Source organism: Zootoca vivipara, chromosome 5, assembly GCF_963506605.1.
Source record: "Zootoca vivipara chromosome 5, rZooViv1.1, whole genome shotgun sequence".
Classification (NCBI taxonomy): domain Eukaryota; kingdom Metazoa; phylum Chordata; class Lepidosauria; order Squamata; family Lacertidae; genus Zootoca; species Zootoca vivipara.
The window spans coordinates 90,163,474-90,442,496 of record NC_083280.1 but is presented as its reverse complement, the minus strand read 5'-3'; the positions used below and the strand labels follow the sequence as shown (position 1 = coordinate 90,442,496).

Below are 279,023 nucleotides of genomic sequence, written 5' to 3'. Positions count from 1 at the left end.
TAGGGTATACTGTATAGCCTAATTTTTAAGCAAGTCCAGCTATGAAGGAAGCTGGCTCTCCCTTTCTTACCCCGCTTAACAATGACTCAGGCCAGAACTTGAGAAGCAGGGCCGGCTCTAGGTAGACCCCCGGTGGCGCAGGGCACCACGGGGCCAGCCCGCCAGGAGGGCGCCACAAGCTGCGCTCACCCGCTGGCCGGCCGGTCCGCCGGTTCGACGCACAGCTGCGCCCACGGCAACCGCGCTGTGCCTGCCCACCCGCCACGCAGCAGCGCCTGTGGCAGTCGTGCTGCGCCCACCCTCCCGCCCACCGCGCTGGGAAATGGGGCGGGGGGGGGGGGGCGCCGGAAGGATCCGTCGCTCCACGGCGCCAGGGGTGCTTAAGACGGCCCTGTTGAGAAGTATGTTTAAAAATATAATTTAATTATAATCTTGCATTGCTTCACAGCAAGGGCAGCAGTAAAAGGCAAAATACTTATATTTACAGCAAAACCAGCATCAAGCATCAGCCTGAGCTGCAAACAAGCAGAGGTATGTCTGCATCTCACATTGGTCAAAGGAAGGTGGGGGGGGGGACAGGAAGTACTATATGCTTCCTCTCCAGGAGAGGAGGGGAAATGACATCACATGGAGCCCTCTCTACCAATTGTATTTCTATGGTCTGGGTAAAATATAATAGAATAGAATAGAATCGTAGAGTTGGAAGAGACCACAAGGGGCATCCAGTCCAACCCCCTGCCGAGCAGGAAACACCATCAAAGCATTCTTGACATATGCCTGTCAAGCCTCTGCTTAAAGACCTCCAAAAAAGGAGACTCCACCACACTCCTTGGTAGCAAATTCCACTGCCGAATAGCTCTTACTGTCAGGAAGTTCTTCCTAATGTTTAGGTGGAATCTTCTTTCTTGTAGTTTGAATCCATTGCTCCGTATCCGCTTCTCTGGAGCAGCAGAAAACAACCTTTCACCCTCCTCTATATGACATCCTTTTATATATTTGAACATGGCTATCATATCACCCCTTAACCTTCTCTTCTCCAGGCTAAACATACCCAGCTCCCTAAGCCATTCCTCATAAGGCATCGTTTCCAGGCCTTTGACCATTTTGGTTGCCCTCTTCTGGACACGTTCCAGCTTTTCAGTATCCTTCTTGAACTGTGGTGCCCAGAACTGGACACAGTACTCCAGGTGAGGTCTGACCAGAGCAGAATATAGTGGTACTATTACTTCCCTTGATCTAGATGCTATACTCCTATTGATGCAGCCCAGAATTGCATTGGCTTTTTTAGCTGCTGCATCACACTGCTGACTCATGTCAAGTTTGTGGTCTACCAAGACTCCTAGATCCTTTTCACATGTACTGCTCTCAAGCCAGGTGTCACCCATCCTATATTTGTACCTTTCATTTTTTTTGCCCAAGTGTAGTACTTTACATTTCTCCTTGTTAAAATTCATCTTGTTTGCTTTGGCCCAGTTGTCTAATCTGTTAAGGTCATTTTGAAGTGTGATTCTGTCCTCTGGGGTATTAGCCACCCCTCCCAATTTGGTGTTGTCTGCAAACTTGCTCAGGATGCCCTCAAGCCCATCATCCAAGTCATTGATAAAGATGTTGAATAAGACTGGGCCCAAGACAGATCCCTGTGGCACCCCACTAGTCACTACCGGTACTAGTGCAAGTGCAAGTATCTGCCTATCTGCAATACAGCTTTGTGGACTTAGCCCCTTCTCATGCTAATTAGCAAGAATATCCATTTGTTAAGTTTGGCTGCTAATCTCCCACACAAATGCTTCTTCAGAGATGTGGAGAACCTTAAAAAAACACAAAGTCTACTTCCCCACTCCTATTTACATTCAAATGGATAAGCATGTAATGAATCAATCAAAACTCCTTCATTGGAGGTTTTTAAGCAGAGGTTGGATGGCCATCTGTCATGGATGCTTTAGCTGAAAATCCTATATTGCAGGGGGTTGGATTAGATGACCCTCAGAACCCTTTCCAACTGTATGATTCTATGATTCATTGGCCTAGGGCAGGGGTGTCAAACTCAAATTCATCGGGGGCCGCATCAGCAGTTTGGTCACCCTCAAAGGGCCGGTTGTGTCTGTAGGACTATGTGTCCACTCTTTATTATCATAAATTATTGTCACTGCATTCCATTATTACTGTTTTTTGTAATAATGTAAGCTCATTCCCGCCCCCACGCGGATCACATTCCTGCGTCGTGGCACGTGTGTGGGAGGGGATGTAAACGAGGGAAATTTGAACAAAAGGTGGGGGTCGATGGCTTCCGGGGGGGGGGCTCAACTAAACCTTCGGCAGGAGGGAGAAAGCCACTGCTGGGATTAAAAACCTGCAGATGGAAAGAGGGCTTCCCTCTCCCGCCCTGTGCACACCCAAACCCCGCTAGGCAGGATGCCACACGCTGCAACCCACCCCATGCTTTGGAGAGGGGCAGGAACATGCGGTGCAGCGCCAACTCCCTGCTTTGCTTTTGCATCCTCCCTCCTCAGCGCCAGAGTCCCTTCCCCTCGCACTGAGGGAGGGCAGCGGATTTCCCGAGGAGGAAGGCGGCGGCAGCCCCAGCGGACGTGCATCTTCGCCTCAGAGCTGCTCTTCCCCCCACCCGCGCTGTTGTCGTCTTCGCCACCGCCTCTCCCTACTGGGACTGCAGGCAGAGGAGGCTTGAAAACCTCCCCCCCCCCAAAAAAATTCCCCTCCCACCTACTCAAACCGCGAGGCAACTCCATCTGGAGCCCTACATCACGAGGGGCTGAGAGGAGGCGGCGGCAGAGCGGGAAGAGCAGGAACCCGTGCCGCCGCCTCCGCCTCCCTCCCGGCCGCCCCCTGGGGAGCAGCTCCGCCGGAACTGAGAAGCCAAAGGGCGGCTCGGGGGTGGGGGACAGAGCAAAAGCCAGGCACCCTCCCGAGTGTCTATGAGGAGAAAACGGGGGAAGAGGGAAGAGAAACCCGGCTCCATCAAGAGAGCGGCTGTTGCGCTTCGCCTACTTCCCCCTCAGGCTCACTCCGCGTCCCTTTCGCCCGCTCGCTCGCCCACCTCCCGGATGCAGCTGAGGAGAGGAAGGGAAGCGGCGGGCGGCGGCTCCCCAGTGCCGCCTCACTCGCTCTCGGAGACAACAGCAAAGCCCGCCAAAAAAAAATCCAGCGCTGCTTCGTCCCGGCAACAACTTTGCCGGTGGCGCCTGTAGGGCTTTCCTACCTCCTCGGCGGGCTTCCTCCTCCTCCTCCTCCTGCATCTCACTTCCCTGTCTGGCCGCTGTGCCACCGCCTCCCTCAGCCTCATTCAAAATTGAAATTCCCTGGCCAAGGCCGTCAGCGCGGCTCCAGCGCCCCAGCCTCCGCCTGCAGCCCCGCCCCCGGTTTTGACCCTTGGCCAATCGCAGGCTCCAGAACTACTGTCAGCGGCTATTGTTGGTGGCGGCTACGCGGGCCACATGACGAGGTCTGGCGGGCCGGATTAGGCCCCCGGGCCTTGTGTTTGACACCCGTGGCCTAGGGCTTGCCGATCAGAAGGTCAGCGGTTTGAATCCCCGCGACGGGGTGAGCTCCTGTTGCTCGGTCCCAGCTCCTGCCAACCTAGCAGTTCGAAAGCACATCAAAGTGCAAGTAGATAAATAGGTACCGCTACAGCGGGAAGGTAAACAGCGTTTCCGTGTGCTGCTCTGGTTCGCCAGAAGCGGCTTTGTCATGCTGGCCACATAACCTGGAAGCTATACGCCAGCTCCCTCGGCCAATAATGCAAGATGAGCGCCGCAACCCCAGAGTCGGTCATGACTGGACCTAATGGTCAGGGGTCCCTTTACCTTTACCTAAGCAGAGGTTGGATGGCCATCTGTCATGGATGCTTTAGCTGAAAATCCTGTATTGCAGGGGGTTGGATTAGATGACCCTCGGAACCCTTTCCAACTGTATGATTCTATGATTCATTAGTCAAATGAAGTTTCTCATCTTGGGTAACAGGAGATAATATGTTTTCCTTCTGGGGACTTCCGGTCTACTGCTAGCGCCGATTGGCGGGGTCTGTTTCAAGCTCTGAGACAGCCCGGCTCTGCGAGGGGGGGGAAGCCGCGAAAGCGCCGCGGCTGCCCAAAAGAGCCCCATATTGAGCTTTATGGGGACGAAGTGCTTTGCAGTGCCCAGATCCCGACTCCCCTACTCGCCGGTAAGCTCGAGGAGAGCCCCGGGAAGAGCGGGGTGGTAGTCGCGGGGGCCATCTTAAGCTCCATCGTTACCCTCGCAGCAGCGAAGCTTCGTGCCGGCGGCAGAACGCAGTGGATTCTTTCGTAACAAATGACATCAATTTGGAAACTGTGAGTAAAAGATTATAAGAAGAGTTAAAAAATTTGAAAGATTTGGCCATGGATGAGGTTAAAAAAGGAAGTCGACCTCTCCTAATTGTGAGACTGTGATACAGTAAATAGATCCCCTGTCGGGAAGGGAAGGAAGCAACTAATTTATTAACAATTGGACTTTGAGCCCTTTGAAGCCGGGTCCAGGGCTCCGGAGGCCTCAGCGATTGACTTTGAGGTTTGGAAATTACAAACTTTTTACAAGTGATTGGATTGAGGACAAAGTAACCAGATCGGGCAATGTTTCGGAATAAACCCTCTGCCATTTCCTGCAGTGGGGCTGGTGGGTTTCCCACGGGAATAGAACAGACAAGATGGCTTCAGACCCAGCAGCTGGAAAAGAACAATTTTGGCAAAGAATATTCACAGAGCTGCGTGACATAAAAAAAAGGACTGAATGTTTACACCAACTTACTGCGGGAATGCGCTTCGTCGCTGGACTACAGAGAACGATCAACGGAGGTGAACAGAGAAAGCAGCATGGAAAGAAGAATTAATACAGAAGTTGAAAGATTGGAGGTGGAGGATATAAAGAAAGCACCAACACTGAACAATTTAATGATACAGGAAGAATTGACACAACAGGAAGAGGAAGAAGAAGAAGAATGGCAGTATGTTCCACAAGTGAGAGATGTGGAACAGAAAAAGGACTGGACTCAAAATCTCCTCAAAGATGAACCAGAGAGGGCTCCTGTCCTCCTAGTGAGAGAGGGAGGGCAGGGTGTCCCCTGGGAAGGTAGACAGAAAGGTATAGGTGGGAAACGGCAGAAGTGGGAGGAAAGGATTTTGTGGAACCTGTGGGAAAGGGTGGGAGTGGGTTAATAGATTTTAAATGTGGTTAGAGATGGATGATTGAAATGGCCTGACACTGGTATGCTATATGGACTTTCGCTACAATCTTCTGGAAAATCTGGACCTGGGGGGGGAGGGGGAGTAATGTTATAATGGTTTGTAACAATTTATGATTTAAGAATTAATATTAGAATGATGATTGGTTGTTAATAAAAATTATAGGCAGAAGGGAAAAAGTTATAGAATGTAGAAAGTGAATTAGAAGTATAGGATTTGGGGTTAGAAATAAGAATAGAGATTTGAGAAAATAATATGTAAAATTGGCATAATTACAATGAATACTGTCTAAATAATATTCAATTAGGGACCCAAGGGGGGGAGGTTGAGGGAGTCCAAAAGGTGTTGATTAAGATTTAGAGATATTGTTTTTTGATAATTTTTTTGTTTTGTTTTTGTTTTGTTTTGTTTTTGTTTTTGTGTTTTTTGCTTTTTTTCTTGCATTTTTTCCCTTTTTTGTATTTTTTGTATTTTTGTATTGTGCAAGTGTGTGTATCTGTATGTTTTGTATTTCTGTATGTGTGTGTTGGAAAATCTTCAATAAATTCATTTTAAAAAATAATAATATGTTTTCCTTCTTCTCCACATGCCAGGGAGATGAAAAATGCCTACATCAGGAGAATAAAAGAAGGCTGAACCATTTTTTTGAAGTTACAGGTAGGTAGCCGTGTTGGTCTGAGTCAAAGCAAAATAAAAAAAATTCCTTCAGTAGTACCTTAAAGACCAACTAATTTTTTATTTTGGTATGAGCTTTCGTGTGCATGCACACTTCAGAAATTTTTCTGTAATAAAACATTCATATGGAAGAAGCAATGAGCTAGTCCTACAGGAACAATTTTATTATGAAATATTGAGACAACATTAAAAAACAACCCCAATTTGGCATGCATACGTCAGTCCCAATTTCTATGATTAAAAAAAAGCATTTCCACAAAACTACATTTATAAAAACCAGCAGATTGATAATATAAAGAATATGAGAAGACCACATATAGTACTGTATTCATAAAAATATTTTCCCCAGTATTAGTATTAATGTAGCCTGTAGCATTGCCTAAAATGCACACTGAGAGTTGCTAGAATATAAAGTTGGTGGTCTCTCACTGGTGGTTTTTAAAGCTTATTGGAGACTTAGAACGCATATATAGGCAGGATTATAAGAGAATTCACTTAGAATGAAATATGGCTGGTGAAACAAGGTACGGAATGAGTCTTTCCCTACCTAATATATATTCAGAGTGGCCAGCAACCCTCCCATATCATAAGTAGCAAGTGCAGTTTATTCCTTTCTAGTGAAAAGCTCCAAGGTGTGTGTGTGTGTGTGTGTGTGTGTGTGTGTGTGTGTGTGTGTGTGTGTTATCAGTGTTGTGCCATTGCATAGTAATCAAATAGCACTGTTATATAGGTGTCCAGAATAATGTGTGCGGGCACAGCAGAAGGTGTAGGGTGGCAGCTGCTAACCTAGCCTTCATTGGTGCCTCCAAGCAAGGGTTCTAAGTACTGAGCTGCTTTAAAGGAGAAGCTCTTCTCCTTTAAAGTAAGTCTCTACTCATCCTAGAAAGTTATGAAGCAAAATGTGCAGGTACCTTCTAATCACCTCCTGTGATATGAACCAAACTGCTTGATCCTGCCTGTCTGTATACTGTATTTAGCCAATGGGTGAAGTCGGAGCTGTGATTGGTAAGTGAGTTGTTTGAACATTAGGAATCCTTGGGGGCCTAAAGATCTGCTGTTTCCCCCTCCAGTTTAGTACACTTTTCCTACTTCTGTAGTTCTTGGAATCACCATACTTTGCCCTTCCTTTTTCCATAGCAAGCAGGAATGCATTTTCCCCCCTGTGGTGGGTTTGTCTGAGATCAGGTCCTTGCTAGAAGTTAGTTTCTGCAAATACACAGGAGTATTTTGTGTGGATGTTGGCAAATGCAAAATGTTTGAAGAGTCCCCTCCCCAGGCGGCAAAGGTGAAAACTTTGCAAATATGTTTAGGCATGTCTCCTGCTGTGTAGGACCAAAAGCCAGCCACTCATTTAGAATTCAATGTATAGTTAACTTACAGTATGTTGTTGTTTAGTCGTTTAGTCGTGTCCGACTCTTCGTGACCCCATGGACCAGAGCACGCCAGGCACTCCTGTCTTGCACTGCCTCCCGCAGTTTGGTCAAACTCATGTTTGTAGCTTCGAGAACACTGTCCAACCATCTCATCCTCTGTCGTCCCCTTCTCCTTGTGCCCTCCATCTTTCCCAACATCAGGGTCTTTTCCAGGGAGTCTTCTCTTCTCATGAGGTGGCCAAAGTCTTGGAGCCTCAGCTTCACGATCTGTCCTTCCAGTGAGCACTCAGGGCTGATTTCCTTCAGAATGGATAGGTTTTATCTTCTTGCAGTCCATGGGACTCTCAAGAGTCTCCTCCAGCACCATAATTCAGTATCAATGACTTTGTTAATTATCCCTGATCTCTCAGTGACCTTCGATACCATCAACCAGGGTATGCTTCTAGGGTGGCCGTCAGAGTTAGGGGTGGGTGGCACTACTGTGCAGAACAGTGTGCTGAGGTTGTTCAGTGGTGCACCAGGATGTGCTAAAGGAACTACAGGTCATGTTCAAGGTCTTATTGTTAACACGCAAAGCCCTGACGAACTCAGGACCAGGTTCCTGGAAAGACTGCCTGCTTCTGCGCAGACCTGTAAGATCACTTGGAGATTAGTCATGGCAATTCTACTTGTTGTCCCACACCCTACAAAATATCAGGGTGGTGATATGAAAACAGACATTTTCTGCTATTGCCCTATACTATAAAATACCCTCTAATCTGCCATACCTGAAGCAGCAACTATCAGTTGCTTCAGGTGCCTTATAAAAGAGTAGATTTTTGCTCAAGCTCTCCCTTGACCCATAAGATTGGACCATTGTTTTTATATTCTTTCAGACTACTGTTTTACTGGTTTTATGTTAGATTTTTGTTCCGAGGATATTGCTTATTGTTTTTATGTTGTACACTGTGTAGAGATTTTAAAAATATTAAGTGGTTTATTATTACTAAAATGATAATAGAAAGCTTCTAAATATACTGGATAAATATAAGAAATGGTCAGAAGTCCTGCAATGTTTCCTTGCCTGCGCATTTTGTTTCCCTGTTGGGAAGCAAGCAATACCTTTTGGCAACACGGATGAATTAATCTTCTTTGTGCATTTCTCTGTGTGTGAATCAGAAAGGGGGAAACTTCATCACAAGAATCATGATCATGAACAAATATAAGATGGGACAAACCTGGACTGCAAATAGCTGAATATAAGCTGAACATGAGCCAACAGTGTGATGCAGCAGCAAAAAACTAATGCTATTCTAGGCTGCGTCAACAGAAGTATGGTGTGCAGATTGAGGGAAATAGTAGTATCACTCTATTCTGCCTTGGTCAGACCACACCTGAAATACCATGTTCAGTTCTGGGCACCACAATTTAAGAAGGATATTGACAAGCTAGAATGTGTGCAGAGGAGGGTGACCATGATGATCAAGTATCTGGAAACCAAGTCTCATGAGGAAAGGTTGAAGGATCTGGATATGTTTCGCCTGGAAAAGTGGCGACTGAGAGGAGATATGCTAGCCATCTTCAAATATCTGAAGGGCTGTCACATGGAAGATGGAGCAAGCTTGTTTTCTCCTGCTCTGGAGGGTAGAACTCAAACCAATTACAAGAAAGTAAGATTCCGACTTCCAAGAAAGGAAGAACTTACCGACAGTAAGAGCTGTTTGATAATGGAACAATGTCCCTCAGGAGGTTGGAGGTTTTTAAGCAGAGGTGATATGGCCATCTGTCATGGATGGTGTAGTTGAGATTCCTGCACTGCATGGGGCTGGACTAGATGATCCTTGGGATCCCTCCGAACCCTATGATTCTATGATAGCTAAGAGAAAGGTCATTTACTCTTTTGTCTATCTCATTTGTCCATAGGCATATCCTTTGCTTATTTGCATCACCCATAATAAAAATCCAACACTATCTCTGGCAGCTGCAAAATCAGATCTTGCCCAGAAATATCAATTAGTTTTTTATCACTTTAGTTGGCACAACTCACACCCCAAGAGTCCTTTGAATTACGGTTGTGGGAAAGGTGCTGGGAAATCTTTTAGTGGGTCCCTACCCTTCTTTGCAGAACTACAGTTCCCACGGCTGACCAATTACTGTCAAACCACTTTATGACTTTGGTGTAAGTTTAGGACTAGCTATTCAAATGGAAATATCATGAAGCATAGTACTGCATGCTCTCTCTGCAGAGACTCATGCCTTTCTGAGACATATCTCTTCTTTTCCATCTCCCAGAGTAATAGGGTTCTGTTTAAGAACAAGAAAAATTTACAACCCACCAATTAAAGAAAAGCGGCGAGGGGCGGGTGGGGGGGGGAGAGACTGAAGGCATCCAGTTGCTTCCAGGCATTCTGCCAGTGATTGAGTGACCTGCTGCTTCCTCTCAATATTACATTCCGCTGGCATGTCTGTTGCCCTGACTGACGCCAGCCTCCCATCTCACCCCCAAAGCAAACATTTCCAGTTGGCATCCTTGCCTTGTTTTTCTGAGGAACTCATTCACGGTTCTTTTAGTTGAAAAAAGGGGAAAGGGGGGGAATTTGAAGGGTTGTGAGCAGGAGTCAGGGGAGCTGCTGCTGAGTTTTGTAAGACTATCTCAAAGGTTTTTCTCTGAGTATCTCCAAACAAATAAATAAATCCTGTTTCTAATTCAGGAATAATTGTTCCCCGAGGGACACAGTCCACCCCTTCAAAACACGATCAACTAAAATGACCTGGAGAAAAACAAAACAAACAAACAAACAAACAAACAAAAACACACACACAAAATGGGTCACATTTGTGAGTTTTCAGCTTCTCTTATGGGCAGGTTCATTTCTCCCATCTAGAGAGAGCACTTAAAACACACATGAGATACATAGAATTATTTGGATTTTAAATCCCGTGGGGATATTTGTTTGTGAGGAATATACATGTTGCCTTATTTTTTCATGCCACGGAAAGAATGACTGCTGAGAACACAGTGTTCTTGCCTGCTCAGGGGGAGTGAGGAAAAGGACAGCATTGCTCCGTGCTGACTTGGTCTGATGGACATATAACCAGCTTGGGAAGAAAGCCAAGTGCCGCTGATCAAAGCCAGCTAAGATGTGCGACAACAGAGGATCTCTCTAGGAATGGCAGCATTGCGGGCAGTAATACACCTGGACAGTACTTTGTCATATGCTAACTGCTATCATGGGAGATTGAAGGTCTCTCATTGGCTCTCTACCAACAGTGTGGTGTTTCATGATAGCCAGGCACAAATTTGGCTGTCAATTTTCACTTCCAAAAAGAAGTTGAAACGAAGGGATGAACCTCTTGTTGCTTTGAAAAGTTGCTATTTGCAGGATAGGGAGATTCCAGGGGGCTGTTTTCCTGCCCTGTGCATTGAGGGACTGGAAGTCGAGGTCTTTCATCCTTCCCAAACCACGCTGCAGTCCTGTTATGGATCCTGGGACCACAAACGCCTCCCTTTCTGAGTTATCTTTGGAAAAGGATAACTTACAACTTAAGAGAGAGAGAATGCCTAAAGATGTTGGTAACAAAGAGACAGACTCTGTGCCCTGGCTTACAGTCTGAAAAGACACGACACAAAAGGAGAATGGATCGGGAGGGAGAAGGAAATAAGCAGATGCACGTAGAAGTTATTTGTAACAAAAATATAGAACACAGAGTGGAAAAGAACAACTCACCAGAGACAACTCCTGAGTTAGTGGTTAGGAAACACTAGTGTGATGACTGAGGCTAAAGGTCACCAGCAATTTGCAGAAAAGACTCATCAAGCAGCATGTTGTTTCAAGTCCAGGGGAAAGTCAGTCAGTCAACAAAGCGAAAAACAGCCCTGCAGAAATGAACCCCCACCTCCAATACAAACAGAAAATTTAAAGGTAAAGGTAAAGGTACCCCTGCCCGCTAGGTCCAGTCGCAGACGACTCTGGGGTTGCGGTGCTCATTTTGCTCTAAAGGCTGAGGGAGCCTCTGGTTCTGGCGAACCAGAGCAGCGCACGGAAATGCTGTTTGCCTTCCCACCGGAGTGGTACCTATTTATCTACTTGCACTTTGACGTGCTTTCGAACTGCTAGGTGGGCAGGAGCTGGGACCGAACAACAGGAGCTCACCCCGTCGCGGGGATTCGAACTGCCGACCTTCTGATTGGCAAGCCCTAGGCTCTGTGGTTTAACCCACAGCGCCACCCCCATCCTCTTCCCTAAAGGCAGAGGGTTGCCAGCATGAAAGGCAGAGGTGCTACCGCACCTGCAAGCACCCGCTTTGATGCTTGCGGAAGGTTCACATTTGAAGTTCTGGCTAGAAATCAGGCCCCAGCATTCTTCGCTGGGCCAGATGTAGGCTGAGCACCGCCCCCCCCCCTCCAAAGTCAGTTCCACTTGGATGCCAGCCCCTGTTTCTGTTCTGTTCAGGAGAGAATAGGCAACACTTTGCAACTGGTGGTACAGGTATGATGATGATAATTTTATATACCACCCATCTGACTGAGTTGCCCCAAAGTGCAAGTAGATAAATAGGTAGCGCTACAGCAGGAAGGTAAACGGTGTTTCCATGTGCTGCTCTGGTTCGCCAGAAGCGGCTTTGTCATGCTGGCCACATGACCTGGAAGCTGTACGCCGGCTCCCTCGGCCAATAACACGAGATGAGCGCCGCAACCCCAGAGTCGGTCACGACTGGACCAGAGTTGGTCACGACATGGGACATGGGTGGCGCTGTGGGTTAAACCACAGAGCCTAGGACTTGCCGATCAGAAGGTCGGCAGTTTGAATCCCCGCGACAGGGTGAGCTCCCATTGCTCGGTCCCAGCTCCTGCCAACCTAGCAGTTCAAATTCACGTCAAAGTGCAAGTAGATAAATAGGTACCACTCCGTAGGGAAGGTAAACAGTGTTTCTGTGCACTGCTTCTGGTTTTGCCAGAAGCGGCTTAGTCATGCTGGCCACATGACCCGGAAGCTGTACGCCAGCTCCCTTGGCCAGTAAAGCGAGATGAGCGCCGCAACCCGAGTCGTCCGCGACTGGTCCTAATGGTCAGGGGTCACCTTTACCTCACCTAAGAAGACACTACTCTGTTGTTGGTACTGTGGGCAAAGGGAGATGCGCAAGGGAGTGGGAGCTGGACTAGCCAGGTGAGCAGAAAGGTGGCTAGCCAAGTAATACCTGTTTCCCTTTATAGTCTTTCCTGCAGCTGAAGAAACTGAGGTTGCCTTGTCCAGAAACCATTGTATCTGGTGGTGATTGTGGTGTTGTCAACCGTCGCCGTCTGACTGACATATCACTACTCACCTGCGTAGATGGTTGTGGTGCCAGAGCCCTACCCTTTAAATTTCCCCAATGCCCCAGAACAAGTTTTTTTTAAAACAAAAACAAAAAAAACTTCCCAGTTAAATAGGAAAACTAGGACTTTCTCTGTGGCACTGATTTTTTTGTTTTTTTTTATGGCAGACCATTGCACAATATGATGCCCACCTGCAGCCTGAAATGGCATAATCCATTTTACCAATGGAAGTTTGCTCCGCACCATTCTGCTGCATGTTTAGGCCAGGGCGGACGAAAGCTTTCCCACAAACTGATGGCAGGTACAGGCTTCAGTTTCAGTTTAGAAACAGCCTAATTCAAGCACCAAAAATGTGTTTCAGATAGCTGTCAAAATGCTAAGGCAATAGAGGCGAGGTTGACCAAGTTTGTTTAAAACCATTCTGTACTGCCCTCTAGTGCTTCAGGATGAAGTCATTCATCAAACCTTTTCTGATTTACCAAACTCGCTTTGGAGCAATGTTTTGACAAGCATATTTGTGGTCAGTGCATACACGAGGCAGTGGCCAGCTCGGAAGATTAAAGTTAAATCCAAGCAAAACCTTGTTTAAATTTTTTAGATGTGCAGTAACTCCGCAGAGGTGTACATTTGAAACAAAATTTCAAAGCTGAAATGCAAAGTGAAAGCAGCAAAAACTGGAGAAGGGAAGTTTTGAAGATGCAGCAGAGACGATTTATCAGAGAGACAAAATATCCACCCACCCACAAGTGTTTCCACCTCCCCAGGGTTCAAGCTCAGTTTATCAGCTCTCACAACCCCATCCCGTCAATGTTCCAGACTATACAGAGCCTCTCCTGGCTCAGGTGTTACTGTGAAATAGAACTGCGTATCATCAGCATACTGGTGATACTTGGCCCCCAAACATGTAATGTCTACTCCCAACAGCACCGACAACAGGATCGTGCCCATAGCACAAGGACTGGGGAGTTGAGACAAGAGACGGTTTTGAGAACCTTTGAGTCAAGATGGGACCCTGGGTAGCTTATTCATTTGTGCATGCAATTGTTTTATTTGCCTGGGAAGAGATTTGTGGCAAATTGCAGTCAAACATAACTAGTAATCCTGAAGCTGAGGCTCCAATACTTTGGCCACTTCATGAGAAGAGAAGACTCCCTGGAAAAGACCCTGATGCTGGGAAAGATTGAGGGCACTAGGAGAAGGGGACGACAGAGGATGAGATCGTTGGACAGTGTTCTCAAAGCTACGAACATGAGTTTGACCAAATTGCGGGAGGCAGTGGAAGACAGGAGTGCCTGGCGTTCTATGGTCCATGGGGTCACGAAGAGTCGGACATGACCAAACGACTAAACAACAACAACAATCTTAGGGCTAGTTAATGCATGAAGGGGTTAAGACCACAGAACTGTATTCCTAGAATCAGCTAGGTCACGCCCCTCACATGGAATGAAGGAAATAAGTTAACTTTTCTCCTCTGTTTATTCTTTTTCACCATGTGAACTCGCCAAGCTAGGACGCTCCTGGGCTTGCTTGCTACAAGCTATTTCACTATATTTTCTTTCTGAAAAGAAGACAGTTTTGTTTTGATCAGCTTTTCCAGCTGGATATAAAGGTCTCTGCCTTGGGTTTAAAAGCAATACAGAATAAAAACCTATCTTTAGTTGTTTTTTGTACTGTTTTAAAAGCTACTGTTAGTTGTTTTTTATAAAAAGTTGCCCTAAGACTCATGTGGGATAACTGTTCCAGAGAGATGAGGCATTGTGATCTCAAGGTGCCAATCAATATAGTGCACAGCCAGCTTAACTGGAATATAAACTAGTTTAAAAATACAAGCAGTGTTTACTTTGTGTCCATACAGAAAAAAACTTTATACTTAAACACACAGAATTTGCTGGGTGTTTTCATCAAGTTTTCATAGCATCTTCTAACTGGGAGCTGGGTTAGTTTTCTTCCTGTATCTTGTGTCCCACCGTGCACAAACGACTGAGGACAGTCACTATGCCCTGTCCCCCAAAGCGAAATTTCATGAGCAGAAATGAAGCCTTAATCATTTAAAAGACTTTAGCCCTTTCCCATTGTTTCCCTTAATGGCCCATCACCCAGGCTATCACCTCAAACCAGGAAGCTAGCTTGGCTAATATTTTAACACTTGCTGGATCCAGGGGTTAGAAGGCAAAAGCTGTGCGGGCAAAAGTTCAACAGCCTGAATAGCTCAGTCGGTTAGAGTGTGGTGCTGATAAATGTCAAGCTTGCATGTTTGATCCCCATATGAGGCAGCTGCATATTCCTGCATTGCAGAGATTGAACGAGATGAACCCCAGGGTCTCTTTGAACTCTACAATTCTGTGATCTGCCTGGATACCCCTTTTGTTCTGGGAGATACTCCTCCCTCAAGCACACTTCAAACATGCCCATTCTTTTATTATTATTAAATTTTTATTCACTTTTCTTTTTCTATCATTACATACACCCCATATCAATAACACTTATATTAATTCACCTCTTCACTCCCCTCCTGGGCTCCCCCCAACTTCCACTTCTGGTTTGTTTTCCCTTATTACATACTCCTGTTTCTTAAAAATCCATTTTAAATGTTCTTTGTTACTAAAGATGTGAGTGTTTATTTAAACCCTGCCATCAAGTCAATAGTATTCCTTTGTTTCTGCAAGTATATTATAAATGGTTCCCACTCTTTCTCAAAGTCACTGTTGTCTTTTTCTCGAAGCCTGTCTGTCAATTTTGCCAGTTCGGCACAATTCATCAATTTCTCTTGCCGTTGTTCTTTAGTTGGAATTTCTCCAGTCTTCCACTTTTGTGCTATCAGAATTCTCGCCGCCATAGTAGCATACATAAATAATGTCCTCTTCTCTTTCGGCAGATCTTGACCTAAAATACTTAACAGGAAGGCTTCTGGTTGTTTAACAAATATTATTTTCAACATTTTCTTCAATTCATTATACATATCATTTCCCAATACAATTTTACATTTTTACAATCCCACCACATATGATAAAAAGTACCTTTGGCCTCACACCTCCAACACTATTTCTTTTCATTTTTATACATTTTTGCCAATTTGACCAGTGATATGTACCATCTATATATCATCTTCATGTAATTCTCTCTCAACAATATACAATCCGTACATTTCAAATTTACTTTCCACAATTTTATCCAGTCTTCAAATTGTATACTGTGACCTATATCTTGTGCCCATTTAATCATTACCGATTTTACTTCTTCATCTTTAGTTTCCCACTCCAAAAGGGTATTATATGCCTTTTTAAAAAATAATTTTGAGTTTTATTCTATCACTTCCTTTTGGAATTTGGAAACCGAATATGAAAAACCTTTCTTATTGTCCACTTTGAAAATATCCTTTAGCTGTCTATAGTGCAACCAACTTTGAAGATGTTCCTTTATTTCTTCATATTCTTTCAATTTTAATTTCCCCTCCTGTTCTACCAATAACTCTCAGTATGTTTGCCATTCTCCCTTTCCCCCCAATGTTTTAAGTGACAGCGCTTCAACAGGTGATAACCACCAAGGTGTCTTAGGTTCTAATAAGACTTTATATTTTTCCCACGCTTTAAATAATGATCTCCTTATTATATGATTATATGATTTATGTATTTTTGCCTTTCCATACCATAGATAAGCATGCCATCCAAACCTGTTGTCATGTCCTTCCAGTTCTGTTATTTCCTCCCTATCTAACTTGATCCAATCACAGATCCATATTAGGGATGCTGCTTCATAGTACAGTTTTAAGTCTGGAAGAGAGAATCCGCCTCTTTCTTTCACATCTGTTAATATCTTATTTTTTATCCTTGGCTTTTTCCCATTCAAGATAAATCTTGAGATCTCTCTTTGCCATTCTTTGAAGCACGCCTTTCCTGGAATAGTTTGGAAGAGAAATAACATCCTTGGAAGTACATTCATTTTTATAGTTGCAATTCTTCCCAGTAAAGAAAGATTCATCCTATTCCATATTTCCATATTTCTTTTGATTTCATGCCAATTTTTTCATAATTATCTTTAAAAATATTTATAATTTTTTACTGTTATCCATACACCCAAATACCAAATACTTTTTTATATACTTCTATCCCTGTCATTTCTATTATTTCTTTCTGTCACAGGTGCGGTAGCGGCTACTCTAGAGTAACGATTCCTCACAGCGTTGCCTTTTCATGCTTTTATTAAGTGCACACTATTTACAGTGTAGAGTCAGTACTATGTACATGTTGTCAGTCTGGGTCAGAACCTCCGAATGGAGATTCGCGTGTCTTTTTCCAGCAAAGTAGTCTGGGAATACTGAATCTCCGCCCCCGCCGCTTCTTGCACAATTCCGGAACCGGCGGGAGCGGTCTTCTTGCCGCGCTTCCCCTGCTTCCCCTTTCCTTTCCTAAGTGGAGCAATGGCTCTGCTACTCTGCCTGAGCCATGCCCTCTACTTCCTGATTCCCCGCTGGAGACATCCCCCTCCCCGCTCCCACTGGCGCTGGGAGAAGAGCTTGTGCTTAAGAGCTTGTACATTTCTATTGCAAAGGTGTGGTACTCTAGCTTTTACAACTTAGTTATGAGGCTGAGATTAGGGTGCAAGATGTTAACTGAGTAGAATCCTCCATGTTAAGCCTACATTACCGGTACCTTTTTCTCAACTGCTGAGAAGAGATGCTCTTTCTCTCTGGAAATACAACTTGAGCCAGATAGTCTGGAAATGTGGAAGAAAGAGAGAGCAATGGTTTTCAAACTCAAATGTTGTTAGGGGTTGTCTTATACGCCGGGTCGTATTTCTTATACGGTGAGTATATCTCAAACTATATTTTAACTGGAAAAGTTGGGGGTCGTCTTATACGCCTAGTCATTTTATATGCCGGAATATGGTATTTTCATTGCTTTTGAAGCATTTGAAGCCAAATTCTGTAAGTAAAGCTTTTTGAACCATTTTCTGAACTAGGGAAATTTATTACTAAACAAGAGAGATTTTTAAAAATAAAATAAATTTCTGCTTGCGTTTATTTTCACAAATGTCTACAAACAGGTTTGGGTAGTCAATCCAGTGAAACAATTTCCCAACCTGGTACTTTTCAAATAATTTGAACGGCAACATCTTTCACCCCTGGCTATCAGCCACCATTCTGGTGGAAGCCAATGGCAACGTAGTTTAGCAACATCTTCAGGCTGCCATCTGTGAATCCCTAATTTAAAGCAATAAAAATAGCAGCAGCTCAATTATATTGAATGCTGGAGGAAGCAAAGAGAAAATTAAGGCGAAAACAAGCCCCCCCCCATTTTTTAAGCGAAAGGTGGGAAGGCAATACCTGTGTTAGGTGGGAATAGGATATGATAGAGATTGTAGTGGTATCTTTATCTCCCCAGCATACTTGGAGCATAGGATTGCTCTGCCCTGCTAAGCTATGCCAAATACGGATTATATCAGTTGGGAATAATAATAATAATAATAATAATAATAATAATAATAATAATATATTTTTATACCCCGCCCATCTGGCTGGGTTTCCCCAGCCACTCTGGGCGGCTTACAACCGAATATTAAAATACAATAACCTAATAAACATTAAAAGCTTCCCTAAACAGGGCTGCCTTCAAAAAGTCTGGTAGTTGTTTTTCCCTTTGACATCTGATGGGAGGGCGTTCCACAGGGCGGGTGCCACTACCGAGAAGGCCCTCTGCCTGGATCCCTGCAACTTGGCTTCTCCCTAGGCGCTGGACCTCAGGGTGGAGACGCTCCTTCAGGTATACTGGACCAAGGCTGTTTAGGGCTTTAAAGGTCAGCACCAATACTTTGAATTGTGCTCAGAAACGTACTGGGAGCCAATGTAGGTCTTTCAAGACCAGTGTTATGAGATCTCGGCGGCCGCTCCCTGTCACCAGTCTAGCTGCCGCATTGTGGATTAGTTGTAGTTTCCGGGTCACCTTCAAAGGTAGCCCCACACAGAGCGCATTGCAGTAGTCCAAGCGAGAGATAAATAGAGCATGCACCACTCTGGCAAGACAGTCCACGGGCAGGTAGGGTCCCAGCCTGTGTACCAGGTGAAGCTGGTAAACATCTGCCCTGGATACAGAATTGACCTGCGCCTGTATGGACAGCTGTGAGTCCAAAATGACTCCCAGGCTACGCACCTGGTCCTTCAGGGGCACAGTTGCTCCATTCAGGACCAGGGAGTCCTCCACACCTGCCTACCTCCTGTCCCCCACAAACTGTACTTCTTTGTCAGGATTCAACCTCAATCTGTTAGCCACCATCCATCCTCTAACCGCCTCCAGACACTCACACAGGACCTTTACCGCCTTCACTGGTTCTGATTTGAAAGAGAGGTAGAGCTGGGTATCATCCGCATACTGATGAACACCCAGCCCAAACCCCCTGATGATCTCTCCCAGCGGCTGCATGTAGATGTTAAAAAGCATGGGGGAGAGGACAGAACCCTGAGGCACCCCACAAGTGAGAGCCCAGGGGTCTGAACACTCATCCCCCACCACAACTTTCTGAACACGGCCCAGGAGGAAGAAGCGGAACCACTATATGGCAGTGCCCCCAGCTCCCAAACCCTCTAGACGGTCCAGAAGGATGTTATGGTCGATGATGTCAAAAGCCGCTGAGAGATCCAGCAGGAGCAGGAAACAGCTCTCACCCTTGTCCCTAGCCCGCCGGAGATCATCGACCAAGGCAGTTTCAGTCCCATGATGAAGCCTGAATCCCGACTGGAAGGGATCCAATATAATATGAATTCCCACTTGCACACAACTCTAAAACATGATTTGCTTCCTTTTGCTGTAGGTTACATTTATACTTACAGGTTGCAATCCTAATTTGTCTCAGACAAGGCTTCTGTGTGTTTAACAAGCAACTGGCAATGAAACATTACTTAAATTAAGCCCCCAAGATGTGAAAATGCCCTCTGCCACTAATCCTCCTGCAGGTGGCAATATTTAGCTAGATTTTGAGCCTGTTGCTGGTGTAATGTACTAGGGGGAAGTCAGTTCCTTCTTTTCATTGTTTATATGAATGTTTGCTGCATTTCCATTTGGTTAATTAAGAAGCAGGTGTCTAGCTAGATATCAGTGTTATTAAGGCACATCCAACTGAAAACCCAAAAGATTATTTCACATATTCTGTTATTTTGAAACAAAGGATAAACAGCTGCAGTGGAACCTTTTTTAAACAACAACAGCAGCAGCAGCAGCAGCAGCAACAACAACAACAACAACAACAACAACAGGGGTTGCCAGACTCAATAGAGGACAGGACTTCTGTGCCTTTAATTGCCCTGCTCTCTTTTGAGTCTGGAAACCTTAAAGAGAAACCTTTGTTTAATTTCCAAGCAAAGGGTCTGCTGGTTTCTCTTTAAGGTTTCCAGACTCAAAAGAGAGCAGGGCAATTAAAGGCACAGAAGTCCTGTCCTCTATTGAGTCTGGCAACCACAACCACAACCACAACCACAACAACAACAACAACAACAACAACAACAACAACTCCCTTCTCTTGGTGGATCTGCACACAGATATTTAGCTGGTGCACATTTTCCCAATCCATCTTCATGCTCGAAAAATTTTTGCTCGCTAAAAATCCCAGTATTCAGCTGATGATGATGCCAGGGGAACTATGAGCCAGTCCAAAACACTGCAATGGTAGCACCGACTGTTTCCTTTTCCCGAAAGTCAAGTCCCACACAGTACTGCAAGAGAGGTGCGTAAGGGGGAGGCTATCCTACTTCCTTTCAGATATACCTAAAACCACCACAATTCCTTCCCCCTCATTCTTCAAGCACTATTTCCAATATATTAAGGGTCCTCCCTTAAAGAGGGCACGTGTTGCAGTGAGACCTGGCAACCAAACCCTTGTGTTGTGGGTGGGTATAATTGGTCAGCCACAACACCCTATTGGTAGGTCCCTTGATGCTGGGTTCATTCTGACCAATGGGGACGCTAGCCAAAATGGACCAAGGGACTTATATATGCCAATGCACGTGACCCTGAGCTTTCTCTCTTGGTCAGTGCATCGGAACACCCGCCCACCTCTCCCTATATTTAGGGCTTGCACGCTTGACCTTGCTATGCCGTCGTGTGTCGTCTGTCATTGGGACGGGCATGGCAGGAATTTTCCCTACTTGGCTGATTGGCTGGTGCCACTTGGGTTTTGCCTGCCGCGCAACAAATCGTCACAACTTGTAAGGTTGCGGACAGGCTCTGGTTCAGGTGATAGGGATGGGGGAACACTCTCGCCATCCCTATGCGAAGGGGTATTCCGTTAAAGGAATCCAGGGACTCAGTGGTTTGGTCAATGCAGAGAGGGGTTGTGCCCGTGCCTGAGTCCAGGGGGACATCTGGGTGGTGGACATAGTCTGTTCCTGGCTTTCCGCCATTCCAGGTGTTCACCCTAGGCTGACCTATGGTAGTGCCCTGGGTCAGCGCTACCTGCAATGGTGCAGGGAGCTAGTTGAACCAGAGTCTATGCAACCACTCACTTGCTGTAATCAATAAAGTTGTGGCCTAAATTCTGCCAAAACCAAACCAAAATTTGAGTCTTGTCTGAATTTATTTAAGGGGGAGGTTTAAAGGTCTTCACACACAGATGTGAAAGAGCTTCAAGGTCCCTTCCATCCCCATTGCTGCTGAGTCTTGATGATTTTCTGTAGCAGTGATGGACACAGAACCATAGAACTGGAGAGTTGGAAGGGACCCCAAGTGTCATCTACCCGTATATTCCGGTGTATAAGACGACTGGGCGTATAAGACGACCCCCAACTTTTCCAGTTAAAATAGAGTTTGGGATATACTCGCCGTATAAGAAATATGACCCAGCGTATAAGACGACCCCTGACTTTTGAGAAGATTTTCCTGGGTTAAAAAGTAGTCTTATATGCAGGAATATACAGTAGTTCAACGTCTGCAATGCAGGAATCTTTTTGCCCAATGTGGGGCTCGAACCTATAACCCGGAGATTAAGAGCTGCATGCTCTGCCAATTGAGCTATCGTACCGTAGTTCTTAATGTTTTAATAGAGGCACAGTTACAGGGACCACAGAAATAACTACACACTGGAGCTGCCTTGTTATTTTTTTAAGTTGGTTTGTGTGCATGTGCAAAAGTTGTTATAACAAACCATAAACTGAATTTAAGATGCTGGGATTATGGAGCCTTGAATTATTGGTATTATATTTGTCACAGCATTTTTTAAATTCAGGGTTATTTATTCTGCATTGAGCTTTAATAAGAATAGGTTATAGACTTTTTGAGTGGAAGGCTTAGAGAGCACATCAGCAAGAAGCTAGACAAGTTTTATAGTTGTTCTGCTTAAAGAAGAACAGAACAGCGACAGTCTAGTGCCATCTAGTGACTAAATTATATAATGACACTATCCACACAGTTTTAGAAATACATATGTGGATTTCTCTGTAGAGTGAGTTGTTTATCTTCATCTATTATATAAATGAAGACACATTTGAGACACTTTAAATAGTTTACATGAGAAATAACCCCCATTCCTGCCAAACCTGGTCCTTGTATGCTCAATGGCTCTCTTAAAAAAGGGTGCACCAGGATCAGGCATGTTCTATGGCAATGTGATAAAAAAATAGGACAGAAAAAGGAGTGCCCATCAGCCTCCCACTATTGGGTTCTGGGAGAGAAATAATGTCTGATTTAATTAAACATTTGCCGCAGTCTACTGTCTAGGGGCACCCTTCTCTTGCTCACTCTCAACAAGAACATTTTCAAATGTTATCCCCATTGTTTTATACAGGCTCATTATCAGCTCTAATTAGAACCATTTGTACATTTAGAACACTCTGCTGAATGAATACTTGCACAATGCAGCTTCATGCCTGATGCTGGTTGCAACCTGGCCCCAATTCTATTGCTGTTGCGTTTAAGGAATCTAGATCACTTGCAACCCGGCCCTGCAGCATGCATGTTCCCTCGCATAAATTCCATTGTCTAAAACTGTAACTTCATTTGCTCTCCATTGTGCTGTTCCACTGAACTAGGCTTCTGAAACGAGTCAAGGAACAGTTTTAGATTTTCATTAAAAAGCTATTGTATACCTCTGCAGGCCTTTACATTTGTTCTAAGAAGATTGCCTGTACAGCCAAGATTTTGGGGGGCAAAAATGCCTTAACAGAAGAGAGGTTGTTCAGGCACAAGTAGTAGGGGGGAAGTTAGGTGCACACTGAGTGCATTTTCCTTTTAGGAAAGAAACAGGATTGTTTACATCCAGGCCCTTTCCCCAGCACAGTTGCTTGTTTATGGACTGTTTATATTTTATAGTTTAACTATGTGCTGCGTGAAGACCAACAATGAGTTTCTTTGGATGTCCATGAGTTCTGGTGTTTTGAGGCAGAGGGGAAAAAAACCTTTCTCTATCCCCCTTTTCCCTTTCATACATAATTTTATATACTTCTATCATGCCACCTCTTAGTTGTATTTTCTCTAAAGTAAAGGTAAAGGTAAAGGTAAAGGGGCCCCTGACCATCAGGTCCAGTCGTGTCCGACTCTGGGGTTGCGGCGCTCATCTCGCTCTATAGGCCGAAGGAGCCGGCATTTGTCTGCAGACAGCATCCGGGTCATGTGGCCAGCATGACAAAGCTGCTTCTGGCGAACCAGAGCAGCGCACGGAAACGCCGTTTACCTTCCCGCCGGAGCGGTCCCTATTTATCTACTTGCACTTTGACGTGCTTTCGAACTGCTAGGTGGGCAGGAGCTGGGACCGAGCAATGGGAGCTCACCCCGTTGCAGGGATTCGAACAGCCGACCTTCTGATCAGCAAGCCCTAGACTCTGTGGTTTAACCCACAGCGCCACCTGGGTCTCTAAAGTAAACTGTCCCAAATGCTGCAGCCTAGTTTCATAGTTCCATCCCCTTGATCATTCAGCTTGCCCTTTTCCAACTCTATACAATATCCTTTTTGAGGTGTGGCGGCCAGATTGCTTAGATAGACCTGATAGTTCAGGAAAAAAATGAGATCATTTTCTTAGGCTGGCTTTTCTCCCCAGATGATAACTTTGTGGAGACAGCAAATGGCATTTTCCTGATGCAGAGTTGCGCAGCGCAGAAACGATACATGCGAGACGGATGAATACAAAAGCTTGGACCGCCGAAGCACATTTGGAATCAATTTCCTTGAACTTCAGTGTGCAACAGATGGGAGCTTGTTCAGCTTTCACATTCCACGCTGAACACCTGTTGAAGCCTTCTGCAACCCTGAGGGTTAAGGGTCATTTTGTCATAAAGTTAACTTGAATGAACAGCACTAAAAAGAAAAGGAAAAACACAAGTGCATCACCTCCACAAAAGCCTGCAAACCCAGAAGGGTAGCCAGTTGGCTTTGAGCTCTAATCTTAACATGGAGCCACAGTTTACTGATCTGAAATCATTAAGCTACATAACAATTGATGGTTAGAGACGTTAATCACCATAGAGTCAGGGATAGCTGAGCTCACTGAAAGTAGTCCTATTCATAGAACCAAGAATCATAGACTTGTCCAATCCCTTGCGATATTCCTAGGGCCCCAAGTAGCACTTCCAACGCTATAAACGGCACCTTTATTCAAAATGTTTTCAACTGAAGACAACTCCAGTTCTGGGCACCACGGTTCAAGAAGGGTATTGACAAGCTGGAACGTGGCCAGAGGAGAGCAACGAAAATGGTCAAAGGCCTTGAAACGATGCCTTATGAGGAACGGCTTAGGGAGCTGGGTATGTTTAGCCTGGAGAAGAGAAGGTTAAGGGGTGATATGATAGCCATGTTCAAATATATAAAAGGATGTCATATAGAGGAGGAAGGTTGTTTTCTGCTGCTCCAGAGAAGCGGACACGGAGCAATGGATTCAAACTACAAGAAAGAAGATTCCACCTAAACATTAGGAAGAACTTCCTGACAGTAAGAGATGTTCGGCAGTGGAATTTGCTACCAAGGAGTGTGGTGGAGTCTCCTTCTTTGGAGGTCTTTAAGCAGAGGCTTGACAGGCATATGTCAAGAATGCTTTTATGGTGTTTCCTGCTCGGCAGGGGGTTGGACTAGATGGCCCTTGCGGTCTCTTCCAACTCTACGATTCTATGAAGAAAAATCACATTGTCCTTCTTGCATTCCGTTGCTTTGCATCAATTTTCATTCACAGGTAGCTCCAGACAGCATGAATTAGAGTAAAATCTGTGGCTGCTTCCTGTTGCTGTGGTTAAACTTTATAAGTATTCCCTGAATGATGTACACATGTGCCCACTTGGCTGCTTCGGTTGGTGGAATCAGCACTGCTATGTGTGCCTCTTCATGCTTGTCCTACATCTGTAAGAACTCGATCATTTAGGACTTCTGGGGGAGGAAGATGGCAGACTAGACTTCAGCACTAAAGAAATACGTGACACAGTGAGACCCCCCCCCCAATAATAAAACACCTGGTCTGGATGGATTAGCTGCAGAATTTATTTATTTTTATAAAGCTTTCTAAGATACATTGATGGGGTCATTAAACAGCTTATTTAGATAATGTAGATTCTTGGAAAATCTTGCTCAGATTCTTGGAAAAGTGCAAAAATAACACTAATTTACAGTGGTACCTCAGTTTAAGAACAGTCCTGTTTACGAACGATTTGGTTTATGAACTCCGCAAAACCAGTAGTGCCCCGGTTTGCGAACTTTACCTCGGTCTAAGAACGGAATCCGAACGGTGGAAGGGCACTGGCAGCAGGAGGCCTCATTAGGGAAAATGTGCCTCGGTTTAAGGACGGTTTCGGTTTAAGAACGGACTTTCGGAGTGGATTAAGTTCGTAAACTGAGGTACCACTGTATAAGAAAACAAAATATTCTTACAGATCACTATCCTTGTTAAATCAAGATCGTAAATGTCGTGCCACATGGAGATTAAATAGAAATATCTATATATATCTACCCAGACCAGTTTTTATTATGGACCATTTAATATTAGATGATACAAGAAGAGTGCAGAGTTTAATCAATGAAAGTTGTTATAAAACTGAACCACCCTTCTTCTTCACATTCAAAAGTATTTCTATTCACCGTTGGAGAAATTAAATATTATTATTTAGGATTTCAGGATCTCCAAGATGATGCACATGCTGTTTTGTGGTAAGTTATTTAATTAGATCTTATTTGTGAATCAGTATAAAGTGATATCTGTTCTATAGGTGTGTTGTTGCCAGCTACAAAGGAGAATACGGAGTTCGATTTATGGGCTTTGAACGGCATCTTCCAGCTGTTGGATTAAGCTTGATAGGAAGATTGGATATTTCCCCCCAACTTTATGCTTGCAAACATGCCCTTTCTCAGTCTCCAGACACTGGACTAGGAAACCAGGGAGATCAGTGGCTCATGCTGGAAATCCTCGCTTAAACATTGACGTGAGTTCCAGAGTATGTCGCAGTGGTGCAAAAATTGACAGAATGGGTGGAATGAAGGGGTTAATCAGTCAAACACCTCTGAAGGTAAATCCTCTTCCAAAGAGAGCCATCTCCTATAATGCAGGCAAGGGGGGAACCAGCCTTTGGGTTGTGACATACCTGGGCAAATAAGCCAATACTTCTCCCCCACCAAACATTTAACAGGAGTCAGTCATATCAGCTGGAAAATCCCCCAGAGCTGTCTGGAAACCCATTGGATCTATCAACCTCCAAAGGAATGCCATCTTAATAGGTCCCCCACCTCTGCAGCAGAGAAAAGGTGCTGAAAGCCTAAATCTCAACAGGAAGTGATCTGACCACAACAAGGGAGTGATGTCAATATCCCCCACTTTCAAACCACCCTCTTCTTGTCCAGTTGAGGTCCTCACCAGGGTGTGGCCTGCCACATGCATTGGGCCAGTGACATGTTGAGACAGCCCCGTGGTTGTCATGGCAGCCATGAAATCCTGAGCCACCCCAGAGCCAGTTGCCTCAGTGTGGATGTTGGAGTCTCGCAGAACCAGCAGCCTCAGAGACCAGCTTGGGCAGCTCAGGCAGGGAGACTGCTGGGCATCGAGGTGGGCAGTAAACCAGCAGGATCCCTGTTGTTGTTTAGTCGTTTAGTCGTGTCCGACTCTTCGTGACCCCATGGACCATAGCACGCCAGGCACTCCTGTCTTGCACTGCCTCCCGTAGTTTGGTCAAACTCATGTTCGTAGCTTCGAGAACACTGTCCAACCATCTTGTCCTCTGTCGTCCCCTTCTCCTAGTGCCCTCAATCTTTCCCAACATCAGGGTCTTTTCCAAGGATTCTTCTCTTCTCATGAGGTGGCCAAAGTATTGGAGCCTCAGCTTCACGATCTGTCCTTCCAGGGAGCACTCAGGGCTGATTTCCTTAAGAATTGATAGGTTTGATCTTCTAGCAGTCCATGGGACTCTCAAGAGTCTCCTCCAGCACCATAATTCAAAAGCATCAATTCTTCGGCGATCAGCCTTCTTTATGGTCCAGCTCTCACTTCCATACATCACTACTGGGAAAACCATAGCTTTAACTATACGGACCTTTGTCGGCAAGGTGATGTCTCTGCTTTTTAAGATGCTGTCTAGGTTTGTCATTGCTTTTCTCCCAAGAAGCATGCGTCTTTTAATTTTGTGACTGCTGTCACCATCTGCAGTGATCAAGGAGCCCAAGAAAGTAAAATCTCTCACTGCCTCCATTTCTTCCCCTTCTATTTGCCAGGAGGTGATGGGACCAGTGGCCATGATCTTGGTTTTTTTGATGTTGAGCTTCAGACCATATTTTGCGCTCTCCTCTTTCACCCTCATTAAAAGGTTCTTTAATTCCTCCTCACTTTCTGCCATCAAGGTTGTGTCATCTGCATATCTGAGGTTGTTGATATTTCTTCCGGCAATCTTAATTCCTGCTTGGGATTCATCTAGTCCAGCCTTTCGCATGATGAATTCTGCATATAAGTTAAATAAGCAGGGAGACAATATACAACCTTGTCGTACTCCTTTCCCAATTTTGAACCAATCAGTTGTTCCATATCCAGTTCTAACTGTAGCTTCTTGTCCCACATAGAGATTTCTCAGGAGACAGATGAGGTGATCAGGCACTCCCATTTCTTTAAGAACTTGCCATAGTTTGCTGTGGTCGACACAGTCAAAGGCTTTTGCATAGTCAATGAAGCAGAAGTAGACGTTTTTCTGGAACTCTCTAGCTTTCTCCATAATCCAGCGCATGTTTGCTATTTGGTCTCTGGTTCCTCTGCCCTTTCGAAATCCAGCTTGCACTTCTGGGAGTTCTCGGTCCACATACTGCCTAAGCCTGCCTTGTAGAATTTTAAGCATAACCTTGCTAGCGTGTGAAATGAGCGCAATTGTGCGGTAGTTGGAGCATTCTTTGGCACTGCCCTTCTTTGGAATTGGGATGTAGACTGATCTTCTCCAATCCTCTGGCCATTGCTGAGTTTTCCAAACTTGCTGGCATATTGGGTGTAGCACCTTAACAGCATCATCTTTTAAAATTTTAAATAGTTCAGCTGGAATATCATCACTTCCACTGGCTTTGTTATTAGCAGTGCTTTCTAAGGCCCATTTGACTTCACTCTCCAAGATGTCTGGCTCAAGGTCAGCAACCACACTACCTGGGGTGTACGAGACCTCCATATCTTTCTGGTATAATTCCTCTGTGTATTCTTGCCACCTCTTCTTGATGTCTTCTGCTTCTGTTAGGTCCTTACCACTTTTGTCCTTGATTATGGTAATCTTTGTACAAAATGTTCCTTTCATATCTCCAATTTTCTTGAACAGATCTCTGGTTTTCCCCATTCTATTGTTTTCCTCTATTTCTTTGCATTGCTCATTTAAGAAGACCCTCTTATCTCTCCTTGCTGTTTTTTGGAAATCTGCATTCAGTTTCCTGTATCTTTCCCTATCTCCCTTGCATTTTGCTTGCCTCCTCTCCTCCGCTATTCGTAAGGCCTCGTTGGACAGCCATTTTGCCTTCTTGCATTTCCTTTTCCTTGGGATGGTTTTCGTTGCTGCCTCCTGTATAATGTTACGAGCCTCCATCCATAGTTCTTCAGGCACTCTGTCCACCAAATCTAAATCCTTAAACCTGTTCCTCACTTCCACTGTGTATTCATAAGGGATTTGATTCAGATTGTATCTTACTGGCCCAGTGGTTTTTCCTACTTTCTTCAGTTTAAGCTGGAATTTTGCTATAAGAAGCTGATGATCTGAGTTACAGTCAGCTCCAGGTCTTGTTTTTGCTGACTGTATAGAGCTTCTCCATCTTTGGCTGCAGAGAATATAATCAATCTGATTTCGATGCTGCCCATTTGGTGATATCCATGTGTAGAGTCGTCTCTTGTGTTGTTGGAAGAGAGTGTTTGTGATGACCAGCTTGTTCTCTTGACAGAACTCTATTAGCCTTTGCCCTGCTTCATTTTGAACTCCCAGGCCAAACTTGCCAGTTGTTCCTTTTATCTCTTGATTCCCTACTTTAGCATTCCAATCCCCTGTAATGAGAAGAACATCCTTCTTTGGTGTCATTTCTAGAAGGTGTTGTAGGTCTTCATAGAATTGGTCAATTTCACTTTCTTCAGCACCGGTAGTTGGTGCATAAACTTGGATTACTGTGATGTTAAAAGGTCTGCCTTGGATTCGTATCGAGATCATTCTGTCATTTTTGAGATTGCATCCCATTACAGCTTTTGCCACTCTTTTGCTGACTATGAGGGCCACTCCATTTCTTCTACAGGATTCTTGCCCACAGTAGTAGATATGATAGTCACCCGAACTGAATTCACCCATTCCCTTCCATTTTAGTTCACTGATGCCCAGGATGTCGATATTTATTCTTGTCATCTCATTTTTGACCACATCCAGCTTACCTCTATTCATGGTTCTTACATTCCAGGTTCCTATGCAATATTTTTCTTTACAGCATCGGACTTTCCTTTCGCTTCCAGGCATATCCGCAACTGAGTGTCCTTTCGGCTTTGGCCCAGCCGCTTCATCAGCTCTGAATCTACTTGTACTTGTCCTCCGCTCTTCCTCAGTAGCATGTTGGACGCCTTCCGACCTGAGGGGCTCATCTTCCAGCGTCATAACTTTTATATGCCTGTTGTCTTTGTCCATGGAGTTTTCTTGGCAGGGATACTGGAGTGGCTTGCCAGTTCCTTCTCCAGGTGGATCACGTTTAGTCAAAACTCTCCACTATGACCTGTCCATCTTGGGTGGCCCTGCATGGCATAGCTCATAGCTTCTCTGAGTTATTCAAGCCCCTTCGCCACGACAAGGCATTGATCCATGAAGGGGAGCAGGATCCCTAATCTGTCCCAATTGCCCAGTGCCAGCAACACTCATACTAGGTCCCCTCCTATCAACCTATCAAGTGTTATTGACACGTACCGCCCCTCTCCTAACACCCCATACACCCCTAGGTCACAATGAGGTATATTTTATATTGAGTTCTGACAAGCTCCCTCAATGAACATGGGAGTGAGGTAACTTCAAAACTTAGAAGCTCCTTGTCAGTAACACTTGATAGGTTGATATCCAGCAGCAAGGAAAACCTGTGACCATTGGAGAGCAGGATGAGCACATGGTAAACAAAACTGGAATTGTATTTTACACACTCAATGAGGATTAAAATGTAATGATTATTCTGATTACAGGGATCCGTTCCGTGGGCCCGTCCGTAATGTGAAATGCCTGCAACTCGAAGCGCTACATCTGTACAGGTGTGTGGTGGCGCTTCTGCGCAGGCGTGAAGTGCGATTTAGCGCTTCTGTGCATGCGTGAGCGGCGAAACCCAGAAGTAACCCGTTCCGATACTTCCGGGTTGCCGCGGGACGTAACGTGAAAGGACGCAGCATGAGGTATGACTTTACTCTGATTAGGCACAAGGCTTCTTCTCGGTCAGAATCACTTTTACAGAAGTGATGAAGAACTTTATGACTTTTCCTAAGTAAACGGATTCCTTCTAGAATAGCTTCAGATTCAGTAGAACACTTCCAGCCCCTTTCTAGGATATTTTCCTTTGAGGGAAGCAATCTGGTTTCCCAGCCTGTTGTTGTTGTTTAGTCGTTTAGTCGTGTCCAACTCCTCGTGACCCCATGGACCAGAGCACGCCAGGCACTCCTGTCTTCCACTGCCTCCCGCAGTTTGGTCAAACTCATGTTCGTAGCTTCGAGAACACTGTCCAACCATCTCATCCTCTGTCGTCCCCTTCTCCTAGTGCCCTCCATCTTTCCCAACATCAGGGTCTTTTCCAGGGAGTCTTCTCTTCTCATGAGGTGGCCAAAGTATTGGAGCCTCAGCTTCACGATCTGTCCTTCCAGTGAGCACTCAGGGCTGATTTCCTTCAGAATGGATAGGTTTGATCTTCTTGCAGTCCATGGGACTCTCAAGAGTCTCCTCCAGCACCATAATTCAGTATCAATGACTTTGTTAATTATCCCTGATCTCTCAGCGACCTTCGATACCATCAACCAGGGTATGCTTCTAGGGTGGCCGTCAGAGTTAGGGGTGGGTGGCACTACTGTGCAGAACAGTGTGCTGAGGTTGTTCAGTGGTGCACCAGGATGTGCTAAAGGAACTACAGGTCATGTTCAAGGTCTTATTGTTAACACGCAAAGCCCTGACGAGTTCATGGGACTCTCAAGAGTCTCCTCCAGCACCATAATTCAAAAGCATCAATTCTTTGGCAATCAGCCTTCTTTATGGTCCAGCTCTCACTTCCATTCCATACATCACTGGTTTCCCAGCCTAGCAAGCCCTAACCACCCAGCGAATTCCTTGGCCAAGCCCTTTCCAAACCAAGTCCAACCCCCATCTAAAAGTTACATAGTCAGGTTCTCTCTTTCTCCTCTCCTCTCCGCTCCCTCCTGAATGGATGACCCTCTACCCGGCCCTGATTGGATGCAGAGTGTCCAGAGAGGTGGTCCAAGGTCTGTCCATAGCACAAATTATGCCAATCTTGCTGATGCCATGATTTATAGAAATAAACCATAGAAAAGGTTCCGATTGCCACACACCACTACAATGCCATAGCAGCGTTTTGTCTTCACAATGGAGCTGCTGCAAGGCAACTCTGCTAAGCTGGAGAAGTTCAAGTGACCCACATTTCACATAGCCAAAGCCTTTATTTTAGCCACTACGCAGCCACTGTCTCTGTCCTTTAAGACTGCATGCAATGTAGCTGACATGGTTAGAGTGGAAATGAGATGTTTGCTTGCTGCATGGGGTAGACTTCAAAGGATTAGGATAAGTATCTAAACTAAAGATGGATACTCTGAATGAGGATCAAGAATTTCAGCACCAATAAATGTTGGCTTCACATGTACCGTATCTGAAGATCACTATAGCCTCCCTTGATCTCTTAGCTTTGGGTGAGTTCAGATCTAGGGCCAAACTCTATGCGATGGTGGTGGGCCACTGCTGATATGAAACTTATGGGGCTTAGCTGAACCTTACAAGATTTATGCATCCCTGGGGCAGAATCTGCCAGTGTTATGGATGGCATCGTCATTCCTTTGCATTGTTAAGAAGCACTTCACACCATGTGTGCAGCTCATTTTGATCCTGGCTGTGCCACATTTCAACTTTCATCTATGGAATTGCTGGCTATAAATAAGGATCCTGCGCTTGTGACTGACATTTGAACCAGCACAGAAGAATGACAGACATTTAACCCAAGTAGTGCTTTATTTTATTTTTTTTATTTTTATTTTTGTGCTGGGGCTTTGCTATGTCCTTGGTAGGAAAACTGTGTCCCAATAAATACCACCCAGATTCATCCGCTCAGAATTCTTCCCTGCACTTCAAAGGCAGATCCAAGCTGAGTGGGCAGCTGTTTTGTTTTCATCTTAGACTATTTTTTATTTATTTTTGGCTTTAAGCTACAACTTGGCTTCAGCTAGGACTGGAACTTGCTTTTTCATTAAAGAATAAATGTTCCTACTTCTCATCCTTTGCTACCTTCATCACCATTAGTTGCAGATCAGTCAACCCCTCATTGGCTGGCTTTTGTATTCATTTGTGGAGCAAAAATACCTACTGCTATTTCTTGAGTTACCTTTGTATTTTGGCTCATGGTGCAAGACCACCAACTTAAAAGGGCACTCCATGCATTTCACAAACACAGTTTTAACAATGAGTCCGTAAGTGACTGTGGAGGCCAATTCTGGATCCACACGTCCTTCCACAGTGGGGACATAGGTTTGCAGGCAGAAGTTGATCATAGTGTGGATTTGCCAAGTGTGCCTTCCTCTTAGCAAGTTTCTCCCTTGTGTCCTGAGTTCGAGTGTCTTCAAAGCCCATGACACCTTTGGTAAAGGCTGTTCTCCAGCTGGAGTGCTCGCAGGCCAGTGTTTCCCAGTTGTCAGTGTTTATACTACATTTTTTTTCAGATTTGCCTTGGGACAGTCTTTAAACCTCTTTTGTTGACCACCAGCATTACGCTTTCAATTTTTAAGTTCGGAATAGAGTAGGTGCTTTGGAAGACGATCATCAGGCATCCACACAACATGACCAGTCCAACGAAGTTGATGTTGAAGAATCATTGCTTCAACACTGGCGATCTTTGCTTCTTCCAATACACTGGTATTAGTTCGCCTGTCTTCCCAAGAATTGAAATAAACAAAGCTCAATGATAGAGCACATGATCTTTGCATGTCCCAGGTTCAAGCCATAGCATCCCCAGATTGAGTTGTGAAATCCTGCTGCTCAACTCTGGCAATGCAGAGCTAAATGGACCAGTGGTCTGACTCAGTTATAAGGCAGCTTCTTGGTTGATCCACCACAAAATTAAAATCAATTTTCTGTCACCACATGGTTATAAGCCCATACCTTATGTGTTAAATGCCTGGGGTCTGTCTGTGTGAAAGATAAAGGAGAGAAGGAGAGAATGTGGCCGTGTTGTTTATTAAGAGCAGCTATTTCAGCGCTGACGCTGCAGGTTGTGCGTTTAAAAGCTCTCTGTTCGCATTTTCTCAGCATGCCAAGATATGCTGAAAAACTGGCCACTGAAATATAAAGCAGGAAACGCATATATAGCTTTTGAAATTCACTTCTTTGGTTACATCAAAAGCAGCCAAATTTTCCCCTCTCAAACCCTGGCACCTCCTATGTTCCAAATGTTGTTTCTCTGCTTCTTTTAACATTTTAAATGCTGGCCAGAATACACATTGGTTCTCAGGCAAGGTGACAAGTACAGTTGTTTTTCAAAAGAATTACTAAAGCCTACCGGGGTGGGGGTGGGGGTGGGGGTGGGGAGTTATTGATCCCCCTGAAGATGGAAATGAGCAGTGGGAGTTGAGTCAGAAAAACATGCTTGATACACACAAAGCCCTTTCCCAGCATGGTCCTCTAGTGTGAAATGGCGAGGGTTAAATACTTCTTACTAGACATGCAACCAACGTGGCCAAAGTCAGACATATGAACTGAATCAGGATGAGTTGCACTGTGCACAGGATGGTATCCAGGGCTGGCCCACCCATGAGGCAAGGTGAGGCCACTGCCTCAGGCGGCAGATCCCAGTGTCGACCTTTCTCTCTCCACCCCTTGTTCCTGATGCAGATCTTCCCATACCCCTTCTTCCCTGGTCTGTGTGTGGGGGGGAAGTGCCATTTTTGGGTCTGCCTCAGGTGCCAAAATATATTGCGCCAGCCCTGGGGGATACCCATGGATCATGATGGGCTGCGCAACCCTTTTGGGCAATCATGAGAAAAATAATAAGAAGCCAGACTGAGAGTCTCCAGAACTGAAACAAGAAGAAATAGTCACCATGTATGGAAAACACCAGAGTGGGGAGTGGGGGAAGGGAAGCTGGACTCCACTTTGACAGACAGTACCTTCTTCCAATCCAGGGCCAATCTTTCTCTCCCCACCCTTTACTATCTATCTATCTATCTATCTATCTATCTATCTATCTATCTATCTATCTATCTATCTATCTATCTATCTAATCTATCATCTATCCGCCACTCAGGTAAACCTGCAATCCTGTCAGTAAATTTCAAAAAAGCTTAAGGAAATATAGTCGTACCTTGGATCCTGAACGCCCTGGAGCTCAGACGTTTTGGCTCCCGAACACCACAAACCCGGAAGTGATCGTTCCGGTGTGCAAACTATTTTTGGAAGCTGAACGTCCGACGGGACTTCTGCGGCTTCTGATTGGCTGCAGGAGCTTCCTGCAGCCAATCAGAAGATGTGCTTTGGTTTCTGAATGTTTTGGAAGTCGAACGGACTTCCGGAACGGATTCCGTTTGACTGCCAAGGTACGACTGTACTGGGTAAAATCCCACTGGCAGAGAGAAGGCAGGCCTGCTCAACACCTACGGTAGTTTGCCTCTGTCTTCACCTGAAAGGAAAGCAGTGCCCAGCCTGGTAATAACAAAATGAACAATGCAAGGAGTGGAGAGCTGTAACTCAAGAGAGGAAAAGAGGTGCTAAGTAAAGGATCACTTAGCTACTTTAAATGAATTCAAATCCTCAGGGCCTGATGTGCTGTACCCAAGGGACTAAAGCTGCGCTAAAAGAGCCTGCAGATGTAATCTCAGAACCTCTTTCTATACTTTTTGAGGACACACAAACACAACAAAACAGTCCAATGATCTCCGAATGCATTCTATAAACCTTAACATAGGAGGCTAGCCCACTATTTTTTAATTTACTGCTTCCTGGAAGACATGCAAAATAAATATATAGAAGCTTCAACAGAAATGCCAGGCATTTTTTTTAAATGATGTGTTATCAGAAACTTCAGGCTAGCCATCTTTGGCAAGCCCCAACTTTGAGAAGCATCTTTAGCAGTTTTGCTCCTTCTGGTCACTAGGTGGCAACAAACATGTAGCATTCAAAATCCTACACAAACTATGACTATAGAAATACAGTAATACAGGGGTGGCCAACTCCCAAGAGACTGCGATCTACTCACAGAGGTAAAAACTGGCAGTGATCTACCCCCTTTTGGGGGCTTCAGGTCAAGGTTGTTGAACTTTTTCTATGAAGGAAAGCCCTGTTTTGGGGGGTTCAGGTCGAAGTTGTTGAGCTTTCTAGGGAGGAGGAAAGCCCTGGTTTTTTGGGTTCAAGTCAAAGTTGTTGACCTTCTTTTAGGGTGAAAGAAAGCCACATTTTTGGGGGGCGCAAGGCAAAAATGTTGAGCTTTTTTTTTTAGGGAAGCTAAAGTTGTTGAGCTGCTTTGGCGGGAGCCAGTGATCTACCAGTGATCTACCACAGATGTCCAGTGATCTACCGGTAGATCACAATCTACCTGTTGGGCGTGCCTGCGAATACTGTAGTTCAGAGATATACAGTATGGTACCACTGTGTCTGTCTTGGGTTTGGCTGTGTACAGGCCTAGTAGATATTGCCTGTCTCTCTTTCACACACGCAGCGTGCAATGGCTGAAGTGTAGAACTCCTGACAATTAGGTTGAGGCGAGTGTGAATTAATTCAATTCAATCAGACTTTATTCAACCGTCAGTCAGAAATAAACATTTATCCATACAAAAATTAAAACATCAAACCTCTAAGGGAACTTAAAACTTAAACCGACAATAAGAAATAGGCTATACATTTAGACCCATGGTGAATTAATCCTTGAGGTGTTTATCAAATAAGTCACTGCTTTGTGCGCCAAACTGGAGAATGCTGCCGACCACTCAGAAAAGCTCTGAAGGACAGGACTGTACAAGGCAATGACGAAAGGGAAGGGTAACTTCTTTGCTGCAGACGTAGTTTCCTCACCTGCATTTGAGCTTTATTCTTCTTCTTCCGCTTTCTGGTCAGCCAAGGACTTGGCTGAACTCCTGTTCAGTGGGAGAAGGTGATTAGGAGAGACCATACCAGCTGCCCAAGTTACCGCCATATCCCACAGAAGGATTGGGGCTTCGACAGAAGCACCATTTGCGTCAACTAAAAACCCCTCGGGCTGGATTTAACTAGTGTACAGTACTAGCAGAAGTCAGAACCAAGCCTTCCACTAGCGCAAGGGGGCTTTTTGACCCTCTCTTCCCCCATGCATCCCTTTTCCTGCCCCGTCCCCACAAACTTGGCTTGGGTGGTGATGGTGAGAACCTCCACAACAAAATTGTGCAAGGAGGAGAGAGGAGATGCTTCCATCTGGTCAACTTAAATTTGTGCCCTGACAGAACCATCTTCCTTAGCATTACGCCGAGTTCCTCACATGACCTGGATCCACCAGCCAGAGGAGAGACGAAATAATTTAAACAGGTCCATGGTCTTTGTAGAGGGAGGTAGTTGCTGCAAGGCTCTAATCCACACTAGGGAGAAGGCTGGCCCAAGACATTTTGCCGCCTGAGGTGAACCGCGGAACCAGGAACAAGGGAGAAATACTTCAACTCTACAATTCTATGAAGATCTACATTGGGATCTGCTGGCCCTGTGGATCCTGCCGCCTGGGACGGTGGACTCACCCTGCCTCATGGGTGGGTTGGCCCTGCTAGGGCATGGTGCTAACCTTATTGCAATATGAATTTGGTGTAATGTGCCATTGAAATTGTTGTAATAATATTATGGCATCTGTTTATAGAAAACTTCAACAATTTTATTTTTGGTTTCCTGTTTCTTGTTTAGTCTGCTTCTTGGATGCTTCTCAAATGAATTTTGTATATAGAAACAGCGGAAAACTTATGAGCTGAGATGAATAAAGAACGTGTGAGTGAGGTTTCCTATTCAGAGCAATTGCCACAGCAATATGATTTCGGGTGGTGGTGGTGTTAAATTAGCTGTTCCGTATCAGCCAAAAAACAAAATAAGAAATACTGTTATTAGTAGCAGATGCTTAGGCAGGGACCCTTTTCTTGTATTTAGTCTATTTTATGAGTGTTTTCAGATTGGTTTGCATCGTTTTTGATCAGATGGAACATTTCAGCCTAGTAGTACACAACACTAAATTAAAATGAAATATTTCATTATGCTTCATTTTAAGACTTTCTTACAATATTACAAGGATATTTCCCTCTTACTTCAGATAGGTTTACAGCTGACTCATCATATTTAGAAAATAGATAGTTTTGGATTTGATATCCCGCTTTATCACTACCCTAAGGAGTCTCAAAGCGGCTAACAATCTCCTTTCCCTTCCTCCCCCACAACAAACACTCTGTGAGGTGAGTGAGGCTGAGAGACTTCAGAGAAGTGTGAATAGCCCAAGGTCACCCAGCAGCTGCATGTGGAGGAACGGAGACGTGAACCCGGTTCCCCAGATTACGAGTCTACCGCTCTTAACCACTACACCACACTACACCATAATGTCTCTCTATCAATGATCTGAACAGCTGTCTGCTACACAATATGACTAAGCTGCCCAGATTGCCAGATATTGGTGATTTGATGAGCATCCCCTCAGTTCCTTTATCCAAGTCATTTATAAACACATTGAACAACGGGCTCAGGGCAGAAAGCTACAGTTCCCCACTTGTTTCCTTTTTTCCAGGATTATGAGGAATCATCAATGAGTATTCTTTGGGTTCAGATAATACAGCAGCCATAGGCAAACTCCGGCCCTCCAGATGTTTTGGAACTACAATTCTCATCATCTCTAGCTAACAGGACCAGTGATCAGGGATGATGGGAATTGTAGTCTCAAAACATCTGGAGGGCTGGAGTTTGCCTGTAATACAGTATTAACTCATACAAAGATTCCCTTTACAAACAAGAAAGAAATATAAAAATATTACCCAGCTGTGAGTTCCATCGTTAATGAGAATAAAGGTTCAATAAAGTCTTAGATGAGCCATACATTTGCATATACTGGTGACAGCATCAATGAAACATGAGTCAGCAATGTGATGTGGAGGGATTTTAAAAAACATGCAGTTCTAGGATATATTAAGAAAGGGTGTCCAGATGGGTTAATTATTCACAAAGTAATACACTTCATTTCAAACTCCGCAGTTAAGTCACAAGCCCTCCTGCTATTGACATCTTTTGAAAATTCAATTTTGAACAAAACTGAGAATTCAACATTTTTTTTTGTCAATATTGTACAAAATACTCAATGAGCTATTTGACAGTTCTCATCAAACAATTACAGGAAACAGACTTAGGTACCGAAATTGAAGAGGCTGCCAAGAACATTTTATGGGCAAAAAAAAAATCCTTTAAGTTCAGTGTCAACCCGTATTAGGGGGGGGGAACCCCATTTTAAGTTAATTTATAGACAGCCTTTGACACCTTTAAGATAGGCAAAGCATCCTCATCAATGTGCTGGATAAGTTGGCACAACATTTTGCATGTGGTGCTTATGTGAACTTGCACAGTCATTCTGGGAAAGAGCATTTGAGGAAATAAGCAATATTGCAAATTTACATGTATACAGGAGAATATTCTGGATTTGTTCATAAGATATAAAGGAGATCAGGTCAAACTGCACGAATTCTCATTGCACAGAACTAGGATGGACTTAAGCACCTATACACATGATGGCGACAGAATGCATGGACAATTGCCTTATCTGAAAAAATAACAAAAAGTGTGCATGCTTTGAGCAGTGCAACTGATGCGGACAATTTTGCTGATACTCAAATGAAGATTCCAATGACAGGCACCCACCAAACTTGCAAATAAGCTCATGGCAAATTTTGATAAACTAATCTTCTTTTCTTGGGGCGAGGGAAGAGGGGAGAAACTCTATGTTTTGTTGATATTTTGGGGAACTTAAATTTAAAAATTCCATTTAAAAAAACCTCAAGTGTCTAGATCACAAGTTGCTCAGGCCTCACCTAAACCGCTGTGTCCAGAGCAGTTGAAAAAGGTTGGGATGTATTCAATGAAAGATTACTCAGAGTTGAGCCGCTAACATTAATGACCACGGCTGGTCGTTTCAACTGGTCTTCTTTTGAGTAAAAGTTGGTTGAATACAACTGACACCAACCATCTCAATCTGGAGGAACAGAACCAATGGGCTCAGATGGAAAAAAAATTCCTAGCACAAGTTGTTTGACAGTGGAACAGGCTGCCATGGAAGGTGAGGCACTGACATTTGTCAGATATTTTTTTAAACAGAGGCCGGATGACCACCTATCAGAAATGCTGCAGTAGTGGATTCCCTACACCAGCAGGAGGTTGGACCTTTCAATGATTCTTTAGATGTGCTGCCTTTGAAGTCTCTTTGGAAACTGCAACTAGCTCAGAATGCATGCTGCTAAACCCCTTACTGGGACTGGACAGCATGCCACCCCTAAACCAGTTGCTCTCTGTCTATTTCTGAGCCCAATTCAAAGTGCTGGTTGTGACCTTTAAAGGCTTAGGACCAGGGCACCTGAAGAACCACCTGTCGCCATATGTGCTTGAACATAGATTGGAAGCCTTCTGTGGTGTGCCTGTCCTCTGAGGCAAGGAACTCTGGCAACTGGAATTGTCAATAGTTTGGAGCAGTAGAGGTGACTGAGACTAAGTGTGTCTGTGCTGTACAATTGGACAGAAAAAGCCACTGTACATACTGAGTGTTTCATATATTCCCTAGCAGTGAAACAGGTTCCTGGGTAGCCCTTGGTGGAGTCAGATTTTCAGCCGAGTGAACCAAGGCTTCTAGAAAAGCAGTTGATTTGACTATATGACCCATTGAGGCTCTGAATGGATGTGTTAGTTAAGCATGCGCCATGCTTTATGTGCCTATTTTGGGGCACATTGGGGCAGCCATAAGGTAACAAGTGAGTTCTTCAAAGGAATAGCTAGAATCCGAAGTTTTATAGCCAAATACTGTACAACGTTTCCGTTACGTTGCCCTCCATGTTACTGCCATATATTCCGGCGTATAAGACGACTGGGCATATAAGTTAAAATATAGAGTTTGGGATATATCGCCATATAAGAAATATGACCCGGCGTATAAGACAACCCCTGACTTTTGCAGGAATATACAGTACATTACTTTTCTTCATATTGGTTTGATTCTTCTGATTCTTGATCATATGATTCTTCATATCAGGGAGAATTGTAGTCTTTGTTGACCAGCTTGATGCCGAATGCGCAGAACACCAGAGATGAAATGTCAGCCCAAATGGGAATGGATTATTATGGAACATGTGTCCCTATCATTAGCGATATGCCTCTAGCATTGCTAATTCCCACAGGAGAGTTTCCATAACCAAGTCCCACAGTCACGGTTAGAATTTTTCCATTGCACAGAAAACAGCATGGCCAAAAGATGCTTGGAACACAGCACAGAGAATGGTTCAATTCATCAAAGAGTCTCTTCAAACAGTGCATGGAACCATCAGGAATATGGTACCACACGTAGAGATTACTTTATAACTTGATCTGACACACACTAGCGACAGTCATCCATTTCAAATTCCTTTTGAAGAGAAAGGCAACCTGTATCCGTTCCTTTACCACAAGAAGTATTTCGTATTTTAGCATTGCCCAAGCAATTCTCCTCCTCCTTGAGATAAGTTGCAATGGCAGATAATAGAGGGCTAAAAACTTTAGAACCAGGTGAAGGAACTTAATAAATGAATGGTCTGCATGCCAGAAGCCAAGGTAAATGGTTAGTCATTCTATGAGGATGTAATAGAAAAAGGGTGATCAACTCCTGAAAAGAGACTAAATGGGCATGATAACATCTTCTCTGAATTCCTGAAGATCATGGGAAAAAGCAGCAGACAATAGCGATCCACTTTCCTATCCAAAGCCATTCAGGAAAATACAAAGAGTGAGAAGTGTCACAGAGAAAAGGATAAATGGTTTGAGAAAAAAAACATGCTCGGCCCAAGTTACCGCTCTGCTGTTGATGCTCGTGATTTGCCAGCACAAATTACTTAGCCTTATTAAGAGTTTGAACGCAGATTAAAACTGATACCAAGAATGCCTTCGGCACAACCCACGGTGTTATTTCACTGCGCATGTGATTGTGCCCCAGGAAGAGCAACGAAGCTGCTGCTTCTTTTGCAAAGGTAAGGCCACTATTTTAGTTGCGGGAGCTGAGAAACCGAATTTCCCTCCAAATCATTTGTTTTTCTTGTGTTGCCATTCGAAACGAAGGGCGGCTCGCAGTCCCGGGGGGTGAGGCTGAGGGTCTCAGAGGGGCACGCAGTTGCCTTCCTCCCCGACTGGAAATGGATGGGGGAGGTCCTAGGGCGTCCAGGATTGCATTGCAGCAGACGCAGAGTTATTATATTGGGGGGGGGCGCACAACAATGCAAATGTACCGGAACGGATCAGAAAACCAAAGCTAAATAAATACAACCTCCCCCGCCGCCCCCGTATTCAAAGCGGAGCTGACAACGGAGAAGCCTAGACGGCGCGGAACTGGAAGTGATGGAGGAAGCCTGGACCAAGAGAAAGTTCTTGATCGCCAATGCGGTGCCCAGGGGGCTCCCCGGGGGAGGCTTTGAAGCAGGTGGGTCGCCAGCCCTCGGGGGGGAGGTGGTGGTTCCCGGGGGGCATCGCCTCTTCGCAGCAGCACTAGCTCCGCAGCAGGCCGGGCAGAGGAGAGGCTCCTTCCCGGGCCGCGCTTTTCCGAGGGGCCGCGAGGAAAAGACGCGGCATCTTCCTGACCGCGAAGGCAGGCAGGCGGGCGGGCGGGGCCGGCGAGGGGGTCCTCTGGGCGCGGCACGCGAAGGGTTAAGCGCGGGGCGGGGCGGCGGCGCGATTGGTGCGAAGTTTGGGGGTGGGCGGGGCCGCCGCCGCCGCCGCTGCCCAGAATCGCGCAGCCTGGAGGGGAAGCCAAGCCCCGCCCTCGGCCCCCCCCGCCCCCAGCGACGGGACCCTGAGGCGGACGCAGCCCAGGCGGCGGCGGCATCGCTCCCTCCGACCCTCGCACGCTCGCTAGCTCGCTCGCTCACAGGGACCGGCAGCCAGAGCCAGCCCCGCCGCCGCCGCCGCCAAGGAAGCCGCTGCCGTCCCCTCCGAGCGCCCTGAGCCGGTGCCTCCGGCCGCCCGGTTCCTTTGTGAGGAGAGCAGTCGCGGCGCCTCCGACAAGTGCGCTAAGGGGACGCTCGGGTGCCTGGTTCGCGGCGTCGCGGCTCGGCTTCGCCGGCACATGGGGCGAGCAGGAGGCGGAGCGCGCGCCGGCGGCCCAGCGGGGCGGCAGCCGAGGCGCCCCGAGGCGTGAGGAGACCCGACCATCGCCAGGTACGAGCCCGGAGCCTGCGGCGGCGGCGCCGGCAGGAGGGTTGGGCTGCAGCGCCGCCAGGGGAGGGAGGCAGGCAGGCAGGCGGCCGTTGCCTGCAGGTCCCAGGTGTCCGCCGGCTCGCGGCTGCCCAGCCCCGGGGTCCCGTCGCCCGGGAGGCTCCCGTCGGGAAAGCTCGCGGCGGCGGCAGCCTCCTTCTGAAGGGAAGTGGAGTCCCCTCGCTGCCTGCGGGGAAAGTAGGATCCCTCCCGGGAGGGCGGCGACGGGGCTTCCTCGGCTGGGTGAGCGGCGCCGTCGGAACTGCCCGCTGCCGGGCGGGATGGGGAGGCAGGAGGCGTCGCCCTTCTCGACGATCGCGGGGCAGCCCGTCCGCGGCGATGCTGGTTGCGGATCGGGGCAGTGCCCGAACTCCGCCGGGCATCTGAGCGGCGAGGTTGTGCTCGCTTGGTCGCCCCCCCGCCATGTAGATGCCGGGAAGCGGCGAGGCTGGTCGAGTGGAAGCATATTCGGAGCAGGCTTTAATTCGATCGAGCCAGCCTGGAATTGGGGAGCCCCTCGGCCTTCGCCCAAGACACGCGTGCTTACTGTCGTGGGGATGTTGCTGCGCGCCCCTTACGGCGAGCGGTGTGCGGGAGGCTCTGGCGGCGTTCGCACGTGTATCTTTGCCCCCCGGCATCCTCCCCCCTCCCCGCACGCCCCGCAGCACCGCCGGCGTTACAAATTTGTAAGGTAATGGCAGCGTGTAATTATTTGCTTTGTCGGAGGCTCGACACGGAGTGTTGTTGTGTGTCCCGAGGGCAGAGAACGTTTAAATCGGGGAGTTTACAAGAGGGAGGAATTCGGCGCGTGTTGCGGGAGCGGGAGCAGGCGAAGCGGACGGGATTCGCGGCCGTGGATGGGGTGCGCGTTGGTCTTTGAAAACAAGAGTACTTCTGGAGAAGTACTTAAGAAACGAAACGATTTAAATCGGAGCGCTTTGAGCTTCAGAGAATCCGCGTGTTACTCACTGCTGAAGACCATCTGATGCAAAGCTGCATTGTTAGCAGTTATGTAGAAAAACAGCTTTTCTCTATTACAGATACTGTACCCCTCTTCTCTTTTAATAAGTGCAAGGGATCTTTTTAAGGGCTGCACTAATTATTATTGTAACTATTTTTTGGGGGAAAATACATAGTTTATTTGATTGTGTGCTTCTAAAATTTCTTTACTGCTGACCACTTTCGTTCTTTTTAAATTCTGATATAAAGTTTAGAGTTCGGTATTTGATATTTACAGCTTCTCCCCCCCTTTCCCTGCTCTCCTATTTCCAGGTGGGAAAGAAGAAGGAATTGGAAACTAGAGACAATCCAGCTTTTGAAATGGAAATTCAGTTTGTGCTGCTTTTTGTGGGCGTTCTTGTGTTTGCTGATTCTGTGAGAGGTAAGTAGAGGAGGGCCTCAGGCTGCCTGCAAATGGTTTTATGCTCTGTATTTTTGCCCCATTGGAATACTTCACTCTGTGTGCATTTGAATTCCTTCCAGAGACCCTCTAATAATATAATGCTCCTTGTTGCATAGAAAGCTTGCTTGTTCTTTGCAAATGGGGCATTCTATCTCACAGGACTATTATACTCTCTCTTGGTTCTTCTTTCCTGCCAGGCAGGTGTGCTCTGGGGGGGCTTTCCAGTTGCTGTTATTTCCTAGGTGTGAAAATACGCAGTTGGCTTCCAGTTTTCAGTCTGGAGTAAAAGGAAAACAATTGCATTCCTCGGTGGATCAGGGGAGCCTCTCCCCTTCTGTAATCTCTCCCAGCCGGGCTCTGTGTATTCCCAATAGCGCTAAACTAAACAAACAAATCCATTAAGTTCCCCCAAGTGACAGGCAAATGACAGTTCTCAACAGCTAGCACATATTTTAGCACTGGGGTTTCAGTGTGTGATCAGATTCCCTTAAACAGGTTGCATTACCAGAGGGAGGCTGAGGAAAAACAATAACCAAGGAAGTAGAGTGTATAATTCCTTATAAAGAATAGAACTTAACAGAGGAACATTTAGGGGAGCTGTTGCTGTCTCTTCCTTATTAGAGGGCTAGAGCAGTCATGTTGACGCTAAGAAATATCGGTAACCCAAAAATGTTTTTCTCATTTGACACATAAAATGCCCTGTTGAGAGCACTGTTCAATTAAAGCCACCGTAACTAGGTATTTTACTTAGTGTACTTTTGACGATGGGTACAAGCACTGGTTCATACTATTTTAAGGTCGGTGCCAGAACTCTGATAGATGTTGATAGTTCTGGACTGCACCCATGAGCTGCGGAAATAGGGAAGAGTCATAGCTTAATGGAAGCATCTCGAAGGTAGGGATGGGGGAAACTGTTTAAACTTTGGAGAACCACTGCCAGTAAATTTGGAAGTAGATGAACCAGATATGACTTGAGGATGAAGCAAGTCAAAGCCTTACTCCAAGAATAAGTACAGTGGTACCTCAGTTTATGAACACAATTGGTTCCGGAAGTCTGTTCATAAACTGAAGCGTTCATAAACTGAAGCGAACTTTCCCATTGAAAGTATTGGAAAGTGAATGAATCCATTCCAGATGGGTCCGTGGCATTCATAAACTGAAAATTCGTAAACTGAGGTGTTCATAAACCGAGGTTCCACTGTATACACTTAGTTAATGCGTGTTTCCTCTGTTGTGCTCATTCCCTAGCATCTATCTCATTTCTGCTGGATGCCTTATGAAAAGAAAATAGTATAGTATATGACTTAGAAAGACCTGAAGGTCCAAATGAAGTCACAGTACGGAATGAACTGAGACGATGTCATACATTTAGATTAATATATCATTCAGAACTTAAGGAAGGATCCAGAATGACTTGCAGGCAATAAGGTTGTTGTGTTCACTTTGAATGTGAAACTGATTTGAAATACTTTTTGTCAGTTGTTTAACTGAATGTTCAAAATGCAATGTGGCACTTGCATTCAAGTCTCCCGAGTAATGATATTTTATTAAACTAAGAGCATAATGGCTTTTCTTTTGGACTTTGTCTACAGAGGAAATGTGATACCCGAGACAAATGATGAACATTTGTGAACTTTTGATTGCTAAGAATAGGTTTGTGATTTTTTAAAACAAAAAGCTATAATTACAGCTCCATGATGCAGCGTTGATGGAACACGGTATTGCAATGTGATAAAGTGGCAGGTTTAAAGATCACCGCTTTGTTGCAGTCTGAAAAAAAGCTTTAGTATATTTCAAAATGAATGGAGAATCATTTTATGCTAGAAAGTGCCACAGTTTCTAAAGTGTGCCTGTGATGTTGTTCCTTCCCCCATAGGTTCAGGTCGATGTTCACTGCAATTATATAAGAATTTCCTATTTCAGCCACTCAGGTTTTGGGTGCAGTACGGGGTGAAGTCACATGGTTATTTGTGTTAAGGTAGAATAACTGGGTGGGTTAGAACAGGAACATCTAACTGGCAGCTTGCAGGGTAGAGCTGCCTCTTATATTTGGTTATTTGTGGCCTTGCCGGATTTAAATAAGGGAGTGGTAAACGGTTTGCTCTACTTCCAGACGTAAGGAAAATGAGATTTCTTGCTCCCCAATTGGTAAGACATTAAGAGGCCGTATTGTCTGTATGTGTCATAATTGCATGGACAGGCGGAGTCCCCCCCCCCAACCCCAGGCAACCCCCAAGCGGAATAATGACTCAAGACAACTTGCTATGGGATTACAATTCACCACAACTTTATTAAGTTTCAGATGTAGGGAGACCTTGGCTCAGGCATTGGGCGTTTATCCTTCCCAGTCCGCAGCCGTGGATCTGGGAGACTTCAGGGTTATCCAGAATGTGTGGGGATTGGGCTGGCTCTGGAGAACATATGTTCAAGCAGAGACCCAGCCCCCCGTTTTGCTGTCATCGCAGGGGAGTGCAATGACAACCTCTCGGCGTATGGCCAATGCCTCCCCTCAAGACCCTTTTAATAGGGAAGCCTGGTATCACCACCGCAAGGGGGGCGTGGGTCACCACTTCACGCCCCCCCCCCCATTCAGGAAGATAGATTCACTAAAGGATTCCGCCCAAGGCCTGAAACTGCCAAAGTTGTGACGTTTTGCTATGGGAAGGGCAAAACCTGCCAATGCAGGAAAATTCCTTTCTGGCCCTTCAACAGCGAACTTGACGTAGCAGCACCTGCTTACCTGTGGAGAAGAGGTTAACCTGCAAAAGAAGACTTAACTGAGGGAGGGCAGGGTGGGAGAAGCTCTGGGGCCAACTGACGCTTCGCAGGTAAGATTCACCTTCTGTTGTGTGGGCAGGGCGGTCCCTCGCCTTACCTGGCTGATCCCCTGGCATCGCCTCCCCAGGCAGGATTGGACAATTGGCTGAGATAGGCAGAAACCTCCAGGTATCCAGCGGGGGGGGGATGAGGCCAGCCCGAACTACCAGGAGTCGCATTGGGATCCGGGGGGCTGCGTGCGACCACGCAAAAGGCGCCCCCCATTTGATGTGTGGAGCGGTCATTATGAAGCTCTTACTAGATAATGTCAACTTTATTATGCAACTTGACCATACATTAATAGGTTGGTTTGAGTGGCAAACTGCATTCCCACTTACTGCAGTGGTGTCTGTGGTGGGCTTAATAAACAGGAATTGTCTATTAGGGGTAGGAAGGATGGAGACGAAAGGAGGGATGGAGGCAAAACTAATTTGAGAGTGAGGGTGGAGAGTGGCAGCTCTCGGGCTTGTTCTGGAGGAGATGGTTGCATTATGGGAGACACAGCTGAGTAAATGAGATATCCTGCATTGCAGGGGATTGGACTAGATGACCCTTGTGGTTCTTTACAATTCTATAATTCTATGTACTGTAGTTTTTGAGCGTTCTCTGCAACATACCTTGTGGCCTCAGCATAGAGATGCATTGACATATAAATAATAAATCCAGGATTCTGGAATGTTCAGATATGAAGCTTTGGGAAGAAGAACGATGTGGAACTAGACTCTCAGCACTTGATTTGCGCAGCCTGGCAGTACTTTTGGGCTTTGTGGGTCGGAACATTTACACTGAGCTGCAAAATACAGATTCAAAAACAAAATGGGATTTCTCTGTATGAAACAGAATTAAACTCAGAAATGTCGATTCAAGTAAAATTAAGAGTATTGCCAGATGATGGCATGAGGAGAGTGTGATATTCTTTTCCATGTGTATTTGGATGTGCTCTAAAATTCCTGGGTCCTGTACTTCTCACATCACGTACATTATTTTCCTCTAATCTGAAAGGATTACACAAGCATTCCAGGTTCCCTGGGCAAGCTTTTGCATCAGTTTCAGGCTACTGGATGATACACCAGATTATGTTGGGCTGGAAAATTTGGAAGTATAATAGGACAGGTGCTGCAAGAGACTCCAAGAATTTGTTTCATCTCTGAGCCTTCAAATGTCCCAGAGGACTGACATCACAAGGAGTCATTCTGGGATAACAATCCGGGCCTCTGTCTTTGTGAATGGCACTCAGGACTAGTCCCAGTCACCAGTCTGGCAGCTGCATTCTGGATTAGTTGTAGTTTCCGGGTCACCTTCAAAGTGCATTGCAGTAGAGTGCATTGCAGTATTCCAAGCAGGAGATAACCAGAGGATGGACCACTCTGGCGAGACAATATGCAGGCAGGTAAGGTCTCAGGTGGAGTACTAGATGGAGCTGCTAAACAGCCACTCTGGACACAAAATTAACCTCCTTCTCCATGGACAACTGTGAGTCCAAAATGACCCCAAGGCTGTGCATTTGGTCCTTTAGTGGTACACTTACCCCGTTCAGGACCATGGAGTCCCTCACACCTGCTTGCCACCTGTCCCCCCAAAACAGTACTTCCGTCTTGTTGGGATTCAACCTCAATCTGTTAACTGCGATCCATCCTCCAGTCGCCTTCAGACACATAGGACGTTTGCCACTTTCACTGGGCCCAATTTAAACAAGATGTAGAGCTGGGTATCACCTGCATATTGGTGGACAGAGAGGATGGAGCCCTCAGGCACCCCACAAGTGAGCGATCGGGGTGGTTTCAGTCCCATGATGGGGCCTGAAACACGATTGGAAGGGATCCAAATAGCCTGCATCCTCCAGATTTGCCTGGAGTTGTTCCACAACCACCCACTCAATCACCTTGCCCAGGAATATTTGAGACTGAGCGATAATTGGCCATAGTGGTGGGGTCCAAAGATGTTTTTTAAAGAAGCAGCTTGATAACTGCCTCTTTAACGGGTTCTGGGAAGGTTCCCTTCAAGAGGGAAGCATTTACCAGCCCATGAAGCCCATTGCCCAGCCCTATCTGGCTCCCTTCTGTGAGCCAGGATGGGCAAGTGTTATGAAGACAGGTGGTTTGGTTTTACTTGTCCATGCAGCCTGTCCACATCCTCAGAGGTAACAAGTTGAAATTGATCCCATACAACGTGACTAGACAGAACACTATGGCAGCAAATAAGATTAACAAATATTTTGTGTGTATTAACAATCACTGTAGCATATTTGTGTGTGTGTGTGTGTTTGTGCAGTACAATCTAGGTTGTCTTCTCAGGTGCACACCCTATTGACTTTGTGCTTAGTCCTAGGTAAGCGTGTATATTATTGCTGCCTAAATCAGCGTTGTCTATGGTACTTCCAGAAAAATGAATCGAGTGAATCTGATATTTGACTGCTTTAAGGTTTTTTACATTGTATGTAAACTCCATGATAGAGTCACACAAAGACCTTTTAGTTTGCCTTGGGTTGGGGGAATACTCTGAATGCCGCCTTTTACTTATTGAGTCTGAGAGTTATCAATGCAGCTTTCTCCTTCTCCGTAAATTTGTCAATGCAGACCCAAGTCTGCATTGACTTGTAAAATAATGGTTCCTTCCTCTTCAAATGGTCTGCTTTCAGATTAATCCCAGTGTTGTAGTACTTAGTGGAAACTCTTTTCCTTTGGTTATATGAAAAAAAAACGATTGTTTTATTTCACGTCAAAATGTTTGCCTTCTGTTTCACTTTTACATCAAGGAGCATGTGTTTAGTTTCAGCTGGAATAGTTCTTTGTGCAGATTGCTCTTTAGTCAGGAGTTCTTGGATTCTCCCTGCAATGTGAAAATACAGGGCAGTCTCTTGTTCCTCTCATGGTCTATAGCAGGAAGAGCCAATGTAGTGCTCTCCAAATATTCTTGGACCAAGCCAGCATGTCCAGTGGTTAGGGAATGAGAAGCTAAGCTCCTCCAGGTCACTTAATGGTTAATCTCACACAATTATTAAAATCAATTTTAACAAATATACCACTGAGAGACTTCAAATGAGTGCTACATTGGATACCACCCAATATACCCAAATAGTTGACCTGGATTGGGTTTTCCTATCACAGTACTTTTCCTGCCATGTTTTGGGATTCATTCAAAGCCTTCTGACTGATTTCCTTTCATGAGGAATCTCATCATTTAAATGTAGTCGAAAGGTGAAAATGTTGGACTGCTGCAGCGAAAAACTGCAATTGTGTCCTGTGCTTATGTGAGAGGGGTCACTGGAATTAAGAAAGGACTCAGGCCTTCATTCTTAATCTGTATTGCAGCGATTCGCAATTTTTGGCACGGCAAGTAAAATCCTTTTGAAGTGTAACTAAAAGAAAATAGATGGTTCGTCAGGCAAAGTTCACTGTTGCTTTTAGTCCTGGGAAGGAGGGAGGGCACCAGTGCAGAAACAGCAAGAAAATTGCTCTGCCACAGTATAGCAGACAGTGATTCATTAGTAGCCTTAAGAGTCAATTATTGCAGTGCAGTCTGTGTGGGGCTACACTTTGGCCTGGTCCGAAGGCTCCAGCTGGCTTGACTGTTGATGGGGACAGACCATTGCCAGCACATAGGTCCTGGGCTCAAAAGTTGCATTGCCTGTCCATATGCTACCAGACCAGGTGCAGGGGTCTTGTATTCATTTACAAGGCCCTTACCAACTGGATACTTGTGGCACAACTTATATTCCAACCCAGCCACTGAGGTCTTCGCGGGAGCCACTGTTAGTGGTTCCCTGTGGCTTGGATCCGCAAGGAGTCGTGCATTGAGTGGGCCCAATTTTGTGGAAGTCCCTTCTAGTTGAAGCGAGACAGGCCCCCTTCTCTGTTGAACTACCAGCATTCACCGAAAACTTTATTATTCCAGCAAGATTTTGTAACCGAACTCTGATTTTATAGCTTTATTTCATGTTTTTTGTCTTATTGTATTGGGTTTTGTACACTGCTTAGAGACAACCGTGGTTAAGTGGTATACAAATTGTTTAAAACGAACAAACAAAATAAAATGGTGCCCCTGAAGACAAGGTAATGGGTATAATCCCAACATGGCGCAAGGTGAATGTTCTATTAGTGCAATACTAATATGATATGATAGCCATGTTCAAATATATGAAAGGATGTCATATGGAGGAGGGAGAAAGATTGTTTTCTGCTGCTCCAGAGAAGTGGACACAGAGCAATGGATTCAAACTTCAAGAAAGAAGATTCCACCTAAACATTAGGAAGAACTTCCTGACAGTAAGAGCTGTTCGACAGTGGAATTTGCTGCCAAGAAGTGTGGTGGAGTCTCCTTCTTTGGAGGTCTTTAAGCAGAGGCTTGACAGCCATATGTCAAGAATGCTTTGATGGTGTTTCCTGCTTGGCAGGGGGTTGGACTGGATATCCAGGCCCTTGTGGTCTCTTCCAACTCTATGATTCTATGATTCAATACCTCCTGCTTCCACAATGGAACATTCTCCTCCCCTTGTGTACCCCCTAAATCTGGTCTAGGAATTTCCCCAACTCTTTGGAGAAGATTTGGGGAGAGCGTGGAGCAGTGATGGGGGGAGAAGGGCACAGAGCCGTAGCTAGGTGATCTTACACCCCTGGCAGAACCGTCCAGATTGCAACACCTAGCCACAGACAAATTAGCTCTTCTTTCCACCTCTCCTCCAACCCCCCCTTTCACCCATTCAATTCACCCTCTAATTCTTATGAGGCAATAATCAATATTTATATTTACAGTAGTGCCTCGATTTACGAATTTAATCCGTTCCGAAGGCACCTTCGTATGTCGAAAAATTCGTAAGCCGAGAAACACAATTGGAAACGCGATTTCCCATAGTCATGCAATGGAAACGGAAAAATTCGTAAGTCGAAGCAACCCTATCTAAAACCGCCGCGGTTTTATTTCGGATGTCGAGACATTCGTAAGCGTGCGGCCATTACCCCCACTTGTAAGTCGAAAAATTCGGTTGTCGAGTCGTTCGTAAGTCGAGGTACCACTGTATGGACATATTTTGCATCCCCTCCATCACCTGCGCCCCTGGTGGGGGCTCACCTCACCACCCCCTATCTACTGCCCTGGAAAGGCACAAGTGGAAATACTTGCAGTTGAATATATCGCATTGACTTAAAACATGTTGGGGGAAATAAACCAGTGTCAGCCCTTGAGCAAGGAAGATGAAGGACGGAGATGGAGCAAGCCCAAAAGATCTCTGTTTCCTGGTGGCAAAATGAAATCCTTTTGCGCAAGGAAAAGACTACAGAACCTAGGTTTTGATACCTGCTCAGCAATGGAGCTTGCAGGTGAACTTGGCCCTGTCTCTTAATCTAACCTACCTTACAGGTTTGTTGTGAGGGTAAAATGGGATGACCTATATGGTACTATGAACTCTCTTGGTAGATCTAGTTACAGGTAGGTAGCCGTGTTGGTCTGAGTTGAAGCAAAATAAAAAAAATCCTTCAGTAGCACCTTAAAGACCAACTAAGTTTTTATTTTGGTATGAGCTTTCGTGTGCATGCACACTTCGTCAGATACACTGAAACAGAATCAACCAGACCCTTATTTATATTCAGAGGGTGGTGGTGGTGGGAATGGGTGATGGGCTGATAGGAGTGGTGAACCTGTTGATGGCTGTTAATGACTGCTGATGACTGCAATTGGTCCTGCGGGGGGGGGGAAGCAAGGCACAAAAGAAAGCTAGATCAATTGCACTCAGCAGTCGTTAACAGCCATCAACAGGTTCACCACTCCTATCAGCCCATCACCCATTCCCACCCCCCACTCCCACCCTCTGAATATAAATAAGGGTCTGGTTGATTCTGTTTCAGTGTATTTGACTAAGTGTGCATGCACACGAAAGCTCATACCAAAATAAAAACTTAGTTGGTCTTTAAGGTGCTACTGAAGGAATTTTTTTATTCTGTTGGTAGAGTTAACAAAAGTTGTTATCCACCTCAATCCTAATCTGGTAGTGTATCTGTTGACCCCACCCCCACCCCAGGTCACAGGCATTTATTTATCTCTTGTGGGGCTGCGAAGACTCTTTCATAGATCACTGCTAGTATAGTATTAGCCTCTTGGTTATAAAACGAGTGTTTTATGAAGATATAGTAACTTTTTCCATATTCTGGAACTTGCGCAGTCTTTGTTCCCTGCCCTCAATCCCCACCAGCTTTTCTCTGGCCTATTGCCTGTTGCCAGTAGCTTGGTCTGTGCCTAGTAAATTTACCTGCAGTTGAGACAAAGTAAATGCCTCCCCCCCCCCAATTTTTTAGTGTCACTTTGTGACGCGGCATTGCAAGCCTAAGAGCTGTTTTATACATTACATGGCAACCGACCTGCATTTTTCACTGAATGTTCACTGAGCAGAAAGCTGCAGTCACCCCTGGCTCTCTGATGAGCGTGCCTTTATTTCCAAACCCCAGCTTCGCCACCTTCAGACTTCACAATTTTGAAAATAGGTGAACACATCGAAAGGTCTTAGAATTTGTCATTAATTGGACACGGACAAAAGAATAAGGGTGGGAAACAGGGGCTAGGACACAGTCCCAGGAGAACCTTGGAAATCCAGACCCGAGTCTTTTGCAGGGATTTTTTGTAGCTGAACCATGCAAATTGTTGCTGCTTTCTAAAGTGAGTGTAGTGTCTGTGTTCAAAGCTTGCATTTTATGAGTTAATGCAAACTGCCTACCCTCAAAATCCAAGCCCCTCTCCGATTCCCACTCCCTTCACAAGTCAGATAAACATCGCTGCCTTGCATTTTGGTTAGTTGCCCTGATTATACAGTCTCCCCATTGTGTTTTTGTAGAAACATGGTATCCAGCAGCGCTCTGAATAACCTAAGTTTTATTTCATCAGGACCCGTCCAATTTTCAGGAAGAAATCCAGCCAATAACTCTAGGCTACTTCTTATATTAAGTGCTCAAACTTAATTTTGAACGTCAGTAAAGGAAGAAAAATGTAAATTGGGAACAGAGACCTCTTGGAGAAAACTTTAGATTTGTCTTGATTTTTGTCCTTTTTTGAGTCTCCAGCCCCCCTCCCCTCTCATAATTGCTGAAGAAAAGTTTCACTCTTGGCAGGAAACAAAGTGATTTCTTTTCATGCCTGTTAAATTTATTTCATGAAAGATTTACACAATCTTAGGTATCCTGTCAAGTGACTGTGGAAGGAGTAATGGAAGATGTGTCACAAGCTACATGGCTCTCAGGTTGTGTTGCTTTTTAATGGGTATTTTTGGAACTGTCAGTATTTGTACATGAAGAACTGGAGAGCTGATAATTCCGGAAAGAAGAAAAAATCGAAAAACTTGGGCAGTGGTTGTTTTTAACTTTTGGTGGGGGGGGGGATGACGTAGCTGTCCCCCACGCCTATCAGGGCAGTTTCAAAATTGGTTGTCAAATTGTACTTGCCTAGTTTAATGGTATTTCGTGCAAGCAGTGGAAGGTCCAGAAAAGTAGTATGTTGTGTTGCTTGGAACACATTCCTTCCATTACACATCCATTCATGTAGAGTGCAGTTTAATTGTTCTGAAAAGTAGCTTACAAAACCAGGTTGTGATGGTGGTTCCTCATACCTACCTGAATCTAAGATACAAACTTCTGTCCTGGCCCTGTAAAATGTTGGTGCATTAAGGCCAAATTACGAAGAATGAGAGATGGGGGTGATCCATAGGAGCAGTACCAGATGAAAGTTTCTGTAGGGTCGGGAGGGAAAATAATCAGATCAGACTAGGTATGATGGGTTGCAGCAGGGGAGGGGAAATCTCTAACCTGTGGTCCAGATTAGGCCCACCAATTGGGTCTCCGAGGCCATTTTCCCCAAACAGTACCCACTTGCCCCACATATGTGATGTCAGGCATGAGGCAGGTAGAGATATGGCTAGATTGATTGGCTGTGTGCCCAAGGCCCCTTTGGGGAACTGCTTCATACAGCTTGCATAGCTGACGTCACCATCCTTCATCTCATGGGCAGCAAGTGCAGCCTTACAACAGATGAATTCATCTAGACTCCTATCCTCTTATCTTCCTGGCTGCTGCTCTCACAAGGCCTCAGAAATTATTCCCAGCCCTTCTACCATAGAGTCCTTGACTGGAGATACCTGGGATTGAACCAGGGACCTTTTTCATTGTAAAACCTGTCCTCTACTGCTAAACTTTCCATATGAACCTACCCAGACCCTGAGATCATCTTCTGAGGCCCTTCTTTGTCTGCCTCTTCTTCAAGAGGTCTGGAGGGTGGCGACACGAGAACAGGCCTTCTCTGCAGTGGCTCCTCATCTGTGGAATGCTCTACCCAGGGAAGTTCGCCTGGTGCCTTCATTAAACACCTTTAGGCGCCAGGCAAAAACGTTCCTCTTTAACCAGGCCTTTGATTGGTTGACATCCGATGCCCTTTTAAAATGACGTGAGTTTTTTTGGGTTGTTGTTTTTGTTTTGATTGTGCATTTTGTGGTTTTATATTTTGATTTTTATTCTGTGAACTGGCCTGAGACCTCCGGGTATAGGGCAGTATATAAATTGAATGAATGAGTGAATGAATGAATGATGCTGTTACTCGGCTGCCTGGTGGATCACGTGCCCTTGTAGCTCATTTATTTGGACCACCTGTTAAATAATAATAAACACATTTTCTTTCCCACTGCAACTGAAGCTGGATTGGAAAAAACTAATATTAGGAAGGTGTCAAAGGCAAATTAACGTAAGCCTGGAAAGTTGGGACCCTCAGCGACCTGGAAACAGAGAGATCTTTTCAGACCGTGAGCAATACGCGGCGCAGGTTACACAATAATAATTAGTGCACATTCCCTTCCAAATAAATATTTTAAGTCATTGTTTGATGCACATGTGAAGGTTTGTTTAGGAGTTGTGACTTTCTGTAACGCTTTCCTTCTGAACTGTGCTGAAAAGCAACTGCCAAATATGGTTTCGTTCTCAGCTCCCTGTTACTTGGTTACAGAGAAATAGACTAGGCCCTGTGGGTACTAACAATATAGACCTGCACCAAGCTCCACTTGTTGGCTGGCTATGCATGTCAATAGAACTTGTTGAGTCAATCGGAAGCGCTGCATTGTCCAGACTAATTTCATCAAGGATTAATGGGATTGGGGTTTCCTGCTTAGTAAGACACAGAAAAATGTTTGCCCCCCCCCTCAATGTGTGAAATTGGCTTAGGAGAATTTAATCAGATGTCTCATATGAGAGTGTTTTTACTCTGGTTCTTCCTGTGTTAGACATTTGCCATTCACGCAGTCCTTGTCACCAAAGGATGCAAACAAACATGCCATTTCTGGACCCTAAGCTCACACTTAGAAGTTGCTGTGATTTGGTCTGAGGAGTTACTTTTTAATAGTGGTTTTTCAAACTTCCTAGCTTTCATTGAGCTCCCCATAATAAACTTTAACGGAATCTCAGGTTTCCTCAGATTGCAATTTTAAAATGACTGGCCCAAGGCCTGCTTCTTTTCTCACATTACAGTGCTAAACATGGACCTGCACTCACATGCACTTTTTGCAATTAACAACAAATGGTTTTATTTCCAGTCCAGATTGGCAGGAAAAGCTAGGGTTGACATATTTCAAAAAGTTAAAATCCGGACACAGAAGTTGTTTCGCTTTTTTTTAGTTTTGCCCAAAATCACAGAAAATGGAGTTTTTGTTCTCCAGGTCCTTCTACTATTCACTCAGTTGAGTTACACAGTTGGTCAGGTTTTTTACTCCGATGGATGAAAACGCACACAGGGCAAGCCCCCAAGCCATTTTGTTGCCTGAGGCAGAACCCACTTCCCTCCTCACAGTCAGTCACCACTTACCCTGGATGCTGCACCACCCCAGAGAAGCCACCCCAGATTGGGAGAACTGGCCAGGCAAGACTTGTGGGAGGCCTGTATTAGGTGCCTCTGCATGTGCGTGGGTGCTACCCAGTCTAGTGCTCCAGCTCTTGACTGCTGTAGGTATAGACCAAGGGGCCATTGTGTGTCCAGCCAGGTAGTTGCCATTGCTAGCTTTCTCTTTTATTTGAAGTGCAGCTGCTGATGCAGGTCGAAAAGAGCAAGAAGGTGACCTGGCAGAAGTGGGGACTGAAGCAGCTTGGTAGAAGCTCAAGTGACGGGGGGGGGCAGTGTTATTCAGCCCAGCTGGGAGTTTGCTTGACCATGGAGCTTTGGTTAGAGGCTCAGTGGCATGGCAGTAGCTGGTGGGGTCTGCATGCATTCATTTGCTGGTGCAGTGGGGGCTTGGGGGGCACACACTCATTCTGCTGCACCACCTGCTATCTGAAACCAGAGGCCCACCATTCCTAAAGGTAGGGTTGGCTCTGAGTACACGATTTTGGCAACCGATTTATAACACACTAGCTGGCCCTGCACGCGTTGCTGTGCGTTAGTCTGTGAAATGGAGGGTAATGGCCCCCCTTCAGATACCCCTGAGCCTCAGAGTCCCCCTGAGTTGAGGCGAGATACTGTGGAGAGGGCAGGTTTCATCCCTGTGTCTCCCCCCCCCCGTTCTGACCCATTACGTATCCCTGCCCTCTATTGCCCCCCCCACCTCCACTTGGCCTAGTCTGGAAAGCGGCCTAGTCTGCAAAGCCGAGGTGAGATGTTGTGGAGAGGGCAGGTTTCATCCCTGTGCCCCCCTGTTCTGACCCATTACTATTCGCCCCCCCTCCACTTGGCCTAGTCTGGAAAGCGGCCTAGTCTGTCTGATAATGGCCGCCTTGGTGCTTTCAGTTGCTTGGTTGATGATGTCATTTGCTTTGTGGGTGTGGCTTAGATTTCACAGGATGGGAGGGGGTGGAGGAGGGTACTACGCCACTTGAGGGCACTGTTTGACTTGGTGGAAAACCAGGTCTACACCTGCCCAGGTGTGTGATTTGAGGGATTTTTGCCCCCAACAACGCTCGGGGAGTGGCCTGGATCGTTGTGTCAAAATTTCAGGACGATCGGTCAAGCGGTTACGGAGAAAAGTTTCACGATTTTTACATTTTTATATATATAGATGTAATGCCGATCAGAAGGTCGGTGGTTTGAATCCCCACGACAGGGTGAGCTCCTATTGCTCGCTCCCTGCTCTTGCCAACCTAGCAGTTCGAAAGCACGTCAAAGTGCAAGTAGATAAATAGGTACCACTCCGGCGGGAAAGTAAACAGCATTTCCGTGCACTGCTCTGGTTTGCTAGAACCAGAGGCTCCCTCGGAGTTTAAAGCGAGATGAGCGTTCCGGCAGGAAGGTAAACAGCATTTCTGTGTGCTGCTCTGGTTAGCCAGAAGCAGCTTAGTCATGCTGGCCACATGACCCGGAAGCTGTATGTCGGCTCCCTTGGCCAGCAAAGCGAGATGAGCGCCGCAACCCCAGAGTCGTTTGCGACTGGATCTAACGGTCAGGGGTCCCTTTACCGTTACCTAATGCCAAGTAAACATTTGTGGACAATCACTGATTTCCCAAGCTTAATTTTTCTTAATCAGAGTTCATAACAATATGTTATGGTAACATTGCAGGGGGAGTGACTAGTTGACCCTTGGGGTACTTTCCAGCTCTATGATTCTACGATTGTACTTGGCTTTGGGTTTAAGCACATGGTGTAATTACACCCAGTTTTAATACAACCACAAGTGCACAGCTCTGCTCCTTGCATAGTGTGCTGGGGATTTGTCCCATGTTTCATCACAAGCAAACACGCTAATTTAATTCATTTGTAGGGGGTCACTATGGAACACCAGCTTCTGCTGTCTTCTCACCCTAGATAAAGCCAGGAGAGCTTTTTGTTGCTTTGAAGAATAAGGCCTCAGTAAGTGGAATCTGAGGCTTATTTTTGCTTTATCCGTCTAAAGCCACTAAATTCTTCCAGTGCAGTCTTCCAAGAATTTTTAACCATGCTGTATATGTATTAGAAAGTGGGGGGGCTGGGCAAGCTAATTCCCATGACTGTGCGTCTGCCCTTTCCCCAAACTGTGCTGATCAAGCTGCTGGGAGTCCAACCCAGGTAGCTCACTAGGGAAATTATTTTGCTGATAGAAAACAACAAACTGGCTCCAAGTCCACATGTTGGCTGCGGTAGCCCTCGAGACTCAAATAGCATGTGGGAGATAGTTGCTGGGATGAAGAAGGCGGCTTGTAGATAATACCGGCTGATTTCCTGGATCTTGTGAATTTACCAGCTGTCTATCAAGCTGAAAAATAAGCAGGGAAAGTTACTTTTATGCATTTAGTTGAAGCAATGGTAGACTACAAGGAATAGTTCTGCACCATGAAATAATGTCCTTTTCTAAAGAGGCGTTTGGTCGTGTTATCACCCCTCCTCCTCCTCCTTGTAATCGACTCCTGTTTACTTTTCCTGTTCTCCCTCCCTCAAGTTTATTACCGCTGTTTGGCCAGAGGAAATGAATTAACATAATTTACTGTTTTAAAAACAAGACACACACACCCTTCTCTGGCACTGTGCTGAGACGCATGTTTGCGGAGTCTGGGTCCATTTAGAGAGAACAATACCCTGATTATGGTTTTAAAAGTAGCTACTGCCCTTTTGCGAGGTACATGTAGCATGAGCTGTAAAAACCCCAACTGTTGTTGACACTAAACTAGAAGTCATTGTTCTTGGTGGAAGTTGGTTTTGGGGAGGGACGGTAGGTGGGGAGAGAGAGGGTGGCTTGAGCACAAATCGTGCCAAGTTAGGCAAAGCTTTGTCAAGATTTCTAGACGAATTGTAAAGTGCAAGCAATGGCTGCTAAATTGCAGAGTGGAAGCGGCAGAATGGGAGAAGCGACAATGAATTTGCCTCAGACAATGCTAGGCAGTGGTGGCTGACAGCACACAATGAATTTGGCAGTGGACGGGACCAGTCAATCACCTGGAAACACTCGTCAGGTGACCCAGTGCTTTGAAGCTCCCATAATCAGATGATTGTAGGGACTTAGGAAGAGTCCTGTTTAGTTCTTTGAAGCAGCAATGGCCAGCTTGTGGCTGGCCGGGAGGTTGCAGCACAGTTCAGGGACCTTTGAGAGCATTGCAGCTTCGCCCAACTTGCCACGCCGCCATTTTCCAGCTCTCTTTTCTGTGCTTCCCGGTCCATGGGCCCTGCAAAAGCCCACAAGTCCCTAAACTGAGCATGGCAAATATTCAAAGATTGTGTAGGAGATTGCTCCATGTGTAGGGGGAGCAGCGGAGGAAAGGCCAAGGGAGACAATGCTTCAGAACAATGCTCAGAAGCACAAAAAGTGTCTTGTGGTACATGGCTAGGCCTAATCATTCCAATACAGTGGTACCTCCAGTTACGAACTTAATTTGTTCCGGAGGTCCGTTCATAACTGGAAACGATTCTTAACATGAGGTGCGCTTCCGCTAATGGCGCCTCCTGCTGCCGCCGCGTCACCGGCTGCGCGACTTCCGCTCGCATCCCAGGGCAAAGTTAGCAACCGGGAGCATCTACTTCCGAGGTTAGCGGAGCTTGTAACTCGAAGCGTTCACAAGGAGGACAGTATGTAACAAGAGGTTCCACTGCATATAATTGTCTCCAAAAGGGATAGAAACTCAGATATATAAGCTAAGCGCCAAACTGCTCTTTAAACCAGGGTTACAGTTGCCAGAACGGAATGTCTAGTTGCCATTTGGGGGCCAGACAGCTCGAAAGTCACATTTTTCAAGACAACTTCTTGGTTCCTGAAATGTGTTCAGGTGTGCAGATAAAATATCAGATAGAATTCTCCAGAATGTGGTGTTAGTGTGTGAAAATAGGCAAGACCCAAGGGTCCTCAGGCATGCACCTCCAGATAGCGGAGATATCAGGTGCCATCTAGACACCTGAACATCTTCACTTAATCACAAGTGGCCGATAGCCAGGTGCAAAATGCACCTGACACCTGGCAAATTTCAAACAGTGGTCTCCAAAAGGGTTAGCATGAAAGCATTTTTTTTTAATGCCTCTTAGGCACCTGATGAGAACCTCAAAGGTTTTTGTTGTCACAGCTGCCCAGTTGCCTATGACATCCCCCACTGTTGTGCCACTTAAACTGGTTGTAGCTCTCTTTCAGCAACCCAGTATCCAGCCGCCTGTCTCCTTGCCCTGTATCCTATCCCGACATGTGTCCATTCATTGTAGATTTCTCAAATCATGGCCAGTAATTGCTGAGGTGGCTTTGCTGCATGCAAAGGAACAAAGCCAGCTCCCCTTGCTTGCATTTTGCTTATAGCTTCTTGGAACTGTTTGTGCACATTCCTCAATGCGAGAGAAATGGACTGGGGTGTGCTTGAGGCCCAGAAGTGGTGAGGTGATGTACAGTTGCTGAGGAAGATTGCGAGGCTTCTTAAGGGTGGAGGTCAGGTCAGAGGTAGAAGCCCAGTCAACCTTTACTGGAGTCTTTTGAAATAACAGGGCAGATTCCTAGTGAGGGTTCCTTCTGTCCTCCTGTCACTTCCCCATTGACAAAAAGAAGATTGCCTGCCCCCAGCTGTTCCTTCTGTCACATTACAAATGAGATGTTGAAAGGCAACTCTTGGGCTGCAGATAGCTTTTCTCTTTCCATTTCATTCTGCTTGTCAGCTGCTGCCAAACAGTGCTGTTTTATAACTATTTTATATCTTTCCTTAGAGCAGGAAAAGTTAAGCTTATATGGTGTGCAGTAAGTTGAGCAGGAGTTGTGGAGAAAGAAACCGGAAAGTTGTTTGTGTGGGGAGTAACTAATAAAAGCTGTTCTCTTTTTGTCTCTTGGATTCCCCAAAAGTAAATGTAGCAGTCATGGCAGAACAGGACCAGAGTCCCTGTGGGTCAGTAAGTAGTACGTAGAACAATATTTTTTTTAAAAAAACCCCAACAACACTTCTTGCAATGGAGAGAAGAAAGTTTTGAAGTTCCCCAAATATCTGTATTTGGTGCTATTTCATTTATTCGTAAATGAGCTGAAACCAAGAGTGAAAAGTGAGGTAAACGTAAGTTTGCTTATTGCACCAAATTTCAGGATGGCAAAGCCTGAAACAGACTGAAGATCTGCAAAAGGATCCAAACTGGGTGAATTAGCATTAAAACGGCCAAAATAATGGCCCAAATAACACCTCACTTTACATGTTATTTGAGGTAATGTGTAAAGTGAGGTGCACTGGGGCAAAAAAAAATCCTTACTTTGCATATACGCTGATAGGGTCTCAATTAGTGGTGATGACTAAGTAGGAAAGAGATCTTGCGACCAAAGAAAAGACCAACTCAATGTGCAGTAGCTACCCCCCCAAAAAGCACTTTTTCTAGGGATAATTTGTGTACGGATTGAAAATATAACACAGTGTAATAAACCAGCATGGATAATGTACTGCAAATAATGTAACTCTCTTGGTGCCTGCATTTCAAATACTTCGGGCAATTCAGAGTATAGAAGCGGGCAATCAAAATGATTGAACAATCTGAGCTACTTGCATGGGAGAAAATGCTATAGCATTTGGAGCTTCATTCATTATTATTTTTAAATGATGAATGATGAACCCCCGTGTACACTTACCCAACAATAAGCACCAATGAATACAAAGGATTACCCTGCATGGCTGTGATGCTATACATCCTACTTAGGCTGGCTAGAGTGCAAGGCTCCCGCAACTTTGAAAGTTGTGCAGAAGAAAACATTTTATCAGGTGTATTTTGTCTTGTGAATTAGCCCCACTGAAGGACTAATTGATTGGGCGTGATCAAGATTTATAAAATAGCACATGATGCAAATACAAGCAGTTTCTGGGAAGTTTCCTTCCCTCTTTCATGACAAGGTAAGTTGCAGCCACCCATTGGAATTGTCTGGAAATAAATGTAAGCACATAATTGAATGGCGGAATTCATTGCTGCAAAATGGTTTAGGGGGCTTTAAAAGGAGATGAGACAAATTTATTCTATCAACAGTAGTTAAATGGGAATATTCTTGCTCAGAGCAATTGTACCTGTGAATACCACTGGTTGGGTGGAGCAAACAGGAGAGAGCTTTTGTCTTCATTCTATGCTTATGCACTTCCTGAAAGTACCTGGCTGGCTCCATTGAGAAACAGAACACGGTCCCCCTACATGGGCATTTCAGCTAAGCAAGCAAGACTCTTCTTAAGTGTTTTCAAATAGTGTAAACTTTTGTGAGCTTCTAAACATAGCAGTTTAGAACAACTAAGAATCTCGATGTCTGTATTCATTCTTATAAATTGAAACAGCTGAAAGTATGGTATACATTGGAATAGTAAAAAAAAGTGACTCCCACCTTTTAAAAATCTCTGCCTATCATCCATTTTTGCCAGTTGCTTATGCCTGTCACTCACAGGTTCCCAAGAGGCAGAAAACATGAATGAATTGAATCAAGGCTTTGAAATTGCATTTAGAAAACCATTAAACATACGTTAAATGTATGATAGGAACTTTATTTGTTCTGTCTTTGTTCTTATTTGACAAACAAGCTCCCACCCAGAATTACAACTTTCTATTGACAGGGTTTATGTAGCTTTGACAGCTTGATGACAGGCAGAAATCAAAATAAACATCACCTGATTAATTTCTGTCTGATGTGCATATGCTGCAGCCATAGGTGCTCACCGGGAAAAAGATCGCAATTCTATACCCAGAACATGTTACCTTTCGTTCACAGCTGATAAACTGAAAAGCTTGAATTTAGAATGGGCATTCTGAGAGATATCCACTTGCCAATGATACTGGGTTTTTTAAAACCAATTTCTGTTCTACAGTTTTTCTTTCTTCCAGATGGACTTGGCATGATCAAGAAACTCCAGAGAGATAGCTATATTCTAGTCTAGTCTAGTCTAGTCTAGTCTAGTCTAGTCTATTGGTTTGTATGCCACCCTTTCTCCCAAAGGAATATTACGGCATTTAAAAGACTTTAACGCTTTTAAGCCCACTTTGTCAGACAGCTGTACACACCTGATGAAGGCGGCTATAGACTTCAAATGCCTGTTTTGTTTATGCCACAATAGTGTAGCTCTGATACCTCCCTCCTTGTTTTATTGTGATAAATCAATCCTCAATACTGGAATCTCTTAGCTGTATTTACGCAATAAAACACTCTTGAGTGGACATGGCCGCCATCAACAAAGGGAGGATGGTCCTTACATCAATCTCTTAATGTTTTAAGGGATTCTCAAATTCTGTGTATTAAAAGGAAGGTTGTAAAATGCATTAACATTTACATATTTAGCTTGCCGCGGCAACTGTGGCATCCCAGTGCTACCCAGAACCTTTCATATAGCAGGATTTTGAAGGTTCGGCTGTACAGGCATGCAAAAGATGTTATCTTGTGAATGGAGTATTCACAAGCATGTTGCTGGACAGAGATGCTGCTCAAAAATAATGAATAAGGTTGCAATTCAAGTGAGATCTATTTCTGTGTAGAAATGGTTAGGATTGTGCTGTTAGGCCCGTTCTTCCAAGGCTTTTGATATAATAGACCTATTTAACTGGCTGGGGCTGCAGTACTTGTTGAAGCTGCGACATATTGGGTTAAGAATATGAGTGATGAACTGCCAGTTCCCAGTTTGAACCTCAGCCATGGCCTCATAGGGGCCACATTTCCCCTTAATGCAGGAAACAGACATGCCGTCCTGTGTACCTGTTGTAGGGATTCTTGGGAACAGAGAGATGTATAACGTACAGTATTACGGTAGAGTTCTTGCCAAACTCTTCCACTTTAGCCTGTCAGCAGGGAGAATCACATTTTGGATGTTGTCAGATTTGAAATGGCCCTCAGACTAATGCCCCCTCCTATATCCGGGGCCCCCGGAAGGAGGAGGTGACAACAGCAGCAGTAATATCAATCTGAAACACGTAGGGGGGGGGGTTACATTTGAATTTCCTGTAATGCCCTCAAGCGCCCCTGTGTCAGAAACATTTTTAAAGCGGGTTAGGGCTGTGTGTGGAGTGTTGAATCTTGCCTGGCTGCTTGGTAGAGTGCTATTTGCTGATAATGGTGGGCTTGGCCCCTGTATTGTATAAAAGTAGCACAAGCTCCTCCTTTCCTCTAGGAAAAGTAGCTTGCTTTTTTTCTTCCTACCCTTTCCCCCCATTAGTATTGCGTCTGTAAAATTCAAAGGGGAGGGGGCTGTCTTATTGTTTAATCCCTCTGCAGGGTGTATAATTTTTTATGTGCTTTATAATAAAATTGATGAGCCTGCCTTGTCATCTGTTAGAAAAAAACCCTCTTTTGAGAACACTAATTGGCAAATACAGAAGCAATGGGACCTATGGATTAATTCTGCATCGATGGTCTTCAGACTTTGTTTTAACTGAGTTTCCTTTCTTGGTTCTCCAATTTCCAGTAAGTAAAATGTTTTGTTCTGACAGTTATTCAGCTTTCAGTATTTGAAATAAACTTCAAATACACATCTCTTGACCACTGTGTTCAGCAATGGGAGCGAGGAACAGAAAAGTGAGTTCTGGATGTCTGTACAGTATTCGTAGGAAAGTGACCACTGTGGTGTTGTGGCCAAAAAATTCTATATGCCGTGTAGATGTTTGTAGAAATGCAGTAATTTATCTGTTTTCATTGTAGTTCACAAAATGTATTGGTATTTTGTAAGCCAGCAGAACGTACTAATTTCCCCACCATTGACGTCACTTTGACCTTCTGCCACTCGTAGAGCTAAAATATTCTGTTTCAAGGGATGGAAATAGTTGACATTGGAAATGAGCAGCACCAACCTTGTGTTATCCAGAGGGTTATGACTCCCACAAAATCTTACATTTCTTGCTGAAGTAATTGTTGTTTTTGCATCTTTGTGGATCTTAGACCAGAAGAACTGAAAAAACGTATAAATACTGTCTTCACTCCTTAAAACAAAGCCCAAACCTGAAACATTTGGGCAACACAAACCTTTGGCCTCTTTACGTCCCTTCCTCCTTTTGGAAGGAACTCTTTTATTCAACTTCCTGTCTTAGGAGTTAAAACAGGGAATTCTTCATGAAGGAAGAGAGTTAAATCCAAGTAACTTGTTGAGTGGAAGCACTCCACAGAGATGCTGAGATAAGGATAGTTTGTTTGAATGTGTATGTAATCCTTTAATCCGTTTGTAACTCATTTTTTCCCCCGCTTGGAAAAGAGGGGTGCCACTTCTCCTCCGCCTGGGAACATTAGACAAAGTTCAGTAAGCACTGTTATATCATCTAAGATTCTTAGCGAAAGGATGCAAACATGGGCATTGTTTTTACGTGTTTCATGGAGGAATTAATGTTGATGCCACTGAGTTTTCTGGTAACAGATGACTAGACTGGCCAAAATATAAACAAACAAAGTTGTTCTTTGAGGTTTTCCGTCGGAGCCCACTTGCTAATCTCCGAGATCTCCAAATCAAGTTAATTGGGTTATGTCTGACTGCTTACTACAGTATGGTAGCCTAAAGGGTCGGGGGTTGGTCTATAATTTTTTTTCCTTCAGAAAATGGCTTTGACACATATATAAATTATGCTTCCATGTATTACTAATGATAGATTTCTTTCTACATCCTGTGTCAGTCTTTCTCTGGAGACAGACAGTCTGTGTTATTTTAATGAAATGGAAAAAGATTAGCAGGAAGGTTTCTACTGAGGCTTCAAACAAAAAGGAAGGATTTGAGGCACGGACCAGAATGCACTGTGGTTTTTGCAGCTAGCCATTTCTCACCGGGATTGTATATCCCATATGCTCAGCTTTTGTATATCAAGAAGAGGAATGCTGTTTTCTATGTAAAGGTAGTGTAAAGAGCAGCATCCCTCCCTGTATTCAGGAATGGGGAACCTCAGGTAAGGTGACCATAGGAGTCTCTACCTCCGGGGTGGCTGTAGAAGGCACAGTGCACAGGTGGATGCCTGCCACCCCCCAGAGGAGGAAGAAATAGGAGGAGTCATTTCCCATGAGCCGCCCCTGAACCGAGCCGCCTGCTCGATGAGTCCCTGTGCGCTGCGCTAGACCAGTGCAGCATGAGGACTCTCTTCCGCGGCTCCGGAAATCACTTCTGCGCATGCGCAGATGCCGGAAATCGCTTCTGCGCAGGCACGATTTTCGGCGTCTGGGCATGCGCAGAAGCGCTTTCTAGTGCCGCGGACATGCGCAGACGCAATTTCTGGCATCACACTGCACCAGCCCGGCCCACGGAGGATCTCTACGGGAGTGATCGGGCCCATGCCCCATAAACCTTGCCAAGCCCTTCCCATCCAAGGCTACTGATTGTGGATGGGTATGCTGATAACCCACTTGCTACGGTACCTTCCAAGGAAATGATCTCAGAGAAAGGGAATTGCAGTCTGGAAAAGGCAAGTTGAGAGAAAGGTGTAGGTAGGAAGTACTCGAGTCATAAGGTTCCTGCCTTTGTAACCTATTACAATAGACAAATTCTGGGCGCCACCATTTAAGAAGGAGTGAAGCTGGAACCGGGTGCAAAGGAGGGCGACTAAGATGACCAAGGGTGTGGAAACCAAGCCCTATGAGGAACAGTTGACGTATCTGGGTATGGTTAGCCTGGAATAGAGGAGCCTGAGAGGAGCTATGATAGCCATCTTTAAATATCTAAAGGGTTGTCACATGGAAGATGGAGAGAACTTATTTTCTCCCGCTCCAGAGGACCCACACCACTGGATTCAAGTTACAAGAAATGAGATTCCGAGTCAACATTGGGAAGCACTTTCTGACAGTAAGAGGCGTTCGACAGTGGGAAAGACTCCCTTGGGAGTTTGTGGACTCTCCTTCCTTGGAGGTTTTTAAGCAGAGGTTGGACACACACACACACACACACACAAACACACACACACACAGAGGCAGCATGCATGTGTGCGCATCCACACCCACAAACTGGCCCTCCTGGTCATTCCCCTCTTCCTCATAATTACTAGACAGCAGAAGGCTGCAAGAAAAAGTGCCGGCCTTCAGGCTCCCCACTCACCTCCTTTTATTTCCTAGGAAGAGTGCTTGTGGGCCCAGGTGGGGGGCCAGAGAATGTTCATCTGGTTTTTACATGTGATTTGGGTCAGCTTAAAGTGGAACAATAATACATAAAGAAATCTGGCGTTAGTTGGGTTTGACATTTTGTGGCCAGCCACTGCATTACAGTGGAACCTCGGTTTATGAACACCTCGGTTTATGAATTTTCGGTTTACGAACGCCGTGGACCCATCTGGAACGGATTAATTCACTTTCCATTACTTTCAATGGGAAAGTTCGCTTCAGTTTATGAACGCTTCAGTTTATGAACAGACTTCCGGAACCAATTACACCCATGCTTCGGGTTATGTACGCTTCAGGTTGAGTACTCCGCGGACCCGTCTGGAACGGATTTCCATTACAGTGGTGCCTCGCTTAACGAATGCCCTGCTTAACAAAATTTCTGTTTAACGAAAGGATTTTTCGAGCGGAGGTTGCCTCGCTAGACGAATTCGTTTTATGAAAAATTCGTCTAGCGAATCGCGGTTTCCCATAGGAATGCATTGAAATTCAATTAATGCGTTCCTATGGGCAAAAAAAATTCAAAAAACCCTCAATGCATTCCTATGGGATTCGCTAGACGAATTTTTCGTTGTAAGAAAAGACCCGTGGAACGAATTAAATTCGTCTAGCGAGGCACCACTGTACTTTCAATGGGAAAGTTTGCTTCAGTTTATGAACGCTTCAGTTTAAGTACTCAACGGACCATCTGGAACAGATTAATCCACTTTCCATTACTTTCAATGGGAAAGTTCGCTTCAGTTTATGAACGCTTCAGTTTATGAACAGACTTCCGGAACCAATTGTGTTCATAAACCGAGGTACCACGGTACAATGTAGGCATGCTGCAGAGTCATAAAAGCCGGCCTCATAATGTTGAGTCTTGTAAAGCATATCTGGGTCCTAGAGACAGGATGGTCCAGATCTTTGAGGATCCTGATATCATTTCCGGACTGTTTCAAGGATCCCTGCCTTTAGTGAAATGCTCTTACAGTAACCGGCTTAGCACCAAGTTACCCCAAAGACCGTTTCCTCCTATCCTCCACAGGAGAAACCACAGTATCAGGGGTTGCGTTTGAACTCCACAGTCCTTGTGCTTTGGTGTGCTGCAAGGCATGATCCTGTCCTCGGTGCTGTTTAACATCTACAGGAAGCCATTGGTAGCAGTCATTAGGCTTTTTTGGGGGGTGGGGGGCAAAATAGGTCTGGAACATTGTCAGGGATGGAGTTGCGAAATGAATGAGAGTTGATCAACTGAGCTTGAACCCTGGGAAGGTGGAAGCTACTGTATCCAGGAGTGTTTAGCAGCATGTAACGTAGGAGATGGGACGCGGGTGGCGCTGTGGGTTAAACCACTGAGCCTCTTGGGCTTGCTGAACAGAAGGTCGGCGGTTTGAATCCCCACGATGGGGTGAGCTCCCATTGCTCGGTCCCTGCTCCTGCCAACCTAGCAGTTCGAAAGCATGTCAAAGTGCAAGTAGATAAATAGGTACCACTCCAAGCGGGAAGGTAAACGGCGTTTCCATGCACTGCTCTGGTTCACCAGAAGCGGCTTAGTCATGCTGGCCACATGACTCAGAAGCTGTACGCCGGCTCCCTCGGCCAATAATGCGAGATGAGCGCTGCAACCCTAGAGTCAGTCACGACTGGACCTAATGGTCAGGGGTACCTTTACCTTTAAGAGATAGGCAGGAATACCCAGTGAGGTTTTCAAGATGCATAGGAGACCACTGGAAGATAAATTAAATGTAAGAGGGCACGTGGTTTTTCCACATTACATTTTTGGTGCCATCCCTGCTATGTTTTAAGTTACTCTGGAAGGGGTAAAAGTGTGGAAATGTGAAATACAATCAAGATACTAGTTCCCTGCTGAGTACGCTAGGAGGAAAACCTGGTTTGCCTCTGCTGTGTGTGAAGTAGTGAAAACCGTGAGTTATTGTTTCACAATGAAGCTTCAGTGTAAAGGCCTGCCCATGAAAGGACTATTCATATTGTGCTGCTTTTCAGTAACAGTTGATAAAGGGCCAAGAGAACCAGCTCATTCGTGACCTGAAACATTATCTGCAAACCATATAAATGCAGACCATGTGAAATGACTCTTTGCTTACATCTTGTAAGCTTTGAGAGATAAATGATAATGAAGGTAGAGCAATAATGAAGTGATTTGATTTGAAGTGATTTGAATGTGTGTTTCTAGTGTTGTTAATGATAACTACTGGAAGGAGGAATATAGTACTTTTGTTCCCTTGAGGTTTATATTTGTGGCTCAAAAAATCTTCCAAGGCCCCATTAAATTTGTGGGGGGGAGGAATGCCCTCATTGGGGAAGGGTTTGGCAACAGATATCATAGCAACTATGGAGTTCCATCCTGAGGCAAACGATATTTCTTCAAGTGAGAAAATCCGTATGTTATTTTGTATTGGATTGTGCTGGCCCCATTCATACAGCATGATTCGAAACAACGGGGAAATAACTTATATTGAGTACTTCATTTTGCTTTTAAGGAAGATTTTTCAACAGCCTGCTAATATATCATTGATTGCTGCTGACCAAGCAGAGATATTGGTCTATTACAGACATAGGCAAACTTGGCCCTCCAGATGTTTGGGGACTACAATTCACATCATCCCTGACCACTGGTCCTGTTAGCTGGGGATGATGGGAGTTGTAGTCCCAAAACATTTGGAGGGATGAATTTGCCTATTCCTGGTCTATTACATAAAGGAACTGTAAAGGGTGAAGGGACCCCTGACCATTAGGTCCAGTCGTGACCAACTCTGGGGTTGTGACGCTCATCTTGCTTTATTGGCCGAGGGAGCCAGTGTACAGCTTCCAGGTCATGTGGCCAGCATGACTAAGCTGCTTCTGGAGAACCAGAGCAGCGCACGGAAACACCGTTTATCTTCCCGCCAGAGCGGTACCTATTTATCTACTTGCACTTTGAGGTGCTTTCGAACTGCTAGGTTGGCAGGAGCTGGGACTGAACAATGGGCACTCACCCCGTCACGAGGATTTGAACCCGACCTTCTGATCAGTCCCTGGTCTATTACATACCATGTAATAAAAGCTTGCTTTGAACCCCTCTACCTCACAACTTTAAACATTAGTGCAAACAGTGTCGAGGTATTCTCTGTATAATAAATTTAGGAGCCTTGAATAAACATTGTGGTGTCATTATCTGAGGAAGATTATGCTGACCAACGTGAAACTGTTTTCTTGGCTTGATGTTAGCTTTTTGGTGAAGAAATAGCAACCATGTTGCAGTGAGTTCAGTTCTAGGATCTAATTCAGTTCTAGGGTAGTGGCACCCACCCTGTGGAACACCCTCTCATCAGATGTCAAAAAAATAAACAACTATCTGACATTAAAATTGTGCCTGCGCAGAAGTGATTTTCGGTGTCTGGGCATGTGCAGGTGCCATTTCCGGCACCACTCGGCGAGTCCCCGCACCGTGCTGCACCGGTTTAGCGCAGCGCACGGGGGACTTGCTGAGCGGGCAGCTCGGTGACCGGGTGGCTCGTGGGCCGGATAAACAGCCTCCATGGGCCAGATCCGGCCCATGGGCCGGAGGTTGCCGACCTCTGCCTTTAGTAGTAGAAGGATTCTTGGTTAATGCAGGGGTTCTTGAGAGCAGAACCAGCCTCACCATTTTTCTAATCTTAATGAGAGGCAGAGGAACACATATTGTGGTTCAGCCAAAGAAATAAACACATCTGTCTTCAAGTTGTTATGATGAGAGAGGTTAGCTGTGGGATTTTTTTTGTTTCATTTTGCAGATTAGAAAAGGCAGTGTTTTGGTAGGGGTAAGGTAATTCATGTACTTAGAGGCTTTCAGAAGAACTTGGTTTTGGGGTAGGCGGATGCTTAAGTAAGACCAGGGCATTAATCAATTACTTGAGGCATACTTACTGAAAAGTAAACTCGCTTGCTTGCAATCCTAAGTAAATTCACTTACCTCAATAGCTTCCTGGTAGTTTCTGTCACTTAGAGACATGCTGCTTGTATTTAATGAAAATTATGTTTTAAATGCTAAGTCTTGAACCTCCATCTCTGTGCATTTTGACATGAAAAAGGGATTGCTTGTTTGCATTGCTTTTTATACAGAGTACTTTAAGCACTGTACAAACACACACACACACACACACACACACACACACACACACACACACACACACCATCATTAGTGTGATGATGTATTTAGAGAGTTTTGTGAGCATCTTTGTGTTTGCACTCTAAACTGGACAATGGCAAAAACAAGAAAAGAGTCAAAAGTATGAAGGGCTGAATGTGGGCATTTCTATGTGCACAAACTTAAAAATTGGCTACATTTGGGAATGAGAGCTAAGAGATTAAGTGTAGTTATCACTCCTTTTGTATCTCTCTGCTAACAAACTTTTACCAGTAAATCAACAAGATGACAGTTCCCACCTGTCAGATGTGTGATGCTAAATGCAGAATTTTATGTTCTTAATTCATACAGTGCAAGCCTTTGAGAGACTCGTGGTGATATAATTTAAAGTGCATAATTAAAATGACTCCTATCCAGCACTGCTCTATGTAAATAGTCTTAGGAGGTGGTGCCATATTTATGTAGTATTAAAACCTCTCCCCCTCTAACATCCAGTCATGCAGTTACATCATAGAAACACAACATTCATTATAGTTGGCATGTACAGATTTTGAAAAGTCTTATTCACAGAGAGGCCTGTTAGACTTGCTTTCATGCAAACTGAATTCAAATGCACAAGAAGATGTTTGCCTATAAACTGCATGTGTCTTAGCACTTTAGGTGACAAGATATGAGTAACACACATTATTTGTCTCCCGAAGAAACTTGGTGTTTACGTATTCAATTTGCAGCGCAAGAGGGGTTTTTTTTGCCCCTCCTCTATGTAGTACCAGGGACAAGCTGATGAAAGGCTGGTAAGAAATTTCAGAGGTCCTCTCTTCTGCCCCCCCTCCCTCTCTACCTCCAGAAAGGAGTTTTAAGTATGCATTGGAAGTCTTCCATGGACTTAACTTCCTCCATTGTTTTGTTTCACAGTAAAAGCTTGACTGAAAATGTCTGGGGCAGCAGTAATGCCTGGCTGCACTTGAAGAAAACACTGTGCACCCATTTAGATGCCTCGTTTGAAAGAAGCCTCCATTATCTCCCTATTAGCAGTTATAGGTAGCAAGGACCGCTATGTGTTTGTGCCATGTCAGTATCTTTTAACACAGGGAGCCAGTATTCTTTTCAACAAAAGCATTAGAATTTTATAGCCATGATTGATTAATAAAAATGCAACTTTTCGTGTGATGTTTTAGCTGTTAATAAGGGAAGGGCTGCTGGTTTTTGAAACACTCCCTTTAAGAATGGTTGCTGCCTCTGGTTCTACCTTCTCCCTTGGGTTCTCCAAGCCCACACAAGCCCCTTCTGAGGCTCTCTGCCCTGCGGAAAGGTGGCGGTTAGGTGGAGACCTGGAATTCCCACTCACTCTTCCCAGGTGACTGAAGCCAGGGTGGTAAGCGGAGATCTCCCCTCCTCCATCTCAGGTTCACACCATTCAGTGCCCCAACCCTGTTTCTTTCTGACAGAGGTCAGTGCCTGCCAACTCAAGCCTGATCCTAACCTCACTGTGGGGCTCATAAGAAACAATAGGCTATTTAGCGTTTGTTTGTTTATACTTTACTGCCTCTAGGTTGGTGTGGCTTTGAATAATTGCCTCATTTCCCCCCATAATGTTCTGCTGTTTTTTATATTTTAGTATTGGCTTAATATGACTGTTTTGGTAAATCCTCTTCAGGCATTTGGAAAATGGGTTATCTCGACATGTGAGCTTCATCACATTTCCCAAGCAAGAACCCTAAATTTCCAGGGTTTCTAAAACCATTCAGGAAAGCCTACAGGACAGGTATAAAAGAGGCTCTCAGCTTTCAAAGGTCCTTACGTGGAGAGTGATGAAATGGGTGAAGGGGCCTAGCTAGTTTGTTCCTGTGTGTGAAGATTGCTAATTTTCTGAACCCGTGCAGAGGGCTAAATGGTGCAGTTTCTAAATGCATTATGAAACAAGCACACCCCTTTCTTAAATAAGATGTGTAGTTCCTCTGTAAACAAACAGTACTGTACCTGAGTTTTTGTTATGTTTATGGGCATGAGGTTCTGGAGGATAGGACTTGAACCAATGGATTGTCAAGTTGTAAGAAAGGAGATTCCGACTAAACATCAGAAAAAACTTTCTGACAGTAAGAGCTGTTTGACAGTGGAACACACTGCATTGGAAAGTGGTGGACTCTCCTTCCTTGGAGGTTTCTAAGCAGAGGTTGGATGGCCATTTGCCATGGTTGCTTCAGTTGAGATTCCTGCATTGCAGGGGGTTGGATTAGATGACCCTGAGGGTCCCTTCCAACTCCACAATCCTATGAGGTGCACACAATCCACACTGAGGTGTACACGAACAGGCAGTGTTAAAGTAACATTGCTTTATTTCCCGCCTCTTCTCCCTTCTCCTTAGTTGATGCCTTTTATTTCCCCTGGGAGACACAATTCACACTTTGAAAAACTAGATTCAAGCAAGTTTCTTTCGGAATGGATTGAAGCTGCCATTCCTATCCAGTCCGGAAATTTTCAACATCTAAATTTGCGAAGACCGATGTACCTGGCGGCACCTTGTTTGCTTGCTTCCCTTGAACACGATTGGAGCAGGGCAATGTCGTTTTACGGAGTGCGACCATGAAATCAACAAGTTGAGCATGTAATGTCTCTTCATTGTGCTTAATCTTCAGGAAAATGCTATGTATGTAAAAATAGTCACATTGCTTCTGTTCTTCTAATACTCTGATTATTTGGCATGCTTCCTGTCCAGCTGTTGTCTCCTCCTCAGTCCTTGCCTCCTGGCCTGTCATAGTGAGACTACTACAGCTGTGCTCAGGTCTGCTCCGTGACTCATTATCCGCTCCTTTTCCAGCCCGTGTATAAAAGCCTCCAGTCCCCTGGACTGCTTGCTTGGCTTCCATATTTGGTGCAGCCACAGGCTCCAATCCTGGCCCAGCATACTGCTGCTGACATGATTCATGCCTCTGGTGTCTAGGGCTACTGTTGAAGAGCACTACTGCAGAGCTACCAGGCTGCTGTTGTTACTTGAAAGTGACTTTTGCGTGCTTTTCTTGGGCTGGGCAAGCAACCTTCTCCCTAGCTTTCACACAGCTTGGCAGCTAAGAGTGCTTGTGTAATAGGCATCAATGGCTAGCTGATGTTCCTAGAGCCAGGAATGTAGGTGACACCTACCTGCCAGATTGGGAGCTGAGTCGGGAGGAAAATATAATAATAATAATAATAATAATAATAATAATAATTATTATTATTATTATTATTATTATTTATGCCCCGCCCATCTGGCTGGGTTTCCCCAGCCACTCTGGGCGGCTTCCAACAGAAAAATAAAACACAGTGATCTATTAAACATTAAAAGCCTCCCTAAACAGGGCTGCCTTCAGATGTCTTCTAAAAGTCTGGTAGTTGTTTTTCTCTTTGACATCTGATGGGAAAAGAGGGAATTTGGATCCACTAAGTGAATTGATCTTAATTTGGGCTCTAGGCCAATTTTTTTTTTTTGCAGGGTGTTGCTGACCAGGTTTATGCCCAACACCCACCTTGCATATTTATAAATGACCGGGGGCTCACTCTGCCCACCCTTGCCATCCCCCACATTAACCCTTTAGAGCTTCCCCTTCACACCTGTGCAACTACTAACCCCCCCTCCCTTTTCACCTTTCCAGACTCATTTCTGAAGCCACTTCTCTCTTCTATTCTGCAGCCCTGCTTTTGCACCCATTTTCACCTCTACCCCATGTCCATGATAGAGCTGGGCGATAGATCGAATATACTGTCCAAGACCGGTTTGAAGTCCATATCATGGCATCAGTTTCATAATTTTTGACCTGCAATGTAGTGTGAATCATGGTGTTCGTGTGTGTGTGTGTGTGTGTGTGTGTGTGTGCGTGCGCGCACGAACTATGCAAAAATCACGATGTGGGAAAAACCATGAAGCCAGCCAGTGCCTCTACAGACATCATGATATATCAGTATATCACAATATTTAGCTGATGATAACAAGTTGAATACCAGATATTGCCCAGTGCCCATCTTTGCACACAATCCACAATCCATGGTGATCTCCTACAGCTTTTTCCTTCCATACATTTCATTTACTAAGCACCCATGTAATCTTCTGCCCAATTATATATATATCTGGTTGGTTTATATATATTGTTTTCTGCATGTTATAAAATTGTACCTATCATTGCCTTATCTATCATATGTTCTACTAATAAATTGTGGATGTTTATTCAAAACCTGCCAAGGAGTCGAAATCCTTTTGTTGTCTTTTTAAATAGTTTGTAAAAAGTTTCCATTCTTCTTTGAAGTCACGGTTGTCCTTCTCATGTAGTTTATATGTCAACTTTGCCAACTCTGCATAGCTTATCAATTTTTCTTGCCATTGTTCTTTCGTTGGGATTTTCTCATTCTTCCATCTTTGTGCTAACAAGACTCTTGCCGCTGTTGTAGCATACATAAATAAATTCTTTATTTTACTTGGCAGGTCTTGTCCTAGAATCCCTAACAAAAATGCTTCTGGTTTTTTTTTAACAAATGTCATTTTAAACATCTTTGTCAATTCATTAAATATCACCTCCTAATATTTTCTTTTTAACTTTTCTACATTCCCACCACATATGATATAAAGTACCTTCTTTTTCTTTACATTTCCAGCATATGTTTGTCCCGGTTTTATACATTTTTGCCATTTTTACTGGTGTAATATACCATCTGTATTTCATTTTCATATAATTCTCTTTCAAAAGAGAACAATCTGTAAATTTCAAATCTACCTTCCAGAATTTCCCCCAATCCTCAAATTGTATATTCTGTCCTATATCTTGCGCCCATTTAATCATAACCGATTTGACGTCCTTGTCTTTCGTTTCCCATTCTAGCATAATGCTGTGTGCTTTCTTCAGTAGTTTCACGTCTTCTTCTATAACCTCCTTTTGAAATCTAGAAATTGTGTAGCTGAACCCTTTTTTATCTCATTTACTTGTCTGTAATGCAACCAACTCTGAAAATGATCTTTAATTTCTTCATAATCTTTTAATGTCCATTTTCCTTCTTGATCTTCCAATAAATCTCAATATGTAGGCCACTTTCCCTTTCTGCCAAGCGGTTTGAGTAATGAAACTTCTATTGGTGATAGCCACCAAGGTGTTTTTTGTTTTATTAAATCCTTATATCTTTCCCACACTATCATTAATGATTTCCTAATTATATGGTTATAAAATCCTTTATGTACTTTCCCTTTCCCATACCATAAGTATGCATGCCATCCATATCTATTGTCATGTCCGTCCAAATCTAATGCTTCTTCCTTTTACAGTTTTATCCAGTCTCTAATCCAAACCAAACATGCAGCCTCGTAATATAATTTAAGGTCTGGGAGGGTGAAGCCTCCTCTTTCTTTTGTATCTGTAAGTATCTAATGTTTAATCCTTGGCCTTTTGCCCCCCAGACAATTTGGAAATATCCTTTTGCCATCTTTTGAGGCAATCATCCTTAACCATTACTGGGACTAAATAAAAAAATTCCTTCCAGCAGCACCTTGGAGACCAACTAAGTTTGTCATTGGTATGAGCTTTCGTGTGCATGCACACTTCTTCAGATATCTTCAGAATATCTGAAGAAGTGTGCATACAGAAGAAAGCTCATACCAATGACAAACTTAGTTGGTCTCTCAGGTGCTGCTGGAAGGATTTTTTTTCTCCCGTCAGACCAACACGGCTACCTACCTGTAACCATTACTGGGACTGTCTGAAACAGAAAGAGCATTTTCGGCAGCACATTCATTTTTATTGCTGCAGTTCTTCCTATTGCCCAATTATAAAGTTGCTGGCTCCTCCCGATCCTTTTTCAAACCCTTTTGCCCCTTCTTATTTTTACATTCTCTTCCTTTTTCCAACTCCTTTGCAGACAGACCACCCCCATTTCCATGCCTCCACCTCTCTCCTATATTTTAGCTGCCTTCCCCCCCCCCCCCAATGCTGATATGCATTACTGTACTTTAAAGATGACTAGAATTTTAAGAACAAGGCTGTCAGCTTGTTAGGTTAGAGAAAGCTTACTAGTAGTCCAGTTTCCGGATGTTGTATATATATGGGTGTTAATAAAATATCTCTTCTATATTACTATGTTGATTCTGGAAGTTCATGCTACAGACAAGACAACACATGGTAGTAGAAGGGAAATACATTGTGGGAAGGTACTGTACTGTGGAAAATTTGAGGAATCCCTTATCTCTCACACATGAAGCAGCTGAGGAATGGTAGTGGCAGAAGTTTAAAACAGCACCCCCCCCACCTTTCAATGTCTCTTCTCTTCTTGTTGTATACAGACATTGACAGAAGTTTGAGTACAGTGCACGTGGAGAGACACTGAGATGAAAATTGTGATTTTAAACAAAGGCAGAGGTTTAAGAAAAGCAGGGATGGAGGGTCACCGAAGTTTGTTTGCTTTTTCTAAACCATCCAACCAGTTTTAACGAGGAGAAATGGCGGGGGGGGGGCATACAGGACATAAGCCCACACCAAAAAGATGACACAACAGAACCTTTCCCAACTCCCTTCTCACTGTGCTCAAAAATCTTGTTTTAAATTGCCCCTCTTCCACTCCGCCCAAATATCACTGTCTGCTTACTGTATTCAAGCCTTTGCCATGGTTTAAAATTGCCACCTTTCCCCTCTGTTTGTCTCCATCCCTGGTTTATTCAAACATATGCTGTTCTTTAAAACAGCCACTTTCCTTCCTTTCGTTGTCTCTCCCTTGTCTCTGTACAGTGGTACCTTGGTTCTCAAACGCCTTGGTTCTCAAACGCCAAAAACCCAGAAGTAAGTGTTCCAGTTTTCAAAAAATATTCAGATGCCGAACTTCCGATGCGGCTGTCGGCTGTTGTTTCCAGGGCACCTGCACCAATCAGAAGCTTCGCCTTGGATTTTGAACATTTCGGAAGTAAAACAGACTTCCGGAATGGATTAAGTTTGGCACTTTTGTTTTTGCTATTTATTTTGCATTTTTGTTTTTGAGGCTTTTTCAGTTAATTTGTTTTTGTGACTTTGTGGAATCCAGTTCAGTTACTGATTGAGTGAGTGAGTGAGTGAGTGACTGTGGAAATGGATTAAAGCCCCCATCCAAACAATGACTATTATCAGTGCAGGTAAGATTTTTTTTTAATCATCTACAATACTGTCGTATTTATTTTATAGTACAGTACATTGATCATTGCTTTCATTTTATGGATCAATGGTCTCGTTAGATAGTAAAATTCACGTTAAATTGCTGTTTTAGGGGTTGTTGAGAACCAAGGTACCACTGTACTCAAATTTCTCCCTCTTGCATTCCTCAACTACCTCACATGTGAGAGATAAAGTATACAGAGCCCTCAAATATTCCATAACACTTTACTCAAACCTTTGTTGTTGTTTCAAACCACTTTCCCACTCCTCTCTTCTCTTCATCACTTCTCTCTCCCATGTATGTCATGGCCATTGCTTTTTATCTCCTTCTTTTGCTCCCCACCTCTGCCTGACTTTATGCAAATCCAGGATTGGATGTGTCACCACATATCCTACAGTGGGGACTGCACTCTGACAGCATTACATTTTTATTATATTGGAAGATAATACGGTGTTGTGTAATAAACAGAATGTCTGATGTGGACCAAGGATACCCTCGGTTCAGACCGCTGCTTCAACCATGGCTGTTGGGAAGTAAAAAAGGAAATAATAACTATAAACACCTGAAGTCCTTGGAGAAAACATGGGGATCCGTGCCAAACCCCCTCAGATTCTTTATTATTATGCTGTTCCACAGCCTTAGCCTTTTTAATCAACAGAGTGATGCAAGGCTGTTTATCTGAACGGAACGATTTTATCTCAAGGCCAGAAGAGTGTAACTTTTCCAAGGGTGTTCAGTGTACAAAATTCTGTCCATTGAAAATGTGAGCCTACCATATTGTTAGGCTAGCAGCCTTAGGGTTCAGATCTTCCTGTGGGAATAGCACATTTTGACTTCTCTCTTCCATGAGAAACATACAATTGCAACTTTGCTGCTCCTGTGAAGCTGGCCTGGGGCTTAGAATGCAGCCCATTAGCCCCGTGTGTGTGTGTGTGTGAAAGTGAAAACAACAGTTAATTTGGTTAGCAGTGCCTCATAGCATGCTCCAATGGTCCCCCCCTCCCACGGGGGAGCACCCAGCTATGTAATCCTTCCCACCTGCCACCTGAAGTGGTAAAGTCAACAAACAGTCTTAAAATATGAACTGTTGGTACAGTGGTAACTCGGGTTACAGACGCTTCAGGTTACAGACGCTTCAGGTTACAGACCCCGCCAAACCAGAAATAGTACCTCGGGTTAAGAACTTTGCTTCAGGATGAGAACAAAAATCGAGCGGCGGCAGCACGGCAGCAGCAGGAGGCCCCATTAGCTAAAGTGGTACCTCAGGTTAAGAACACTTTCAGGTTAAGAATGGACCTCCAGAACGAATTAAGTTCTTAACCTGAGGTACCACTATATACCCATTTATTAGTTCTAGCATTCAAAAGCTTGCTGTAGGTGGAATTTATGTGTGAGTGGAGAGGAGGAATAGGAACTTCTGTTTGGTTTGTCTGTGGATGGGGGAGGCACCCTTTCCAGGCTGAGTTCTTGGGATAGTTCAAACAGAACTCTCCCCTCCCTTTTGCTGCTCCTATGCTTGGCTTAACAAATAACTTCCTGGTTTGATCATTCCAACCAGCAAGTCCTCCAAAGCAGGATTGCATATTGCAGTTTGATTCCGGTTTGCAATCTCTGTTTTGCAAACGATGATTTGATCCAACCAGGTAGTTAAACTCATTAAACATTGCTCCTGTAGGTATTTTGAGAGCGACATGATTCTTCTCTTCCTGGTAAGGCTTTTACTTTCATTACTAGCTTCAGTGGTGCTACTGGATTGCTAGTGTCTAAAGTCACTTGGTGGTTGTAGTTGTTTAGTCATTTAGTCATGTCCGACTCTTCGTGACCCCATGGACCATAGCACCCCAGGCACTCCTGTCTTCCACTGCCTCCCGCAGTTTGGTCAGACTCATGTTGGTGGCTTCGAGAACACTGTCCAACCATCTCGTCCTCTGTCGTCCCCTTCTCCTTGTGCCCTCAATCTTTCCCAACATCAGGGTCTTTTCCAGGGAGTCTTCTCTTCTCATGAGGTGGCCAAAAATATTGGAGCCTCAGCTTCAGGAGCTGTCCTTCCAGTGAGCACTCAGGGCTGATTTCCTTCAGAATGGATAGGTTTGATCTTCTTGCAGTCCATGGGACTTTCAAGAGTCTCCTCCAGCACCATAATTCAAAAGCATAAATTCTTTGGTGATCAGCCTTCTTTATGGTCCAGCTCTCACTTCCAGCGATCTCCTTCATGGATCACTGCCTTGTCATGGCAAAGGGGCTTGAATAACTCAGAGAAGCTATGAGCTATGCCGTGCAGGGCCACCCAAGATAAACAGGTCATAGTGGAGAGTTTTGACTAAACGTGATCCACGTGGAGCAGGAACTGGCGAGCCACTCCAGTATCCCTGCCAAGAAAACTCCATGGACAAAGACAACAGGCATATAAAAAGTCACTTGGTAGAGAAGGGCATAAACCAAGTTCTTAACACATCAGCAGCTAAAAGATGATAAAGGCACACCTTCAGGTACGTAGCTCCCAAGTCTGTATTGATTCTTGGGTTTGAATATTATTAGATTTCAATATTGCTATCTACACCAGCAGTCCTCTCACAATTGTACAGTTTGAAGGGACCCCAAGAATAATCTAGTCCAACACCCTGCAATGCAGGAATATGTAGCTGCCCCATATGGGGATCGAACTTGTAACCTTTGTATTATCAGCACCATGCTCTAACTCAGGCATCCCCAAACTTCGGCCCTCCAGATGTTTTGGACTACAATTCCCATCTTCCCCGACCACTGGTCCTGTTAGCTAGGGATCATGGGAGTTGTAGGCCAAAACATCTGGAGGGCCGCAGTTTGGGGATGCCTGCTCTAACTCAACTGAGCTATTTGTTCCTCTCGTGCTCCTGAGAGAATACATGTGGGAATGTAATGAGATGCAATGCCTTTCTGCTGCTCCCTTGCCTCAGTTTAAGTTTATAAAGGAGGCTGTATCGGATACTCTGTGTGAGGGCAAGCTACTATCAGTGTTGTTGGGGGTTTTTCTGGGGGGGGGGGGGTACTCAAGGGTACGCAGTACTGGCACACCCGCCGCCAAAATGTTAAAAGTATGGCACTTAGTTCATGGTGAGTACTGACACCATTTATTTCTAAAAGAAAAGGGTGTGTGAAAAGCACTGGCTACAACAGATCCATTTAAGGTCATTCTAGAACCCAGAAAGCCCTAAGCCGACCTATGCTTTCCCCCTAGGATCTTGCTCCATCAGGATGTTAAAAGTATGGTCCAAGCAATCAAGGTTCTCTGTTCTGGTTTAGGTGTGGAGGTTGTAGCCATTTTCCTGTGCACTAAATGGGACATAGATTCGTGGTTTGCTGTAGTTGCTCACACCGTTTGGGGTTGGTGCTAAGCACCTAGGAAGTAGCTTGTGTGTTTTGCCTTAACTGCGGTACATGCTCTTGAGTTTTCCTGCTATTTAAAAATGCCTTAAGATTCTGAAGCAGCTTTTATTCAGAGCCATACGCTAAGAGCATCTTGCTACCCAGCCCCCTCAAAGGAGCCTGCTTCCCAGCTCCTCTTTGGAAAGCAGCGATTTAATTTCAAACACATTATTTTTTAAACTTTAAAGCAACAAACCTTTGCAGTTCCCCATGTGTCTGGAGCGGCCTGCCTGTAGCAAGCCTCTGTCTTGCTGAACTCTGCCACAGTTTCCCAGTGTTCCCGCCACAGTTGTGTTGGCTTGCCTGCATTCACAGGGAAAAAAATCTCCAAGAGGCAGCCAAAGAAGCAGACAGTCCTGCTTGCACTCTGGGTTGTCCTTGTGTTTTAACTCCCTCCCTTTGCAAAGATAAGGAGTCTGTGAAAGGCCGTGCAAAGCACCATGTCGTTTCAATCAGCACATAGGGGAGAAACCAGATATGCCTTGTTAGCGTGGGTCTCAGACCAAGCTTGCAATCCAGGGGAGGTGGGTACAGCCACAGGAACTGGGTTAGTCTCCTAGCCAGGCCTGGCGGCATTCAGGCCCCAGGGGAGGGGGATTCGATCAGTGTCCTTGAGGAAAGCCTTCTGGAGCCAGGCAGGCCAGGGGTGAAACTTCAATGCTATGTCTAGCAGTTGTAGTTTGTAACCCATAGTGACTCATGCTAGCAGCTTGTACGGCAGTATTAAGTGGCACTTTGGAAGCGGCTGTAGTCTTTGTTAATAATTTGATGTGAATTACAGGAAAAGCAAGGTGGGAATAGAGGTCCCTCTATTTATCCAGGTGGTCTGCACAAGGGCAATCTCCTCTTGCACCTCAAACTATGAGATCCTAGCCCTGTATGCAGGTTCTCATTGTTTTGCATGAACCTTCTATGCACCTTCGCACAATCTTTTGGGTTTTCTTAATGAACAAAGGCAAGCAGCCTTATTCGTGTTCATCCTCCTCCTTTTGGCCCTTGACACTTTACTCAAGAGCTAAGGATTGTCATAGAGAAGTGGACACCTGGGTACCCTTTTGTTGAATGAATGAGCGTGGCTTCCCCCATCAGAGCTGGGTGCCCACAAAAATAAAAGAATGAGGGAACTCAGCTTCTAAGCCACCTAGTTTCTGAAGGGTTTGTTTGGCTTGTTTGGTGCTGTGCGTAATTCTATATGCAGTTTTATGTGTGTGATTTTCTCTGGTTTTTAGCGTACAGACTTCATCTACTTGAAATTTGCATGCGTTTAACTGAAAATGTAGTTTGATTGTCTAATCCTTGCAGCTCTGTTAAGTGGTTATTTCTCCATTTTTTTAAAAAATCAATTCATTTAAGTTTCCCTTTCCTTGGTACTATTATTGTCATTCCGTCCCCCCCAAATCAGCCAAAAAATGCTACATTGTAGCCTGCTTTCTTGTTTCTGCTACGTCCTCACTGTTGCATTCTTAGCGTCTTTATGTTCAGGCAGGCAAGCTTAAATAAACTGATAGGTTGAATTTCCACCCTCTATCAAAAGTCTGACAATGTTCAGGTATTTTCAACAGTGGTAGAATGGAAGCACTGCATAAAAGAAGGCCCTTAGTTCAGACCCCAACAGCTACTGGATCTCTGGTATTGGAACAGGCAGGGAATTATTTATTTATTTAATTATTATCTGAAATTATTTAATTCTCAGCTCCTAGCTGTGTCCTCCCCCAAAGGCACCTTTATTTTTTCCCTCTGAGATCCCAGGTGCACAGAATGAGCTCCAGGTACATGCGTTTTAATTCTGAACGTTAAATGCCATTAGGATTTCACTGTTTAATGACTGCTGGTGGGCACATGTGTGGTGCTTTTGCCCTGGTCAAAGGCATATTTGAATGGGCTTCTCTGCTTAAGAGATTTAAAATAGCAATGTGGGGAAGTGTATGTCTCTTACATGCCAGGTGTGTACTGAGGCTTCTGGCATCGTGCTGAGCTTCAGAAGCTGTGGAAATGAAAGTAAGATAGTTAAAGTTCTCTTGTTAACACTTTCCTGTAGGATCTTTGGGTGGCAGGTCCTGGGCCTCTCCATCCTAGATGCTAGCTCTCTTCCTTCCACCAGCTACCAAGGGTGGCAGAGCTTTTATCCGCAGACTTGGCAGACAAAGGGACATATTCTGCAATTTCCTCTATAGCTGGCCCTTCCAGTTCACTAGAGCCGTGTGGTTGTTGGTGATGCCATCAAGACACACGATGGACCTGCCACCAACTGGGCTGGTGTTGCTTTCAGAAGGCCCTGTGGGACTTAACTGCTGTGGGAGTGAGCCCACCCACTTGTATACTTGTGCTGTTTTGTTCTGTGAAAGAGAGAGTGATGAAACAGAATTTCCGTTGCCCCCCAAACTACCGGTACTTAAATTGCCGCATTCACTCTGGCTCTCAGGGAATTCATTACTGATCACTCCAGCTGGCATTTTCTCTTGCTGTGCAGTTACAGGTATTATTTGTTCTTTTATTTGGCTTTGGAACTTGTTACTATATCAAAAGAAAGGGCATTTTCACAAGCAGTCTTTTAAATTGCTCTTTGCATTTTCAACTTTGCGCAGAAGCGCCGATACAGTGGTACTGAACGCTTCTGTGAAAGCGTGCCTCAGGGTAAGAATGGTTTCAGCTTAAGAACGGACCTCTGGAATGAATTAAGTTCATAACCAGAGGTACCACTGTACTTGATTAAATTTGCTCATGAATAACAGTCACACGTTATTTAAGCAAACAAAACAGCATTCTCCTCTCAGGCAAATATTTTGCTTGTGTTATATCCCTTTAGTGTTTTAAAATGTGCACCAACAACATACATGTATCATAAGGAGGGTATTGATTCAGGTAGGTAGCCGTGTTGGTCTGATGCAGTATATATATATATATATATATATATACACACACACACACACACACATATATATACACATACATGTGTGTGTGTGTGTGTGTATACACACACACACACACACACACACACACACACACACACACACACATTATAATAATAAAAAATGTCTAGTAGCACCTTAGAGACCAACTAAGTTTGTTCTTGGTATGAGTTTTCGTGTGAATGCACACTTCTTCAGATTGGTTTGTCTTGCTTTTATTAATGGTTTTATTATGTATTTTGTGTTTTTATGTTGTGAACTTCCCTGTGACCTTTGAATGAAGAGTGTTTAATAATAATAATAATAATAATAATAATAATAATAAATTTTCATCTTTTAAGTGGTACTCCACAAAGGCTAAAAACAGTTCTTTGAGAAAATCTAGCTGGCACACTATTTCTCCTCTTGTGGGAATCACTGAAATTAAGATTCCCTTTTCACTCCTCTGCTGGTGATGCAGTGAGACTCAAGAAAAGGAAACAATGAGGTACATGAAAAGCGCAATCCTAAACTCACTATTTGGAAGAAAGTTCAGTTGAAATCAGTGGCACTTGTTTCGTGGTGAATATGCTTAGAATTAAAGCTGACAAAATTGGTTGTGAAGTGTGGGCAAACAGCTTAGGGCTTCCTATACAGTTCCAAATTTTCAAAAAAAGAAACCCCGGCACCCTTAACTCAGAACAGCCAGATTATCCTCTGACATTGGAATTTTTGGAAACCACTCACACAGACTTGAGCTCCAGCTCTAAGATTCTTTGTTCTTAGGGATGAAGCAGTGCAAAATGTCTGCTCTAGTTGACTGTCTAAAGCACACACACGTTGCTTTTCTGATAGGCTTTGAGGTTCACTGAGAATTTTCTTCTGTTGTTCAGAACCACGTTGGTTTCTGCTTTGGTGGGCTCATCTTTGGTTCCCCACAAACCCTCTGTAATTTTGCGGTCCTTCTCTAATGTTAGACCTTACAAACTACTTTCCATAATTACACAGTGTGCAGGACAGAAACATTAGCTTTAAAAATTATCTTGTTTCTACCTCAGTTCATGTAAAATATAAATGAATTCTGCAGTCGGGCACTAGTAGAGCATGAGGAGGATGCAAGAATAAATTCAGAGTGGAATGTGATCCTAGCAAAGGATGAGTTTGGATGAATTTTGTGCTGCTGCTTTTCACAGCGAATTGCTTCTGTTCTAGACTGCCCTCATCAGCCCCTGGACCTTCATGCCTTGAACCCTGGCACCAGAGTGCTTTGAATTTGCTTGCAGAAAGAATGCCCTGTTGTCCATCAATGGCTTCACAACATGCTAGATTAGTAGATTGTGGAACCAGGTTCTTAGATTACATTAGCAGATAGGTTTTCCATAGCAATAAATCCTGGAATTCTGGAGAAAGATTTTGAACTGTTTGTTAAAGACAGTGAGTTGAAATTTCAGCATATTGAGTTCTCTTGTTACAGCATGTTGAGTTCTGTTGGTGTTACAACTGAAGTTGCTATGTACTGACACTTTGGAAATGAGAACTAAACCCGGACACTTCCAGCCCCTGACAAAGCTGTGTTAGAAACTCAGATATATAAGCTAGGCGTAAAATGGCTCCTTAAACCAGCGTTGCCAAAATGGAATGCCTTGTTGCCATTTTGGGGCCAGATGACTCAAAAGTCAAATTTTTCAATACCGTACAACTTTCTGGTTCCTGAAATGCATTCTGATCGTGCAGATAAAATTTAATGAATAGAATTCCACAGGATGTGTTGCTAGTGTGTGAAAACAGTCAAGATCCAAAGGTGCCCAGGCATGCACATCCAGATAGTGGAGATGTCAGGCGCCATCCTGTCTCCTGGGCATCTTCACTTGGTTGCAAGAGGCTGGTAAAGGGAGCCCTGACCATTAGGTCCAGTCGTGACCGACTCTGGGGTTGTGGCGCTCATCTCGCGTTATTGGCCGAGGGAGCTGGCGTACAGCTTCCAGGTCATGTGGCCAGCATGACTAAGCCGCTTCTGGCGAACCAGAGCAGCACATGGAAACGCCGTTTACCTTCCCGCTGGAGTGGTACCTATTTATCTACTTGCACTTTGACGTACTTTTGAACTTCTAGGTTGGCAGGAGCTGGGACCGAGCAACGGGAGCTCACCCCGTCGTGGAGATTCGAACCGCCAACCTTCTGATCGGCAAGCCCTAGGCTCTGTGGTTTAACCCACAGCGCCACCTGTGTCTCTGGGTGGTAGCTAGGTGCAAAATGTGCCTGGCAATTTCCGAACCCTGCTGACAAGCTGACCAACATAGTTCAGCATATACATATATCTCAACCATAGGGTTCAGCCTCAGGGCTTCTGTCACAGCCCCATGCAAATGGCAGCGAAAAGCAATTCTACCCAGAAAGTGCGCCACATGCAGCCACTGCAAGTCTGCCCATCACATGTGGATGTGGTGCAGGCATGGAGACTTTCCTGTGTTTCAGCCAAGTCTTTGACAGCTCTGAGCTGCAAACAAGGATTCTACCAAGGTGTTGTCTACCTGTGAGGGACAGGGGATATCGCGAAGTCCCTCCCCTCCTGAGTTCAAGCCCGTCCCCGAGCAAAGGGGAAAGCAGGGAGAGTTCCGATTCCAGTGGGGAAGCAGGAAGTCGTGTCCGAGGCTCAGGCAAGGTAGAGGAGCCAGGGTCCCAGGTGGGACAGGAAGGGGCAAGTAAGGGGGGAAGACCCATCCCCCCAACTCCAGAATTACGCAGGAAGAGGAGGGGCAAGAGGATGGGTCTGCCAAAGCTTTTGTGTTGGAGAAAGACGCGCCAAAAGCCATTAGGAGGTTCTGAAACCGACTGACAACATCGCTCCGTGTAAATAGCAATGACTTGAGCACTGTAAATACGCAGCACCAATAAAAGAATAAAATGCAGAGCTGCGTAGCGTCTTTACTCTGAAGTAGTCCACTCCGGCCACTGTGACAGCAACCTCCTAATCCTTTTTGGGCTACTTTGGAGTTGCCGGGATGAGCGTGTCAGAGGCGGAGAAGTGGCGGCAGATCGCTGAGCAAGCCCAGCTAGAACTGCAACAGCTGTCGCTGCAGGCGCAGGGAGAATTGAAGGCAGCTAAAGAGGAGACTAAGAAGGTCCAGGACGACCGGCTACAACTTGCGGAACAGGTGAGAGAGCTCCAGGAAAAAGAGCAGCATTTAAGGGCGGTGGCGGTAGACCTCCAAAACAAGCTGGATGCAGAGAAAAACAAGGCGGGAGGGGCACCCCAAGTCCAAGTGCTGCCAGGAAGGAGAGCCGGGACCCTAGTAAGCAAGTTCAATGGAGACCCGAAGGAGTTTCAGGGCTTTGAGACTGAGATTGTGTATGCTCTTGAGCTGCACCACGATGAGTTCCCTGATGATGAGCACAGAGTAGCGTTTATTGTGGAGCACCTTACAGGGGCGGCCAGGGAGTGGCTAAGACCGTTAATTGCAACAAGGAATCCTTGCATGAAGAATGTCAAACTATTTCTAGAAGGTTTGAAAACGATGTATTCGTCCGATAGTCATATGGACCAGACTAAGGAGGAACTTCATAATTTACGCCAAGGAAATATGACAGTTCGCGCGTATTGGGCGAAATTCACCATGCTGGTGCACAGATTGGGGTGGGATCTGGAGTCTGCCCCAATGCAAGCGGCGTTTTACTTGGGGTTGCATGAGGAGGTGAAGGATGAGCTCTCGAGAGGTCCAAAGCCCAGTAATATGGATCAACTGAGCAAAGCGGCTCTGGCGGTGGGGGTGAGGCAGGAATCCAGATGGAGCGACAAGCAAGCAACGCGCGCAAAGCGGGCTTGGTTCCCACGGTCGCAGGAGAAGCCACTCCCTCAACAACCCTTTCAAGCCACGCCTGGGGCCAGTCAGGACCAGGAACCCATGCAGATTGATAGCGCGCGCGCGGGGGCTTTTCAAACCCCAGCGGCGCCAAGACGCAAGGAGGGAAGGGGTGGGAATTGCTTTCTCTGCAACTCCCCCCAGCATCTCGTCAGAGACTGCCCACATCGCAGGGAGTGGCAAGGAAAGGCGGGAACGGTTGTGCCCTCCCCCACTGACGCAGCACCACAGCAGGGAAACGGGAAAGCCTGGCTGCAGGAGACAAGGGGCGGCAGCCAGGCACAGTCAGCAGACAACAGCCCCAGCCCACCCACCCGCACAGAGAGGAGCAGAGCCAGCCCACCCCTCCCAGAGCAGGAGTGGTTCTAGAAGTGACGCTCACGCTCCCAAATGGCTATCCATTGACGGTCCTCGCCCTAATTGACAGTGGTGCCTCAGCCAACTTCTTCTCGAGAAACTTTGCAGAAGAGCACCAGATCCAGCTTCTGCAGCTGGATTTTCCTCTGCACGTGGCAACCATTGACGGCAGAGAGCTGCTGGGAGGGGCCATCACTCATCAAACCCCCCCCATGAGAATGACGGTTGGAAGGCACTCAGAGACACTGGCATTCAACGTCACCACCATCTCAGACCCCCCAATCGTTTTGGGCATGAGCTGGCTGGCGCGCCACGACCCCTCCATAAGTTGGCATCAGAGATGCATCACTTTTGGATCGGACTTTTGCCTGGAACATTGCATGCAGCACCAACCAGGGGAGGGGCCTCCGATAGCCACGGTGGCCACCATGCACGTCAAAGGGGGTGAGGCGATACCCAAACCATACTGGGACCTGCAGGAGGTCTTCAGTGAAGCGGAGTCCGACCACCTGCCCCCACACAGGCCTTTTGACTGCCAGATCAACCTGGTGCCTGGGGCAACTATACCCCCAGCCAAGCTGTACGCCATGTCAGACCAGGAACTGGAGGATCTGCGCGCTTTTATCGACAAGAACCTCAAGCGGGGGTTCATCAGAGAAAGCAAGGCAGCAGGGGGCAGCCCGGTCTTCTGGGTGGACAAGAAAGACACGCAACAGCGCCGTCTTGTGGTGGATTTTAGACGGCTGAATTCGGTGACAGAGCCAGTGGCTTTCCCCATGCCCAGAGTGGATGATCTCCTGACAGCGGCACGCAGAGGCAAGATTTTCACCAAGCTAGACCTGAGGGGGGCGTACAACTTGATCAGGATCCGGGAAGGCGATGAGTGGAAAACCACGATGTTCACGCCTCTGGGCTCTTTTGAATATCTGGTGATGCCCTTCGGGTTGCAAGGGGGCTCAGCATGCTTCCAGGCCTTCATGCACCACGTCCTGGGGTCCCTACTCTTCAGGAAATGCTTGGTCTTTCTGGATGACATCCTTATTTACTCCAACGACCCAGTGCAGCACGTGAAGGACGTCAGGGAGGTGTTACAGCGCCTGAAGGAGAACCACCTGTATGTGAAGCTGGATAAGTGCAAGTTTCACACCAAGGAGGTGGACTTCCTGGGCTACAAGCTGTCAGACAAGGGGCTGGCAATGGACAAGGACAAGGTGCAGACCATCCTGGACTGGCACAGCCCCAGGACGCGCAAAGATGCCCAACGCCTACTAGGCTTTGCCAACTTCTACAGGAAGTTCATCAAGAACTTCTCTCGAGTTACGGCTCCCATCACTGACTGCCTGAGAGGCAAGCAGAAGTTCAGGTGGACACCAGAGGCGCAAGCAGCGTTCGAAAGCCTCAAGAGGGTGTTCGCCTCAGACCAGAACCTGTTCCACGTGGTTCAGGACGCGCCCCTACGCATTGAAACAGATGCTTCTGATAAGGCTGTGGGCGCCATTTTGTTGCAACTGGACGCCAACAGAGAGTGGAGACCCTGTGCCTTCTTCTCCAGGAAGTTGACCCAGCCCGAGCGAAACTACACAGTTTTTGATCGGGAACTTCTTGCGATCCACGCGGCGTTCCAGCACTGGAGACACTTCCTGGTGGGCGCCAAGCACCCCATCCAGGTGTGCACAGACCACAAGAACCTGGAGTTCTGGAGAACTGCCAGGGTGCTCAACCAGCGGCAGATACGGTGGGCGGAGTTCTTCTCGAACTTCAACTTCTCCATACACTACATCCCAGGAGAGCAGAATGTCAGGGCGGATGCCCTCTCCCGCAAGCCAGAGTACATGGAGGAGGAGGCGCCACCAGCCCCAAGGCACATTTTCCCCCCGTCGGCATGGTCCTGCGGAGCAGCAGTGGTGAGCGAGGCAGAACTCACAGCACTGACGGCAGCGGATGAATTTGCCAACCGCATCTTCAGAGAACTGAGAGGGGGGAGGGAGCAGGCAAAAGACTTTGCAGAACGCAGAGGGCTGCTTTTCTACAAGGGTGCGCTGTACCTACCCACCACCCAGCTTCGACGTACGGTCCTCAAGCAGATGCACGACAACCCTACAGCGGGGCATTTTGGAAGGGACAAGACCACTCACCTAGTCATGAGACACTTCTGGTGGCCAGGGGTGAGGGAAGATGTTCGAGACTATGTAAGGGGCTGTACCACCTGCCAGCGGGCGAAGGTGGTCAGAGCAGCGCCACCAGGGTTGCTGGAGCCCTTAGCCACACCACACAGGCCGTGGGAAGTGGTGTCCATGGACTTCATCACAGATCTGCCTTCGTCCAGGGGTAAGACTGCAGTGTTGGTGGTGGTGGACCTCATGTCCAAAATGTGTCACTTTATACCGTGTGCCAGGGCAGTCTCGGCAGAAGAGACAGCCAAACTGTTTGTTGATCACATTTTCAGACTGCATGGATTACCTTTAAGGGTTATTTCGGATCGTGGCCGCCAATTTGTTTCCAGGTTCTGGCGGCGGCTCATGAACCTCCTGCAGGTGGAGGTCAGCTTGTCGACGGCTAGACACCCGCAGACCAACGGACAAGCGGAGAGGGTCAACGCCATTCTGCAGCAGTACCTGAGATGCTACGTCAGCCAGCGGCAAACGGACTGGGTGGATCGCTTGCCACTAGCAGAATTTGCCTACAACAATGCAGTGCACGTCTCCACAGGGGTGTCGCCCTTTAAGGCCAATTACGGGCGCGACCTCAGATCTTTCCCAGAGAGGGAGAGGGAGGAGGAGGAGGAGGGCCCACAGGCTGAGGATTGGGCAGAGGAACTGGAGACGGTGCACCAGCAGCTCAGAGAACACTTGGAGAGGGCCAAGGAAGCGTACAAAAAGGGGGCAGATCGCCACAGGCGACAAGGGGAGGTCATCAGGGTGGGGGACAAGGTGTGGTTGTCCTCGGAGGGCCTTCCCACCAGAGGGAGGTGCAAAAAGCTGGCACCCAAATGGCTGGGCCCCTTCACGGTCACGCAACAGGTCAACCCGGTGGCATACAGGCTGGCACTGCCAGAGGACATGAGGGTGCATCCAGTGTTTCATAGATCGCTGCTGTCGCCGTACAGGGAAAGCAGCAGGCTCAGAGACAGCGAACAAACCCCCGAGGGAGGGGGGGAGAGGGAAAGCAGGGAGCAACTCAATGAGGCCACGGCCATCCTGGATTCAAGGTGGGGGGTGGGGGGCCTGGAGTACCTCATGGCATGGGAGGATGCTCCACCGTCCCAGAATGAATGGGTTCCCGCCACTCAGATACAGGAGGAATTCTTGGTGGAAGAATTTCACGCCCTCTTTCCCCACAGACCCAAGCCCTGGCACATGGAAAGGGAGGGGGAGGAGGAGGAGGCACGGGAGAACAGCTCACCATGGCGCTGGGAAGCGGAGTTTGAGGAACCAGAGGATGAGGTATGGGTGTCGCCAAGATCCACCCAGTCAGAGGAAGGAGCAGATTGGCAAAACATTTTTACCCCCACCAGCTCTGACGCCACGGACTTTTTGGGATTCCCGTCCTCCCAGGCGGAAGGGGGGGGCTCGCAGGACTGGGGGGAGGTGTTCACACCAACGGGCTCGGAGAGCACCGAGTTTTTAGGCTTCCAGTCGTCACCGACACATGGGGGGGGCCTGGGGAGGGGTGAAGGAGAGCTTGGGAGGGGGGTGGATGTGAGGGACAGGGGATATCGCGAAGTCCCTCCCCTCCTGAGTTCAAGCCCGTCCCCGAGCAAAGGGGAAAGCAGGGAGAGTTCCGATTCCAGTGGGGAAGCAGGAAGTCGTGTCCGAGGCTCAGGCAAGGTAGAGGAGCCAGGGTCCCAGGTGGGACAGGAAGGGGCAAGTAAGGGGGGAAGACCCATCCCCCCAACTCCAGAATTACGCAGGAAGAGGAGGGGCAAGAGGATGGGTCTGCCAAAGCTTTTGTGTTGGAGAAAGACGCGCCAAAAGCCATTAGGAGGTTCTGAAACCGACTGACAACATCGCTCCGTGTAAATAGCAATGACTTGAGCACTGTAAATACGCAGCACCAATAAAAGAATAAAATGCAGAGCTGCGTAGCGTCTTTACTCTGAAGTAGTCCACTCCGGCCACTGTGACACTACCCTCCCACCTTCTGCTATTGGTGTGCGGAAAGAATGGCAAGGGAGCCTGTGACATTGGAATTGGTAAAATAAGCAGAGCATTTATCTGCACACAATCAAAGTTGTACTGAAAATGCCTTCAAAGTCGAGTCCTTTTCAAAAGTTAGCAGAGAAGCAAGTTTGAGGACATGAAGAAATGTGGCCAAGTTTGGGGCAGTATTATTTGCCAGGGTAACGGTGTAGCACTTGACAGAAGAGCTTTCAAGAAATACAACCCCCCTTTCTTCAGATAATTCTGAACAACCTGATCTTAGGGTTTGGTGGTGGCCGTCTCTCCACACGCCCATCATACTGATAAACACTTAATTGAAATAAGTGGGGGAGCAGAGATTGGCACCTCAGACCAAAGAGGCCTTTTGGTTTTGCTTCACTGCAAAGTCCCTGTTCTGACCCTCTGATTAAGGTTACTGCTTGGAAGGATAACTTGGTTCACATTTACCACTTGTACCCTCTTGAGAGGCAGGAAGTGATGGCAGGTACCAGAGGTCCAGGTGAAAAATCAACCAGACAATATTACAAGACTACCCATTGCCCTTGAGCTAGGAATGAGGAATTGAGTTGGTCATGTGAGTGAGGCTGCAGCTGTTAGTCCTGCATTGTGCCGGTTGTACAAAGGGCATGTGTTGATGTGCAATACTGCACTCTGCACTGAAGAGGCAGGACTGCAAGTTGGTTATCATCATGGTCTTATGTATTGTAGTAACCTGAGCCACCCTCTTCCTTATTAAAGAGATGCGCAGTGAACTTTGCTTGTCCCTCTCATTTGTCTGGCACTGGAGCGGCTGCTTTGCAGCCAGAGATAAATACGGCTGACAAAATACGGAGGCAAATCCTGGTTTTGGTTTAAACCAATCAACAAGCAAGTTACATGCCCAAAGGAGCAGAGCCCCAGAATTATTGATAAAGGATCTGCCCTCAGATATGTTATGTTAATGAACTTCAGATGCAAGGTAAATGGACTTGACTTTTTTGCCGTTGGGAGTCTGAATGCGCTCTGTGTGCATTCATGAAGTTTGCTTTGAGTACGTGGTTCAGTGCCAAAGAGGAGTAACTTTAAGCAAGAGTAACATGCTGCAAAGACACTGCTTGGGCTGTGTGGATTTGCTAGAAATCTTGACAAGTTAAACAGAGGCTGAGATTAAAGGTGAATGGGGCCTGTGTTGGAAAGATCAATCTTGGGAGACTGTAAAAAAAAGAAAGAAAGCAAGTTGAATCAACATAAAGGTCACTTGACTAATGAGAAAAGAATCCAAGCATGTGGGCGGTTGCTGCCGCCACAACCACCATCATATTAAAACAGGCGACTGGAGAGATGAAGGCCTGAAATGGTCAGGGTGAAATTAATTGCGGTGCAATTTCTTTAGCAGGAAAGGCATGGAGGAGAACTGCAGAGGAGGGAAATGATACCTGCCCTCAGCAGAAACATGGCATCACTTTAAGGCACTCCCAGAGCTGGCTCCAGACGTTCAGAAACGTTTCCATAAAATGCAGGCCGACTCTGCTCTCCTCCCTGCTGCCTGCCTGTGCAGGGCTTTTTCAAATAATAAACTATGGTCGGTTTAGCATTCCATATATGAGTCTTGGGCTCTTGTCCTCCCCACTTCCCCTTCAGTGGTTTTGTTGTGAGGAGAATATAGGCTTCCACTTCTAAATTAACCAGAGTTCTCTGTCATTTATGAACTTGGGGAACTTTGAATAGCATAAACAATGACTTGTTCAAGAAAGCCAGGGTCAACCCTTGTTTTATTATCCAATTTTTATTTACTAATTATAGTGGAGTTCCCTAAATTTGGATGTAACAGAGAAATTGGGTTAGTTTAAAAAATGGAAGCAAAGCTTCCATTCTAAATAAACTTGTCTTATTTTGCCTGAATTGATTCTGCGTGAAACTATTAGTAGATTGGGTTGTTGCCACATTCTTACTCAGATCCACATTTGTTTCTTTTTACTAGCGATCATTTAATTTTTTTGTCATAAAATGTCTAGCACAAGCACACTTTCCTGACAATTGTGAATGATGGTTGCATCAAAATGTGAGGTGACCACATCTCCTGAGGTGAGAGACAGCAAAGGTCTTGACTTGTACACAGGAAAGGAGCTGCTCTTGAAGTATTTTCCTGTCTGAAGCTTCAATATTATATATACTTACCTGGGAGCAAATCCAACTGAAGTTAGTGGCACTTATATCTTGTTTGATATGCATAGCATTGCATTCCCTGTGCATACTTCAAGCTGGGGAATAAATCAAGCGTTTCTTGGTGAACAGGAATCATTATTATGAAAATTATGATTCTACCTGTCAGGGAGCTGTTGCGGCTACTCCCGAGTAAAGACGCTCCAGTCCGTTCTGTCTTTAAGGGTTTTATTGTGCATACTATTTACAGTGCAGAGATAGCAGAAAACATGACCTCCTAGTCACTCTCAGAATCCGGCAATGGTGCCCGTATGCTTCGGGGCTAGCATAATAGCCTGGGGACCCCGAAACGCCGCCCCCTAGCCCTACATTTGGGCGCGCGCCTCAATTTGTGTGCTGGAAGGAGCGGTGCCCCTTCTTCCCCTTGCTGGCTGGGGCAGTGCCTGGGCTTCGAAGCCTCCCTCCTCCCCTAGGCATGGGCTCTGATGCCTCGCTGAGCCTTCCCTCCTCCATCCCGCTTCCCCCTGACCCGCTGCTAGTGCTGTCGCTGGGCGAAGTGCTGGTCAGGATGATGGGGGGAGGCTCCCTGTAGGGAGTCCCCCTGACACTACCAAAGTGCCATTTTCACATAGTATCTCTATTTCACACAGACCGTTTAGGAAAGTGTCAAAGGAGGATACAGTGGCGCAGTTAGAAAAGCAGAATTTTCACCTATGAGTCAGACATTCTCCTTGTAATGATGCGGGTAGGTGTTTCTAAGGAACTTTCCTTAAACTTCGTTAGGGATGCTTCATAGTAAAATCCTATGCATGTATACCTTTTAGGTCAGCGATGGCGAACCTATGACACGCGCGTCAGACGTGACACGCAGAGCCCTCACTGCTGGCACGCGCCCCATCAGCCCATTCGGCTGTTGTTGTTGGGTTCCCCCCCCCATTTGTCTCAGCTAGAGCTTGTCTCCGCTGTTGCTGGTAGCCAGAGATTGGTTTTTAACCCTTTCTGTGCTGTTTTTTCTGGTGCTTTGGCAGAGTATGTTGGTGCTGCGTGTTAGTTCCAGCAAAGTTATTATTCATCATTTATTTCTCTTCTCCCCCCCCAAAAAAAGCGCAGCAGCTTTGGGGCATTCCTCCCCCCCAAAGCAAAGCAACTTTTGCATCCCCCCCAAAAACCTCCAAAACTTTGGTTAGCAGCTCCCCCCAAAAAGCTCGACAACTCTGGGCACCTTGTGATAAATAAGGGTTTTTTTGGTTTGGTTTGGTTAAATAATTAGTTTTTGGTTTACTAAATACAGTTATATATTACAATTATACATTTTTGTTATTTAAACTATAAATATTACGAAATTATGGTTTTTTTCTCGAATTGACACACCACCCGAGTTATGCTCGGTTTTTTGGCGAATTTTGACACAGCAAGCTCAAAGGTTGCCCATCACTGCCTTAGGCAGTTCTTGTTAATTGCACTGTACTGTTTCAGGGGTGTGTTTGTGTCTTCTTAGGTTTATTTCTCGGAGACTGGTCTCCATTCATATTCCAGACCTCATGGATGCAAGGTCTGTGCCTTTCCACAGAACTCCCACTGGAGGGTGGGAGGCTGGTCCATTGGGGCAAGTGGAGCATTGCCCCACCAAACCTGCCCTCCGTCTGCCCGCCCATTGCTTTCTTACTTGAAGGTAAGAAAATGGTGGTAATGGTGGTGCTGGCTGTTTCCTTTCTCCTCCTTCGCCTCAGTGATGCCCTTGTGGAACTCGGCAGCAGGCAGGATGGGAACAAACCTGGGAAAAGTTGACTCCGATGGTCATTTTTCTGTTGGTGTCCCTTCCTTCTGCTCCACCAACCAACCCAATGGGCACCGGCTGCCCCTGCAAACTGCAGCTTCATATAAAAAGCTTCATCAGTATATTGATACATTGAGCTGACAAAGGTGGCATGTCAGGACCAGCCTTCCAGGAGATAACAAGCACCTTGTGACGTCAACTCTGCTCTGCAACCTAGATTTTAGCATGGCCACCTGAGGTGAAGAAATCTTGGTGCATTTACTTCTTCCTTTGGTTACATCCTTGGAACCCTAACTGCCTGGAGCAGGGCTGCATGCTATGCTGGCAGGGCCAGATGTTCACGCCCTATCTTCTTGCTTTTCCTCTGTCGGAAGACGCAGTGGTAGAAGACTAGGAAAGGGAGCCATGGGTGATATTTTGTCCCAGCATAAAGTAGCCTCAATTCCTTCATATCTTAGTAATTATTTGGAAAAGCTGTTTACTTTTCAGATTTACAGACTCTGCTAAAACTATTCATAAGGGATCTGGACCCCATCTTTATTTATGAATATAAGAAGATGGAATACAGTGGTACCTCTACTTACGAATAACTCTACTTACGAATGTTTCTACTCCGTCCGCCATCTTGGATGCAGTTTAGATAGGATTTTTTCTACTTACGAATTTTTAGATAGGGTTGCTTCGACTTACTAATTTTTTCTCCCAATGCATTCCTATGGGATTCGACTTACATTTTTTCTCCAACTTACGAATGTGCTTTCGGAACGCATTAAATTCGTAAGTAGAGGTACCACTGTAATAAAGTTCACACCCAATTTCAGACCTGATGTTACTCACCTTCAAGTAGTTTTCAGCATGAGCTCAAAAGGGTATTATTTCCCCTCTTCCTATGAGATAAAATGCAAAAACATTATTTTGCTTCCCATTATCACAAGTGAGATTTTTTTTGTTGGACAAAAATTCAAATATTTTTTAAAAAACAAATACATTATGCAGAAAGGCACAAAACTTGCATGCATGACATTCCGAATATGAATGTAGATTAGTCTCTGAGAAACAGTAAAATTAAAATTTTATATTTAAGCTTAGCTTTGATCATTCAACAAGTGTACAAAATACTAAGAAAATTGGATGAAAAAGTTGGATCACTTGATATGGAATGACCCTCCAGAGTCCAGACAATGCAAATTGTGATAGTTTGCACAATTCATTTCCCCTAAATAATTCCAAATTTTGCTTTACATGGTTTCTTCTCATTTTGCTAATCACGAGGAGGGATAAGGAACCACAAAGAGTACTTAAAGGATTGCATGCTTGAATGTTTACCCAACAGATAAAACTGGGTTGAATTCTTCTCTCTGACAGCATTTTCCTATATCCATGGAGTCGGGTTCCCCCCTCTCCCCTGGGGAGCATTCAGGCATGCTATTTCCTTCCCCTCACTTGGGCTGAAACACTACACTCCTGCTGAATGTTCGAACTGGTTCTCACTCTGGAATAATTTAATTTATTTCAGCAGGAGTATAGACTGTGTTTGGTAGATTCTAGGACGGTGGCCTTTGATCTCCCTTACAAGCACTGTGACTTAAATGATCCAGAAGTACTGTCCAAGTGAATGTGTTCCTGGTTCCTTTGTTTTCTCTTGACACTTTTAGGAAAGGAGGGTGCCTTTTTGCATGTGTATGTGTGTGTGTCTTTGTATGCACATGTGCCTATAACCCACTGTCGGCCAGTAAATTATATGGTTTAGCAAGGTCAGCCATTCTTAGAACTTGCCCCTTGTGTCTTGTTGTTTAGTCATTTAGTCATGTCTGACTCTTCGTGACCCCATGGACCAGAGCACGCCAGGCACTCCTGTCTTCCACTGCCTCCCGCAGTTTGGTAAGACTCATGTTGGTAGCTTCGAGAACACTGTTCAACCATCTCATCCTCTGTCGTCCCCTTCTCCTTGTGCCCTCAATCTTTCCCAGCATCAGGGTCTTTTCCAGGGAGTCTTCATGAGGTGGCCAAAGTATTGGAGCTTCAGCTTCAGGATCTGTCCTTCCAGTGAGCACTCAGGGCTGATTTCCTTAAGAATCGATAGGTTTGATCTTCTTGCAGTCCGTGGGACTTTCACCATAATTCAAAAGCATCAATTCTTCAGTGATCAGCCTTCTTTATGGTCCAGCTCTCACTTCCATACCACAACTGGGGAAACCATAGCTTTAACTATACGGACCTTTGTTGGCAAGGTGATGTCTCTGCTTTTTAAGATGCTGTCTAGGTTTGTCATTGCTTTTCTCCCAAGAAGCAGGCGTCTTTTAATTTTGTGACTGGTGTCACCATCTGCAGTGATCATGGAACCCAAGAAAGTAAAATCTCTCACTGCCTCAATTTCTTCCCCTTCTATTTGCCAGGAGGTGATGGGACCAGTGGCCATGATCTTAGTCGTTTTGAACTAATTTTGAAGCAATCAGTTATTCCATATCCAGTTCTAACTGTAGCTTCTTGTCCCACATAGAGATTTCTCAGGAGAGAGATGAGGTGATCAGGCACTCCCATTTCTTTAAGAACTTGCCATAGTTTGCTGTGGTCAACACAGTCAAATGCTTTTGCATAGTAGATGTTTTTCTGGAACTCTCTAGCTTTCTCCATAATCCAGTGCATGTTTGCAATTTGGTCTCTGGTTCCTCTGCCCTTCGAAATCCAGCTTGCACTTCTGGGAGTTCTCGGTCCACATACTGCTTAAGCCTGCCTTGTAGAATTTTAAGCATAACCTTGCTAGTGTGTGAAATGAGCGCAATTGTGTGGTAGTTGGAGCATTCTTTGGCACTGCCCTTCTTTGGGATTGGGATGTAGACTGATCTTCAATCCTCTGGGCACTGCTGAGTTTTCCAAACTTGTTGGTCTATTGAGTGTAGCACCTTAACAGCATCATCTTTAAAAATTTTAAATAGTTCAGCTGGAATAGAGGGGCAAGGGAGACAACTTGTTACAGCTTGGAGAGTTTCATAAAACCAGAATGCCTCTTAGTGATTTCAGCTTTCAGACTAAAGTGACCATAATGTGCAGCAGCAAAGAGGGTGTGTGTGTGTGTGTGTGTGTGTGTGTGTGTGTGTGTGTGATATATGCCTGAATTGCTGGCATTCTTGCAGCCTCAACAAACCCTGTTTAATCTCTTCCAGCCCCTGAAGGTTTCCACTGAGTTCCCAAGCCTCATGCTCTTTTGCGCCTGATAACTTTGTCATTGCTTGGATTCCAGCAAGTCTGTTTTACATAGTTTAGTTATCAGCTGAAATGCAGCAAGATAAAGGCCATAGTTTAAAGTGAGCATCAGTTGTAATTTAGATGTCAGGGATACGTAGCATGTCTTTTCGGAGGAGCAATGGAAATTTAAATCTATCGAAGCTGGTTCTGAAAGATAATAAAACATCTCTTTGGGCAGCATGCTAAAGAACCTGACAGCTCATGTGATGGCTTGGATGCCGATGAATCATCAGTTACCTGCCCCACCCCTGGCAATTAAAATTAGAAAAGTGTTTAGGAAAAGCTCCAGGATTTAGATGTAATCCTTTGGAAGACTTTGCTCCACTTTGGAGTGCAAGAGGAGTGAAGGATCTGGCCAGGAATAAAGCAGCATAGAATTAGCAGGCAACGAAAAAACAGATGCCAGATTTCTGATTTGCTGATAGTTGACTGAAGTATGTCTGAAGGTGTGTGGTGTGAAGCCGTGCTGGAAGAATGCTGAGCCTCGCAACCAAGTACAGTTGTACCTTGGATCCTGAACATCTTGGTACTCGGACATTTTGGCTCCCGAATGCTGCAAACCCGGAAGTGAGTGTGTGTGAACGTTCTTTGGAACCTGAACGTCCGATGGGGCGTCCGCAGCTTCCAATTAGCTGCAGGAGCTTCCTGCAGCCAATCAGAAGCTGTGCTTTGGTTTCCGGACATTTTGGAAGTCGAACGGACTTCTGGAATGGATTCCATTTGACTTACAAGGTACGACTGTATTATGCTTTCTGGAAATGGCACGTGGAGAAATCCTACAAGTAGGGTCAGCCCAAAGGAATAGTTACCCTTTGGTGTTGCCTATAGTGGTGGCCTCCAATGAAATAGGTTTCTTCCCTGAAAACCAGCTAGAGTTGTGGCCCTTCAGCTAGAGTTGTGGAGTCTGGTGTTCTCCAGGTTCCTATTTGGTTAGCATTCTTAGCCTGTTTTAGAGTATTATAGAAATAAATGGAAAATCTGCTGACCATTCTTCTGTATGAAAGAGATCACTGATGAGATTTCCTCCCTATATAATGTAGGAAATCACATTGTCTTTTATTTGAGTCTTCTGTTTCTCCTTAGGCTTTATTTCAGAAATAGTCTAGAGCTGCCGAGCTGCTATAAAATGATAGGGGCTAGTCTGGAGAGTTCTTTATTGTTGAAACAGTTCTGCAGTGTAAAAAATAATTTGATGTTTCTCTTGTGGTTAGAAAACCAGTGTTGGCCTAGGATCTGAAAGATGTGCTTCAAGTCACAGCTAAGCATAGGGTCTGGAACAGAAGCCACCTTAGGTCCCATAAACTGTTCCTTGATGAGACATGGTGGTTCCTTTGCACATGCACCCATGCTAGTCGAAACTGCTTCCACACAATACTGACCCACTGATGTAACTGCACTGTCTAAATGAAATGCGCTTCCGGCCTTCTGTTGCCATCTTCAGCTCCCTGCCAGGTGGGCAGGCCTCAAAAGGATTTTGTTATTTGCACCCCACAAACGTACTTGGAAAATTCAGTGGTGGTGATTGTTGTGGCCTTCCGTCCTCTCTTTGTTCTGCAGTTACAGTCTGGTTTCCCTCTATAAGAGAGAAGTTCACAAATGATGCATTGAAGTGGAGCGGGGCAGGAAAATAGAGATGGGGGAGAAGGACTTGCCCTGACTAGCACACTAATCCATGCACACACTAAGGATGGGGAGAAATGCACAATAGAAGATATAGTTTTGCTGGGTTTGGGCAACAGGCAAAGCCATAGCCCTGTTCAGAACCCCAATTTTCAAACTTCAGGTGGTTGCCTTTCATGAGTTGGAAGGCGAGTGATGAAGGTTGGGCTTAGCTAATGCTCTTGACCCCACTGCACCCTCACCTTCATGTCATCCCTTCTAATGCCTGAATGTGGCTTACGAAATGTCACCAGCCTTCCATCCTTTGCAAACCTAGATAAGGAGAGACGGTGCAAGTCTGAGGTTCAAGGCTGCTTGGTTTCACAATTCGTATTGGGGGATGCGAGTCGAAATGAGAAATACGATGAGACGTTTCTGACCTAATGTGTTTGTTTAGTGAAAACCACGGCTAAAACAAATGGTCCTGGTGACTTCAAGGAAGGCAAAGAATAACAAGGGGAAGGGCTTGAGATGACACATAATAAAGTTGTATTCAGTGGCTGCACAGATGAAGGACCAGACTGATGTTTACCTTCCTCCTGCTGCTCCTTGTACCCACTGGAAAGCACCTCCAGAGAGTTGGGAGACCTGCTGGACATTGTGGGCTGTGTTATATGATGCTGCAGTGGGTGGCCAGAAACTGGACAGGGGGAATCCATCCTTTCTGGTCCTGCCACCCTCAGCCTGTTGGTGGGAAGGTCTGTGTACACATGTTTTGAATCTCTGTACAACAAAGTACAACACAATTTTGAACCTTGGGCAACCAGAGTTCTGAGCTGCTTGAGGAGCCCAGATGCCTAGAGCCGTCACCCTGCTTTTCTGCCTGTGTACCAAGAATTGGGGTAGCCAGGTGAAGGGGAGTACAATGGAGGGGAGGGACAAGGCTGCACAGCCCTGCTCTTCCCCTCCCACAAATCTAACCGTGTGAGGATTGAGCTCCTGAATAGGACTTCCTTAAAACTGTAATTAGGAAATGAGAGGGGAAGGGAGAATTAAACAGTAAATGGTTTGGGATTTTTTTACCCATGGCAATGAACCGAAATGTGCAACCTTAATGTGAACTGAAGAAACCTAACCTCTCTCCTTGTTTCCTACCCTTTGAAGACGATGCATTTTGTATTCTCTGCAATTACCATTTGAATCAATAAAAATCCAGCATCTTTATAAAAGAGAGCCCAGATACACTTTACCAGACCCCCATCCCATAAGGTAACTGGAGCAGCTAATTTTCCATTAGCCATTGTGGCAGCTCAGATTATGTTCTTCAAAGACTGTCTCTCTTGTTCAAACAGAGGGTCCATATCTTGGCTGAACATTAATGTTACTTGATAGGACTGACGTCCAGCTCCACCTTGCCCTTCCCAGTGAATTAGGTTTTATAATAATAAGCAAAAGGAATAAAGGTCTTTTTGTTCTGCTGTTGGGTCCATACCGTGAAACTAATCAGGGTCCAGGATTGATTACAATCAGGAAAGCAAAGAACTGATAACCTACAGAATCTGTATGTGGAATCATTTGAAACTTACCAATTTGTAATTCTGACTTATGGATTTTTATTTTTTTTAGAACGTAACATTAGCAGCTTGGAAGCTAGTAAGTTTCAGTTATAGTTTAAACAGCCTATAAACCACAATTGGTGCCATCTCTGTTCTCCATCTCTCTCTCTCTCCCACCCTCATTTTGTTGTGGATAATTTGGAGGTTTGCAGCTTTTGGCTGGCCTTAGTAGTCAAGTGTTAGTTTCTACTATCTACCTGTGAAACTCAGTCCTGACGCGATAGTGTAACAGTATTATCTGCACTTCTCAAAACACACTGATGAAATTGTATGACTCCATATCCTTCGGGGTTGGGGGTTCCTCCTCCACACCACACCTTCTATGTTGGCCATGGCAATTGAAGCTGATGGCCATTGAAATTCGACAACATTATGAGGGACACAGATTCCTCACCCCTGCTCTACACATTTACCTGGGAGTAAGCCCAATTTAAGTTAATATTTGCTTCTTGCACTGTCGGGATTTATATAGGTTGATGAGCCCACAAAATTACTTTATCATCATCATCATCATCGATTCATTCCACAGCTTTTGATAGTTCCTTTAAATATTAAACAAAATCTACTTTTTGTCATTTTCTAGTTCAAACTTCAAAAACTGGGAAAATATGGATTTGGGCTAATAAGTATGCCAGTTTTAATTTTCTAAGAATTTTTACTACAAAACTGGGAGATTGTGATACCTTCCAAAACTTGTTTGGGGCATGACTGTGTAGTCTTATGTCTATTTTCCTGGGAGTAAGCTTCATTCATGGTGGCGCTGCTTCTGAATGCGTAGGTTCAACTTGTGAACTGCAAAATTAAGCTTTGATTAGAAATACAAACCATATGCATGCAGTGGTGGGCTGGAAGAGGGCCAATAAACTGTATTTGAATCCTGGGAAAGACGGAGGCTCTTTGGGTCGGTGGTTCCCATGTTTGAGAAATTGGCAAGCTACCTGTTCTGGATGAGGTTGCACTGCCTCTGAAGGAGCAACTGCATAGCGTGGGGGTACTCCGGATGCATCTCTGTCTCTAGAGCAGTGTTTCTCAACCTTTTTTGGGCCACGGCACACTTGTTCTATGAAAAAAAATCCCGCGGCACACCAACTCTGTGCCGCCCTATATTTAGTTTAGTTTGGAGGGGAGACGTAAAGCATGCCACTGAAGAACTGCTGCGCGGTAGCCAGGCGGACCCACCAGGCACAGAGCCTGTGGAGCGAGCGGGGACACGTTAGACGGCACGCACAGACCCCAGGCGGGCAGACACGGGCGCGCAGCTGCCGCCGCCTCCCTCCCAACCGCCCCAGGCAGCCGCCGCCGCTCTGGCCTGGCGAAGGGAAGCCCTGCACAGCCTTCCCCGCCTGCCTCCTCCTCCCCAGGCGGCGGCGGTGCCCTCTCTGGCCTCCGGCTGGATGCCGACTCTAAATTTTGCCGCGACGTGCGGCGCCGAGAAGGGCGATTTGCATTGTCACGCCAATAGCCAGCGCTAACCTGCCGGAAAGGAAGCCGGCTGGGTCACGACGCAGGCGCTCGCCTCGCGTCGTGACCCGGCCGGCTTCCTTTCCGGCGGGTCAGCGACGTGACAATGCAAATCGCCCTTCTCGTCGTGGCACACCAGCCAGCGTCTCGCGGCACAGTAGTGTGCCGCGGAACACCGGTTGAGAAACGCTGCTCTAGAGACCCAAGTGTCTTCTGTGGCTAGGAGTGCCTTTTACCAGCTCCTTCTGATTGGCCAACTACTGCCATTCCCGGACAGGGAGAGCCTTACCACAGTAGTTCATGCATTGGTAACCTTGAGAATAGATTACTATAATGCACTCTATGTGAAGCTGCCCTTGGATCTGGTTCGGAAGCTCCAGCTGGTGCAGAATGATGTGGCCAGATTGCTGCTGGGAGCTCCTGGTCATGTCATGTGACACCACTGGCTGCCCATCTGTTACCAAAACTAGGTTCAAGGTTCTTGCGTTACCTTACAAAGCCCTGAACAACTTGATACCTCTGGGATTGCCTGAACCTTTATACTTCAGCTTGGTCGCCGAGGATGTCTGCAGGAGCGCCGCTGGTCATTCCCTGAGTTGGTGATGCTTGTTTGACAACAAGAAGAAATGGAGCTTTTAGTGTCATCAGCCCAGTCCTGTGGAACTCCCTGCCAACAGAGATTCATTTGGGCACCTTCTGTGCCAACTTTTAAATGCCTGCAGCTGAAAACTTTTCAATTCCACCAGGCCTATGCAGGCAATTAAGAGTACACCCACCCCGTCACCCACAATGGTTACTGATGTCTTGTTTTTAACTGTTTAATTGTTTTTATTGCATGGTTTTACATTTTTATTCTGTAAAGCCCTTTGATATTTTTATGATCTAGTGGAATATTTTTTTTTGGGGGGGGGGAATCAAGAAGAAGTGTTACTCCTTAAATTGTTAGCATATATGGGGTAAAGTAATCCCACAGTCAAATTTGTCCCAAGCCATTAAGAACTTTATATACTAATGGTAACGCCTTGAGCTTGGCATGGTAGCAAAAGAGCAACCAGTGCAGATCTCTAAGCAGAGGTGTTCTGTGCAGACAGGGTCTCGATCCTGTTAGCAACTGTGCTGCAGCATTTTGCAGTAACTGCAGGCTCTGGATCAAGTGCAAAGGAAATCTCACACAGAGTGCATTGCTGTAATCTAATCTTGAAGTCACCAGTGGCTGAGCTACTGAGGGCAATATTTTCTTGGCCAGGAATAGCTGTAGCTATTGCGCAAGTCACAGCTGGCTAAAGGGTCTTCTAACAATCAAGGCTACCTGGGCCTCTGACAACAGAGTTGGATTCAGACACACCCATTTACAAATGCTCTGTCGGGGGTGAATTCAGCACCAATCCAGGGCAGGCAGTTGACCAATTTCTTGGACACGGGAACAACTCACACACAGTGCTTCTGTCTTTTCATGATTCAAGCTCAGCTTATTTCCCCTCACCTGCCCTACCAATACACTTAGGGCCATGGTCCAGGGCCTCCACAGCCAATGCAGATGTTGTACCGAAATAGAGCTCATTCTCATTGTCCCCCAACTCCCAATGACTGCTCTCTCCCAGCATTAAATAACATTAGGGTTAGAATCGGGCCCTGTGGCAGCCCACAGTGTAACTACCAGGGGCTAAAAAGCTGTCTCCCAGCGCTACTTTCTGGACTTGGCCCCATAAGTAGGACCAGAACCTCTGTAATACAGTCTAGGAGGATCCCTATGGCCAAAGGTGTTGAAATCTGCAGAGAGATTGAGAAGCAGGAGCAAAGCCTTGCTTGCCTTTTGTAAAGGTCACCCACCAGGAGGTCCAAGGCAGAGTCAGGACAACTTTGTTTGTTTAGGTGTAAGCCCAAAGCAAAGAAAAACGGCATTCAGAGTCGAGCTGCAAATTTGACTTTTAGTTTCCTGGCAGTCGACACAAATAAAGAAACACGTGAGGTAACGTAATTTTCCTTATCCAACAGCAAGAAGTACACAAACTCAGGACACTGTGAAACACTCTTCCGAAGGCAGTTTCTCACAATGGCTGACCAAGGTAGAGTCTGTCCCTTGGCTAGGCCTGAGCCCAGATTGGTATGAAATTTGGTCCTGCCCCGTGACACGCGAATCTTCACAGCCTGAAGTGAATAAGTCTTTATGTGTTTTCTTCTTCCCATAATCTGAAACCCTGAGCAATTTCTTGCCCCTGAAAGCTGTGCTGATGCCTGGATGGTGCGGGTGATGCTTGAGGAGGGGAAGCTACATGTTTTGGTGGGGGCCCAAAGCGTAACTCCACATTCGCTCCCTTTCTCTTTTTGCGTAACTGCAAGGCAGGCAGGCTGAAATGGAAGGAAGTCTCCTCCCCGCGCCTTTCAGTCACTCAGTCTTCTTTTGGGTCAGGGTTGCTTCAATTGGTTAGCGCAGGTAAGACAATTGACCAAGCAGAGAAACTGGTTTGAGTTGCTCTTATCTCCACACCTTTTGAATGTGAGCTAAATTGTCACAAACAATAACTGCTCATTCACTCCTCTGAGGAGGGGCAGCCATTGCCATAATTACCTACAGCAGGGGTGGCCAACTCCCAAGAGACTGCGATCTACTCACAGAGTTAAAAAGAGGCAGTGATCTACCCCATTTTGGGGGGTTCAGGTTGTTGAGCTTTTTTTAGGGAGGAAAGCCCGTCTTTTAGGGGTTCAGGTCAAAGTTGTTGAGCTTTTTTAGGGGAGTCAACAGGGCCAGTGCTAGGGTTTTTTGCGCCCTAGGTGAGATCACCTTCTGGCGGGCCCCCCAATAAATAAATAAATAAATAAAAATAGAAAATAGAAAATAGAAAAATAGAAATAGAAAATAGAAAAAATAAAAAAGTTGAAAAAATAAAAATAAAATAAAAAACATCTGAGAGGCGCAGGGAGGTGGCCTCAGGCTCGCGCTTCCGCGCGCCTCTAGAGCTCCGCGCGGGGAGCGCGAGCCTGGGGCCACCTCCACTGTGCCTGTCAGCTGTAGAGCAGTTTCAGGCCACTCTCTGGCGCCTGAATGGACGCGCCGGCCCTGGGAGACAAAGTTGTTGAGCTTCTTTGAGGGGAGCCAGTGATCTACCAGTGATCTACCACAGACGTCCAGTGATCTACCGGTAGATCACGATCTACCTGTTGGACGTGCCTGACCTACATCAAGTGGCTTTGTCGGATTCATTACTAAAAGTCTGGTATATACTTTACCTGCAGCAACATGGGAGCCACTTCTTATAATGTATGAAATAGGATTTTTAAAAATAGAAACCCAGTGGGAAAAAAGCTTTAATTCTACTGTCAGATATTTCTGCTTGAGTATACGATGTAATATTGATGAATTCGTTCACCCCCCCCAAAAAATATAGTCTGGCCCACCACATGGTCTCAGGGACAGTGGACTGGCCCACGGCTGGAAAAGGTTGCTGACCCCTGCCCTACAGCCTTATGGTAAGAAGCAGCTTTTGCTTCCAAAGTAATCTCTTTGATAAACAGGCAAAATAGGTAGACGACCCACCTCCATGTAACTATATGCATGCGTTTATTTAATTAAAATAAATATTATATAGCATGGGACGCAGGTGGCGCTGTGGGTTAAACCACAGAGCCTAGGGCTTGCTGATCAGAAGGTCGGCGGTTCGAATCCCTGCAATGGGGTGAGCTCCTGTTGCTTGGTCCCAGCTCCTGCCAACCTAGCAGTTCGAAAGCACGTCAAAGTGCAAGTAGATAAATAGAAACCGCTACAACGGGAAGGTAAACGGCATTTCCGTGTGCTGCTCTGGTTCACCAGAAGCGGCTTTGTCATGCTGGCCACATGACCTGGAAGCTGTACGCCGGCTCCCTCGGCCAATAATGCGAGATGAGCGTGCAACCCCAGAGTCGGTCACGACTGGACCTAATGGTCAGGGGTCCCTTTATCATTTACCTATTATATAGCATAACTTTCTAATTGTTCATATAAAAGCGCAAATAAAATAAAGACATCAAGAACAAAAACACCAACAAAATCCCACAATCAAACTAAACTGAGCTCAGCCCAAATGAGCACCGTAAAAGTCCTTCTGCCCTAACTAAGCTCTTGATGTTTGCACATTCCAAAGAATCAAGCTGACTGACTGAACCTCAACATGTGAGTGGATTTACATGGAGAGAGGGGTGGTCCCTGAGCAAGGAAGCTCCCCAGGCCATGCAGAGCCTTAAAGATTAAAACAAGCACCTTGAATCAAGGCCAGAAGCAAATTGGTAGTTATTTGTAGCAAGCGCAGAAAATAGCAAGTGCGATTGTCCTGTTCAACACTGAAGGTTGGCACCAGCTGAATCTTCCAAGTCAACCTCAAGGGCAGCATTTTGAAGCATCACAATAATCAGGCTTGGAAGTGTTGATTAACATAGCAAAGTCTGACCTGTCTCGGACAAGGAACAACCTCCTCATGAGCAAAAGTTGCAAAAGGGTCAACAACTCCAGCAGACTTTTCAAAAGCCGGTTGGAGAATGGTGGACTTCAGGTAGCATTCAGATGTGCAGTGGAAAGTGGGGTTAGAGTATTGGTAAAGTGCTCTGAGCAATCTCTCTCTATTTCTGCCTCCAGCCAAAGTATGGCTTTTGTAATAGAAGTGTCAGTGGAGGCTGGTGTACTAGGGCAGAAGGGGAATTGTCCCACCAACCACAGTCTGCCCCCCACCTGCCTGCTTGCCGTACTTGCTTACAGCCAGTCCAAGGGGGCCCCTGGCTGTCTCCTTTCTCCTCTTTAGAGTCTCAGCTTCACCCTCGTAGAACTCGGCAGGGAAGAGGATGGGGCAAAACTATAATTTGTTGGCTCTGCCTGCCATTGGCTGGTTCCAACTCCTATTGGCTTTTCTGCCTTCTGCCTTGCCAGTCGCTATGGGCACTAGTCACCACTTAGGAGTCTAATGGGGAAAGATGTACAGCCGTACTTTGGTTTTTGAACAGCATAGTTCTCAAACGTTTTGGCTCCCAGATGCCACAAACCCGGAAGTGAGTGTTCTGGTTTGCAAACTAATTTTGGAAGCCGAATGTCCGATGGTGCCTTGGTTTCTGGATGTTTTGGAAGTTGAACGGACTTCCGGAATTGATTCCATTCAAGAACCAAGGTACGACTATTTGTCAGCTAGTTTTATTTTGGTCTTAAGAATTGCTGGGTTGGGTTGCTTGTTCTAGATGTATCACCCTGGCTCTTTTCAAAAGCAGAGAATGAGGGTTTCTGAATTCCTTTCACCCTTGGTTTAAATCTCTCGTGAACTATTTTGGTGGTGGTTGCTGTTTACTTGGGGAAATTCATGTGTTTAACAACACTGTTACACTTAGTTCGTATTTTGTTTTACAACTCTTTGGGTGTGCTTGCCATCCCATGTACTGAATTCTGGAAAAGATGTTAATTCCTTGGCAACCGACTCCCTCCTTTGTAAACAAAAATGCAAGAAGAGGAGATCCCTCATTTCTCTGCACCCAGTTGTACTGCTGTTTCACAACCGCTTGATAATAACCAAAAGGAGATGTTAAAGCTTAGGAGCCCTGAGGAAGGCTAGAGAAGTCAGGAGAAAACACTGGAGGAAATAACATGCTGAAGACACTTACTAGCATGTTAAATTCAAATGTTGTGGCTATAGGCTGATCCATACCATTGCTTAATGCAATATGTGAACTCTGGGAGAAGATTGCGGCTGCTTCGCTCAGGGTCGGATTAAGATATTTAGAGACCTTAAGCACTGAAAAGATTATGGTGTCCACCATATGCAATTCAAACAACGTGTGTGTGTGTGTGTGTGTGTGTGTGTGTGTGTGTGTGGAAAGAAAAAAAACAAATCAAGTGCACATAATTCAGAAGAATATATCAATAATAAAACATAGATTTATTGAAGCATATGAAGGCTCTGATTTCCATGTGTTATTTTGATCTGTGTTAGTAGGACGAAAGCATGAGGAGTCTAGTATAAGGAAGTCGAACAAAGTTCTGATTTCCCCCATGATTACTTAGATATATATATTAAAATATCAAATCCTTAAAAAACAACAACCAACAACAACAATTTTATTTTGGTGCCCCTGCTTTGCTCCGCATGTGCTCAGTCTGCCAGAGCCGGCTTCACTCCTCCCCCCTGGATCTATGCACTGAGCTGAGTCATAGTTTGGCTTAACGTGTTGTTCCAAGCCTGAGCTGATGATGGTTTGGCTCCTTCCAGACGAACAAAGGTTTGCTCTATGGTTTACAGCAGGGGCAGCAACCTTTTCCAGCTGTGGGCCGGTCCACCGTCCCTCAGACCATGTGGTGGGCTGGACTATATATTTTTTTTGGGGGGGGGAGATGAACGAATTCCTATGCCCCACAAATAACCCCAAGATGCATTTTAAATAAAAGGACACATTCTACTCATGTAAAAACATGCTGATTCCCGGACTGTCAACGGGCCGGATTGAGAAGGTGATTGGGCTGCATCCGGCCCCCAGGCCTTAGTTTGGGAACCCCTGGTTTACAGCTTCTTGTTCATCCAAGCCTGGGTATGGATGGCATGTGTGGCGCAGTGTGGCGCAGCATCAGGACAAACAGGGTAAAGTGAAATGGTGACAATCTCTCCAGGATTACAAAATGCACAAGTGAGAAGGGATGTCCAACTGAGTTTTCACTAAAAAGAGAAATCATATAAATTGGTAATGATAAGACTTCATGCTTCATCTCCTGCAATAAAATAACAAGCACTTAGTTTCTGTGTGCCAGGCTCACCTCTTTGCTTGCTGTGTGTGTGGCCTCTCCCAGCAATTAACCTGAGGGTCTACTTTCCTTTTCTAATTTGTAGGAAGTGGCTCATGACATCTGTTTGGGCCCCGGGGCTACTTCTTGGAAACCTTTAGTTGTCTGTAGGTTGTTTGATTTCTTTCACAGCAGGAGGACTAGAAAGATACATAACAACTGGCAGACTTGATTCATAGCTCTAGGAGAGAGAGAGAAAAAAAAACATTTTCAGATTATAAAGGAACTACTAAAAATACAGAGACTAAAAGCTTTTATGAGAATGAAGTAAACATAGAGGGGAATCCATTGATTGCTGAAAAAGGATTTGTGAATATAAAACTCCCCCAAAAGGGCCTTAAGGGTTTCTTCCGCTGCTAGAAATTTAGATGACTAAGCTGAAAGAGCTGCCTATTGGTTGCTCAATCCACTTGAAAGTTCATTGTGAAAGCTCAGCTGGGCAAGAGTATATTTATTTCAGTGAACCATGTGCAGGAGAACTTCCCGGCGGATTGTACTCCAGTTGTATTGTTTTTTTATGCCCATATTGCCCTATTGTGCCTTATTGAGCCTTATTGTGCTCTCTCTGTGGCTTTATCTTGAACCCATTAATTTTTTGAACAATGGAACGACATCTCTTTTTCGAAAAGGCTGTGCTGCAGAAAAGAATCGCCCCTTAATAGCATCTAGGTCAAGGGTAGTAATAGTACCACTCTATTCTGCTTTGCCACATGACCCGGAAGCTGGCCATGTGACTTCTGCTGGCCACATGACCCAGAAGCTGTACGCCGGCTCCCTCAGCCTATAGAGCGAGATGAGTGCCGCAACCCCAGAGTCGTCCGCAACTGGGCCTAACGGTCAGGGGTACCTTTACCTTTACCTATTCTGCCTTGGTCAGACCACACCTGGTATGCTGCATCCTATTCTGAGCCCCACAATTTAAGAAGGATATTGACAAGCTGGAACATGTGCAGAGGAGGGCAACCAAGATGATCAAAGGTCTTAGGGTTGCCATATTTCAAAAAGTGAAAGTCCGGACACAAAAGTTGTTAAACTTTTTTTTGGCAAGGTCAAGTACAAGAACCTTCTGGCAGTAGGAGCTGTTCAACAGTGGAATGGTCCCTCTCAAAAGTGGTAGACTCTACTTTCTTGGAGATTTTAAAGCAGAGGTTGGCTGGCCATCTGCCATGGATGGTTTAGTTGAGATTCTTGCACTGCGGGGGGTTGGACTAGATGTCCCTAGAGGTCCCTTCCAATTCTATGATTTTATGTACATGGCTGTTAGTGACTTCTATCATCATGGGATATTGCATAATAAAAACTACATAATGCAGTTGTGTGTTGGTGATCCATGCACATAAATGCACCTATGTTACCTACCGACAGCCTTTTGTAGGGGTGCAAGAAAAGGGACCCTGTGCTACGCTTTGCCACAGGTTACCTCTCTGTGACCCTACTAAAAGCCCTCTGTGTTTACTCTCCTTTCTCCCTACACACTCAGAGAAGAATGAATTGGGGTGGGGAGAGCTGACAGAAAGCAATGTGCTTGGTACGTAGGAATCCAAAATAAACAGATGATCTGATTGTGTACTTGGACATGTTTAAAAGGGGGGGGGCTGCTGCTTTGATCTTTGAAAGATTGCTCTACACCTTGTTCAGCAGCAGGGAAAAATTGCTGAGTAAGCAGGCTTCTGGTTTCAGAGAGGTGAGCAAAATCTTTTTGTGTGTGTCACAACCTTGGCACTAAAGCCTTTCTTGCTGCAGCTGACAGCAGGCCTCCCTGCTCAATGGCCTCCTTTTCTTGCCTTTTCCCAAATAGCCGGTAGTTGGGAGATGTCGTTCCAGTTGCTGTGATCAAGTGGAGAAGAGAGGCAGAAAATTGCTTTTGTTGTGAAGGGCAATATACTTTTAGAAAAGCACCCAGCATCTATAGGGCCACAAGCAAACTGAACATTTCGAGTTTGATGGTTAAACTTTATATATTACCCCGTGTTTGCTTTTTATAAAATCATGTTTAGCATTGACCATTTTCTTTCTTTTGAGAAAAAGCATCTGTGGGGAAGGGGCTCAACTGGATTCAGACTGTGAGGAGAAAGGTTAAGCCCCCTCCCCTTCCATTTCCAAAACCATCCCCCCCCCCCTCACCACTATTTCCCCTGAAGTTTCTGTAAATGGAACTTTCAGGGTTAAAATAACAGCTGGGGAGATTTTCAGTGCCATTGCTTTCCTAGTCTGGTGTGGGGCCGTGCACAGCTGTTTTGTCTCTAAAAAAGAAAGCAGCCAGCACAAAATGTGCAGCTTGATTCACACAATCCTGTAGCAGTTTTACAAACGAAGCTGGGTTTTGAAATAAAGATTAAGCTTTTGGGACATGTTGGTACAGTTACCAGTAAATGACCAGTATGTTTTTTTCATGTTGTGTCCTCGGCCCAGTATACCTGAAGGAGCATCTCCACCCCATTGTTGAGCCTAGACATTGAGGTCCAGCTCCGATGGCCTTCTGGCAGCTCCCTCACTGCGAGAAGTGTAGCTACAAGGAACCAGGCAGAGGGCCTTCTCAGTAGTGGTGCCCTCCCATCAGATGTCAAGGAAATAAACAACTATCTGACTTTTAGAAGACATCTGAAGGCAGCTCTGTTGAGGGAAGTTTTTAATGTTTGATGTTGCTTTTTAGAAATTATTATTACTACTAATATTCTGTTGGGAGCCGCCCAGAGTGGCTGGGGAAACCCAGCCAGATGGGCAGGGTATAAATAATAAATTATTATTATTATTAGTGATGATTGTGATGCCTCACACCCTTCCACATAGTAGGGTACTATCCAGCTGTAGCTCTGCAGAGTACCATGAGACCAAAGGAGATGCTCCAGGTGTACTTGAACTCATCCCAAGGTCTCACATGCCATGCCGTAAATTGGCACAGAGTCTATCAGGACATAACATGACCACAGTTCCAGTTTTGCTGGGTGTGCCAGAATAATGACACAGCAGTTTCTCCGAATGTTCAGTGCACGCAGCTACCATGTGCAGAACTTGGCATGTACAGTGGTACCTCGACTTACGAAGGCGATCCGTTCCGCGGCGCTCTTCATAAGTCGAAACCTTCAGATGTTGAAGCGTCCATTTTGCGCATGCGCGGCGAAAATACTTCCAGGTTTGCCAACTTCGTAAGTCGAAACCTTTGGAAGTCAAGGCATTCGGAAGTCGAGGTACCACTATACATCAGTTTCAGTGGATTTCCCCCATCACCCTTGTCTTAATGAATTGAATTACAACAGTCCTGGTATTGCAGACGAATGATATAAGGGAAATGAACAACTGCTAAGGTGTTTTATTTTTATAAGCATTATCAGGGCTATCAGTACTGGAAATCCATTTTGCCAGGGTTGGCAATTTTTGCTGCATTTATGCGTTGTAAAAGTCCGGACTTCACCTCCCCAACAAAGCTGCAGTTATCAAAATTAACACCGTTTCTGTCCATTTACACCCAGAATGACCCAAGAAACTCAATCCTGAGTCATGATGGTTTAAACCAATGCGGAAACAACCAAATAAACAATGCTAGGAACTGTGTATTAATGAAGACAAAGCTAGGATTTTAGCCATGGGCGTAGCTGGGGAGGGAGGCAGAGCGCAGCTGCCACCCAAATTAAGCAAATCAATAAAAAAATACTTAACTGAGGTTCTGCCCACCCCAACATAAAACCTGTACCCCCCCCAGCATAAATCCTGGCTATGCACATGAATTTATCTTTGTTCAGCCTCCCAATAATCTGGTTAAAGGTTTCTTGTAGCTGATGTAGGTAGGCTCACTTGCTTTTATAAACTTATTTGCCTAAATGAAATTATGTATATATATTCATATACTTAGTCATACAGGATAGGCTTGGAGCTCGCTCTTAGGTTTCCAGGACTTTTTGCTACAAACTTCCTGTGCCTCATTGAGAAGGAGCTCCAGGGATTTTGCATTACTAGACTGTGAGGTAACTGAGTTATGTTAAATGGTATTCCAGTTTCCCTATATCTCCGTATTCATCAGGTAGGCACGTCCCATTTTATTTCTTGCCAGTATAGTGACATGGTGAAATTCTACTTGGTTTGATGGAATTGTAACTTGGATCAGTTGTATCTGAGAAGCAAGAGTGTTTGCTTGAATTTATCTAGCACACAACAGGGAAAGATTTTATGCAAGATACAGTAGTTGTCTTGTCTATCTGTTGGTGCCCAGCATTTTAACTTTGTCCACATTCTAGTGTCGTGCTAGGAACCCAGGTGGCGCTGTGGTTAAACCACTGAGCCTAGGGCTTGCTGATCAGAAGGTCAGCGGTTCGAATCCCTGTGGCGGGGTGAGCTCCCGTTGCTTGGTCCCAGCTCCTGCCAACCTAGCAGTTCGAAAGCATGTCAAAATGCAAGTAGATAAATAGGAACCGCTACAGCGGGAAGGTAAACGGTGTTTCCATGTGCTGCTCTGGTTTGCCAGAAGCGGCTTTGTCATGCTGGCCACATGACCTGGAAGCTATACGCCGGCTCCCTCGGCCAATAATGCGAGATGAGCGCGCAACCCCAGAGTCGGTCACGACTGGACCTAATGGTCAGGGGTTCCTTTACCTTTACCTTAGTGTCGTGCTAGCCAAGATGAGGAACTGGATTTCAAGAAAGCAGGGTCTCTTTTGCTCAATCTTAGTTCTTGGACTGACCATGGTGGGGAAAGGGGGGAAAGCACAGGGGAGAGGCTACATATTCATCCTCTGCCCATGTAATTTTCTGTATGTTTTACAGAAGAAACTGGCAACTACATCCTATGGGATGTTTAGCTGCTGTGTCACTAAATACTGGGCTCTTTTAGATGAAGCATAATCATTTCTCCCCAGGGTTTTGTTGGAGCATTAGCACAAAGCCAGAAGATTAACCTGAAAAATAGGTGCCAGGTGGAGCAGAATGAGATGATTCTCTGTTCACATTACACCTGCGGTGGATCAGATACTGCAGCTGTCACACTTCTGTGGGTGGCTTGAGTCCCAGTTCTAGGTGGTGTAAGCCACTGTCCAAAATAGTCACCAAGAAGGACAGGTTTGCAGCCGCAGTATAGCCCAGACTTACCAAAGTCAAGCACAGAGAATCAGGCTAGGTCCAAAATGTGACCCAGAAGCAGGATCAGGCAAAAGTCCAAGATCAGCACCTCAATGTCATATTCAGCATCTGGAAAGCTCGAGTGAGAGAGACCTTGTTAGCTTACAAGGTGGCCCCATACTCGTGGGCTGTGCAATAACTCTGGGTCGGTAGATGCATGGTGCTGTATGTTGCTTCGTGGTCTGCAGTTTGTGGCTCTTCTGGTGGCTCCAAGTGTTCTTCAGCAGATCTCAACTCAAAGAGCCTTTCAATGATATCCTCAGCACTGGTTCCAGGGGACCCTGTTGGCTGGTCAAGTCCTTGACCTGTGGAGTGTCTTGTTCATCCTCTGTGGATGCCGTATCTAGTACCAGCTGAGAGCTAGGCACAACAGCTACCTGGACAAACCCTTGTGTCATCCCCATGTACTGAAAGTACAGCTCAGTGCAACAAGAACTGGAAGCCTTCCATTGTTAGCAGCCACTATTGCAGGGGTAGGGAATCTTTGGCCTTCGAGGCCATTTCCCGCAAACCACACCCACCTGCCCCACACCTGTAGTTCAGTGTGACATAAAGTGTGGAACAAGTAGAGATGTGGCTGGTTTGCCTGCTCATGCAGCCAATCCCTGCAGAAATCAGAACTGAACTGATACTACATAGCTGCTACACATAGAATTGAATCCTGCTTTGTTTGGGTATGGGGGAGAGTTCCATATGGGGAACTATTTCACTCACCCAAGCCCTGAAGAAAGCAGGAATGGACATCCACTCCCATCCACCACCCCATGTGCATCAGCTAATGTGCAAGGGGTTCAATCCAGCTTGGTCAGTATCTCCCTCCCCATATGTCATGGGCTGGTTGGGTGCTGGGGAATGGTGGGAGGAACCAGCTGGGGAACCACCAAGGGAAGAAGGCACAGAGCCTGGGGGGTAGTGGTGGGATAACAATGAGTGACAAGAGGGAGAAGACTGGGAAGAGGAGGTGTTGAAAGCTGAAGAGGTAACAGGGCTTAGTGAGCTTGGAGAGTCTGTGGCAGAGAGCAGTCGAGAATCAGAGGCAGCAGCTGAAGCAGGCAAGTGGGAGGAGGGAAGTCAAGAGGCAGAGATGAGTCTGGCTGGTGAAGAGTCAGGGGTGTCTCCCCTTCCTGCTGTGATAAGTTCCCCCCCCCGGCTCCCAGAACCAGAAGAGGCATGAAAAGGGTGGAGGAAAGTTTGGCTTCGCTCAGGCATGGTCTCTGATTGCTTGGAAAAGGCCCTGAGGAGGCAGGGAATTTCAGTTTTGGCAACTGAATTTCATGGAGGAAGACCACTGGGAATGAGCTGCTCTGCTCATTAGGCATGACACTCAAGGCTGTGGAGATTGTGGTTTTGCTAATAAGGAGTTAACTCCATCTTTGAACCGTGTGATTACTGACCGGCATGCTTCTGTGATGCTACATGTCAATTATCTGATGTTGTTATGATGACAGATGATTGAGAACTGGGTGGTCTTTTCCACTTGTCAAAGTTGTCTTGTGGAGTGGGGAAAGGTAAGATCTGGCCAACTGAACCAATAAGATGCCTCACCTCCATGCTATAGTGATGTTCCTATATTACAACAATCACATTAGCATATGCTAACAGCAGCAGGTGACAGTAAAAGGGCCAGGTGGTGCATAAGAATGAGTTCAAAATGTAGTAAGTCCAGTTGACTGATTAATTTTATGGATTATATTTCTGTGCTGCTTTTCATTCAAATGAATCCCAAAGCAGCTTACAAACAATAAATGACAGTAACATGAACATCATTTGTTGTTGTTGTTGTTGTTTAGTCTTTTAGTCGTGTCCGACTCTTCGTGACCCCATGGACCAAAGCACGCCAGGCACTCCAGTCTTCCACTGCCTCCCGCAGTTTGGTCAGACTCATGTTGGTAGCTTTGAGAACACTGTCCAAGCATCTTGTCCTCTGTCGTCCCCCTCTCCTTGTGCCCTAAATCTTTCCCAGCATCAGGGTCTTTTCCAGGGAGTCTTCTCTTCTCATGAGGTGGTTCATCAATGTTAACCATTTTGATCAATTAAAACATATTGAAATGTCCACCGAAGTGTCTTAATTTCTTGTTCATTCAGCAGCCTCCTGCCCCACCAGTGGTCTATTGGTTATTTTTATGTATAGGGACCTTTCTTTCTGCATCTTTTGTTGTACTACATGAAAATGTGAAAATGTGGTCTGCACACATGGTTCATGAATGAAGCAGAGTTTCTGTGATGCAAATGTTAGTTCAAAAGCAATCTTATCTTTGTAGAAAGTCAACATGTTTGGTATTAAATAATAAAATAAATGTGACCCAGGGGGGCTACTAAAACTTATTTAACTGCTTAATAAACGTTACGCTCCAATATATATATTACTTTTCCATTTTGGGAAATTGTCCAGGCTAGTTGACGCTCCTTGGAATTTCCTTTTTTTTCCAATTATACTTACTGTGTTAATAAAGATCACTGTGAACTCTGTTGTGGCCAAATGGTCTCCCAGGACATGGTTCAACAATTCTGCGAAGAATCTCCAGCCAGATAACTACTCCTTAGCTCAAAAATAACAAGGCCGAATCTAAACAATTGTTCGTGAAATCTCCTTCTGCCTGTCTGCCTCAATTGAGCAATAAAAAGCCTGTGCACATTCTGGAATGTGTGGAGTGGGAAAGCACTTAACCTTCAGGTTTAGCGGTGTTACTACATTATATTATTCTGTTCAAGTCACAGTCCAAAGACCATACATTCGAGGATTTTTCCTGAAGAATCATAAATCTGATTTGTACATGCTTGTGTACTGAATGGCAGCATGACCTCTGTAATTCTTGTACAGAAAATATATGTTGAGATCCCATGAGTTCTTGTTGACTGAGAAGAGGACAGATAGTGGGAGAGATTATAGGTCTTGCATTTTTAATTGAACTCCAAGCTACCGGTAGTTTCTGTTTTTAAGCAGCCAAATTTAAAGCAAGATCTGAATTTGTCAAGCAGCTTGAAGCAGTCTCTTGGGAGTTGGACATGCCTGACATATGGCTTCACAGAAATGTCTTTCCAAATCAGCATGTGTTGGAGGCGCTATCTCGCCCTCAGGATTGTGGGTGCTCACCGCCGCAACATGGACATGCGACATCACACGCTCATGCCTGCTTGCAGTGCGCGTGACACTGCACACACGACGTGCAGGTGTTTGCATGTGACGTCAGACACCTGCGTTGTGGTGATGGTGACTCCCCTTCCTCCTTTTATCCAGTCAGAAGGGCAGCCTTTTCCATGGGCAGAAGAGCAGTGACCACCCTATATCTCAGCACATGCTCCACTTAGCCCACCTGGCCAATCTCTTGCTTTTGTTTCTAACCTGCTCTGCAAATTAAGAAGGGTGGCGCTGTGGTAAAAACCACAGAGCCTACAGCTTGCCAATCAGAAGGTCGGCGGTTCGAATCCCCGCGACGGGGTGAGCTCTTGTTGTTCGGTCCCAGCTCCTGCCCACCTAGCATTTCGAAAGCACATCAAAGTGCAAGTAGATCAATAGGAACCGCTACAGCGGGAAGGTAAACGGCGTTTCCATGCGCTGCTCTGGTTTCACCAGAAGCGGCTTAGTCATGCTGGCCACATGACTCAGAAGCTGTCTGCGGACAAACGCCAGCTCCCTCGACCTATAGAGCGAGATGAGCACCACAACCCCAAAGTCATCCACAACTGGACCTGACGGTCAGGGGTACCTTTGCATTTTTATGTTTTGCAACATACTCCGTTCTCAAAACTATTCATAGTTAGATATTCTTGATATCGAATGAATTGCCATTTCATGGGCAAAATCTTGTTCTAGAGAGTAAGTGCTAACCTCTTCTTCCAAAGCCATTTGGTCTTTGTCCTCCAAACATAAGCCCTTTCTCAGAGTTCTTTTATCTGTATGGAGAGAGGCAAGAATAATTCGTGATTGAAACAAAAAAAATAGTTTGCTTTCTGTCTGCGCAGACCCAAATTGCGAGGCAATAACAGATTTTCTATAAAAGCGTTGCAACACGTACTAGCTTCTAAAATTGTAAAAATATTGTTTCAAACGTGAATGTAAGAAATCACACATTAACATTCTTCTGGGGAGTAGAAATTGGTATGATTTCGATGACATGCTTACTATCTGCCACTAGCTTCCAGAGTACAGTTGGCATATTATAATAGACAAAACATTAATTAACTAACTAATTAAACTTGTACTGTAGCTTTTACCTTACAACTCCAGCATGGCTTTCAGTAACGAAGCAGAGAAGACAAATAATTAAAACTGCATAAAACAAAACCAACCAGCCGTCTGTAAAGTACCACTAATCAGCCCAACATCTTAATTACAAAGAACTGCAGAGAGAGAGAGAGCCTTTTAACTGGAGCCTGAAGTTTCTGCAGTGTTAGTGCAAGACACTCCTCAGAGCGGGTGTGTGTGTTATCTGCTCATGAATCACTGTATTTTGATGGTTATATCAGAAGCCTTCAATCTTTTTGCACCTGCGGCACATTTTTAAATCTTCAGAAACTGCTGTGGGTATCACAAAACATTAGTTTCCCAGAAGAAAAACAAGTGGAGATGGCAAACAACAGGCAACACACTTACATCCTCCTTAAAAACAAATAAAAAATGGTTAATTTGTACTCTCAGACAGTAACACCCCACCGCACCGCACCCCACCAAACAAAAATAAAATATGAGAGGGAGGGGCAGGAGGTCAATCGTTCCAATTAGACTTTTTTCTTGGTGATTTAAAAGATGACTTAATTAAAATCAACCCTCCCTGACAGTTATAAATGCTTTCTAAATTTATATAGTCACTAAGAAATGAGACTACTTGCTGAGGCAATGTAGGGGGAAGGGAGTGAAGGGGAAAGACAACTGTATATTTTTTAAGGTTTTAACAGGGTAGCAGTCAGAATTCCACCCCCACCCCCAATGGTATCTGATAAAAGAGCCTCTGCGCTGGGATCTAAACTGAAGATAACTCAGCTGCTCAGGGAGACAGGTGTACGATCCCCGATCTCTTTTTATATCCAAACAGAATGGGGATTCCAGTTGCTTGTAGTTCTAGGCAAGGGAATTACATCAGCACATTTATCTCTCTCTGTGTGTGATCCGAAGTATCCTGTATGTTCCTGCGTATAAGACTACTTTTTAACCCAGGAAAATCTTCTCAAAAGTTGGGGGTCGTCTTATACGCCGGGTCGTATTTCTTATATGGCAAGTATATCCCAAACTCTATATTTTAACTGGAAAAGTTGGGGGTCGTCTTATACGCCCAGTGTCTTATATGCCGGAATATGTTGTTGTCGTTTAGTCGTTTAGTCGTGTCCGACTCTCTGTGACCCCATGGACCATAGCACGCCGGAATATACGGGTACTTAAACAAATAAAAGTTATCATAACTGATTTATTCACTACAAATGCCCTTATGAATTCACATGGCTGTTGTTGTTAATTAAATTTATATACCGCCCTTTATCAAAAGATCTCAGGGTGGTGTACGACATTATAAACATGTTACAAAGCATCAATGATAAAAACATAGGCTGTCTGTCAGTATGCTTTTTACTAACAAATGGCAAATTCTTAGATAATCTGCTCTTTCCTTTTTAAACATGGTTTCTTCAAATTCTGTTAACATTCTGATTGCGTTCCAATATTTCTGAATAGAAAGTGTCATTTGAAAATACTCAAACCATTCCAGATTCTTAGGATATCATTTGTTTCTTAATCTGGCATGATCAATTTTTTTTTGCATTTTTAATAACATTTTGCACCTAAATAGATGACTTTTTTGTTTGACCTCTGATATTGAAATTTGTCTGCAGCTCAGCTAAAACTGATTCAGAGGGAGATATTTTATTGCGGCGCCATATTTTTCACCAATTGGGTACTAAAAATGGCTCCTCATTATTGTTCTGTACGTTTTCTCTCTATTTTTTTTTTAAAGCAGTGCAACTTGAAATTTGCTCTCAAGTGCACACGTTGCGCGTTCTTACATCCCTGAGTGGACAGAAAAGGCTGGTCAGCGGCTTTCAAACAAGACACGCTCCACCCGGTTCCCCTCCCAGACCAATACGCCTGAAAATATGTTATAAGACTTTGCTATCAAGCCATCACTCCAAGGAACAATGTTATTCAGTGAGCCTGGCTACCATGGGGATATTCCAGGACAATCTACTGCAGTACCACCTTATCCCTCATTTCTATCTCCTCCATCCTGTCCCCTTGCTGCCCCTCTGTATCTCTCCCCACCCCTTTGGTGCAGTTAGGAACTTCGTGTGGGGCTTTCCACACACATATCCTTCAAATCATTTCCTACTTTTTCACCATTGTGGGAGTTTTCTAGGAGGTTGCTTGCTCTCGGGTAATATCCACCACTGACTCTCAAGTCTGTGTGAACCAACAGGACATTTGCTCCTGTTCCCCCCCCCCCCCAGAATAGGTAATATTTCGAACTCTTCTGTCAGTACTTCTCTTCTGTTTCCCTGATCTCGCTGTCCTTTCTGCCTCCTGTCATTTGCATTTGAGTTTTCCTCTTTGCGCTTAGGCCTCGATTGTAGCTTATCAGTCTCCACTCCTTATATGGCTACTGAAATATTCCCTGCCAAACCTATCTCTTTATCCAGCTGTACGTTTTTTTTTTTGGTCTGGGAAGGGTGATGCATAAGAAATTAATGTATGCATTTTACTTTGGCACTTTTGCTGCCTGTGACCCTTTTTGGGGTTTTGCAGTAAACAAAAATTCTGCTGTCCCCAAATTGGGACTCCATCGATCTACTGCTATATTTTTTTCAGTGCTAATCAGAGTGCAGGGCAACACCCCTGTGGTAAGTTGCTGTTCAGGACCTGGGGTGTTGAAAGTCACATATCCACTGGTGATGTTTGTTTATATATGCACTGTGTATATAAAAAGGTAAAGGACCCCTGACAGTTAAGTCCAGCCACAAACGACACTGGGGGTTGCGCCGCTCATCTCACTTTACTGGCCGAGGGAGCTGACGTTTGTCTGCAGATATTTTTCCGGGTTATGTGGCCAGCATGATTAAGCTGCTTCTGGTGAAACCAGAGCAGTGCATGGAAACGGCGTTTACCTTCCCGCCGGAGCGGTACCTATTTATTTGCTTGCACTTTGATGTGCTTTCAAACTCCTAGGTGGGCAGGAGCTGGGACCGAGCAACGGGAGCTCACCCCGTCGCGGGGATTTGAACCGCCAACCTTCCGATCGGCAAGCCGAAGGCTCATATACTCAGCCTGAATAGCTCAGTTGGTAATGCTGATAACATGAAGGTTGCAGGTTCATTTCCCATATGGGTCAGCTGCATTGCAATGGGTTGGACTAGATGATTCTCAGGGTCCCTTCCAACTCTACAATTCTATGATTCTATGTACAGTAATGCATAACCAAGGGCACATGTTTGAAACCCTAACTGGTACTGGAGTGAAAGCATCAGCTGTCTGAAGACACCTGCGTATGAGAGTGCAGAACGTATGAATTACTGGAAGACATCTCATTTTATTTTGTTTGGACATATTATTGGGAACATGTTGCTGTTAAAATTGCAAATGCCAAGAAAAACGCATTACAAAACTGAACTTCAAATCCTTTCAAGGGTGGTGGAGAGAGTTTAGCTGAGCATTCCAAAAGCTTTGGAATACAACATTGGGTTTGTGCTCAGTTTTTCCCTGTACTTGTTCCATGGTGTCCTAATATTTAGCATCACATAGCACAATGGACTTGCTTCATAACCATCCGGTTGAGTATTAGATTCTTGCTTCTCTTCAATGAGAGAAAATTCATTTATTCAGAAAAGGCAAGTGGGAGAGTACACCTAGGGCTGTATCACCTTAGGGCGCAAGTTGGGAAAATTATTTCTTTGAACGTTCTCACACACCAGCATCTCTTTGCATGCAGAAATGCTAGTATGTTAGGCACAAGGTTAGAATGTATCGTTTTAACGGCCAACTCTGTCACTAATTTTGGTTCTCAGATTTGTCATTTATAACTTTGCCCAGCTGTTTGCTGCATGTTATTAATTAAATTGCTTTATTATTACATTTGTATCCCACTTTTCTTCCAGGTTTTTTAAATAAACATCTAGAAAATGTTTACAAATTGATTTTATCATCATTTTTTAAAAAAATTTAAAATAAAAAAATTCCTTCCAGCAGCACCTTAAAGACCAGCTAAGTTTTTATTTTGGTATGAGCTTTCGTGTGCATGCACACTTCTTCAGATAAAAACTTAGTTGGTCTTTAAGGTGCTGCTGGAAGGAATTTTTTGAATGTTGCTTCGCCTACGTCAGACCAACACGGCTACCTACCTGTAACTAAAAATTTAAAGTTTACCACAAATTCAACAGAGAAATGCATAGCTGCCAAGTTATCCCTTTTTTAAAGGGATTTTCCCTTATGCTGAATAGGCTTCCTCGCGAGAAAAGGGAAAACTTGGCAGCTATGCAAATGGGAGGGGGCACAGAGAGAAGAGAGTGGTGGGAGAGGAATTTTACAATTTATCAAGATGTGAGTACTGGCACCTCATGTTTCACCCCCCAAAAAAGACTACTGTTATACAATCCATATAAAGTGTTGTATTCTTTGACAGTGTCTTAAACTTTCATCAAGAAAATTAAACATGTGACTTTTTCTTCCTTCCCTTGCTTAGGCCCACCCAGAATTTCCGATAAAGTGATCCATCGGCAATCTGTGAGATTAGGAAGAACCATCAAGCTCCTTTGCCCCGTGGAAGGTGACCCCCCACCTCTTACTATGTGGATGAAAGATGGAAGAACCATCCACAGCGGTTGGACGCGGTTCAGGGTCCTCCAACAGGGGTTGAAAATCAAAGAAGTGGAAAGCGAGGATGCAGGAACATACATCTGCAAAGCCACCAATGGTTTTGGTAGCATGAATGTGAACTACACCCTGATTGTGATTGGTGAGTACCAAGACTGCTCTTCAGAGATGTGAGCCTTTGACGGCTGCAGATGTGCTCTGTAAATAATCTACCAGACCCTAGTTAAACTAGTCTGTCTCAATATTGACAAGCATTTGCGGTGCTGCATGTCTCTTGTGTTGCAGCCAGCAGCTTCAAGATAAGATTAGCCAGCCTTGTGCCAAAGGTTGCAAACAGACAGGAGTGATGCAATAATAGCTGATCACAGCGAGTTCCACACAGGAAGGGTTGAGTGATAAGGGGAGGTCACACTAGCCTTTGTGGTTGCTGCTGGAACATAATTGTTCTCAAAACAACCCTTTCTTCACACCCATGTTTCACCTTGGGTAGCAAGGCAGTGTGCTACCGTTATTATCAAGAATAGCGCAAGGTGCCATAAATCATAGAGTCGTAGAATTGTAGAGTTGGAAAGGGACCACAAGGTCCTGAAATGCAGGAATCTTTTGCCCAATGTCGGGCTTGAACCCATGAGTCTCATGCTCTACCAACTGAGCTATATCTATCTTCTATCTCAGGGGTTCCCAACAAAATTTTCTTGAGGACCCCTCATTGAGCCGCTATTGTGACAAGGACCTCCATTAATTCCTAATCCTAAATCTAATTCCTAATTCCTAATCTAATTTTTACAGTAAACTTAACACTGATCTTGGAATGGTTAGGTTCAAGGGATGCCGACGATTTAGGTTCAATGGACACTGACAAGATTGGTTCGAGAGTCACTGACTTACTTGCTTGAACATCAAATGCATTATCTTCCTCTTCATCTGTAGGCCTTTGTCGTTTTAACGAACCACTTTTTAACCAACGGTCCATTTTTAACTACGTGAACTGTAGCTTCCGCGAAAAACAACACTTTGTTTACAAACACTACTGTTTTGCAAAGAGGCAGCGCGCGCCAGGGAGGAGGGAGGGGAATGGAGAAGACAGGGTACCTGCGCAGTAGCGCACAAATGAAGCCGACGCGCGCAAAGCATCTTGGGGAGGTGAGCGTTAGTAGAATGCGTGCGCTGCCTCTTTGCAAAACAGTAGTGTTTGTAAAGCGCCACCTAACGGCATACAGCAGAACTACTGCCTCTATCTAATTCTAGTTTTGCGCTAGACTCTGCTCATGCAGGAAGCGGCCAAAACAAAAAAATCTGTTATCATACGAAATATATTTAATATATTTTTTATTCTAATAGCATCTTGCGGACCCCTCTGGCATAGCTCGCGGACCCCCTGGGGGTCCGCGGACCACCTGTTGGGAACCACTGTTCTATCTTATCTTATCTTCACCTTTCTCCAAGACCGCTTGACCATTTGTGTTCAAATTTGCCCACAATGTCACATGGGGATATGCGAGTGTTTGCATGCACTTAGATTGGACAGATGTCATACCCGTGACAGGTAAAAACCTGAATTTGTCTTAAAAAAAACATAGCGCCCTCCAGTGGACATCAAAGGAAGATGACCTCACGCGCCTGAGGAAACAGAGAGAGAGGTGCAGTTATGTCATACGCCTGTCCTGGGAAACGGGGACCCTGACTAGGCCACAGCAACGCGTGGCTGGGTACAGCTAGTATATTATAAAGTTTTACTGGTGGCTTAAAAATACGGGGTGGGGAGAATCTATTCTGCCTGTGCATTTCACCATAATATTCTGAATGAAGAAATAGGTGGTCTACAGCCACAAAGGAGAACACAGAGTGGCAGGGTTTTTTAAAAAAACCCAATTAAAGACTAGCCCTGCCCCCAAATTAATTTGGGACCAGATCCAGGTTAGGTTACCTGGAATCAGATTGGGGTGGGGAACTGTTCATCAAGCTGAATAAAGCCTCCTTTTTAGTATTTTCTTTTTCTCCTCATCTTTGCAAAATAACTTTTCTCTTTATAACCTGCCTTTCTTCTGGAAAACAGATTTTTTTTTTTTACTTCTGTTTCAGAAATCATCTCCTTGGGGAGAGCATAGGTTTGATCATCCAAATTAATAAAGGAGAGAGCTAATCAAACTTATCAAAGCTTGCTTAATTTACTCCCTAACATGCCATGCACAGTGATGCCAGTTTGTAGATTATGATGATTTATAAAATTCATCTGAAAACGGCACCTAATACCATGTAAGTGGAGACTGATGGGTTTAGGTATTGATATACTTGCTAAAAGGTAATTTGCTTCTGCCTGAGCTAAAAATAGCATCTCTTCAGTGTTCCAGAACGTGTTTCTCATTTGTACAATAGCTACCACGCACTTGGATAGTTTCTGTTTGAAAATACTATTCCTCCTGGTGCCTCATATTTGTGGCTCACTAATGCTGTTTCTATTTAAACTCTGTTTATATTTTCTGTCAGGGGCTCCAAGCGAGCACAAGGGGTGACTTGTTCAAACGTTTCACTTGACTCCACATTTAAAGTACATATGGCAAAGGCTGGGTGTTAGGGAAAATGCTCTTTTTTGAAAGCTACTCGTTTTGTGTGAAGTTCTGGGATATAATATATATATATATATATATATATATATATATATATATATATATATATATGCTGTGAGAACCAGAACCAACCCCTATTTCAGAAACCCAAGGATTCTGTAGAACAGATGGGAAATAAGTCCCATTTCTTTTGGATCTCAGGATACAGATATGTTTCTAGCGCCATACTTTTCGCTCCATACGATGCACCTGACCATAGGACGCACCTAGTTTTTTAGAGGAGAAAAACAAGGAAAAAATATTTTGCTTTCTTGAATTGTCCTAGGCATAGCAGCCAACTCCTAGAGGCCTAGGTGCCTTTGCCCCGCCCCCATTAAATATTTGAGGAAGTCGTCCCCCCCCCCTCCATGTTGATGGGCATTGTCATTCATATACCCTGTTTCTCCTAAAATAAGACATACCCATAAAATAAGCCACAGCAGGATTTCTAATCATTTGTGCAATATAAGCCATACCCAGAAAATAAGACATAGTGATAGGCGCAGTTCTGGAGGGCCCCAAGGAAGAGGTGAGGCTGGACGCGTAATAAAAAATAAGACATTCCCTGAAAATAAGCCACTGTGGGTTTTTTAAAAGGAAAAATAAATATAAGACAATGTCTTATTTTCGGAGAAACACGGTAGTGTGCATACACTTTGTCTTGAGATCAGTTGCAGAGGTTCTCAACCTGTGGGCCCCCAGATGATGTTGGACTACAACTCCCATCATCCCTCAACTCCCATCATCCCTGAGCTCTGGCCTTGCTAGCTAGGGGTGATGGGAGTTGTAGTTCCACAACATCTGGGGACCCAACAGGTTGAGAGAGGCTGATACGGTATGTGAGGTAGGGCTTACCTGCCCCCCATATTTTATTCAAATTGGAAGAGGGAGGGAGGGAAGGAAGGGGTGAAAGAGAGAGGGGGGAAGGAAGGAGGGAAGGAAGGAAGGGGTGAGAGAGAAATGGAGGGAGGGAAGAGAGAGAAGGAAGGAAGGAAGGGGGGAGAGAGGGGGGGAAGGAAGGATGGATGGATGGAAGCTGGGAGGAGGGGCGGAAGGAGCTCCCTTCCGTTTCTCCTCTCACTTCGCTCACTGTCACGGAAGCAGTCCAAGAGCCGGTTTCCCGCTGCACGCGGCTCTAGCTCTGCCATTCACTCCATTGGACGCAGGGACTTTCCCCCTTCCTTTTTGGGAGGGAAAAAGTATGTCTTATGGAGCGAAAAATACGGTACATCTATTCTATTCTCAACAAAACACCATCCTCCCAGGTGAGGTGCAGAAGGAACTTGTGACAAGTTCTCTCATCCAACTTCCTCCAGGCTTTTAAAAAAACCTGAATATTTCTAACGTATCTTAACTAAATTAGCCTTTTTACGAGAACTGGCAATGCTTATATTCCATTCTTCTGTTTTTACCTAGTTTCTGCTGCCACCTGATCTCAGGGCCTTACAATCCAAGGATACTTTTCTTCTTTACCTCTGCAAAAAATAAAAAAATAAAAACCCAAGCAAACCTGCAAGCTAAACCAAAAACCAGTCTGAAATAGAATGTACAGTTTCCTCCCATAGCTGAGCTTAAAAGGTTTTGTGGCTTACCACAAAGGTTTTGGATGCTAATTACAGCGAAGAGACAGAATTTAATCCAAATTCACATTCCAATGATTAAGTACAAGAGTTACTTATCTGTTAGAGCAGTGGTTCCCAATTAGCTATATACAGCGGGGCCCCTGTTTTTAAAAAGCCAAGCCATGGGCCCCCTATTTTTGAAAATTTGTGATACCTTTGTTGTAGTTTTTGGTATGTGAATGGTGCCCCGGACCCCCTACATGGATTCCTTAGGGTCCATGGACCCCCAATTGGCAACCACTGCTAGAGAGTCATCTGTAGTCCTGAAAAACAATGGTGCTGTATATTTTGTACAGCTTCTGCATAAAAATCTTTGCACGTAGCCCTTCTCTTCAGCTGCCACTGAATGCCCTTTTCTTAGTCTTTTTATTTTTTTACCACTGGTCATTCAGCAACTAAATATAAGTATTAAAAGTAAGCTGAGGCCCTAATACGTAGGTCTTTAATCACTTAAAAATGAAGAGCCCATGCAGGTAAAAGGTAAAGGGACCACTGACTGTTAGGTCCAGTTGCGGACGACTCTGGGGTTGCGGGACTCGCCTCGCTTTATTGGCCAAGGGAGCCGGCGTACAGCTTCCAGGTCATGTGGCCAGCATGACTAAGCTGCTTCTGGTGAACCAGAGCAGCGCACGGAAACGTCGTTTACCTTCCCGCCAGAGCGGTACCTATTTATCTACTTGCACTTTGACGTGCTTTCAAACTGCTAGGTTGGCAGGAGCTGGGACAGAGCAATGGGAGCTCACCCTGTCGCGGGGATTCGAACCGCCAACCTTCTGATCAGCAATCAGGGTTTAACCCACAGCGCCACCCATGTCCCAAGCAGGTTATATCTTACAAAAGTAGTTTCTATACAGAGAATGTAACCATTTCTAGGAGCCTGAAGGAATTTTGCCTCTTTCTGCAATAATATGTTAAGTGATGCTTGAGGGTTTAGTTTTTTTTAAAGTTATTGTCTGCAGGTTGCAAAAGTGCCTTCCTTCACTCCACGCATTGCCTTACCCTAAGTCATCCACAGGGCATGTGCCATTCTTAAGAGCCACAGTTTGTGAATTCATGTGTCTTTCATCTGCAGAGTGCAGTTGAGGATATCATCCACAAAAGCACCTGTTTAAATACTGCTGTTTATTAGAGCTCTTATTTTACCAAAAATGTAGCTCTTGAAGGCAATAGTACAATTTTTACTGTACACAGCATTACCTTCTGTCACAGGGCACTGGTGGCTACTCTAGAGTAACGACGCCAAGACGTTGCCTTTTCATGCTTTTATTATGTGCAGACTATTTACAGTGCGGCAGCTATACAATATACATGTTCTCAGTCTGGGTCAGTATGGGGATTCCCGTGTTTTCCTCCAACAAAGTAGTCTTGGGATCCCCAATCTCCTCCCCCTCTTCTTCACGCGCAACTCCGGAACTGGAGGGATGGGTCTCCTAGCCGTGCTTTCCGACCTCCCTCTTTCCCTTTCCCTTCCTTCCTCTCCTGGTCGGCGCAGGGGCTCTGTGACCCTGTCAGACCCCTGCCCTCTGCTTCCTGTTTCTCCGTTGGAATCATCTCCCTCCCCACTCCCGCTGGTGCTTGGAGAGGAACTCGTCACGATGGGAGGGGGTAGTCTATAGTTCCTGTCCCTCACACCTTCAAAATAGCCTTTTCTCACTGAACTGAAGAAGTGTGCATATCTGAAGAAGTGTGCATGCACACAAAAGCTCATACCAATGACAAACTTAGTTGGTCTCTAAGGTGCTGCTGGAAGGATTTTTTTTTATTTTGTTTCGACTACGCCAGACCAACATGGCTACCTACCTGTAACTAGATCGCTGAACTGGTTATTGCTTGATTGTATTTTACAAGTTCTACGAAGTACAATCTTTGATACTTTGGCATATATATTAAAATTTGTAATAAGAGTCTATTTTTAAAACATAAGATTCAACATATATACCCACAGAGAGATACTTTGGCTGCCATTTTTTGTTTATTCAGTATGTTTCTTGACATAGAGCCCAAAATGTCTTATTTGTGCAGAAAAGATGGTCTGTATGACAGGTCTCTGGTGATCTCATTAATTGGTATCTCAAAACATCATTTTTAGCATTAAAAAGCTGAGGAAGCACATGGAATGAGAAATGTTGATGGCATCTGACATCTCTGTTTACACTGTTGGCTTCTTAACAAACATTTATCTGCATGTATTTGCTTCAGTTTTGGCCCTTGCTATTTGTCCAGGACCAATGAAACAAAAATTTTGAGACTTCAGAACAAATTAAAAAGCAAACAAAAATAGGTAAGAATGAAACTCTCTGATACTGATCAATGAATATACCTTTAGCAGAGTGAAACAGCTGGCCTCAGGTGCTATGAAAGAGCAACATTTAGTTGGCTATTTATTTTATTGTTCTTGTATTTTAATTGCCTGGGGTGGTAGGGAGGCGCATGTAGGATTTTCTGCTGCAGGTTCCACAGTAACTTGACTGGCTTTGGGTACATTTTTGGGGGGGTGCGGGGGGGAGCATTTTGGCCTTGGCGGGAGGAGTTCTTGGTTTGGCCTTGGATCAGCATTATCTCTGTTTGAGAGGGAAGCAACATATATCCGTTATAAAGAATTGCTGACTTTTCTTGTGGTAGCAGACCATCTTTTTTCACCCAGCATTGGACGAAGCTAAGTCTACACTTTCTAAGAGGACTGGCGTCAACAGTTATTGCAAGTGGCACTGAAGGAACAGTTAACAAAACATACATGGGTAGATGGACAGCTTTTGTGACATATGGGCCAGCCTTGTTCAATATGCTAGGGTTGCAGAGCATGGCGTATATACCTGGTGCATATGGATCTTTGTAGAAGGACATTCTGGGATGACAAGACTTTTACTTTTGAGGAGCTATGGAAATACATAATTCTACTTACCGGGGTTGCTTTCTTTGAATGTTTTGGCAGCAGTTCTGTGTTGAAATTCCTCCTGGTGGTTGTAAATAGTTCACTTTGTGTACATGAAAAAGAATAAAACTACAGTTTTAACAAAAGTCGCAGAGCTGCTACTTTATTTCTAATGCATTGGCCACATTCAGACTATTATATTGCAGCTTAATAAAGCAAGGTTTGAACAAACCTCATGCTCCTTCATTCTTCCCAACACTCAAGCCAGAATATTATCATTTCCTGTTATGTCTGAATGAACTGAGAATCTTTGGTTAACAGCTTCTGAACAAGCCAGGATATTAAGCCAACTTTAAATCATGGCTTCATATCCTAGCTTGTTTGGAGGACATCGACTCTAGTTTCCTAGTTCAGACATAATAGGTAACTGTAGTTCATGTTACCAAGACACTTGTTTCAGATGGCAATCTACATACGCCCTCAAACGATGTGTCTGTTTTGGCTTTCATCTAGGAAATGAACATGGTGGCATTGCAAAGGAATCGCAGCAAGCTATAGTGATTTAGGCCAAACCTCCTCCCATAGCAGCAGCCACGAACCATCTTGTCTTGATTAGTCCCTGTGACTTTTGCCATGTCTGTGGCAAGCTGATGGCTCTGTTGAACTATTAATTGACTTTGGGGAACGAAACAAAAAGGGCTTCCTCTAGCAAGCATCTTCCACACATAATTCAATCAACTCTAAAAGTTCCGTATTCTGGGAAATGTCACCACCCTTTCCCACTACGGACTCTTCAGTCACCTGGCCATGAGTTCTGGTTGTTCAGAGACCCTTTCACGACCTCCCTGCACTTCTGTGGCAGGAAAATTTTATGTCATTTTATGTCACTTTCTCATCCAGTTCTGTCAATGGGTTCACTTGTTGAGTAGTTAGACCTAATGCCCATCAGGACTCTCTTTCCTGTAACTGAACACTTCTAGGTCACCACTTTGTCCAGTCCTCCAAACTCCCCTTCCCAAGCCCAATCACGCTCTGATTCCTGCAGGGGGAGGGGAGACTTCTGCTTCAGTCCAGCTAGAACCCTCACCCATACCTCTTCTTCCCATCACCCTGACTCCCAGCTGTGTTTGTTGTTTTACTTCAGATTAGTCAAGACAAGACCCTTGCAGGAAGTGTTCCCAAAGTAAAGTAAGTAAAGTAAAGAGTAAAGTAAAGATGTTTATTCGGCTTTACGCCCATCATAAAACACAACACAACAAAACAAAACAAATAAAAACCGCGGACTTGTACAAACCACAGATAATATAACACAATTCACAGCTCACAAGGACAAATATTAACAATTCAAAAAACATATCTTGAAGGTTTAAGATTAAGATTAAAAATTAAGGCGCTAAACTAAAATCAATATCTGATGTCATTTAAAAAAATTCTTATAACTATCAATAATCAGCTAACATTCCATTCCGTCTCTTGTACGAGAGGACGGCTGTTAGGAATTTAACAACCTGTAGAGTAATATAAGGGTCCACATCTTGAAGAACCAAGGCTAGCTGAAGGTCAACTGGATTGTCAGCCATAGGCTGGATTATGGAGTTTAGTATACTAGCACGAGCCGAACTGTACATAGGGCAGATAAAAGTTCCCAAAGAAAAACCTTTTTTTCTATTTTTGGAAATGTGAAGTGGAGATTCCACCCTTAAAGAAAAATGGTGAGGGCACATGAAAGTATTCTCCATCTGTCTGCAAAGGGCCCACCACCTGTTTCTTTAGTTGCTGCCAGAAACTCCTGACTCAGGCGCAGTTGTGCACCCATAGTTCATGGTAAAGCTCAAGAGACTGATTCTGTTCAATTATACTTTCCTCAGGACGGGTACTTAACAATGTTTTTATCCATCTTCCTACCTCTACCTTTCTCATGCCATTCCAAACCCTGGTGTGTTTAGGCTAGCACTGGAAATACAGTGGTGCCTCGCTTAACGAATGCCCTGCTTAACGAAAGGATTTTCCGAGTGGAGGTTGCCTCGCTAGACAAATTCGTTTTATGAAAAATTCGTCTAGCAAATCGCGGTTTCCCATAGGAATGCATTGAAATTCAATTAATGCGTTCCTATGGGCAAACAAAATCCCCCCCAAAATTCAATGCATTCCTATGGGATTCGCTAAATGAATTTTTCATTATAAGAAAAGACCCGTGGAACGAATTAAATTTGTCTAGCGAGCAACCACAGTATGTCTCATTCCTAGCAACTGCCAACTAGCACATCCACTACAGATAAGATATTCGTATTAGTATTCGTATCTGCCTCCCCACAGCACCGAGATCCCTGCTGCCTTGCCCCGCATGCTCTTTGTAACTGACAATTATGCGTGGCTTTGGGAAGTCAGGCCAGCAATGCCCACACTGGCTGCTACTGCCTGTCATCACTTGCTGATACCCCCCAATATTAGTAACTAAATTCAAGATTAGCTCGAGGTAGTATGGTGCCTGGGTTGGAATGTCCACATGATGACTTTTCACCCATTAATAAAGATGGTGCACAACACACTGGGAAATTATAGGGAGCCCCCTTGTTTTTTATTCCATCCATTGGTGAAATCGGGTATAATGGAAACCCATTGAAAAAACCTGCAAGCACCCCGCTCTGCCCCCATTCTGCCCTATTTAGTGACGTTTCAGCGACGTCCTTGTGATGTTTCCAGGTCACTTTCTGGGTTCAACGCAGTTGAACACACGTATTGACAGGACACTGCCTGTAATGGGAGCTGCCCTAGTGTATAGTGGTTTTCTTGTGTACCACCCATTAATTTAAATGGGAATTGTGTCAGAGGGTATCCTTTTGGATAATGCCCAGTGGGATCAAACCTGTCTTCTCCCATTCTTGTCATCCTTCATGGGATCCAGCATCTGTTACCTGTTACAGGCAGCTCACCTTGTAGAGATGTATTTAAAAGAGAATAAGTGGAACTGGTAGGAGCAGGACTTGATTCCTTTAGTGTAAGTGGAGAACAAATGTGGCCAGTGGCGATGTCAACGTTCACTGCCTGTCCCAATGTTCAATTAATAGTTACGGTATGTTCTTCTTTCCCCTTCTTTTCTTTAACGAGATTCCCCCCCCCCCAAAAAAATAGTTTTCTTGGTTTCATTTGATTTTCTACCATGTTCAACCGTTGAGTTTATCAACATGCCATGTACTGGCCAACAAAAGACCCTCAGTTTAGAAGCAGACTTTTCCTCCCTTCTCCTCCTCCTCGCCCCATGAAGTTGTAACATAGGAGTTAAGTTCAGAAGGTGACAACACCTGTTTGCAATTTAAAGGAAATGAAAAGATACTTTTTCCATGGCTATAAGCATGAAATTCATACACATACGTATGCATATACAGTTTCACCAGCGTACTCCATCCTGTGGTACACAAATGCAAACCAGAATTACTGCCAGTGTCAATTAAAACCCTTGAAGACATCTGGATATGTTTAACCCACAATTCTTTGCAGATGATTTGGAGTGTGTGTGGCGGCTGCTGTTACATCTATGCAACTATCAGGCCTGCATATTTTAATAATTACGTTTATTATTAATAGTATTATTTTGAAGGTAAGCAATGCAACGTGTCAACTGGTCTGGCATTTGATCTGGCCCATAAATGGCTTCCTTTTCATTAAATGTAAAGGTACCCCTGGCCGTTAGGTCCAGTTGCGAACGACTCTGGGGTTGTGGCGCTCATCTCGCCGAGGGAGCCGGTGTTCAGCTTCCGGGTCATGTGGCCAGCATGACTAAGCCGCTCTGTCAAACCAGAGCAGCACACAGAAATGCCATTTACCTTCCCGCCGGAGTGGTACCTTTGATGTGCTTTCGAACTGCTAAGTTGGCAGGAGCAGGGACTGAGCAACGGCAACTCACCCCATCACAGGGATTCGAACCGCCGACCTTCTGATTGGCAAAGCCCTAGGCTCTGTGGTTTAGACCACAGCGCCACCCGCGTCCCTTCCTTTTCATTAGGTGAGAGGAATCAAATCAACTGCAGGAGGGGGAACGGGTTGGAAACCTGTCGCCCCTCCCATCATCACTAGCCAGCATGGCCAATGGTCACTTGTAGTGAAGCCACGGGTTCCCCACTCTCTTCTAGGCCACACTCTTTTCTGTTGTGTCCATCTCTTTTCTGTGATGCAAAAGACACTGTCCCTCAACAATATGTGCTTTCAATTTCAGAAGATTTCTGGGCCCTCTCAGAAAAGCTTTTATCAAAGAGAGCAAGCGATAGCTTTTAGTGATACAGAAACATCAGTATGCATGGTGCTTTATGGAGTAACATTAACAAACTTCCTACCCTTAGGAACTTACCAGTACTGTACCATTTTGGGTGGAATGGAAAGGAAGACAAGGGTGAAAGAGAAGACCGTTTTAACCTGCCAGCAACAGATTTTTTGACGTGATCACCCCAAATTTACGGCATTCATTAGCATCTGCCCAGCTCCAGTGACGCTGCGATTGCAGCTTTCTGTTTGTTGTCAGCTTCGCTGCTTGTAAGGTATCCTACAACTGTGGTTTTGTTGCACAACAATGAGGTTGAGATGTCAAGATGTTAAAAGCATGGGGGCATCATATGCCAAACTGCCTCCACCCATAAGGTGTCAGCTTCAGTTGTTTCAATTCCTCAGGGTAGCAGCTGCTCCCAACCCTCTAACCGAGCAAAATAAATAAAAAAGTAAGCAGATGTGCACTAAGAAATGCCACACCATTTTACATCTTCCAAGATAAGCCTGGAGTGTTTAAGAGGGTACATTTTTAAGTCAGTAGGCCGGAAGAACAGAAATCAATCCTGTTAGAAAATTACATTGGCCAACATTTTCTTTTGTGAGAAAGCCTCCCTCTTTCCCCTAGTTTCACCGCTGTGCTTTAGTGTTCCTGTACAATAAGAAGACAAACAGTGAAAACAATGTGATTGTTTTGAACAGTTAACTAAATGGCTGGCAGTTCTTTAATAAAAACCAAACCCAGTAAGATAAGCCAGTGCTATTCCATCCCAGAAGACCCACAGCTAGAGTCTCTTCCCTGCTTTCTTTTAGCTTTTTTTCTCAAATACATGTTCCCTCTTCATGGAAAATTAGAAGCTCAAAGCAAGTTGTGCGAGGGGAAAAGATGGAAAATTCTCATAGCTTTAAGGATTTAAATTAGCCCAGTGTCGAAATAAGGAGGGGGTGCTTTGCAAACATTCATACATTTCCACACCATTTGCAAAGGGTGCAGTGCTATTCACAATGTTATGGCGGTTGGAGGGAAGGAGGGATGTGCTTCTACCTGATGCAGGCATGTGTTGTATACAGAAAGGGTAGAGAAGTGGATCTGTGATGAAGTGGGAGGGGGGACGCCTAAGAGAGTCCTCTTGCACCCTCTTTGTTGCCCAAATGCAAAACAACAGCCTTGCACAGCTGCCAGTGCATCTGGTTGTTGGTGCCACCAACCTCCTGCACCCTCAGATGGGGAAGGAGCCTGGGATGTACTAAAGCAATTCCTTTTTAAAAGGTTCTGAGCCAGTGCCCCAGCACTCCTCAATTCCACCTACAGCTTGTTGGTTCATTCAGAGTGTAACAGCAGCCTGCGCTCTGAGTCTCTCCCAGACCTCAGAAGAATGCGCTGGCGACTTGCAATGCCAATCCTAAACTCCCAGGAGCCCGAATGCCCAAGCATCTGGGCACATGGGGATTCTGAAATCCTGAGATTGGCAACCACACACACCTCAGCTGTCATATTAAGGAACTTTATTAGGAATAAAAGTAGGGGGGAAGCAGGCAGAAGGTCCAAACATAATACAAAATAAAAACCGAGCACTGTGGCTCCAAACCTAGCTTGCACATTGCACTCGTTCTTCAAGCTCATGCGCAGAGAATCAGGAAGGTTAGTCAGCTTCGTGAAAGATCCAGCTTGTAATCCTGGTGCTAGAAAGGGAACTGAATCCCCCTCAGGTTGGAAGGGGGACAAGCTGCAAGAAACAACACAGCTTTTTAAAGGCCTATCTCATGGGGGGGGGCTAATCCTGACATACCTTGCCAGACTACTAGACTTCGGGAAGTGATGAGCACCTCAGGACCTTTCTTCACAAGCAGTGAGTCTCCGCCACTCCACTGGGCCAAGTCTGACAGGAAGGTAGGGTTGCCAATCTACCTGCCACTGATATCACAATGACATGAGGTGCTCACACAATTGGCTGGGAAGGGATAGACAATTCTCTTGACAGGGAAGGGCAAGAGCGCTTCCGCTGCAGTGTGAGATGGTCTGACCTGCATCTTGCTCTCTCCAGAGAGACCCTAGGAATCTTTCCAAGACAAGTAAGAGCGCTGCACCAATTCCTTGTACCGTTCACTGTGCTGGGCTTGTCCTGCAGTAGTATCTCCTGCCAGCTGCAAGCCCATTTTTTGCCTTTTCTCTTTAGCCAGTACTTTGACAAGGAAAGTGACCCTGGAAGAAACCTAGGCTATAGTTCTCAATAAAGTAGGACTGAATGAAGGAGGTGTGATCAATCACTTTATTTTTCAAATGGTTGGAGCAACCTTTGCCAACCTGGTGTTCTTGCATCATCCTGAGTCAGCCCAACTTTGCTGGGTGAGGCTGATGGGCGTTGTGGTCCAAAACATCTGGATGGCACCAGGTTGTTGATAGCTGGGCTGGGCAATACATGTTTGCCATTAAAAGGAAGTGGATGGCAAACCAAACAACCAACCAACCAATCAATCAATCAAACAAACAAACAAACAAACAAGCCACTAAAAAAATTTAAATGATGTGAGCTGCATACATTATGCCATGTGCAAATTGTATGTGTATGGACAAAAGGTTGCATAATTTATTCTGATTTTGTTGTGTTTGTGAGGTGGGACAAAGAGCTATACAGGTTAAAGGAGCACTACATGAAAAAAGCTTTTCTCATACAGTGGTACCTCTACTTACGAATAACTCTACTTACAAATGTTTCTACTTACGAATGGAGCTCCGTCCGCCATCTTGGATGCGGCTTAGATAGGATTTTTTCTACTTACGAATTTTTAGATCGGGTTGCTTCGACTTATGAATTTTTTCTCCCAATGCATTCCTATGGGATTCGACTTACAATTTTTTTCGACTTACAAATGTGTGTTCGGAACGCATTAAATTCGTAAGTAGAGGTACCACTGTACTTTTAATTATCTCATGTATTCAGTTACACCATGTAGAATTGTTTTACAGGGTCCCATAGAGTGACTGATTATTCACCAGCTCTCTGCCTACAACCAACTTCTCAGTGTCAAATTAGATATTCCTCTAATTGCAACCATGTCTGGGTTTTGGGGGAAAAAAATCTAAAGCAAAGATCAGGTACACCAAACTCCCGTTTCCCCACCACCAGGAAAGCAGCCCACGGGGAGGTGAAGTTTAACCCTCCCCTCCCCAAGCATTATCCCAATTGTAGTTGGGCAGGGATGACTTCCAGCTGTATTGGGGTTGCTTCTGGGGACGGAAGGGTTAAACCTCCACACCATGTTCATTTCAGTCCAAGTAAAAGTTACCCCCTCTCACTAGAATTTTGGTTTCAAAAACCCATGGCTGCTATCCAGACAATTGGATTAACACTTGCTTTGGCCCTTTGGAGTCTGGCTTGCTTGACAAGGCTTGCTGTTTTCCAAACTTGGTGAGTAAAAGGAAGTCTAAAATCCCCACTAAAATACCACTGAAATATATGTCAAAATATGTATTTTCAGATAGTTGTTCTTCAGAGGAAAAGATGCTAGGTAGAGCTTAGGGTAGAAGAAGTAAACGTGTGAAAAGGTTTTCAAAAGGGAAAAACCTCACTCCACTTGTGTAATTTTCCCCATGTGCAAGACAAATTGTAAAACGGTGTGTATATATATATATACTTTATGGAATAGTAGTTTGGCTTCTTTAAATATCCTTCCTGATGGTCCTATAACACCTTGAGGCACTTGTTCTTTGGGAGTGGAGATGAATTAGAACCCGTAAAAATTTCCATGTCTGGTCAGGGGGGTTACCTTGGGTAATTTCGTTTCCAAAACGGGGCATAGGCGGTCCATTCTGGAAGCTCAACAGTAGTTGAATTGAGGCAAACGCAAGCAGTAGTTCATGTATGAAAAGAACCTTTGTAGAGAATTATTTAAGGAATAAGCCCAAAGAGCAATGATCTTAATTTGCAGCTCCTTGTGCATTTAAAATGGGCTGGCGTTAAGTTAGACAGCTGTTAACGAAAATGAGTTCTGTTTTATATATTTGTCTCCCATTAGGAAGGAAATGCTCTTTCTCGTGTGTGTGTGTGTGTGTGCATATGTGCGTGTGATTTCTCCCCACCTCCCCCAAGTGCTTTATTCCAAAGCAGTTCACTTATGCGAACAGAGCTTGGCTAGGAGATAAGCACCTGGTGAGACAGACTGCGACTCCAAGATGGAGGGAGGTTTCACTGCATTCACTCACATGGCCTTTGGCCCTTGAAATAACACCCATCCCGAGAAGTGAATGGGGACACCCATGTTTAACAGTGTGGACCTGTTGCCATTACAGTGGTACCTCTACTTACGAATAACTCTACTTACAAATGTTTCTACTTACGAATGGAGCTCCGTCTGCCATCTTGGATGCAGTTTAGATAGGATTTTTTCTACTTACGAATTTTTAGATAGGGTTGCTTCGACTTATGAATTTTTTCTCCCAATGCATTCCTATGGGATTTGACTTACAATTTTTCGACTTACGAATGTGCGTTTGGAACGCATTAAATTCGTAAGTAGAGGTACTACTGTATATCTAGAGGTAACAGCCATGTCTTGACCCAAATGTTTTGCCTTCTCATATGTCCACGGAGAAATGTGCTTGTGAAACATGGACCACTTATAAACACCACTTCCAGCTCCTCAAAAGATTTCATCAATGATGTCTCTGAAAAATTTTATACATCACTTGGGAAGACAGGCGAACCTAATGCCAGTGTACTGGAAGAAGCAAAGATCACCAGTGTCGAAAAATGATTCTTCAACATCAACTTTGTTGGACTGGTCATGTTGCGCGGATGCCTGATTATTGTCTTCCCATGCAACTACTCTACTCTGAACTTAAAAGTGGAAAGCGTAATGCTAGTGGTCAACAAAAACGGTTTAAAGACTCTCTCAAGGCAAATCTTAAAAAATGTGGTATAAACACTGACAATTGGGAAACGCTGACCTGTGAGCGCTCCAATTGGAGAACAGCCTTTACCAAAGGTGTCATGGGCTTTGAAGACACTCAAACTCAGGACGAAAGGGTGAAACGAGCTAAGAGGAAGGCACACTTGGCAAACCCTCACCATGATCAACTCCCACATTGAAACCTATGTCCCCACTGTGGAAGGACGTGTGGATCCAGAATTGGCCTCCACAGTCACTTAAGGACTCACTGTTAAAACTGTGTTTATGGAAGACAGTCTTACTCGGCTACGAGTAATCACCAAAGAAGAAGGAGGGCGAGAGGGGGAGGATATGGGGCCTTTTAAATATATATTTTTGGCAGCTAACACCACAACATCTAGTTTGTTCTTGCTCAGAACTGCTTCACACACCTGCTTTTACACCAGAAGTTGGTTTGACTGGTAGTGGCTGCAGTGGAGTCTCCAAAGAGCGGGGAGCAATGGGCAGAGTGCAGTACAGCCATTGCAGCACTGCACACCTGGCTTCCTAATGCTGGACATTGTTGCTGCCTACTGGGAAAGTGAGGGGCAAGGCCTTGGGACCTCTGCTCTCCAGGTGTGGTGGTAGGAGCCAGTCTGTCCCTGCGCTGAGCTTCCCCACTCTTCTCCTTCTCCTCCCAGTTGGTAAGCGGCAGTGATGCTCACAATTGGGAAACCAGGTGTGCAATTTTGCTACCTGAGATCCTGTAACTGGATTGATCATGTAACTGGGTTGAAACTCGGAGTATGCAGAACATCTGCTCTGCTACAGAACCACATGACCCCCCCCCTCCACGTGATTTCCCTAAGAATGGCTGCCTTTCTCATCGTGTCGCTTGCAGTGAATATGTCCCTTGGGAAAAAGAGCAAGTGTCTCTCAAGGTGACTTGATAGTACGGAAAATAAAAATTGGAAAGTCAGTATGTACAGCCCATTCTGCTTAGGGACACACGTCTTGCCATAGTTGCTGGTGTAAAAAGAACCCACCACTCCTCTCTTGTGTAGAGGAGACATAATATTCGGGTGGCCATAAATCTTAGTATGCTACAGAACATAGGACCTCTGAATTGAGAGCAGGCACAGGGCTTTTGTGAGCGCTGTGGCCTAAAACCACTGAGCCTCTTGGGCTTGCCAATCGGGAGGTCGGTGGTTTGAATCCCCGCGGCAGAGTGAGCTCCCGTTGCTCTGTCTCAGCTCCTGGCAACCCGGCAGTTCGAAAGCACACCGGTGCAAGTAGATAAATAGGTACCGCTGTGGCGGGGAGGTAAACAGCGTTTCCATGTACTCTGGCACTCATCACAGTGTCCCGTTGCTCCAGAAGCGGTTTAGTCATGCTGGCCACATGACCCGGAAAGCTGTCTGTGGAGATATGCCAGCTCCCTCGGCCTGAAAGCAAGATGAGTACTGCAACCCCATAGCCACCTTTCTCTGGACTTAACCATCCAGGGGTCCTTTACCTTACCTTTACCTTTTACAGGGTTAGATATGAGCAAAGCTACACCAGGCATTTGACCTGCTCGTGTGGTGTTGGATTAACCCCCGGTTACCTCTTCAAGCTTCTGATACCTCCTCCTCCGCCCAGTCTGCCCCCTTTTCTCCCTCTGACTACTCGTCGTCCCACCACCAATCCCCTGGCTCTGAGCCTTCTTCCCTTGGGGGTTGCCCAGCTGGCTCCTCTCACCATTTCACTGCATCCAACCATAGCTGCCAAGTTTTCACTTTTCTCGCGAGGAAGCCTATTCAGCATAAGGGAAAATCCCTGTAAAAAAGGGATAACTTGGCAGCTATGCATCCAACTAGTCTGTGACATCTGGTTCCAGGACTTAGCCCTGCAGGGAACCTTCCCTCTCAGGTTCCCAGAGCCTTTAGCAGTCCCAACAGGTGGAACAGGGAGCGGGTTGTAAAATGCAGCATGGCGGCAGTCTACCTGGGCAGGTGCGCAATGGCCTTTATCTTTTTACAGTACCGTTCTGCTTTCGCCTTTGTCCACTTGGCTGTTGATGTCTTGGGTGCATTGCTGCCCTACTTTAAAACATGAAAAGTTAAAATGCTAAAACAGATTCAAATGACCTCAACTTTCTAAGCATCTGGGTAGGCTTGTCTAAACAGTAATGTTTTTTTATCAGGCACCAAAAGGAATACAATGAATGTGCCTGTTTGATCTCAATAGGCAGGGAGTTCCAAAGTGCAGGCCCTCCATACTTTCATTTTATCGCAGTTTGGCTCTGTCCACAATGTCGCGCCTGGGTCATGCCTCTGTGATGTCTAACTTTAGCCACAGTATGCTGAGAGAAAGTAGGATTAAACACAGGAGAGAGGCTGACAATTTTTGGCTTTGCTTTTAGCCGGAAGCTAAAATCGCATGTAGCTTTCCAGCACCACAGAGAGACACACTGAATGGTTAGTATTTTCGGAACATCTTTTTTTCCCTTACAATAGCCAGCCAACTGCAAGATTTAATGTGAGTCTGGCAGATTGATTTACAAAGCACTCTTACAGATTCATTCTGCTCCAACATACCAGAATGTGACAATTAAGCCAACATCTGGAATTCATTGGTGGAGCAGATCCTAAGTAAACATTATAGCACTGTTGATTTCCTCGGTGCTGGATTTCCTCTTGCTACCACAGCTTAACTAGTGTTGTCCTGTCAGATAGGACTAATGATTAAAGCAGAGCAAATGCAAGAGTTGTAATGGAGGCCTGTTTGCACCATCTCCCTTTAACAACCTGTATCGTTGGGTGTTTTTTCGTCATGTAAGGTTCAACACACATACGCGCACACAGTTGTGGTCTTGCCGTGTGCCATTGGTTTTCCTACCTTGAATATTCCTGTAACCAGAGAGGCGTGGCTTCTGCTTCCCCACGGCTGGGTCCCATACCCTTCTATGTCTGAACACCAGAATCGCAGGAGCTGTTCTGTGGGCAGTGCCGTTACCCTCCCCCACCAGATGCACCAATGGGGTAGTCCCTTCCTGCATGATCTGCCCGGCCCACGGAGCATTTTTCAAGCAGTACTGAAACAACATGAGATGCAGCCAATGGAAAGTAGCGACCATATTGGTTCTGTAATACAGGGATTGTTGTGTAAACTGCCCTTCTGGTATGGAAAGGCCCCATCGCCCTTTGCATTTTTGAATGATGACTGAGAGAAGAGTCATCTGTTGCTGGGCAGAGTTCAGGAATTGGCTTAATGGTGCCTCATCTTGCACTCCCAAAGAACAGAAATGAGTGGTAGTAGCCATTTAAACCATTTCCTCCCGTTCTTCATCCCTACCGTTTCAGCATAATAAGAAAAGGAGGGGGAAATGATATATGTAGACATATATCCATATAGTTATTAAAAAACACAAACTAATTCACAGTGTATCAAATAATATATATCAGGGGTGGCCAACTCCCAAGAGACTGTGATCTACTTGCAGAGTTAAATACTGGCAGTGATCTACCCCTTTGGGGGGAGGGGTTCAGGTGAAAGTTGTTGAGCTTTTTTGGGGAAGGAAAGCCCTGTTTTTTTGGTTCAGGGTGAAGTTGTTGAGCTTTTTAGGGAGGTTTTTGGGGGGTTCAGGGCAAAAATGTTGAGATTTTTTGGCAACCCAAAGTTGTTGAGCTTCTTTGGGGGGAGCCTGTGATCTGCCAGTGATCTACCACAGACATCCAGTGATCTACCAGTAGATCACGATCTACCTGTTGGACATGCCTGATATATATGGGCCAGCATTTTCTTGCATTTTGTTGATATCCGTACAACAAAAGCACTCCATTTCTTAACATAATTTTTCTTAATTTTTCTCCAAATACTCACTCACTCACTCACTCACTCACTGCCTTTTCCCTGGACAGGGAAAAACATGCAGATAATTACAATAAAAACAGCACGGAACCAGCCCTTTACTGAAAAGTAGTCCCACTTTGACAGGTGAAATGTGAGTTTTAAGAGCGAGGCTCTAGAAATGCAGGGTATCCTCCATGTTTCAGTCTAAACTTTTAGAGCTGCTCTTACAGGTGACAGTGTAAGAGACTGGATTTCAGAAGACCAAGGCATGCCTTTTTACACAAAGGATGATGAAATGTACTTTCAAACTTATATATATATATATAAATCCTTGTTTATATATATATATAAACAAATCTTCAAAAAACCACAGGATAAGGAAGGAATGCAAGGTCACAGATTAGAGCATTTTTGCAAAGCTTAACTTAGTCTAAATTATTTTCAGGCCTTTAATTTTGCTGAAAAGATATGCATATGACCAAGATCCTATGAGATGTCTTCTGAACTAATTCCTATAGAAGCATACAGATACATTGCTTCCTAGGACTGTCATCCATCAGAGATAAAATGGATTCTGAATTCTTAGTAGCCTCTGAGGAAGTGAATGGCATGATCTGATGAACCATTTACATGAGAATAGGTCTACGAGAAACATGACCCCCAAAATCCAGTGGTTGCAAGTTATTAAGTCAGGACTGGCCTTCTGTTTGTGTCCAATGTGGTTAAAAAGAGCAGCTTGGAAAAGAAATGCAAAATTAAGGAGAAGTTCTTAATGTTCTCACACTTACAACTTTTTCCTTTTCTAGCCTGCCATACTTGCATTAGTGTGCTTTGGTGAAGATCTAAAGCTGCTGGCCCCTGTCAGGGTGCTCAGAGCAACATGCAAACTCCAGATTCTTCAGCCAACATCTGGTCTTCTACGCTTTGTAGCTGTACTGAGTAGAAACTGTAAGATCAATGTTTGTGGCACAATTCTTAGATCATTTGAAAAAAATGGCTCAAGAAGTCAAAAATGAAAGGAAATTCTTGACCCCCATCTTGGATTTTTGTAACCCAAAATTTCTGAAGCTTGTGAACTGGAAATCCTGCGCCATTTTCCTGTGGCCGCTTCATCTTGTGCTATGTTCTCTTTGTAGAGATGGCTCAGAGATAATTTCTGGACAAAGCTTCTCTTTGACTTGACAATTCCCATTACAGGGACCCAGAACACGGGCTTCAGTTTTCCGTAAAAGCTGTTCAGGCTTTGCCATTTCCAAGTTTACAAGAACAAAGTTGGATGTTTAGCTTCAGTCAGACCATGAAAATCCTATTGTCTTACAGTGCATCATTAAGTACAAGTTGATATTAGAACCACAGTGACATGACGCTGACAGGTATAGGCTTGGAGCTGTAAGGGTAAAGATGAAATACTTTAAGGACAAGAAAAAGCATGCACTAATGAGTGTGGACTTTACCCGCTATGTCTAGCTTGGGATTTCTCATTTGTTCTTTGGCCAGTAGGAAATTCCTGTGTGGCTCCTGGGATTTCTGAATCTGAGTCTTCATCATTATGAAAGCCAATTATACGCATGTGCATACAGTGTGGCTATGTTTTTAGGGTGCCTTGGTGGATTTGGAGAAATGGGGGCGGGGAGCTTGGGTGCTCCCTATTCCCCATGCATTGGAGTTTCCGAGAACTGGGTATCCTAAGTGGGTGTTAAAGCTGAGACCCATGGCTCCTTGTGGCAAGCAGCTTGTGCTTTCTGTTGACATGCTGTTTTGTGCCATCCATGAGACAACTCGCACTTCTATTGCCAAAGTGAAACAAGCAAGCTCCAGCAAAAACGGGGGGCGGGGGGGAATCCCCTCTCCCTCTTTCCTTTTCCTTCTGTGATGGAACCCCTATTTGGGGACTTCCCTGGCTTTTTTCTGGCCCACGTATGACCAGTCTGGATAGTTGGCCTTGGTGAAGATTTGACATTTTCTCTCCCCCCCCAAAAAAACCAGTTTTGATTCTGGGCTTCCACTGAAATGAGGCTGCGTTTTAAGTTGTATTTTAATCCTGTTTGTAAGTTGTATTTTAATCAATTGTTTTTATACCTGATGTTAACCGCCCTGAGCCCAGTCTTGGCTGGGGAGGGCAGGGTATAAATAAAATTATTAGTAGTAGCAGCAGCAGCAGCAGCAGCAGCAGCAGTAGTGAAGAAGTGGAAGTTGTGTTTCAGACAATATGGAAAGCAGGAGGAGTGAGGCTCTGGCAACTCCCCCCCTGCCCCCTCCCCAAATCTCTGAATGTGTGAAGCAGGGAGAATATCTCCAGAGAGCAGCAGGGCAACTGTATTATTATAAGGCAAATCTTTGCTTCTTTGCTGCCTTCTTTCTTCTTTTTAAAAATAAAAGTGTGGGTCCTGCATTTCACTTGCGGGTTATTTAGTAATGTGGGCTCCCTTTCTTCCCATTTCCAAACACAAGCACAGTTCAGGAGAAGAACTGTACCATTGTGCGAACCCAAAAGAAACACTGGTTAAGAAAATGTGAGGAATTTTTAGTCCATGATATGTTTGGACTAGGGAGCAAGGGACTTTTAGGAATGCAGCCTTATGGTTCCAAAAATATTCCTGCCCTAGTGCTCTTGGTCAGTAACTGTTATTTTTATTGGCCCATGGAACCCCTTAAGTGGCAATGATGTCATTTCTTTTCCTGGTGGAGGGGGAAGGACAAAGAAAGTTCTGTAGTTTTCGAGAGGTGAGCGGGTAGCTAAGATACTTGTGTTAAAATTCATCTTTTGCGTCAATAAAACCTAGCATCCTGAAAGCTTGCTTTGACTTCAAACAAGCAAACATATCCCCACAGATGCTTTTATTTAAGTAATATGCCCCCCTCCCCCAAAAACCCTGGTAACCTGCTGTGCAATCCTGATCCTTTTTTTGTTGACCTGAAGGCTTTTTGTCCAGAGATGCATGTTCGTTTTAGCATGCTGTTTTATACTTTAGTCTAGATTTCTAGCAAAGTAGATGGGGCTTGTTCAATTCCTTCCTTCCCCCTTTAAGAAACAAATCAGTGTCTTCCTTTTCTCCTGGCTTACAACAACAGTGAGCAGTTAGTAAGAAAAGAAGACAAGCTCATTTCCTCTATAGAGGCAGACTGGTCTTGAGGGGATACAGCAGTGGGCTAGAAGCCAGAATTCTGCCTTGAATATGAGTGGATGTTCCATTGATATACTTGCGATGTGCTCACCAGTAGGAATGTCAATACAGTTGCTTTTCTCCAAGAAATATTCCAGGACTTCTGTTTTCAAAAAGAAGGAATGAAACAGGCTGGGATGTTTCTTGATGTGATCCCTCTATGTGATTCATAAGAGCTATGAGACCTAAATTCTGGGTCAGGAAAACTTTGCAGTGAAGGCAACCGATTTGGTCATGAAGGGAAGAGGATGGCTGTGTCCCTTTCTGCAGTATACGTTTAAAGCGCTATCACCCCACTTTAATCAGCCATGGATTCCCCAAAGAATTCTGGGAACTGTAGTTTTGTTAAGGGCACTGAGGGTTGAAACTCCCATAGCGCTTTAACCGTTAATCCCTCTTCTCAGGGGACTCTGGGAATTGTTGCTCTCTGAGAAGAATATCTGAGAAGAATCTTCTAACTACTCTTTAACTGGTATCTTTAACTGTCTACACTTCCCACAGTTCTTTGGGGAAGCCATGGCTGTTTAAAGTGGGATGATACTACATAGCAGTATACAGTATCTTTTTCACCAGCTATAGCAATGCTGCTGCAAAATGCTTCAGTGTTTTTCACACCTGGGACCTACCTTTAACCCAAACAGGCATTTGGGGACAAATTCCTTAATGTTTTAATATTTATTTGTATGGTAAAGCCCCATAATATCATACCACAACCTGGTAGAGGAGGGTCTTGTCTTGACCCACCAGTTGAAGAGCAACGGAATACATAATATAGCATTGACAATGATATGTAGCATTTACATTGAGAGCATGGACCCAAGTAATCGGCTTTCTTTAAACATACCTGGAGCAGCACCTTGTCCAGAAAGGCGTGCTGTTGTTGTTGTTATTTTTTGCCACTTAACACATCTGGATCCAGGGAAGTCTTATAGGACCTGCTTTGGTTCCAGAAAGCTAGAAGTGAGCACCTTTCAGAGATCTGCAGGAAGAGAGACTGCTCAGTGTGTGCGCACACATACATGTGAAGGGGAAAATGCTATTATGTAGGAATACTCTGAACAGATTTTCCCTGCCGCAGCTGCACTGCGTAACAGAGCAGACACGGCAACATAAGGAAGTGCTGAAATAATTTGCAGTGTTATTGTTGTTGTGACATGTTTATACCTGCTCAGAACCTCTTTTAAGCAAATTTCATTTTGAAAAATAAACCACCGACTCTGAAGCCACTACCTAATATTGCAAGATTTGGGTCTGTATATTTGGATTTCTGTCTGAGGGTCCAAATCGACATCCCTGTGTTTACATTGTGTAAATACTGAACCAAAGCAAAGCCATGTTTAGAGCATCTGAGGTCTTGGCTGTCTGCCTTCCCACAGAGAGAGGAGGTGCAAGGGGCAGCAGGTAGTCTTGAGTTGCTTGTAATTTGGGTTCTGATTCTAGGTTCCTCACATGCCACACACCAAAACACCTATCAGAGCCTTTGATTTTGATATGCAGCTCATTTACACGAACACCTGGAGACAATGCGCATTAACTTTACTCTGGCATTAAGGCGGAATGCGTCTCATAGGAGCACAAGGAAAGGAACTGTGGCATGTAGCGTTAGAAGCAGAACTGATTACCTTTAAAATCTCAAGTGACTTTTTTAAAAACGCAAACTTCTAGCCTTTAATTGGCGTGAATAAATGTTTGAACAGTGTCCTATGCATTTTGACAGGCCTTGGTAGCTGAGGCAAAATTGAGGGTCACCAAAACACCTCCCCTCCTTTCCACTTCTTTTGGATCATGACCTTTGTGAATGCAAGGTCAAGGACCAGGGCCATCTTTACTCGGGGGGTGCAAGGGGTGTGGGGCACCTGGGCGCTGAATTCTGGGGGGGGGGCACCTGGCATCCGCTGGTGAAGCCACCTAAGCTCTTAACTATCTACCTCTTCTGAAATAATAAATAATTTTGATCAAGCTAGAAAAACAAAATACACATATACCTAGGTATTACCAAAATGTATACCTACTGTTTCACTAAAGGACTTTCGACTTTGTGTGCTTATTTACCAGTGGCGGCGCTTGTCATTCACAATGGCGGCGCTTGTCAGACTCAACGACAGTGCTTGTCATTCTCGATGGCGCCATGCACATGAAATTAACTAAATTTGGGGGCGCTGGGTGGATCTTTGCATCCCGGCGGCACATATTCTAAAGACGTCCCTGTCTGCTTTTCTGCTTGATCCTGAGGAAGGAGCAAGGATCTCCCCTGCAGTTGTGTTGGGCTTCAGTGGACAATTGCTAGGGCAGCCCCTCCACCCATTGCCCCCCAGTTCCAAGCTGGAAAGGAGAGTTGACGGTTGTTTTGGGGCTGTGTTTTCCAGACACTCAAAGGGTTTTGTGCCAAAATGACAAGCCAGTTGGACAATCGCAGCTGGAGAGGAAGGCCAGGGCTTGTAGTTTTGGCACTGTAGTTTTGAGGTGCTCGGAATACCATGGAAACCCAACACTTCCAAAGCACAGTGTGGTTGCTGGCATGATCCTTTTCGCCAGCTCCAGGGTTGGCTGGAAAGTTGCTAGAGAGCAATATAACACTTGCAGTGGTGGATTATGGGGTGAACAGAATTGTGGGGGGCTGGTGGTTGAAAGTATTGGGCAATGCCTGCTGAAATCAAGGCAGTTGGGGGATTGCTTGGAGAAAATTTCTAGTTATTTGGGCTGGGTTTCAATGCCCCGCATCAATACTTCCGAAGGGCTGGCAAAACTCAAACATGAAAAATAGTAAGTGTTGCAGAACAAATTTAGGGAAACAGGATTTTGTTACTCTTCCTAGCATATAGTTTGATTCCCTAGTTCTGAATTTTATAATCTGAATCAAGTGAATAAATCACTGGGTCTTGTATTGATGTGGGGGTTACACATTTTACAGATTTTTTTAGCCTTGACTTAGATACATTTTTGCAGTACTATGACTGGACATAACTTGGGAGATCCATGAGATCTCTCAATACCTTTTTATCTGACTACTAGGAGGTGCTGCCCCTGCTCACTTCACTTGCCAGCCATCCCAACAAACGTCCTATCCCATTGGCAACACTCCCCTTCCCTTTATGCCTGACCAACCCCCCTCCCCTTATACTTTGCCAAACTCCCTCTTACACCATGCCCCCCAACCCCGATTCTCCTTACAGCTCATTAAGAAAAAACAACAACAACCCCTCTTCCCCTTCACTTTAGGCATTCAGGTTGTGCTTGAATCTTTTGTGCTTGAATTTTTGCTGTGTTAGTAGCACCAAAGTGATCTCTCTGGGATGCAAGCCTGGGCAGTGTGTATGGAGGTCCTGGGCTGCCCATACGGACAAGACCCACCTCTCAGCCTCATTGATGTGGTCCAAAGGAAAGCAGAGGAAAAAGTTTGGCACCAGCTTGGCTGCAGGAGTTGCCAGAAGGAGGTGTACAAGATGCTGTCCTACCATCTTAAGGACTCCACTCAGGATTTGTGTAGGGCTTGTTGTTGTTTAGTCGTGTCCGACTCTTCGTGACCCCATGGACCATAGCACGCCAGGCACTCCTGTCTTCCACTGCCTCCCGCAGTTTGGTCAGACTCAATGTTCGTAGCTTCGAGAACACTGTCCAACCATCTCGTCCTCTGTCGTCCCCTTCTCCTAGTGCCCTCAATCTTTCCCAACATCAGGGTCTTTTCCAGGGAGTCTTCTCTTCTCATGAGGTGGCCAAAGTATTGGAGCCTCAGCTTCACGATCTGTCCTTCCAGTGAGCACTCAGGGCTGATTTCCTTCAGAATGGATAGGTTTGATCTTCTTGCAGTCCATGGGATTCTCAAGAGTCTCCTCCAGCACCATAATTCAAAAGCATCAATTCTTCAGCGATCAGCCTTCTTTATGGTCCAGCTCTCACTTCCATACATCACTACTGTGTAGGGCTAACTCAGAGCTATTTCTTCTCCCGAAGATGTCCTGCAACGCAATGGAGGTTTAGGATCAGAGTTTTCCTTCTCCTAGATGGGTCACCTTCCCACGTTGACAAGACCCATCTGCCCCATCTGCCCCTCACTTCCCTGAGTTACAAACTCAGATATATAAGCTAAGCACCAAATGACTCCTTAAACTAAGGTCACAGTCACCAAAATGGAACCTCTAAAGTCTTATTTTTCAAATAATGGACTGACTGTGATTGGTTATCATTAAACACCTTGAGCTAGGTTAAGGACTTTGAGAACTTACAGAAGAAAAGTCACTTGATCCAGGGGCAGTGCATATCTATACTGTCTGATTCTTGCCTCTTTTTCTTAATGGTCCATTCATAACATAAGAATGTTCTTCACAACTGTGAGCAGGGCAGTGGTGTGGGGTAAGTGAAGACAAGCTACAACAATTAACTAGAACTTGGTTCACTGCTCCTGCTCAGGCTGCACAGAAGAAGCATTTTGGTTCCGGAAATTCACTCTTGATTGTGCAAATAAAATATAACTGAAACAGAGTTTTATTCATAGAATCATATAATTGCAAAGTTGGAAGAGACCATGCGGGTCATCTAGTCCAACCCCCTGCAATTCAGGATTTTTTTTGCCCAAGGTAGGGCTCAAACCCACAACCCTGAGATTAAGAGTCTCATGCTCTACCGACTGAGCTATCCTAGAGCTGAGAGAGAAAGCACTCTGTGTACAAATTGGACTTTCTTTGGAAAAAGAATGGAAGAAGAATAAATGGAAGAGGTAATTTTCTTTAAATCAGGATGGAAAATCACAGCAAATGCAGCAGGAAATGGGAATGGAAAATACAGAAATAGGTGTGAATTAATGACTATATAATAAGAATTATGGAATCTTATTTTAATATATAATCACAGTGGAGAGACTCCTGTATGGGCAAAGATGGAAAGAAAACAATATTATTGTTTAATATTGTTTAATTTTGTTTGTTAGTTTATGTTTTCTCTTTGTCTCCATGTTTTTGTTTTTATTAAGATTTATTTCTTTTTTCTTACTGTATTATAAAAATGTTTCAATAAAATCTTATTTTTTTAAAAAAAGAACAGTTCATGTGACACGGAATCAGAGGTGCAGAATGTATAATTGTCACCAAAAAGGCAATAAAATCAATATGCAGCAAATTCAGTTGTTTTTAATGAGGAGAACTAAGGCCTTTCCAGAAAGAAAAAATGCATTACTAGAGGATGGTGATCTGTAGTTTACTTATTAAGAAAGCTTACAAAAGGAAACCAGATTATATCCTGAATTAATATATTTGGTTCAGGATTTGCATGAGGATTCCGATGAGGGCAGCAATCCAGCAATACTACTTTATGCATCTTTCTTTAGCATATATTTCTTTCCCTAAATGTTGACTAAAGGAAACTACCCCCAGGGCTTATTTTTTAATCTGGGCAATAAAAGCCAATGTCGTATTTTCCTGGCACAACACACAGATGGCTGACTGAGCAGTTGCTATCTTGCAAAATACACAAACCAATAAAAATTTCCTTGACCGGCAAAACATAGTATATGTTCGGGCTGAAATTAGTAGCTGGCTATGCCAGAACTCAGCAGTACTTTTCTGCCTAACGCTATCACCACCGAAGGTTACATTCCCCCTTTTATTTTTAAGAAATGTACTGGGACAAAAAAAAAACACACCACAAGTCTACAAGGAACAAAGCAGGACACAACCATATAGACACATTTCTTTGACTTCTGCACCCTTGAAATATCTGCATCTTTGTCCTTCTTGGTAATAAGATTTGTCCTTCTTGGTAATAAGATTAGATGCCTTTTCCATCCTACTTCTATGATTCATCAGTCTTTTGGATGAAACATGAAACCAAATCCCTGCTCATATAACATCGTTTTAAAAAACAAAAACCTACAGTGTATTTTTCACAAAACCTAGAGCAGCTAGCACAAATGTTCTAGGGTAAATCTATCGCTCATTCTTCTTTTACAAACCTCACAAAAGTTCCATTTATCGTTTCAGTTGCAGACACAATGATTTGCTTGATAAGAAAGACAACAGCAAAAGATAAAACCCTAGAGTAAACAGCATGGTCTGTTTTTAAAAGTCAAAAATAAGTAAGTGGGTAGAGGAAATCGAGTGTAGTTATTCAGCGACAGAGAATGTTGCTGTTTGAAATTCTGGGAAATAAAGCCACTTAAATTATTTTCATGGCCAACACTCACAATAGAATGTGGCAGGAGGGAATACTCACGTCTAGTAGGGCTAAAATAATTGTTTTTCAAAATTCTGTGAATTCGCACTTCTAAATCCTGGTCAAACTCTGATTTGAATGTTCAAACTCTGATTTGAAATACAACTTCCAAATTATAGGCTGTTTTGATTGGTCAAACGAAGGAAGTTTTCCTTTTCACCTAAGGAGTTTTCAGGGGACCACCAGGGGTCAGCAGAAGGGTGGTGCCAGGGCTCCTTGAACTGCAGGAGCTCCAGGGTGCTGACGGTTTGCAGCATCACTTGGAAGGTGGTGCGGAGCCAGGGAAGGAGGCGCAGGAGCTTGGGGATAGTGTAGAGGAAGGAAGAGCCATGAGCAGGAGATCGTCAGTATGATTGGTGGCTGCGGCAAGGGCTGCTGTTGATTGGCTGCCACTGCATTTGGGCGGGCGATTGGCGGCTGCTGGGTGTGAGCAGTCAGACAATTGGTGGCTTTAGCGATGCGTGTGATTGGCAGTCTTGGTCAGGCGGGTGAGTGATTTTTGGAAGCTCCCCCCCCCAAAAAAAGCTCAACAGCTCTGGGCAATCGCCCCCCCCATTTTTTTATTTTGGAGTCCCAAATATATATAATACACGGGGGCATGTTATACACAGAAAAATATGGTATATTGGTGCTGTGAGAGTAATTACTACAAGGCTATAAGTTACTAGTGTGTCATATGATGCCACCAGGCTATGCAAAACCAGCCAAGAGGCCATTTAGAAAACACCATGTTGCGCTTCTGCAAACACCACGTGGCCTTCAGATTTGTTCTCTTTAGCATGGCAGCCACGTCAGTGTGGACTTGTTTATGTTTCTTGCAGCCACCTTTGAAACATTTCACAGGGCTTACTGTCCAAAGCAGCAAAAGTTGAAGATTTGTAATATGAGATTAGGCTTCTTTCTTAAAAGAGAGAGAGGGAGGGAGGGAGGGAGGGAGGGAGAGAGAGAGAGAGAGAGAGAGAGAGAGAGAGAGAGAGAGAGAGAGAGAGATTAGGCTTTTCTTTACAGGGCTCAGTCAAATTACGATGGGTTGCCTTTTGTCAATTTGCTGTCTCACATCTGGATTGCGGCTGAGTTTCTTCCTGGTCTGCCCCTTTTCCTTCACTGCCAGCTCTGTCCAAGAGTGCTGTCAGAACCTGGGATGGCGCCAGCCACAGGTGTAAACTAGCCGACCCTTCAGATCAAAGGAGCCCTGCCTTCTCATAGCTGATTTGCACTCGCTTTTAATTAAAAAGTTCTCTTTAGCAACAACGAAAAAGAATCCTGTTTATACCACTTTAATGGGGCAGTTGAAACAATCTGATGACCAATGACACTGGAGCGCTGTCCGATCTAATGCTAACTCCCAGGTAACGAGGCTGTAAATTGCAAAGGGAAATAAATGACCCTAGTTATAGGAACTACTTATTCCAAGGGAATCTTAGCTAATTGGCTTCCTGATTAAAGCATACATTTATAGCTCTCATTCTATGCAAAGGAATTTTAGGAGAGAAAACATTGGATGAGCTGTGTACTCTCAAGGCAAATTAAACAATAGTACAGTTAGTGACCTCTTTGAGGTCTCTCCTTTCCCCTGCCTGCTGTCTTAAATCTGTGCCCTAACTGCTGTGGCTGGTATCTTTTTGAATTACTGGATGGACAATTTTGTTGTAATATACACTTACTGACTTACGCTTGTGTGCATGAAAGGGTTAACCTGAGCTCAAGTTGCAGGTGGATATAGCTTAGCAGATTCCCAGCTTCCTCTGCTCCCCCTTGTTTCTCAGTCTTTCCTATTTGTGCTTCCTGGAACAAGTGAAGAAGGAGCCAATCGGCTGCGACTGATTTCTAAGCTTGAGTCATGACAGATCATAGAGAAAGTTATTGACTAGTGAAATACCAAGATAATAATACTGAAATGTGGTTGTGTTTAGCTACGGTTGTAACGTAACTGTAGTAAAGTTATATATAACTTGTTTTCTCAAGTTCCAGTTACAAAAAAACAAATACTAAATGTGTGTCATGAAATTAGTAGTAGTACAGTCGTACCTTGGCTGTCAAATGGAATCCATTCTGGAAGTCCCTTCGACTTCCGAAAATGTTCCAAAACCAAGGCGTGGCTTCTGATTGGCTGCAGGAGCTTCCTGTACTCAATTGGAAGCCGCATCGGACGTTCAGCTTCCAAAAAAAGTTCGCAAACCAGAACGCTTCTGGGTTTGCAGCGTTTGAGGATCAAAACCTTCAAGTCGCAAGGCGTTCAACAACCAAGGTATGATTGTATTTATATTCAAAAGATGGATACCCCAACTAATGAGCCTCAAGTGGTTAGCAATAGATTGCAATTTCAGCCCAGAAACACTTCATCCCTGGGCTAATTGATGGGGCCAAGTGGGCTTCCCCTCAGCTCTGCAGCCTCATGACAACTGGCAGTTGGAGCAAAGCACTCTTTCGGGAGGAGAGGTGCAGCTCTCCTCATTTGGGTTGGTGGATGGGGTCAGTATGGTCTTCCCCTTGGAGGGATGTTCTTCCTGGGTGGCCAGCAGTGCATCTTCTCTGCAGCCCCAAGTCCCCTGGTCAACAGAAGCAGTGTGTTTGCCTGCAGCCCTGCAGCCCAAGGGCAAAGGACAGCGGAAGCCAAGTGGTGTGTGTGCCAAGCAGGGGAGAAGCCAGTTCCTTGAACTCCATGTCTTCTCTGGGTAACGGATGTGAAATGCCCACAGTAAAAGGCAGTGCTAAAATAATTGTATCAAATAGCATCAGGTTTGGGGAGTTGTAATTATTGGGATCATTGATGTTCTAAGCTTGGGACAAATAGCCAAAGGTGAAAAGGTTATATTCTTCCTCCCTGCCTGCTATGATCCCGAAAACCATCCTTGCACCCTGCTTACTTGCATTTCAAAAACCTGCACATTATTTAACAGATGTCTAAATTAACCTAGAGGTGAATTATTCCTTATATATAAATCTTTAGGATAAAGAAACATAAATGACAGTACAGTAGTGGTTTAACAGTTGTGGGTTATTGTTTTTCCATTAAACAACACCCTTTATGTTTTTGTCGTATTCACTTGAAAATAAAAGTAGGCATTTGAAGGGAAATTATATCCAAAGATGACAAATCCTTCTCGGAAGATATGTTCGCAAGTTGAGCAAGATTTACTCACATTACTTTGGGAGAGTAGGATAAAATTACACAAGGAAAGGAAGAAGCACAAATTGCCAGTATAGCAGGTGAGAGAAACCTCACCCTTTCTGTCAGCTGCTTGGGCAAATATTTAATTTGTGTTTGCTAAGAAATGATTTGCTTTTCTTTATTGTGAATGTTATAAAGCCACTTGCTTAGGTCTCCTTTGATGTTTTAAAAACCCATTGTAAGTGGGACTTTAATTTACATAGGGTTCTTCCCCCCCCCCGTATCTCTAAATATAAATTGTGCTGTCTTTAAAAGTACCCAGCTATTTCCAGTTTTTTTTATACTGTCCTGTATACCTGGGATTAACAGCTTCCACTCTGGACTAGCGGAATGAGTTTCATACCCAAGATGGGTGAGGATTAGTTTTATGAAAAAAGCACAATAATGGGTAAATCTTAGACAGCTTTGACTGGGAATTTGTGGTGTTTGCAAAGGGCATGTATACAAGGGCCATCACAAAAATAATTCTGTTCTCAAATGGATAACGAAGACAAATATGTCTGTAGGTAATCCGAAAGATGTTTCTCCTTGGCACTACCTAATATTGCAGTTGATACCTCTCAATGTGATAGATCATTTGATGAGCCCAGCACAGACTTGGGAGAACTTTGCTTCCGATTCTTTTTCATCCATAAGCCCTGGATGTAGGGTTGAGTGAACCAAAAGAAGGGCTGTCACATGGATGATGGAGCAAGCTTGTTTTCTTCTGCGCCAGAGAGTAGGACTCGAACCAATGGATTCAAGTTACAAGAAAGGAGATTCTGACTAAACAGGAAAAAAACTTTCTGACCGTAATAGTTGTTTGACCAGGCTTCCTCAAACTCGGCCCTCCAAATGTTTTGACACTACAATCCCCATCATCCCTGACCACTGGTCCTGCTAGCTAGGGATCACGGGAGGTGTAGGCCAAAAACACCTGGAGGGCCGAGTTTGAGGAAGCCTGTGTTTGACAGTGGAACGGTCTCCCTTGGGAGGTACCTTAGAGGTTTTTAAGCAGAGGTCGGATGGCCTTCTGTCCTGGATGCTTCAGTTGAGATTCTTGCATTGCAAGGGGTTGGACTAGATGACACTCGTGGTCCCTTCCATCTCTACACATCTATGATTCTATGACTGCATTTAGGCCAGTTCTGCAGCCTATGGGGCTCCCTTGATCTATGGAAGCTTGAATCTCCTCAGGCTCTTTTCAGCCATTTGGAATTCACACAGCAGATAAAAGTGGGCAAGAGGGGAAAGGACCCAGTAATTTTTAGAAATTCCAACAGGGGTAGTCGGACTGACTTAGAAAATATGCTATCTTAGTGTGTGCTTATTGTAGTGTGTTAGAACATTTGTGCAAATGAACGTAAAGTGCTATTAGCCCAACACTGCAGCAGCAGGGCAATCTTAATTGTAGACATCTCCTTTGGCGTTCAGGACTCTTGACATGAAAGTTCCAAGAAGGTGTGACATATTGCTTTATATGTACTCAGTTTAATTGCTAAAGAAGAAAGTGTTGGCGCGTTGAATAAAACAATAGAAGGAGGCAGAACAAAGTCAGCATGTTCCCTGGTCAGGTGATCCTGCTTAGATTGTTTAGAATAAAAATAATGGTTGGAAAATCAAGGGAAGGTCATGTTCTCTTTGCAATTGTTTAGAGAAGAAAGAAGTTGCGCAAGACAGCAGGCTTTTAAAGGAAGCTTTAGTTATCGTGGACCAACCTGGTAAATGTTAGGGTCTAATGCAGGGGTCGGCAAGGTTTATCTTGTCTGGGCCGGATCAGTCCCACGGAGACCCGCTGGATCATGCCCACGAGCACCCACGATTTTTGGCGTCTGCGTGTGCACAGACGCGATTTCCAGCACCGTGGAAGCAAGTCCCCATGCCGGTTTAGCACAGCATGCGAGCGGGCAGCTCAGTTTGCGGGCGGCTCATGGGCCGGTCAAACGACCTATGTGGGCCACTTCCGGCCCATGGGTCCTTAGGTTGGTGACCCTGGTCTATTGTCAAGGGCCAAAGGAATGCTGATAGGTAACTCTTTTATCGTCAAAGCTGACACTTACAGTAGAATAGTTTCCAGGGCTCTCAGTAGTCATGCACACCATCCTAGGCAGCTATTCCCCAGTCTGTGCTCTATTGAGCAGTTGCAGCAACAGGGGACTCTGCCCCCACCACCGCTTATGTACCTTCCCCCAACAGGCTGTGTATACATAGCCAATGCCTGCACATGCATGGAAGCTTCCTCTGCTGTTCCTGCTTCAGTCTCCTCCTGGTTCTGAGAGGCAGTAGTGGAGGAGAGGGTGGGGAAGCACCTGGACATTCACTTGCCTGATTTACCTCTTCCTCCTGTGCCCCACCCTCCCGCTCTGAAGCTTTCCCTGCCTCTGGCCCACTTCCCTTAGTCAGACTTCACACACCTTAGCATCCTGCCATTTCAACCAGTGTACTGTGGTACCCTGGGGTGCCTTGAATGATGGTCAGGGGTGCCGCAGGCAACATTGGCCTCTGTCCCCCTCTTTCCTTCTCTCCCTCCTCTGATGCCATCTTGCGTCTCTGCCTCCCAAAGGCTTGCATGGCTGTTTGTTGCAGCAGCCCTGACTACAAGCTCTGCAAGCGAATGGTTCCTCTGGGGCTGGCCAGGGGGCAGCTAAGAGACCAGAGGTGGTGACAGCGGCTGCCCAGAGGATTCCCGAGCCCGAGGAGAGGGGAGAGGAGAGGAGGCTGAGGGAACACTCCCCAAGGGAGGGTGTTCAAAAAAAGGGTGAGAGGCTGCCAGCTCTGCAGGCAAGGGGTGACCTAGCTGCGCTTCTGAGCCCCACAGGGGTGCCGCAGGAAGAACGTAGTTGGTCAAGGGAGCCGTGGACTGAAAACCACTGGATTAAGGGGTTGAGCCAGGCACCCCCAAACTGTGGCCCTCCAGATGTTTTGGCCTACAACTCCCATGATCCCTAGCTAACAGGACCAGTGGTCGGGGAAGATGGGAATTATAGTCCAAAACATCTGGAGGGCCAAAGTTTGGGGATGCCTGGGTTGAGCCCTCAGCTGAGAGCAGATGCTCCTGCGGAGAACTCAGCAACCGGTTTGTTTTTATTATCACTTTAAAGTGCATGAACTCGGGCGATGAGAGCTCCAGCCACAGACAGTCACAGCTTTTACTGAAGGCAACTGCTACAGGAGAGTTTTACTTAAAGTTTAAGCATTCAGATGCTCAATGCAACACGTAGAAACACCTTTGTGGCTGGCAATAGTTGGTTAATATTGGACTGAAAGTTGTTGTAAAAAGGGTTACAGTTGGAGAGTGTTCCTTGACCCTGACATACAAGGTGTAGTTTAGGAACTTTGTACAGAAACTTTTTTTTTTAACAGACCGGAATAGTGTGGTATGTCCACCTGGGTCTCAATAGAATACTTCCACTAATTCCACTAATATAATATTTCCCAACCTAGCAGCTGCCTTCTGCACTAACGGCAGCATTCAGACTGTCTTCAAGGGCAGCCCTATGTAGAGCCAAAGATGATCCATGTGCTCAGTCACTCCTGTATGCAGAGCAGGACCTGATATTATCCAGATTCCAAAGGATTGTCTTAGCTTCAGAGAGGTTAGCTTTGTAAAGAAGCTTTGTAAAAATTTTTTAAAAACTGCAAGTTAACTGCTGTAGCATGCTATTCAATGGGCTCAGAAGCTGTACTGCAAAAGAATAAGATCGTTGCTTGCACTTCCAGTTTGTTCATCCCCCGCTAGGGTATTGAAATATGAGAGTGTTTGTTGCTGGGATTACAGGTGCAGAGCCAGTGGCAAGTTGCAAGTGTTTACCATTTCCTGGTCTGCATCAAGGCACACAGAAAGTTCATAACTAGATTGAATTTTCCGCCTTGGAACACCAAAAGGGAAAATAATGAGTTGTGTTGTTTACAATGTGAAAAATGTATGTTCCAAGGCCCAACAATGACACTTATCGGTTTCCTCGTGTCAGTACTGGTCATGTGCACCTCAGATTAAACACTGCTACACCTGGGTGTACTACTTGTATGGCATTTTAAGACATGTGTGTTTTTTTAAAAAAAAAACTTTGCAAACGTATATGGAGAAGCCCCATATGAAAGACTGTCCTCCACGTACCAGAAGTTCATGGTAAGCAGACATCCCTTACATTGCGAGTCATAGAGTGCCATGTGCAGAACCTTCAGGGGGCGGAGCTGGTAGTTTTCTTCATTTCCGCATATGAATGAATGGATTTGCTTTAAAATCAGGACAATTTGAGGTTAGATTTTTCTCCAGAACAGAGCTCTGAAAACCACAGCTCTTCCTGCTAAGTCCAGGACAGTTAATGGGCAAGAGCATGGAGCGAACTTGATTGCCCTCTCTGGTAGCCTGAAAGAACACACTGCTGGCTTTCCCCATAATATATAATATCTTTCAAAGAGCACACTGCTCCCCATCCCCACCCCCCTGCTTTGCCTTTGGCTCCAGGTGAAGAATAAGCATTCCCCGTTTGTCCTGATTGTGCATTACTAGGCAAAGATATTCAGTTTCAGATAGTGCAGTACCGACACCAGGAAAAATGAAGTAATTGCATGAAATACTACACAAAAGTCTCACGTGTCACTTTCATTGCTTAATCCTCAGGCAGGAAACAACCAGAATTCCTTTTGTTTTCTGGCTGCTCAATTAGCTGTGCAAATACCCTCTGCAAAGGTTAGGGATTGGGCTGCAGTCTTGTGTATCATACTCACATGATTATCCATTGGAGTCTGATGTTCTCAGCTTGAGACTGCCTTGAGCTGCTCTTGTCTTCTTCTCATCCACCTCTCTTGCAAAGGTGCTGTGGATGTTTAAGCACTGAAGTAGAATATAGCCCCTAACTCAACCCAAAAGCGTCCTCCTTTGGTTCAGAAGGGGTCACAGATGCTTCTCTGCTGGGGGAAACATTTTGTGGCCTCCACTTGCTCTGGTTCTCTCCCTATCATCCTCCTCTTCAAAACAATAATACAGAATAACAATACAGAAAATGTTGGCTGGCCCCCCAGCTGAAAGCAAGGACCACTTGGATTACCTTAGCTAGAGTAACAATATTTTTCTGCTCTTGATGAGATTTAATGAAAGCTTTGAAAATTCATATCCGGATCAAAGTGTATTGGAGGGTGAAGCTTGGTCACCATGAAATCAAAACTGCCACTGATGTTACAGTCCAGTATAAAATCAAAGTCCTAGATTGATAAATAAATGAATAAACAGAAATATATGGTGGCAGTTCTTGCTTGAAACTCAAAAGCAGCAGGCTCGTATGCCTAACATTGCTATTGATGTAAACCTCTGCCGATTGGGAGCCTATTCTGAAACAACCTATAGCTGCTGGAGTGCTGAATAAGAAGCCTTTCCCACATTATATCCCAAGGGAAATTGGGGGTAGGGAGCTAAGTAATATTGAATGGGTTCCAGGTAAATTGAATGTCCTCTGCTAGAGATACTACGGTAGTTGACTGGAACCTGTTACATGTGCAAAGGCACATTCTCTTGAGAGAGGAGAGATCTTTTGCATGGAGAAACAATCAAGTGTTGTTCTAATGTGTGTCTAGCTTGTTCTTATTACCCAAGAACATACACTCACACAAGACTTCTCCAAAAGATGGAAGATAGAGATAGGAGCCAAGAGATACATTTTCCCAGCTTTGGTCTGAGCAATCAGTTGGATGGAAGCTGATCAGGACTGAAGGAAGCCACTTTGGTTCGAAAGCAGGGTACAAATGTTCGAAATAATAAAAAAGGAATTCTATGTCTGTGAGAGTTAAGGTCTCCTCTTCTAAATCAGCAAGTAATCAGGCATTATGGTATCAAGTTTATTGCTTATAGCCAAAGGCTGCTGCAATATAATCAGGCATTAGAAATGTCCTTGGTCTGATGTCCAACAAAGTGCTACAATGTGCTGATTGACCCGTGCAAAACCTCAACCTTAAATGGGATATTGGATCTCATAAATGTGCATGTAAAATGAAAAATTAAATAGATTCATTTGAAGCATGCACTGCAACTTTCCTGCCAGCTGTGCCAAAAGATTGTCATCTTGTATGCATGAGATGCTTGGTGTAAATTCCTGTATCTGAAGGAAACGAGCTTTGTCTTACTAATTCCAACATGCCATAAATTGCCGGTAAGTCTGAGCTGGCACCAAGACTCTGTTTGGCAGAAACATGTTCCCCAACTGGGGGTGGGGGTTAATAACTACTAGTCTGGGAATTTTACTCAGTTGCAAATAGTTTGTCGATTTTTGCCCACTTGCAAATCTCTGGAGTCAGAAAGCAAGTAAGACGGCGAAGGTTGCGGAGGGGCTGGTTCCGTAGTGCAGTGCAAGCAAGACTGATGCCGTGACCCACTGATGTGAACCAGAAAAAAAGGACAAGCTCATTCCAGACCCTTATAACTGTGGTGGGGATGTGTCTACAATAGTGGGTTGAATGAGGAGTGAGAGTGGGTTTAAATTGCCTGGAGGAGTGTGCATGTGTGTGTTGGTTGTTGGAAGCAGGATATGGCTTCATGGTGTATTGGCTGCCCACAAGACAGTCACTGCACCTATTGCCATGATTGTGGGCAGAGTAGAATCGGAAGGGACCTTCAGGGTCATCTAGTCCAACCCCCAACAACGCAGGACATTCCCCTTATAAGAACACAGTTACCCCCATTGCCCCTTCCACGGTTAAGCCCCCTGATCCCACAGCGGTGCTACTGGATTCCAGGTCAGTTTGATTTTTAGAACCAGCATTTTTGTATTGCACCCCATTTTATCTTGCTGAACAGCGCTTCAGACTTGTGAAGTGGTTTATTGAATTTGTAAAATAAATAAAGTAAGCAAATAAACACAAACATAGAGGAAAATTTAGTGGGAATCAGTTTGCAGTCTTGTACCTGGGAGTAAGCATCACTGAATGCTGTGGGACTAACTTTTGAGTAAGCACGAATATAATTGAGGCTGTTAAAATAGTAGCATGCCTGTAATACTCAAAGCACACTAACAAATACAATGGGTCACAAAGAGGTCAGAATGTGGAGTTCTATTCTAGACCATAGATTGAGGATATTTCAGTACTCCACAAATATTTTTAGATATATTCCAAAGTAGGTCTAGCTAGCCTAAAACAGGGGTCCCCAAACTACGGCCCGGGGGCCGGATGCGGCCCAATTGGCCTGCCAATCCGGCCCGCGACGACCCCCGCCGCCCCCCCGCCGCCCGCTCTTACGGCGCGCAGCGCGGCAGCGCTCTTCCGGGTCAGGAAAAAAGCGCCGAAAATCCTTTGTGCGCATGCGTATGGGCCTCTCCCGACCCGGAAGAGGTCATTTCTGGTGCACTTCTGGGTCGGGGGAGGCCCATACGCATGTGCACAACGGATTTTCGGCGCCTTTTCCACCCTGGGAGCGCACCGCCGCGCCAGTAAGCGCACTCCCCCGCCCGCCGGCCCGCACAGGTGCGCACTCCCCCGCCCGCCGGCCCGCACAGGCGCGCGCTCCCCCATCCTCCGGCCCGCCGCGTGATCGGCACGGTGGGAACCGGCCCAAACGCCGGTAAGTCTGGGGACCCCTGGGTTATTGTAACTGTTTTGATAATAACATGTAGATTTTATGCTATCCCAATTTTGGCTCTTAATGTTTTGTAAATTGCTTAAGATACTTTTTTGTAGCAAGTCAAACTAGTAGGTCAACAAAATAATAATAATAATAATAATAATAATAATAATACAGTGGTGCCTCGCTAGACGAATTTAATTCATTTCACGGGTCTTTTCTTATAACGAAAAATTCGTCTAGCGAATCCCATAGGAATGCATTGAATTTTTTTTGCCCATAGGAACGCATTAATTGAATTTCAATGCATTCCTATGGGAAACCGCGATTCGCTAGACGAATTTCTCATAAAACGAATTCGTCTAGCGAGGCAACCTCCGCTCGAAAAATCCTTTCGTTAAGCGGAAATTTCGTTAAGCTGGGCATTCGTTAAGCGAGGTACCACTGTAATAACAACAACAACAATAATAAAGAATAAAGAATAAACCACCCAAAATGAAGGTAGGTGCTTCATCCATACAACAAGAGTGGGGAATAAGGATTTATATTTAAACAAAATTGCATTTTAAATATACTGTAAAACTAATAAAAGTGGTAATGATACTAAGACAAGAGAGATGTGGCCTGAGGAGGGAGTTTATCTCCTGAGGTTCAAGAGTGCCTCCTTTTGATCATGCTGTTTCTCCTGCTTTTTAGCATCAGAAAAGGGAATGGGATCTTAACAGATATTGAGGCTGGGATTATGCTCAAGAAAGGAAAGAAGCCTTTGTCCCAAATAAAAGAAAACTTGTAGTTCATTAAGTGGTAGCAGGTTGTAGTTGCACTGAGCACCCTGCTTGAAAAGGGTACTAGAGATACCCTCTGAGATGAACTTCATTCATATTCTCTCCTGTAGTTTTTTAATGGTTGCCTGAAGACGAGCATGTCATTACAAGATTCTTTTCTGATTCGGGGAGTGGGGGGGGGCTGGTCTGGCCTCTCTTCCCACCTGGTCCTCCACACTCGTTCATTATGGAATGCAACTAAGATAACTTTCTGAACAAAAATAAATTAAAAGTATTCATACCTGAGTGCATAACCCTCTTGAGAAGAGACATGCGCAGCAGGGAAAGGAAAGGACATGTTTTCTTTCATGTTCCTGCTACTGCTGCCCAAAATTATGAATGCTTTGATTTTACAAAACTTATTTTTTGCTTTTATTCGCGGGATTCTTTCTACATGCTTTTAAGGCTTTTAGTATAGACCTTCTCATAAAACGAAGCCCAAAATAAGTTGCCCTGATGGTTGGCTACAGTAGGTATTCTTCCGTAAGTACCACTATAGGCTATATGGCACGGGTAGGCAAACTAAGGGCCGGGGGCTGGATCCGGCCCAATCGCCTTCTAAATCCGGCCTGCGGATGGTCCGGGATTCCCCCCCCCCCTGCATGAGTAGAATGTGTGCTTTTATTTAAAATGCATCTCTGGGTTATTTGTGGGGCTTGCCTGGCATTTTTACATGAGTAGAATGTGTGCTTTTATTTAAAATGCATCTCTGGGTTATTTGTGGGGCGTAGGAATTCATCCCCCCCCAAAAAAAATAGTCCGACCCCCCCACAAGGTCTGAGGGACAGTGGAGCGGCTCCCTGCTGAAAAAAGTTTGCTGACCCCTGCTGTATGGTAAGAATATGAAAAGCAAAGACAAAGAAATAATGAAAGTAGAGAGAGAGAAACTAGAAAAGAAATAGAAAATAGGAAATGGATAAAGAAAAAATACCTCAGAAAAACCATTAACACCTTTTTTTACATAAATAATAGGTAATAAATAATAGACTTCCACCAATCTCACAGCATTTCCTTTTGTGCTTAATATGCCTATCTGCATTTCATTATTATTCTTATCTTAATATGTGGACCGCCAGCTTTTATGTGTGTTCCTTTAAATCAATGCAGGGAGCAAAGTCAGTGTGCAATTACATTCTGCTCTTGTGCACCATTACGTTTATGCTGTACTCAAAGGTACAGCACAGCTAAGGATGTCAGGGAATTCTGAAGAAAATGGGAGCAGAAATCGCAGCTGTTTACTTATTTGTCCCATGTCCAGAGCAGAAATCAACCCACTGGGTACAATCTGTATACATTATTGCTGTTTTCAGTACACAAATAATAAGTAATTGATCTTCTTCCCCTTTTGCATTGTGTTGACATGAATTGAATTGACATGAATGGTCTTTGCCTGAAACAAATTAGCGTGGAAATAATTAATTAACTGTGTAAAGTTCTGCCCTAGTGGCCCTTAGGTGAGTAATGTCGTTTTGTTGGAAGCTGAACCGCAGTGGAACTGAAACAGCACTGCAAGGGATACTGTTGGTCATCAAAATTAAAGTGTGGCCAAAATTCATTTGGAACCAGTTTTCTATATTGCAATCTGCATTTGAAACTTGCAGTTTGCAAGAAAGCAATTCAAAACTCAAAACAAGAAGTTTGCGGCAATAGGTTTGCAGCCATGTGGACTTAATGGAAGCAGGCAGGCTACACAACTAAGCTCTATGCTTGAGCTTCTTCCAGAAGTCCCTAGGGCGGGTGTTTGAAAAAGGTGGATAAGCCCTTCCTTTGGTTGATTCTCACATCTAGGCACTAGCACCCTGGACGTATCGTAGACTGTATCCCACAGTAACTTTTAAAGTGCTGCAGCGGCAGCTTCCCATTGGAAATTGGTAGGTGCTGCAACAGAAACAGCAGGTGCCAGTTGGAGAGTGGATCACAAGATAGCTTTTAGAGCTCGAGGGGGGGGGTAGTGGACATGCCTCCTGATCATAGCTGTTCCTAGCTGGAAAAAAAACGGGTTTTTTTGTTTCCCCCCAGTTTATTCTGGCGCGGCGGCCATTTTGGAACTGGGCAGAGCATGCTCAGAAGCGACTTTTGATGCTGCTCTGCCCAGTTCCAAAATGGCGGCAGTGCGACTTCTGGCGCGGCGGCCATTTTGGAACTGGGCAACGCAGCATCAAAAGTCACTTCTGAGCATGCTCCGCCCAGTTCCAAAATGGCGGCAGCGCTACTTCCGGTCTGCTATTTCCAGTCCGGTCCCTTATTTCTCTGACAGCAACTTGGCAGGTATGCTCCTGATGCTGATTCTCTTCTTGAGATATTCATACACACCAGTTTTATCCTTCCTCTAAGAAACTCCGAGTGATATCTCCACAGCAACCTGTTGCTGAAGACTGGGTTGAGAGAGAGAGAGAGAGAGAGAGAGAGAGAGAGAGAGAGAGAGAGAGAGAGAGTTTTGGTTTAAAGTCACACAGAGCATTTCATAGTTATGTGGGGATTTGAACTTAGGCCTGCTAGCCTGACATTCTATAACTGCTGTACCACATTACAGTACGTCTCTGTTTTTTTGTGTGTTCCTGCTGTCCCAGAGACCTTTCAAAGTGCAAACGTAAATTGAAAACAACATAGAATGTCACTTTTGACGTGAGGCACAAGTAACAGCAATACTTCATTCCTTCCCCCCACAAATAAAAATTGTGAATAGAAATACTACTCTTCCTTTTGTGGCTGAAAAACCCAGCTGTGACAGTAAAGCACAGAATGTGTCTGTACATGTTAGTTGCAAAATGTGGTAGTTGCAAAATGTGTGGTAGGTTAGGGAAGATTCTAGTCCTGCTTCGAACATGCTACTTCCATTCCATCTTTAGTTTTGTAATAAGAGAATGGATTTTTATAAAGTTACCTTTTGGCATGGGACAATGCAAACCATTTTTTTCATTTTTTTCAAATAAAAAAGCACCTAGTTATTGTTATTTTTTTTTTAACAGCTTGGAAGGAAGTTGAATTTATGAAAAGCTCAAGCGTATAAGAAGCTGGGAGGAATACCAAGGGGTTTTGTCATTTTTGGCAGGCATGTCTTTATTAAACCTACTTTGAAGCTTCAGTTACCTGAATTACCATGGCTGGAACGGAGAGGGAAATGGCTAATATTTCTGGAAAATAAAGGGCCGAGTTGGCCATTTTTATTGTTTTTAAACATTTGAGCACATTTCCAGACTTCAGTTTTATCGTCCTGGACAGGTGCTAATATACACAAGCACAAAATTCACGCTTGGTGTGTTGCCACTGTAGAGGGACTGAGAAGTCCATGCAGCCATTCTCAAGTACCTGGAGTCTCTTTCCCCCAAAATATCTTTTTTAAAAGGATGGCAATTACAAGAAAACTGGTGTGTGTGTCTTAGAATATGAACATGAGAGGGGGACTGTGTTTATATGCAGCTAAATAAAGTGGTCCTAACTAATATAGCCTTATTTAGGTCAGGGATGGAGAACCTGCAGGCTTCCATTATCCCTGCGCATTTGCCATGCTGACAAGGCCTGGTAGGAACTGGAGTCCAGCAACATAGGTTCCCAATTCCTGATGTAAATATTACAGTTATTGGATAATGATTGGGTAATATCATATTTTGACAACAGCTGCTCAATCAAAATGCATGCCTGGTTCTGAGATCTAATTTCTGTTTTCTGACAGTATCCTGAATCTGAACCAGTGGTGGGTGCTCTTTGGCAAATATGAATAAGATAGTGGATTGATTTAAATAAAAACAGACAGTGATAATGTTATTAGCATTCAGGGTTATTTAAATAAGCAACACATATCTGATTGCTGTCAGAGGTGAGGTCCTGAAAGATGAACGACTTTTACATACATATGCACTCTGGCCCTTCATGGAATTCGCATGTAGTATACAACAATGTGCTTCCCTTCTGAACTTTTTTGGGACACGGTATGGCAAGACTGCTGCAGCCTTCATCCAGTCAAATCCCAGATGGATATTGGTTTCAAAGGGAATGATGACTAGCCAGTATGTTAAATATTTTAATTCAGTAAACCTCCTGTTCTCCTTGATGTTTGCTAAAGTTACTCCCAGCAGCTGTAGAAGAGAATGCGTACAAGGAACTGAAGGAGAATCCTGTGTCCTTCCTCCTGTTGCCTGACCCATAAATCTCAGCGCTGAGTAGGCACTTAGCACCAGGCGATCCTTTGCTTTGGTCTGCAGCACCAAATGTTTGATGAGAAGTGTTTGTTGTAGAGTCAGGATGAGCAGAAGGTGGATTGGAATCTACTGGTGGATCTTGGGGGATAGTTTAAAGGACAGCCCTGTACCTCAGTTGTGCTGACTGGGGGGTTCTAACAAATGGCTGAAGCTACCCTACACGGCCACCATGCGAGGTAAATGAACACTGGTGGGAAGATATGTTGCCGACAGTCCAGGCCAGCACATTTCCTTTGCACAACTCTGCAGCATAGCAGCCAAAATGGGATGGAGATGTGGTTGCAGGGCCGTCTTAAGCAGGTGGGTGCCCTGGCGCCGTGGCACGCAGATCGCTCCGGCGCCCCCGCCCCGTTTCTTCCCGCGGCTGGTGGGCGGGCGCAGCGTGGTTTCCGCGCAGCTCCGTCACGCAGCGCCCCCCTGCCGACCTGGCGCCCCGCGCCACTAGAGTCAATGGGCAAGCCGCCCCTGTGTGGTTGCACCAAATCCTGTACGCATGAAAACACTGAACTTGACCCCAACAACAACAACAACAACAACAACACACACACACACACACACACACACAAACAAACACACACACACAGGGAGGGGGGAGGCACTTCACAGAAAGCATCCCATCTCCAGAACACACATAGGAAGGTGAAGCACATAGACTTTGGCTAGAACTCTTAACAGATACTTCGCCTTGGGATTCAAGATGCAAAGGCTGAAAAGTAAGCACTGCTCCCTCCTGCCATGACTCAGAATACCAGGACAGAGCTCCCAGCATGGGTGAGCTAGGGGACGGGGCGACTATGCCACAAGGTATAGCTGCCACAACTGTCTCCAGTCTCCTCCTCAGCCCTTTGTTATATCAGATGCAAATATTGAGTCTTGCAGAAGCTATATTGCTGCAATACTCTGTTCTCCCATCAGCCAGTAGCAATGTCTCCCACACTTGGTGAGCACTTGGCCACCATTCAAAGGTAAAGCTCCCTGAACACCTCCCAGGCAGGTGTTCCTCCAACCATTGCCATTGCCAAGAAGCGCGTTGCATTGAAAGAACATGGCCTGGACAGCTGGAGCAGTGTGCCCTGCCCTTGTACACACCCAATTTCATCGCAGTCCCCAGGGATGCAGGTAAAGGGAAGCCCCAGCAAAACTCTCAGGTAGCTCTCACTTTTCTTCCTCAGCAGCATCTGGGTTCAGGAACTCTGGGCTGCTTCCTATGCCCCATTCCATGCAGGCCATGAGGACGATCCACAGCCAGCAGCAGTGTCCACGATGCTGTCACTCAGCATTTGCTGGACTACAACTCCCATCATCCCTGACTGCTGGTCCTGCTAGCTAGGGATGATAGGAGTTGTAGTCCAACAACAGCTGGGGATTCAAGTTTGAGAAACGCCGATGAAGAGACTCGCTCAGGGCTAGTGAAAGTATTCTGTAATGCTGTGCTTTAATATTGCATACAGTAAAGTGGCGAATGAGGGACTACCAATATATGGACAAGACTAGAAATAATGCTTGGGAATCTTTTTGTAGCATAATCTCTGTTCTTTGTGTCGCACCATTTTATATAATTCTAAGGAATCCTTTTGTGCGTATTGCTCTTCCATTCGTCAGTACTGAGAAGACTGGATGTGAACAGGCAAACTGTCTTTACATTTATAAAGCTCTTAATTTTCCATGTAGTCGTGGTTAGGAAAGTTTCGTGAAAAGACAACCGTCTTATTTTTGCTACTGTGGGCACAGTATTTTTAAGTGTAACATTGTGCATGTGTCTCCCTTTGCTTTTTATGGCTCGGGTTTTATTTTAAACTATAGCCATGTGGTGTCCTTATTTTCATAGCTCAAGATTCAAATTTGTTATTTTACACTGTGTGGGAAGCTATTTTCATTCCGCCCTGTAAAAAACGTTTGCCAAGTGCTGAGCTTTCATGTAGACTGCCATTTGTTTTTCAATAGGATCCATTTGTTAAGAGCCAGTCCTCCCACCTCTAGCATGTTCCAGTGTAGTTGCAAATGGCCTCTCTAGGCCAAATCCTCTCACACTGCTTAGAAAGAATTCAAGAAAGGCATTGTGGTTTCTGTGAATTTGTGCAAAGCTGCAGACTTTTCTTCAGACACTTCCCCCCTGTATTTCCCATGGCAGCCTCAAGACATGAGGGGCAAAACCTAGGCATCTCCTTTCAGTGGCCTGTCTGGCCTCACCTGGTCATTCCTAGTGCCCTCTAATGCTGGCATGGTAAGAAGGACTGGGGAACAGCCCATAAGAGGATGTGCAATGCATGGAGCCCCTTGGTCAGTGATATGCATACATTTATTTGGGCAGAAATTATGTAATGTGGAATCGGCAACACAGAAACAGTGGCTCACATCCTTCTGTCATGTCCTCTCTACAAAGACTTGCGGCTCGATCTCATTACACCCCTACTTCTAACTATCCCAGGCCGCCCAACTGAGGCCACGTTGTTCTTTCTTCTATCAGATCAAAATGACCTGAGAACAACAAAAGTTGCCAAATTTATCGAGGGTGCAATGAGACTAAGGGCCACTTTTTAAACGACACCATAGTCATATGATCTTTTTATCCTTGTTGTTTTTAATTCTATATTGCATGTATTTTGTTGCTATGGCTGTTGGCTATGCAAATAACGTTTATTGTATTGTATTGTATGTAATTAAGAAGTGAAAAGAGCTTCAATAGCTTCTTTATCTGATACCGTCTGCTAAGCATAGGGGGCATATGTCATGATTTATTGGCCCATAGATGGTCTTTGTGGCTTTAAAGAAACTCTGTGCATCATGAGTGTCAGCTAAAAAAAAATCTCTTGAGCTTTTTTTATCCACCAGGTGTTTTTTAGTTCTCTGGTTCTTCTTTGAACCTCAGCCTTAGCGTTGGCATAGGTTTTTTTCTCTCTTAGTGGCACAGTTTCTATCACTTTGCCAGATCTGAATGGCCTTCCTTTTCTTGTCAATCATGTGTTCAATCTCACTGTCATTCTCATCAAAACAGTCCTGGTGTTTCTTGGTTTGGTATCCAATAGTTTGTTCACAGGCTGCAATAATGGATGTTTTTAGCTTGGTCCTGTGTTCCTCGATGTTATCAGGGAATTCTGAAAGCAGATGGCCCTTAAGAGTGGTTTGGAAGCAATCCCACTTAATGGGATCTTGAAGGGCTTGAGTGTTCATTTTGCACCTTGGTTTCCTTCCTTGAAGCCTGCGTTAAGGTATAATCTTGATAGCCATCGTGGAGCGTATTAGTCAGTGATCTGTCCAGCAGTCGTTGGCACTCACACCCACCCACACCCACACACCAATTCAGTTGTATCACACCCCAATTAGCTGTATCATTGCAATTATTAGTGCTCCCTTTTTGCCCAGTACTATTTCCCACATGCTTGCAATTTTCTGCATCCGTCAGAAAGTTGAACAACCTGATATTTTCCTCCTCTTGAATGATTTATGCTCTCCATCTGCAGTGGGTGGCGCTGTGGGTTAAACCACAGAGCCTATAGCTTGCCAGTCAGAACGTCAGTGGTTCAAATCCCCATGTCGGGGTGAGCTCCCGTTGCTCAGTCCCAGCTCCTGCCAACCTAGCAGTTCGAAAGCACGTCAAAGTGCAAGTACAGTGGTGCCTCGCTTAACAAATGCCCTGCTTAACGAAATTTTCGCTTAACGAAATATTTTTTCCTAGTGGAGGTTGCCTCGCTAGACGAATTCATTTTACGAAAAATTCGTCTAGCGAATCGCGGTTTCCCATAAGAATGCATTGAAATTCAATTAATGCGTTCCTATGGGCAAAAAAAAAAAATCAAAAAAATTCAATGCATTGCTATGGGATTCGCTAGACGAATTTTTCGTTATAAGAAAAGACCCGTGGAACGAATTAAATTCGTCTAGCGAGGCACCACTGTAGTTAAATAGGTACCGGTCTGGCAGGAAGGTAAATGGCGTTTGCCAGAAGCGGCTTAGTAATGCTGGCCACATGACCCAGAAGCTGTCTGCGGACAAACGCCGGCTCTCTTGGCCAGTAAAGCGAGATGAGCATCACAACCCCAGAGTCTAACGGTCAGGGAACCCTTTACCTTTACCTTCTGCAATGACAGTGTAATATGCTTGTTGCTGCATATCATAAAACATAGAATCGTAGAGTTGGAAGAGACCACAAGGGCCATCCAGTCCAACCCCCTGCCAAGCAGGAAACACCATCAAAGCATTCTTAACATATGGCTGTCATAACAAAAGAGCAAATAAAAGAACAATTGCACTGCAAGCACCCCTTGCAGAGCAGGAACAATGCTGAAGTTCAAGTAATGAGCCATATGACCCGTAGAGCAGAAAATTGGCCTGACCTTCAATTATTCGCATTCGAGCTAGCCAGAGAATGCATATGGGTTCTGGATTCACAAAAATAGATTAATGAATAAATTTAGCATCTGTTAATCTAATGTCAGTTTCATAGGATTTCGGAATCCTATGAGTTAAGTGTGTTGCCATGTTTGCTGGCAATACTAAATTGTAGCTTAAAATAAACTTACCGTTGCTCTTTCCACACTCTCTGGACCATGCTCCAGGTACAGGAAACAAGCTAGAAACAAACCAGACTCTGGCTTGCCACTGTATGTGAACCTGGGTTCACATATCTCTCCAGACAAATGAGTAAAAAACAAACCGCAAGCCCAGGTTTACACATAGAAAAAAGCCAAACACTGGCATTTTGGTTCTTGGCATATGAGTGTGTTCATGCTCATTAAACCAAAGTGTGTTTTAAACTATGCACAGTCAGATTATAATAGTACAATTGGAGCAATTGCACTTGCTGTCTGTCCGTCTTTCTGCCTGTCTCTCTCGCCTCTAACCCTCCTAGGAGAAAAGTTATGAAGCAAAATGTACAGGCAACCTTCTAAAGCCAGAGGCCACATTTTTGGACCAGCGAGCACATTCTGAATTTTGATAAAATGCTGTGGGTGCCACTCACAAAATTGCTGCCATGGGGTGAGGGGTGGGTGGGTGGATGGGATAAAGCAACTTGTGCTAACAACAGGTAGGTAGCCGTGTTGGTCTGAGTCGAAGCAAAATAAAAAAATTCCTTCAGTAGCACCTTAAAGACCAACTAAGTTTATATTTTGGTATGAGCTTTCGTGTGCATGCACACTTCTTCAGATACCCTGAAGAAGTATGCATGCACACAAAGTATGCATCTGAAGAAGTGTGCATGCACACGAAAGCTCATACCAAAATATAAACTTAGTTGGTCTTTAAGGTGCTACTGAAGGAATTTTTTTATTGTGCTAACAAGTTCAGTTACACCATAGATTTGCCTAATGCCCTTATGACATGGACAGCCTTCATTTTCCTTATAATCCCTAACACGGAATTTGCATTTTTCACAGCTGCCACACACTGGGTCAAAATCTTTTGTCAGGCTCTCCACTACAACCCTTGTTCCTGGTCAGTCACCACCAGTTCAGACCCTATGACATATGTGAAACTGAGAAATTTTGCCCTCACATGCATCCCTTTACACTTCTTCAGATTGGATGGCATTTGCCATTTCCCCGCCCAGTTTGGAGAAATCTTACTGGAGCTCTTTGCAATTCCCATTTTGTTTTAACAACCCTGGACGATTTAGTGTCACCCTCAGACTTGGCCACCTCACTGCTCAGTCCTAATGTTTATGAACATGTTAAAAAGCACACGTGCCAATATTAATTCTGCAGCTCTTCCTTGCAGACAACACACCTGTACATACATACCTCCCTCTCACTCCCCACCCTCTCTCCCATTATCACACAGGACAGGACACAGGCAAAAGAAAGGCCAGCCATATAACCCCCCCAAAATCACGATGGGTGACTCCTGTGCTAAGCAATTTTCGTGAGATGAACCAGCCTGGCTGCTTTTGTTTTTCAATGAGTTTTCAAGTCAGAACACTTGCTGAGTGAGTTAGCAGGCTGTAGCAGTCCCCGAGGTCTTAAAAAGTGGGTGTTTTTACCCACTTTTAGTGGTGGCTCCAACCCACCTTAACCTGGCTTTGAAACTATGATTTACCACTTTGGAAACAAGTTCATTGGATTGTCTTCGTGACTTGCACCAATGCCTTTTTTAAATGGTGGTAAACATCCTTTTGCCCCCAGTTTCACCCTGCAGTGTTTCTGGCAATTTCAGCCACTCGGGCTCCCGTGTCTCAAAAGAAACACATCTCAGGTATCACATTAATTAGATTGGTATGAGATTATGGCTTACAAATTGCTGTTTTTGGATACAGATTCCTTATCCATTTTAAACTTCAGCAGTTAGCATGTAATAATATACCATAGTAGTCAACTTCTCGTAGAAGCGTAGGCAAAAAAAAAAGTTTATTAAAATAGATTGCAATCCCAGAAGCAGGAAGTTTAATATTATTAATAAAAACAGGTGGCATTATTCGGAATGCTTTCACTATATACCACTTCATTCATAACACAGTATTTAAAAGGCCCTGCTTGTGTTTTTTGTCTTAGTATAGCATAAATCTTTTTCTCTGCGGAATTGTTATCTGTAATGGTAAGAGTAGCTCAAATTAGCACCATGATGGGGTTCAGGGCCCAAAAAAAAAGTGTTCTTGTAGCTAGGGCAAGATACTGCTTCCCTTTTCTGTTACATATGTTGTGTCTGTAGAAGGACCATGGGACTCCTTTAGAATAGAATAGATACTTTATTGCCCTTTAAGGCTACAACACCTGTGAGCCATAGAATCATAGAATACAGTAGTTGAGTTGGAAGGGACTCTGATGGTCATCTAGTCCAGGCACCCCCAAACTGCGGCCCTCCAGATGTTTTGGCCTACAACTCCCATGATCCCTAGCTAATAGGACCAGTGGTCAGGGATGATGGGAATCGTAGTCCAAAACATCTGGAGGGCCGAAGTTTGGGGGATGCCTGATCTAGTCCAACTCCCTACAACGCAAGAATCTCAAGTTAAGCATCCACAACAGATGACCATCCAACCTCTGCTTTAAAAAATGCCTAGGAAGGAGAGTCTACCACCTTCTGGAGTCCGATCCACCATTGAACAGCTCTTAACAGCCAGAAAGTTCATCCTCATGTTGAGTCAGAATCTCTTTTCTTATAACTTGAATCCATAGGTTCCGGTCCTACCCTCTGGCGCAGGAGAAAACAAGTTTGCTCCCTCTTCCATGTGACAGCTTTTCAGATGTTTGAAGATGGCTATCATATCTCGTCTCACTGTCTCCTCTTTTCCAGGCTAAATATACCCAATTCCCTCAACTGTTCCCAATAAGACTTGGTTTCCAGACCCTTGATCATCTTGGTCGCCCTCCTCTGCACACTTTCCAGCTTGTCAACATCCTTCTTAAATTGTAGTGCCCAGAACTTGACGCAGCATTCCAGGTGTGGTCTGACCAAACCAAGGCCAAAAAGAGTAGTACTGTTACTTCCCTTGACCTGGAAGCTATTTGGGGGGGGGGGTTCTTTTCTGCAGCACAACCTTTTCTTAAAAGAGATGTGGTTCCATTGTTAAAAAAATTAACGGGTTCAGGGTAAAGCCACAGAGAGAGCACAATAAGGCAAGGTGTGTAGGCAGCAACATGGGCATAATGAAACAAATACTCCTTGGCAAGATACCCAGATTCTTCAGTGCAGGCCCATTCTTAATTGGCCCTCCAAGGGATCCAGAGATTTTGGCCTTGTATGTCTGGCTAATGTAAATTGACCATAAGCAAAGAGATTTCAAGATTGTCTTGCTATGATTGCAATAGGAAGCAAAGTATTATTTGGGCCTTGCTTTGAAGCTTCGTACAAATTTCTAAGTGGCGTTGTGCTAGATGCTTCATTTGTGCCTGAGAGAAATCCTCATTAAGATTTTTTCAAGCCTGACCAGATTACGTCACTTTCCCTCTCCTCTCATTCCTTGCCCACCCTTTCGTTCTCTTCTTTATTCGCTCACACCCCTTGTTCTTTTTAAAGAGTTGTGCTATTCCAAGGAGTTGTGCTTTGAGCCAGCAGCTGCATTAATGATGCTTGCTGATTGCTTCATTCACACACACACACATACACACACACACACACACACACACACACACACACACGGTCTTTGAAGTGCGCTCAGGTCTCCGGCTTTAGTTCAAAGGTCACTTTGTTTATTTATGCAAAGCTGGTTCATCTGTGAAATGGGGCTTTCAAGGTCCCTGACATCAAAAGCGCCAAAGCCAGCCACAAGCCAGTCAGTGCAGGGACTGGCATTGTCCCATTACAAATCTGAACTACTATGTGGACTGCAGAGAAATGCTGCGGTTGTGTTTTTAACTGAATAAACAGGTCCTGACCAGAATCTGTTGCTAGCTTAAACCAAGTTGCTCACTACTGTCTAAAGCAAAGATCTTCTGAAAGCCAAGTACAAATCTTTCTGTTCCAGACTCCGGAATAGCGTATAAACGCTTTTTGTCCAGACTTATCCAAAACCAAACATTTTACTCAGATACGTGTTGTTGTTTTTTACTGTTCAATACAGCTAGCAAAATACCTGTCAATATGATGCAATGTGACCCCCAACTTTTCTCCGATTAAAATAGTAACATTCCATCATCAACAACAACAACATCATTTTACTATTTATACCCCGCCCATCTGACTGTTTTGCCCCAGCCATTCTGGGTGACTTCCAGCATATATAAAAGCATAACAAAACATTAAACCTTTAAAGCCCTAAACGGCCTCGGTCCTGTATACCTGAAGGAGCATCTCCACCCCCATCGTTTAGCCCGGACACTTGAGATCCAGCGCCGAGGGCCTTCTGGCGGTTCCCTCACTGTGTTTTCGGTAGTGGCGCCTGCCCTGTGGAACGCCCTCCCATCAGAGGTCAAGGAGATAAACAACTACCTGACATTTAGAAAACACCTAAAGCCAGCCCTGTTTAGGGAAGTTTTTAATCTGTGATATTTAAATGTATTTTGCTATTTGTTGGAAGCCACCCAGAGTGGTGGGGGAAACCCGGCCAGATGGGCGGGGCATAAATTAATTAATTAATAATAAACATTAAAAACCTTCCCTATACAGGACTGCCTTCAGATGGCTCTGGGGTCAGGTAACTCCATACCCTGCCAACATTTCTCTGATGAAAATAGGGACATCCTAAAGGAAAGCGGGGCATTCCAGGTCCATATCAGAAACTGGGGTGGCTTCTGTAAATCCAGGACTGACCCTGGAAAATAGGGGCACTTGGAGAGTCTTCTGCATCTTGGAAGGACAGCCTATAGGGACCCCTGCTGAAGCATGTCTCTGGGTGCCCTATGCTCAGATCTGTGTGAGATCTCCTTGCAGGACCTCTGGGCCCGGGCCAGTAAGGGGTAGGTTTTGCTCCAGCCGCAATACTGTTAAGTGCCGTGTACATATTCCTTTTCCCCATAGGAGTGAACGGCAGCCATTAGCTGATACAGGAGAAAGTAAAGGCTCGCACTCAAGTACACCATTGCTGCTGTACTGAAGAGCAGAGCTCCCCTATCTGTACAAAAGCAGCTACATGGGCCACTCTGCCCATTTGCACAAAGCAGGCATCCCCCAAACTTGGCCCTCCAGCTGTTTTGGGACTACAGTTCCCATCATCCCTGACCACTGGTCCTGTTAGCTAGGGATGATGGGAGTTGTAGTCCCAAAACAGCTGGAGGGCCAAGTTTGAGGATGCCTGGCATAAGGCATTGCAGGGTTGATCTCCTTTGTCCCCTTCCAGGTGTGGAGGGTCCTGCAGCAGATGGTTCCAGGATGAGGTCCTCTTCTGGTCAGCAAGGAAAAGTGCAGGCAGAGTTATTCTCAACGATATTCCCTTGGGCATTTTTGCACAATCTCCTCCAGAGCAGGATTAGTTAGAGACCCCTTTGGAATCTCCTCTGTTGTTCTTCATAGGGGTTTTCTTTCTTTCTTTGCTGCCTTCAAACTTGGGAGTCTTCTCGCCTCCAGAAGTGGCATCGGGATTACTGCCTTTGTCACTGTATCCTCCAGAATGAATGAATAAACCATAAGCTTTTTTTGATAGCCTATGGCCCTGGTAAGAAGCCACATTGGCCAGTGGTAATGAGTAATTTTCTCCCCGACACATATACATTAAGAGGAGAATAATAATAATAATAATAATAATAATAATAATAATATCCATTTTGAGCTATATGCTTCACGTTTTTTGCTTAAGAAAAGATTCATAATGTAGTGAAATAACTTTTGGAAACATGACCTCCCCAAGACACATTCTTTCAACAAGGACAGGGACTTCTACTGTCTTCTAAATACCCCAATTTCTCTTCTAATTTGCACATGGGATTCAACTAAGATATATCATTTTTTGTAATGTTGTTGTTGTTTAGTCGTGTCCGACTCTTCGTGACCCCATGGACCAGAGCACGCCAGGCACTCCTGTCTTCCACTGCCTCCCGCAATTTGGTCAAACTCATGTTCGTAGCTTCGAGAACACTGTCCAACCATCTCATCCTCTGTCGTCCCCTTCTCCTAGTGCCCTCAATCTTTCCCAACATCAAGGTCTTCTCCAGGGAGTCTTCTCTTCTCATGAGGTGGCCAAAGTATTGGAGCCTCAGCTTCAGGATCTGTCCTTCCAGTGAGCACTCAGGGCCGATTTCCTTCAGAATGGATAGGTTTGATCTTCTTGCAGTCCATGGGACTCTCAAGAGTCTCCTCCAGCACCATAATTCAAAAGCATCAATTATTCGGTGATCAGCCTTCTTTATGGTCCAGCTCTCACTTCCATACATCACTACTGGGAAAACCATAGCTTTAACTATACGGACCTTTGTCGGCAAGGTGATGTCTCTGCTTTTTAAGATTTGTCATTGCTTTTCTCCCAAGAAGCAGGTGTCTTTTAATTTCGTGACTTCTGTCACCATCTGCATTGATCAAGGAGCCTAAGAAAGTAAAATCTCTCACTGACTCCATTTCTTCCCCTTTTATTTGCCAGGAGGTGATGGGACCAGTGGCCATGATCTTGGTTTTTTGATGTTGAGCTTCAGACCATATTTTGCGCTCTCCTCTTTCACCCTCATTAAAAGGTTCTTTAATTCCTCCTCACTTTCTGCCATCAAGGTTGTGTCATCTGCATATCTGAGGTTGTTGATATTTCTTCCAGCAATCTTAATTCCGGCTTGGGATTCATCTAGTCCAGCCTTTCACATGATGAATTCTGCATATAAGTTAAATAAGCAGGGAGACAATATACAACCTTGTCGTACTCCTTTCCCAATTTTGAACCAATCAGTTGTTCCATATCCAGTTCTAACTGTAGCTTCTTGTCCCACATAGAGATTTCTCAGGAGACAGATGAGGTGATCAGGCACTCCCATTTCTTTAAGAACTTGCCATAGTTTGCTGTGGTCGACACAGTCAAAGGCTTTTGCATAGTCAATGAAGCAAAAGTAGACGTTTTTCTGGAACTCTCTAGCTTTCTCCATAATCCAGCGCATGTTTGCAATTTGGTCTCTGGTTCCTCTGCCCCTTCGAAATCCAGCTTGCACTTCTGGGCGTTCTCGGTCCACATACTGCCTAAGCCTGCCTTGTAGAATTTTAAGCATTACCTTGTTAGCATTCTGGCAAATCAAGCTTTGTCCTCAGGGTATTCTGGAGTCTATGCTTTCCTCCTGTTAATTTTCAGTGGAAGTCAAAATTTATCTATTTAGCAGAATTTTATTGCTTTTCCTAGCAGGGTTCTTTGTGACTACTTGGAATTCAAGGGAGAAAAATCTCTCAGCTATAGCAAAACAAGAAAGCAGAAGCAACAAACAAGCTGGTGCCTCCATTATATTGCAACTAAAGCTATGGAAAGTTCGTTGCTAGCCAGAACGGACAGCTGGTTTGCCTTTCTGTAAGGCCTGCATTTGCAGCTAAATATGCCATTCCTTTTTTTTGCAATAAACTGATGAAATTCAAAGGCAGAAGAACTAGAAACCAGCTACAGAGAGCACACTAGAAAATGTGCAAAAACAAGCAAACATAAGATGCAGCACCTCAATTAATTTAATATTAGGGGAACAACCAATTCTGCAAACACGGTTTCTAAATGTTAAGCGCCAAGTTATTGCAGCACTTCGCATTGGTGGATCTGCTCTGTTTGTTTTTCTTCAAGTTCTAGGATACATACAACTGTGGCAATTGCATCAGTTTCTATCAGGGCATCCATGGAATCTCTTGGGATACCACCCTGAAAACACACCCCATTATCCCAGCTGCCAAAATGACTAATGAAAACATGCAAGTGTGAATGTTTGCTGTTGTGCATTTTGTTCCTACCATGTCATGTTCCCTTTCCCCCATCCCTTTTGGATGCCTCTTACCAGTTCCCACACCCAGGGCTTTCTCACCCAAACCATGTAAGGAGCTTTGCACATGGCCAGCCACCTTCTTGTGCATGCATATAACTCACTAGGTTGGTCTGTATTGTTGGGCTTTCTGTGGGCCTATCCAGATGTGCATCTAAATGCAGATTTAAGCACAGATTCTGTCTTATCTGCAATACTTTGCTTTTAATGGAACACTGCGGTGTGCATCCAGGTGCAGGGCCATCTTTACCTGGGGGTGCAAAGGGTGCGGTGCACCTAGGCACCAAATTATGGGGGGTGTCAAATGTATTATGGGGGGCACCAAATGTATACTGTATACTACTGTATACCAGGCCCTCTCGATCGGCGACAGTGAAAAGCAATGGAGCAAAAGTCCCTTCCCCCCCTCTTCCGTTGCTCTGTTATTTCTGCTGCGTCGTTGTTACAGGTGAGCAATTTCCCTCCCCCCAAAAAGTGAACAACTTTGGCTGTGTTAGGTACCACCTATATTGCATTTTGAGCACGTTTTCTTTCAACTCATAATTTGAGATAAAATTTAAGTCCCGTTTCCATAATTTCCCCCATTTTTCATACATGATTACTTTCCCCAAATCTTGTGCCCATCTAATCATAACTTCCTTTTGTCTGTTCATCTTTTGTTTCCCACTCTAATAATATAATTTTAATAATAATATAATTTCCCACTCTCATATAATTTTTTAATATATTTATCTTTCCCTTCTAATAATATTTTATCTAATTTGGAAATTTCTTTTTCAAAGCCAATTTTATTATCATTTTGAAATCTTTGATTGATTTGAAAATATTGTAACCAAACATTGAAATATGATTTGATTTCATTATATTCTTTTAATTTACTTTCCCATCAACCTCCTCTAATAATTATTTATACGTTGGCCAATATTCTCCCATATTCACTCTCTTCACTGCTACTACCTCCATAGGTGATACCCACCACAATGTTTTTGGCTCCAATATGCCTTGATGTTTCCTCCATACTTTGTACAAGGATTTTCTTATGATATTGTTCATAAAATTACTATGTACCTTCATCTTTTCTTCCAGCAAATATGTGTGCCATCCAAAACCTAAACCCACTCCTTCTAAATCCAACACATCGGTATTTTTTAATTCTATCCAATCCTTTATCCACATTAAACCGACCGTATCATGATACAACTCCATATCTGGCAGACTAAACCCTCCTCTCTCCTTTTTTCTATCAATAATTTGTACTTTATTTTTGTTTTTTGCCATTCCATATAAATTTTGATATGTCCTTTTTCCAATCTTTAAAACATCTTGCGCCTCCTAAAATGGGTAAATTTTGGAAGAGCTATATCATCCTTGGTAAAACGTTCATTTTTATAACTGATACTCTGCCTAATAATGAAATTTTTAATTTAGATCAATTTTCCAATTTCTGCTTAATTTCTTTCCATAATTTTTCATAATTTTCTTGGTACAAATCGATACTTTTAGTTGTTATTTGTATTCCCAGGTATCAGGTGTTTATATTGATAGGGATTAGAATGCACATTTGCATTTACATCCCAAGTGAACATTCAGTTTGAAAGAAGCAAGGGAGTGAAGGATAGGCCGCAAGTTTAATTAGATGCGTATTAGCAACAGCATCTTTTTAAGTTCCTGGGGAAAAGTGGTAGTAGCTGTGGTTTGGAAAATGCATGCATGAAGACTCATAATTTCTGATTTACTGAGCTGCTTTAAACTGTGAAGGGTTTCAAGTGGCTCAGAATAAGCCATACTATTTGCCCAATAGAGAAGGTTTTATGTGTTTTAGAGCTCTTTAACTTTGTGGGTTGAGGATGGGAAGAATGATGTTTGGGGAAAGCATGAGGCAGCTTTATAAAATGATGCTGTCGTGAGTTGGATTGGCATTATTTCACACAATGTGTAATGGACATGGAATTGCCTACTACTGTATGTTTCCTTTTAAAAGATTTAAAAATTGAGGGAGGGTGCACCCTAATTTCACACAATTTTCACTTGAAAGGAAGACCACTAAAAATGTTTAGGGAAATACTTTAAACAACACTGGATCTCTTGATGGCAGAGAGCTGCTCCTTTGGAATGGCCTTTTTGTTGTTTTGCATCAAATATGTGGAGATATTAGCCGTTGCCTCATTCTTCCTCCGCCTCTCGTTCCACATGATGTCATTGACTTACTGGCTGCCAAGGAGTGGTGGGAGACGCCAGCTGGGGAGCCCTCAAGGGAAGAAGGCTCAGAGCTCGGGGGTTGGTGGTGGGACGACGACGAGTGGTCAGCTGGAGAAGAGTGGGAGGAGGAGGTGTCGGAAGCTGTAGAAGTAACCAGGTTTTGTGAGCAGGAGGAGTCTGTGCCAGAGGGAAGTCCAGAAGCAGAGGCAAAAGTGGAGGCTGGAAAGTAGGGGGAGCAAGAGGCAGGGATGAATCAGGCTGGTGAAGAAGCTGGAGGCTTCTCTCCTTCTCTTTCTCCTTCTGTGACCAGCTCCCCTCCTCCCCCCATGTCTCCCAGAACCTGCAGAGGTATGAAGAGGGTGGGGCAAAGACAGGCACGGCATCACAGTCTCAGATTGCTTGGGAAGGACCCGGGGGAGGAGGAAACTTAGACAACTGTGGGAAGGTAGGGGCCTTCAGTCCCCACAACTGTCTCATAGGGGCAGTATCTACCTGGACGAGCTGCTGTGCTCTCTAGGCCTAGCCTCCCGAGTCTACCTTGTTTTCTTGGAAAAAACCCCATGGACCTACAGTAAAGAAACAGAGACAGACAAAAAGCAGAGAGATCGTGGACAGGAAAACAGAGCAGGACCAAGCTTTGTGGGAATTTTGATCTAACTCGGGACGCTTTGTTGACTTAATGGCACAACATGGATTAGGGTAAACTGACTCCAAATCGCCATGATTCACTTCATTATTTAGCCCCAGTGCACACAGTATTTACTGTGGTTTCCTATGAGACCTGAGCCATCACAGGTGGTGGTTGTAGCTGGTATCTGCCTGTCCCAAGAGACCATGGGGTGCTCCTCCAGGGATGAAGTCAAACAGCTGTGTTAGCAGCGCCAAAGTCACCTCCCTGGGGCACAGATCTGGGCAGTGTGTATGGAGGTCCTGGGCTACCCAGAAGAAGAGACCACCCCCTTCTTGGCCTTACCAATGTGGTCCCAAGGAAAGCAGAGCAATGCGTTTGGCACCAGCTTGGCTGAAAAAGTTACTAGAAGGAGGCGTATAAGAAGCCATCCAACCGCCTTAGGGACTCCACTCCAGATTTGTGTTGGGCTTAGAGTCCTTAGCCTCTTCTTCTCCCAAAGACTTCCTCACGAATGAGTATAGCCGCAAGGCAGCAGAGGTTTAGCATCAGAGTTTTCCTCCCCAGGCTGACAAGTAGGATCCAGGAGACACAATGTTGTATTTTATCGGAACAATCAGCTGATCCCACCTCCACAATCATTTATTCCAGTTTAAAAAACCCAAACTACTTGATTGAGATTTGCATTGAGTCCATTTTCCTAGGAATCTGTTACGATAACTCTACTAACAGAGCAGTGTGGGAAATTTACTTTCATGGAGAAACACCACACTTCTCAATAACGATGAGCACCTTCTGAAACGTTCTGGGGATTTCAAGGAAGGCATCTTTGCTTGTCATATAGGCACAGATAAATCCATGAATTTGACAACTGCTCCCTTGTCTTTAAGCTGATCCAATTATGCAGTGCAAAAGTCTACTGCATGCAAACTGATTATGTTTCAGCTGCTGCTGTAACCAATAAATATGTGTAATTGTCCGTATACAGTGCTGCAAAATCAAAATTGATTTCATTCCCTTCTTGCAGTGATTTAAATCCATCCACCCTGCAAATGAGCATAAAAGTTAGATTGTAGATTTCTTTATTTTCACTCAGCAACAGCAACAGTGGTCACCTTCTCTGCATTTCAGCAGTCACCCCTGGCATAATCCCTCCGCCACTCCACCAAATGCTAGCCTTCCCCTGCCATGATGTTTTCTGAAACCCTTCTGTTCAATATATTCACCTTATCTGCATTTTTAATTCACCCACGCCCATCCTTCAAACTTTTTATTTTTGGGGGAGAGCTTTCCTGATTCTTGCATGCAGCTCCACAGTTTGAGGATTTGGCTGGATAACGAGCAGAGATCTTCAAAGGATCTGGCGCATTCACAGCAATTTGGTTCACATGAAAGGCTTGGCAGCCTGTCAAGTGCAGCTGAGAATGCCAATTAGTTGGTGTGCATGAGTGGAGTTGGGGGTGGGAGGGGTCTGCACTCTGGTGGGCATACTGTAACATGAGGCTGGAGACAAAAGAGGGGAGCCCAACCTTGCTCTACAGGACTGTTCAGGATTAAGTTCTAATTGACAAAACCTCTGCTTAAAATCTGCAAGGAAGTCCTGTGGGCATTTAATGGATCTTTTTACTGTCTTCCCCTGTAGAATTTCAGGGCTCGGCACTGCGTTTTCAAAATCTTCATTTCCAGTACAGTGGTACCTCGGTTTATGAACACAATTGGTTCCGGAGGTCTGTTCATAAACTGAAGCGAACTTTCCCATTGAAAGTACAGTGGTACCTCTAGTTACGAATTTAATGCGTTCCGAACGCACATTCGTAAGTAAAAAAAAAAATTGTAAGTCGAATCCCATAGGAATGCATTGGGAGAAAAAATCCGTAAGTAGAAGCAACCCTATCTAAAAATTTGTAAGTAGAAAAAATCCTATCTAAACCGCATCCAAGATGGCAGATGGAGCTCCATTCGTGAGTAGAAACATTCGTAAGTAGAGTTATTCGTAAGTAGAGGTACCACTGTAATGGAAAGTGAATTAATCCATTCCAGATGGGTCTGCGGCGTTCGTAAACCGAAAATTTGTAAACCGAGGTGTTCATAAACCGAGGTTCCACTGTATAGTATTGCCATATTTCTGTTTGCTACTAGCTGCCTGTAACAAATAGCTCCCAATATACCCTGAATGGTTCCTTACCAATTTCTTTTTGCGTTCGTTCACGATTTGCAGAAACTTGCAAATGGTAAAATCTGCAAGCAATTTCCAGTTTTGAGAAGTGAAGTAGGCAGAACTCTGCTGCTCTGTGTCGGAAGCTTGTGCGTGGAGTGTTTTCCAGAGCATCCTCAAGAACACTAGGCCATTGTATCTTTGGTGTGGGATGCACCTGGTTGCTTGTTCTTCCTTTCAGAACCTCCATTACAGCCTGATTTTAGAAGGACAAAGTACAAGGTGCAGGTCTTGTCAGAGCTGCCCTTGCGTGGGGCATACAGAAGGGTAGACTGAGGCACCAGATACCAAGTCAGCTCACTAGGCTCAGAAGCAGCCGGCATTTCTGTGTTGGTGGCCACAGAGATGGCCTCACAACAGTAGCGGCCATCCCGCTTACCAAGATGGAACAGAGCAGGGGGGCAGCCACAATGGGGTGGTGCTTTCTTTCTTTTGCGCATAAGGGTAGTAATTTATTACATGCACATCCTCCCTTTTTTTCTGGGGAGCTCAAGGTAACATACTTGGTTCCCCACGTTATCCTCCCAACCACCTGTGAAGTATGAAAGGTGGTGAAGTGGCCAAGGGTCACCGAGAGAGTGTTATGTCTGAGCAAGGATTCAAAGTGAGGTCTTCCCCACACCGTGTCCAGTACTCATAAGCACAACACCACCTGCTTTGTCCTTTATAAAGTAACATTCAGCACTGATGCTTTCCCCTCACCACAGCTTTTCCCACTTTTCCCAAACAGTTTCATTGGCCCAAATAAGCACAGATTTATAGAAAGGCACCATGCAAGCTTCAAAATAAAAAGAGCAGTTTTTCACTTCCTGCATTTTTCTGAATTCTGTGAAATGTTGCCTCCAATATGGCCGGTTCCCAGAAGTCTCAGTTGCCTCCTCAGCTATAATTTTGATTTATGCCATCATTTGCGAGGAGTGTAAAACAGTTCCATCTCCTCCTTGGGAACGCCGGGCTGTAAACATAAACAAAGGGGCTTTGGTTCGCTATTAATGGAAGCATTAATTAATCTCCCATCATGTTAGTAGCCAGCTGAAAAGCTAAAAAAACAAGAAAGAAACTGAACTGGCAGCAGGTAGCAAAAACATATTCAGCGTGTTGGAATGTGCCATTTAATTCAGTTCCTGCAAAAGCACAGCTGCGTTCCAGTTCAGATGCTGCTTTATGATGTTTTAAACTGTTTCTCCTTTCCCTGTTGTTGAATCTAGATGATGCAAGTTCGGGAAGAGAGAGTCTAGCACCTGAAGTTCCCAATAGTGAATCTGAAGACCATTCTGGGAAGCTCTGGGGTAAGCAAAGACACATTCAATTTCACTAGCTATGTTATGCCTAGAGGATAAGAAGACAGAACACAGTTCCAGTTAACAGGGACTGCACTGGCAAGATATTATTCCTGTGGAACAAACACATATTGCAGCCAAAGTTTGAGTGGCCATTTCAATGTCTGACCGTTTTAACAGCATCATGCTTGCACCTTGTATTTTTGGCCAGAATCTGCATTCTCATATTTCAAACTCTTCTTGCCAAAATATCTGCATTGTTGCAATCTTTCTTTTTATCTGTATTTTTGTGACACTTTAACCTGTAACGTCAGTTCACCTTTGTGTCTTGTTTAATGGCTCTTTAAACAACCTTGAAGTTTCTAACCCATGATGCAGTGCAGTAATTGGGTAAACACAGAGGGACAAATACATCAAGAGTATTTACCTAAGCTGAGCAATTGTTTAAATTGGTGTGCAATCAATACCTGGTAGAGTTCAAACTGACAGCTGAGTTTTCCACAAAAACAACACAAAAATATGAGAGACACTATTGCAAAGTGGAAATCCTCCAGCTGGTTTTGCAGATAACTAAGAACTACCGCACGCTGTGCAACGTAACATCTGTGTTTGCTGTCTGTTTTCTCTTAGAAACACTTGATTTAAAATAGCACAACAGATTTTATGAAGTCAAGTCATGGCATGAGCAATCACCAAAGAAATAAAATGCAATAATTCTACTCTGAACTAGAAAAACAATCACAACTTTGTATTTCTAAATGTTATCCTTTGCTTTTGTCACATATTTTGCTTATATACAGGGGTATAAGCTAGTCAGGAAACCCATATGTCCTACCATGTTAGCACACAGCATCTTTTAGTTGTTTAAATTATTTGGCATCACGTGATCTGGGCTGAACAATGGGGGTGAAGGGGCTCCTTCAGTTACACTGGGCCAAGGCAATTTAGGTCAGCACCAACATTTTGAATTCTGCTCGGAAACATACTGGGAGCCAGTGAAGATCCTTTAGGACCAGTGTTATATGGTCCTGGCGGCCACTCTCAGTCACCAGCCTGGCTGCCGCATTCTGGATTACAAAGCAAACTCCCAGGGATGTGTAGTGGAACCCTTGAAAAAAGAACATGAAATATAAGGTGCTTTGTACAAAAATCCTTTGACCCTTTTGGTCTAGCTAGCAAAGCTTCAGCAAATTATACAGATTTTGGAGCAGGTGTTTACAGAAAAGAAAGATAACTCCCCCTTTCATTGCCTGCTTTTCTTTCTTTCTTTCTTTCTTTCTTTCTTTCTTTCTTTCTTTCTTTCTTTCTTTCTTTCTTTCTTTCTTTCTTTCTCCATTGTTAACTTGGCATCCTTTCTTTCCCCCACCCCCATTTGCATTCCTTTTTTCTTTCTTTCTGGGGGAGAAATTTCACAACTGTTTGATCTGGCTTCAGTGTAACATACAGAGAAATGGAGAGCAGCTTAGGTGAGGCAGGCAATCACTTTACCTATTTCAGAGAGAGAGAGAGAGAGAGAGAGAGAGAGAGAGAGAGAGAGAGAGAGAGAGAGAGAGAGAGCACTCCAAAAGTATTGCTTTCCTTTCTGATTGTTGTGAGCAAGATGAGTACTTGACTAAACTAAATGCCTGGGGCAGAAATGAGGAGAGGACGGGAGGAGGCAAACTACAGACCATGGATGACATATTGGGGGCAACACTAAGTAAGGCAGCAAAGTTAGCTATTTCAGAGTTACCTGTTCTTGGGATTTCATTGTACTGTAGCTTTATCATAAGTCTGGATTTTTAGAGTTACTTTGAAGGAAAGAAGGTAACGTATGGAACAAGCATGCAGCATAAACCAGTGTAGACCCAACCTCCCCCCCCCCAAATATATATATTAGGGACTGCAAATATTGGTGAGACATGTGGTAATTCCCATCTCTTCCCTTTCTAGTTGACTTCCAGGTCATGTATGTAAACTCTATCACTGCCTTTTTAATCAGACAAGCCTAGAAATGTTTCTGAATTGGACACCCCAGAGTTGTTTGGTAGATTGTAGTCATACTCAGCAAGATAGATCTCAAGGACATGAAAGGCGTGTTGACTTAGCATGCTTCCTAATCTATCTTTCCTGATGCTCTCCCAAAGTTTTAGAGGGTAGAGTAAGCATCTCAGAAATGGTGGGAAGTGGTATTGCTTCTACGCTGCCTTGACAGTGTAAAACGGTAAAGGGACCCCTGACCATTAGGTCCAGTCGTGACCGACTCTGGGGTTGCGGCGCTCATCTCGCATTATTGGCCGAGGGAGCCAACGTACAGCTTCCAGGTCATGTGGCCAGCATGACAAAGCCGCTTCTGGCAAACCAGAGCAGCGCACGGAAACACCGTTTACCTTCCCGCTTGGAGCAGTACCTATTTATCTACTTGCACTTTGACGTGCTTTCGAACTGCTAGGTTGGCAGGAACTGGGACCGAGCAATGGGAACTCACCCCGTCGTAGGGATTCGAACCGCCGACCTTCTGATCAGCAAGCCCTAGGCTCTGTGGTTTAACCCACAGCGTCACCTGCGTCCCGCCTTGACAGTGTACTCAGTGGCTAAATGGTTGGGTTTGGGCATTGGAAATCCACGCTAAAATCTCTGTCTAGGAAAGAATCTTGCCGAGTGGCTTTAGGCAAACCACAATATTTCCATGCATTGCTTAGTTTGGCTCCAAAATGCATATTCGTTGTTGTTAAATAGCACTGACTGGGATCAGGGCAAGGGAAATGGGGCTGGGACTAACCCTTTTCTCTGTGCTATTTGCCATGGGAGGGGAGCTTCTTTTGACAGCAATAGCAGCTTCAGACAGAGCCATTTTCAGTGGGACTGCAACATGCAACACATGGAAAAGAGTTAGTCCCACCTCCTTGTCCCACAGTCCTGGTGGTCTTTACCAGGGGTATTACCTCTTTAGGGGGTATTGAGATTGCTACTTAGCAAAAAATATCAGTGTGTACCCAGATATAACAACTGCAATTAGGCATTTGCATATCAAATAACGCGTATTCTAGTGTTTGCCTGAACGTGCAAGGGCTTAACACACACACACACACACAAAATTGTGGCGTTCGTACAGAGCCCCTGGTCGTTTCACGGACTATTGACCTGTACACCACTATTTTATTCTTCGGCTGCCACCAATTTTGTGGAAAAAACCCAGGGTTCCCCGGTGAAGTATTGAGTCTCAGTCAGGTAGAGTTAACAACGAAGATTAACGTTTACTTCAAACACAAACAAGTTTTAAAATATATTCGAAACGCTGTCACTCTATTCCTTCTCAATCTTGTCTCTGCCTCTAACTCACTCTGACTCCTCTATCTCTCCCCCCAAAAGAACCAACCGAACTAACTGTCAAAACCTCTGGGCTGAGCCTCAAAATCAGGTAGGCTCCACCCCCGGGCTTTCTTATTGGTCAACCTATTAACCCTTTCTCTTGCCCAGTACAAACGTATGCCCAAAGAATGGGCAGGCGCCACAGCAATGCACACAGATGATTACAGTAGCAATTGCAATAAAAGCAGCATGGCAAATCTGAATGAATCAGTGCAGGAGCAAATGCCTCAAAATGGCACCTGTGTGTGTGGCAAGGTAGATTGATAGACTAGAAGTGAAAGGAATGGCGCTAGACTGAGAGTGAGCAGTTCGGACCTCCTTTTCCTTAAGGACCTTTTCCTTAACAGTTGCTTTAACAGGGATGGGATTTTTGCCTTCTATATCCGCAGTGTCGTGGAAGTGGCTGGTGTGGTGGTGCTCAGACATCTAATAGCTCTGCTGACAAACGGGGTTGCCTTTTGAAGCCCCCGTGGAGCGTGATTGTTTTCGCTGCAAGGGAAGCCTCCCGCTTTCAGGGAGATGATCTGGGGAATACCTACACATTTACACACCAGTCCCTACAGAATGAGCTAGGATATCACACTTATCACTCCAGCTGTCTGCTCGGCCGTTGAATGCTGGAGTCCCTCCCGTTCATTAGGTTACACATGAAAGCCCGCGAGCAGAGAGCAAAGCATTTCTGTGCTGCGCAAGAAAGAGAGTTTGAAATAAAATATCCTGACATGGCCGAGACCCAGAATGTCAGGGTGGGGTAGAGAGGGGGGGGCACTTGCCGCTCTGGCTAAAAATGTTCCTGGAGGTACAATGTACATAAGGGAGATGTTTGAGCTGGATTCCCCCATCAGATGTATCCTAAATATGAGGTCAGTGTGTGAGAATAGATGGGGCAGGCTGAACAGGAGGGGGGACGGAGATGAGGTTATGAGAGAAAGTCTGCACTTTAAAGCCTGCTCACATAGTGAGAGCTACGCATATCCTTTCCGTTTCCACGTTGTGGTGTTGGGAAAGAGGAGCCGCCACGCTCTGTTTTGTTGTTTGGCCTGAAGATAAGGAAGAATGGCTGGGAGGAGGGCATATCTGTTTCCAATCCGTCCCCTGCATGTAGGCAGATTACATTTGCCCAGCTGCATGCTGGAATTGCCAGAAGCCCCTATGGGAATGAACTTGGCATTGTCCACCTATCCCCTGCAGCACACACCTATAGATTGCTTTATTGATCAGAAAAAAAGATCTATTCATTCTAATTTTTTCAGCCCATCTTTGTAAAATAAATGAGCCAGTGAGGTATCAATGTGTAGGGAAACAGGTGGCGCTGTGGGCTAAACCACTGAGCCGCTTGGGCTTGCCGATCAGAAGGTCGGCAGTTCAAATCCCCATGACAGGGTGAGTTCCCGTTGCTCAGTCCCAGCTCCTGCAAGCCTAGCAGTTCAAAACCACGCCAATGCAAGTAGATAAATAGGTACTGCTGTGACGGGAAGGTAAATGGCATTTCCGTGCACTCTGGTTTCTGTCACGGTGTCCTGTTGTGCCAGAAGTGGTTTGGTCATGCTGGCCACATGACCTGGAAAGCTGTCTGTGGACAAACGCCGGCTCCCTGGACCTGAAGCGAGATGAGCACTGCACCTCATAATCGCAGGGGTCCTTTACCTTTACCTTTATAGAATGCACACATATCAATGTATCTCAAGAATTAAAATTAGTACATTCAGAGTGTTTAATTTTAAGAGCACTTATATGTTATAAGAAGGCAGGTGCAAAGAAGAGCTCTATATCATCAGTGTATTGTTGACAACTTACTCTCCAACTCCAGATGACCCCACTCATTAGTTTCATGTAGGTGTTAAAAAAGCATGGGGGATAAAAACAAACCTCATGGCACCACCCTCTGAAAATAACCCAAATAGAACTGGATTGGTGCCACCCAACCCAGCTTGGACAGTCACTTCAGAAGAATGCCACGGTCGATGGTATCGAAGGCTGCTTAGATATCCGGAAGAATTAACAGGGGCACATGGTCCCTGTCTCTGTCCCAACAGAGGTCATCATACAGGGTGATCAAGGGATTTTCCATACCAAAACCAGGCCTAAACCCTGATTGAAATGGATCTGGAGTATCACAGATAGATTTTTGAGAAGGGCAAAGGTAGGCCATGGGTTTTTTTTTTTTTTAGCTTTCTTTGAAAAAGCTTTTATACAATCGTGTGTGTGTGCAGACACACACACACACAGGATTCTATGAGGCAGCTGAGACAAATGGAGTGATTTTCAAAGCAAGCTTGGTACTTGGTGGGAAGCCTGGCACTTGGCCTATAATTCTTGTTAGGAGAAAGAAGCTGCGATAAACAGGAACTTGGTAAAATGCAATGTGCACATGTATAACAATAATACCTGCTTCATACTATTGTTCTGTGTGCTTCTGATTCTTCCTTGTGTTGATGGTTTTGGAAGGTTCCCAAATGTTAGCACTAAAGAACTGTAAAGTTTGTAGATGCTGTACTGTAGGACTCTGCATCACCTATGTAGCTTAGTGCCTTATAGATTTGGCTTTCGTTGCTCATGGGCATAACCCTGTATACCGTTTTGGCAGTTTCCTGCCCCCCCCCTTGATGCCTTGCTTGCCTTTGCAGCTCGCCCTCGGTTCACTCAGCCGGCCAAAATGAGGAGGAGAGTGATTGCCCGACCCGTCGGGAGTTCGGTCCGCTTGAAATGCATGGCTAGCGGGAATCCTCGACCTGACATCAGCTGGCTAAAAGACAACAAGCCTCTTATGCCGCAGGTGATGGGCGAGAACAAAAGGAAGAAGTGGACGCTGAATTTGAAGAACCTGAAGCCAGAGGACAGCGGGAAGTACACCTGCCGAGTATTCAACAGAATTGGGGAAATCAATGCTACCTACAAAGTTGAAGTGATACGTAAGTACTGAAGCATCCTGACCTGGATGTAAGTCCAGCTTAAATCAGATGGGTTTGCTTCCAGGCTTAGGACTCAGAAATGATACACATACAATGATGGTCCCCAAACTCTGCACCTCTTTGTGATGTAACTACTGTAGTGGACCCAACCTCATGCAGAGAGGTAGTGTGTGCAAAGAGATAAGTTTTATTGGCTCAGCTATAGACCGGAAATGTAGAATGAAGCTAATCAGGACTTCTTCACAGCTATCTGACCGGGTCAAGTCTGTAAAAAGAGGGAAGACCTGGGATGCCTGGAATTGTTCCTGATTTTGGACCCATAAAACAATTACAAAATCTTAGCAGCAGAACTCTTGGGACAGATATACTAACCCTAAACGGATACTCTGCTGTCAGGAGAGTTGATGGGTAGAGATCCACTCTTAACAGAAAGCTACAGTTTGTCAAAATGATAAGTATTTGAAGAGGTGGTAATTGTGCGTTGACATTTTTATCAAGTAAAGGAACACCGGAAAACATTCCTTTTTCATATTCGGCAGTGCTTTGTGTCTTGGGCTCAGTGACAGAAATGCTAATGATTGGGGCAGCTAAACGTCACTGAAGAGAAATGGTAGAATCTCATCACTTGAATTATTGAAAATGTAAGGCTTGTTGGGGATTAGATCGTTCCCACATCGCCACTATCACTGCCTTCCCTTGTGATTTTGTGAACTGTCTCCTCCATCTAATTTGTTTTCTGTGCCAAATCAAGATCTGGTGTTACAACATTACTCTATGTTGACTCAGAAGACTATTATTATTATTATACTAAAAGAGAGACTTCAGGAGGAAAGCTCTGGTGTTCTGTCCAACAACTCATGGGCCACATAGTATCTGCTATGTGCTTTTCCTAGGTGTTGCTTAGGACGGAACATAACAGTTACTAACCTGCAGTATTATGCACAATGTGACCTTATGGCAGTCCCATTAAATTGTCTGCTTCGACAAGATGTAGGTCCAATCACATCCACCGATGTGAGCACCACCACTCTCATTGATTTAATAGATCTGATTTGTACCCCTTGGTTTTTGGCGTAATAAAATTAGTTCTGCTGTGGAAATTCCCACATCCAAAGGGAATCATCTGCTCAATGATAACTCTTTTTTCTGTGTAAAAATGTGAATGAAAAGCACATGTGGCAGGATTCTGTTTTGTGTTGAGTATACAAACCTGCTGGACATCTGGTAATGATAAAAAGGCAGCTCTGTGGAGGCAATAAAAACACGTGTTTACATTAAAACCGGGAGCAGAGACATGGAAATGAATCAAGCCTCATCTTAATGTCAGGGGCGGCATTTTTACTTCATCAAAACCAGGCAGCATTTGTAACAAGTTCTCTTCTGCCCCCCCCCCATTTATCTTGGCTTTTATCAAGCCAAAGATGTATATATCCTTTGTTTTCATGAGCTTTGGCAGGCTAAGAATGAAAGTTGCCAGACTTAGGCAGATAAAGGTTTGAAGGGTTTCTTAATGTTTTGGCAGAAGGCTGTGGGCTAGTTCAGGATTTACTCCATTTCCCCACTTAGCCCTTCTTTCTAAGCTACTGGTCACTTGTCACCTGCTTATCCGAATTTAACTCTTTCCAGCTTGTGTCTGCCACAAACGCGTTGGACTAATTTACGGCAGGGATGGGGGACCTTTTAACAGGCTGAGGGCTGCATGGATAAGCTTTTGGGGGCCACCTGGCAGGGTTGGGCAGAACCAGAGACCAAACATAAGTGGGCAACAGATTAAGTGCTTACTTTCGTAGGCCACATTTCAGCCCTGCAAAAAAGCAGGTTCCTGTGCATTCTTTTCCATCCTCCATTCAGGCAGGCAAGCAAGCAGCATTATCGCAGCGCAAGGCACTTGGGGAGGGTGTGAAGCAGAACCAATGTGGTTTCTGTGAGGCTTGCTCTTCTATATAGTTGGTTGTTTTATCTTTAACAATACTTCCCACCAGATTTCCTAGGCTAACTGGCCTGCAATTTCCAGGCCTCCCCCCCCCCCCTTGGATACCCTTTTTTAGAAATTGGTGTTACATTGGCCATTTCCCTGTCCTCAGATGTGGAGGCTGATCTTAGAGACAAGTTGCGTGTTTTTGTTAGAAGATCAGGAATTTCATAATTGAGTTCTTTCAACACTGTCAGCTGGATGCCATCCGGACCTGGTAATTTGTCAGTTTTGCTTTTGTCAACAAGGCCAGAACTTTGTGTCTCAGCACCAATATTCGTCTGCGTTCCTCAGACTCCCTTATTGTGAAAATTAGTTCAGCCACAGGGATCTGACCTGTATCTTCCACTGTGAAGACATGCAAAGAGTTTGTTCATCCCCTCTGTAATCTCCTTATCTTCCTTTAGCACATCTTTGACTCTCTTGTCATCCAAAGGTCCACATGCCTCCCTAGCCAGTCTCCTGCTACTAATATATTCTCTCTCTTTTTTTTGAAAGCATCCCTTATTGTCTGCTTGCATTTCCTTTGTCAACATTTATATCCCTTTTAGTTCTCATTCAGACAAGATTTCTATTAGTACCGGTAGTAGTAAAATTTTATTAAGGCTTTTCATAATACAATACATTAATGTAAACAGAAACAGAAAAGGTTTCCATTTTCTAAAACAGGCATGTCCAACAGGTAGATCATGATCTACCAGTAGATCACTGGATGTCTGTGGTAGATCACTGGTAGATCACTGGCTCCCCCCCCAAGAAGCCCTGCACCCCTAAAAAGCGGGGTTCCTCCCTAAAAAAAGCTCAATAACTTTGACCTGAACCACCAAAAACAGGGCTTTCCTTCCTAAAAAAAGCTCAGCATCGCTTTCCTACTCCCTAAAGAAGCTCCACAACTTTGACCTGAATCCCAAAAAAAGGGGGTAGATCACTGCCAGTTTTTAACTCTGTGAGTAGATCGCTGTCTTTTGGAAGTTGGCCACCCCTGTTCTAAAAGAAGCCTTCTTGCCTCTAATAGCTACTTTGACTCTGCTCATTAAACACACTGGCATTTTCTTGACCCTTGCGCTTCTAACATTGTGGTTTTAAACAACTCCCAAGAGTTTTGTAGAGGTTTGACTCTCGTGATTTTACCTTTCGACTTCTTTTTACCATTCCCCACATTCTGGGGAGGTTCCCCCTTTTGAAGTGAAATGTGACAGTGTTGGAGTTTGCTGGTAATGGACCATATACAAGTATGGCCGGCTTAACAGCATTATAAAGGAAGGGATGACAGAATGAATGAATGAATGAATGAAGGAATGGGGGTGGTCAGATAAACCCCTCACATGTAAGGCAGCCCCACAGTCTGTATGCTCAGTGCATATGTGAAGCAGCCCAAAAGCATACTTTGCCCTAAAGGTGAGGGGGAATCCAGAGGTTTGTTAACAGTCCATCGGAAGGAAGATTTCTGAATGCGTTAAAAAATGTCATTTGGTTTGTTCTTACTTCCAGAGAGAACAAGATCCAAGCCCATTCTTACCGGGACACATCCTGTGAACACAACGGTAGACTATGGGGGGACAACCTCATTTCAGTGTAAGGTGAGGAGTGACGTCAAGCCTGTCATTCAGTGGCTGAAGAGAGTGGAGTATGGCACTGAGAACAAATACAATTCCACCATCGATGTCGGGGGGCAGAAGTTTGTGGTGCTGCCTACGGGAGAGGTCTGGTCCCGTCCTGATGGCTCCTACCTGAACAAGCTCATGATCACAAGGGCTAAGGAAGAGGATGCTGGGATGTACATCTGCCTAGGGGCAAACACCATGGGATACAGCTTCCGAAGCGCCTTTCTCACAGTGCTACCAGGTGAGGTGCTAGGTTATTCCCTTGTTTATTGAGCACTAGCCAGTCCTTCGTTCGTTCCTGGAGTTTATTGTTGTGGCCATTAAAATGGTCTGGCTGAGTTCTAAGGCAAGTTCCACTCTCCTGTACAGAACACCGCTTCAAAAAGACAAAGCTAAGGTAAAATACTCAACTGTAGGTCAGAAACATGAAGATCCATTTTTAATATTCCATGAAATACACCCTACAGACAAGCATCAAGAATGCCCTTTCATATTCTGCTTATAGGTCAAATGCTAAGAAAGTGAGTTCTCCTTAGGTGAACCGGTCAGGCGCATTTCAACAAGGCGCCTTCAGTGAATAAACATTTGTAATCTTAACGCAAAACCCTGTACCAATAATAGTGGTTCCGTGCCTCAGATAGGATACGAAATATTGTTTAAAAAACAGTATGTTATACAACTTTACCATTCACCCATAACTTCAGTCTAAAAATTTCAAAGCTGGAATAAATAGTAGTCCAAATACAATATATTTAAATCCAGCACAAGAAATAAAAAAGAGAAGTTCTTTGAATTATAAAAAGAATACAGTCCAAGATTACAACAGATTATACTAAGCAAATCTTGCTCGGCATTAACTACTTGCCCCTTTAGTCTCTAGTTCTACTACAGGCATCTGAGTAAAGATTATTATTAATTCCAAAAAACCATTAAGAAGCCATTGCCATGAATTATTATCTAAAATCATTAAGCCTGACGAAGGACCCCCAGAACTGTCAGAGGAGGGCATACAGCTACCTCCCAGTCCACCTTTTTTAACGGTGTTATCAGTCACAAAGCAACACAGCTGTATAGTTAATTTTTTACACAATGGAAAATCCTCCCACAGCTCTAAAACTGCGAGGAGAAGATGAACCTCTTCCAAGGTGCTTAACGTTCTAGCCATAGAAAGTATACAATAACTCAAAGGCCCTCAACAGCCAGTTATTAAAATAACTGACATCCCATCATTATGCACATAGCAAACAAATTCACTGTAAGCTATAGTATAGGAGATCAGTTTCACTCTTCATTCAATCCACCTGGCCTATTAAGGTCTTCAGGGTGACTACCCAATCCAGTTACCACCTTCTCAATTTGTTCTTCATAGTCCTCAAATTGCACTCAAAGGCACAACAGTGATGACATGGGATATTGCTTGTGACATTCTTTATTCTGTTGATTGTGCAAACGCGTAGCAAATACCCAAGTGTCACTATTTTTAAATTTAAAGGAGCTTCGGGAGAAAGCGATTTGGAATGGAGAAGAGGAGGGATGGGAAGTCACTTCCAGGCAGGGCCGGCTCTAGGGGTAAGGCTGGGTGGCGCGGGGCGCCAGGACACTGGCCTGGCAGGGGGGTGCCGCACGGCAGAGCCACTATCCGCAGCAAGAAACGGGGCAGAGCAGGGGCGCCGGAGCGATCTCTGCACCACGGTGCCCGGGCGCCCAACACACTTGAGACGGCCTTGCTTCCAGGCTTAGGGAAGGATAGGGAGTCAGTCAATGTGATATATAGCCAGATGAGTTTAGAACCAAAACTTTTCATTTTGGAAATTCATCAATAAACTCACAAAAAAGAGAGAAAGCCAGTAAAAATTAAAAAGTTACCAGGCCTTAAATCAGGAACACAGGGGTGACTGTTTCCTCATATCATTCCTGGCTTCCTCCCCTTACTGGTTTAAAAAATTACTCCTTCCTCTGGCAGGCCTTTCCGGCAATGTTGCGATTGGTGGAGTCTTGAGTGGTGAGGTGAGGGATGGGGCAGAACTGGGGGTGCTGCAACTCTGCCTTATTCAGCTGCCCCCTGACCCATGTTTATCAGCAACATGGCCAAAGCAGCTTTGAGAACCTCCTTCTATGTTAACCGAAGGTTTAGTCCCAGTGAAATGCTTGGTGTCCTGCAGGCCTAGATACTCGGCATTGCAGTGGAATTCAGCGATGAACAAAACCAGCCTTTGCGGATGTAAGGGGGAGAGAGTATAGAGACCCTCCCCCTCTCATCAGGAGCAGCGATGGTAGCACGGGGTCTGAAGGGGCTAGTCAGGAAATGGAAAGAGAGTGCCAGGTCTCTGACAGCATGGGAGAGCCGCTGCTCCATAGGCGGGAAGAGAGAAAGGGAGAAAGGGGGGAAAGGGAAAGAACGGAACGTAGACCCTTTCTCCCGACACCGGAATTACGGAGGTGGAGGAAAGGGAGGAGATTCACTGTCCCGAGGCTATTATGTTGGCCAAAATCGCGCAAAGGGGCAGTGCCGGATTCTGGTTCGGAATAAGCAGACATGTTACCAACACCTCGTTACACTGTAAATAGAGTGCACCAATAAAGACTGTTAAAAGACAAGCATGTGGAAGGTCGTTACTCTAGAGTAGTCGCAACAACCTCTGACAGCCGTTGAGCTGCATCCAGGCAGAAATGCATAACTAAGTCGCATAGCTCAAGTCCCGATTCCTGGCGCGTTGATGAGAAGAAGGCATTGTTGACAGGCGCTTCATTTCTCTGTCTGCTCTGAGCTGCCTTATTACCAAGCATTGGTGTTAGGAAACCATCTTTATGTGTCTCTCTGAACAAGTAAAACACAATGCAGGAGAATGTGCGCAAGCCTCTGTGTGCCTGACATCCAATCTGAATCTCCCTGGCCTGCTTCTGATTAACCTTTTTGCTCTCTTGCTCTCTCTCTCTGTTCCCATGCAATGGGCCGTCCAGATCCTAAGCCCGCCAGCCCACCGGTGGCTCCTTCTGCCAGCAGCCTCCCATGGCCTGTGATCATTGGAATCCCAGCTGGAGCTGTCTTCATCTTTGGGACGATCCTCCTGTGGCTCTGCCAGACCAAGAAGAAGCCATGCTCTCCTCCCGCGGCAGCCCCCATGCACAGGCCGCACCCCCGGGACCGGGTCTGTGTGCCGCAGGTCCCCGACAAAGACTGCATCTCCTCCATAAACTACGAGGAATATGTAGGGGCTCAGCAGCAGCAGCAGCAACAGCAGCAGCAGCTGCTGAGCCAAGGGTCTGCCCTGGCCCCAAACATGGCTTCCAAAATGTACCCAAAGATTTACACGGACATCCACACTCATACACATTCACACATTGAAGGCAAAGTTCACCAGCACCAGCACATTCATTACCAATGCTGAAAGACTACGCGGAGTTTATCCAGCGGTACACTCTATGCAGACTTCTTTGAGTCAGCTTATACCGGAAAGGTGGGGGTAAAGAAACCAAATTGAACAAAACCATTTATTCCAAAAAGAAGAAGAAGAAGAAGCAATTTTGGAGAGAAATGCGGAGAAAGGGTTTTGTTGCTGCTGCTGCTGTTGCCGTTTGTTGTTGCTGTGACAAAGGAATAATGAAGGAATTCCCAAAGGTCAACGGCAGTTGCTTGTGTCCCTGGAAAATGGGAAACTCCTGTTGCAAAAGCCAGAGGAAGAAGGGAAAGGAAGCTGGGCCTGATCCTGAATGCTCACCCCCAACCTCGGTCACTGCTTCTGCCCTTCAGCCACCCGTGGAAGCCCAAGGCCAGCGTGGCTCCTTCCTTTGGCACACGCAGAGAGGGCCCGACAGCAAAGCAGAACTTAGACACGGAAGCGTTTGAGTGACGGTGCAAAAGACGAGAAAGGCCACTGTGGCAGTATCCGGGGGAGAGATATTTCTATTTAAAGTTGTGTAATGCTGCCTGGTAGTTAGCAATGAACAAGCTAGTTGTGAATGGGTGACACTCTTTGGCCGGGGGGGGGGGCTTCCTTTTAAAGGACTTGGCTCCCCTCGCCCTCAATTGCCACAAAAACAAAGGACAATGTTGTACAACTCGCTATATTTATATTTAATTATAATAAGGATAATCATGATTGAACTGCTGGTTTTTGTGAACACGAAAGAAAAGAAGAAACGCAATCCCATTACGCTGCCCTCGTCTGCGATCGTCAGATTTTTCAAGATTTATAGTGGCGTGCCTCTGAGCTGACAAGTGATAATACAAAACAAGTTAAAGAGGGTTCTTAAAAGAAGAATAAAAATTAACTCCAGGGAATTCTGAATATGCTGAATATGCACTTGTGGACATTGGGGGGGAATGGGGGGTCGTTTTGTTATTTAATTCATTTCAGTTTGGGGTGGGGTGGGGATACAGCAAAATTGGACCATATTTTCCAATGATCTAAACCTTTTAAAATCTATATAGAGTTTTAACAGAAGACATGTATATTTAATTTATTTTTTAAAAGAAAGAAAAATGTATGATATTTGTCTCAAAAACAGGCATTTCTATACATATTTTTGATCAAAAAAATAAAGATTTTTTTCCCCAGGTTGTTATAGATGCTAGGTTCTCAAATATACAAGAAAGATAGCTTTTAACAGTACTTTATTTAGGATCTTGAATGTCATATATTTGTTTGGTTTGTTACAATAGCTGTCTGCTCCTCTTCTTTTCTAGGATCCTCTCCTGTGTTTCTTTCTGTTCTCAAGATTGTTCAGCAAATCTTGTTCTTTGCAAAAAGAAATCACAGATTATTTTCCAACAAGAAGGGACCTTAAACAAATAGCACTATGATTTAATACCAGGCTGAGCAATTCAGCCTGGAAGAAATATATCAGCTGATGCTTATTGAGTTCACTAATGAAACTGCCAAAAATCAAATAGGCAACAGTGGTTAAGTTTATTTCTGAAGAAGAGCTTACATTTAAGATCCCGCCCCCTGCATGGATAGTATTTCCAGAAGACCCTTTTTTGCACAATAAGTGTGCAGTCGTTACTCACGTGATGCAGAGAATCCATCCAGTCTCCTTCTCAGAGAAGCAAATCGGTTGTCTAAACAGTGCATTTTTCTAAGATTCAAACAATGCAACATTTATTTATTTTTAATTGCTGGGGAAATGCAGTTCCCTCCACGTGAGATTCATTTGTGTGTGCCAGGTGAAATGTCAGGCCCCCCTCCCTCAATGCCACCAGCGGCACAACTCCCTCACTTAGGTCTGTAGCATGTTGTGACCTCTTTTAGGGTTATTTTTAAACAGTCGTCAGAAGCTCTGTGCTCCCTTGCTGCGTGATTCTGTCACGCAGGTAATACTGTAGCTTCAGATAAAACGAATGCAAAATGGTGAGGGACAACAGCCAAGCTACACCAGCGCCACCACACTAGATGTGCACATGCGCTTTTCATCTCAGTTTCAGGGCCTGTGCAGAAACCCATCAGTAACATTGGTGTTCTATGGGAAGTGGGTCGAAAAATGGAACAAAAACCACAGTACTTTGCCATCCTCCTCGCATGACGGATGATAGAACACAAACTGACGCGTGATGGAAGGACAACCTTTTCCATTCACAGCCTGTATTATCCAGGCCTCTGTTCTTTTTTTACCATTATCGGTGTGTAAATTTTTTTTGCCTGTGTATTAGCTCATGGTTTGAAGAATCAGGCCTTTCTTAATTATTGCCGAGGGATGTTCATGTACCTCCACGTTATCTGCAATAGGCACAGTCTAAATTTGAGTGGGATATAAATTTTTATAAATAAATAAATATAAATTATAAGCATGTTTAATGTGTTTAAATCCCATTAAATTCAGAGGAGCGTATCCCCACGTAGATGCTGGCTGCCCCAACTTACTTGCCACAAACCTTACAAATTCTTTGCTTACCTGGATTGCTCAACAGTCTCGGCGAGACTGCCAAATACATCGGACATGGTCGCTCCCATTTAATTCTGAATCTCCTCCTTAGCTTTTCTGGATACCTGAATACCCAGGATCACTAGATCTGGTACCAATATCTGGGTACCTATATCTTGGAGCACACTTCAGAACACCGATGCACTGACGTCTCTCTCATTCATTTCAATGGAGCTTACACAAAATTGTGCCCAAGGTTTTTTTTGTTTACATCATGGCTTGGGGTTGTCACTGAAGACGTTCTATGGATTACAAAATGGCGGTGTCAATTTGCAGAAATCAATTGCGCTTCTACACGAGCAAAGGGTACATGCTATGAATCAAAGGTGAAGCCACAATTGAATTTTGGCCAGGTAGGTTTGGTCTGTCTGTCGCCCATATTGTAGCTGCACACCTCAGGTTGACACAGCGAAATATCTACTGAGCATATGTTTTCTATTCCTAAAGTGCCACAGCTGTTATTGGAAACATTTCTACTACAAATGCAATAAACTCTTCTGCTTTGATGGTTGTGTGTGAGAGAGACAGAAGCTACAGACAGCCTCCTCCCATCTTAAGCACAAGCTCTTCTCCCAGCACCAGTGGGAGCGGGGAGGGGGATGTCTCCAGCGGGGAATCAGGAAGTAGAGGGCATGGCTCAGGCAGAGTAGAAGAGCCACTGCTCCACCTAGGAAAGGAAAGGGGAAGCAGGGGAAGCGCAGCAAGAAGACCGCTCCCGCCGACCATAGCTGCCAAGTTATCCCTTTTTTACAGGGATTTTCCCTTATGCTGAATAGGCTTCCTCGCGAGAAAAGGGGAAACTTGGCAGCTATGCCGCCGACTCCAGAATTGCGCAAGAAACGACGGGGGCGGAGATTCAGTATTCCCAGACTACTTTGCTGGAAAAAGACGCGCGAATCTCCATTCGGAGGTTCTGACCTAGACTGACAACATGTACATAGTACTGACTCTGCACTGAAAATAGTGTGCACTTAATAAAAGCATGAAAATGCAACGCTGTGAGGAGTTGTTACTCTAGAGTAGCCGCTACCGCACCTGTGACAGTGTGTTAACATGAACACCATAAAGGTTTTGTGAGAAGAAGAATTCGGGGTGAGTCTTACGGGTGCCACCTGCCCCTGATAATCTGGCAGAGGCCTTTTGAAGGCAGGTGTTTTCCAATGCAAATTATGTATGTATGTATTCATTTTGATTTATTGGTCATTGACATAATTTCAGCAGCTGTAAGCAGCAACTCGTCCGTGTGCCTGCTGGGATAGTGAATACAGCCTTGATTCTGTGTGTGCTTATTCAAATAAGTTCCACCATTCAATCGCCCATTCTCAAAGGCGAGTGCTAATGAAATCTAGGTGAATTTTACTTGCGTGGGATGGAGGCTTATGTGCCAGTCTCGAGCACAGTTTCTGTTCCTAGCAAGTACATCGCACTGAACTGTTAGGATTGCACATAGAATTACTGCAAATAGTTGACTCCTCCACACTTTCAGGTGTATGTTGCCTCTATGTGGCTATGGACAGCAGGGAATATGACCTCAGTATCCACTAATCCTATTGAATTTTAAAAAGCAGAATGTGGCTGCAAACTCGCCATTCTTTGAAAGCACATAACTTCCCCCCCCCCCAAATAATATTGTTAAGAGTGCTGGGGATTTAGCTATGCTTTGGATAAATTACAGTTCCCAGGATTATTTGTAGTGTATATGCAGCCTGTGTTCTACCAAATTTTGATCTGCATTTTCCTGATCTAATTATGCAGGACAACAGACTGTGACTTCACTTGTTTTAACAAAAATAGTATTGTTCAGGCCAAGGGTTCTGCTAAAAGTTACCAGAATCTCTTAATGGATATAGGAGCTTCAGCTATATGGCGAACCACAGTCACAGAAGTGGCATTAGTGTAGCCAAAATGCTCAGCCGAAACAAAAATCGCTTGTCAATGTGACCTGTGAACTTGGCCTCAAATGCCAAAAGTTCAAGGTGTTTCTAAACTGCCCGCCCCCCTGTCCTGTATTTCTCAGCCTTCTCAAGGTGAGAACTTTATCAAAATATTGCAGTTTTTCAAAGTGTGAAATTGGTAATCAAGTTGTGAAGTGGTATGAAAGATGGGGAAAATGAGGATTTTGGCATAAACTTGAAGATTCCGTTTAAAAAACTCATCTTTAATCATCATCATCATCATCAAATGTAACATATTTACACCCAAAGAGGATATTCAGTATGCCACAGATTGTCAGAGATGCAGCCTTTGTCGGTTCTAATTAAGGCCATTTGTGAAAATTGCCAATCAGTGAGAGAGATCATGGCCAGGAAAAGCTTTGTGACACCGGTGCTGTTACTAATGTGTGGATTCCGTGAAGCAATACATTTCCTGCCATATGCAGAATCGGAATCCATGGGTTCAGAACGAGGTGGTTTAGGAGGGGCGAGAAAAGGGGCCTTTGGTGCTTTTCCATTGACAAAATGGGTGAATTCCCTGTAGGAGGAACTCTGGCCACACCAGAGCTGCCTTTATGAATGGGCTGGCAGTGTGAAGGAAAAGGTTGCCAGGTGAGCAGAGCAATCATCCTTTCCGCACTGCTACCTTAAATCACTTTGTGTACAGGCTCTCAGCTCACTTGAACACAGATGTTGAAAGGGTTTTTCCCTCCTCTGGTGCTTTAAACTTCAGAACCAGAGAGTATTAAATATCACTTCAGGAAGGACTTGGGTGACACTTGCTTCCAGCCATTCAATTCAAAAGCTATGCTGAAATGTTACAACGCACTTCGATAAATTCATACATTTCTTCCGCCATCACAACGCTTCTTAGTTCAGTTTTATTTTAATTGGGGGTTGATCTACAGACCAGCATATACCCTCCCATGTGGCTTTTTGTCACATTAATCACATTTCCATCAATCGCTTTCATATTAAAGCAATCTGAAGATCCACTTAACAAGAGTCGTAAGTAAAAATGGCAGCTCGGGTTGTTTTCCAGTTCATTAAAAGTTGTAGTCATAAAAAGCCAATGCTTTGCCATATGTCATATTGACGTTTTTATGGTGGTTTTATTGCCGCTGGCTCGTTTCCATGCTAAAGAGCAATACCTTTGTAACACTGCCTGCTTAGCATGGTATGATTATCATATTCCATTGCCCACATTTTGTACACCGGTCGTTGGTTTTTTGCTCAGAAGAGCATGTATTTGAATAGTTAACTGCTGAATAAATAGTTAATGGTGCTGTTCTACACTCACCAGGTAATCGATGGATGGCGTTGGGTTGAGATGAAAGACTGCTGATGTCACCAGAAAGCAAATCCACCATCTCTGAAAACATCAGAGATGCCTCCATTCTCTGTGTAAAGGTCAGCTAAGATGCTCCTTTAGCAAAGGTCTCCCCACAGTTGCACCCCTAAACAGGAGGGTAGAATTCTGGAAGGGGCATGGGTAGTCTGGGGGGAGGAACATCATCATCAGAAGCCACACATCTGACTGGGTTTCCCCAACCACTCTGGGCAGCTTACAACAGATTAAGCACAGTAAAACATCAAGCATTAAAAACTTCCCTATACAGGGCTGCCTTCGGATGTCTTCTAAGAGTCAGTTGTTCATTTCCTTGCCATCTGACTGGAGGGCATTCTACAGGGTGGGTACCACTATGGAGAAGACCCTTTGCCTGACAGGAGGGCATTCTACAGGGTGGGTACCACTATGGAGAAGACCCTTTGCCTGGTTCCCTGTAACCTCACTTCTCAAAATGAGGGAACTGCCAGAAGGCCCTCAGAGCTGGACCTCGGCATCCAGGCTGAATGATGGGGGTGGAGACACACTTTCACGTGTACAGGGCTGGGGTTGTTTAGGGCTTTGAAGCTCAGCACCAACACGTTAAATTGTGCTCAGAAACGGTGTAGCCTTCATTGAATCCCAACTCCCCCATTTCTCAAACGGCCCCACAAATACAGGAAATCTACACCAGGACAAGACAGGGCATAAGTAACTCCCCCTCCCTTTTTAAGTCCAGTGGAGAGGGAAAGGATTGCTCTCCACTTTTTGTTGTACCCCTTCCAAGCTGGGGCTGGATTGAATGCAGTGGGCATTAATGCAAATATCACTATGAGCATTGAATTGCTCTCCTCTCCCTGCCTCCAGCTTTGTGTCCATTAGAATCTGCCTACCACCAAGTCAGACCACTGATGGATGTAGGCCGCTTGGTCTACTGCAGAAGTGACTCCATGATCTCTCATGCTGCCTGAGATGCTTTTAACTATGAAGCATCCTCTGCTGCTGTGTTCTGGCCCCCATGTTTTTGAGATCAAGCCTTATTGAGCAAACTCGAGTAAAAATGCAAAGGATTGGGCTGCTCAGGTTGTCTTCCATAAACACAGTTTTAACAATGGTTCCGTAAGTGACTGTGGAGGCCAATTCTGGATCCACACATCCTTCCACAGTGGGGATATTGGTTTCCAGGCGGGAGTTCATCACAGTGTGGATTTGCCAATCATGCCTTCCTCTTAGCACGTTTCTCCCTTGCGTCCTGAGATCGAGTTTCTTCAAAGCCCATGACGCCTTTGGTAAAGGCTGTTCTCCAATTGGAGCGCTCGCAGGCCAGTGTTTCCCAGTTGTCAGTGTTTATGCTACACTATTAGTAGCTTCAAACTGTTGAATAAATGCTTGCATTGAAGTTTACATAGACATAATTTATTTAAACATACCTATTTAAATATTAAGCTTTCCCATTTCAAGTATTGTCTCCAACAGCACTGATAATCGGGGAGGCTCTGCTACATCTCCCTAAACAGATGCTGAGCTCTGTTGTTGAAATGGGGGCGGGGCAGGGTGTCCCATTGCTTCCCGAGGAAGCCTCCCTTACCTGGGTCACGTGGCACTGCCTGCAAAGCAGTGGTGGTGATAGCAGGTTCTGATGAGCTCTCGTGAGATTTTGCTGAGATTTAATGAGATTTTGCTGGAAGCCACTGCCAGTGGCAGAGGCAGCGTGCAGAGAAGCCCCTACTGCTTCTCTGCCCCCTCTCATTCCGCCACCCAAGGCAGCTGCTTCAGCCTGCCTCATGGGTGGGCTGGCCCTGTATTGAAAGCTAGGTGCATACAGTTCTTGCTACTGGATTCAGCTTTTCTGCACAGGGGAACGCAGACAACAAGTGCTTGTCCATATATGAATTCCTATTGGATTAGAGCAAGGGCCAAAATTTCCCAAGGCACAATTGATCGAGCTCCTTTATCAATACAGTGGTACCTCGGGTTAAGTACCCAATCCGTTCTGGGGTGCTGTTCGCACCACGAAAAGTACTTAACCCAAGTGGCGGTTTAGCGCATGCACGAAGCGCCGATAGAGCGCTTCTGCACACACGCGAAGCACGCAGAACGCTTCTGCGCATACACGAAGTGCGCAGCATGCTTCTGTGCATGCGCATGCGGCGGAACCCAGAAGTAAACACTTCCAGGTCTGTGGAGTACACATCCTGAAAGTACGCAACCCGCAGCATACTCAACCCGAGGTATGACTGTACTGAAAAGGAAACCAAGGTAGGGGAGACCGGGGCAAGTTTTCCAACTTTTTATAATTATATTTTTGGTATTTTTTTATTTTTATCTATTTTGAGGTAAACAGGAGATCATTGTATTTCCTATACCTTTATCTACAAACTAGCACAATTATTTTTCAAAAAAGTAAATATAGCTTTTGACAGCAAATGGTTAAGTCTGATCATGTAAAACTGGAAAATGTGCCCCGTATGCTGGGCAAGTTCTCCAGCCTACTAAAAATGTACAGGGGCAATTTTTCCAACTATACTTTAAATGGTAAAACACAGGTAATAAATCTTGCTTGTTACTTAATATGTATTTTTATTGTAAACTAAAAAGGCATAATAATAGTAGGTAAGATAATAAGATAATAGACTAATAGATAAGATAATAGACTAATAGAGAAAGTAATTGGATATAGAAAACAAATGCCACTTAATGATTTTACAAAAACTGTCACTTAACCATTTAACAAAGACAGATTTTTTCCAACAAAAGTCGTCCTTGTCTGAATCACAGTGAACACAAACAAAAAATGTAACATCCCCTTTGGTGCAGTCTTCATGTGCCCATTTCTTCCATTTCGTGCACCCAGGGGAGCCCCCACCTTAACTAGGCCTAGTCTGCAAACCTCTACTCAGCCTAGTCTACTGAATGGACCCCCAGAGTCCCTCTTCAGACTCATGAGCCATCCCGGCCCCTCCCCCCCCAGCCCTCCGGCTCATCCCTGTGATTGGCCCCACCCTGTCCTGACCCATGACCTTCTGATGCGGCAGCCATTTTGGAACAGGGCAGAGCAGCATCAAAAGTCGCTTCTGAGCATGCTCCGCCCAGTTCCAAAATGGTGGGAGCGCTACTTCCGGTCTGCTACTTCCAGTCCGATCCCTTATTTTTCAGGTAGGAACTAGGCAGGTATGCCGGGGGGGGGGGCACCTCTACACGGCATAGTCTGCAAACCTCTACTCGGCCTAGTCTGAGCCGAGCTGCTGTAGAGTGGGAAGCTTTCCTACCTGCATTAACAGTGTAGCCACCGCTATAGGCCGCTGTTGCGGAAGCTCTCCTGATTCTGACTTCTATTTCCCAACATGCACTTTAGGGTGAGTGGTGCGTTCAGGAACAGGGGCTTTTGGGGGTTTTACTTGGCGCAGGTGTGACATCTGTCTTAGCAAACTTTCAAGACCCTTTGGACATTTGCATGTGATGTGTCAAAATTTGAGCGCTATCTGTCAAGCGGTTTGGTTTCGGTGAAAAGTGGACACAAGCCCACATGCCCTTTTTACATTTATATATATATATATAGATAAATAGCATACGTTTTTGATACAACAAGACTAGCTGATTTGGGCCGGGGCATGTTTTCCAATGAAACACGTGTTGGAATATGTGCCCCGTATGCTGTTGGAAAACCTGCCCCATCACCATGTTGGAACTTTGACACTACCTTGACGCGTAGCGGTGTAAGCTATTTGCAAAACAAACGCATAGTTATGTGAAGAAAGGAACCCGTTTTTAGTACATGCAATGTCAAAACAGTAAGTTGAATACAGTGGTACCTCGGTTTATGAACACAATTGGTTCCGGAAGTCTGTTCATAAACTGAAGCGTTCATAAACTGAAGCGAACTTTCCCATTGAAAGTAATGGAAAGTGGATTAATCTGTTCCAGATGGGTCCGCGGAGTATTCAACCTGAAGCGTACTTAACCCGAAGCATGGGTGTAATTGGTTCCGGAAGTCTGTTCATAAAATGAAATGTTCATAAACTGAAGCAAACTTTCCCACTGAAAGTAATGGAAAGTGAATTAATCCGTTCCAGATGGGTCCGCGGCGTTCCTAAACCGAAAATTCATAAACCGGGGTGTTCATAAACCGAGGTTCCACTGTACTAGTACATTTATTTTAAGTTTCAATAAAGACATGAAAGTTTACTCACCGTTGAAAAAATGAAGAAAACAGCTCTTTTGACGAGGAGACAACAGCTTCTAAACTAAAACTTCCGTAGATGATGTGTGTTGTGTTGCTCCTTCAGCCAGTTCACCCCCTGGCGTCATCAAGCGGCTCATTTCAAAACTAAAGCAAGTTGGAAAACTTGCCCCTATGGGAAATGTGCCCCGGTCTCCCCTAAGGAACAGCTGCAGTAGCAAAGGTGTGTTCCCCTTGATACAAGAGACCTTCACTTTGTTATTCATTACTGGAGCCTTCAAAACCCTGATGATTCAGCTCAAAATTCAGTCTAGTTGTCAGGAGCGAGCTGGCGGCAAACTCTTTATGAGCAAGAACACAATCTCCACAGACTTCTTGGAGCATCAGCCCTAATGAGCAACACAGCTCTTGTCCAGTGGATTAGTTGTTGAGACTGAGTTGCTGAGACCATGCTTCATGTGAGCTGAATGCAGTATATGTAAACAGAACACTCCACTTGCATGGAGTCTCTATGTCTGAGCAAATGCTCACATTGAGGCTTCCCTCCCTATTCAAGGGTCCTCAAATGCATGTGCAGAGCTTTCTTGCATACAGTTTGGCTCTTTCACAGATGTCAGAGACTGACTGGATGAGGAGGAGAGGTGGAAGCCACCTGACCAAGAGCATATTGTCCAGATCAAGGGAAGTACCGGTAAGAGCACCACACTTGGTCAGACCACATCTGGAATATTGTGTCCAGTTCTGGGCGCCACAATTTAAGAAGGATATTTACAAGCTGGAATGTGTGCAGAGGAGGGCGACCAAGATGATCAAAGGTCTGGAAACCAAGCCTGATGAGGTATGGTTGAAGGAGCTGGGTATTTGGCCTGGAAAAGAGATATTATTGCCCTCTTATAATATCTAAAGGGCTGTCACATGGAAGATGGAGCAAGCATCTTTTTTCCTGCTCTAGAGCACGGGTGTCAAACACAAGGCCCGGGGGCCAAATCCGGCCCGCCAGACCTCGTCATGTGGCCCGCCGAGCGCTCCAGCCAGCAGGACCCAGCAGCGGGACATTGCTGCTGAAGCGGCGCGCCCACAAAGCGCCGACAAACAGCTGGGGCCGGAGGGGGGGGTAGAAAGGCGGCCAGAGCAGCGCTGCGTGGAGCGCCCCGAGCCACAGCAGGAGAAGGAGGAGGCAGCTTGCCGGGTCAGCGCCCGGCAGCGCCGCACGGAGAGTCCCGAGCCTCTGGGACGCAGCAGTGCTCTGTAGCTCTTTGAATCCTCCTCCTCCTGCCACGGCTCGGCGCCTGGAAACGGCTGCTGCTGCTGAAGCACAGACAAAGCACCCAGGAGCGCTGTGTGGAGGAGGAGAAGGATTCAAAGTGCTACAGAGCACTGCTGCATCCCAGAGGCTCGGGACTCTCCACAGCGCTGGGCACCGACCCGGCAAGCCTCCGCCTCCTCTTGCCTCACCTCCTCCTCCTCCTGCCGCGGCTCAGCCTCATGAACGTGAGCTCAGCAGCGGCTCAGCCTCACGAACGTGCAACTCTGAGGCTTTACGCACTTCTCCTAAAACAGACACCCGCTGCCTCACGCTGCACGGGAAATGCTTTTTGCCCCTGGGTCCCTTCACGCTCTTTTCTGGCGCTGAATCAAGGCAGCGACCCCCCCTTCCCTTTCTTTCTTCCTCTCTCTCGTTCTTATTCTTTCTTTCCCTCTCCTTCCTTCCTTCTTTATCTCTGTCTTCTCTCCCTCTTTCTTTTTCTTTCCTTCTTTATTCCTTCTTTCCTACTCTTCTTTCTCTCACCTCTTTCCTTCCTCTCTCCCTCCTGCTCCCTCTTTTCTTCCTTCCTTCCTTCCTTCCTTCCTTCCTTCCTTCCATCCATCCATCCTTCCCATCTTTCTTCCTCTCCCTCAGTCTTATTCTTTCTTTCCCTCTACTTCCTTCCTTCTTTCTCCCTTTCCATCTTCTCTCCCTCTTTCTTTTTCTTTTCTTCTTTATTCCCTTCCTTATTTCCTACTCTTCTTTCTCTCCCCTCTTTCCTTCCTTCCTCTCTCCCTCCCACTCCCTCTTTTCTTCCTTCCTTCCTTCCTTTCTCCCTCCCCTCCCCTCCCTCTCCTCAGAAACATAGGATGCTGCTTTATACTTCTGGCCCTTAAACCCTGGAACCAGGAGAGCAGCTCCAATGTATCAACCTCAGCCAGTCCCTTTGGTGAAGGGTGGTGGCTCACTGGCAGAACATCTGTCCCGCATGCAGAAGGACCCCAGCATCTCCAGGTACTAGTAGCTCTGCAAAGCTCCTGCATGAAACCCTAGCGAGCCTCTACCACCCAGTGCAGTTACCAAAAATCATTTTTCAATAAATTGTACAATAATTGTACATTTGAATATCTACTTGCCATTATTCTGACTATGTCTCTGCTTTCAGAGCTAGTTATTACTTACATTATTACAAAAAACAGTAATAATTGAATGCAGTGACAATAATTTATGATAATAAAGAGTGGACACATAGTCCTACAGATACAACCGGCCCTTTGAGGGTGACCAAACTGCTGATGCGGCCCCCGATGAATTTGAGTTTGACACCCCTGCTCTAGAGGGTAGGATTCAAACCAATGGCTTCAAGAAAGGAGATTCTGACTAAACAACAGGAATAACTTTCTGACAGTAAGAGCAGTTCGACAGTGGAACGGACTCCCTTGGAAGGTGGTGGCCTCTCCTTCCTTGCAGGTTTTTAAACAGAGGTTGGGTAGCCATCTGTCATGGATGCTTTAGTTGAGATTCCTGCATTGGACTAGATGACCCTCAGGATTCCTTCCAACTCTATGACTCTATGATAACAAAATGCATAATAGTTCATAGTCTGATGGGATATTGTGTCCTGACCTGCAAGCAAGTTCTGGAGCACCAGGTTCAGTTGTTCCATTATGGAAAGCATGCTAACAACTTCCTCCTCCATCCCTAAATGCAACAGATAGAAAATATAGCATGCTATGCAGCAGGAAAGACTATTTCTATCCAGCTGGTGTGCAACAGGGCACCATCATGCCACCAAACACAAAGCTACCCTGTTTTACATCTCTCTGTTTACAGAGCTCGTGAGGTTGCTGTTAGTGTCTTCACTAAGCACTCTGTATCTATTTTAAGAGGGCATACAAGGTTGTCATTTTCTTCAAAGCCCAGTACATTTAGTGCTAAATATGTTAGCTTTGTTGGGCTTTGGATCAGTTCCTAAATGATGAAAATAGATTCATCTCTAATACTTCTCTTCCTTTAAAGGTGCACTAATTCGGCTCGCTCTCTTTTATCTCTCCCTAGATAATAATCTAAAGCCATTTTTTTCCTGCTATGCAAAAGGGGCTGTTAGGTATAGGGCCCCCGCCTTCTCTTCTTGAACTGCCCCTACAAGTGATATCTTGAGTGTCAGCTGCATTCGCTCCTTTGAAATTTGATTTGTCCTGCTGGTCCCGGTGCCCGACCGAGGGCGGGCCCTTTAATGTTAATATCGCCATTGGTAAATCATATGTATTTCGAGAATGCAATGTAACAGAACCTGTCCGATTGTTGACAGCCATGGGTTTCCATGGATTCCACAGCTTCTATTGTTTGTTTGCTCCTATATTTTGGCGATTCGTAGTGAACAGGTGTGGCTGGAATGCAAGAAGGCATTGCTTCAGCCATATTCACCAAGAAAAGACGTGAAGACTTCTTCAAGGAGACATCTCCTGCCACGTGACACTGCTTGGCCTTAGGCATCAGGGAATACTTTGTGCATTACCCAAGGGCAAAGGACTGACCAGCGGCTAAGCAAGCACAGTGCCAGCGTAACAGATGGGCATCCATGAGGTAGCCAAGAAGCCATGTATGTACATCAAGTGTATTTCAGAGCTGGATTCCCAGCCAAGAACAGCTGTCTATCCTTAGTTTAGATGCCTATAGTTTAGTGAGGGATCTGCCATTGCTAATCCAACTTCAGAGCAGGTTTAAACTTTCAGAAACATATAAATAGCTTTCCCTGCCACAGAAGGAGAGCTTTTGTCCCACTTTAAGCTGAGGGAGTTGAGTGTATAAATGGGGTTTAGGAGGACCTTTCAGTGCCCCCACTTACCTTTCAGGAGTGGTTCAAGTGGAAACTTCATGACAGAAGCATTATCTCCAAGCCAGTTCTCGGCAGAACAGGGACAGAGGGACAGAAAGGATCTCTCGTGAACACAAATTACATGAAAGTCTTGGAGCATCCAGAGATGTTGGAAGGGTTTGAAAGCATTCTGTGCTGAAACATCAGCATCAAGGGTGCCGACTTAAATAAAATATTGGGGGTTGGGGGAACATAATCACATGATGTGGTGTGCCCAAACTGTTTGAATGGCAATGCCATCAACTTTGGGGAGGGTCGAAGGGACCTCGGCTGCTAGAGGTTGGCTCCTATGATCAGCATGGAAAACTTGTGATGTTGTGCAACTTAAAAGCACCAGCAGTTGTGACACATTGGCTCTCCTCCTGCAGAGCACCGATCACTGCATTGCATGTGAAAGACTTAAGAATTTATCAGAGGAGAGATTCAGATCCTTGATACCAGCACAGTGGTGTTCATTTGCCAATACCTTGGTAAGGGGGAAGGAACATAATGTACCAGAAGAATCCTAGTGCTTCCGTCCTCTGCCAATGTTTTGCTTTTTACATTCTATACATTTATCGGGAAGCTGTGCACCAAATCATTAATGGCTTAATCATTTGGTATCTACATTAGCAACGTGATTATTAGTGTCCTTCCCAGAGACTAATGCCCACAGATGTGTTAAGTGTTGGATGTTATTTTTGGCAGTATCACCATCTTTCTATTTTGAATATGCCAATTTCATGGACAGCCTCACTTCATATACGTTATGTATTGTGCTCCCTGGAGTCATGGTAAGGATAACGTCTGGTTCATTTCTCAGCAGTGTGTTAATGTTTGAAGAAACCAAACACACCTGGGACCCAAACAGCACCTTTCTAGAAGCTCAGTATTAGGAAATGGATCAAATATGCTAGAACAACAAATACTGACTGTTGAAAAAGGCTTTAACGAAGAAAGCACAGAGGTACTGTGTTTATCTTATACAAGGTGGGGTTGGGGCAAAAAGTAGTAGTAGTACTTTTGTGATTAATAATAATAAAAATAATCACGAAATTAAAAGACAACTGCTTCTTGGGAGAAAAGTGATGACAAACCTAGACAGCATCTTAAAAAGCAGAGACATCCCCTTGCCAACAAAGGTCCGTATAGTTAAAGCTATGGTTTTCCCAGTAGTGATGTATGGAAGTGAGAGCTGGACCATAAAGAAGGCTGATCGCTGAAGAATTGATGCTTTTGAATTATGGTGCTGGAGGAGACTCTTGAGAGTCCCATGGACTGCAAGAAGATCAAACCTATCCATTCTTAAGGAAATCAGCCCTGAGTGCTCACTGGAAGGACAGATCGTGAAGCTGAGGCTCCAATACTTTGGCCACCTCATGAGAAGAGAAGACTCCCTGGAAAAGACCCTGATGTTGGGAAAGATTGAGGGCACAAGGATAAGGGGACGCCAGAGGACGAGATGGTTGGACAGTATTCTCGAAGCTACGAACATGAGTTTGACCAAACTGCGGGAGGCAGTGGAAGACAGGAGTGCCTGGCGTGCTCTGGTCCATGGGGTCACGAAGAGTCGGACACGACTAAACGACTAAACAACAACAACATTACAAAAAAATGATATTTTGTGCTCTTAACTTAGGAACAAATAGTCATGAGCCCATGAGGAATTTTGTATAAATAGAAGTGTATGGGAAGGGATATTCCCAGGAGCCTTTCCTTCTTAAGAGGAAACTGTTTCATTGGCATTTTTTTTTTAAATTGCACATACGTGTTATTAATGTTATCCATTTAGAGATTCTGAAGTTCATTTCTCTGCACCTGCAGCCAGGTTGCCTATGAATCACAATGGAATGTTCCTTTCCTCCCCCTTCCCCATAATAAAGGAATGTCCAAGTTAGTCATGCAAAAATGCACAGAAAACCACTTTGGAGTTGGTGGCAGTGAGAGTTGAGATTTCCGATGAAGCAATGTCTGCCCAGGTACACCATAGCTGGTGGCAGGTGCTCCTCACCAGTGACATCCCAGGGGATTCCAGTGACTGTGCTGGATCTAGAAGCATGCAGAGCACCTCCAAATTTTACTGTTATTATAATAGATTAATGATGGATGGATAGATAGATAGATAGATAGATGATAGATAGAGATGATAGATAGATAGATAGATGATAGATAGAGATGATAGATAGATGATAGATAGATAGATAGATAGATAGATGATAGATAGATAGATAGATGATTGATAGATAGATGATAGATAGAGATGATAGATAGATAGATAGATAGATAGAGATGATAGATAGATGATAGATAGAGATAAAGAATAAAGCCCAGTCTTTTATTTATTCATGAAACAAATAAATAAGCTCACCCTTCATCTGATGATCTCAGTGTGGGTTGCAACAAACCCTGCTACACTAACTTAAACCCCACTCAAAGCCCAGGCATAGAAATGTGTCCTGAACCAGCCCCACAAAAGCGAGCAATCATTTTGGGGTGTCAGGTGAACCTCTGAGGAGATCGAAACAAAATGAAAAAAATTCCTTCCAGCAGCACCTTAAAGACCAACTAAGTTTTTTATTTTGGTATGAGCTTTCGTGTGCATGCACACTTCTTCAGATACACTGAAACAGAAGTCCCCAGATGCTTATATGGAGAGAAAGGGTGGGGAGGAGTATCACTCCGAAGGGTGATGGAAATGGGTGATTGACTGACTGCTAGCTGTTGATGACTGTAAACGACTGCAAATGGTCTTGCATGAAAAAGCAAGGGGTGAGATGGCTGAAGATCGCTTTATCATGTATAATGAGATAAGAATCCAGCGTCTCTGTTCAAACCAGGTCTTTCCATGGTTTTAAACTTGGTGATAAGTTGCAATTCAGCAACTTCTCTTTCCAGTCTATTTCCGAAATTCTTTTGTAGTAAGACAGCTACTTTGAGATCTTGTATAGAATGTCCTGGGAGATTGAAGTGTTCTCCTATTGGTTTCTCTGTCTTGTAATTCCTGATGTCAGATTTATGTCCATTTATCCATTGGCGTAGGGTTTCTCCTGTTTGGCCAATATAGAGAGCTGAAGGGCATTGTTGGCATTTGTCATTCCTGAGGAGGAATGAGATGGGAAGACTCTATTCTGTGCCACCACAACACATACCTTCATAAAGGGCTTCTCCTGACAATCTTAGCACATGGGCATATATAGAGTTCCTGCAGATATTTTGGGCCAAAATCATTTAGGCCTTTATTTGTCAGCATTAGGGTCTTCCATTGGGCTCAGAAACAGAGACAGGCTACATGGTCCTCTTCAAACATAGTAGTTGACATCCTGGGTGCTGCTTTCTGCACTAGCTGTAGCTTCTAAACCATCTCCAGGAATAAACCCACATTATAGTAATCCTACTGGTCAGTTGCCAACCCTGTCCTCCATTTTGAATCAAGATGGCTGACTGAAATGTCACTTTAATGTGAATTTGCCCATTTTGGGGCATAGGGTTGGCCCGCTTCTCAAGATATAATTGACATACTCAGCACAAGGCTTCCTGAGGTAGGGGTGGTGGACTTCATCACTATTTGGACACCAGGTGCCATTTTGAATCAAAATATCAGACCAAAATGTGACTTTACCTCAATAAACCCACCATGTCATCAAAAAACCACAGAATTTTATGTCATGCAAAAATTATGGTGTATCTTACACAAAATAGCTTTGACCTTGGAAACGACTTTGCATTTTGTCTATGACCCATCACTATTGTGCTACATAATTTATTTTTATTGTAAGCAATAAAAAAACTATCTGTGAATAGGAGTATTTATTAAATAATGAACATATCTAAAATTTTACTGATGCTATTTTCCAGCTATATTTTGCTTCTTTAGCATCTCTCACTAATGTTAACAAGAAATACACCAGCATGCTGGGACTCCACCTGCCTCGGTACCTCTTTTCCTTGGCAGAAATCTCTTGGTGAAACTGCTCCCCATGTTCATTGCTTTTTTTTTAATAATAAATTTTTATTGATTTTGCAAAATAAACACAAGATACACAATCATATTTTGCCACCCTCTTCCATCCCCCCCCCCACAAGCTCCCCTCTGCCACAAGAGAACTCCATGCGGGGCGGATAGTCGAAGGCGGACCATTTTGTAGCTGGGTTTCTCCCCTCCCCACCCTCCCCCCCCCGAACCCACTCCTGCCACCAGTGGGGCCGAGTCACAGGGGAAGATAGGGCTGGGTATCCGCCGAGCTAACTTCCATACACTTCTTACCACAAAAATAAAAGAGTAAATAGAAAAAATAAAATAAAATAAAAAAACAAAGAAGAAAAAGAGATATAGAAAAAGAAGGAAAGAGGAAAAAAAATCTATTCAATTCTTAATTACTTAACATTGTTTTGGTGACTTCCCCAAGTCTCTCCCTCTTGATTTTCATAATTTTTTTATCACTATTAATGGCGGTTTCATTATTAAAATTTCAAATCAAACTTTTTAAACCTCAATTCCAACAGCTGATCATTACCTTTATACTTTAACTCTTATTTTAACTCACATTTTATACATCTTCTCCCTCCCCCCTATCCCACAAAGCCCCTTCTGCCACAAGGGGCCCCCTGGGTGGTGGGCATTTGAAGATGTTCCATTTTATAGCTTGGTTTTTTCACAGCCTCCCCCCTCCCCTCCAAGACTCCTCCCTGCCACCAAGAAGCCCCAGAGCTGAGAGGGGAAAGAGACTGCGGGCCACCAAACTATCTAAACAAATTATCATTTCATAATAGCTAGAAAACCACTATTTTCCCCCTCCTAAAACATTTTTTATGTATCCAATATCTTATTTTTCTACCCTTGCCTAATCTTCCTCCCAAGAAAACTTTCATAGAATTACCCTTAACTATTTCCTTTATATTAATTTCTAACCTTGATTAATTTCTAATTCCTCCTCCCCCGAGACTTTCCCCCCCATTTGGTACAGCGAGTCCGTAAAACAATCCATATTCCATTTCCATTTTTTCTACCTTACTTGTGCTTCTAACAATCTTCATCCCACTCCCATTCTGTCCCATTTTACCACCCCAAAATTTATCTTCTCCTTCTGCCCCTTCCTCTCCCCGAACTCCCTCCCTTGCCTATTCACAATTTCCCATGTTTCCCATGACATCAATTTCAATTCTTGTTCCTCCATTTCAACAAAATCAGGACTGTTGTAGCAGTCCTGATCTTCCATTTCTTCTTGTTGGGCATCCTCTTCTTCCTCCTCTTGACCATCTTGTTTGTCCTCAGGAATTAGATTCCCATTATCTGAATCTTTTTGCAAAACTTTGTTCGATTCCTGGCACTGCTGTCTATAGTCTCTTAGCTGTACGCTGAACTGTTGCTGCCCATTTGCAAGGTCCTCCACCAGTTTTAACAGGTTTAATACTCTTGTCTGGAAAACAGCTGCTCTGGATGTTGACATTTCTTCTCTCTCAGAGGCATAGATAAGAGAACAAAGAACAATGGAGTCTCAGGTTTCGGGTAGAAAAAGAATCCAACATGGCCAAAAAACAAATCCCAAAGTTCTAATAGTACAATCTCTTCTCTTAGCAGCCTAATCCTTTAAACTTTATTTTTGACAGCTGTCAAACTTCAGCACCTCGCCGTCTCTCCTGGGGTGCCGAATCCCGGTTTACAGAGGAATTTTCCCCACATAACCTCTTGCTTTCGCAGGGTCTTTTTTATTAAAGTCTTTCCCCCCCTTCGCCCTGCCTCCGGTGGGGAAGTTGTAGTCTTTTCTTGGTGGTTGTTAATATTCTATAACTTTTTCTCCCCGGCTTCGGGTTCACACACCGCCTCCCGATTCTTCAATGGGTAGAGACCGACTCCCGTTTTTAAGTCTCTTCCCCTGTCTCAAATGTCCAAATTCGCGTCCAAATTAAAATTTAATAAGATCAACTCACATTTGTCTGAAACTTTGGGAGAATTGGCCGCTGTAGCCATGCAGTCCTGCAGCGTCGCACCCTGGAGTTAGCGATCTAGTGTCTGCCGCGTCGCGGCTCCAATCCCGCCGCTCTCGGGGGCTCAGAAACCGAGCCTTCCCGGGGGGGGAGAGCCGCTTTGGACGCACCGGCAGACAAATCTGGCCCCAGGACGCTCGACTTGGGGATTTGGGGGGAATCCGCTTTCGCTGTAGCGGTTTTCCCTTGCTCCAAAGTGCCGAGGTCCGCTCAGCTGAACGGACCTCCGACCGCCATGGCGTCGCGACCAACCGGAAGTCCCCCATGTTCATTGCTTACAGCAACCAATTGGGGTGGGGAAAAGTCAAGATGTGAATCCTTGTTTTAGAGTATCATGTGCCACAGAGCTACCTTTTCTGACCAAGCCTAATACAACAGACATTGAAACGCTAAGAAGAGACTTGCTGGTTATTAGTAACAGGGAGTTTGTCTTACGGCACGTTTTCTAGATTTTATTGTTCTTAGAAAGGGTTAATAATAAGTACAATGTACAGTTGGATACCATGATGTCTGCTTCATAAGAAAGCCTGCATTTAATTAGGTCCTACGCAGAACCCTCTTAGGCTGACTGCTGAAAAGGAACAGTTTAAAAATAGCTACTCTGTTTTACTGGGCTTAAAACAGACCCAAGACCAGGGGTTCCCAAACTAAGGCCCGGGGGCCGGACGCGGCCCAATCGCCTTCTAAATCTGGCCCGCGGACGGTCCAGGGATTAGCATGTTTTTACATGAGCAGAATGTGTGCTTTTATTTAAAATGCATCTCTGGGTTATTTGTGGGGTATAGAAATTTGTTCATTTTTTCCCCAAAATATAGTCCGCCCCCCCCCCCCACAAGGTCTGAGGGACAGTGGACCGGCCCCCTGCTGAAAAAGTTTGCTGACCCCTGCCCAAGACCCTCTTTGTTACCAACAATGGCCAGCATTTTTTGGGAACATTTTTCCTTGCCATTTTGGAATACATGCCCAAAGAAACGGGAACCTTGCTAGAGCTAAGCAGGTCTCAGTCTGGTCAGTGTTTGGACCAGTGTTTGGATTTGTGGCACTTTAGGGTTTTTCATGGTGGGAGAAAGGTTGGATAGGCATGTAAGAAGATCGATCCATTTAATACCCCCCCTCTTCTCTGTTTTCTCCTATTTCCTCCATTTGGTTACTTTCTGCCCTCAAGTAATAACATCAAATAAAACATCAGGCAGCAGCACACACAAAAGGCCGAGACCTATCAGACAGGCGGCTGGGGGGGGGGAGTAGGTCCAAGCCTCCCTCCCTGCCTGCAAAATCAGTGCATCGATTATGTGGGGTGCAGGTTTTGTTTCCTGCAGGGAAGCCACTCGAGCAGTAGCACAGCTGTTAAAACAGGAGGATCTGATCCTATGCGGTACCAACCTCTTAGCCAGGCATAGGCAAACTCGGCCCTCCAAATGTTTTGGGACTACAACTCCCATCATCCCTAGCTACGTAACAGGACCAGTGGTCAGGGATGATGGGAATTGTAGCCTCAAAACATCTGGAGGGCCGAGTTTGCCTATGCCTGCTCTTAGCCTTGCCCCCAAATTATTTTGGGGGTGCACCTGAGGTACAGGGAGTGGCATTTCTTTTTTTCTTTCCTTTTTTCTTTCCTTTTCTCTTTTGTAATTTTGTTAAATTAATAACGAACCATGGTGAACAGAAAATGTCAAATCAATAATGTATAATGATCATGGATACTAAAGGTGTGGAAATAATTGTACAAAACCATTACGCTTTAATAAAGATGATTTATTATAAAAAAATAAAAAGGGAGTGGCATAGGGTGAATTGTCCTGATCTGGGGGCCACAGCTTGGGGCCACATGGAAGGAGGTCCATGCACAGTCCTACGATTAGGAGCAAGAAGATAAATGGGGAAATGATTAAGTACCATCCTTTTCTCATTCTGATCACTACACTACTGTAGAAGCAACATTTTCTGTTTACAAAATGGCCACGAGGATAATGGTAGATAATGCATATAGTGTTTAGTTTGGCCCCAAGTACCACTGAAATCACCATGATGCACTGTGAAATGGGCAAGGCACCCTTCTTAGAAAATGGATTCAGCATTTTGGTGCCAATATGTCTGTTTTGTCATCAATACTCTAAATATGTAAAGGTGGTGTTTTGAAATTGCTGAGCTAATGTACATTGATGTTGATTTTTATTCACCTTAATGTCAGCATTGAAAGCGGGCAATGCAAAAATGAGATTTTACTTAACCAACGTATTTTCTGGCATAAGTCTATGGCCATAAATAGGCCCTTGACTCATTTCCTTCTCTCCTGAGCTCTTCAAGAGTTGTCAACTATGGAAAGGAATGCACCTGGCTTCCTCCTCAGAGAGTTTCGGAGGAGTGGACTTAGCTTTACTCAGGAGCCAGCTCAAACTGGTTTGTGGCCTTTTCAAAATTGCTAACTGTGAGCTGTCCAAGGCTTGTCAATAACCACAACATTTTGGCTCACAAGAACAGTAAGTCATGAATGGGTAACTACTAACCTTGTGACAAGATCTTTGGATGTTGTACTTAATTGGAAAGTGTACATTCATTTTCAAATCCATTTTTCAAGAACCTTTGGCTCAACCATGTCTCCTGGGTGTCTTCTTGCAACCCAATGTGTTACATCAATGATAAATTTAGCTATTTGCCATACTGGATACAAAGACATGGTTCCAACTGTTATTTATATTACAGCAATAGCTAAACAGCCCAACTAAGAAATAGTTCTGCTTTTTGAAACCCTGTATGCATTAAGTCTTCTGAATAAAGGAGGAACATTGGACATATTATTTACATTTTGTAGATTGGAGCCAGATCAATGAGAAACATGCCTCACAAAATGTGTGGCTAAATCAACTCCCTGCTATTTTCCATAGTATCTCTGTAGACCGCTAGATCTTCTGGCTGCACCACATGAGGAATCACTATAGGATTTAAACAATCCAGCTTCAGGATCTGTAATTCCAGTGAGCACTCAGGGCTGGTTTCCTTAAGAATGGATAGGTTTGATCTTCTTGCAGTCCATGGGACTCTCAAGAGTCTCCTCCAACACCATAATCCAAAAGCATCAATTCTTTGGCGATCAGCCTTCTTTATGGTCCAGCTCTCACTTCCATCCATGGGGAAACCACAGCTTTAACTATACGGACCTTTGTCAGCAAGGTGATGTCTCTGGTTTTTAAGATGCTGTCTAGGTTTGTCATCGCTTTTCTCCCAAGAAGCAGGCGTCTTTTAATTTCGTGGCTGCTGTCACCATCTGCAGTGATCAAGGAGCCCAAGAAAGTAAAATCTCTCACTGCCTCCATTTCTTCCCCTTCCATTTGCCAGGAGGTGATGGGACCAGTGGCCATGATCTTAGTTTTTTTTTATGTTGACCTTCAGACCATATTTTGCGCTCTCCTCTTTCACCCTCATAAGCTTGACCAAACTGCGGGAGGCAGTGGAAGACAGGAGTGCCTGGCGTGCTCTGGTCCATGGGGTCACGAAGAGTCGGACGCGACTAAACGACTAAACAACAAAACAGCAGGATCCTAGAATTGTAGAGTTGGGTGGGATCCTGAGAGTCATCTAGGCCAACGCCCTACAATGCAGGAATCACAGCTGAAGGATCCCTAACAGTTGATCAACCAATCTCTGTTTTAGAACCTCTGAAAGTTCCTTTAGTTCCTTGGATGCAGTTTATCAAGGCCCTGGAGAGCTGAATTCAAAGTTCCATTTTGAAGTATGCGATTGATCAGGAGACTGCGGGATGAATGTTGGTCAACCGTGGGACTGGTTTGACATCGTGCACCCACCATACCTGCCAAGTTCCTCTCTGAAAAATAAGGGACCGGACCGGAAGTAGCATACCGGAAGTAGCGCGGCGGCCATTTTGGAACTGGGCGGAGCATGCTCAGAAGTGACTTTTGATGCTGCTGTGCCCAGTTCCAAAATGGCCACCGCACCAGAAGTCGCGCTGCAGCCATTTTGGAACTGGGCAGAGCAGCATCAAAAGTCGCTTCTGAGCATGCGCTGCCCAGTTCCAAAATGGCCGCCGCACCAGAATAAACCAGGGGAAAACAAAAAAATCCATTTTTCGGCTGGGGACAATGGGAAGACGGGAGAGTTGACAGCTATAGCACCCACCTACCCACTTGGGGAAGCAGTCAGCAAGCTCCTCTCACAAGAGGGAACGTTTTGCCACTGCGCACACCTGCCCTGTCGGTGAAGCAGCCGGCATCAGGGGAAGCAGGTGGCATGCACTCACCCACCTTGCACCCATCCCTGCCCCCTCAGGGGAAGCAGGCAGCACCCACCCTCCCACCCTGGACCCATCCCTGGGTGGTAGATCCCCTGCCAGTTTTTATATTGGATCATAGATCAAAGCCTACTTCAAGTTGAACATGCCTGCTGTATTTGATTCAATATACAACAAAACATGGGCAGTATGTTGTGCCCCTGCAATCCTGAGGTGACGGTTTCTGTCAGATGAGGAAGCAGAGGAGGGGGGTGCCAGATAGCAAGGATGGGCCCCCTGCCCCTCTGCTTGTTGCTAAATGAAAGGTCTAGACCAGGCATCCCCAAACTGCGGCCCTCCAGATGTTTTGGCCTACAACTCCTATGATCCCTAGCTAACAGGACCAGTGGTCTGGGATGATGGGAATTGTAGTCCAAAACATCTGGAGGGCCGAAGTTTGGGGATGCCTGGTCTAGACTCTAGAACATGGGTAGGCAAACTAAGGCCCGTGGTCCAGATCTGGCCCAATGGCTTTCTAAATCCGGCCTGCAGACGGTCCGGGAATCAGGGTGTTTTTACATGAGTAGAATGTGTCCTTTTAAATTATTTAAAATGCATCTCTGGGTTATTTGTGGGGCATAAGAATTTGTTCAATTCCCCCCCCCAAAAAAATAGGCCCCCCACAAGTTCTGAGGAACAGTGGACCAGCCCCCTGCTGAAAAGGTCTAGAAATGATGACACTGGTCATGTTTAAATTACAGATATTCTGAAACAAAAGATCCATGCTCTCAAAAGGAAGCCATTCTTTAGCCAATTTCAGCTCTAAAAAAAGGTCTTAATCTCAAGCACGTTTTTTGTAGAGCGCTTAGTAGTTTCAGCTGATATAGATAAGAAAGAAGATGGTAACAAGAACGGTATTACAAAAACCTGTTTGATAGTGCATACGATGGGTCTTCCTGTAAACCTCTCCACCGTAAGGGTAGAAGAAGCTACCGTGAGAGACATGAAACTACTTTTTCACTCACTGGTGCTCATTTTCCTTCTTTTTTCAGTCTAGCACAGTACAGTGGAACCTTGTTTTTTGAGCGTCTTGGAAGCCGGACGTTTCGGAAGCCGGACGCCGAAAACCCGGAAGTAATTGCTTCCGTTTTCGAAGGTGCCTCAGAAGTCGAACGGCTTCCGCTGCGTGTTTTTCTTTCTCCTCAATGGATTTTGCCAACCACCCATTGCTCCTCGGTTTTAGAACATTCCGGAAGTCAAACGGTCTTATGGAATGGATTACATTCGAAAACTGAGGTTCCACTGTACTTGACGCCATCACACTTTATGCTGTTCCTCTCTCTCTCTCATGTTATTGTTTATCCGAAGTAGGAATTGGGTAGCAGAGAGAGTAAAAGGGAAGGTACACAGAATGTTATCAGACTTTTGCTTTTTGTAACAGAATCCAGGCCATCCTAAGATTTAAACAATTTGAATCCTAGACTCCAGCATGACCTCTTTTGGGGAAAGGACATAATCAGTTGAAAGGTCAATTAATTTGACTGCACATCTTGCTGGGCACCAAGCAATGGACCCGGCCATTTTGTGCACACTTTTAATGTAAAGCATGCAGTTTCCAGTGCTTTCCCATTTGTTCACCTATAACATGCATTTTGCACACATCTTTTAAGTACAAAAGTATATTTTTGTGTGCGCTTTTTTACACAACCAAAAATGCATTGCAAACTCTGGAGAAGTGTGTCATCCAACTGGATATTGTGTTACAATCCAAATTCAAGTTTGGGAGTGTGAAATCAGATCGGTTTGCTGTGTGAAGCAGATCAAACGAATTCCTCTCCCATCAATCACGTGCATTTCCACTTACTAAGCCATAAATTCTATTCAGCTGACATACTAGCTACCTTCATAGATATAAAACATTATTAGGTCAATTAGGACAAAATCATTGCTGAAAAATATCTTAATCTGATCTGCGTCTGTAAACTGATAATCATGTTTTATTTTTGCAAGCAATTATTGTGATCATTACTGAAATTTGTATAAAATATAACTGAGTGAATGGATTTATAAATTTGTTCATCTAAAGAAGTCATTTTATAACTCCAATTATTTGGAGACAAAAACCAAAGACTCCATAAATTGATAATATTTTACCATCATATCCATTCAAACTATCAGCCATTCATGTATCATGTTTCCCCATGATCATTTGTCAGTATAAAATAGTTTCTGTATTACTGATGATAGACTCTGAATGCAAATACATTCTCCAGCACTTATGATAGCAATAACAGCTTTATTTATAGTTAATAGGGGCTGTCATTGCCTTTAAAATTCAAATATAGCAGAAGTTGATTGAAGTCTCTTTGGATTAAATGCCACCCACTTGTCTTTGAGTGTAATTTTGAAGACGCAAAAGTTGAACAGTTGGGGCAGTATCAAGCAGCCTGGTTTAAATAACTGAGGCATGGAGCAATAAGGACACTAATAGAATTTCAGTGTTGATTCTTTCCATAACCTTGACAAGGAAGAAAACAACCACAACTTGTCTCCATTCAGAAAGAAAAAATAACTGAACATCTGATATAGGGCAAATGCAAAGGTGTGGGTTCTTTGAGGGCCAACCCATACTTTCTAGCAAAACCCCAGCTTTCATTGTTTAGTGGGTCCATACTTGTGCACATTTTATTTTTGCCCTGAAACCCTCTTTCTCATTTCTTTGTCCGCTCTAGGCTCCCAGGTCTCATTGCTCCCTCCTTCCTCCTTGTTCTTAAGAGAGGTTGTTGAGAGTCAGTGTTGTATGGTGGTTAGAGTGTCAGACCCAGGTTCAAATCCCCACTCAGACATGATGCTGGCTGGTTGACCTTGGGCCTGTCGCTGCGTCTTAGCTTAACCTATCTCACAGGATTATTGTGGGGATTTTTTTTTAAAGGTTGCTAAGGGCACTCTAAGCTTCTGAACTTGTTGGTCCAGCTCCCTTCCCTGGAAACAGTGGTCCTTTTATTTATTTTAATTTTTAGATTAGAATTATGCTACAATCAGGGTTAAACCACTGAGCCTAGGGCTTGCTGATCAGAAGGTCGGCGGTTCGAATACCTGTGACGGGGTGAGCTCCTGTGGGTGGCGCTGTGGGTTAAACCACTGAGCCTAGGGCTTGCTGATCAGAAGGTCGGCGGTTCGAATCCCTGTGACGGGGTGAGCTCCCGTTGCTTGGTCCCAGCTCCTGCCAACCTAGCAGTTCGAAAGCATGTCAAAATGCAAGTAGATAAATAGGAACCGCTACAGCAGGAAGGTAAGCGGCGTTTCCATGTGCTGCTCTGGTTTTCCAGAAGCGGCTTTGTCGTGCTGGCCACATGACCTGGAAGCTATATGCCGGCTCCCTCGGCCAATAATGCGATATGAGTACCGCAATCCCAGAGTCGGTCACGACTGGACCTAATGGTCAGGGGTCCCTTTACCTTTACCTTTACGTTACAATCAGAATACATGTACGAGCATTTTAATTTTGCATAATAGGGTCATTTGGAAAATGAGGAGGAAATCATGAGTCTCAGCTAGGCAACAACTCACCCGTTCTCCAAGATTCTTAGATTTCGTGGTACCTTAAAGACTAGCACATATATTGTGGCATGAACTTTTATAGAGATGAACCTGTTTTTACCATAACATTAAGTGAACAGTGAGTACATCTTGTGAGGATTGAAGGAGCGGTGTTTTGCAAGGCGAGATTAAAATAGTGAAAAGATGTCAAAAAACGTAAGTAAGATCAGTGCTATTTTTCTAGAAAAGAAGTGCCGGAATTCACCATCAACACCCCCCTTATTTTCTTATAACGGCAATGGCACCCACCTGAGAGGTTCCGGAACTTAGTTCTGGCAGGTTCCGGCTGAAAAAAAGCCTGAGGTATGATGCTATTTTAAATAAACATTTATCGCTTTTATATCCTACCTTTCCTCCAAGGGGTTCAAGGCCATTTACGTGGGTTGCGTTTCTTCCTATTTTATCCTTTGCGATGGGTTGGATTGAGAGGTGGTTTCTAAAAATCAGTCTTTACTGTCATTTTCTATCAACTCAGAACCGGCGCCAGCCTTGTGCTACTCAGTCTCAACAAGGATTTTTCACAACAGAACATCCCCTTGAGACACAGTTTTGCTGTATGATAGAAAGCAACAGCAAGAAAAGCAAGCAGGTGATTATTTTTTACACCATGGATTGAGAGATGTTGACTAGCCCAAGTCTCCTGGTGAGCGTCATAACTTACTTGGGGTTTGAATCCAGATCTCCTGGTTCAGCACGCTAATCCATGAGTCAGCCAACGAAAGGAAGCAGGATTCCTGCCTTAAAGATTCGAGGACACACTTCATTGTCTTTTACAATTTCCTTAGGCCAAAGATGCCATTGCTCAATGACTGGAAAAGGCATGTGCTCCAAGCACCATGGCCCATCCCGAAATATACTATTGTGTTTTCTCTTTAATTAAATCTGCCTGGAAAGAACCCAACTCCCTTCACATTTCTTTCCCTGCCCCCAGTGGCCCATTCTGGAGGTTCCCTGTGAATTCCTCATGCTGCCCCAGGTCCCCCCGCCATTGGTTGGGCTCCCTCTGCCACCCAACATACAGGGGAGGTGATTTGTACAGTTTATTAAATTAATCTCGAAGAAACATGAACATTCCAGGCTCGCTGTTGGCTAAGTATGTGTTTTATCTTGCAGTCTGTTCCATGACCTGGAGGAAGCCAAAGCAAGTTAAGCAGATGTGTGAGTTTGGCCCGGGGGGGGTGACCCCACTCTGCCCACAAAATCCCAAACTGGCAGTTGTTGTTGTTTAGTAGTCATTTAGTCGTGTCCAACTCTTTGTGACCCCATGGACCAGAGCATGCCAGGCACTCCTGTCTTCCACTTCCACCCGCAGTTTGGTCAGACTCATGTTAGTGGCTTCGAGAACACTGTCCAACCATCTCGTCCTCTGTCCTCCCCTTCTCCTAGTGCCCTCCATCTTTCCGAACATCAGGGTCTTTTCCAGGGAGTCTTCTCTTCTCATGAGGTGGCCAAAGTATTGGAGCCTCAGCTTCAGGATCTGTCCTTCCAGTGAGCACTCAGGGCTGATTTCCTTCAGAATGGATAGGTTTGATCTTCTTGCAGTCCGTGGGACTCTCAAGAGTCTCCTCCAGCACCATAATTCAAAAGCATACATTCTTCAGCGATCAGCTTTCTTTATGGTCCAGCTCTCACTTCCATACATCACTACTGGGAAAACCATAGCTTTAACTATACGGACCTTTGTCGGCAAGGTGATGTCTCTGCTTTTTAAGATGCTGTCTAGATTTGTCTTTGCTTTTCTCCCAAGAAAGATATATCATTTTTTGTAATGTTGTTGTTGTTTAGTCGTGTCCAACTCTTTGTGACCCCATGGACCAGAGCACGCCAGGCACTCCTGTCTTCCACTGCCTCCCGCAGTTTGGTCAAACTCATGATAGTGGCTTCGAGAACACTGTCCAACCATCTCGTCCTCTGTCGTCCCCTTCTCCTTGTGCCCTCCATCTTTCCCAACATCAGAGTATTTTCCAGGGAGTCTTCTCTTCTCATGAGGTGGCCAAAGTATTGGAGCCTCAGCTTCAGGATCTGTCCTTCCAGTGAGCACTCAGGGCTGATTTCCTTCAGAATGGATAGGTTTGATCTTCTTGCAGTCCATGGGACTCTCAAGAGCAGGGGTCAGCAAACGTTTTCAGCAGGGGGCCAGTCCACTGTCCCTCAGACCTTGTTGGGGGCCGGACTATATTTTGAAAAAAATATATGAATTAATTCCTATGCTCCACAAATAACCCAGAGATGCATTTTAAATAAAAGGACACATTCTACTCATGTAAAAAATGCTGATTCCCGGAACATCCGCGGGCCAGATTTAGAAGGCGATTGGGCCGCATCCGGCCCCCGGGCCTTAGTTTGGGGACCCTGCTCAAGAGTCTTCTCCAGCACCATAATTCAAAAGCATCAATTCTTCGGCGATCAACCTTCTTTATGGTCCAGCTCTCACTTCCATACCTCACTACTGGGAGAACCATAGCTTTAACAAAAATTGGCAGTAAAGTAGATCAAATTCATGTGTTTGTATTTACAGGTAAAAAGCCAGCAGGTGTATGGGGGTTTTGTGCCACGTGTAGGGAGATCTCCCCGTTGGGCAGAAGTCCAAAGTGCAATTAGCTCCTGGCTCTCTGGGAACAAGTTTGTTTTCTTGAGTCAAGGTGGTGGAACTGGAAAAGATAAGAGAGGATGAGAAAGGGTGGGGGGGGGTGAGGCCTTCAGGGACATTATAGCTGCATTCCACTCTCACAGTCATAGTCCCCCCCAAACAAAATGTCAGGGAGAATGAATGTCTCAGAGAAGGAGAGAATTGCTTTGAGGAAGACATTCTTTGGGGGAAAACATTCTTTGGGAAACATTCTTTGGGGGACAAACCACTACCATCTCTCTGGGGGAGAAGGGATTGTGGTAGTGGGCAATTCAATCATAGTTATGGTAGGTATTCAGTCTACAGGGCAAATTGCCTGCAAAGGCGCAACGGTTACGGCCTGCATCTTCGGATATTGCCTTCAGAGGGTGGAAAAGAATATGTGAAAAATTATTTTGGAACAGGTTCTTGAGGAAATATTTTTAAGAAGGAGTCAGTATGTATTTACTGCTCTTTTCAGAGGTCACTCCAGAAAGAAGAAGAAAAAATCTGCAAAGAAGATCTATTCTAGTAGATCAATCCTGCCTCCATGAGGATTATTTCAAAAGTACTTCCTCCCTGGAAGCAAAGTTTCCTAGGAACTGCCCTCTTTCTTGCCTCTATAGCAAATTCCACCTTTGGTCTTTAAGGAGGCCTTATAAAACAACAGGAGCATTTCCCAACAGTGACCTCATGTTTATTTGCTTGTTTGCTTGTTTGCTTTCTTGCTTGTTTGCCCTCCAGGAAACTGGCTCAAGACTGCTTAACTTGATTTGCAAATACTGTTGCCCAGCCTCCAAAGCAATGCCTGCATTTGATCACCGCTGGCTTCAACGCAGTATCAGAAGCTCCGCATCTCCTTTTCTCAGAACCACGGAGACAGCAGGAGTGGGAGCTCTTTCCAAATGTCAGTGTTTCAGTTTGCAAGGAGGCACTTTGTTATCAGATAGTTTCCATTCAAGTCATTTAGCCAAGCTCACTGGCTGGCGTCATTCCTTAGACTTCAAAGGAGACGCACCAAGCATGTAGCCGGCCCTGGGTAGCGAGCGTCCATTTACTGGCTGCATGTTTTTCAGATGCCACTGCCAAGGGTTAAAATGTTTACATACCCCCTGAATTTAAACGGCCGTTACATGTCAAATGCCAATGGGAAAGACAGCTGGAGTAGCTAAACTGAGTGCTTTGATCTTACTATCTGTAGAAAGAGGTCATTTCGTTTCCCCCAAGAACCACAGACGTTTAGATGATCCATGTGCGGCTCAAGCAAGTATATGACTGGCTATATTTTTCTTTACATTTCAGATGTAACCCCTACTAAATATTGATTTTAATGCATTTCTACTTGCTAACTTAACGTGTGTGCGTGTAAACAGTAAGCATGCTCTGCTTATTGTGAATAACCCCTTGCAGAAAATTTATGTGGCATTGATTTGAAGAGCAAGTGTTTCATTAAAAGAGACACTTGGCCATTTACTAGGTAGGGTAGGGGGTATGATCTTAATTGTGGTTGAAAAATCTAAGAAATAGAGGCTGCAATTCTGCATGCTTTCTGGTTGTTTAAGCACCATTGATTCCCATGGGATTTAAGCAACCTGTGTGCAGGATTTCATCTAGTTGTAGCCCAGTCAGGTCCAGCGTTGATTAAGATGAGAAGAAGGGGAGAGCTCTTGATTCTGTTCAGGACCAACTGATGTGCTTCACTGTTAAAAGAGGCAGTATATGCTCATAACTTCACTGAGAAGTTAAGTTTGGGGTTCTGTATAGATAATACTCCTGACTCACCTCTTCTAATTATGCCACTGTTGAGGCTGAGGACTGAATCCATCGGAGAGCAGTTCAGAATCGGCTGTTCTAAAACTCAGCAGGAGTTGGGACAACAAGCATAAAGGCTGCTGGCAGAAGACGGATAGACGGAGCCAGCATATTTTCAGCGAAATGTGTGAGGCACAGAAGCTCCCTGTCACTATTATTAATCATGTAGTGAGGACAGAATTAGTTATAGAAATATACTTTATTGTGAAGCACATCAAAGTAGGGAGTTTTAGGAGACAGACAGATGTAGTCTTGCTGCTGCAAATTTGGAAAAAAGTTCCGGTTGGATCATAATTCAGTACTTTTCCTTCAACTTTTCAAGACAATGAATTTAGCAATAGTGAAATATTAAAATCATGCTTAGTGGCAATTAACTCAGGTTTTGCAGATCAGTTTGCATTAGTTCAAGCAACTTTGATTAATGTGAACATATTGCTGTTGAATGCAGTCCATCACTGATTTTTCAACACAAAGGCAGCAGAGCCGCACACACTTAATTTTTTTTCTGAGAGGAGGGAGCTGGAAATTAATCTGCCCCCATGGTCTGTTCACACTTGCAAGTTTATTTTCTCATTCAGGGATGCCATCCCTCCTTCCCTCCTGAGCCAGAAGCCATAGTAATGCAAATTGAGCTCGGGATCCTACCAATGAGGAGCAGGGGCAGTCCCATGGCACTCTTTTGCTCCCTCCCACTCCCAAATTTGGTTAAAGGGAGAGGGGACACAGTTCTGGATCCCTGTAGGAGTCAGGAAATGCAGCTGAGTGGCAGATGAGCCTCGTCTTCATGCAACATTCAGTTCACAGCAGCTTGAGTAGCAACTCGCTTCGGATATTTCATTTGATCTTTCGGAAGAGAGGTGCTGGAGTCGAGCTGCCAGGAAACCCCACCCTCTTAAGGGCTGGATGTTGGCAGGGCCGGTGCGTCCATTTAGGCGAACTAGGCCATCGCCTAGGGCGCCAAAATGGAGGGGGTGCTGCCCAGCCTGCCTCCCCAACCGCCCAGCCACCGCCCGTCACCGCCGCCCTCGCCTGTGGCTTCCTTTCTTATTTTTTTCTTCTCCCGACGTTGCCGGGCGAGGGGCGGGTTAGGGAGGCGCCACGCTAGTGACTGACTGGCATGAAGCCCCTCCTTGCTGGCCCGCCCCTCGCCCGGCAACGTCGGGAGAAGAAAACATAAAAAGAAGCTGGGGACGCACCAGAAGGTGACCTCGCCTAGGGCGCCAAAAACCCTAGCACCGGCCCTGGATGTTGGTAATTCAGGGTCGTTCCATGAAGGTTTCATTGAGCATCGGTGCTACTCACGCATGGAAGCTTTTCACAGCATTCATAGGGCATCGACAGCAGAAGCGTGCCATCCTCTATTCCAGTCTGTTTAGATTTTATTTGCCCTCTCTGGGTGAAATCTGAGAAAAACCCTCACGAAAACATGGCTGCCAATGCCCCTTTTGCAATATCTGAATGACACAGTGGGAATATGCAACCTCCGTGGGGAGCGAAAGACAATCGCATGCATATTGTGTTCATGGCCACTTAATGATCATGATCATGTTGTTGTTGTTTAGTCGTTTAGTCGTGTCCGACTCTTCGTGACCCCATGGACCATAGCACGCCAGGCACTCCTGTCTTCCACTGCCTCCCGCAGTTTGGTCAAACTCATGTTCGTAGCTTCAAGAACACTGTCCAACCATCTCGTCCTCTGTCGTCCCCTTCTCCTTGTGCCCTCAATCTTTCCCAACATCAGGGTCTTTTCCAGGGAGTCTTCTCTTCTCATGAGGTGGCCAAAGTATTGGAGCCTCAGCTTCAGGATCTGTCCTTCCAGTGAGCACTCAGGGCTGATTTCCTTAAGAATGGATCATGATCATAAGAGCACTAAAAGCAGCAGCTAAACCCAGTCTGGAGAATTAGAGAGAGAGAGGGAGGGAGGGAGGGAGAGTTTTCATCAGGCACACAAAAGTTAATAACAAAGTGTCTCAGGCAAGCCTCCTTGGGAAGGAAATGCCATACATGAGGAGCTACCACTAATAAGTTGCTCCGACTGCCTGTGAACCACGCGCATGCCATCTTGGGTGCTCGGGAAGCAGAATTGTGAAAAAGCGTGGAGGCAATCGTATCAAAATTAATGCAAATAAGTAAATAAAATAGACACGAATTTCAGTTGGAGTTCTGCATCCAAAAGCAGAGCTTCCTGGTGGAATGCACCCTTCAAAAAAGCACCTACCTTTCTAATGAGAAGGTAGTTTAGGTGTCAAAAACAGATCCCTCTCCTAGTCTGATATTTAACTATGCTTTTCTTTACTGAAAACGTCGAAAGTTGGTCAGTAGCTCAAATAACCTATATAAAAATCAGAGGACTCACGAAGGCTTGGATGGTTGGTGACATATATACATTCCCCCCCCCCTAGTCGTTATTGCCTTGTATGTAAGCTTTTCCTAGCACATTCAGTGAGGATATGAATTCCAGCACAGTTGTGGTAAAGTCCTTCCTCAGAAAGGCTGATCTAGTTTTTAAAGGCAGGTCATGAGACTTTGAGGGGGTAGTGAAAACTGAGGCCTCTTCTGTGTGGATACATTTCATTTTTGTGCTATTTACTTCTCCAGGAGTACTTACCATTTATCTCTTTCCTCCATTATACAAAATATAGACTGCAGTTACCGTACCTTTTGGCATAGTAGCCAAGTGGTTTATCCTGCACCATTACTCAAGTCTCAAACCACTGCTCAGGCTTTCCAGAAGGTTGCAGGAAGAATATTCCCTCTCCCCTAGCAGTAGTTCCCAGAATCTGGCCCTGTTTTCTGGAAGCCTAGAAACTACTGGGCATTCCTCTCCCCATGTATGTAAGCATGCATGCATGAATTTGCAATGCTCACTTTTGATACCCCAGCCGATATGTCAACAGTTCCTAAAAGTTACATTCTTGTACGGCTGTGAAATAGGACACTGCAAAAAAACTGTCTACCGTTTTTTGAATTCTTCCTTCCCCCTTTGACTCAGGTCTCTTGATTATGGGTGCAGAAAGTACAGTGAAAACTGCCATGCTTGCAAAAAATACGAAAACTTAAACAATGCTGTTTGTATTTGAAAATATGGCAGCGTGGTGATTTTGAAGAGTGGGGAAATGAGAAAAGCCGTGGTAGAGCGTAAACAGAAGATCCTGGGTTCAGTCGTTTGGCATATCCAGGTAAAGATCTCAGGTAGCAGGAAAGCAGAGCCCACAGAATTGTAGAATCCTAGGGCTGGAAGGGACCCCAAGGGTCATCTAGTCCAACCCCCTGCAACTTCATATGTAGTCAAACCTCCACCCAAAATGAGGAATCCCAAACATTTTATTATGACTGTTAGCCATCTCAGTATTACTCTGGGCGGCACAAAGCATTCTCAGCACTGCTTCACAAGAAATACGTGTGTTTATCAGTGCAATGCTGAAGTGCCAACAGGCTCGAATGATGTTTTTTATTACTAAACAATGCTAAGAATACCTTTAAAAAAAACTCCATGCCTTCCTTCCTGGCCAGCCGTCAAAGGGAAAGCGTGTTTGCAATTGTGTTGCTGACTGCAGTGAAATAGACACATCAAAGACTTAAGAAAGTAGTTTAAAAACATGTTACTCATTGAACTGTCACTTTCTGCTGCCATTACGCTCGTAATTTACAGATAGAGAAGTAAAACCATGTCTCTCACATGCATTCGAGTTATGCATTGCAGAATATAAGACCCTGATGATTAGATTTCCTGTGGATGGTTTCTATAAGAATGACTAGTATTAGTAGTTTGTTCTTTTGAATGAGGGGGAAAAAAAACCTGGGACGTCATTTTTTTTTAGTGAGTCAGTTTTAATCTGGGATAGAACGGGGCCAGAGAACACTCAGTCAGGACTGAGTCACTTAATGTATTTGATAAATGAAATGTTGTCTGCCTCTGGTTCACAGCTCTGCACTGAGATATACAATACTAACATACTGCCTGGCCTTTTTGGAAGCAAAAAGCAAGCTGTCTGTGAATATTGCACACTGGGAATCCCGAGGCTTCCCAGTGGAACAAATGCAATTTTTCCTCCCACCCCCCACCCCCAATTTACTTGCTTTTGGGCTTATCCGCAATTACCTTTCGCCCAATGCTTTCTAGGTACACGCCTGCGCTTTTCCTGATCCGTGTCTGAACACGTTTGTTTTGTTTTGTCCCCGCTGCTTTCCTCAGGAAAACCTATAATCTTCACTCCTGAATCAGAGCAAATGGCAATTTGGGTTTTCCAATTCAGTCAAGAGTGGGTTTTCAGAGGAAAGCAGCAATCAGGGGGAGCTCTGACATGGAACCTGGGAATCCCAGACCTGCCTAGAAATGCAGAGCAATGGTAAGTGCTGATGAGCCCTTAGAGGACATTACCTTTCTGTAACAAAACAAAAGCCGGCTACAAATTCACAAATTCAAGTGTTCCAAGCAGTCTGAGCGCATGCATCGCACTACACAATGCAGTCAGTTGTGACAGAGAAATGTTTCTCAAATTAGGGATGGACAAATCTATGGTTTTCAGTTTCTCTCAATTTCTCACCTTAAATTCGGTTCACCACGTTTCCGTAGCAGTTTGTAAAAAAATTTTTTTAAAAGAAGTCAACATTTTACTGAGCATTTCTTCTAATATGCACATTTTTGCCAGCAATTTCCCCCAATACAATGTATTTTGTAAGTTATTTTCATTGATATATGCATTTTCATTGGTTATTGGTGTGGTTTGTTCTTGTTTTTATTCTGTATTTTGTGGTTTTATCTTGTATTTTTATGCTGTGAATAGCCTGGGATCTAAAGATGAAAGGTTGTTGTTGTTTATTTATTTATTTATTTATTTATTTAATAAGCACTTTCCCCTAATATGCACAAATTTTGGTTAGAAAACTGTATAGCAAATTTCAGAGAAGTGCAAGTTCCAGAGGGCAGGCAGCTGCATTTTAATTTGTTTTGAGGACAACTTAGGTAGATTCAATTTAAATATGAGCCATATCTCATGAGCCCCTCATCTCTACAAACCATACTAACACTGTTTTCTTCCTTGTTTTTGATTTGGTCCTCAGAATAATGTGATATGTTTGAAGCCCCGCAGATTTTTTTTTGCTGGTTTCCCCCCTTTCCCTTTTTTTAGTGTTTGGTAGGCAGAAGTCTCTATACAGTATGCTGTAGGTTATTCCTCCGTCATTTGCAGTACAATCCCAACCGTGTCTACTTACTCCCAGGTAAGTGAGTATCACAATGAACTACTTTGCAAGTTTCCTTAGTCCAGTGAGCTTTTCAATCTTGTTTGTAAATTGCAGCAAAGCGCATCTCGCTCAAACAAAGAATCAGATCACATTTTGTTCCTACAGTACATTGCAGATTATTGTTTACAGTCTGGCCCGCCCCGCATCCAAACTTCCGTGGAACCGGTTCCACGATGCTAAGCAGCTAGCTTTTATTAAACAGTGGTAGCCCATGATCTGTGGCAAACTGGATGTCAACTATTAAAAGGAAACAAAAAAATCCACTGGGTGGGTGCAAGGGCAAATTAGTTTTGTGCTTTTTAGCTCCAGAGACATAGATTGGCTATTCATTTTATATAATTTTTACAAGTAATGGGTAATGGTAAATAGCAATAACAAGAATATTTGGCTGTGATTAGGTTACCATCTAATCCAGGCATGTCCAAAATCCGTTTTGGGAGTTAATCCAGCCGGTTTAATCCAGCCCCTGTGGCTCAACAACTTCAATCCTAAAAAAAAGGTCAACAACTTTGGTAGGTTCTTTGGCCGGCTCTCACAGCCCTTCACTTCATCAAATCTGGCCCTCTTTGAAAAAAGTTTGGACACTTGATGGATGTCAATTAGACTAAAGTATCATTCTGCAGGTTAGTGGTGCAAATGTTGAATAACATTAGACCCACAAGTTATCCCTTTATCAAAGATGAACCAGACAAAGCTGGTAAAAAAGGCACTCCTAGCCACAGAAGACACTTTGCAGGTGTGTGGGTGGGTGTGGAGTATGTTCCATTGTCTTTTTTAAATAAATGTCTTGGTTTTACATATAATCACATTATGTAACAGCGTACCTTCTTATTTTATCTCTTTGGCTCATCTGAGCCGAATGACTTCCCTCCCTCCCATCTGATGGTTTACAAAATTAAACCTTACATCCTTACATTCGCCTTGTTTCCTATCCTTGTTGTGTTGTTGTTTAGTTGTTTAGTCGTGTCCGACTTTTCGTGACCCCATGGACCAGAGCACGCCAGGCACTCCTGTCTTGCACTGCCTCCCGCACTTTGGTCAAACTCATGTTCATAGCTTCGAGAACACTGTCCAACCATCTCGTCCTCTGTCGTCCCCTTCTCCTTGTGCCCTCCATCTTTCCCAACATCAGGGTCTTTTCCTAGGATTCTTCTCTTCTCATGAGGTGGCCAAAGTATTGGAGCCTCAGCTTCAGGACCTGTCCTTCCAGTGAGCACTCAGGGCTGATTTCCTTAAGAATGGATAGGTTTGATCTTCTTGCAGTCCAAGGGACTCTCTAGAGTCTCCTCCAGCACCATAATTCAAAAGCATCAATTCTTCAGCGATCAGCCTTCTTTAAGACAACAGGCATATCCTTGTTGTATCACTACCCAAAATATTATAGTACTCAACCTGAATAGGTAGCAATTTCATCTTACAAATCTTCAGATAACCCTGCTAATGACGTTCATTGCTTACAGTTGTCTTCCAAATATAATATAAAGCCACAGAAGACACTTGGGCCTCTAGAGACAGAGATGCGTTCAAGATACACATTTTCTCATTCGGAGGGAATGCAACCTCACTCAGAACAGGTAGCTTGCCAATTTCTCAAACATGGAAACCACCGCGTTAGCCTATTTTCAACCTGTTGTTCATGTTAGTTACTTAATTCTTCCCAAGCTCACAGTTGTAATTAGAATAGCAGGCTGTGTCAAATTTGGCATTTATGAGTATTTTCATAAACCCAACACAAATTATTTAATAAAAACAGAGTTCTGTATCAGCCTGTTTACATGAAAGAATTACTGCTGCCCAGAAATAAAGCATGTGTGTTATGGAAAATGTTAAGCATTGTGGAAAACGTTAAATCTGTTCATGTGACCTGAATACACTGTAAAAAAAAACCAACAACCTACAAACTGGGCATGAGTCCATAATTTTCCTTAAATTCTAAAGCCTTGAATTGGAACATTAATTGTAGTTAATTGGACAGTTTGCTGCAGCAAGCATTGTGGGTTCAAACGTCACCCAGAAATGCCATTCTTTTCTTAAATTCCATTTAGAGTTTTCCAGAGTTTCCTGATTTTAACATTTTCCTAACTTCAGAAAAAACATTTCATACTTTTAAGGTCGAAAGGGGCCCACCTCCAACCTGGTACTCTTCTCTTGCCTTAGTAACTTAAAATCTTCATTAAAAAAATATCATTTTAAACCAACTGAGATTTAAAATATTGTTCACATAAACGTGAGCAAGGAAACACTGAGAAGTCGGGAATGCTTAATGTTTCTGACCATCTTATATGTTCAGGTTCAGGAAGAGAGCTGGAACAGGCAGGTAGACCGTATGACAGGACTATTCAAAATGAAATCTTTGTACAAGGAAGACATTTCCACAGGATTCAATATATGACGATCTTATAGTAAAGAATGTCAGGAAATGAGGCTACACAGAATTATTTTAACTGGTACTTAACCAGAGCACAAGTATCAACAAACAAAAGGTAATTTATGGGTACAGCAATGCATGCCACCCATCAACAAAAGAGAATAATCTCTCTGTGTATATCTGTGTCTCTTTCTCTGTGTCTCTCTCTTACACACATGCAATATGGAGAACAGCATCCGAGAGAGCTGAGAAAGAAAAGATGATAAACATAATGATGGATATAAATCTTGCATCCAAGCCTACTGATGCTTCGCAATTAAATAGCAACCATGAATTTGTAAAATACTCTGGATTTGGTATCGTTAAGCAAGCGCTGAAAAGTAGGCAAATAGCACCTAACATTTACCCATCATCTTACTTTCATAATCAAAAGCTGCGGTCCTGATCCAAAAGCTTTTTTCACAGGTGGGATCTTGTTTCTACACCATTGTGTAGAGCAGGGGTCAGCAAACTTTTTCAGCCGGGGGGGGCAGCCCACTGTCCCTCAGACCTTGGGGGGGGGTGGACTATATTTTGAAAAAATAAAAATGAATGCCCCACAAATAACCCAGAGATGCATTTTAAATAAAAGTGCACATTCTACTCATGTAAAAACACCAGGCAGGCCCCACAAATAACCCAGAGATGCAATTTAAATAAAAGGACACATTCTACTCAAGAAAAAACACGCTGATTCCCGGACCGTCTGCGGGCTGGATTTAGAAGGCAATTGGGCCGGATCCGACCCACAGGCCTTAGGTTGCCTACCCATGATATTGGGAATTGCTTGGGTCCCGAAATGCATGCAACAACACAACAATCGGGAAACAATTTGCTTGTGAGCACACATGCGTAATTTGGAGCAATAACTTGTGGCCACATTTCAGATCATTACCCAGGGCTCGTGGGATGTGAGGAAAGCTCACAGAAAAGCTAGGCAGACGCTGGCCATGGTAGCTGGCTTTTTGAGAAACTGAATTAATTCCTGGGCTGCTTAAGATTAGAATGTCTGACCTAACACAAATGCCAACTGAAGGTAGAGAATGCATTTTGTAGAATCCATGTAATCAGATTTATTAACGTTGGAGAGTGCCAGTCAATTTGCAGTGGGCAAAAGAACTCTATCCGAAAACGTTTCTTTGAACTTGCTTAATGAGAGGCGACCGAACCTTATAGCCAGCGCCGTTAATGCATGGGTAGGCCTAGAAGAGCAATTTAAATTGCAATTAATTGTTATTTGTTATTTGGGGGTCTTGTTTACTGTTTTCTATTAGCTCCACAAAAAGAGTAGATGCGTATTCATATCGTTCAGTTATATTTCGAAAGCTTGTTTTGCATTTTTTTACAACTTGTATATGTCAGAAACAAGAGCTCAAAGCTCAGAAAACATTTTTATCACATAGAGTTTTGAGTAGCCTAAAACGATCATCCAAATAGCAGATCTGGTTGCTTTTTTTAAAAAAGCAAGCAAACAAACACACACACCCAATTGCTGCTGCTGTACAATTTCTTTTACTGCTGAGGTCTAACATGAGGACTGAGGAGCGAGAAAATGTAGCTTCATGTTGTGGAACCATCAGTCAACTGAGTTTCACCAAACTTGTTCAAGCATTTATTTACTCTCTTCCAGCCTTTTAAATTTCTTTGGGGACCAGTTTATATGGCAACTAGTGCAGGAAAGGACTGTGTGCTGCCACTGCAAATGGTTCTGTTTCGAAGCTTAAATGCAAAATGTTCCAGACCTTTTCCCATTCTGATTCTTCCGATTCAAAGTTCAATGTTCCAGTACATTTAAGCTTAGTTACAGCAATTGTGAATGACTCTGAAGTTCTGGCACTGTTACGTGCTTTCAAGAAATATGCATGATTTAAATGAAAGCAAAGTTGCACATGGCCAGTGGAAGCCTTTTGGTTTCACTGATATTTTATGCTCGTTCTGCATTGCAGGTCAGGTAACTGCTCCCAGGAAAGTTGGTTACCTCATTATCCAAAATAATGACCTCAGGCATGCATGCATATACATGTTCATCATCAAAATATCTCTTTTGGGTTGTTTTTGACATAATCTTGGCTTGAAAGGACAGTTCTTAAGCCCCTTCATCTGAGGTCATTGTTGCTATAAAATCACACATTTATAATATCCAGACGTTGTTCTGCAGCTATTAAAATGCTCCGTTTCATTATAATGCTACTGTAATTCTGGAAAGAAATCCTATTCAGAAAATGTAAATATTTCCTTTTCGTAAGATTTCAAGAATATATTTTTTTTAAATCACCAGTCCAGTAAAATGTTAAATGATATTTACTTATCTAATGGGTCTGACCATCTGAACATGCAGTTCTTTTCATATGTCTATGCAACTTAATGAATAGAATTGAAGAAAGACTTTTTAACCAAGAAACTTCTAAAAACCTTTTATTTTCCCCTTATAGCTTCATGCTGCCACATATCAATATTGACCTACGTTCACAGGCAAAATGAACTGTGAAACCCTTTATTCGAATACTTAAACCTTATTTGCTTCATTGGTTAAAGTTGTTTTCTTTTCATAGCTGTTTTCTGCATATCTTTCTGTTTTGTTCTAGATGCCATGATTTTTTCCCTTTTCCTTGTAGTTGAAATCTCAATATTCTTAAGGTGGGACTGGGTTTTTCTTTATTTCTTTTTCTTTTTAAGATCAAACATTGCAATATTTAGATTCTAAATATTCAGCACCCACCTAAAGGAAAATAACCGACCAGTTGTAGACTTTTTTGCAGCCTCCTGTTTCACAGGTATTATTACTGCCCCCCTTAACTCTTCTTGTTGAATTTTATATTGTTGTTGTTGTTTAGTCGTTTAGTTGTGTCCGACTCTTCGTGACCCCATGGACCATAGCACGCCAGGCACTCCTGTCTTGCACTGCCTCCCGCAGTTTGGTCAAACTCATGTTCGTAGCTTCGAGAACACTGTCCAACCATCTCGTCCTCGTCTGCATATTTTATATTAATTGCTTGCTATTATTACAACCGTTTTTGATAGTAAGGTATAGTAGCGTTTTTAGGAGCTATTTTGACATCCATTCCCAAATATTTAAGGACATAAAAATGCCAAGATGATTACACAAATTTGTGCGATATAACTTAGACTACATTAAAATCATACGTTGATCTGTAACAAAAGTAGCTTCTTCTGATTCCAGCTGCATATCTTTTAGTACAAAAAACGCCCCTAAATCAAATATGCCTAGAACCAGAAATTACTACCAATACATTAAATGGGGCATACGTATTTTTCGTACCAGGATAGTACAGACACATATCCACCATTACCTGTATTGTTAAGGACAACAATATAGGCTGATGAAACAATTATAATCATAAACCATATCATTATAAAAAAATTAAGTGCTGACTGCCAAGGTACAAAGTAGCTCACAAAGTAAGAAACTTGACTTATTTTTACAACACACCTAAGTGTCTTCTCTCTACGATACGTAATATGTACTCCAATGGAATACTTTGAAGTGGTAAATATAAAAACAGGGGAAGGATCTGCAAACTGTTATTTCAAGAGATCGGTATATTTGCAAAATGAGAACAAGATGCACACTGTAAACCACAAACATAGCAAAAGGGGGCAGAGTTCTTGCATATTTGGTGGTGTTTAAAAGATAATAAGGCTGTGATCCCACACAAATTTACCTGGAAGTAAGTCTCATTGAACTCAGTAGACGTGGTTAGGGTGGGGCTGAGACTGGTCATCCATTCACCCCTAAATTATTAACTCTTTCCCCACCGAAGTGGTCTAGCATCTTTGTTGTATAGTTTACATTGACATATATTTTTGCCATTGCCAGTTAAGGTATTTTGTTTTGTGGGGCCCACCTCTTTCATTGAATTTTTTTCTATTCTGTACTGGCCAGAACAGTCTCACTTATTTTTATAATGACTTATTTTTACTTACAATGATAAAAATAAGTAAATAAGTAACTGTTTTTATCTAATTTATAACTGTATGGTTTTAACTCTGGGATCTTATGGTAAAAAGTGGGTGGGAAGTCTGGTGAAGAAAGAAAATTATGGAGGTTGCAGATAATTAGATCACTAAAAAATAAAATTATACACACACACACACACACACACACACACACACACAATTATATATAGAGATAATGTGCTCATTAAACGGCTGTTATCAATGGCATTTATTGGGATTTAAAAATGAAACATTTTAATCAAGCAAGCAAGCAAATGTTTATTATAGTCAACCAACCACTTAAGAAGTAGCCTATACAGTAAAAAATTAAAAATACAAAATCAGTTTCAGAAGAACAAAGGTGACAAATTAAATCTTCATCTTAAATTGTAGATTTTGATTTCTCCCAACAGGTTTTTAAATGAGAAATACCCTTTCTAAATCATGTGTTGTCAGTTATTCTGCCACTTCGCATTCCATCCATCAACCCGAATTAATTTGCTTGTGGATATCCACACTGAGCCCGTTACTTTATCAAACGGACAGAAAGGTTAAAATTCTTGCTCGGAGGGTTTGCTGGTTTTCCTTTTCTTGAAAGTCAAGACTATTCATTTCCTTGCTTAAACAGGAAACAATCTGGCCTCACTTCATTAGGTGTTAAATTGTATATTGTTTGTATGATTTTATACTGTATGTATGTTCATTTTGTGCATGCATCCAGGGCTTTTTTTTCTGGGGGGGACGATGCAGGGGGACCCATACCCCTAAACATTTTGCAAATCTAAGTTTGGCCTCATTTTGGGGCAGTATTTCAATATGAGTAGGAAAATAAGAGTACCCCTAAACATTATTATTTTTTAGAAAAAAGCACTGCATGCATCCATATATAATATTAGTTACAATAAAAATTAAGTAGCATAACACCCATGTTCATATTATATTACTAACTGTGAAAAATTTGTGGCTAGTCTTATATTATTGGCAATGCTGCCAATGACTTTGTGTAGACCAGGCACGTCCAACAGGTAGATTGTGATCTACCAGTAGATCACTGGATGTCTGTGGTAGATCACTGCTAGATCACTGGCACCCAAAATTTTCCTCCTCCCTAAAAAAAGCTGAACTATGACCTGAAGCCCTAAACAAAAATGGTCCTCCCTCCCTCCTAAAAGAAGCTCAACAAGTTTGACCTAAACCCAAAAAAACAGGGCTTCCCTTCCTTAAAAAAAACTCAACAGCTTTGACCTGAACCCCCCAAAAGGGGGTAGATCACTCCCAGTTTTTAACTCTGTGAGTAGATCAGAGTCTCTTGGGAGCTGGCCATCCCTGGTGTAGACCAACACTCAACTGCTGCTCCTATAATATTGCTCATTATTCAAAGCATTATTCAATTGCAATCCTACGATTCAATGGCGCTCTGGCATAGTTTGCTGATTTCCAGCTCAGCTAGGCTCTGCTGGGGTTAAGTAAATCCCAAACCCTGGGCTCAGCTAACTTGCTCAACGGAGCTCACCAAGGTTCCGCCAGCTGAGTCGAGGTCTGTTTAAGTCCCCAGCACAGTGCTGGATTTACATATAAGCTAAACAAGCTATAGCATAGGGCCCCGCTCTCTTGGCCCCCCCCAAAAAAAAAATTAAAGAAAAAAACCTGGATGTACATTTCCAAAATGTAAGATAAAAAAACAAATAACATAAAACCTACATACAGCAACAGTGTTTTGTGTTGCGTAGGCTCATTCTAGGATACGGTTTACGAGGAGTACAAGGGAAACATTTCAAGAACATGTGAATGAGCATTACATTTAAATTATGTTCATATTTTTATTCAATATCAGGTGGGTATTTCACCAAAGGGTTAGTTCGGTTTGTTATTTTGTTCCCTCACAGTCCTGTCAAATTCTCCTGTGAAAATGTGTGTAATAGGAGAGGAAACTGCATGTTGTTGCTGCTCTACACTGTGAATTATAGGGGAAATATTCAGTATTTTTTTTCTTTCTGAAATTAATCCTGTACACCAATATTTCTCTATATTTCTTCCTCTTTTGTAATGCTTTACTGTTATGTCAAAATAGCTAAACTCAAAATATTGGTGTGGTCTCAATACGGCATACATATTTATCATATGTAAGTCTTGCTCTATCTACTCCAGACATTTCTCACTTTATTTTCATACTCTGTCCCTTCATTATAAGAGTTTCTGGTGAATATCTTGTAGAAGTGCTTGAGTCTGTCTGTTTCGGTTCTCCCGCTTTCTCATTTTTTCCCAATCTTAAATTCTCTTCTCTACATTTCTGCAGCAATTTGCAATACATTCTTAAAAGAATCCTCATGAAAATTTCTCAACATTAGAATAAGATCTATAAGAATAACATTAGAATTAAGATCAACATTAGAATAAGATTTATTATTTGATCATTGATGTAAACCCTCAAAATGTATTTTCTATAGTTAAGTTTTTATGTCTATCTTCAGTACATTTTATTTTATTTTATATTTTATTTTATTGCTATGGCTAGTGGCTGATGCAAAAAAAGATTCTTCTGATTCTTCTTATTTCTCCATATTTAAGTGCAGATTACTTGTAATAAACACCTTTTTGCCAAGCAATTTCCCCCAATTTCTTCCATGTTTGCTTGTCATTTCCAGTAATCTATGCATTTTTATGCATCCTTTACCGACCCTATTTATTTCTGTACGTTACTTGGTTGCGGACCTGAATTACAAAATTCTGAGAAGTGCAAATTTCAAAGGATGGCTGCATTTCAGTTCACATACTGGGAAGTTTCATAGAGAGAGAGTTTTTATTTAGCTTCACAGAATTGCCAAGTTGGAAGGGACCCTGAGAATCATTTAGTCCAACCCCTGCAATGCAGGAACATGCGGTTCTCCCAAATGGGGATCGAACCTGCAACCTTGGGGTTATCAACACCAGGCTCTAACCAACTGAGCTAAGTGTTTGAGTAAGTCCAAATGTGGTAGGTTTGTCTTCAAATGCGAATTGAATTGCATTTTTCTCCCACTGCTAATGTCCAGTTATGGTTTTTGAGCTGGGTTTTTTTTTTATTAGTGTGATGGCATCAAGGGCATGGCTGGCCAAGGTTGAAGAGCGAGATGCAGATGAATCAAAGGGGGAAGTGTGAGGTAGCGAGATGTTCACAAAACGAAAAGATGGGATTCTCGTAACAGCTGCGCAGTGTCAGCTCTACCCTGGTGCTGCAAAGACCTGGAGCATTACGCAAGCTGACAAGAAAAGATTTGATGCATTCGCTAGCAGGTGTTTTAGGAAGGTTGCATCGTGTCAAACGGCACCACTATTTTGGAAACATCAAATTTCAGAAGATAAAAGGAAAGGATATTACGCGTTTCCTAACAAGGCCACAGCTAAGGCTAGAACTGAGAGGGGTTTTATTTTATTTATTCCATAAATTTCATATGCTGCTTGATCATTAAAGAAATGTCAAGGTGGTTTACGAAGAGAATAAAACGATAAAACTATCAGTAAAAGCAATTTGCCAAATATAACTATTATATGTAATTGGCAGGTAGAAGAGTGGAAGGACCTCTTTTTTCTCTTTCATTTTTTGTTTATTTGCTTCTTGTTTGCTTTTTTATAGTTTTGTATTAATGTTATTTATAAGTATGATATGAATCGTATGATATGAAGAGACATACAGAGAGAAGATTGATAGAAGAGATCTGTGTGAGAGACAAAGTGGATTTTCTCAGGGTGTGAGGCTGAGAAAGATGGGAGCTGTCCCAGGTGTCTGTGAATTGAAGATTAAGATAGAAGGTTGATAGAATATAGAGCTTTGTGTTGCTCTGTTTCTTTTTTCTTCTTTGTTTTGCCTCTCTCTTTTCTTTCCCTTTTGATTATTTTGCTCTCTTTAGATATTAGCTTTGTTTGGTTTTTCTCGTATCATAGGTTCAAAACCTGCCATAAAATTGATTTTTTTAAAAAAAGTAAAAACAATTTTTAAAACATAAAAAGCAGCAATAAACTAAAACATATATCAACATTCTACGTATCTGGGCAGGCTTGTCTGAACAAAAATGCTTTTAGCAGGCACTAAAAAGAGTTCAGTGAAGGTACCTGCCTGATTTCAATAGGCAGGGAGTTCCAAAATTCAGGTGCTGCCTTACTTAAAGACTGATTTCTTACAAATGCAGAATGTGGCATCTGTAATGGTGTCAGTTTCATAGATTGGAGCAGTAGAGTGGGCATATCCATAGCTGCCAAGTCTCCCGTATTCCCCGGGAAATCCCCGTTTTTCCAGCTGTTCCTAGCTGAAAAAATGGATTTTTTTATTTTTTCCCGGTTTATTCTGGCGCGGCGACCATTTTGGAACTGGGCAAAGCAGCATCAAAAGTCACTTCTGAGCATGCTCCGCCCAGTTCCAAAATGGCGGCGGTGCTACTTCCGGTCTGCTACTTCCGCCCGGTCCCTTATTTCTCCGACAGCAACTTGGCAGGTATGGGCATATCTGGGGTAAGGCAATATCACAGGTAAACTGGTCCCAATTTGTTAGGCCTTGAACTTGGCCTGACAGCGAATTGGCAAGCAATGCAGATCTCTAAACACAGGTGTTATATGCTGACAAGATCTCACCCCAGTCAGCAATTGTGCTGCAGCATTCAGCACTAACTGCAGTTTCTGGATCAAGTCCACTTAGAGAGCATTGCATGACCAGGTGGCGGCAGCCCCAGCCCCCAGGGATCATAAGGAAGGAATAAAGACTCTAACAACGTTATATGGAATTAAAATTAGGCCACAACTTTATTAAACTTCTGAATGTATGAAGACCTTGGCTTAGGCCTTGGGCATGTATCCCTTCCAGCCCCCCAGCCGGGGGGAACTGGGGCTCATCGGGGTAAATGGGATATGGGGGTGCTCTCTGAGACGTAAGTGTACACAGGCAGCTGAGCCCTATCCCCGCACGCAGGGTAGTTCACTGACAACCCCCCCCCCCAATAAATGTTAAGGTTGAAAGATCACATTTGAGCCTGAGCTTCTGGCAAGTCTAGCCTGGTCATCTAGAAAAGCCTGGGTGATAAGGAAATAATAAGAAGAAAAATCATTATATCCATATTATCTAAAGTGGGAAATTTGAGAATTCTTGGATAGATGTAGATAGATAGATGTCACACCTGTGGCAGGTAAAGTAGGTAAAACCCACTGTTCCTGAACACAAAACTCAGACAGCCGGGTATGCTGGGAGCAAAGGAGAGGTTGCAAAACACCGCCCTCTAGCGATGGCTACACTGGTACTGCAGATAGGAAAGCTTCCCTCTCCACAACAAATCGGCTCGGCTTTCCAGACTGGGCCAAGGGGGCGGGATAGGTCATGGAACGGGACAGGGTGGGGCCAATCACAGGGATGAGCCAGGGGGGGAGGGAACAAAATAGGTCATGGGTCGGGACAGGGTGGGGGGAGTCACAGTGATGAGCCGGGGTGGGGGGAGGAGGGGGCAGAATAGCTCATGGGCCGGATCCAGCCCCCGGGCCTTAGTTTGCCTACCCATGCTATAAAGGGCTGTCACATAGAAGATGGAGCAAGCTTGTCAAGAGCTGTTTAACAGTGGAATGGACTCCCTTGGAAGGTGGTAGATTCTCCTACACTGGAGATTTTAAAGGAGAGGTTAGATGGCCATCTGTCAATAATGCTTTAGCTGAAATCCCTGCATTGGAGGACATTAAGTCCAAGGATTAAAGAATTGTATAACAGCTGGGATAGCTCAGTCAGTAGAGCATGAGACTCTTAATCTCAGGGTCGTGGGTTCACGCCCCACATTGGGCAGGGGGTTGGACTAGATGACCCTCGTGGTCCCTTCCAACTCTATGGTTCTATGATACAGGATTCTTGGCAATTGTTCTACTCAACAGTAATAGCCATTTTGGGAGAATTGCACCTTATTATACGTTGACAGCTGATTTCCACCACCCTATATAAGACCTCAAGTCACATTACAGTATCTGTGTGTTATTTGTATAATTTTCTTTTTTTCAAAATGTCACAATTGGATTATTGGTGATACTGTGTGTGTGTGCGTGTGTTTATTGTTTCACAGAGTGGCTGTCACTCGTGTGTGTGTGTTCATTTCACATATTGGTTGTATACTCATAAATACTTTGTTTTCTTTTGCAAAATTGGGGACCCTCTGTTTTAGCAGAGGTATCACAGCATGAAGGATAGCAGAAGGGAGATGCGCAGGTTTGACCCGTGAGGCACAACTTGTACTAAACACTCTTCCTTGAACTTAATGAAAACCATGTAAAATATCTCATTCATTTCAATGAACCTTGTGCAGAATTTTCCAGTGGATTATTGCCCGTATTAATTAGTAGAAATGGGTGTTGCCAGCTCAATTTTCCACCGTGGCCATCACTGAGGGAATGTGCCTTCTACATTCTGCTGAAAAGCTTCCCAGCCCTTTCCAGTAAGCAACCGACTGTTGCCAGGATCAGACCCCAGCTTTCTGCTCAACTGCTGCAAATTAAGTCACCTATTTATTAACAACATCTTGATTTATAAAACGCACAGTATGACTCAGTTCTTCTGTGGATGAGTCAGTGTTCATATTAAATATTTGAGTGTACTCAATAAACATTTCCATGGCTTATAAAAGCTCCATCTGGAATACTGTTCTAATAAAGATTTCATTTAAAACAAGATTCTGCTAATTAGAATGTAGTTTGTCAACACTGTAATTGAAAGAGGCAAAGTTGCAGGTAAAGTGTTCATACAGGACCATTGTCTAAACTCAAGTGGATCACAAGGAAATGATGGTTAGTTCCTCCGGGCTGCTGCATCGATCCCATTCCAAAGCTGGTTTTCCCCGTCCAGGTCGACAGAAACTGGTGTTAGTGTCTCTGTGTGTGTGTGTGTATGGCAGAGGCATGCACTATATACATAATTCTTTTGGGGTATTCCATCATTCATACATCTGCAACAACATGTACCATTGGAGGGTGAAGTATTTTTGTTTTGTTTTGTTTAAATAATTTTTATTGAGTTTTACAGTTGAATATTGAATACAATCACCATAAACACAAAAATCATAAATTCACATCTCCACCCACCCACTCCCCTCCCTTGACTTCCCTCAACCCCCTCTTCTGGTTCTTTTAACTTTTCCCTACTACTGGTTACTGTATTTCGTTTTACCTTAATTCTAAAATCTTCCATCTAAATATTCTTATCCTTTTCATACCATATTTTTCCAAATTGCACCTTACATTTTATTGTTTCCCCTATTCTTACTCCTTAACTTTTACTATTTTTCCTCAATTGTGTGTGTTTACTCAAACCCTGCTAAATGAGTCCGCTTCTTTACAATATTCCTGTAAATACACCATAAATGGTTCCCTCATGCTGACTCACTACTCAGAGCTGGTTTCACGAAGAGCTGAAATCGCACTCATGACATAACACTATATTTTGAAAAATAAACAAATAAATGGACGAATTCCTATGCCCCACAAATAACCCAGAGATGCATTTTAAATAAAAGGACACATTCGACTCATGTAAAAACACGCTGATTCCCGGACCGTCCGTGGGCCGGATTTAGAAGGCGATTGGCCCGGATCCGGCCCCCGGGCCTTAGTTTGCCTACCCATGGTAAAAACAGTGCTTTTTTTTCAGGGGGTACGCAGTACCGGCACTTAAAAAGTGTGGCATTTACTGTTAAAAAGTTTGGCACTTACTGTTACAACTTCATGGTGAGTGCCGGGACGTATTTTTCTAGCAAAAAAAGCACTAGGTAAGAGTTTGCAGGGAATAGGGTCCATGTATGATTTGCAGACATAGTTGACTCCCTCTTCTCGTTTAGAAATTAAGACATACAGTACATGTGACATACATTTTTTAATTCATATATTAAATACACCTACACATCCATTGGGGAGAAAAATAAAACTAAACAAACTCACACAAACGTTTAAAACGGAAACTCACACAAACGTTTAAAATGTATAGAAACTGTGGATTTGAGAATTATGTGAAGTAAATAGATAGATTTGAAATTGTAAAAATCTTTTTTTTTAAATGAATTGGAAATTGCTAAAGATGAAGGAGAAATGAACCGCAGAAAGAGGGAACTCGAGGGAGTCCCCTCATACAATGTTAAAAGAAAAAGATTGTGCATTTGGATTTTTGTGTTTTTTTATGTTATTCTGTTTTATTGTGTTGTTTACTTTTGCTGTTTTTCTTTTCTTTCTTGTTGTAAAACCAATAAAAATTATTTGAAAAAAATAAAATGAAATGAAAGGAACACCTGTTTCCAGTTAAATGCAGTTTTCCTTTCCCCCCATAGCAAAATAATAACAAATAAAAATAGTGTTAGCTTTTTATTATTCCTATTTTGAACCGCCCTAGGATCTTTGGGCGGAGGGCAATGTACAAATTTAATAAATAAGCGGAAGAATAACAACGCTTCTTTCTCTAAATTAAAGCAATGGTCGGACAAAGAGAAGCAAGTTTTCCCTCTCCCCACCAACCATTGCATTTCCTTAAATAAATACTGTACAAGTTCTGTTGTGGGGGGAAACAGCGAGATTAAAATGCACAAGTGGAAATGTCACCAGCTGCCCCTGGCCTCACCCTGATGCTGAACTTGCACAGCTGCCTGATTCATTTGCAACCCTGATAATTTGCCCACAGGGCTAAGGCACTTCCTATGGCTCAGAGAGCAGCAGCTCCCCTTTCAAAGCTGCCCTAAATTTATATCCACGTTGTTGCGGTAAGTAGATTGTCGGAAACTCACTTTTAAAAACTTGAACAAGGCATTTGGGCTCCACCAAATTCTTGCCCTCGGAAATTTATATGGGGTGTGGGGTGTGTGTGTGATTTTAGTCAGTTTAGCCCCCAAGGATTCGGATTTTTGCCAGGAGAGAAGACAATGAAGTGGGATTAAGGTCCGTATGTGGGAAGTTGTGGCCGTTCTGGTAACACAAGGGCCTAACTCCCAGTAGAAGTAAGTTTGTTTGTTTTAAAATAAAACTGAACCAAATGTTGACCTTCTGAAGTGGACTCAGGCCTGCCTTTCCACTTTTAAGTTTATTTGCTTTGCTTAACAAACCCAAACTTACACTGAGCTTGAACTGAGGCTTAAAAAAAAATTGAATTACCTCAAGTTTTGTGTTACAACTTATATGTTTTGTTTCATAAAATTTATACCAAAAAAAGCCTCGAAGCAGTAAAAAAACAACAACAACCGTAACAGTGTATTTAAAAAAGAAAAGCTGAGCTACCGTAGCTTTAATTGTTTTTTAAAACTGAACTTTTTAACCAGGCCCGAGGCCTAGGCCTAGACCTGGCCTATATCTTTTTTAAAAAAACAAACACATCATGATGTTTATTGAATTTATCAAATAAACGCTGTTACAAATCAATTCATTTGTTGATGTTTCCAGTTATTACATAATAATAATTTCCACAAAAAGGAAAAGCAGAAAAAGGGGGGGGGGGAATTCCACAAAAAAGAAAAGTAGAAGAGGGGGGGGAAAGCACACAAAAAACAAAAAGATACCAATTTTCACTCTCATTTCTGATATTGTAATTCTACGACTTCCCTTCTTCTTCTTCTTCTGTTTCCTACAGTCTTCCTTTTCTTTTGGCGTTGTTTCTTTCATTTTCCAAATACCATTCCCCCCCCTATTTTGTAGATATATTTACATTAAGAAAAGAAAAGCTGGGCTAGCTTTAATTGTTTTTTAAAACTGAACTTTTTAACCAGGCCCGAGGCCTAGGCCTAGACTTGGCCTATGTCTAAATGCTGCTTTTTATAACCCAGCACTGAGGCATTCGCCATGTTGGAACTGAAAGCAACGCCTAGACTATTTTTCATTTTAAAGTGACGCTTTAGTTCCTGGTGTGCTATGCCCTTGTTACGGTTTCAGTGGATGTTTTAACATATAAATGGTATGGGGCAGACTTACCTTTTCCTTCCATAACTGTCAAACTCACTTGCTTATTGTGATAACAACAACAACAACAACAACAACAACAACAACAACAACAACAACAACAGGGAATGAGACACCCAGCTGTCAGTTGGGGCTTTCCTCTTGCATGCAGAGCGGAAGGCAGTTGGTTTTAAAAGGAAATTGTGGACTCTGCTACATTAGTAAAGAAAAAGTGTTTTACAGTATATGTGTTATAACACTCCTATAATGGAGCTGTGGAGTCCCATCTTTCGCCAGCGTGATTTCCCACTATGAGGGTTACAACACATTTTTTATGTGTAGATCCAGCCTATATGGGTCCTTCCAGAGAATTAGACTGCATGGGTACCAATATTGTTATTATTGATATTATTATTATTAATAATAATAATGCATTGCTGTTGTTAATAATATGGTGATGATTTATATACCACCAAAGATCACAGACCTTCCAAGTGTCCCTGTTTTCCAGGGACAGTCCTGGATTTGCAGAAGCTGTCCCAGTTTCTGATTTGATCCCTAAATGTCCTTTTCCTTAGAACGTCCCAATTTTCATCGGAGAAATGTTGGGGAGGGTATGTAGTTATGTGACCCCCGAGCCAAGGAGATAAGGAACTATACAACCTTTGGAAGATATCTGAAGGCAGCCCTGTACAGTGGTACCTCTACTTACGAATTTAATGCGTTCCAAACACACATTTGTAAGTTAAAAAAATTGTAAGTCGAATCCCATAGGAATGCATTGGGAGGAAAAATTCGTAAGTCGAAGCAACCCTATCTAAAAATTCGTAAGTAGAAAAAATCCTATCTAAACCGCATCCAAGATGGCGGACGGAGCTCCATTCGTAAGTAGAAACATTCGTAAGTAGAGTTATTCGTAAGTAGAGGTACCACTGTATAGGGAAGCGTTCTAATGTTTCATGTTTCTTCATGTTTTTTATATATGTTGGGCGGAAGTGAGGGGAGCTATGTAATAGGGTTCAAAAACCCCAAGAAACAGAGCACACGGGGTTCATCCTGTCTGGTGGTAATCTGTTGCAATTCTTCTTATTGGGGGAGGGAGGTGAGATCCTTATTCACAAAGGGGATCATTTGGTAAGGAAACCCCTGTCCCTCAAATATACCACGCCTAGAAATGACATTTTATTTTTTCCTTCGGTATTTTTATTTGATTGTGATTCCCCCCACAAACACACACACACACATTTGTAGCTTGGGAACTCAGAGCCGCGTATGTGGGGTTGTTCTATGATACCCTTGCAACAGACCCATGAAGAAGGCCAGACTAAGAGAGTTACTAGCCTGAGATTATCCAGTGATCTGCCGTGGCCCAGTTTTCATCTGTGCAAGTCCAGCACCCTAGCTGATATACCCTGCTGGCTCCCATTGAACTCTTCATCTATTACAAGAAAATGAAGCATCAGAGAGAGAGAGAGAACATCAGGGGGGAAGCAGAGAATGTAGTGCTGATTTGATACTGAGCATTAATTGCTTCATATAATAACTGCATCGTAGCTATACCTGCAATACCCATTTAGCCTATGAATAGAAATTTGTGCCTTTGCATTTCATTGCATGATTACTACTCAAATTCCTTCAAACTGAAGAAGGGGCATTTTGTAGTCTAAGATTCTTCAGTAATAGCCTATTTGACTGTGGACTCACATTTGAGCTGTGCTAGAAGGTTGAATTCAAGGCAGAAATCCATGGATAGAAACCAAAGTCCATTCATTACTGTTCTGAACTGAAAACTATACGAATCCTAGTTCCATGAAAAACAAGTCGATTGCCAGTTTTTGGATTTTATAAGCCTTTGAAGTTGTTTCTGTTTTTCTTCCATTTCCCCCCAAGGGTTTTAATTTTTAGTCTTGATCACCCTTTTTATTTTAGAAGTTATGTTTAAGAGCAGGATATAGCTTTGGTAGAAACTGCGATGGAAAGATAGTTAGGAAGGAAAGACAACATAACTAGTTTCGACTCTGCTCTCTCTTGGTTTGTTTTAGCCTTAAGCCAACAGAGAAGTCTTAAATAGGCTGGCTGTAGGCTGTGTCTGGCACAGACGGAATAATGCAAAATGGAGAATAGTGCTTAAAACTGCCAACTATTAGTGTATTGTAGCTCAATGTAGTTTGGAGCTTAAGCTATTTCTTCAGGAGCAATTGTAGACTTTCTAAAGCAGCTTATATAAATGGCACTAGAATTCCAGCTTCTGTTAGTTCAAAACACTGCATGTTTCTAGCACTCATAGGTATCAAAGAAAAGACATAACATACAAAAAGCGAGGGTGAGGTGAAGTTTCAGCTGCCACTAAGTCTCGGCCTGGCTTTCTGGTGCTCTCCCTTGGCTTCTGCTTCCTGTACTCTCATTCTCTGCCCAGGAGTTCTCTTCAATTCCTTCCCAGAATTGATCAAATACTTAGCTAGGAATTTAAGACGTTGTCAATTTTGTCCTGAAAAGGTCGTTCCCATTTCATTGTTCTAACATTTTGCATAACAGGACACAATTGAATCAGTTTGTTTTTCAATGGCTGGTCATAGTTTCATGGAATTGCTCTTACTGTCAGAAAGGTCTTCCTGAAGTTTACTTGGTATCTCCTTCCTTGTAGCTTGAATCCATTGGTTTGGGTCCTACCCTCCAGAGCAGAAGGAAACAAGTTTGTTCCTTCTTCCATGTGGCAGCCCTTAAGATATTTGAAGATGGATATACTGTACTGTAATAACTCCTTTCTGTCTCCTCTTTTGCAGGCTAAACATACCCAACTCCTTCAACTGTTCCTTATAAGGCTTGGTTTCCAGACCCCTAATGGTCAGGGGTCCCTTTACCTTTACCTTTACCTGCAAGTAAGTGGGTTTAGGATTGCAATTTTAGTATATGTTTACTTAAAAGGAAGTTTCAACCTTAGATGTGATTTGGACTCTGCACAAAATCTCTACAATCCAACACACAAAATGAGAAGGAGCAGGTATAGGCTGCAATGGCAGACACAACTCCTTCTTTGTTTTTCAGTTACTAAAAACACATATACAAATAATCCTCATCTACCTCCACCCCAAAGAAACATGCCATGCATATGTAATGTATTTAATTCAGTCAAACATTAATTAAGTTTATGAATAGTTTAGAATTGATCATTTCAGTTTAGTACCCTCTACTCTGCTTCTTAACAACTTCCCCCAGAGTGAGCCATGAGTAGCTGTTGGGGAGGAGACAGCATTATCCTTTTCAGGGTGCAGAATAAATATGTGCCGTACATTTTCAAAATCGTCTTTGGTCTTTGCATTCCCAAGCCCCCCAAGATGCTCTGTTAGATTATCCATAATGGCTGCATTCCATAGTCCCACTATGCCTAGAGTTAAGTTAGTAGGCTGTTTTCCAACATAGCCGCGCTCTATTTCTATATGGCAGGCACATATAGAGAGAGGAAGACTTTCAGTCTGCTCCAAAACAATGCATATTGTAAAAGGACCCCTCTCATTTGTGCATCATTTACATATGTAACAAAGTCATATCAGCGCAAATAAAATGTCTCTGGCTTCTGCAGTTACCGATGATGAATTTTAGGACTTGTACAAGCAGATAAATGGTGAGCAATATTTGCAAGTGATAGAAAACATTTTGGCTATAGGATTCAACTGAGTCTGAAAGTTGTGTCTTGGTGTCAGGGGGCTGCCATGGGGAGCAGGTTCCTCAACAGGTCAGAAGGGAGACTTAGGGACTTGAAGTAAAGTTGGATGTTTTATTTAGGAGATTAGTTCGCAATAGAGATCACACAGGCACGGCTGCCTCCATAACGACATTACCAAGACTGGCTCTTGGGACCTCCTCTTCCTGCTACCTGAAGAAGCATCTCCACCCCATCATTCAGCCCAGCCACTGAGGTCCAGCGCCGAGAGCCTTCTGGCGGTTCCCTCACTGCAAGAAGTGAGATTACAGTGAACCAGACAGAGGGCCTTCTCAGTAGTGGCACCTGCCCTGTGGAACGCCCTCCCATCAGATGTCAAGTATGAGTAACTACACATCTGAAAAAGTGTGCATGCACATGAAAGCTCATACCAATGACAAACTTAGTTGGTCTCTAAGGTTGCTACTGGAAGGAATTTTTTTATTTCGACTACATAACCTTTAGAAGACATCTGAAGGCAACCCTGTTTAGGGAAATTTTTAATGTTTGATGTTTTATTATGTTTTTAATATTCTATTGGGAGCCGCCCAGAGTGGCTGGGGAAACCCAGCCAGATGGGCGGGGTATAAATAAGATAAGATAAGATAAGATAAGATATCTTTATTGTCATTGTCCCCTTGCGGGAACAACGAAATTACTCGGTTGCTACATCCACTCAGATAAAGCATTCCGCATAATCCAAAATTACAAAAGCTAATTTAAAAACAGTAAATATAATACAAAATAACAAGTAAAATAAGATGACTTCAAAGTCCAGGCTTTCCATTTAAGGCCAAAATGGCTCTAGAGAAGAAACAGTTCCTGAGACGGCTCGTTCTTGCCTGCATTGTTCTATATTTCCGTCCTGATGGCAGGAGCTCAAAGAAATGGTGACCAGGGTGCGTTGGATCTCTTGATATGTCTAGTGCTTTTCTATGGCACCTGGTGGTGTAGATTTGTTTTAAGGTGGAGAGTGAGCAGCCAATAATGCTCTCTGCTGTTTTAATAATTCTGCACAGCCCTGCTCTATCCTGAGAAGTACAGCTTCCGTACCACACACATAAACCATACGTGAGCATGCTCTGTATGGCACAGTGATAGAAGGCAAGCATGATGATGATGATGATGTCTTCCAAGCAAACACACACTCTGAGGAAGAGATGCCTCCCCCCTTGGCCTTTTCTAGCTTTCTGTTCAGCTACATGTAATGCTCTGCGAGACCTGAGTCAAAGGGTGAAGTGAGCTCAAGTCAGAGGACCAGGCAACTGGCCCCTCTCTGTCCTCTCCTTCAGATTCTGTCCTCTGCATCCAGTCTTCTCCTAGGACAGCTCTCTGCCTCTGGCTCTTCTTGTTCACTCAAGCCCCTGTTTCTCCCACCCCACTGGCTTCCTCCCTCCTCTGATCTGTGTCCCACCACCACTCCCCTGGACCTGAGCCTTCATTCTCTGTGGCTTCCATTGGCGCTTCCTCAGCTGGAGCCTCCCACCCCCTCCGTCATTCAGCCAATCCCTGACACTTGGTGATTAACAGTGCAATCCTACTAACCATGTCTACTCAGAAGCAAGTACTATTTAGTTCAGTGGCGCCTACTCTCAGCTAAAAGAGAGGGGTTTGGATTGCAGACTAATTTTCAAAGATTTTAAAACCCTTTCTCAAACACAGTGAGGTTGACCAGGTTTGCCTGTAGAAAGAATTGTCACTTAACATGGTAGCAGCTTCTGCACATTTCTAGTTCCAGTTCATTTTCCGTTCCATTTCTCTCAGTGTTTGTGGAGGTGGAAGTTTTCCTTCATGCGATGGCGTATGGATTGTACTCTAAAATGAATCATTTTATGCTTTATTTGTTTTTTTGCAGGAGACTGTTTCTGATTACAGCAGCTCAAGGAAGGAAAAAAGGTACTTAAGTGGACATAACTTCTCTTTTTTATTTTAAGACAAAGTAAGTGCTGGAGGCATGTCATTTTGAGTTACACAGCTAGAATTCCCCGGGGTTAACTTCTACCGGGGTAAAAATGCTGCCTGCTGCCAGTTCGTCATCTGAGGATGTCTTTATTGACTCATAGCGCATATTACAATATTTCTGTTCCTTTTTAAAAATAAAACTTTCCGTGAGTGAAGTTAACTTCGTTTTAAAGCAGCACAGCTTGTGCTTCTGAGATCTGCCAAATCAAATGTCTTTTACAAACAGGAACTGAAATATTGTGTAAGCTTACTTTTTATTTTATTAAAGGTTCATTTTTCCCTCCATTAACCTTCACGTCAATACAGCCACAAAGTGTAACTGTCTGAGCATTTTGAAAGGTGAATTATTTCCCACTATAGTAGCTTCAGAATAACACGCTATCCTTCAAAGAATCATTTCTTCCAATAATTTTACAGGAGTGACAGTTATACCTTATATACACCTCACTATAACTATGATTTAGGAAGAATCTGACATTTTAAAATTTAATAAATGCAATCTAGCATGTAAATATTAGAAGGGAACAATATTGTTTTATATATATTCTACAGGAACAAATAAAATTCAAAATAACTTTAAAAATAAATGTGTGCTGCCCTGCCTCTTAACATTTGTTCCCACTTTCGCTGATTCATCTCCCAGTTATATCGGTAAAAGCCTACAGTGCCAATATTAAATGGTTTAAGGAAGCACACGTGTCACTCAGTAGTTTTTTAAAAAGCTGTTTTATTTGACCAGTTGTATCAATACTTGCACCCCTTTCTTTGTGCTTCCTGTATTGCCCAGCTATATCAATAGGGAACATACTGAATGACATGGCACAATTGGCACCTGGGCAGGTTGGCCTTGAAGCGCACTTTGGGCACAATAAATTGTGGCACTTTTTATATAAAAGAAAAACGAAGACTGAACAGCTGCTCACAAGTGCGGGTTTATCAAGAGGAAGTTTTCTTTGATGAATGCCCCACCCCAGTTCGGCTCAACAAAGCTTTCCCGGTGAAGGAAAAAGCAATGGTCTTCTCTTTAATTGTTTTCTCAGAGGCAAAACTGCTCAAGAAACTCTGAAACAGAAATATATATGCCTGGATGCATCTGTGGAACACAAGTTTCATTAGCAGCCTTCTTATGAAGTGATCTGCTGCTGAACTGAATTTCTAATGGTGTCACTTTTGGACGATGATAGAAGCAATGAAGAACTGACAAATGAAAGCAAGGTGTGCACCATTTCATTGACATTATCCCTTTCTCACTATGTATCAGTGCTAGTGAGAGAGACAGACAGTCCAAAACATCTAGTATTCTACCTTGGCTCCCTGCCAAGACTTTAAAGTCTTCCACTGAGCTAAAACAACAACAGCCCAAGTGTTTTTCTTGGCCCTTTCAGAGCTCATCTTCCAAAGCTGGACTGAAGATAGAAATCTTCTCTCAACATTTTTTTTCCCTTTAGACCTTTCTATTTCATTATTCTGCAGCTGGAGAGCTAGATAAGGTTCTGGTCTGTAGGCAGGGCGTTTGGTCTGCTTATAATGGCTCTTATTCATTGATTTTCTTGAGAAGCGATCTGTTAAACCTTATATCATTCAGTCTTGGATTGTTAGGTTAAATGCTACTTTAAAGATGGGGGGCGCTGAGCTTCAGTGGTCCTGCTCTGGCCTCCAAGGCAGTTTCCAGGAAGTAGTTATGCAAGACTACTGTTTGGCACCATCAGAGTTATCCTGTGCTGTCCCTCAGGGCTCCACCATGTCTCCTGTGCTATCAAGATATTTGGAGTGAAGTGCCACCAATATACAGACAGCGCCCAGTTCTATCTCTCTGTTCATCTGAATCAGGAGGGACCGTTGAGGGGTTCGACTGCTGCTTAGAGATGGCGATGAGCTGGATTTCGGCCAAGAAACTGAAGCTGAATCCTGGGATGTTATGTGTCCCAAGGAGTGACCTGTCCTGGATGGGACTGCACTCCCTTAGAAAGAGCAGGTCTACTGATTGTTGCCATTCCCGGTATTGATCACTGTCCCTGAAGGCTCAGGTGACTTTGGTTGCTAAGAATGTCTCTCTTCCCCCCCCCCCCCAGCTCTTGCTGGTTTGCCAGCTACGGCCTGTTTGGGGTGGAAATGTCTTGGCCACTGTACTCCTTACTCTGGTACCTTCCAGATTGGATTATTGCAATGTGCTCTACAGACAGCTGCCCTTGAAGACCACTCACCAATTGCAGTTGGGTCGAAATGCAGTGGCCAGATTACTGGTCGCCTTTAGATCTCACGTAAACCCTGCTTTAAAACAGCTGCATTGGTTTGCCCGTTCATTTCCAAGCCCAATTTAAGGGGCTCACATTAATGTTTAAAGCTCTAAATGACTCAGTCCCAAAATACTGTACCTGAAAGATCACCTCCTTCCCTGCAGATCTTCCTTGGTGTTAAGATTGGCGGAGTGGTCCTTTTGGCTGTTTCACCACCATCCTCAGGAGCTTGGAAGGAACCTGGGAGAGGGCATTCTCTGCGGCAGCCTATAAGTTATGGAATTATCTCCCCACATTAGTGAATGCTGAAGAAGCACATCTTTAGGCTGGCTTTTGACACTTGAAATGTATATTTTTAGGACCCACCTTATTTCTTTTCAACTATTTTTAACATTGTGTTTTAATTGTTGAGACCTGCCCTGGGACCTTAAGGTAATTAATAATAGTAACAAGTTGTAAGGCACCTTGCATAAATTAGTCCTGGGTGTAAGAATACGATTGTTTTTATTGTTTTTATTTAAATAATTCTTATACCATTCTTCTGTTGCAAAAGCATGACTCGGGGCTTCTTCTATCTAAAATTTTGATCCTATAAAAACAGCAAAATAAAACAACAAACCAAAGAAAGAACAACAGTTGAAACAACAACAAAAATGAAATAATCTGCGGTGCATAACAAAAGCTGAAATAAAATAGACTTTAGTAATCGTACTTTAAGAGGAGGGTGTTCATAATTTAGGTGTGGCAACTGAGATGGCTCTTCCTATTGTCCCACTCAAGCACACTTCCACTCTAGGAGGGACACAGAGGAGGTCCCTCCTTTTGGCTAGAGAGGATAAGGTACCCTGGATAGAAATCACCAACACTTTGAATTCTCCAATTCAGAAGCAGATTGGTAAGCAGGGCAGTTGTTGCAAGATTGGTGTAATGTGAATGGCTCCCCATCAACACCATAAGTCAATTTGCTAGGCAAATGCTAAGTTGAGTAGAACTAGATCTTCTCAAATATTCATGGTCAGCTAAGAAAATGAGGAAGGGAAGGACGAGACAATTGCATACTTCTTCGTAGGTCTGGTGCTGAGCCCTTCCTTCCTTCTCTGAGCCCTGGAACCTGTCTCTGACCTCAGAGACCATATGGCATTTTGTATGCACCTTTCAGACTTGTGTGCATTTCATGTAGAACCAGGTGTACCTTTTCATTGGCAGTGGAGCTATTCATCAACACAAAGTTATATAAACACACATTGTTACTCGCTCGGAACCTTACTTCTCAGGAGCAGGAGATCAAAAGCCGAGAAAGCTTTTTCCCTCCAAAGAAATATATACAATTTTTTGTGAAGTTGGGAAGGTTGTCTCATTTTGTATTGTATGCAGGCAATGATAAAAGGCTTGCTTTTTGTATTTTACCGTGAGGAATGGGGAACAGGACAGGGAGTGACTCATAAGGATTTCATAGATAGTTAACCTGCAGCTGGTGGGAAGAGGTATATACAGTCACCTGCAATTCACACCGGATACCCTTTCCCTGTTTCTCATCAGAAAGATACTGTTATGAGATGTGGAGGCAAGGAGGCCATAGGCCAAGACCCTTCTAATTCCTGGATGCAGCGAGTGATAAAATCTAAGATAAAATCTGATTCCTGGAATAGCCAGGCTAGCTCCCTGGTGTGATAATGGCCCTCTACCGTAAATATGGGCCAGGTAACCCTCAACCCTTCCCTCAACTCGCTGGTAGTTAGAAAAGACAACAGCCAGAGCTGAGTTGTGTGTTTGTGTGTGTAAGCTAGAAGCTGAAGGAAGAAGCAAGCTGGAGCCTGTAAGGGAGAGACATGCCTGATTTCTGCTCACATCCAAGGCTGTGGCTATGGGTGAAGCAAGACCTTCTTGGAGTGCCAATGCCATCTGTGGAAAGCTCTCCCCAGAAAGGATCGTCTGGCACCATCATCTTTAGGAGCCATTCATCCTTACACAGGTCTTCAGCCATTAAATAATCCATGGCTGGATGTGTCATATGTTCAGCTACCCACGAGGAAGAGTCTACACTTGTAGAATGCAAAACTCGCAAACAGATATTTTTTGGGGGAAATGAGCCACTAAAATTCTACTAGATCCATCTAAATATCTAGAATTGACTTTTACGTTCTGTGAAAGATCACATAAAACATGAAAATTATTAGGTAAGGAAACACTGGGGAAATGGAATAAAGTGCTCTAGGAATGCGGCAATTTATTTTACCAGGAAGAGGGCCTTCTCAGTTATGGCTCCTCATATGTGGAATGTTCTCCCCAGTGAAGTCCACCAGCTGCTTTCGCTGAATTCTTTTTGGCACCAGGTAAAAACTTACCTTCCTCCGGGCTGTTTTTTTAAAAAATATTTTATACATATATACATACACATATAAATCATAAAACATGACATGACTAGCAAAAAAATGGGTCACTAGGGAGGTAAAAATACTAAACCATTTATTTTACAGTGCATCATAATGAGGTGATAACAATAAACCAATAGAACAAGTTCTTCAATAAGTCATCTTGGAAAACACAGGAATAGAGGTGACCGAGTGAGTACTACCTGCCTATCTACGCCTTATTGCAATATATGTTGTAGCTATTTCTCATCCACATGTTGTTTCATTTGTATATTTAATCACACCATACTTTGTAAAAAAAATCTGGTTTTCCCCCTCTCTCCTTGCCATCTTCAGTTTTTGCTACAGCTTTTGTTAGCATTTGTCGCCCGGGCCAGCTGTGAGACTTCCCAGGGCAGGGACAAAGCCAGTGCACACATGCCCACCGGGTACTATTGAGTCCGGTGGTGCAATCAAATCTCTGATTGTTCCCCAAGGTGAAGAACAACACACACAAGCCATTAAATAAGGCTAAACTATTTTATTGTGACAAAATGCAGAGTCTGTCTCTGTTTGCCCTGCTCAGACATTCAGAGCTGTTTAGCGTGGCTGCCTCTCTCTAGCATAGCAGGCAGTGAAGAGAGAGAGAACAACAGTTCCACTTCAGGAACAAACACAGCAGACGAACATCCTGTCTACGTCACTTCCACTCTGTGGAATGAAAACACATACAGTCATATGATGCACAACAATCCTATGACTGCAGACGCGGAATGAGTCTCCCAACAGCCTTCCCCTTATGGCGGTTTGCCAGACTTTATTATACCGCTGATCAGTGTTCATTCACTGCAAGTATTTCCAAGTTCTGGCTATTACCGTTCTAGCTGTTGTTTTCCCCAGGCATTTGATAGACTGATAATTGTTTTTTTACCAGTGTGCTGCCGTTTAGGTTTTCAAATGTGTTCATCACTTGGAAACCTTTGGGTAACAATCCACTGACAAGTCCAAATAAGTATAATTATAATTAATGTGAGAATACAGTTAAACACAAAACCGGGTCAGAGGAAGGGCAACAAAAACAGTAGCGGGTTATGCAAGGGTAAGGCACCTTTTCAGGTGTGCTAGTCATGTAAAACGGCTGAACAAGAGGAGGGGGAGTGAGGAGGCTATGCCCCTCATTTTCCATGAGTTGAAGTGGGAGGTCTGTAAGGGGAGGCTGACCTGCTTAGGGAGGGGTTCTCCCCACACAATTCAGGACACTTGCATGTATCCTTTGCATGTCAGCAGCATGTCTAAACAGGGCTAAGATGCCCATAATCCAATAAAATGGAATAAATTCAGCCTACTAAATAGAAAATACATTATTTCTCGTGCAATAATTTTCTCACGGCGAGCCTCCTCGAGCTGCATGCCTGGATATCAGTTTCGCGTGGTCCCCTTTAATTTATTACCATTTTGGAATGGTTCATTAAACTCATACTGGTGGAACAGATCTGTCCATTTCTCCACACAGGAGAAGCCTTTGTCTGTCATATCTTTGATCACTAGTTTGAATGGGTGCAGGGCGACAGAGAGATAACAGGTTTTTTTTCCTGGCTACTCTAAATGCTTCAGTCTGTCTTTGCTCTTCGTGATTGACATATCCAGGAGTGAATGTTACTGTGAACACTGTTCAGTTTTCTCCACTTCTAGATAGCATCGGAAAAGCAATCCTTAAAGTGGTCTGCAATCGCTGCAGTGAAAATTTATATACAGTATTTCAGCTGAAAAGCAGAAGGGGGTCTGGTTAGAAGCAAGGTTGAACCCTCTGCTAAAAAAAACCCCCATGCTTTTTAGTTACACCAGGGAAAGCAGATCCAATGTTATTCAAATGCTTTCCATAGAAGTTCACTTTCTCAGGCATATATTACTTCAGACTGGACCCAATGAATAGCTAGGAGTCTTATCCAAAAAAAAGTGACAGATTCCTATCTAAGTTATAAACATTACAAACCCCATTTTGCTTCTCTGCATCAGTTGTATGAAAAGCTGGCAATTGTGTTAGACAAGCAAAAAGTAATTTGCTTCATTTTGCCAAACAAAGGAGGCTTTGTGGTATAGAAATGTATGTTTTGGAAATGTGAATGAATCTTGTGTGATTTGCAATGTTTTGTAAGTAGACAATTGGATGAAGCAATAATAGAACTTGGTATGGTTTGCATTGCAGAAATGTGTGTTTCCAATGACCCTGATACTTATCAAAACCTCTGACCACTCAGAGATTTGGGTACCGTATTGTACACTGAATACGCAATTTCATTGGACAAGTATACCTCGATCTGTGTTGAATTGTGGTCATACTGTATTGAGAAGAAGTTCATGGTCATTTAACTTGGCAAATTTGTTGAGGGATCTTCCGGGAAAATAAATGTAGATGAGAAGATAAAACCAGAGCCCCTGAAGTAGCATTTTCAGAAATTTTTGTGTGGCAGAGATATGTACAGTCGTACCTCGGAAGTCAAACAGAATCCGTTCTGGAAGTCCATTCGACTTCCGAAATGTTTGACTTCCAAAGTGCGGCTTCTGATTGGCTGCAGGAAGCTCCTGTAGCCAATCGGAAGCCACAGAAGCCCCTTTGGATGTTTGGCTTCCAAAAAAACGTTCAAAAGCTGAAACACTCACCTCCGTTTTTTTATCATTTGGGGGCTGGAACGTCCGACTCCCAAGGCGTTTGGGAGCTGAGGTACGACTGTATATTTGAAAGAACTGAATGTGTGGATGAGATAAAATATCTGAAGAAGTGTGCCTGCACACGAAAGCTCATAGCAAGAACATACTTAGTTGGTCTCTAAGGTGCTACTTGAATGCTTTTGAATTATGGTGCTGGAGGAGACTCTTGAGAGTCCCATGGACTGCAAGAAGATCAAACCTATCCATTCTTAAGGAAATCAGCCCTGAGTGCTCACTGGAAGGACAGATCGTGAAGCTGAGGCTCCAATACTTTGGCCACCTCATGAGAAGAGAAGACTCCCTGGAAAAGACCCTGATGTTGGGAAAGATTGAGGGCACTAGGAGAAGGGGACGACAGAGGACGAGATGGTTGGACAGTGTTCTCGAAGCTACGAACATGAGTTTGACCAAACTGCGGGAGGCAGTGGAAGACAGGAGTGCCTGGCGTGCTATGGTCCATGGGGTCACGAAGAGTCGGACACGACTAAACAACAACAAAAAGGTGCTACTGGACAATTTTAAAAAATATTTTATATATCCCGTCAATTAGGGTTGTTTCTCTGGCCACAATGATCAAACCTTGCTTGGGTGTTGACCAAGATCAGAATGATCATGCAGGCCCCCTTAGGTGGGAACTGTAGCTTCCCCTAGATACCTGGCTTGCCCCCGTGAGCTCCCTGCTCTATAAATCTCCAGTACAGTATTCTTTCTCTTTGCCCTTCTACAAAAGGATTTGACACTTGGCCTTCTGTGTACACCAAGATGCTTGGAGAGCAGCATCCAATACCATGTCAGTTCCTTGCCCCATCACACTTAGCTGTGGTGAGGCTGGTCACAGACTGGACCAGCACTGAGATGAGGAAGGTGTAGTTGATCACCTGTGTGTATTACTGGCAATGTTTGCATTACAAAATTTATATTAGGCTTGAATAGGGAAAGTGTAGAGCAGACGCGGGTGGCACTGTGGTCTAAACCACTGAGCCTCTTTGGCTTGCTGATCAGAAAGTCGGCGGTTTGAATCCCCACAATGGGTTGAGCTCCCATTGCTCAGTCCCAGATCCTACCAACCTAGCAGTTCGAAAGCACACCGAAGTGCAAGTAGATAAATAGGTACTGCTCTGGCGGGATGGTAAATGGTGTTTCTGTGCGCTGCTCTGGTTTCACCAGAAGCGGCTTAGTCATGCTGGCCACATGACCTGGAAAAACTGTCTGTGGAGCAGACAAACGCCAGCTCCCTCGGCCTGTAAAGGAAGATGAGTGCTGCAACCCCAGAGTCATCTGCGACTGGACTTAACTGCCAGGGGTCCTTTACCTTTTTTAGGGGAAGTGTACGGAGCTGGGGGCTTTGGATGAGAAGCAGAAAGCGAAAAGCATGATGCATACCGGTATGAAGGCAAAAAGTGCAGGACACAGGGATCTGTGTTTGTACAATAGACAAGAAAATTAGTTGGCAAATATTAAAACAACAAAAAGATAAAGAAAATAAGCAATGACTACCTACCTAGTCAAGACTTTAATCTCATGCATTATTAGAAAATAGGTCAGAGTTGTTTTAATAATTTATTCCCAAGGAGCCTTATATAAAATGTTAGTTATGTGAGACAATAAAAGCCTTGTAGGATTCTCAGAAATAGAAATGGTTTATTTTATTTGGACTTTATTAGACATAATCATTTAGATTATGTGCAATAATTGGCCATCCTTACCATGAATACCAGATTGCAGCTACAGAAATGTAGTTCCTTCAGTCTGGGCAGAAATAAATCCATTCCCACCCCCCTTTTGTGTTTACAATATCCCTTCAATACCTTGCCAAGCCAATCAGGAGAAAAGAAAATCACTTTGGATAGGGATCTTTATCTATAAAATATGTATTAATCTTTTTATTGATCTTCTTACCACTTGACAACACTCCAAATTTTGATTTGGTGTTTCTGAAGCATGTTGGTTTGGAGAGGTAGTGTTGCGTGAGGTCCTCTTCTGTTCCCCCTCACAATATGGGCCAGTTTAAACACCTACAAAGCCAACTGGGCACAAACAAGTTGAGCACTCTGCCCAGAGGCCCGATTCTCAGAATTATGACAATCAGGCCTCTGTGTCTCTTCCACACTTAAATGCATGTGGGGTTGCTTGCCTTTGCCTTCGGCTGACCAACAATCCTCTTAGTCTGAAGAAAAAGGCAGCCTCCATCCCTCAACATGGAAGAGCTGCCATACAATGTGATGAAGTGGCCATTGGCTGAAAGAAACAAAATCACATTTCCTCCACCTTTACAAGTCTAATGTGTGATTATATTCGAAGCCAGATATCTTTGGAAAGTAACTTGGATTAGCCATTATGCTGAGCCTATTTTAAGTTTTGGCAGGTTTTTTTGGTGTTTTTTAAGGCTCAAAATCTGTAACAAAATGGTAGTTTTGCTCAGCTCAGAATGCCTAAATGTTCATCACTTCATAACCTCCGATTTTTACACCTTGATCCTCAAAGTGCAAGTGTTTGGGATGAGTCTGCTATTGTATCCTTTGCATGTGGTCTAATGGTATATAGCCTAACATAAATTTGTGACCAGGTATGTAAATTAAAATCATGATAGTTTGTGTAAATAATTTTTTTCTGTTTAGTTTTGATACGGTGGAAATAAAGTCTATAAGGTCAATAGAAATCGACCTCTTTGATAATTAAGGTGAGCTGACAAAAGACCCTACCAGTAACTGAGAGTGATGTGGGAGTGATGTCACAGAGAAAGAAAAGATGTCCTTTTACGCAGAGCAAGATGGGCAAGATGTTCTGGGAACAAGGAGGAGGAAATTAGGCAGAAAGAACTCCATGGAATTCGGCAGAACCAGCAGCTGAGAGACGAGGGGCCATGCCAGGCTGCTGTTTTGGACCCAAGCTCACTGATGAGGGCAGTGTTATGTTATGCACTGAAGGCTTCCAGGTGTAAATATGTGTGAATAAGTCATATTTCTTTTCTTTCTTAAAAATATTTTTATTTGATTTTACAAGTATAAAATCATAACAATTCAACCATATTCATCCACATTTAAATATTCCTCCTTATCTCTGGACTTCCCACCTTCCTCCCCTCTGTGGGCCCTATTATTAACCTTTTCTGTGGTATCTTTCGCAATATGAACAACTTGCATATAAACACAGACCTGCCATGGACAAATTCAGTGATATTTGGAATCCATTCTTACAAATGCTGAAATAGGTTAAGATCTGGTGAAGTACAAAAACAACCTTGTAAAATATACAGTTTTGGGTTTCCCCCCTCCCCCCCTTTGTTTTCTTTTTCTCTTTTTTGTTTGCGTCTCACCATGTCTGGTGCAAATATAGTTATGTACTTTTTGAAGTTTCAATAAGGATTTAAAAAACAAAAAAACAAAAAACAAAAACACCACAACCTTTTCTACTGCATCTTTTTCAATAATCCGTATTTTATATAACTCCATTATCTTCATAGTACTTGCTACATTATAAGTGTTATTGCAATCCTGCCAATGTTTTCATCTGCTTACAGTGGTCTCTAAGATAAATTATAAATTTTTCCCTTCTTTATTAAAGTTTTGGTCTCCCTGATCCCTGAGCTTTCCGGTCAGTTTCGCCATTTCGGCATAGTCCAGGCATAGGCAAACTCGGCCCGCCAGATGTTTCTGGACTACAACTCCCACCATCCCTAGCTAACAGGACCAGTAGTCAGGGATGATGGGAGTTGTAGTCCCAAAACATCTGGAGGGCCGAGTTTGCCTATGCATGGCATAGTCCAACAATTTAATTTGCCATTCTTCTCTGGTAGGGACCTTATCTTCTTTCCATCTCAGGGCTAATAACATACGGGTGGCTTCCGTCGCATACATAAAAAGTCTTTTCTGTTCCCTTGGAATATATGCACCTATAATTCCTAATAAAAAATCATATTTCTAATACAATGCAGACTCTGCTGTGTCTTGCTTTTCCAACAGAAGGACAAGTCTGCGTAAGCTCTTGGAGTCTTGCTGCTGCTGCTTGGCAGAGACTGGGGGTGACGTGTAACATTATACAGTGGTACCTCTACTTACGAATTTAATGCGTTCTGAACACACATTCGTAAGTCGAAAAAAATTGTAAGTCGAATCCCATAGGAATGCATTGGGAGAAGAAATTCGTAAGTCGAAGCAACCCTATCTAAAAATTCGTAAGTAGAAAAAATCCTATCTAAACAGCATCCAAGATGGCGGACGGAGCTCCATTCGTAAGTAGAAACATTCATAAGTAGAGTTATTTGTAAGTAGAGGTACCACTGTAAATGAATGTCAAGTCCAGATGCCCCTCCCTTACAAAGAAGAGCAGTGTATTGTGTTCCTAAGGTTTTTCTTTTCCGCTATTGCCATCCGTTCAAACACTATTTTGTGCTCATTCCCAGGCGGTGCAGCAATGCAGACAAGGAACGGATAACTGGCAAATGTTTCTGAGGATCTTTCTTCCAGGCCACATATAAAGATAAAGACCACATGGTGCATTGTTTTCATTTATTATTCTCTGTGGCCTGACTCCATATAAGGCTTCTTCCAGCGTTTCCAGCTCCCATACAGCAGTAGCCTAAGCAAGATGCTATCAGAGTGTGGTGGAGACACAACCGGCACACCAACCACAGCGGGAGAAAAGTGATCGGTGCCAAAGAGGCTGCTGGAGCACAGGAGTGGTGCAAAGGACGGTCCCAAGCTGGGAATATGATTTTTTAGGGCAGTGTTTCTCAACCAGTGTGCCTCCAGATGTTTTGGGACTACAACTCCCATCATTCCTGACCACTGGTCTTGCTAGCTAGGGATGATGGGAGTTGTAGTCCCAAAACATCTGGAGGCACACTGGTTGAGAAACACTGTTTTAGGGCAAGGGTGACTGATCTGTTCTCTGCCCCGCTTGGTGATATGGCACTTCACCTAAGAGCAGAAATGGCAATCTGAAACAAGGCAGCACTGAGTGCTTGGTCCTTGTCATATTCAATACAGCGGTGGTTCCTACCGTAGTACAAGCAACCTTTGTTTTTATTGCCAATGGAAGAAGTAAATACATACATGCAAAGGAGCACTTGCTTCACTTCCTTTAAACAAAGCAAAGAAATAATTTGCAGCTATGGGGTTCTCTACATGCAAACTGATTTGGCTGTGCTTCATGAATTGCAGACGGTTGGCCCAGATTGTCCATGGAATCCCTTCCATCCTTACAATTCTATGAAAGCTGGTTTGGGGAAGTGACCTTTTAAAAATGTCCACAGACTCTAAACACAATGTATCCTGTAGCTTCAGTTTACCGTTTCCCCTGGATATTAAACAGCGAATATTTTCTACATGATGACTCCAGAAATGAGATCAGAATGTCTCTCGCAGTTATGAAGGTCTGCATCAAGTCTACCGTGAAAGGGTATTGATTTTAAGGTAACATGGCGCCCTCTTGTGTATCTCCACTGTGGTTAAAAAAATAAATCTGACAGGAAAGCATACCGGGAAAGCCATGTCCCAAAAAGAATAAATGTGCAAGGTTAAGCAGATTTTGCATTCAGTTAAGGAGGGAGGGGTTGCTTCCTGGTAAAATGTACTTGCACCCCTAGCACACAAACTCTTATATTCTGGAACCAAAGTTTAAGAGAAAGCCATATTGAGAAATAATATTCTTACACGCCACCCCTGTCTCCACAACAGTGCGAGATTCCAGGGTTCCCAGGGTCCATATGAGGTGCAGCAGAGACTGTGGTGTGCTTATGATATATGACTTTATTTACACATATACACAATCTTAGTCTAGATGGAGGGAGTGCAGAGCAGCTACAGCCTAAGAGGGCCTTGCCTTCTTCCTCTCACTGTTAACCCAGTGAAAACTGTTTCCTCCAGCTATATCATCCAGACTTTAAATCCAAAACCCTTCTTGTTTTTGCCCACCAACACACAGCTGGAGAAGGGGCCTTATCCCTTCTTGGCCTGGCAGCCTTCGCCCTCTGGTGGTTTCCTTGATGGGCCATCCCCAGTCTTGGTCTCTTTCTAATGGCCCATCTTTGTGGCTATGCTAGACTGGCCTGGTTTGTTAGCATCAACTAAATCCGGGGGGGGGGGGGGTTCAGCATTTGGCACAGTTTAATCAAACCTTGGTTAATTCTATCTTTTAGCAAATTCAAAAATGATGGGTACCTTTTCACCCACAAACCCTGGAACCCAAACACATAACAATATATATGTGAGTTTGGGTATATAATGATCACCACTGATACTGATTTCAATAAAGAATGTGAGATGTGTTCTCTTTTACATGGGATGTGTTTGACTGTAAAAGAAGAAGGAAATACTTTTCTCCACCCTTAGCATATGCAAAATGGCTAAAATATGAGGGTCAGTCATGAGGAGCTACTAAGATGGCCAGCTGTGACCAGTGGCCCTACCAGAAATGCTTTAAAGTTTTAAGAAACAAAATCTATACACTTTATTACCATCTCTCTCCCTTTCACTCCCTCCCCCCCCCCCCTCTGCCTTGAAAAGTCCCTACCCTGTCTGCAGAAATTGACTGTCCTGGATAACAGTTTATGGGGAGTGATCTCTATGAACCCTGTGAAGCATGCCCAAAATTTGAAATGGTCAGAAACTATGTACATGAAGCACAGTGAAAACATAAGAAGAGCCCTTCAGGATCAGGCCAGTGGCCCATCTAGTCCAGCATCCTGTTCTCACAGTGGCCAACCAGATGTAACCTGCAACCCTAATGTCTAACCCAAACCTTAACGCTAAGGAAAAGTTTAACCCTAACCTCTAACACTAATGCATAACTTTAACCCCTTACCTTAATTCCTAACTCTAAACCTACCCCCAAATCCTCATGCTAGCCTATTCCCTAACCCAACCAATAATCCTGACCCTAACCCCAACTCTAAACCTAATCTTAAACCTAACATGAACCACAGTCCTCAGCCCTAGCCACAAACCTTAATCCAAAGCCCCAAACCTATGCTTAACCCAAGCACATAACCCTAACCACTAACCCTAACTCTATTCCCTAGCACTAAGCCTATCCCCTGGCCCCTTAAACCCAAACACATAACTAACCCTAATCTTAAATCTAACCCTAACACGTAAACCTAACCTCAAACCTATTGGATTATTTTTCTTTCCTCCCCCCCCCCCCCCCCGCTCTCTTTGTTTTGCTTTCTTTCTAGTAGGATGCTAGAACTCTGCCTGGCAGAACAAAAGAATGAAATCTTCATTGATGGAGAAATTGGTCTACTGGGCAGAGAGCAGTCTTCTCAGCGCGCAGTGCTCCACATGCTCCTTCCAAAGGCCACCAAGACCCTGAGTGCCAGGAACTGTCCTCCGACCTCATGGCCTTCTGGTCAGCCTGTGGCCTGTTTGGCAGGACCTGCCTCAGGTTGTCCAGGAAAGACTTTCTTTTCCATCAACCAATGTCTCAACAGGGAGGATGTTTTCTGTGATGAGCGAGATAGTAGCACCCCACCAGAGCAGCTTGTCCCCATGGGGTGGGATGGAAGGAAGATTTCCAAAGATTTCCAAAGATCCCCTCCCCCAGAACAAAATCTGGGTTTGGGGGGGTCAGATTGGGTCTGGAGATTCTTGGGTTGGGTTTGTTCCACATTGCTGAATTGGGCCCTAGAAATTGATGTAGCAGTTCTATCTATAATTGATGTTCTGTTGTAGAGATTGTCGATTGACATTTCAAATGGTCTTAATATGAGATATGTTATTTTGATGCTTTAATGTAATTGTTGAAAACACCTCAGGATCTTACCTGATGAGTTATGGTTTCAAAATGGATGAAATGAATAAAAATGGCGGGCCAGTGATGGCTTGGAGGAGTTGGCTGGTGCTTGGTGATTTAGCAAGCCAATGAGAGCCAGCAGCCAAACAAGAGAATTATGGTTTGTTACAGCATTCAGACCATAGCATTTCTCTCTCTCGCCATACATAAGCATGTGATAATGGCTAGCCAAGTTATTTTGCCACAAGGCATTCTTCTTATCTCTGAGGAACTCACGCCTCTTATTTTGTACACCAATGAGGATGCTGGTTTTATATTTTATTCTCTGCCTTTCCTGTCTGGTTTTTTGTTTTGTTTTCTCAAATGCGCTTACCTGAATTAAATATGTTTGCAAATAACAAACCATAAGTGTCAAAAATTCCAGCAAAATAATTCAGAGTACAGCACATATAAATACATGTCAAAAGAACACATTCTAATTCTTAAAAGTAGTGGCCTTTACTTTTTTTTTTAACAGATATGCATGTCTGATAATTGAAGTACATACGGTAAGTTTGAGAAATGTTTCTACCACCAGGTGGCACTGCAGTAGTTCATAATAAAAAGGCTGTTTTCCATCTAGCAATTCAGTTCAGCAAAAACATTTCAACAAAATATTACAACTATTCTGAAAAATAAGGAATATTAACAGGAATAGGTGGCATTAACCAAGTGTATCCTATATTTAAATTATCTAAATTATTGTCCCAGAGAACCATCTCACACGCAGTTATCCGGGTCGCATTCTGTTTCTTCATTCAGCTCTGGGCAGGGTATTCCATTATTGGCCGGCTGAAGACGTATATACCGAGTTCGTCTTTTAGTTCCTAAATGTCCACACGTGCCTCTACAGAGGCCCCAAGAAGACCAGAGCGACGTCTCACAATCCAGGGGAGTTTCTGCAATATACAGGAAATAGATAAAGCAATAGGAGTCTGCTTCTAGATCCAGTAGTAGCCGAGTTTACATGAACCATATCAAGGATCCTGCCCCCATGCTTGTCCCTCAAGGCCAGGAGAAGACGTTGGAAGCCTCCTGCTTTCCCTCAGCTATGGTATGCTGTGTTGACAAACTGTGGTTAATTTCAAACAAGCCAGGTTTGAACCATAATTCTCTGACAATAAGCAGGGATAGTTCTGGGCCCCAAGCCTTGCAAGCCTTTAAAAGTAAGCACCAGCATGCCCTGAGTGCCAGCATGGTTGCTCAAGATCTGGTGACTTGTATTAAACTAACTGAAATTTCCACAATTA

At 44.2% G+C, this 279,023-nt stretch overlaps 2 protein-coding genes and 2 long non-coding RNA genes across 6 annotated transcripts in view; 3 read left to right on the top strand and 1 right to left on the bottom strand.

Annotated features, from left to right (window-relative positions):
* Nucleotides 1-41,367: 41,367 nt before the first annotated feature.
* Nucleotides 41,368-210,752, top strand: FGFRL1 (fibroblast growth factor receptor like 1). Of its 3 annotated transcripts, none has more exons than XM_035138360.2 (7): nucleotides 41,368-41,412; nucleotides 43,901-44,009; nucleotides 126,090-126,362; nucleotides 189,921-190,001; nucleotides 195,971-196,255; nucleotides 199,719-200,072; nucleotides 202,793-210,752. In XM_035138360.2, exons 2-7 carry the CDS (start codon nucleotides 43,949-43,951, stop codon nucleotides 203,218-203,220), a joined length of 1,482 nt encoding a protein of 493 aa, XP_034994251.2. In that variant the 5' UTR covers nucleotides 41,368-41,412; nucleotides 43,901-43,948; the 3' UTR covers nucleotides 203,221-210,752. The 3 variants fall into 3 exon arrangements, with proteins under 3 accessions (XP_034994251.2, XP_034994248.2, XP_034994249.2); XM_035138357.2 differs by lacking the exon at nucleotides 41,368-41,412 and adding an exon at nucleotides 42,225-42,592; XM_035138358.2 differs by lacking the exon at nucleotides 41,368-41,412 and adding an exon at nucleotides 42,844-43,635.
* LOC132592184 (uncharacterized) lies at nucleotides 52,665-63,341 on the top strand. The gene is made up of 2 exons (XR_009557651.1): nucleotides 52,665-57,995; nucleotides 58,084-63,341. It is a non-coding gene; the product is annotated as an uncharacterized LOC132592184 (long non-coding RNA).
* A 24,006-nt stretch (nucleotides 210,753-234,758) lies between the features above and the next one.
* LOC132592112 (uncharacterized) lies at nucleotides 234,759-262,635 on the top strand. The gene is made up of 3 exons (XR_009557543.1): nucleotides 234,759-234,982; nucleotides 259,825-259,920; nucleotides 262,597-262,635. It is a non-coding gene; the product is annotated as an uncharacterized LOC132592112 (long non-coding RNA).
* Nucleotides 262,636-278,160: 15,525 nt separating this feature from the next.
* The window catches only part of SPON2 (spondin 2), a 14,163-nt gene continuing 13,300 nt past the window's right edge, over nucleotides 278,161-279,023 (bottom strand). The window contains exon 6 of the mRNA XM_035137570.2: nucleotides 278,161-278,672. Within this exon, the coding sequence (XP_034993461.1) occupies nucleotides 278,494-278,672 (179 nt within the window). The 3' untranslated portion in view covers nucleotides 278,161-278,493. The remainder of the gene's footprint in view (nucleotides 278,673-279,023) is intronic.

Coding starts and splice junctions, on each gene's coding strand:
- FGFRL1 (XM_035138360.2), top strand. CDS start 43,949: ATGGAAATTCAGTTTGTGCTGCTTTTTGTGGGCGTTCTTGTGTTTGCT. Junction 190,002..195,970: donor CCATTCTGGGAAGCTCTGGG/GTAAGCAAAGAC, acceptor TTGCCTTTGCAG/CTCGCCCTCGGTTCACTCAG. Junction 200,073..202,792: donor CTTTCTCACAGTGCTACCAG/GTGAGGTGCTAG, acceptor TGGGCCGTCCAG/ATCCTAAGCCCGCCAGCCCA.